The sequence below is a fragment of the Neolamprologus brichardi genome, chromosome 17, assembly GCF_056152115.1.
Source record: "Neolamprologus brichardi isolate AB-2024 chromosome 17, ASM5615211v1, whole genome shotgun sequence".
Lineage (NCBI taxonomy): Eukaryota > Metazoa > Chordata > Actinopteri > Cichliformes > Cichlidae > Neolamprologus > Neolamprologus brichardi.
In genome coordinates, this window is record NC_142120.1 from 22956480 (window position 1) to 23236588 (window position 280109).

The following is a 280109-nucleotide window of genomic DNA, read 5'->3' on the forward strand; positions in this document are numbered from 1 at the left end:
CACACACAAAGTAACTCCACCAAAGTGCCTATTTCGGGCCACTTTTGCCGTCCAAGCCCGGATAGCAGGGTTGGAATTGTGACATTAAAAAAACAATAATTGCTAAAATAAATTTAATTTGTAGTTCTAAATAAATTCTAAATGCATTTAGGACGTTTTTTACTCACTTTATGTCTCTTCCTCTTGTTATTTCTCTCTCCAACAACATAGATTACAATTACATTAGCATGACCAATTATGCAAATTAGGTGATGACGTCATTTAGCGACTTTTAGGACAGCCAATAGCGATTTTCCTTACTGAGGAGTTGGCAACACTGACTCTGAGTATCTGGGTGGGTCCAAAATTCCGTCGCTTCAGGTCCCAAGGTCAAATGAGCACTGTTCACTGAGAGTTAAAAACGGTCTAAATCTTTAATAAAAACGATACGCATTGCTGCTTTACCAGGTGTAACAATTAAGTTTAACATTTAGGCATCCATGAAAACAGAATTTATTAAATTTAACAGTTAGAAGTTAGCAGGAAGTTAGCTCTCTAGTTTCCACCTAAACATGATACAGCATGTTCTGACTGAGAGATTTCTGAAAAAATTAAAACGTACACCTCTGCTATCACTTCCAACATAAACGAAGACAGAAAACTAAACAGCAGTGACGTTTGTAGGGTTACTGAAGTTGGACTAGCTGGTATACAATGACGTGCTACGTGATGTACCTGGTAGCCACACGGCTATGTTAGCATAAACACTGAAGCTGGAGGCAGTGTTGGTCAAGTTACTTGAAAAAAGTACTACCCCAAAAAAGTAATCCCGTTGCTTTACTGATTACTTATTTTCAAAAGTAATTAGTTACTTAGTTACTTTTTAAAAACATGATTTACAACCTGAATAGGTAATAAAGCAATGGATCTTTCAGCCCAATTCTACATGGTGGGCTATTTGTAGGGATACACCGTAATAAAATGTGGGTGGTTGGTGATATTAAAGTCCTGTTTGTGGCACATTAGTATATGTGAGGGGGCAAACTCCTCAAGATGGGTGGTGACCATGGTGGCCATTTAGAAGTCGGCCATCTTAGGGAAGAGGGCCATGTGACACATCAAAGTTATTGGTAATGTCACAAGAAAAACAATGGTGTGCTTGGTTTAACAGGGTTAGAAGTTAGCAGGAAGTACTTGTAAGTACCTGTACGTTTTCTACACAATCCATCATATAAAATGTAATATAAAATGAAAAAGTCTCTTTTTAAAACTGGTTTTATTAGTTTTAATCTTTTAACTTTATGCATCAAGCAAAAATTAAATTATATGCAACATTCTCTGACTGGAAGAAATTTGTTGAACATTTAAACCTATTTTCTGCACATTCCAGCATATAAAATAAAATAGTTTGTGTTTACACTCACTCTTTCAAATAGATGCAAGTAAAACACAGCAGAAAATAAATAAAGTCAAAGACTCAGCAGTCCTGTTGCTCTATTTTCACCTGTATAGCAGGAGTGAAGCAGGCAGAGGTTTGCCCTGGTGCAGGTGTGTCGCAGTGGTCAGTGGAAGGATCCGGGAGTTTCTCTGTGAATTTCCCATTCTGCGGCAGCGTACTCTGTGCTTGTTCTGACGTTTAGGGTGTTTTTCGCTGTAAAAAGAAGTTTTCTTCCCATGCAGTGAACAGTGGGCGCTAATGTTTTGTCACTTTTTACGGAATCAAACCCAAAGTAAGGTCAGTATTTCCACGCTTTAAACGCTGCACGGTCGTACTCTCCCCCGCACTTGTTATATTATCCATTGTTATCTGCACACAACTGTTGCCACGAACGTCACACTCGTTTACGTCATTGTCATGAGACAGTCTCATAAAAAAAAAATCATGGTTTTAGTAACGCAGTAACGCAGCGTGCTTACAGGAAAGTAACAGTAATCTAATTACCTTTTTGTAATAGTAATCCCTTACTTTACTCATTACTTGAAAAAGTAATCGGATTATAGTAACACGTTACTTGTAACTCTGGCTGGAGGATGAACGCTAACCTTTTTCCACTCGATAAAAGTTAATGTGAGGGTTCCCGACGGTTGGGGACAAATGCAATCGCATTGGAGGATGCTGTAAATGGACCAAACTTCAGTCAGGAGAAGAACTGAGATAATCCATCCACAATACGAGGTTAGTCATTAATATACTGCAACAACACGGGAATAGAGGAGCTGCGAGAGAATTCAGCATTAATGAATCAATGGAACGGAAGTGGAGGAAGCAAGAAGAATGAGTTGAGTAAAATTTGACTTATCTGACTGTTTTGTTTCGCTTAATCCAGTGCGCCTAATGGTCTGAAAAATACGGTATTTAAATAAAGAATGAATTTAAATTTTTATTTTAATTTCACTTTGCTGTGAAATGAATCTCTGAAATATGGCTCAGAAGCAGACGTGAAGATTACAGAAAAAAAAAAAGCTCCGTGATGACATAAAAAAAAATGCTTTTAGTAAATGTTTTATTGCAGAATGAGCAGATTTACATGGAAAAGGCACGAAGAAAACTATACACGTACAAATGAACTCTAACCTTTCCTCCTGATTGGCCTCAACACATCTGTTTGGGTAAAACTACACTACATACACTTTTACTGTTCTCTCATTAGCAACAAGCAATTCTCCATAAACTGAACTACTCTGCTTTAATCATTATTCATATTACAGTGCTGTGCTACAGTTCAGACAAAGACAGAAAACTTTCCTTCAGAAGATTAAGTGCATAAATGGAAACAAAATCAATACAATCAATGCCACAGTGAGTACAGGCTCATTTCTGTACATTTCCTTTTCTATGAGCATTTACATCTTTCATTTACAGTGTTTTCAGGGTGCTTGTACAAACAGAAACAGTCTGCATGTTTTTACTTTATTTACTGCTCACTGATCTGAACATCTTCTGTTGCTGATTTTTGGCGGTAAATTCTCAAACAATAGCCAGTGTTCAAATAATGTCTGAGCGTGCTCGTGACCAGCACGAACCAATCCAGTCACAGCGGGAACCATCACACCCGTGACTGTTAGAACACATCATCGCTTCAGTCCCAATGGTCACCTCACTGATTGGGTTGGGTGGTTTTCAGAGTGATCAAAAAGGACAGATTTTTCACATTAAAAGCCTTTTAAGAAAACAGATTACACTCTTTTCAACCTTTAATGTGAAAGGTCTGGACTCCTTAGTGTGAGTTGTTATTGTGATCCAGTTCAAAATCAAGTCCATGTGAATGTGTGCGTGTAACCTTTAAAACGTGAACTTAAACTTGTGAACTTCCTGTCCCACAGGGGGCGCACTCGAGCTCATCCAGACAGAATGCAACTCTGTGGAGCTGAAGAACAAAAATGCAGATTTTTCTGGGGTAAAATTTTTTCTTTTCCATCAGGTTTTCGATAGAATATACAGAGTTCAATTTGTAGATTCCCCTCCCCCGTTTTTTTCACGAGGAGGCTGATAGTAATGGCAATTACTCGACCTGAATATAGTCAGCAATCGCTGGCATCACATCACCTGCAGCTCGAACAGGTAAGATGACCAATGAGACAGAAACATGAGGCTACCTGTTGCTTTGGACGGGGCGTGATGAGTTCAACTACATTCATTTTGTGTTTTTACCCTCAGAACAAAGTCAAAGAAAGACTTTCAGATCTGAGCCATTACAAACACCTCAGCTGCTTCGGCTTGTTTCATTGGTTGTTACCTCTGCCTGAAAAACAACAGCATTTTTATTCATGTGCAAAAATGCTGATTACCAAATATCATTTCCTTGTAAGAAACCTGATCACTCACTCTGTGACAGATGTTCTTCATAAGTTATTTTTATAAAGTTATGTGCATTTCATTTTGCTTCTAGTTTTAAAATAATCTGAGAAAATGAAATCCCATCAAATAACTCTCTCAAAAACATTTAAATGTATATTTATCAGTCTGTTAGCATAGATGATAGAATAATATTCATTTAGTGAATTTCATTTTTGTAACAAGCAGTCAGGCATGTCTAAAGTACCAGGCTCAGTTTTAGCCTCTCCGTGATCTCACTGTGCCCAGGCACAGAGGGAATAATCCACGTGTGCAGGGTCAATCCCTCTTTGGAAATAAAAACACAGGATCAGCACTTCCTGTTTGCTTTTAGCCTTTTCCACAATCTTAACTCAAAAGACATAAATCCTGAATGTCTCGGCTCCACGAGTCTTCTTAGAGTGCAGTGTGTTTACATCATTACATCATGAAACGCTCCTATGTGTGACCTGACCGCAGTGATGAAGCGGAGAGGACCGGGCGCGGCACTGACGTTAATACTGCGAGGCTTTGCTTTGGAAACGGTGAGCGAACAGCTTTTCACCAACTAAACGAGTCCCCAAAGTGTTCATGTGAACTCCAGGCAAACATGGCAGAATATTGTGTGTGTGGGCAGTCCGGTGGGCGGTCGGTTTGTTTCTATGGAGATGAGCTGAGGAGTTCCTGTCTACGCCGCATGATCTCCACGAACTCCGCGCGGTCGGCTGCCGCCTGAGGATTGAGAGAGCAGCAGGCTGCGGTTTGAAAAAAGGATAAGGTACAGCAGAGGGAGGGAAGAGGCAGGGAAGGAAGGAAGGAGAGGAGCTGCGTGGAGCTCAGTGGGCGCCGCCTTCATCGAAAGACTCCACCCCTGAATCACAGGTGCTGGCTGCCAGTTTCTCCTGCCGCCTCCTCATGATCTCCTGCAGCTCAGAGCCTGCACTCTTCTGGAGACGCAGACGAAACAGAGACATGAACAAACACTCATCAGGATACAAACGCACATTTGATCTCGGGAAACTCTCGAGTGCCGCCTCGTGAGACGAGCCCATTTAGACAGCCTGCCTGACTCACGTGTCCGGCGCTTCCTCACTGCAGTTTAGTTTTCCACCAATAATCACGCACCACTTTGTTTTTGCTGAGCTTTACTGAAACAGAGTGTTCCTCTCCACAGATTACAGGTGGTCATCCAAGGTTAAAGGGAAATTTAAGAGAATAAAAAAAAAAAAAAAAAGTTCTCTTCTGACATTAAAATGCAAATTTGAGAAAATGAAAGGAAAAAAGAAATTACAGTAAAGCAGATCAACAGAAGCATCGCGACTTTAAAGACACGTTTCCATGAATCGTTTTTTCTTTAAAAAAAAAAAAAAAAAAGAAAAGAAAAAAAAGAAACTACGATGTAATTATAAACTTTTTTTCTTCAAGCTGATCTTAAGTTTGAATTTTGGTAATTATCCACAGCTTTTATCTACATCGGTCTGTTACCTTGGACAAACTACAAGCTCCTGCTTTCCTGGACCACCTCAGCCCGTTAGAGCGCCCCCGAAAGTCTCCCCTCGACCTCTGAGCTTTTCAAGCAATAAATGTAAAATCTACTGAGCGTCAGTGCCGTCGCTTTAGAAGATTTTTTTCGGCGCGTCGAGGTGAAATCTTCTGTCGGTCAGAGCCTAGCGGCGCCAGCTGGCTGCAGTTTGGTGTAAACTCAGCCTCGGGAAGCCTTTGGCGACTGCCAAGCTGCAAACAGCATGTGGATGAATGTGTCTACGGTGTGGTGTCAGGAAGCATGCTGGGTAACGGGATTTTCTGAAACTGGTGGCACAAACACCTGCTACACCAGAGTCTGTGTGTTCCCAGAGACGAGATGATCTGGAGCAGTTCGTTCACCGCAGGGAGAAAATATAGCGTTTGAGGCCGAAGTGCCGATATTTGTGCAACCAGCTGCAGGTGGAAAGAAGCTTGAGGTGTTCAGGTACGAGAAGTGATCAAAAAGATTACAGGAAGCAGCCAATTACAGGAAAAACCCTCATGCCACTGAAATTTAATCAGTTTGCTCTTCAGCGTCGTCTCATGTGCACCTCTGGACCTCTTCCAGATGTTTCCTGTTGTGACCTGTGAGTCCTCAGAGCTCAAATGTCACATTCACGTCTCATGTAACAACAGTAATACTAAATTAGCAAAGGAGAAAATTTTATTTTTACTTTAGTTTAATGAGTTCAAACTATTTCCCCTTTTTGTTATTATTTCAAAAGTCTATTTTCATATTTAATGAACTAAAATATTTTTTTCACATGTAGTTTTACTTTAATGAGCTTGCAAAAGGTCCAGAGGTCCTTCTGCCTGTAAGAAGATCTTACAGGCAGATTGAACAATTTTAGGCAAGTGTTTGGTTGACATCTGAAACTTTTTGGTCACTTTTTAAAAAAAAAAAAACTGTTTTAAAAACTGATCGAGGACCACAGACAGCTAATTTATACTTACCACACGCTTCAGTATTACAGGTGCTTTCACAGGTATATCGCCACTTTACTTATCTAAGATGGTATTTCAAACCATTCAGCATGGTCCATGTCTAGATTGTGGGTTCAGCAGCTGACCTGAATCTGGATGTTTTCAGTGTTTGTTTCTTTATAAAGGACAAACTAACAACAGTAGATATTAAATCTAAATTAAAATGTGTTTAAAAAATAAAAATATGAGCTAAAACTAACAATTGATGTGTTGGAGAAAGTCCTGAAACCCAGATCCGTACATGGAAAATGTGTTTACACATTTTACCAAAAGAAGGTGAAAATTACTACACATCCAGGTTTCTATGGGAGGGTGGGGCTGTGAGTTAGCAACAGGTGAGGGTCAGAGGTCAACAGGAAGGGCATTGTTCGGGAGCTGCTTCATTCAGGGAGTTTAAGAAGGACTTTGTGCACAGCCACAGCAGGAAGCCTAATGCTGACTACCTTAAAAATGCTGCTACACATGAAACATCTGGAGCCTCGTTCTGATGGCCAGATTCAGGAATTCTGAGAAAAGAAACTAGTCTGGAGTCCTGTGACAATATGAACAAATCCCCCGGTGCAACCGGTCAATGTTGGTCTTCATCTGTGGGCTAATTATAGACTATAAATCCAAAAGGGTAAAGAGAGCTGATGGGAAAGTTCTGTTAGATAAAAAACTCCCCAATATCAACAACCCAAATTCAAAAAAGTCTAACGCACTAAGACTCTTTTAAGACTTGTTCCCCCCAAATCAAGACCAACTAGTCCTAAGCTTGGGATACTTTTCCTAAGTTGAGAACAACAAGTCCGACAGAAGCAGCAGTTGCTGCAGCATCTTGGGCCCTTTTGGCTTCTAAGTCATGTCACTAATTAAGAGAAACAGTAGTCCAACAATCTAAATTCAAAACCTGTCCAAAATCGCCAACAGTCCCAAACCTATGGCCACATCAAGACCAGCAAGGCCAAGTCAAGAAGAAGAGCAAGACACAATAATGGTAAATGTTGATTCAATTTTTGTTGTTGAACTTAAAGTGGTTTATTGACCATGATCCCTAACCCAAGGGCCAACAATCCAAAAGTAAGACAGGTAAGTCCCAGTTAAGACCCCTCAAACATGCGCCTCACGCCAGGATGAACAAGTCTCGCGTTAGCCTGACATCTTCTGACCAAGTTTTAAAAAAAAAAAATTAGTACTAACAGATACTGGAACATGTTGGTACCCAGAGAGGACATAAAATTAAGGGTTTACTTGAATCCCATTAAGTATCTTAATTTTGTCATGAGTCATGGAGGACCTCCTGTTGAATACTACATGAGTCCTCCATCTCATGCAGTTTCCTTAAATCTGGCCAACAGAATGAAGCTGCATTTACATGAACACGATACCTTTAATGAGTGTGGTAACAGAATCAGAAGATCAAAGGAGGCTCAGAAGAAAACCTGCAGGTGGGAAACAGACACCAGAACACCAGACCTCGCCAGAGTTTGGCGACAGAAAGCTTAAAGACAGAAAAGATCGTGAAGAGGCCTCCAGCTTCCTGACACAAACACATGGCAGCAAACAGATTATAGAGATTAAAATCTCTGACCCCTCAGATTATCTGACAACGTCAAGATCAGGATCATAAGTGCTGCTGTTGTCTACAAATAATACACTTCCCTTCAAAGAAGTTTAGATTTTATTACAGGAAGTGATCTGATTTGTATTCCAGCACGAAACGTTTTAATAATAATAATAATAATAATAATAATAATAATAATAATACACCTCAGCAAGCCTCATCTGTCTGTTAACACCACCAGCCTGTTGGCTCCCTCTGGTGGTCAAACTCAGCGACTTAACCCTCTTTCATTTTCACTAACTTCAGTAATCAGTTAAATCGGCGCTGACATGTCAGATACTCAGATTTTGTTTTGTCCCTGTTTCCTGCTGCACGTGTTTGTCTGATGAACCAATCAGCTGTCAGGAAGCTTGGCCTCAACTAACAACACGATCTGATAAAATGCAGTAATAAAACCACACTGACAGACACTAAAGTGAACAATAACACGATTTCACCATCAAAGATTCATTTGTGAAAACGAATCTGTCCTAATACAGAACGTTTGCGTCAATGATCCTTTAATCTAAGAACATAATCATGATGAGGATGTCCCTAAGGAAGCTGTTTAAACTCAATAAAGGCAGGAAGTACAGGTCAAAATTAATTTTTAGATTATTTGAAACTTAAAGTTGTAGTTTGTCAGTTTTATTCTTTTAATATTCAAACTTTATTCGTTAAATATTGTGGCTTCATGGGATGCATGGGACTGACTCTTCTGTAAAGTATTATGGATGTATAATACAGTTATTATTGTAATGCAATCTTAAGCTATTTGCAGTTCATCTCCTTTAGTCCTTAAAGAAAAAGTTAAAGCCTTTTAATAAAATGTGTAAAGTCTAATTATTATTCTTCAAAAAGCTGAAATAAAAATCACAAAATATTCAGTGAAAAATCCAAAAGGTGATGTTTAAAAAAAATAAAAAAATAAAAATTACCCAGACTTTTTAAATAGTCAAAAAAAAGTCGGTTTTGTTTTTAAAAAATCTTATCCTGAACGTGAAATTAAAATAAATACATCAATTAAATGTATGAACTCATTAGTGAAATATAAAGATTATGAAACCTAAGACCATTTTAACTTCAGCGTTTAAATTATGCTTCCTGTTTTATAAGAATATATCCTACATTATGACTGCCTCATTCTCTAAATACACAAACTTTACTCTGAAAATATTTTAAATACGTTTGTGTTTAATTAAAATGTTTTTGCTGTTCTTGAAGATTTGAAGTATGAGGTTTGATTACTGTAGTTTTATTTCTAAAATATTCTTTTTTGTCTTCTTTTGCTTTAATCAAACCACACCTTTATTTTGAAATATTGCACACATTTCCTCAGAGTGACTTCCTGTCTCTGTTGCTTTCCTGCAGTTACTGACGTTTCTGCTTCCTTTACTTAAAATCAAACTGATTATAATGAATAGGAATAAATCTGATGGTGACGTCGGGTCTGAGCAGTGACACCCACCTCGAGCGCCGCCTTCTGCACGGTGACCTGACTGAAGACTCGGGCGCCGTCGTCAGGACAAACCGTCCTCAGCTCCTCCTTGTTGAGCGAGAAGAGCTGAGCGCCAGTGAGCACGCCGAGGCTGGTGATGGTGCTGCGCACACACACACACACACACACACACACACACACACACACACAATTATACCCTCTCCAAATACGTCCCCCTTTCCTTTTACAGTTTGTGGTTTCACACTACAATCATGAGATGGTTAAAAATGATGACGGGTAAAGAAAGTGACATCATTTTATTTATATGACCCGCTTTGAAGCATGAAAGTCACACTGTGGATTATTTTACTTTGAAAAACTGTCATTAAAGCTTCCAGAAGTGAACGTTTCCTGTTCTTGGTCAAAAATCCAAACGTTTTAGTCACATGACTGTCAGGATCATGCCCGATTGGTCACATTCAGACTTGAGTCCAGTTTGTGTTTTTCTGGTTTCCTTCCTACTCTAAACACAGGTTTAAACTTTAGGATCAACTGAGCGTGTGGGTCAGTGCGGGTTAAAGTAGCAGACTTACACGGGGCTGAAGCCTTTGGCCTCCAACCACGCTTTGACCTCTTCTGGTGTCGAGTCGTACGTGATGCTGACCGACGGCATGCTGCCACTGCGGGCGGGACCCTGAAACTTCTTCTGGGCGCTGCGACCGAGCGTCAGCCTGTGCATCAGCTCGTCCTGGACCTCCTCCATGTTCGACTTCCTTCCTACGGACAGAAACACAAACAGGGTTACCTGTACCACATCACCTGCCTCTGACGGTCTGGATTCTTTAAGTAGAAACATTTATTCAGCAAGTCTGAATATAAAAAGTATTCAAACTGATCACGGTTTGATTTCCTGAACTTTATTTAAAAAGGATGGGATTGTTTGTGTTTTTAGTCTAAAACAGGTGTTGGGGCTGAACAGCTGGATCAGCAGGTGTTTCTGGACTTACGGCTGCCAGCGGCAACAGCAGGTTTCTGGCTGTTTTGCTCCCTCATGGCGACACTGCCCATGTCGCTGGATGCATTGCTGTTCTGTCGGCTGACTGTGCTGCTGCCGGCGGCCAGCTTTGTGGGCTCGGCGGCTGGAGGAGGCAGTGGAGGCGTGGGGACCCTGGCGGGGGCGGGAGCAGGAGGAACCGGTGCGGGGGCTGGGGGCATTGGCGTGGCAACGGGTTTGCTGGGGACAAACTCTGTCCTTGTGGTCTGTTTCTGCAGGATACAGATGAGTTTTTCAATGTACAGTTGAGTATACAGGTGAGCATGTCTGTTCATCTCCAGCTCCATGTTTTACTCATGACTCCTCAAGAGCAGCTTTGCATGATTCACAGTTCAAAATAATCCTCATTTATCTTATTCGGCGCCTTAGCTGCAGCTCCTCCCTAAAAGCCTGCTTTCTTCTTATTGGCTGACTCCTGGAAGCCTGCAGAGGGGCAGCACATATTGTTTTCAGCTGTCTGTATAAAATAAATTGGATTTCTATCTCAGGAACTTTAAATTGAGCTCGCAATGAATCATTTTCCACACGCCATCAGGTCAACTTTGGGGGTGGGGCTTGCAGCGCTGAATATTCCTGATTGGTCAAGCCCTTCAGGTAATTTTAAGCCACCAGTATCTGCAGCAGCTTTTAAAACATTTTAAAGCACAGGCTCTACTTTCTCATCAGTCAGATTTTTCAAGGTCAGGGTTTAGGCTTCCTGCAGTCAGGGTTTTTCGACCCTCTGCTGGAACTTCAGGTGGTGTAAAAAAAGCACCTGGACTAATGACGAGACACCTCTGTGAACGAAGAAAAACTGTTTTGATCCTTGAAATATCTAAAGCGGTGGAGTCTGTTCAGAGCTGGAGGCGAGCAGAGTGCTTCCCTCGAAACAGCAACAATCAGAGTCTCAGTGGCGTTTACCTCATTAAGCTCTCCCAGTAATTGCTGCCAACAAGAAATGAGACAGATGATGGCGATGAGACGATGAATCAACATGTGTAACTCACTGCAAACTGACCCAGGGTCTGTGAGGAGCCACTACTGGTCACTAAGACTGACCTGATCCTAGAAAACCTCTTAAAGGGACAGCCCACTGCTTTATTTTAGCCTTGCTCAGACAACAGCAGCAACAACAGTAAATGTTTATTCAGCGATCTACAGCAGCGCCACGAAGAACCGAAGAAAAACGTCACTGAGTTTCTGTTGGCTTTGGCATTTTACACTGAAAACCTCCACAGGAAGTAAAGTATTAAAGATAATCCATCACAATTGCAATCCGTTAAACCACAGAAATTCCACCTTTAAAGATCAGCATGTTTACCCTTTTAGAATATAAGTAAAAATAAACTGAATAAATGTAAGTGTAATTGTTAAGAATTAAAAATGTATTAGCAACATTTCATATTATACTATAAATAATAACAATAATAATGATAATACAGTGGTCCCTCGCTATAATGGGGTTCAAATGCAAAACGGCGGTGAAAACTCGCTGTTTTGCAGATTTTTTTGTGTGCAATTTTGCATTCTTTTTTCTTTTTTTTAACAGCGCATTGTGTTCTGCGTCCTGATTGACAATGATTGGCTGTAGACCATGGGTTCCTTTGGTTTCATTCTATAATACTGGACTTATTTTTCTACGAAGGTTTGAACTTTGAGAGTGTTTAAGCAAGAGAGAAAAGTGTGAAAATGTTCGTGCCTGTCTGAGAAAAGTGTATAAAGTGTGTGTGAGGGATTTTACAGCCTTAAAACATCTATAATAATTGTAAAAAAAGTTGGCTACTTCACGGATTTCACCCATCACGGGTCATTTTTAGAAAGTAATAATAATAATAACAATAACAACAACAACAAGTAGTAGTAGATATTAGAACAATAAGTAAAATGTCCTTGGAGCTATGACGGAGCTCTGGGTCCTCCTGGTCCAGTCCACAGGACTGACTTTTAAGGACAGAGGAAAAACAGCTTTAATCTCTCTCTCAGCTGAGAGTCATTTCATAATTTAAAGGTAACCAGATTCGCTCAAACGTGACACTGTCCCTTTAAGATCACAGCAAATCAAACGCAGGAAGTGGAAACTACAGCGAGCTAGAAACACACACCCAGCTTGTCCTACCTTGAACAACTCAAACTCCCTCCTTGGCATCATAAGCTGATGATTGATCATAAAGACAGAACATGAATTGAGGTGACTGAGATGGGACAGGAAGTGAGCCGCTGCAGTGAGCGTCAGAGCGTGCGTTACCTGGACGGTGTGGCTGTAGATGGGCTCTCCTCGGCTGGTCATGTCCACCGCTTTGGTGATCTCCAGGATGTTGTTTGGCACGTAGCCCGTCGCACCGCAGCCGTTACGAACCTTCCACCACTGCTTTCTGTCGTCCAGCACCTGCCAGACAAGAGTCAGGGATTACTTCACTCAGTCTCCCCCTCCTCCTCCTCACTTCCTGCTGCGTATTTTCTGTTCCCATAGAGATGGGCATGTTTAATATGACATGAAGTCAGTGTCTACACATTAAAGCTCTGAACACTCAGTTTATCTTAGTTTTTTATACTCTTGGATCGCTTTGATGTCATCTTAGACACAGAAGCCCCACCTACCAGCTGTTAAAACCTTCTCCAGCCAATCAGAAAAGACCTGTTTTTAGGGGAAGGCACTTTCAGAGAGGAGGGGCCACAATAAGGTCTAGTATCAGCTACATGAGGATTATTCTGAACTGTGAATCATGCAAAGCTACTCAGAGTCCAGGAATAAACCACGAGCAGAAGAAAACTAACACGATTACCTCGACCACCTCGTCTTTAAGCACCGACAGCTCTGTGTTGTTCCTCCCCACAAAGTCGTACTTCGATTTGGCAAACATTTTGGGCTGCCCTCTGCCATCAGCGTCGAAGCCTCTGAAACACACCAACAAAGAAGATTTCAGTCCGAAAAAGAAACCGGACCCGAAGCAGCACAGCAGCTCCACGTGTCCAAACACCGAACTTTAAAGGTAGATCAGTTTCCGAGGAGGAACATCAGGTCAAACAAAAACCTCTTCTCACTTTAAGAGTCTGATCGGTTTGGATCTGACGCTGTGACGCTGCTGAACATCGTAAAAATGCGATGACATAAACTAAACGGCTGCAGCCGTGGAGAAATGTCCCACCGACAGATCAGAGGAGCGTCAGCCAGAAGAAGACAAAGATCATAGCGAGCAAAGAAGAAAACCAGCAACACAAAAACCAATCAGCAGCAGGAGGACAAACAGGAAGTGACAGAAGATTTATCAATATTTTAGCTGATTAAAGTTTACTGATCAATGATTATATTTCCTCACCTGTTTTATATTCAAATATAAATGAAATGTTCTGATGTTGATAATTAAACTGAGTCACATTCAGTAACACTTCATTAATGCATGTATTATTTTCAAAACAGTTACTTAACGTTAACGCCATAACTGCATTAATGCGGCAAATCTACATTAGCTCATTAACGCGGATCGCCCCGTGCGAGGCCTGCATAGAATCAATGCGTTAGTGCGGTTAGCTCGTTAACGCGGGTGGTTCATTAACACGTTAGCACGGGTCACTCGTTAACGCATTAGCAGAAAAAAAGGAAAATTAGATTTAAATTTTTCTTAATTCTGGTTTGTTATATTTTCTTTGTTTACACACATAGTTGTTTAACCTTTTATTACTTTTGAAATATCTTCATTTGAATTTTTATAATGAATTTCTATTTTCTGTTTTCTTTATTCGCTCATGTTTGAACTTCCTCTTTTCTTTAGTTAATTTTTTATAAATTTTGTTTTTATTTCATCTAATCATTGTTGATTGTTGTGTGATTTTTCTTTATTCTGCTGTATTGATTTTGCCCCTCCCAGGCCTCCATAGAGCAGAGCAAGCACAGCAGTGGGATCAGTTCTCCAGGGCGTCATGTGACCTGCAGTTACCGGTCTACACGGCGGCTGGCGGCGTGTTTGAAAGCAGCCACGGCCGTGTCCTGATCCAGGATCTGCATGCGTTTGTAGGAGGTGTTGGTGAAGGCATACCCGTCAACAGGGGGGAACCTCTGCAGCGCCACCTGCAGCAGAAACAGAAATCACACCACGAGTGAGTACCGCGTCAGCGAGAGACAAGCTTAACTCAGAGCCACTTTCACGTCCCGCCCCTTACCTCCTGAGCCACCCACGGCCTTGGGTCCTCCGGTCTCTGCAGGTTGGCGTTGGCGAGGCTTTCGGCAAGCTGAGCGAGCTCCTGCTCACGACTCGGGGTTGTCGCCGGCAACGCAGGTGGTTCCCAACCATCACGAAACCTCAGAACACATGGCGGGAAGTAGTGGTCCTTCGGCCACTCCAGCCTTTAGGAGACAAAGATGTTGATCAATCAACCAATTAAATCAGTCGACTGATCCATCGGTTACTTCCTGTCTGACCTGCTCTTTGTCCATCCGTCTCCCAGGGCAACCCACAAGTGTCTCTCCTCCGCCGTCCCTGAGGCATGAAGGAAGTCGATGGCGTCTCTGGTCAGCAGAGGAACAACAACGCTACGAGCCAGATCAACGCTGCCCGAAGCCTGGATCACCTGAGCAGAAGGAGGAGGGTGTGACAATAAAAACATTTTACTTACATTTACAACACTGTTTGGGGTTGTCTTAGGTGTAGCTGCTTTGGTGTTCCACCTGAAGGTCTGAGGGTGGAACTGAGACTGGAACCTGAGATTCAAGGTTGAAGCAGCAGTTGTGATATGTGACGGTGTTTGTGGACCAGCCATCACACTGATCTTAGGTCTCGAGTCCCTCATGCTCCTCCTCCACGTCAGGGGTTTGATGGGAGGAGAGATTCTGCCTCTCAGCTAAAGGATGGATGGATGGATAATAGGTGGAGCCTCTATCTTTCTTTAGTTCTTAAGGGTTTATTCCAGCTCCATGCCTGAAGTCAGAGCACATACAGGAAGTAGCTGTGTGAGGCGCTAACGGTGACTTACCATCTTTAGTGGCGTGAACAGGAAGTGGACCAGCTCCACAGCGCTCGGGTTCTGGATGTGGTCCTTCAGCTTCCCCTGCAGACGGAGCACAGAGAGCTCATGAGGCAAGAAGCAGGTTCATCACCAACAAAACTATTCAGTCAGTCTGACAATAAATAATCAATACATTTAACCTGCGCAAGAGAAAACACGGACAAAATATTCATTTATGATCAGTGAGTTTATATCAGCAAATAAACTGTGAGAGGAGGGAGGAAGAAGGAGGGAAGGGGAGGAGGAGGTAGGAGGTACCAGCTGGTTGAAGGCATGCTTGAACTTCTGCAGACAGTCGACAAACTCGTCTTCGCTCGGAGGTTTGGAGCGCAGTGTCAGGACACCCTCTGGTGGACACAGAACATGACAGAGGTCAGTTTGTTTAACTGAGGTCAGTCACAGGTCACATGACTCAGAGGAGGGAGGAAGGATAGGTGTTCCTGTCACTCACACTAATTTATTAAAACAGTTTGGAAATAAATCAATAAATGTATTGTTGAGGGATGCAGTAATTCAGAAATCTGAAGCGGCCTGATGGGAAACCGCTGCCAGTGAGCTGATCTCTGATCAGCACATCCCTCACTCTGGTTTCAGCAGGATCTGTCTGTGTGGACAGTACTGTATTGTAGTATCGGCACTTTTACTGCATATTTTGATTGGTGAGGCTCTGCTGCCTTCTCACCTCCGGGGCTTTTCTTCTTGCCCTTCTTGTTCTTCTTCCTCTTGGAGAGCTCACCGAAGGCCTCGGCAGCCTTCTGAAGTTTGGTGACGAAAAACTCAATGTCGTCCAGGATGTGGTTCAGGATTTGCTGCGAAAAGGAGAAGCTGTGCTCAGGATCTTTTAATGTTTGATTCACCTTCACGGTGGCTTGCAGGTTTCCTGTATGCGTTATTTAATGATTAAACCTGAACAACAGCGCAGCGTTCAGCGCTCTTAGCTCCCTTATGTAAGCAGATTTGCTCTCCAAAGCTTCCAAACTCTGATTATGCTTGAATGAAGCAGCCTTCTTCAATCGGCTTAAATCTTCTATTGTGCCACAACCCCGGGCCGACCTCAGATTCAAGTTTAGCTCCTCCAGCTGCTCTCAGATCAGCCTTGAAACTCCACCCACACATGGGACACTCACCACATCGCGATCTACGCGAGCTGCCGTCATCTCCACCGGCCCATTGTCCTGCGACAGCCGTCTATCGTCTGCTGCAGAAGGGAGAAAGCACATGTGTGAGGAAAACGTAACACCCGATTCATGAGAAAACATTAACGTGTGACTGAAAACCAACACAGACATTTTTATTACTACGTCCTATCTCCCATATCAGTCCCACACAGAGTCACATCACAGTAAATTGTCAAAGAAATAAGAAGCAGAATGATTCATCTGAATAAACTTTACCTGCAGCCTTTGTATTAAAAAAAAAAAATAAATATAAATAAATAAATAAAATCTCAGTATTTGTTGCTTTTACTATCAAAAAGAAAACAAAAGAACAAAACAAAAACCCATGTGAGCTTGAAGCAGCTGCGAAACAAGCCGCTTAAACTCCTCACACTTTAACCCAAATTTCTTCTGACTGGCTGCCCCTCACAATCAGAAGGTTTGAACCGCAGGTGACTGGGCTTCTAGCAAGTGACATAACTCACCCTCATACTGCTCATTGGTCCATGCCGACCAGGCTGCTGCACGACTCTTTACGTCCACCAGATCAGGTGACGGTGGCGGCTGGGGGGCAGGAGCGGAAGGGGGAGGAGGGATAATGCCATCACTCTTCAGGATCATCCTGCAGACAGACAGATCAGCCAATCAGCTTCTAGGATGAGAAACTGGGCTTAGTAACCCTCAGAGTGTCTCAGCTCTTACTTCAGGGTCTCCGGCCGTTTTTTCACTTTGCTTCCTTTGGCATCCATCATGGCACTTTCTATGTCAGCTTGGATCAGATTCGCCTATCAGAGAAAGAACATAGATCATTAAGTTGTTCATCAGGATGAAACACATTTATAACGTGACATCCGACTCTGTCCGAACAGGCCGGTATTGTTGGAGTCCCACAGGGCTCTGCCCTCGGTCCTTTGCCGTTTACATCAAAGCTGAATTTTAATCAAAGTTTTCATTTACTAGCAGCAAACAGGTTTCACAGCAAACTCCTTCATCACACAGTAAAGTCAACTTTAAAGTGTTTTAGGACTTTTGGCCCTCAGGGCTAGCTTAGTGTCTTGCCCAATCAGAGGCTGTTTACTTTGATTTCGTCGCACTGGAACAGGTGGAGGTCGGGTTTGACCTGACCCGGCTCTTTGCAGATCAGAGCCAGGATGGAGTCGTAGCTGCAGGCGTTCATCACGGCCTGGCAGTGCTGGATCGAGCCAATCTGGAAGTTCTCCAGCTCGTTCTGAAGGAGAAAAACCCACAAGTCAAAGTCGGAGTGGGTCACACTGAGCTTAAAGCTGAGGACACACTGAGAATCAGTGTTCTTTTTTTGCCTTTTGTAATTAAAACGAACAAACAACCCCCCCCCCAAAAAAAAAAACAAAGCCAAAAATAAATCCTTGTTTTTAGCCTCACCTTTGTTCCTAAGTCGATGAGGCTCACCATCTTCTCCTCCACCTGCAGCAGCATCTCCTGTGTCCACACCTTCCCTTTAGCATCGAGCAGACGGAGGCGTCTGATGCCGTCATCCACCGTGATCATCCCGTCTTTGCGGTCCAGCACAAACGTGGTCAGGTGCTGAACAGACAGATTTAGAGTAACGGCAGGAAACTGAACGTCAGCAGGACATCAGGAGATTCAAGCGATCACAGTCACAAACATAACAGCTTATGTTTTTTATAATTTGAGTGGTGATTTTTGGTCACTTTGTATGTGAAAACCTTAAATTTGAACACGTTTGGTTTGATAAAATGCAAGGCAAGAGGAGCAGGCGTGAGCACCAACCTCCACGTGATACTGCGATGTGTCTGTCAGGCTGTTGATGCTGGTTTTGGTGTAATGTTTCCTTTGTTCTGTTAAAAAGAACAGAAAAAAAACTCTTATTCTGGACTATGAATATCATGTTTATGTCTCCCTAAAGTCCCCCTGGGAAGCTGACTGTGTTCATAGTTCATGACTGAAGCTGGAATATGCTTTGATTTTATGGACTCAGAGAAGGCTTGAGGAAACTGGAGCAGCATAAAACCATCTTCTCATTACAATGACCTACAAGTGACACTAAAGTACCACACATGACGATGCGCTGAATTAAGCAGAGAAGAAGAGTGAACCTGGACATGTGATGGATTAAAGGTGGTGTTTGCAGGAGGACGTCAGTAATTCAGATGCTTCAGAGCCCCTCCGGAAGGAGGTGACAGATGTTATCAGCTGTGATGAGTACAAAGAGGCCGCTGAGAGCCGCAGATAAGAGCCAAATCTGCATCGTTACCATTATCTCCACCCGGCAGGAGGACCGGCAAACATCAGCACACAGCTGCTCACAAATCAGCGGCAAAGCGGCAGAACAACAGCCAACAGCAACGTCCTTGCTAGAGTCCATGTGTCGTTTCAGTTTTTAAACAAACTCATCCACATGTGCACCAACAGGTAACAGGTTCACAGATTACCCATAATGCTCCTCTCCACCAAGCGCCAGGACGTTTGGCTTTTATTTGTGTGAAAACAAAAACAGCATTGAATCCTTCAGCTCTCATCACAGAGGAACGACCTGAGCTCAGGTTGGAGCTTCTTCTTCACTTGAATAAATTTCCTGTCCACACACGGAGGAGGGATCACATGAAAGTTTTGCCTTAAAGTCCAGCTGTGTGTGTGCGTTTTGGACTTCCTGCAGGTTAGGGGGCGGGGCATACTGGCTTTGTTGAGACTGTGAGGGACGCCATTCCTTCATTGGTCCCAGGAAATGTTAAAGTGACCTATGTGATCAAAACAGTTGTTTAATCTTGGTTACATGATCAAACACAGTGCTGACGTCTCTTTGGTGACCTGAAGCCTCCTCGGACATGGCCAGCAACTCCAAACAGCCCCTGGGCGACTGACAGGGATCAGAGTGAATTAGCAAAATAAACCTGGCAATGAAATCCTGAGCAGAGCTGAACGTTCAAAAGTTTGGAGAACAGCAGCCGACTTGTATCCCACGAATGACCCGAGCAGCCAGAGTAACCAGATCCTACCATCACTGAAAACATGTCTCAGAGGAAACACTGAGCCTCTGACGGGGTTAACCCTCAGCCGTGCAAATCCTGTTTGGAGTCTCTGGATGCTGCAGATCTTCCTCCTGCCTCAGACACGGTAGAAAGTTTCAGCAGGAATCGTTCCTGCAGTGAGAACATTCACACACACAGCAGCTCCATAATCCTGCAGCTCCTGATCACATCACATTTACCTCACACTCAGCCTTAACTCAGCGCCTCCAACTGAAGTTTATATCAACAGTAGGCCCACTGGACAGCTGTGGTAAATGTCAACGTGAACATAAACTTTGATTTCCTGCTGATGAACTGAGGATGCCTCAGTCAATGGCTGAAGAGTCTAAAGCTGGAGGTCTGAACTTCAGTCACATGTTCACTGAGGTAAAGTTCACTGTGACGGAGATCATAGGAGATAGAGACCAGGAGCTACTGCACACGTGTTCACAGTAAGACCTGAGGGCTAGCTCACACGAATCAAATATCTGTCCCATTACAGATGTTTGACAACACGAGTCGTACCCCTGGGTCTGGACTTCAAACCTCTGTCTGAAGATAATTGATGCTTCACAAGAAACATCGACTCTGCAAACACGTAACGCCCAAACGAGGCAAAACACGACACACACACACACACACACACACACACACACAAAAATACTTATTTTCATATCTTAGTGGGAATATCTAATTGACATAATGCTTTCCCTAGCCACTTACCCTAACTATCAAAAATGAATGCCTAATCCTAACCATAACCTAACTGTAACCTTGACACTAAAACCACATTTTGAGTCTCAAAATGCCTTCAATCTCATGGGGACAGCCTTTTGTTCCCATAATGGACTGTTGGTCCCCACAAAAATAGTAAAATTCCAAGTTTTGGTCCTCACAAAGATATGTAAACGTGGTACACACGCAAACAAAAACACACACACGTCTCACTGTGACTTTTCTTTTTGTGTTTGGCAGACGAACGAAGAAAATAGATTTCATCAGATCCTGTGAACAAAGATAAAGCAGATAATGAGGTCATGGATCATGTCTAATTTCTCTGAAACCCAATAAATCAAACAAACATTCACAGAGGATTTTTACCTGCTCAGGTTCAGTTCACCTGACTCACCTGGAGTCTCAAACTCAACTCCAAGTCTCAGTTTGTTTCAAGAATAAAAGCACCTAAATTTGAAGTAATGAAGACTACAGCATGTGGTGTTCAGAGAAATCTGTGCATGTTGTTTAGTCCTCACTGACGTCATGACCTTAAACCATTTCTAACATCAGCTCCTCTCACAGGTAATATTCACACCTGCAGACACCTTACAGTCAGCTACCCATTGTACCACCCCGATCACGGATGTCATCTCTGAACCAAGCTTTATTATAAATGAGGTCCAGAATGATCCAGGACGGCCTCACTATTTCCCAGGAGGAGGAGGGAGAAGGGAGGAAGGAGGGTCCTCACCGTAAAGAGCTTTGGCACTGGTCTTGGCTTTGTGCGTTGCAGGCTCTGGAGATGGAGCATCATGGCCGCTGGGACAGAAAGCAGAACAGAGTTAGGAAGTCAAAGGTCAGAACTGAGATCAGCTGATGATGCAACCAACAGCAGCTTCTGATTGGACGCCAGGTGATACCCGACAGGGATACTGCGTGAGTGTTTGGTTTTATTTCACTTCATCTCTGGAGGTGTCCGAGTTTGGCTTCTGTTACAGTTTTATTTATGATGTCACTTCCGGCGTCCCCTCCTGTGCTGATCTCAAACCGGCATCCCGCCTGTGTCACTCGATACTTTTGCACGTTCACACTTTAATTCGCCGCATGAAGACGTTTATAATGAATGAGCGCGATTACAGACTACATCAGAGCCACGCCGGCACGAAACCTGACACCTTACAGGAAGCGCAGCACAGCAGCTGGTCATGTGACACACCGCTGATGATTGCCACACAAATGAATCTGTGCCAGGAACTCACAGGAAGTTATTCTTATGAAGTTATACGCGAGATCCTCTTTAAATGATTATTGATTTTATAAATAAATAAAATCAATAATCATTGACTTCAGATCAATATCCAGTCTCCATATATGACTCCAAGCCAGAGAAATTAGCTGGTCTACCCCAGATTATCCTCTTATGTGGACAGGGACACGCTGATATTTTTAGGGCTGGGGACAGTGAATAAACACACGAACCAGGAAAAACAGAACGGTCCTGCTTCAGAACCAGAAACCATGAGATCCGGTCTCTGCTCCTCCAGAGGTCAGACAGCTGCTTCTTGTCCACATCTCAGTTTATTTCTTAATAACACCGTCACAGAAGCAGATGCCTCGGTATAGACGTAACGGAGACCAGTAAAGCTCCTGAAGCGTGTCCGGTTTGAGTTTTCATTAATTTTTAATCTGAGGTTTTCTCAGAGAGAAGCTGAGCTGCAGTAATATTTAACTTCTACTGCTGCGAGACGAGAAGCGTCAGCATGGAGAAGAAACTCAGAGACGCTTTCAGTTGGCCACAAAATCCTCCAAAAACTGTCATTTTACAAACAAACAACAAAAGTTCTGACTTAATCATTAAAACTGTTTAATGGGCGCTACTCAGTAATAACTGGAATTATTAACAAAACTGAACATTGTCATGCACACTTCAAATACATTTAAAATTGAAACTGTAAATATTTTTTAAGCTTTACCAAAGACTATACAAAAGTATGTTTTAAATAATAATTACTATTTTATAATAATTTATAAAACAAGACTTACTAATGAAAGATTTCAGTCTTTACAAATAATCTGCAGTTACAATTAAATTTACTCAGAGTTCATTTACATCACAAATTTATGGTTGTATTTTATGTTTGTTTTTTTTTTAAAGTTGCAGTTTTGTAATGTTTTTTTTTTTTCAAATCTGTTGAATATTTAAAACTAATACTTACCAAATTGTTTAAACTATTTAAAAAATAGCCACAAAATACACACATAACAAAAATTGAAACTGTTCAAAATAAAATGTTTTATACATTAACCTCAGTTATTTACTTAAAGAATTGATGGACGAAATTTACCAGAGTCCAGTAAAAGCTCAGTATTAAAATAAAACTTTCAAACCTGAAGAGATTCTCCTATTTCAGAAACAATCAGTGTCACACTGATCATAAACAGCACAGGTTATGCCTCATATCAGAGTAAGCATTATTAACAGTGTTTCACATTCAAAAAGTGGCCATGTGAGCTAACGTGGCTAACATGGCTAATAGCAGAAAAGGCTGCTGGGAAACTCACTTGATGGGCGAGCTGTAGGAGCCGAAGACGCCCGAGGCGAGAGCTGGAGGTTCGTATCCGTTCATGCTGCTTCACGGTGGACCATCAGCTGGAAGAGACGCAGACGCACCATGAGTCACATGACCACACTGCAGGGTCAAAGGCTAGCTCCGGGTAAATGTAATACATTTATCTGCTGTGACCAAACATCTGCACAAAGCTCATACCTCCTGACACTACTGGAATGCACTGGTGCCGTTAAACCACAATTTTATTGATATATGCTGAGGCGTCAAAACTCATCACTTCACTAAAACTAAATTAGTGGAAACGGCACAAAAAAGGCCAAACAGCAGCTCTTCAGAGGCCTGTGGGTCCCCTAAAACTATAACTCCTAAAAGCTGAAAATGAAGCTGCCACGCTGCCGTTCCTCTGACATCCAGCAGAGGCAGCAGTGGTTCAACCTGTAAGGTATGGACGCTACGATGACAGAGCAACCACCTGACCGCCAACATGGCTGCTGCGAGTACTGCCAGAGCATCCAGGATGGCTACTGAAACGCGAGGGTTTAATCTGGATGTTTCTGAGTGCTGAGTGGTGAGTCGCCCTCAGAGAGTTCATCTCATTAATGGCTCGTTGGGTGTTCCCCGCGGAGCGGCAGGGAAATTAAAACTGCGTGGCACACAAAGGGGGCCCGAGCAGATTTATGGCAGTTAATGACACAGTATGTACAGTGCAGCCACGCGTGATTACTTTTCCCACAGCGCCATTCAGCTGGGACTCATAGCCATGGTAACCAGGCTTCAGCCATACTGTTTGTGCTGCAGAGGAGGAAAACCTGTGAGACCGCAATCAGGGAGAGATGAGTCCACAGCAGGAAGTGATGTAACGACAGCAGAGTGAAAATACCAAAACACCATCTCAAAACACACTGGTTAGCGCCTCCAATCATGAGCCCTCGCGGGTGACAGCAGCAGAAACATTAGGACACAAAGGTGAGGAAGAGTCAAGGTATAGGCATTACAACTCAAACCAACTGAGACCAGGGCCAAGGCCGGATCTGTGACCTCATCGAGACCCTGCCTCCAGCGTGACAGGAAGCCATCACGACCCCAAAATCCACAGCTTAAAGGAGCCAAATATACAAGGCGCCGTCAATGTTTTCAAAAGGTACAAAGACAGCAGATACAGAAAGCAATGAAGAAGAACCAACCACATAATCCGCTGTGTGCTTCTCCACTAAACCAACACAATCCAAACGCAGGAAAACCGCCACTGATTAATGACGTTCAGGAAATAAAATTTTTGAAAATCCAGTTCAGCTCTAAATGTTCATCTCTGAAGGCCGTGATGTCTCTGGTGGGCGGTGACGCTACTACAGGATCGTTTGAGTGTTTCGAAATTTGAATGATCATTTAAGTTTTACTCCACCATCAGCATCTGGCTTCATTCTACACTGATTCCAAATTTGTCAGCCTGACTTCAACTTGCTCACCTGAGCACGTCCACCCACCTGTGCAGCCCCAGTGGCTTTAAATCCTCATCATTACTCCCACAAAGCCCCGCCCACTCTCTGATGGATATGAAGTTAATTTTCCACCAACCTCCTCCTGACACCCCAGGAAGCTGAAGGGGTCAAAGATCACACTGGTTAGGCTCAGTTTTGTCATCTCTATTTGCTCTGGGAGGAGATGCGGTCACCACGGCGAGAGCCACTTCTTTTCTCACTTATCTGAGGCGGGGCATCAATGGCACTGTGAGGTCAGCAAGCTTTACGATAACGAGGTGTTTACAGCATGATTGTTTAAATAACGTTTCCTGAACGTTTCCCAGTATCCTTCACTCAGCAGGAGGAAGGTGGGGATTAGGTGTGTGTGTGTCCATGTAGAGTTAAAGCTCCTTACCGATCCTGTGACACACACTTTAATCCTTTAAATGCCATGTGGATTTCAAAGTAAAAGCACACAGATTTAAACTGGTTTGTAGTGCTGGGCGATATGACAATATATATCGTGTTAACGACAGAAAAATGGCTATCGTGCCATTTGTCTTCTATCGTTTCTAACCTAATTTTATAAATTATTACATAAAATATATAATTAAATAGCCTGTGGCAAATATATTAGTGTTGTCTTCTCACTATACATACTCCATTTTCTCTTGCATAAAGTATAAAAAAAAATGTTTTTCACAAAGAAACTCCATCTTGTGGTTTTGCGACATGGTGCTGCTTTACGTGCACCAAGATTTGCAACATGCTTTACGGTAACTCAAAACAATGGACGCGCGACAGGTTGCAGTTTCATGCCCGGACATTCAACAGGACGCCTACACAGGCAGCTCAAGAAGAAGCACTTTTACCAAAAAGAGGGGGTACATCTGGGATTTGGTTATAATTTTTAAAAAACAAAACAAAACAATAAAATAAAAGTGAAGGCCACAGCTGTTTTCATTTGTTACATTTATATTGCTGCACGTTTGTCATTTGTGACAGTTCCGTTAAATGTCTCTTCAAAATAAAGTTGGAGAAAAGAAACTTTTCAGAGAATAACTGGAAACGTGGTAATAATGTGATATATATCGTTATCGTGATATAAAATAATTCATATCGTGATAAATATTTTTTCCATATCGCCCAGCACTACTGGTTTGTGTCAGGAAAAGAAAAAGAAGTTCACTTTGATTCTCGCTGTGAGTCCCACCTAAAAGCCCCTTCAGTTACCCACAATCCATTGGTCAGTCTTATCAGGCTACAAAAAATAAAATGCCATGTTTATTATGAGTGTACATTATGAATATAGGACACTGTGATGTCACAAAAATATGGATGTGAGGACAGGTCGGCTTTCAAAGGAACTCCAGCTGTGAATAATAAATGTGTTGAGGTGAGCGGCGGGAGGAGAGGAGAGTGACACGTTAAAGAAAAGAGATGAAGCGGGGAGTCACCAGGCTGATAAGAACGTTCTTGTCGGTCACTCATTAACTGTATGTTTGATCTGGGAGGCGTTTCCACGCCGACACTCAGACACTGGAAAAACACTCTGCTCGGGCTGCCACGTGCTCTGGGCCTCTAGACCTGGAAAGGTCTGACATGAAGCAAGAACCATGAGACTCCACCCACATAAAAGAGATGACACTGATGTCAGGGTTCAGAAGGTCACCGCAGCACCGTCAGCTTCCCTTCATCTTTACTCCGACAACAAACATCCACCTCACAGCGTTCCCCTGAAACAAATTCAGGATCAACTTCTAATACAAGTGAAGGTGGAGAAGAACACACACCCTCAATCCAGTGCTCCGCTCACACTGCATCCATGTTTCAGAGAGAAGACATTTTCTACAACTCCTCCTCCTCCTCTTAGTTTGAATCTCAGAGTTTTTCCCGTTTCCTCGCTGATGTTTCTCAGTGCAGATGGTGAACGAGCTCTGCTCATCTCTCAGATATTAAACTGCTTGGGAAACAGCTGTTACCATGGAAACTGCTTCTGGTGTCTGCCGCTGCCTCACAAACCATCAGCTGACACAGGAGAGCCATCACCACGTCTCATCCGCTCAATCACAACTTCATCACCGTGCCCCTCCAATTTTCAGTTTTCCAGTCCCTGATCTCGGATGGTGGTCATGAGTCATGTGACTGGCTTCACAGTGAGGAGCCATTGATTAACGTTCTCCGATTGGTCTGTAACCCAAATACTGAGCGTGTTCTGCAGCTTCAGCAGGAGGAACAGTTTGATGCCTCAAAGTTCACTTTCAAATCTTTTATGACACGTTTATTTTCATGTTCTCTAGTTTTATATTTTTATCACGCTCGTTTTCTGTAAATTATTTTGACTTCTTTAACTCTTTTCTTTATTATTTTATTTACATTTGTGAGAATCTTTCTTAGGTGGTGTATTATTTTTTTAAAATCAGTTTTCATGACTTTCTTGTAACTTCAATTATTTGCAGTGTTTTGTCTCATTTCCAATTTTATTTAATCATGTCTCTTTAGATTTCCCTGGTTTCTTTTTCTAGCAAGTACCTTTAAAAACATAATTTCATTCATTTATTTCTTTATTCTTTTATTTTACAGTGTTATTTTTAATCAGTTTTTAAAGATTGTTGCAGATTTGAATGTGAACTGTATGTTGAAGAAACACTTTATTAAATAAAAATGTAAAACAAAAATTGCCTCAGTGATCGGGTCACTGACACCAATTCGCTCACAGCTTCATCACCTCCGGAAAAGATCCATACTCATCAGCAGTGACCGTGTGGCACTGACATTGGACGCTGCAGCATGTGTTCGCCAGCTGACCCGCTTTCAGACCCACAGCCGGAGGCACCTTTCCACCTGCAGTTTGTTCAAGAGCAGGTCCGCGAGGGCCGGCACAGTAAAGGAGGCTAAAAATAATCCTGAGTAATCCTGAAAGTGCTGAAGTCTTCATTCCTGCTCAGAGGGTCACGGTGCCCATTACAGGCGGCCTCGTTACACCGGCTCACAGCAAGGGAGTACCGAGGAGCACACTGCACAGAGCGAGTGGAGAGTGGCTCGTCTCTGTGAGAGTGAGTTTCAGTGAACAAGTGCATCTACAAACACACCGAGCATCATTGACTGACACAGATTGTGGCAGGCACGGCAGCAGTCACAACCATGACCTGCTGACATCATGGAGGTCACACTGAAGGGCGCTTCAAACAGGTTCAGCAGAAACTTCCTCCAGTCAGAGCCACAGAACTGAACTGATCTCAAAGAAGTTCTGAGCTCTGATTACACCTGCTGCTAAGCACAAATATGCCCCGTGGGCCTCCTGATTGGTTAATCCACCTCGTCAGCAGGTATTTGAGACAAAAGCGGAAAAGAATAAAGAGGCGTCCACGCCGGCTGGGTCACTGAAGCCTGTCTGACTTTGGCTCTGTGACGTTAACAATGAGGTGGAAGAGAGCTGAGCACGCAAACCCAGACTGATGTTATTACTGAACCAGACACACACACACACACACACACACACACACACACACACACATATATATACACACACACCCCTACCTCTGACCTCCACAAACCAACAAAGCTGCTCTGTTTTGTACCAACATGATGATTTAAACCCTGAGGACAGACAGGAAACCTTTGGCACCGTGAGCTGAACCGGCTCAAACTGCCAAACTGCAGCCTCAGAGTGACGACTGCAGCGGATCCAAAATCGCAGCATAAAAGCAACTTCCTGTTGTCTCCTCAGGAGCTCGGATACAATATTTTGTGCCACGTGGATCATTCACAGACATTCAGTCCCCGTTTATTGGTCCTAAATTCTGTTCAGGTTAGGATAAACCCCGCCCACTCACATCAGCAGTTCTCTTCGCTTCCATTGGAGGGAGTGTCAGTCACTTGTCTGACTGAGGTTTGGGTTTAACAAAGATCTCCTCGGGACTCAAAACATCTGGCTGCAGATGCTGTGATTCATATATAAACTCAGATCATTGTGACCTGAGACCACCAGTTTGTGAGAGACAGCCAATCACAGGAAGCAGCTTTGAAAGGGAGGAGCTAGAACTTGGAGAGCAGATTATTCTGAATCCAGAAATTGAACCGCGGAATCCTTGCAGCAGACAAACCCACAGACGGCGTCTTCTCAGACCACAAAGCCTCGGTAACAAACCAAGCGAGCACCTACCTGTCCAAGTCGTCCACAGGTGAGCGGAGTGTGAGGTCGACGCCGCAGACGGCTCGAATAAAGCTGCTCTGACTCCAAGCATCATGTGGCGGATTAGCGAGGATCCAGGGCTTGGTGCAGCACCGGGATTCGCTGCAGCAGCGAGTTGGCGTCCAGGATCCTCTGCTTTAAGCCTGACTAATCACTAATGACGGACAGGTGGGGGATAGGGAAGGGGCGGGGCTTCCAACTGACAGGTGGCAGTGGAAACACCGAGTGGGCTTAAAACTCCTCACAACTGATTGATTATCCATCAGTCAGTTGATGAAGCCATTTGGAGGAGGAGACTTAAACAACTCTCAGTTTACTCTGTGCAGAAGAGTCATGCAACACCCAATACTGTTATCAAAACTGGTCGCTAAGGAAATGTGCGGTTTATTTTTGTTTCCTTTTAGAATAAATGACTCATTGTGAGGCAAACACATCTTATCAGCAGGCCACGCCCACCGCACCCATGGAGATTAATAAAGTTTAATCTAACCTGCAGCGATAATGGGTCCTGATTCATCTGTGGTGCTGACCCGCTTTAAAAATAAAATGTTGTTTGTTGCACAGAGCTGCTGCCTGATGACATCACACTTCAGTGTCACGATTACTTACTGATCTTTAGCAGCTGATCAACAGAGCCTCTGATTCAGACTCAAAGCTTCTCCTGAAGCTCAGAGTGCAGACTGATCTTCAGTTATTGATCAGTTATTGCTCACAGGTCATCTGGACTGGATCAGAAGTTTGATCAGCAGAGAAGAAGAACCTGTGATTTGTTGATCTGGCATTTCATGGATTCATAAACCAAATGTGTCCCCACGACTCCTCTTCGATGATTCAGTAGTGTCATAGACACCAAACACCAGTCTCCAGGCAGGACTTTAATACCTGATGATATCACCGACTCTGATCAGGTACCTAACACACGTGAGCGTGTTGTTGTGTTTTCTTCTTCTGTTGTTGGATCCTCGGGCAGAGCACAGCAAATGTCCTCGGATTCTTCTCACCGAGCTTTGTGCATCGCAGCGCCCCCAACAGGTCAAAGTCTCAACTTTCAGATTCAACTTCCTGTTTCTGAGTACAGTCTCATCTCTGATTGGTCCATGCTGATTGGTCCATGCTGCCCTCCGTGTGGAGGATGGGGTAGGCGGGCTGTGGTGTGCTTCAGTAAATGAAGAGTCAGTCCCTCAGGAGTAGTGATGAATCGGTCGCGAACAAAATGGCTCTTAGAGCCGGATCTTTGACGTGAACGACGCAAGCTGGCTCCTTATCACGAGCGTGGGGTTTTTTCCCCCCTTTCTCTCACCCTCTCTCTCGCACTTTTTTTCCGGTTCACTCCGCATGCGAGCCTTGTGCTTTACGCTGGGAAGAGGAGGGAGGGGCGGTAGTTACACTCAGTAGCAGAGAGGGAGGGAGAGACAGAGAAAGAGAGCCAGGGACAACAACGTCACATTAGAAAGGTATAGTAATCATCCACAACTATTTTCAGTTGCAGATGATAAAGGATTCAGAAAGTTTATTCATGCAGGTCCATATGACAGAGAATATGCATGTTCTTTTTGTTTTCATATTATAATTTGTATTTAATTGTGTTGTGGTTTGCAGTGTTTTGTGTTGTTTCACTTTAAATTTGTAAAAGGAAAATGAAAAGGAAGATGAAAATTTAAATTGTTAAAAGTTGAAATGTGACTAGTTGATTTTTTTATTATATGATTTATTTATTACATTTTATGTAGAGTGAATAAATAAAAGTATATTTATGGTGGCCCCTACAGACAAAGCACGTACAAACTCCAAAACACGTACAAACTCTGAAGCACGTACAAACTCTGAAGCACGTACAAACTCTGAAGCACGTACAAACTCTGAAGCACGTACAAACTCTGAAGCACGTACAAACTCCAAAACACGTAAAAACTCCAAAACACGTAAAAACACGTAAAAACTCCAAAACACGTAAAAACACGTACAAACTCCAAAACACGTAAAAACTCAGAAGCACATAAAAACTCAAAACACGTACAAAAGACAACAGGAGTGCTCCAGGATGCTAGGGGCAGTGTTGAGCTTTTGTTACCTAGTGGCTACACAAGCCAGCAAGTACCAACGACCGGATTTGGTGTGTGGTAATAACAGGTAAATTAATTTTTTTTTAAATTATTTGACTATATATAAATGCTTGTGTATAAATACACAAACAATACACATATGCTTTCATGCTTTCAATTGTGTAATTTAAGTGATCTAGTAGCTCTGTTTTGGAAGTTCAGTTCATGCTAGAAATGTGTTTTGGAGTTTGTACGTGTTTTGTCTCTAGGGGCCACCGCATATATTTATATATACACATATATAAATAAAACTACTTTTTTTTACATTAGTAATTCCTTTTGTGCATAATCTTATATTATTGTTAATAATAAATTAATTAAAGCAACAAAACAACCTGAAGAGCCGGTTCGGAGCCGAAAGAGCCGGCTCTTTTTAGTGAGCCGAACCAAATCCCATCACTACTCAGGAGGTCCTGAGCTCCTTTACTTCCTGTCTCTGCTCCTTACGACAGCGTGTGACACCTGGTGTTAGGGTCTCAGGTGAAACAGGTGCGCCGACGCCCTTGCCTCCTCTTTGTTCTGCTAAAAATCAGACCGCTGGCTCAGTCTGAAACCCGACTCCCAACCGCCCCCAGTTTCCCATTTCAAAGCCATAATCCTGTAGCAACACCTGGCAGGTACGGTTACATCACACTGTCGTCACAGCAACCACAACACAGCCAAACAGGGAGAGCTCCAGGGAGACGCCCAGAAGATGGGACAGACGTTTTTCACTTTGATCTCAGGGTTCATGGGAAAAGTTTATAAGTGATATCATCATAATGCATGTTTCCACTCCATTTGTACCTGCTGTTGACATCACACACAGACCCTCATGACAACACGTCCGCTGACCCTGGAGTCAGTTATGGTGCACAGTACAGCACAGTTAAGACCCGCTCACCATGGACAAATCCCTCCAACCACCAAGCTGAACACAGTCAGAGGTGGAGTGGAGCAGCACAGGCATGGAAACATCCAGAAATATCCTACGAGGCTCTCAGGAGGATGGCAGGCTGACGATGGTTCCCATGAAGAGCACTGATCCAAGACCAGCTGTGGCCTGCAGCAGCCTGACAGGAAGCCCACATACAAACACTCGATTACACAACCAGCTCAAAGGTCCTCCAACTGTTCAGCTTCAGAGCCCGCTGACCTTTGACCTGCAGGAAAAACAACCCCATCTTCCAGCAGTAAACACTCACACACAGCTGAAGCAGGTCTGATCACACCTTCTGTCAGAACCACCTCAGTGAAGTAACAGTGACCTAGACGTGACCTCAGAGAGGCTTATTATGGTGTGTGGGGGAAGGAGCTTTCTGATAAACATCAGGTGACTATGACCCGGTCAGGTCACTCACCTGAGAGCTGCTCTGCTCTCGGCAGTGATGGCACGAGGCTCAGTGCACCACATGAATCCAGGCGTTAGCCGGTACCACCGGGAGGAGCAGAGAGCTTCCAGGCCGAGCCGAACAAGTGGAGCACCGGGCAGCCCTGTGCATATAGCCGCCTGCTGCCTGGGCTGCCTCACACACCTGCCCGCTGACTGCTCGGATCCGCCATCAAAAGCAGGCAGGTGTTTTTATTCCGGAGAGAGCGAGCAACCGGGCGCAGGGAGGAGCTGCCCTTCACCTTCATTTACTATTATGAACACACAGCGTGCCAAACTCCATTTAAGATTCTGTTGATTTAAGAAGAACTGGACTCCAGCCAGAATAAATGAAGGTGTGGGCTGTAAATGAGAAGCTGGGAGCTGAAATGGAAGCTTCCAGCCATCCCGGCGCACACACTACCCGCTCCTAGCCCCTCTATCCGGAATAAACTGGCATTAAAGTTGGTCTTTAGCTCCAGTCACCCGTCCGCTAAGTCTCTTTGAGACACACCAACAGCAACAGAGAGAGCGGCCATAAAAGTTTAATTTACACTCACTTGAGCTCTGTCTGTGTTTTTGAGTGAAGCCGAACTGAGGCCGAGACACTGGAGCTTCAGGTAAAGAGGACTCAGGTATGTGTGTGCGCGCGCGCGGTCACAGCTTCACTGTGTGTGATCTTTCCGGCGGAATCTGGTGTGGGAGCCCGTGACCGCAGGGCTGCTGCCACAGAGCAGAGGGCAGCTCAGCTGCTCCGTTCCGCAGTTCCACTGAGGTCAGAGGCTCGAAGCCGCTCACAGACCACCACCCACGGCTCAGAGCCGCCGGAGTAACCCGGACCTCAACGCCCCCCTTCCCTCCCCCTCCGCGGCGGATCAGGAGACTCACCTGCAGGTGCGGCTTCAAAAATCCCGAGGTCACAGAAACATGGCACAGTCCGCGCTGAGAGCTCCGGGCGCTTCACCGGCTCCTGCCTGCACTCTGTGTCTGAATAACTGCACTCCTGTTCGGCTGCGGGAGCTTCTAGCAGATTAATCTGCGGCTGACTCTGGATCAGCTTTAAAGCAATGGACCGCAGTAGAGGGCGGTGTGTGCCCTGAGTGAGGACTGACAGGACAGTCTGCCTGCTTGACCACGCCCCCTTCACGCCAATCCGGTTGTTAAGTCTGACGTCACTAGCCGTGTCTTGGCCTAAACTCCGCTGCAGGTCCATATATCAAACAATTACTCAGCATTACCGAGAGTTGAGAAACTGTCTAAAGTCTTTCATCTCTAATAAAATGATCAGTGTTCTGCTCTACCAGGTGTAACAATTGAGTTTAACATCCAGGCATCCATGAAAACGGAATTTATGACATTTAACGGAGTTAGAAGTTAGCAGGAAGTTAGCTTGCTAGGTTCTATCTATATATATATCAATATAGCATGTCCTGACTGCGGGGTTTTGGAAACAAATTAAAACGTACAGCTCTGTTATCACTTCCAACATATATGAAGACAGAAAGCTAAACAGCAGTGACATTTGTAGGGTTACTGAAGTTTGGCTAGCTGGTATATAATGATGTGCTACGTGACCGCTAGCGACACAGCTATGTTAGCATAATATAAACAAGCTAACTTTTTTTCCACTCGATAAAAGTTAACTTGAGTGTTCTCGGTGGTCAGGAACAAATGTAATTGCATGGCAGGATGCTGTAAAAGGACCAAACTTCAGCCAGGAGAACAACTGAGATAATCCATCCACAATATGAGGTTAGTTATTCATATACTGCTGCATGGGCTAGGCTGTGGTTACATCCTAAGGTTTTAAAAACTGAGCTAAATAAATGATTAGCGGTAATAAAAGCCGAGGGAGGTCAACAGTGATCACTGACTGTTTTAGGAGCTTTTTGAGATTAAATAGAAGAAAATACAAAACATTAAACATGTTAACAACACAAAAGCCATATTAAACGCAGACTACTTTAGGCCCGGAAGTAGGATTCCTCACGTCATCACTTAGATAAATCTGCAGCAATTAGCCTATTAACTAGGGTTAGAAGCATAAAAGAAGATTCTAGCACAGAATAATATGAACTAATGAAATAGTTATGATATTGGTAATACAGAGAAATAAAAAACAAAAATAACTGGAAACATTTTATTATGAATATTTTTTTATTGAAGTTACAGTGTGTCAATTTTTCACTAACAGATGTCAGTAGCTGGAGTCTGCTGAGTTTGGTTTTCTTAACCCTCCCAAATCAAGAGAATAATCCTAGCTATGGTGGCTGCTGTAGGACAAAAATGTTTTAATCAGCCAAGAGAGATCAAAGACACTGAATCTAGATTTTACCTCATAACAACTGGCATATTTCTACTACTTTTTAAAAAATACATTATAAACACTTTTGAATAATATCAATACTTAGCAATAAATCAGGAATAAAACCCAGAAATGTGTCAATTAGATATTTTGGGTTCACCTCAAAAATGTGGGCTACTGTTCATCTGCAAAGTTGCAGGTTCAGATCTGGCTCGGAGTTTTCCCTCTTGTAAAGGCTGGCAGTGTGTATCTGTTTACTCTGGAGGAGTCTGCAAAACTTCATGAAAGGACTCAGACATGATTCGATGACTCAGTTATTAAGCTCAGATCCCACTGATAAAAACTATACTGAGGTGAGCTGCTGAGGATATGCTGAACTTTTCTGCCGTAACACTGCTGTTTGTTCCACTGCTGGGCTACGTTAGCTACCCTTAGCTAATTTTAGCTACTGTTAACTGTTATTAGCCTTTATTAGCTGCTACTAACCTCCATTAGCTTCTGTTAGCATCTGTTAGCCCTGTCTATAACACAGTGTAACAACGTAATTAACCTGTTTTTACATGGATTTTACATTATTGTGGATTGAATGTTATTAGTGCACCAGTTAAGTGCTCGCCACTGAAAGCTATAAATGTCTTAAAAATATTCCAAAATGAGGGACATATTGATTTTTGATCTATAAATGTCTCAATAAACCAATAATCTTCAATTTATTGAGACAGTGCTGATCAGGTCCCCTAAAGCTGCCTTCCAGCCTACACTCAGGGAAGAAGGGGGCCCTCGCAGTGATAAGGCAGCGAGGGCCCCCCCTGCTGGGACAGGACACACTCAGCAACAGAGAGGCAGAACCTCTGCCTGCAGTAAAACAACACCATGGTACTAGTACTCAGTAAAAGTATCCGAGTATAGTCAGGACTCTTCCACGTGGCCTGAACCCAGAGATCAGTTTGTTAGCCAGAATCCTCAGGGAGAAGAGCTGCGAATGATGAAATAATGTAATGAAAATAATCCAAAAATCAGTCAATTGTCATGGTGATGACAATGAAAACAGGAAGTCATGTGACTGGAATTTCTGTGAAACCTTTTGTGAAAAGACTCAGAGTTTGTGACTGCGGCTAGCCTTATGCCCACGTGTTTGTAAGAGTCTCACCTTCAGGAGGAGAATATCTTAATGAGTCACACAAATATGGCAAATGTGAATTAAAAGTCTGACACACAATTGCAAACTGCACAAAATCTGAAAAATCCTGCCTGTTTTCAAAGAGAAACACTTGTGTGAAACTTTAAAGCGCATTGTCAGATCATCTTCAGCTGTGACATCACAATAATTTGCCCCACTTAGTAAATCTGTCCAGTAGTCCATAAAGTAAAACCTGTCTTATTTTCTTATGTTTACCTGCTGTGTATAATTCCTTTTCTCCCCTGATGGGTTGAACAGTGACCACACAGAACCTTAAACACACTTTGATCAGTTGTTATAGATCATAATGTTGGGCTCATACAGCGTTCTGCACGCAGCAGCAGGTCAACAGAAAGTAGTTTTTCTTCCACTGGTGTGATGTTTAAATGTAGAATGTCATTTTAACAGCTGCTGATAAAAACTGAATATGTCAGAAGGTTATGGGTGAAATGGAAAATACTGTTATGTTGAACATTTATATGCTCATTTCTGCTCTGTATTGTTGTTGTCATAAAGGGTGAGATGCTCAGTCACTATGAATTATAGGGTGGTGTTTTCTCCTCCCCTTTCATAAAGGATGGTCCAGCGTCTCCTCTGCTAAAGGAAACAATAAAAGAAGCACTGACGCTCCTTTCCTTAGTGTTTTGGAGAACTGGAACAGCTCAGATTATGGCCATCATGGAGATACTTGGAACGCACCCCGTTCTTAGAGCTTCATAAATAGCTGACCCTGATGACTGTGGTCAGGTTTGGACCAATCACAGTGCACATCTGAATCCTGTTTAAACGAGTCAGTGTGGCCTTCATTTACCAGGTGAGTCATTAACAGCCTGTTCCTGGCTGGCTGGAAACAGGGAAGCCTGCTGAGGACATGTAGGTAATGCAGCCAATGCTGACCCCTGCTGGTGAAAGCTTCAGTGGAGGGTAACCTTTAAACACAGTTTCCTGTTTGTTACTGAAGCGTGCGTCACCACAGCCTCAGCATCCAGAGATTGGTCCATTAGCAACATTACCGGTCGCTTTAAATCTTTAAACTGCTCTTGAATAAAACAGCATCATCGACGTTGTTTACTTACAAATCTGCAGGAGGAAAATATTTACATGTAAAATACAAAATCTACATTAAACCTGACTTACAGTACGAGGATGATGAAGCAACGTTTCATACAGATGAAAACTGCATGAAAAAAAAAACTGAATCATCTGATTTATTTATACTTTTTCTTTTATGTTTTGTACATTTCAGACTCCCATACAGGAAACACATAAGGAAATAAAACAGGAGTATCTGTTTAATTAATGTATCATTTTTGATAGTGTATAAACTTTTGTTAAAATTTCAAACTGTTTACATTAGATCTATTCATATTTCTCATTTATTGATAAATATGGGAAAAACAATTACAGAAATTACTTCTCTTTTTTTTTTACACTCAATTCATTTTATTCTACAAGGTGAAATTAGCTGATTATTTTATAATCAATAATTTGTCGACTTTATTTTTATGCTCAATAAATCCAAAGGAAAATGAATATGGGGGAAAAAATGTCGTGTTCCGTACTGACAGAACATTGTGCTAAACATGTTTTTAAAACTTTAAGAATTTATTTCTAAAAATCAAGCTTCACAGATAGAGTTACATCTATGTCAGTGTCTGAGAGCAGGGCATGTGTAGTTTCACGTCCACTTTAAAGACACGTCAGAGCATGTATTTTGTATTTTTTGGCAGTGTTGGTCTTCATACAGTGTGAGATTAGAAGTTTAAAGATGAAGCAGACAAACTTACACATCTGAAAAGTCATATTTTTTATTCTTTTTAAACACTCTGAATCAAACCAACCTCTATACCACAGTAGTGCAAGATTACCTGTGAATACGTCTGATCACATGACCTGCTGTCCATCCAGGTGAGGCCAGAGATCCCCTCTGATTGCCTCAGAGGACACCTGAGAGTTAACCTGCCAACAAGCTCCTTCGACACCCCCCCCACCCCAAGAGAGTCTTGGCAGTCTTTGTTTCACTTCCTGTTGTCAATCACAAGGTCCAAGCGTGGCAGGAATAGCCACCACGGCAACACACATAGGCGATGTCTGACATCAGTGTATTGATTTAACGTCCCATGAACCAACTATTCCCAATGTACTAACGTCAGAAAACAGAAAAAATCGTTCCAAAGCTGGCAGGCTGCAGTGAGTACTGCCTCCGGTGGAGGTACTGATTACTACAGCCACAATTTTCAATCACGAATTGATTAGAAATGAAAAAAAAAGTTTAAAGTGCGAGTCCCTCAGACAGGTCTGCACACGACATGTTAAAGCAGCGGTGAGTGTTCAGTCACAGCAGCTCTCTGATTCGACGTATTTCAGCATTTCCTGTTTTTAAACTGTTGGAGTGACGTTTTGGCCCTTTAACGAGTTACCACAGCAGCACGGACATGTTAACCAGTTCCCAAAGTGCTTCTTCCAGACCTCATATCCTGATATTAGCTCAGAGGTCATGCCAACCTATGGTTCTAACCCGCCCTATGGATATGCCTACGTAAAGCTGCAGTACTCTCTCAAGCCCCTGCCACCAGATAAACACAGATGAGCTTCATCACAAACTCCTTCACCACTCGGCAGCCATCTTGAAACGCATAAAGGCACTTATTAGGCAGTTACTGTGGAACATGAAGGTCAGGGAACAATCAGACTGGTCAGAGGTAGAGTCAGGTCAGGGGTCAGATTTATTTGACCTGACAGATTACGCTGTACAGATGATGTCAAATATGTGATTGGAGGGCCAATCTCCGACCACACTGAGTGGATCATTGTGGAAAGCAGAAAGACGATCATTACTGTGACAAATTAGATTAAAGCCAACCGCTCAGAGGCGTTACCAAGATGGCTGCCGAGCTGTGAGACCACTCAGATGGTCTGACTTTCATGAAAGGTTGTTACCCCAGCAGAAACCTGCCATTAGACCCAGCTGTCATCGATTAAGAGCTGCTACACTACCTGTATGCCCACGAATGCCGCTCACACAGGAAGTTCCGTCACCGTGAATCTGACCTGATCGAGTCATAGCTGGTTTGATTTATTCAACTTTTACCTGCATTTAAAAACCATTCAACTGCTGGCTTCGTCCCCTCCTTGTCCTCCACTGTCAGGGTCGGCCCTGACACAACACGGAATTGTTGGTTTGTGTTGCGTGCATGAACTCACGACACCTCGATGACCTCCATACTGCCCGAGAAGCTTGATTGACTCCCTGCCGTGCCCATTTCCTCGCGGGAGCGGCTGTCTGCCATCCCGTCTCCAAACTCCATCTGGCAGCTGCGCCGCTTCAGCTGCTTCTCAAAGCTGCTCTCTTCGTGCCAGCTCCTCCTCGAGTCACCGCGGTCATGTGTCCGCTGCCGCCGCCGTACCGCCTCCAAGCCGTGGTTGCAGCTGTATGCCGTGAAGCCGCCGCCGCTCAGGATAGCCGACGTAGAGTAGAAGCGCGTGGACTCTGAGGAGAGGTACCATCCGCTGGCCAAAGAAGAGGTGGAGACGGTGACAGGGCCCAGTAGGATGTCCGAGTGCCAGCCCTTCAGGGCGCTGCCACCTCCTGGTTTGGCGAGGTGCTGCTGGCTCCGCGAGAGGCCGAACAGGAAGCTGGTGGCGTTCTCTTCCATGCTCCCGCTCCGGTGTAAGTGGTGGGAGCAGTTGGTTGGAGCGGCGGGTGGCTTAGCAAAGCCGCTGGAGGCCGACGACACCGCTGGCTGCGGGCTGCCTGCCTCCTCCTTATCAGGGCTCTGCTCCGGCGTGGACTGCTCTGAAACCTCCTCCACCGGCGAGAACTGGCAGGGTTTACTCGTTGTCTCTTTGAAGGATGGCGGCTTGTAGAAGTCATTGCTGTCCCCCGACCCGCTGTGAGGCGCGAAAACTCGATGGGTGCCGCCCCCGCCAGGCTCACCATATGACTTGATGTCCAAAGAGAAGGAACGTTTCAACCGGGCACTGTCTTCTGAGCCGTCGGCGAGCTGCAGGCCACTCAGAGCCTGAGCCAGCAGGCGCTCCTCGGGGGCATTGGCTAAAACGCACGGCAGGGTCAAAGGTTCCAGCAGTGTCATGCCGGGCGTTGGGACCGCATCCTCAGGCTGAGCGCAGGCCTCGCTGCTGGGCTCCGGAGGATGGAGACACTTGGGTTTGGCGTCCGTACCAGGAGGACTTTTTATCTTCTTCTCAAAGTCCAGCAGCTGACCCAGGAAGTTAAAGTTGGGCGAGATGGTCGGCCGCTTTTCCTTCACAAACCTGAATGAGGAAGAGAAACATTGCGTATGACTATGGACAGGAAGCAACACGACAGGTTAATGAGGATCAAACACTTACGGCTGTCAGCGTCATTCAATACCAAACATGCGCACATTTAAAGTTTGCATTATCATATTTCAAATTATCATCTGAAAACTAAACTGCAACAGAAAAGTGTGGCACAAAAATCAGCCATTTTCTTTGTTTGGAGTTGTCAGGGAAGCCCAGACCTCCCTCTCACCACCTCCTCCAGCTTAGACTGAATGAATGACTGAACTCACACTATCACAAGGCAGAGTCCATCCACTCCTAGGGGAAAGCTAATTTCTGCCACTTGTGCCTTCAATGTAGTTCTTTCACCTTTAAAAGAACTAACTACAATGTTAACAAACATCAGGCCGAGATTAACTGATACATGGTGTTCCCTGTTTTTGCGTGGGTTCCCTCTGGGTACTCCAGCTTCCTCCCACCGTCCAAGGACATGCAGTTAGTGGGGATAGGTTAACTGGTTAATCCTAATTGCCCATAGGTGTGAATGCGGGAGTCCCCGTGTGTTAGCCCTGTGACAGACTGGCGACCTGTCCAGGGTGTACCCCGCCTCTCGCCCTATGACAGCTGGGATAGGCTCCAGCGCCCCCCGCGACCCTGAAAAAGGATAAGCTTGGATGGTGTTTCTCACCAACGATGCTCCATCTGGTGGCGTCCAATTATATAGCTGCTGTGAGGCTCGTGTACTAACAGAGTGTCTGAGCTCCAGATTCTGTCGTGCAAACATTACGTGATGTAAAATAAATGTCTATAAACAGATTTATTAAACTTGTCTCTGGTTGCTCGTTGGGGCTTCAGAAACCTTGTCAATGGCTGACTGATGACTACAACCTGGTTATGTTCAGAGTTTAGTGACCTCTGATGACATCACAGGAGGAAGAACTCAGAAAACTGAGCATTCAAACATTTTAAACTAACAAACAGACTTGGTCCCAGGTCAGATTCAGAAGTCCTGACTTCTCACCTGTACGCCTCGTCCAGTGACATGTCCATCCTCTTCATGATGTAGGCGATGGCAATGGTGGCCGAGCGGGAGATTCCAGCTAGGCAGTGGACCAGGACTCGGGCGTTGGAGGCTTTGGCCTTCTCTGAAACACAACAAAGTTCAGACTGAGCAGAGAGCAGTAGGGTCTGGTTTATTCAGTCACACAAGAGAGGTGGGCAAGTGATGCTGACCTATGAACTCCACCGAGCGATCCAGCCACGGCAGGATCTTCTCACAGAACGAATCGTTGACGGGGACTCGGAGGAAGTGGGAGTCTGGGATGAAGTCCGGTTTGGGGCAGGTGTTGCTAGCGTTCAGGACGTAGGCAATGTCGTTCTGCTGTATCAGGTCCTGGAAAACAAACACAGGTTTGGATCAGAGCCGGACCAGAGAGGCTGAACCCCAAGAAGAGCTGGAATTTAAAAAAATAAATTTTTTTTTAAAAAAATAAATTTTTTTTTAAAAAAAGCGTTCGGGGGCAGGGCTGTGATGTGGGGGTGGTGCTGTGTCACCTTGTTGAGGACGTCCCTCTGGCAGCCCAGGTACAAGTGAGGCAGAATACGGGTTGGCCCGACGTTGGTGACGGGCAGGCAAGGTTGAGAGATGCAGGAAGGAACCAGGGTGGACTTCCCCTCACAGAGACCAGGAAAAAGGTGAGAGAACTCAGAGAACCCACCTGAGACCACACACACACACACACACACACACACACACAGTCAGCTGACAGTGAAATAATAATGAGGTCAACAGCTGTGCTGTCGTGTTCGTTTCCTTCCTGCAGGAATCAGAATGAACCTTTGTCTCTGCTCGACTCAAACATCCTCATCACCTGTTGCCAGGCAACAAGCCAGAGCATTGATGTTCTGCAGCCTCCTTTGGAAACCGCTTTATTTCCAGCAGAGAGTGCCAGGTGAGTCCAGCTATTGATCATGTAAAGAAAATGTTCTGATTTATAACTACACCTGTGATCATGATTGTACACAATCCGAAGACAGAACCTAAAGATATTCACACAGTTTGTAACTGAGGCCCAAACACTCCTGGTTTAAATGTCCTGGTACTTTTTAAAAAAATAAATAAATACATTTAATCAATTAAATTCTGTCACAATTTTTTTTAAGTTTACTGACTGATTTTCTTCCATTTTTGACTTTTTTCAATTTTTTATGATTTGTATAATTTTTTCCCCTTTTTATAAATTTTAATTTTTTTATGTAATGTTTTACAGTTTCATATTTTTTAAGTATGTTTTGCAATTTTAAAAATATTTTTTCTTTTATTTTTAAGCATTTCTTTTACATTCTTATTTTAATTTAAAAAAATTTAATATTCTGTGTTTTTGTAGCTAATTTTAACAGCTTGTCTGTTTATGGATTTAAACATAGCATGTGAGCACTTCCTCCTCACATGCCTGTCTGACTCAGTTCGCTGGCGGGCGTGTTCTGTGATCCTCGGCGCTGATGAAGACTCTGGTCTCCCAGTGGAAGTGGCTGTTGTGTAACTGAAACCTCAGAGCGAGCACTTTGTTTGGTTTTTCTGATGTAAGGGTGGAGCCACCATGCAGCATTACATCATCGTTACATAACGCCATACTCCGTAGAAATAGCTGCAGGCAGCTGCAGCATGCTCACTCAGAGCTAGAGCCGATCAGAAATCAATAATCTGATCGGTTCCTTCACATTAGCTGCTGCCATCTCACTTTAATCACCTATAACGAGTGTAAATGAGGTTTAATGGCGTCGCAGAGACATCCAGCAGGAAGCAGCCGCTTGCTCTCAGAGGTTTCCTGTTTAAACTTAGATTACAGCTGCACGCCAGAGTCAGAGGCTCAGAGGCTCAAGATTCATCGTTGCGACTCGGTGAACCCGGCGAACTGCTCACCCCCCACAGTTAAACGTTCCCTACAGGCCACACTCTGAACTTTAGTAATGGCAGAGCGACGCGGGTGCAGGGAGGCTCACCTGAGAGCAGGTGTACGGAGGGGAAGCTCCTCTCCAGTTTAACCAGCAGGACACTGATAAAGGACTCGGAGCTCAGAGCGGCTGGGTTGGCAGAGCTCTGATCGTACACCACCACCTCCTGATCGGCCTGCAGTTCCAACTGCAACACAGATACACAGGTACATCCAGGATCAGGAAAAGAGAAAATAAATCTGTACATAATAATAAAGTATATTGAGCTTGTAAAAAATAAATAAATAAAAAATTCCCATCAACTTGAAACTAGAAACAATGCCTTAGTGAGCAGGTGCAGATGAATGGCAAATCATGTCAGCATCACCCAACAACTCCACTCACCATATCAGGCACGGTCACGTCTGACTCTGAAAACATCGCAGCAGCACTTAAAGCGACAGCTGTATCCATCTTTTATATACAGTTTGTGACACAGTGACCAGTCTTTTGTCCCCTGGCCTGCTCCGTACTTTAACCTAACGCATTGTTCTGAATCTGAGCCGTATTCTAACCACACTGGAGCAGCCCCCACCCTCCCACCACCACCACTACTCACCTTCTTCTTGGCTGAATGTTGCAGCAGCTCGGCAATCTGCACCTTGTCCTGCTGCAGCCTCCTCTTCATCAGCTTGGAGCAGTTCACGTTTACAGCCTCCAGGATGTGGGAGGTATTGTAGTCAACAAAGGGCCGGCTGTCAATCAGCACCACCCGGTCCAACGCCCCCTCCAGCAGTGCTACCAGAGCCTCTGGCCCGATAGGGCGCACAGTCCCGGGCCTTGCCATACCCAGTCCAGTCCGCGACCCCGCACGCTCACACATGTGAGCTGCCTCCTCTCACTTCCCTACCACCCCCCCACCCCCCTCCCTGGTAGTAATCCTCCTCCTCCTCCCCCCCTCCTTGTGGGCGTCCCGGCCGGCAGTCCAGCGCAGTGATGCAGTCTGGCCAGGAACCTCAGAGGATGAAGAGCTCCATTGTGTCGGCCGGGTATGATGTCATCCCGATGGCAGCCCCAGAGAGAGAGAGAGAGAGAGAGGGAGAGAGAGCCAATCCCAACTGTGTGTGAGATGGTGGTTCAGAGTGTGTGTGTGTGTTCAGTCCATCAGTGTGTGTGTTTGCAGCGAGGGGGAGGGGCTTTCATTCACTCCAACAGCCGTCTTTTCTCCTGATGACATCACTCTGAGTTTTAAAGTCTGAAACACAAACAGAGTCAGAGTGAGTCTGCATCACAGTCACTTCAGAAACGTTCAACGACGCCACGCCAAATCAGGACAAACTTTATTCACACAGAAAACCATGACCGTGAGACAGATGGGTCAGGTTGTCCGGCACACCAGGATGACACAAAACGCATCGCGCCCAATTTCACTAAACTTTATAGAGAGCCTGAAACATGAGCAGAGGAAGGAGCTGGAGAGTTACGGCGCTGTTCTCATTGCTTTCCTGAAAACCGTGAAAAACAGACGTGCGTTTTGGAGTGGGCCTTACAGTCAATAATAAAGATTTAAATCAGTTGTTTGTTGGGAGGAGGTAAACTACATGCAGGTGATCTCACCTTCCAGCTGAAAATAATTATCAAATAACACCCTCATACTGAGCTGTGTAAGAAATCAGTGATGCACTGGTTTCTGTGCTCGAGCTCGTAAAAGTGTGACGAATGATTGAGCTGCTTCTTTGAGCTCAGGTGTTGAAGCACTTATCTGCACAATCTCACACACACCTTCATACATCAAATTACTTTTTGCACAATGTTCAGTTTTTTGCACAACCCACTGTCATTGTTGCACCTTTCAATTGCACTGTCTTATGTCTGTATCGTTCTGTTCTGTCTGGTGTTGCACTGTCTTTGTTTTGTTTTTTTGCAATTTTTGCACACTTGCACTTTATGTAGTCCTGTGTTGATTGTCTGTTATATGTTATATGTAGCATCATGGTCTTGGAGGAACGCTGTCTCGCTTTACCGTGTACTGTACCATTGCACATGGTTGAAGTGACAATAAAGCCACTTGACTTGACTTGATCCAGCTGTGCAGGTATGACAGAAGCTGGTCTCAGGATGACTCACAGCTCTGCACCAGGAAACTCCCTCATGCTGTAAAAGTTAGAGCCAAAAAATCCCCAAACTTGTTACACCTCCTCCTCAGAGTGGGACTTAGTTGCTTGGCACATCTGTAAAGGGTCCTGCTGCTTCATTTTAGTGATGTCACCGAGGTTCAGCGCACAAGTGGTCAACCGTTAAACTCGCGGTCCCAGCCAAAGGAAAGTGAAACCATCCACCTGGGATAGATGGAGTGGTCCCAGGTCTCTACAGCTGCAGATAACACAGCGGAGAGCAGGAATCCCAAATCACCTTCACAGGTAACTGTAAGCAGGACTGATCCGTATACAGCCAGGAGACCCAGAAAAAGTCCCCACATTTTATTTCCTTCTGTCAGCTGCACCACATTTACAACATGTTAACAACACGGAGGCAACGCTGTAGCTCCACAGACTCACCAGCATCTCTGGAGTGGCTCTAACTTTGCTGGATTGTTGATGAATAAACTTATGTGAGATGTAATTAAGACACTTTATCAGAGGGAAAGTGTGACTTTAGACCAGGGGTGTCAAACTCGCAGCCCTGGGTCCCCTTGCAGCCCACGTGTTGTTGAATTTAATGTTAAAATAAGTTCTTTAAAAAGCAAAAAAACATTTTAATATGAAGGCAATATGAGCAGAGAGTACAAACATGTTTAAGGATTGGCTGTGTTAGTGAGAGAGTTATTTGTTAAGAAAACACCAGCAGTCAAAAACTAATGTCTGTCTTATTTTGTTAAATACGAACAAAATTATAGGAGAAGTGCTGCCATGTGTTTGGCCAGAAAGAGAGTAACAATTTATTTATTTGGTAGTTCATTGTAAGGCTTCAGTTAGTTAAGAGTGAGGGGAAAAACAATTGTGTTCACGTTTGCAGTTTTGTCTTTTTATACAATATTTGAAATCTACAAAACAAACAAACAAACAAAAGACACTACATTTTTGGAAATATTTGTGGGTGTTTTCCTGTTTCTTTGTTTGTTTTTTAGTACTACTTGAAAACACTAAAGTGAGCTTCAGGTCATTCAAGTCTGAGACCCTTGCTTTAGACACTCGAGCCTAACATCAGCTGCACAATGTTAGCTTATAACCAGCTGCTGCTGTTTAGCCGGCTCGCTGTCAGCTGTGGGGAGACGTGAGGGTCACGTCTGAGCTGCTGACAACGACGAGAATATATGATCACGTTTATCTTTGTTTTCATGTGTTAGACTTCACTCAGGAGAAGCTTGAGGAGAAAGAGGATGAGGTGGAGATGAGACTGATGAAAGTGGTACCTGTGATGGTTAAATGAAACCAATGATTGAAGGAGTGTGGACAGTGGTTGCAGAGCTGTGATGGTGTTTAAAGAGTTAACATGTCCACAGTGAGCTGCACACACAGCTCCAACATCAACCTTCAGGTGTGTTAGCATCACGTCCACATTAAAACGATTGTGTAAACTACAGCCATCCCTCCAAAGAGCACTGACCTACATTCCCCCCCAACAGAACGGATGGTTTATGTGGAGGAACTGAATTAGCGCCTGCAAGGAGGAATGTAAAATCAAGAGGAGACCAGCCTGGAGCCATGAACCAGGAAGAAAGAGGACGATTGTGTTTTCTGAAGCCTTTAAACAGCAGCTGGAGCTTCTGGCTGTGTCTCCAACATCAGGTTCCACTTCAGTCCAATAATTCGGATCCCGCTGATGTTTTTCCAAGCCAGGATATTCCTGCTCTGACACCCGATCTGTCAAATTACCGGCTACGAGCCGCTGGAAAAGATGGCATCACGGGCACCGGTCTGCAGAAACACCTCGACCCAAATCACCTGCCAGCCTCCTGCAACATCACACACTGACCTCAGGCGGCATGCCGGGGTCACGTGGTCCACCGTAGTCATGACATTACCATTAATCTTAATTGGAACCCACCTATAAAACTTTCATGTTAAACATAAACCCCTGCGGCAGGAGATCTGTGACAGGAAGTGAGGTGACCAGGCGCCTTGTATAACATCACTACTGCATTTAGATTCAGAGAGACAAACAGGCTGCTTGGTCGTCCTTCTGACTCCAAAACCTAAAAATAGCCCTGGAGTGTTATTTGTGTGACAAGCCGATGTCACTGTCACTAAAGCAGAAAAACAAAAATAATCTGAGTGGTGGGCGCTCACTGAGTACTGACCTCCTGTCAGAGTTTGGTTTTCTCCAGAGGCTCGAGCTCTGAGTGATGATGATTTTAGTCTGAGGGCGAGCGCCGGCCTCGTCCTCAGCTCTACAGCACAGGTAAGAGTCCAGGTAGAGGCTGTTATCAGGTGTAACAGAGCGGTGAAGTCAGGCCTCTGAGACACAGAGAGCCCTCATCTTCAAACACCATCAGATAAAGAGCGCTGCCACTTCCTGCTCCTCTGCGCCTCTACATGTGACAGGTGCGCTCAGAGCTTGAGCTGACAGTGGAGACTGGTCAAAGGTGAACGACCCGAGGTTAAAAGCAGCCAATCACAGGACTTTAGCCTTGTGCTGACATCACACACAGACAGGTTAGACTACCGCTGTGCTCACCTGAGCCAACACTCTGAAAATGACGTTGGAGCGTCGACCAATCACCCGGAGGCAAGCATTCAAAATAAGAAGCTGGTAAAAAGGTGGGTGGGGCATGCTGCAGCACATTTTTTAACTATTAATTATGATAAAAAAAATGTAAATGAGGCTTCCAAAGCCTTCCTACAGAGAGGAACTTGTGGTTCAGCCCCAACACATGATCAGCTCACTGTGCTGAAGAGGAAGTAAACCAGCGCTGTGATGGCTATAAACAATGCCATGATTAAGCATTTAATTGTAATTGGTGGAAACGCTGTCAGCAGCTGGCCGTCACCCTGACATCACTTCCGGTTCCCTCAAGGAGACTAATCAGGCTTCACCACCATCCTACTGACCTGCATGACACTTAAATTTCCTCACTGAGCACACTCACTAAACATAAACGCATAAATAAAAATAATTCACTGCTCTGGTCATGTGACCCACCGGCTCTAAACTGACACCTCTCAGCATCGGTGCAAATGTTTAAAAACAAACCACTGAAAACGGCGAGGTTTTCTTCTCCTGAAGGAAACACACAGATAATAAGTGAGTTAGCTGGGTTTCATTTACCTGTCAGTGCTTATGAAATAATTTAACACAGGTTAGGCTGATAAAGGTCCACCCTCACAGGTGAGTATTGATTACTGACAGATTGATTATTGGCAGCTTAAACCATCAGTTTTCAGTTCCTTTAGACTGTTATTACCACTGAGATGAACCACAATTGTTTTATTTCATTAACTCTGTTCCATCACAGTCTGGATATCTGTAAGAACACAGACTCTCAGGGGACTGTCTGGACCGGTATAGCACACACCTACAGCAGCCGGCTAGGTTGATCTAACCCTGCAGTATTTCAATCCAAAGTTTTATTATTGTACATGCTGTGTGGACCCTCTGATGCTCATATTATCCTTCAGTATGTTGATCATGCTTATTTGCTGCCTGCGTTTGTCCTCACGGTGTGCAGAAATGATGCAACAGAGAGACGGTTCTCAAATTTAAATGTCAAACCTTCTTCTGAAGTCTGAAACGTGACTCTGAGGTCAGATCACTCAGAGAAGTGTGAGCTTCATTTACTCAGCTTACCTGATTCACACACCTAATGGTCACCTGTTAACTTTGTAATAACTTATTTACATTTGGAGGTTTATTTCACTTAAAAGAATAATGGAACATTTCCATTACATATATTATTTATATTTAAAATAAATGTACCTTTAACTTTAAGGACATTTAGTAAGGGAAGTCTAGTGTGTGCTGTTAAAAGCATGCTCAGCAGTTTAAAGGTTATCTGAGAGTCTGAAGGGTGCTTAATTTATCAGACATTAATATAAACAAATAGGCTTTATCTTTTATTTTAGGAGGTTTGGGCAGATTTAAGGAGAGCTTAATGTTTACAGCTCTGTCATCGGTGGTGTTCAGGGTTATCTGAAGGAGATTAATGCTCATACTTTACCTTTGAGGAAGTTTCACCATGTTTAAGGAAGACTGATCAAAATGAAATTGAGATGAGCAGATAAAAAGAGTTTCTGCGGTAATTAATGGATATCTGCCTGCATATACTGGGTTAGTTATTATTTATAAGGATGTTAATACACATACATAACGCTAGTTTTCATTTTAAGGAAGTCCTGGCATATTTAAGGGAACTTACAGGCACTGGAACTGTAATATGAGCTAATATGAGTGGTGTCAGCAGAGTTTAAGGGCAATTTAAATAAATAAGTAAATTTACTATTATTTAAAAGGACATTACTACCCACAAATATTGTTCTGTCTTTATTTTAAGGCAGTTTCGGTATATTTTAGCGCAGTCACAGTCTAATACGAGCTAACCTGTGCTGTTGTAGTGTGAGTTTGATTTAAGGGAGGCCTGGCTGCTGTTGGAGGCTCCTCGCTGGTTCTGGGAGCTTCGGGCGGTGTGGGCGACATTTCGGATGTTACGTTGGCCGTTGTATAACTCTCTCAGCTCGCTGCTCTCTCACATTTTATCGGTGTGTCTCCGCGTTCAGGACCGTCTGACCGCCACTCCGGCTCACCTAAAAAGAAACCGACGAACAGCGACGTTTTCCCGCTAAGTTCCCCTCAGACGCGGGGTTAGCCCGGGCTGACACACGGAGCGAACTTTAACTTTAGGCCCGGTAACGGAACTTCAGCCGCCGCTCGGTTACTCTTTAACCAGAAATTTTGGTGAACTCACCGTCTGAAAACTCGACGTCAGAGTCCGGACAGCAGCTCCTCCGACCCGGCTGGACAAACCGGGGGAGACCGCCTGGTGTACCGGAGAGGACGGGTCGCAGAGGAGAGCAGAAGCGGCGGAGGGACTCGGTGAAGTCCTGGTGCTGCCATAGAACGATGAGGTCACCGTGATAAAAATAACAGCATGGCGTCATCGTCAGAGCTGTTCGGCTCGGCGCAGCGGGCTCTTAAAGGCGCAGGCAGCGATGCACTGCGCACGCGCAAAATACTGCCTCTTGAAAAGCCCGAGAGTGCTGTGTCCTGCAAAATATAGTGTATATACTGCAAATTATATTGCGAAATATACTGCAAGTTATACTGTAAATTATACTGACAAATATATTGCAAGATATACTGTACAATATATTGCGAAATATACTGTATATACTGCAAATTATACTGTGAAATAGACAGACAAGTTCACTGTACAATATACTGCAAAGTGTAAGTCACAGCTGAAGATGATCCTGGTTTCAGATGAAAGAAGACCTTCCATCTGCTCTCACCTGTTCTCCGCAGACACCTATACTCACTCATATGAGCCTGAAAGTTTACCCAGAATGCACTTTGTGAGGAACACAGATCAAACACGGACGCAGTTTTGCTCCTCTCTGTCACAGAAACAGTTTATTCAGACTTTGATCAATCACACAGGTGCTGCTCACAGAATAAAAGTCCTGCTCTCGTGACGAATGCAGTGTAAACCTGATCTAACGGAGCCTGATAGTGTTTTTCAGGCTTGAGACTTTCATGTGCTCTGCTGCACTCAAAGTGTTGGAAAAACAGTGAAAGCATTAATCTGGAACCTGTGTACTTGGAGCACTGAAAATACTGCCAGCATGCTGGTAAAATGTCAGATTCTGGTGGATGGGATATTTTTGTGTGTTTGTGTAACCTTGCTGATTGTGTAATGTTTCTGAATCAGCTAGTTGTCTTGGGATGGCGAGCACAGAGATGACAATGGAAGCGACACAAGCAGAAGAAAACTGAAAGCTCTCTCATACTGGAGCAATTAGGACGCATGGCTAACTCTCACTGATGAAGGCATCAGACAGACGGTTGTCATCTCATGGCTGCTTTCAGATGCTCTGAGCACACTTGTTTCTTCTCACAGTAAAGACTTTCATCTCTGGTTCATCTCACGCCAGCAGGTTTAAAATATAAATAATTTTAAAAATTTCTGGCTGCTGAAAAAGTAGCTGGAAATGCACAGGAAGAATCAACGGTGTTCAACAGACCAATCACAGCAGCTGCATCAACCTGACGTGCAGGTACTTTTTTAGAGGTACAGGTTAGGTTAGAGTGTGGAATTAGGGGAGTTTGTGGCTACGTTGTAGTTATGATGCAGACCATAAATCTAAAGTAATGAACGCTAAAACACGCGTGAACAAGCTGCGAGAAGATCGGCAGCTCGGTTCGATTCAGAGAGAAGCTGATTGCTGAGGCAGGGCAGAGATTAGGATCTGATCAACGAGCACAGAGAGTAGTGATGGGCTCACATGTTCTGCCTCGCAGCTGCTCTAAACGGTAAGCCTGAAAAATAAAATCAGTGTTATGTCTTTTATTCTGACACAGTGTTTCACTACATCACTTTCTCTAATGGTACCGCAGGAGGTACAGAGGTCAGAGGTATAACCATAGCAACCAGTTAGAATCACACTGCATGAAGAGGTTTGATCGTAGCTCTACTGCCGTACAGGTAGAGTCAAGATAACAGCCACACCTGAGGAGGAACGGCAGGTAAATGTGACAGTCATGGTGGTATTTGTGATGCAGAGACAAATCCCACTAGTTGAACTGATCACAGCCAAAGGAAGAGAAATTTGAAACAACAACATTGCAGACGTAGAAGCAGAGCAGCTGCGGACAAAAGTTTCTGCCTGTCTCAGCAATGCAAAGCCCCCAGCATCCAACATCAGCATGAAGGAGGAAGGCACTTACATCAGTTAGTAATGACAACATTATCATCCTTCTGCCGGAGGGGTAGGTGCACAGTTTTGCTAAACCATATGGACTATCATGAGAAAATTTGTTCAGTGACAAAAATACTCATGAGCCCAGAAACGAGACCCAGGAAGTGATTACAGGAAGAGGGTGATAGATATTCTGAAGCAGATAGAACAAGATAACGCTACTGACCGGACCGCATACCACAGGCTATTTCAAGGGGAAGCAACACCAATTCTGTATGGTGTACCAAAGATACATAAATAGGGTGTACCTTTAAGATCACTTGTCTGTATGATCAACTCGGTCACCTATAACATCTCAAAGTTTCTGGCTTTGATGCTCAACCTGTTGGTAGGCAGCTCTGAACACCACATCCAGAACACCTTAGATTTTGTTGAGAAGGTGAGAGACGTCATTATGGAGGGAGATGAAACAATGGTCTCGTACGATGTTACATCTCTCTTCACTTGCATCCCAGTCACGGAAGCATTGAAGGTAGCTCGTAAGAGATTACAGGATGACCCAACCTCAGCAACAGGACCACTCTTCAGCATAGACCAAGTGTGTTTGCTTTTGGAACTGTCTTCATTCCACCTATGTCACATACAAGGGTCAGTACTACCTAGGGTTCCAGTGCTAACTGAGGTTCCTCAGTTTCACCCACTGTGGCCAATTTGTGCATGGAAGAAGTGGAAAAGATGGCTCTGTTATGCTACCCTGGAACACCCCCAAGTCATTAGTTCAGGTATGTGGCTGAAACCTGGGTGAAAATTAAATCTCAGGACATACCACAATTCAGTGGTCACATTAACTCAATGGACCAAGACATCAAATTCACTGGGGAGAATATGAAAAGTAGCAGGTTAGCCTTCTTAGACTGTGAGATTTCCATCAATAATGGGGGACATTTAAAAGTTGATGTATACCGTAAATCAGATCAGTATTTAAGGTTTGACTCTCATTATCCACTGGAGCACAAACTGGGTGTCATTAGGACACTACAACACAGAGTGAACAACATCCCCACAGACACAGGGCCCAGGGAAGCAGAAGAACATATCAAGAAGGCTCTGAGTAAATGTGGTTATCCCAGCTGGACATTTGAATCTTGGAATCATTTTTGACCAGGATATGTCCTTTAATGCACTAATTAAACAAATATGTAAGCCTGTGTCTTCTTGTGTCTTGTTTTGTGTCTTCCATTTCTGAAATATCTCTAAAATTAGAAATATCCTGTCTCAGAGTGACGCTGAAAAAACTAGTTCATGCATTTATTACTTCTAGGATGAACTACTGTAATTTGTTATTATCAGGATGTCCTAAAAATTTGATGAAAAGTCTTCAGTTAATGCAAAATGCCGCAGCAAGAGTACTGACAGGGACTAGAAAGGGAGAGCAGAATTCTCCAATATTGGCTTATCATCAGTCAGTCCTTTTCTACATTAAGTGCTTCGTAGAGACTGTGACAGTGACTAAAACCATCTGGGTTGTTCCTAATGGAAAACCTTGGTTGACAAGTGCTGTACAGGCTCTAATCAGAACTCGTGAGATAGTTCCCTGTACAGCACTGCATGAGCCAACGTAGCAGGGGCATCAAACAGGGCAAGGAGGCCTACAGGAGGAGCATAGAGGGCTGCCTCACCGACAGCAACCCCAGGCATAACTGACAGTTTGCACTTTCTGAAGTGTTATCTGGTACATCAGCATTACAGGTTAGTAGGGCAAGCCACTAAATTAAAGAACCCACGGCCCTACTCAGTGCTACAACACCCCTTTGATCTAATTTGAATACTAGCTACATGGGTTGGGTGCTACACTATGATGCACTGAGTGTTTCTTCTTCACTCACTATGTGCTTTCTGCATTTAATCATTAGTTATTGTTAAGTTATTAATCTCTGGCTCTCTTCACACATGTTCACACGTATCATGACAGAACTGGGCATGATCTTTAAAATAACATCTACTGTCAGTGACATCAGAGGAATGAACAAAGTGTGTGTAACAGTAGCCTGATGACTTCATACTTCACCTGAACAGTCTCAGCAGGATCCACCATGATTGCTCTCCATGTCTCTTTGTGCTAATCCCACTAAAGCTTGCTGAGGAAGTAAACTCAGAACAGAAGCTCTGATATTTGTATAACCTTCTTCCACAACATCATCTTCATTTCCTCTAAATTTCCAGCAGCTGATGTAACAGGATTAGTCAGCAGGTCATGGGTAGATTAACATACATTTGACCCTTTGGCCTGTGAGGAGATGTCATCATAGAATCCACTCTCAGGGACAGCAGGATGTGTTTTCTTAATATAAATAATTGAATGAATGAATGAATGAATGAATGAATGAATTCTAACCCTCTGAATGTGATGATGAGATGATTGTGGAAGAGGAGAGGTGGTTATGGTTATAAGTTATGGCTCTTTAAAGACTTTAAGTAAAATAATAAAATATATGTGCATTCATATCCAACAGTGAATTGGTGTATACTGAAGACTGAGTTGTAAAGATGAGCTCAGACTCTCCATCAGTTTCTGTCCTGCACACACTGACCGTCTGTTCTCTGTGACAACAGTGACCCTTACAAACCTTCTTCATATTATTCTGTTTTCTTTACACCAGATGACGGCAGAATGCAGGTGAAAAACTTTATTTAAAACATCAAAGGTTGAAAAATATATCTGTATGTATCAACTTCTTAAAGCATTTGGGTAAACAGTGTGAACTTTCACCTGTTAACAGTGAACTTTCAGCCACAGATTCTAAAGTTTGATATGTAATTTACTAAGGAGACTTTTTAAATTTTAGAGGCAAAACTCATCAGAGAGACAGTAAAGCATTTTGCTTTTAAGATCCAAATTATGAGATTCTAAAAAACAGCTTCACTCATTCACATGGCGTGATCTCAGACTGAAACTTTAACTGAGCGTCCAAATTCAGACCGTCATTATGAAAAGTGAGAATTTCTGGTCAGAGGAGGGTTGGGAAAGGAAAAGGGAACAGGTCGGAGAAAAGCAGAAGTTTTATTGTTCCCTCATTTTGGGAAACCCAGAGTTTTATCGTGTAGTTAGAGAACGCAGTTTTCAAGACCTGCTCTGTGCTCTACTGCAAATCATGAAGACGATATCACAACAATTCATTTCTTCACCAGAGTAAAATGAACAAGCTTTTTAAAGGCGATATCACGAGGCGTGGTAACTTCTTTGATTACACTAGGGTTTAAGTGGATATACTGTTTATGTACATTAAACATATAAAATGGTAAAAATACATTCAATATATTAAACTAAAGCTGGAGCTTTCTTATTACATATAAATATAATTTGTTACTGCTAACTTACAGATTTTCGAATTGTTAATATTTGGCTTCTGAACATTAAACGTTTGAGTGTGTCAGATATATTTTAACATACTTGTTAAGAATATAATTAGTTTTTATCTGACTATTTACTCGGGTTTGACGTTATTTATTTATTTTACCATCTCACTATTTCCGGTTTAGTGGTAGCTGTCTTTGTTCCATTATTTTATTTAATAAAGTTTTGTTTGTAAAAAAAAGAAAAAAGTGACGTAAACGCGTAGACGTCAGCAGATGTAAACAACGCAGGGAGCTGTCAGACTGATTGGTGATCAGACTGATTGATGAGCTGCTTCTGGAGCCCTCGCTGATGATACCGAGCCGGTTCGTTCCGTCCAGACTTCCGGAAACACAGTGTGATCTCTGAGCGGACCTAACGACAGCCTGCACGTTAGCAACATGGAAGACAACAAGGTGAGCTAGCTAAGGACAGCTAACGGCTGCTAATGGCTAAAGGAAACTGCGGGGTACTAATTAGTAGCTTTAACTAGTCAACGTCTGGTCACTTCACCTTTGTCAGTGTCGATAGTGTCGTTAACCTCCTAGGACCTGCCGTCCACATATGTGGACATCACATTTTGGGTTATTTAGACCAAAATACTGAATTTTGCTCTACAAGGGCCTGGTATCCACTTACGAGGACATTATACTGCTACTGTTCTATCACAATTTTAAACGAATATGCTCATATATGGCTCTCATTTTTCTTAAAAACAAAAATTGTTTTTACATTCATCGGGCTCCAATATACCCAAATATCAAAGAGAAATTAAAAATGCATGCAGTGGAAGAGTTTGGGTCTTAGGAGGTTAAAGAAGGAATTACTTTAACAGGTTAGATTACAGCTGTGTATCCTGTGTGCTAACCGAGGCTACGTTAGCTCCCCGTGCCGTAAACATGTTTATTTCAGGAAGGATAAGAAATTATTATTTATAGAACAACAAACCTGCTGTAAACTGTCTACAGCTCACAAGAAGTTTATTTATTTAATGCTGATATTCATCAGCTGTCAGATATTATTAAAAAAAAAACCTTCCTGCTGTCCTCACACCGAGGTCTGAGGGACTTCAGGACTGCTGACGTTGTTTTCCAGTGTTCTGATTGGTGAGTAGAAGTCAGTCGTACTTGTTGGGTGATACAGTAACGAAATACTTTGTTACTGTATCTGTAGTTTACTTGAGTAGGGTTTTTTTTCCTGACTACTTTTTAACTTTTACTCCCTGCTTGTTTAAACAAATATCTTAACTTTCTACTCCTCACTGTTTCAGACAGGCTTGTTACTTTTCCTTTAACTGATTTGAGGGGAGTCATTATTTCAGTCACTGCGAGCCTCCAAACTTAAAACCGATCTGAGCCTAAACAGAAACACATAAAAGGAAATCCCGTTCGTTTATTAATCACCAGGCGATGTGGCATAAAAAGAGATGTAGTCAGGGGTTACAGTGGGCCGGAGTTTTGATTTATTTATTAATTTATTACGTTTTTAAAATTTTATTTTTTAGCACAACACTAGAACGACTGCAGGTGTCCATAGGTTGTGTTCACGGTACTTCAGCATCTAGCTAGCTACTGAAGAGGAGTAAGGATAAAGGGAGTAACATTTTGTGTTAGGTAATTTGAAATGCAGCACTTTAACAAACATCAGCAAACACACGAACTGTTTGTGTGCAGTTTGTCACACAGTTGCTAGCTAAAGGTCCAGCTTCTGTATTTCACAGGGAGAGAAAAGAAAGAGGGCTAACTACACTCAGAGATGGAGAAAGATAAGAAAGAGGACAGGAAAGGAAGAAGAGAGCTTAGATTTAAAAGGACGGCTCATTTAAAGCTTACTTGTAAGTCCTCATCAAGTATGTTATCCAATCAGATATTGGGTCTGTAACATGTGCAACTATGTTTTTTCATATTGTGAAACATGCTAAACAAACTGAGGTAGACTTAACTGTGTTATTTAAAGCCTGCATGAAAATCATCTGCAGGTTAGTGCAGGATAAACAGGTTAGTTTGCTGTACTTTGATGGATTTAAAGTAAAGAACAGTATGTGACTGGTGCACAGTGGCTGTGGTTCCATGGTCAGATTTACTTTACATGAAGTGTAGCAGAGATTCATTTGAATTTTAGCTTATGATGCTGAGACTCATTCACTGAATTCCACCTTCATACCAACTTTATAGTGTCTAATATAAAGACAGCATAAACAGTGTACTGTCAGTGTATGGAAATCAGCCAGGACAACTCATGAAACATCTGCTCACATCTGGTTGAATTCAGGTGTGTAAATCCACAAAGAGCAGCAGGTCAGCTGATCACAACCTGTACACTAAGAAAACTACTGGAGCTCTCAGTAGAAATTATAGTGAGTTATGATTTTTTTTCCCCAACACTGAGCGATTAAAACTGATTTTAGTGTTCACCCACCTGCTGAATCCATGTTAGCCCCTGACTGCACTCATTTTGCTGTTTAAAAGTAAAGTCACCCTCTACAATGCAGACACCAGAAAACAGAGTTTTTATTTTCCTTCCTGCTCATGTTCTACTTAACCAATTCAAGCTAAGTACAATTATTGGAAATAAAATTTAGACTGAAATAAAGTTTGTATTCATATCGACTAAAATTGTTATGTCATGACATTAATATAACACAAGGTTCAGTCAATGCTGCATAAAAATAGGTGGTGGAAATGTTCTTTGAGGAGCTACTTTTTCTTTCTCTGAGTACATTTCAGAGCCGGTACTTTTTTTTACTTTTACTTGAATAAAAAATCAACTTTTACTGGAGTATTTTTTTTAACAATAATATTGTAGAGAATGTGTGTACTTTTGCCAACTCTGCTCATTCAGGTCTAATCTGGAAGCTAATTTGAGAGCTTTCACTGTAAATGAACTTTAGCACATCCAGGTGTTCTGTGTGTGAGCTGGCTCAACCAATCCAGTCAGAAATAACAGGTATCACCTCTCTGCTCAAAGCACATTAACTGACCTGGTGGTGTCTGCTAGTGGTGTCTCTGTCCTGTGTCTAATTTATCGCTCGTGTCTGCTTGTCATCAGATGGCGGGCAAAGTGAAGAAGCCGGGAAAACGCGGCCGTAAACCTGCCAAAATTGACTTGAAGGCCAAACTGGAGCGAAGCCGGCAGAGCGCCCGCGAGTGCCGAGCCCGGAAGAAGCTAAGGTACCAGTACCTGGAGGAGTTGGTTTCCAGTAAGGAGAGAGCCATCTGCGCCCTGCGGGAGGAGCTTGAGATGGTGAGACACCAGTTAGACATGAACTCAGATTTCAAACACATGATTGAGCTTTGTGCCAAAGAGAAGCTTCATAACGCCGACCACAGATGTTAGACACACTCCCAGTTTAAACACACAAGTCTCTCTGCACTCCGTTTCCTGGTATTTAAATAAAGTTTGAAAATTGGATGCACACGAACGTCACAATTAACATTACTTCACCCAGTTTCTGTTGAGAGTAAAAACACGACCGCAGTCACCTGGACAGGTACAACTGCAGCTCTCTGGGCGATGAGTCAGGAGTTTAACTTCAGCTTTGCTTTTAGTTTCCAGTGGTTATGAGAACACGACGAAGGTCAGGTCAGATGCTCATCATATATATTCATCGTATATAGACTGTTAACTTGCTGTTCACTTGTCTCCTGTCGTCCTCCTGCAGTACAAGCAGTGGTGTTCGGCCATGGATCAGGGCAAGATTCCATCAGAGATTAAAGCTCTGCTCACCGGAGACGAGCAGAAAATGCCTCCAAGCGGTGGCAACAAGATGTCCAAGAACAGCAAGAACAACAACATCAGTAGCAGCAATGGGCAGAGTTAGACGCTTTTCCTCCTTCTCCTCCTCTTCTCCTGCATTTCATCACTCACACAGGACTCATGAGACCTTTAAACCTCCAGAGAATAAACCTCCCCTCTGTTCTGGATGGTTCACCTCCTCGTACAGTGCATGTAGTAACCCTCACAGCCAGCAGGGGGGGACAAAAGCTCCTGGCTGCATGTCAGATCCGACATCTTCACACAGAAGCAGCAGAAAGTTGTTTGTGGAGCTGAAGCTTAATCACCATTCCAGTGAATAAAGATGTTAAACTTGAGAACACAAATACATGCTCTGAACTGAGGATCAATATCTTTCTGTGGTGGTTTGCAGGTCACATGACTTACTCCTGTTTCTAAACTCTTATAGTGACACGTGTGTGTGTGTGTGTGTGTGTGTGCGCAGCTGTTGGACAGCTGCTGTGTTATTGTTGTCTGGTCATCGGGTCAAGCCGGGCTTTCATCTGGTTTGATCCTGATAACGTTTGTGAGCTGAAGGACTGACTAAACCAGCAGCGAGCAGGTCGGCGCCCGCGGTTTCTTTTTCACGCACTAAAATCTGAAATCTTGTTTCTGAACAGCTTGTAAGCTCTTTTTTTTGTGCACCTTTGTAAACATAGCTGAAGCACTTTGTTTTATGATTGTAGAAAATGTGAGTTTAAAATGTCTAAGAGCAAATAAATAAATAAACTGTTTGATCCTCGGTGAAGCTCAGAGTATCTTCTGTTCATGCATGAATCTGAGGACGGGATAGTTAGATTTGTGCATGGATCACAAACATTTGTACTTACAGCAGGTAATGAGTGTCCCGTAAACAATGTGCAGATTAATGCAGACTCGCAGGAAGTGCTGTGACTGTCTGCAGGAAGGAAGAGAGGGACTTTGGATGAAACACAGTCTCAAGACTATGGGATCTGATTGCACTGATGTTAGTGCAGCAACTGCACAGACGGAGCCACCGTGTTCATTCTGCAGGGACTGTGGAACATTTAAAGTGCAAGTTGGTACACACATTTACCTTCCATAAAAAACAAGGTCCACACAATAAAAACTCAGGTGAGGCTCAACAAGTCACAGAATCAGGTAAACATAACCTGAGACTAAGAGAAGCATGTGATGTTTCCCATTGTGTCATCATTTATTACACACTGAGCAGTCTGCAGAGGCACTATGTGAAAACCTCAGTGCGTTGTTACTGCATCCATATCAGTTAATCAATGGACTTGATTATCTGACCATAAGCAAACAAGAGCACCTCTACCAAGCTGCTGCTGTAACACAGGTGAGCGACACCTGTAGATCACTGCAGGTCACTGCTGCTGAAAGAGATCCAACCAAATCCTAGAGTTTCTCAGTGTTTTTGAGCTTTAGTCAAATACACAATGACGCAGTGGATTATGTGGTGCACTGACCTAATGTTAGGACCAACTAATGCTCGTAACTTTGCAGCAATGTTGCAGCTCACCCCTGATCTGTAATGTATATGCTGACTTCAGATATCCACACATTAACGTGCACAAGTCTCAGATTTACCAATGCCTTAAAAACAGAAAGAGGTGATTGTGCAGCAATGACTTTACTGACTTCATTAAATTTCACTCTCTAAAAGCTTGCTTCTGTTTCTCTGTCTTTTGTCTTCTGGAACATTTTCCTGGATATTCCCACAAAAACTCATAAATTTCCTTCATATAACAAATCATCTTTAATCACACTGATCAAACTTCATGAGAACTGATCACAGCTACAAACATCCATTTGATCTCAAGTCTGAATATTTCAGCACACTGGAAGGAGGACAAATGTTCAGGTTCTATCCTTGTCGAGTGTTTCCACACAGCAGTGCTGAGGATGATGTTGAGGAACTCATCTCAATCAGAAATTACAGGACTTAAGTCCCTCTGCAATCGTACTTTAAGATTTAAGCTACCGATCCACACCAAACGAGTTCTGCCTTGATGCTGTTTAAGAACTAAGCACCATTCTGAAACTGAACCAAATCAAACAGTGTCTGCATGTTGTCATGTTTAGTTATGACCACTCAGCTAAGTGAAAACCTGAATGGGTCTTGCTGACATGGTTGTTAAAGTCATAATTGATCCTGATTATATTCCAATGATTCAGCCCAGTTTATTTAAACAAGCTTGGATCCTGGGCTTTGGTATTTAACCAGCTCACCGTTACTCAGTCATGGTGACAAAGCAGATAATGTCATTGTTAACATTTTAGCCTTTACTAACATTAGCATCTACCACGTACATTACTGTAGCAAACCAGATGTAGTTACAAGACTTTTATGATCGATGACCACACAGAAAGTTAGCTAGCTAACAAGTTGACATCAAAACCCAAAATGGAATTTATCCATGGAGAATGATCTATCAAAACACAGCACGAAAACAAATTCTGATTGAAATCTGAAGTATAAAAATCACCAATATGGCTGCTATAGGGTTTCTCACATCACAAAAAGCCCTTTATACAATCTGAACACATTCGGTAAACGTTTTACTTAAATACAGTGCTAGCATGTTAGCCTCCAGCTAATTCACCTGCCACCACTGGCACTGCTATGTTAGACAAGTTTATGTTTGTGAGTTCAGTTTCAAAGCTGTCCAAGCTCATTCACACAAAGGTATTTGGAGGGTTCGCATTAGTGGGCCAAGCTACCTTCTTTTCTTTAGCTTCTCGGTCAAATGTATCGTAGACTGAGTCTTTAGTCACCACCTTTGCTTGCACTGGGATGTCCACCACCCCAACATAATTCTTTTTGGCCATGCGGGAGCTCGCGGTGATGGTGTAGGCATTACTGCGGTAGCATTTCATGGATGACATGCAGAATGTCTCCCGCATGCCACGTCTGAAGTTTGCATTGTAGACAGAATACAGGGTAGGTTTGGATGCTGTGGAGCTGAAGGAGATCCAGGTGATGGCTGTGAAGAAAAGCAGTCCCTGCCTGCTGGGCCCATCAGACTCCCTCGGATGCCACAGTTGGGCAAGATAGAAGGGTGTCCAGGTGAGGAAGAAAACAGAATTAAGCATAAGGAACATTTTGATGGTCTTGACTTTAGTCCGCGGGACAATGTTCATTGTCCGCCGCACAGTGTGGCCATCAGCACTGATCCTCCAGATGTACCTGACCACCCTCTGGTAGAATGATATGATCAATCCAGCAGGGACCAGAAAACCAATGAGAAGGTGAACCGCTGCGTAGACTATGCTGCCCCAGCTCTCAGGAAGGAAAAAGTCACAATGACTGTCTGTAGATGTAGATCCATAGAAGAAGAGGCAGGGGGAGACGAAGGCTGCATCAAATAACCATGAAGCCAGAATCATCTTCTTTGCCTTTTCTCTGGACACTTTGAAGCTGAGGGGATAGACGATTGTGTAGAAGCGGTCTATTGAGATGGAAAGCAGGACGTAGACCTGCACACCTGGACAAAGGTGCTGTAGATAGCGCACAGCCTTGCAAGCTGCTGTGCTCATTGGCCAACGTCCAGAGGCAACCTGCAAGAGGACGAATGGGGCACAACCGAGGCTCATGAGCAGGTCCGCGCAGGCCATAGACACCACAAAGTAGTTGGTTGTGGACTGAGTCCGTCGGCTTCGGTGGATGACCAGGCATACGAGGGCATTTCCCAAGATGGAGACCAGCCATAGAACCCCAAATACCAAGCCTAGGACGGCAACCTCACCTGAAGTCAGCTCATCAGGGACAGAGGTAGTATTCAACTGGCCAGTGGACGTGCCCTCGAGGCTGCAGAGGGGAGTTGTGGGTAAGGTTGCCAGGACAGTTAAGTTTTCTCTCTTGGAGTAGTTAAATGACATCTGATACATGAACGATGGCAAGTAGATGGAGGGATTGACACCGACTGTGTTTGATGTCTGGGCATACACCATTGCTGTACTGCTGGGTCAGAGAGCAGCTGTGGAGACAGAGACATTTGGCATTAGAAAAACCACAACCAAATTAATGTTTGGGAAATATTTTTCAACATAAACTGTTTATTTATCCCAACAATACTCCTGATTACCAGATACAGTCGACAGCTCCTCACAAACCCTACACCAAGTTATTACTCAACAATAAATAGTTCAGACATGCAAAATAAAAAGGTTTGTTGGTTGTTTGGTGGTTAGATAGGTCATCTTTCAGAAAGGTGTGAGGCTCAAGAAGTAATGAGATTTGTTTTATTGGCGAGACACGTAGGTTAATGGCAGATTTTTTGATAGATACAAAGGTAGGTAGTTAGGAGAATGGGTCGTTGGTGTGTGAATAGATAATCAAGTTAGTTGACAGGTACGTAGATTGGTATTCTGGTAGGTAGATGAGGTCATTGGGTAGAATAGCTGGTTTGTGGAAGCACCATAGGTTATTAGATTGGCAAGTAACGTGTTTGGTTAGGAAAATTGATTGATAAATAGTTGGCTGAGTGGTAGGTTGGCAGGTGTGCTAACAAAAGATAGAAACTGCTTTATCTCATGAGGCCCACCTGTCTCAATGTTGTAGCCAACATCAGGTGAAAATTATGACAGGCTAGTCATTCTTCGTTTAGATTTGAAAATCAAAATCGACTGTGCCTAATATTAGTTAATGCTAACTTGCATGCTAATGTTGATAGATTACTAGATCAATGTGTCCTGAATAGATAAGGTCAGCCGTACTACCCAAATGCCACAGTTAATCTGGCTGCTAACTTAGCATCATCAACTAATGGGACAAAATAACCTTGTAATATTATTGCTAGTAAAATACAATCTCAGTACCAAATTACTTCACCAATGAAATGTTTATTACTGGTTTCTGGACCACTATCAGGATGCAGGGGTGGATAGCCAGCTAGCTTTAATTTAGCTACACTAGCAATTTCATTGCATTCAAACTCTGACTGTAGTTCAGTTAAATGCAAAAGAAGTCATTAATAACAGCTTGTTGATGTTGCACAGGGAGCTTAAATAGATTGCAGGGTTAGTCAGAATTAGCGTCATTGATACACAGCTCCAGAAGCTTGTTGGTAGATTGGCACTGAGATAAAGAGTCAGGGATATGGTCGGTTGGTAAGTTGGTAGGAAGTTTGAAAGTTTGGTTTGTTGTTTGGATATCAGATAGTTAGCAGTAAGTAAGTTAGCTGAGAGTCATACTGGTGAGTTTAAATAAGATAAGATAAGATAGAAACACAGCTGCATGTTTTTCTCTCAGGTACAAGACAAACTCCACCACATGGAACTATTCATCATCACCGTCCTCATCTCCACCTCAGGACTTAATTCCCAGTCAGTGCTGCAGCTGATTTGATTAATCCTCCATAGAGAGCTGGCTCTCCTCTGAGGTCGCTCTTTAAGGATGTGAAGAAGCTCTCAGAGGAGATTCTGTTTATGGCTGCTGTTGTGTTTACTCTTCTGGATTTAACCTTAGCAACCACATCCATCTTGACTGATGGTGGGTAGGTAAACGAGGGAAGCAGGACAACGCAGTTTAAACTAAAGCGTCACCAAAAGAGAGTAAACATAAATCACTCTGAATTATTTAGGTTTGTGGCGTGTTTAGCTTTCTGACATTTCACGCCCCAAATGATTTAGTATAAGGTGTAACTGATAATTAATGCAGACCTGTGCTTTTCCTTATTAACCATCACACACTAAATATTCCTAAAGAGATTATTTTTAACTCTCAATCATGGAAAGCTACTCTAGAAGAGTCCAGGAATAAGAGTATAAAGCTGGAAATGAACAGAATAAGGTTACCTTTACTAATTACTTAAATAGGGCTCCAGCTGTAATTTAACCCTGCTGAAAATCTTTCATATTATAAACAACACATGCAGACATTTGAAAACAGCTTAAGTGTAAATTTAAATGTACATTTAAATTCCACTCTGATATAAACACAAAGGACTCAAAGCGAACAGTTTACTTCATCCATAACCAGGATACTAACAATTAATAATGAACACAAAGCACTTTTTACTGAATGACTAATTATTGTTATAATGTCATAAAATGAACAAATGTTCATCATCATGCTCTCACACTGCCAGAAACTTTCTCAGTTTTTGTTCAAACTGTTCAGCAACTAAAATCTGATATGTTGATTTACATGAGTTTATCAGAGAATTAAAAAACTTCAGATCTAATTTACTTTATTTGCTTTTCATACATAATGTAATTTTTTACAAAATCATTTACGTTTTTATCCAATAACTGATAATCAGCGGGTTAGGTGTCTGTTTGCCCTAAACATTAGAGTCAAAAAAGAAGTGATCGATTAATCGATGCATGGAAATAAATGAGCAGCTGTTTTGTTTGTTTTTGTTTTTGTTTTGTTTGTTTGTTTTTTTACACCAAAGTCCTGATTAAAACAGATCTGTGCAGATGCCGATCTGCTGTACATGGCCAAATGTTTGTGGACAGTTCGATGAAGGCTCTCTATCTGAAATGATTACCTCCTCCATTAAAATACGAATGTGTCTCAGAGGATGCTGATGATGGTGCTGTAAACCCCGCTGTGACTGATTCCGGCCTGAAGCCCATCATGTCTACCTGCTCACCGCTCACACCAGCACAGTTTGATGAGCTGTCCAGCCTGACCGCTCATGGAAAAACACCGAGCAGGCACACCTGCTGCAGCTGTCCGCCGCGTGCAGCACGTCATGTCCTCTGAATAACGAGCTCAGGCTCAGGCCATGTTCTGAATAAATACGGATTAAAAACCAAGATAAGGAAATAAAAGCCTCCATCTTACGTGCCGAGCGTCATTCTAGCCGCTCCTCCGGCTCCTTCCATCCATCAGCAGTCAGCGCGGCGTCACGGATCCTGCCTAAACAACATGTCTGCTGATGAAGAGGAGGATGATGAAGGATGGACGAGGCCGACAAAACCTGCAGGTGATCAAGTGTCCCGGAGTCCGCAGGTGAGGTAGATGCGCGCTCAGAGGATGGAGAGACGCTTCATGATGGTGTCTGATTCACAAGAGGAGGAGGTCCGAGCAGCCAGCAGACATCACGGCAGCTGGAGGATGAAGCTGCAGCTGAGGAAGAGGAGGGTGGACGTTTTCTTCTCTGTCAGCAGGGGCGGACCGAGGCTACACGAGAGAATGATGAGCCCCCTCAGCTGAAGACTGCTGTACAGAAGACTGTTTATGGCAATTATTTAAAAAGCTAAATTGATAATAAATTTAAAAAATACATGAATTTAACAGAAGTGCAGACTGGTTCTAAGTAGAGCTTCAACATGCAACAAGAAAAACGGGAGTGAGACAAAACATTTTTTTGAGCATGCAATTGATTAAAAACAACGTTTGAACTGAAACAGGCTTTCTTTTTCTTTTTTTTTCTTTCTTTTTTTTTTTTTTTTACAGCAGATCAAAAGTTTAACACTAAAACAAAAAAACCCTACCCCTACCCCTACCCCCCCCCCCCCCCCAAAAAAAAAAAAAAAAAAAGAGAAATCAAAGATGAGTAATGAGTAGCTCCATCATTATTGTTGATCACTTCAAAAGTTTGTTGCGGCATGCTTAATGCAATAATTTGTAGGAGTTGAGTGGGGACATTTCTCCAAGTGGTAAAGACGGCCGTACAAAGTGTCTGTACTGTCTGGAACTGTTGTCCATTTTTGTAAACTTCCCTTGCCATCCGTCTCCAAAGGTTCTCAAATGGATTTAGGTCAGGGGAACATGCAGGATGGTCCAAAAGAGTGATGTTATTCTCCTGGAAGAAGTCCTGTGGGCATTGTGTACTGTACTGTCCTGTTGAAAAACCCCTACACCTCCTGAAGCTCCATTATTCCACTGAAGAAAAAAGCACCCCAGACCATTATGGTGCCCCCTCCACCGTGGAGTGTAGAAAATATCTCAGGTGGGATCTGCTTGTCATGCCAGTAACGGTGGAAACCGTCAGGACTATCAAGGTTGAATTTTTCACATCAAAGAATAAAACTCCTTCCATCTTTCAATGTCCCATGTTTGGTGCTCTCTTGGAAAGTCCAAACGGTCAGTTCTGTGGTGTTCAAGGAGACGAGGCCTTTGAAGACGTATTTTGTTTTTGAAGCTCTTCAGTCTCAGATCCCTGATGTGTGATGGTTATGGGGCTGCAGTCGGCACCAGTAACGGCCTTAATTTGGATCCAGGATTGTCCAGTGTCTTGTCACCAATTGGCTCCTTCGGCTCAGAGCTTGAAAAATTTTGGGGGGTTTTCCACTTGATGTTTTTGTTCCATAACCCGCAGGATCATTTAAGAAATTCCAAACTACTGTCTTACTGCGTCCAACCTCAGCAGTGATGGTGTGCTGCAAGAGACCCTGCTTATGCAGTTCAACAACCCGACCACGTTCAAAAAGGGAAGTTTTTTTGCCTTTGCCATCAGAAGGTCATGACAGTGTGAGCACCTGACAGAAAATGACAATGAATCCACATTTTTGCACAGATTTGGCCTTTTAAAGGCATGTGGTCCTAAACTTTTGATCAGCTGTAAAACAGCCTATTTTCAGTTTAAGCGTTGTTTTCAAATAACATCACTTCATGTGGATACCCTCTCGGCGCCAGCTGCAAGGCCGGAGCTGAACAAAACACCCTGATAACGACTGTGTTTAGTCTGTTCCTTCCCATTCCATGCAAGGCCACCTGGGTTGGCTGGAAGACTGTTTACTTAGCCTGGCAGGGCGAAGGACACTGTCTCAGCTGAACTATGGAAACGCACACACATACATATACTGATACTGATAAGCACTCACCGACGCATCACCCTCCCTACCCCGGATCCAACGCCACCTCCAACGCTTACCTCCCCTCTGATGTGGACATTGGGTCAGTTGGAGGCGCAGTCGAAGGATTGCAGCGGTCCCAGATCAGATGTGCACACTGGAACTCTTTCCCATGTTGCTTGTCTGTGTTTATTGTGCTATGGTGTGTTGATATCTGTGCATTCCTGTATTATCCTTCTGTGTTACACATTTCAATGTTTTTTTTTCCTCGCTACCTAGCCTGACCTGTCTCCCCAATGTGATGTTTGTGTATTGTATGTACGGTCGGCAAGGTCTGTCATCTCGGTTGTGGGCAAAAGACCTGCAACTGACAAATAAAGGCTATCTCATCTCATCATCTCATCTCAATAAATTGCATGCTCAAATAAATATGTCTTGTCTCCCTCTCATTTGTTGCATGTTGAAGCTCTACTTGGAACCTTGTTAAGATCCAACCATGCAAAATATGATTTTTTTTTTGCCATTTTTCAAATGGTCTACAACTTTTGATATGGACTGTATAATCTCAGATCCCATGAACTACACTGGAGATCTCTGTCCAGAAGAGTGCAGTCCTAGGAATGGCTGTTAGAGGACCCAGGCTTCAAGGAAGAGAGACAAAAATATAGACATTAACAAAAACAATTTTATGATTAAAATGATATAAATAAAATAATCCAAAGTACGATGTCCCTCGGTCACCTTGGGTGTGGGTCTTTCACTCTCGTCCTAATAAAGCCACATTTTTTGTTTTGTAGGGGTTTAAAGCAGTGTGGATGAGCGAGGACGCTGGCTAACAACCTGTCCATCACAGCTCCAGTATTTGCAACTGGGTTGCACTACAAAAACATCATATAAGTATCATTTATTAGTTCATGTTCATGGATACAAGCTGATGTATTTCAGTATTTTTCATATTTGTCCCAAGAAGTTGCAACATTCTTATTTGAATCGAAACCCCCATCGTTATCCATGTCTCACAGATTCATCTTTAGTGCCTGAAAGTGAGACATTTTTAAAGATCACTAAAACATTTTAAATGAGTAACTAGGGCTTGACCTATTTTTTAAGACAGATATTTAAAAAGTAAGCACTCATTTTTTAAATTTGTTCACATTCTGCCTGTTTGTTCCAAAAATGTTGTCAACAGGTAAGTTGCAGAGTTCCCTCTGGTGGACAAACAATGCAACATTAACTGTCATAACATGATTGGAAGGTGTTGCTCTGACCTCTTCTTTACTTTTGTCATTTTCATATATTGGCTGTTACAGTTGCTGGTAGAGATAGATAGGCCTATTCACTGATCCTTATGTTGAGAGATGATCACGCATCATGAAGACGAACTTTTCCTTTCCCATTCATTCATTAACACCCTAACCCCCTCCTTCTGGACCCTTTTAATCGGTCAGTTCACCCAAATTGGCCAATGAATCCCCCCTTCTGGTGGGATGGGGGCCTGAGCTCACACAGGGCAGGGCTGGTTCAGTGTTTGCTGTTTGTTGTTGTTTACAGCGTCCTGCAGCCTCGGTGTTTCCCATCGACCGTCCTCACTGTCAGCCCGCTATCTCTGTCTCTCAGGCCTTCAACATGTTGGCTCTATAAAAGGAAATGATGTCGTCCATCTGTGGTTATTGGTCCAATGCTGATGGGGGTTGCTTGCGCAGCATATCACCATGACAACCACTGTGCTGAGAAGACCAACAGGCCAGTTGCTATGGGAAACCAATGATGGTGCTAATATGAGAGAGGAGAAGGAATAATCATAACAGACAGTAAAAATGGTAGTAAAAAAATATTTCAGACACTCGTTCATGTAATCAGGTGAAAATGCTTCAAACTGGTGTTTCATGAATTAAAATAGTATCCAATTACTGCCAACAATAGAATTTAAATATTTTTTATTTATTTATTTATGTGAGATACAAATAAAAATTAATAAAACTCATTATTTGTTATTATTGGCCTATGAAAAAGGTTTAACTATTACTTTAATTTAAAATATTTGGAATTAAAGTAACAGATTTGACCTGGTAAGTAACATTTACATTTAATAATCAAACATGTTGACGTGCTCTTGTATTTGGCAATATTAATCAGCTGATGAAGTTTTTAAAATATTTAGTTTGAGTTTGGGTCTTATTTGTACTGAAATATGTAAAAGGTTTCTGAATGTACGGAAGGTAAATAATACCAAGAAAATCTATCAGGGGAAATTTCTCAGAATCTAAGGTAATGTGTAACTTAGCCAAAAATCACACTTTTAATTATTATTTAATAGTTGAATTATTTTTTAAAGCATTTTTATTTGATGTCCTAAAATGAAAAATGTTCCACGATTTATCCTTCTACAGATTAACGTTTTATTTCTATAATTTTTGTTTTTGGTGTTTCCCTTTTTTCTTACCTTTTATGACCTTTGAGAATTTTACCCAACTTCCTACATATTGTGATAGAAATAAGACAAAAAATCATGTTGCACATAGATGAAAAAACAAAACAAAACATTATTAACATTAATATGACAGTTTTAATACAGTGAATGTATTTTTGATTAGGATAACTGATGTTCGCCTAGTAGTAATTGGATTATACGAATCAGAGTAGTGTTGATACAATAATGGCAATAACAAACACTGTCTCTATCTTGGCTGCTAACATTGAAAGAAAATATTTGTTATGTATCTTACTGATGAATAAAATCAATCTTCTTTTATATTATACACAAGCAATGTTCCCTCTAATTTTTCATGTGTCTGAGCGAACACACAACTCCCTGAGTGATCCCTTGGAGCACTGTGAGCAACAGCAGACATGTGCACTGTGGTCATGCCAGCATCGAATCCATCCAAGTTACATGGTTTATTAAAATAATCAAATTACAGCAGTTACATTTATGTTACACTACTTTTAATTAACTGCTTACAGTTACACTTACACACTTACAATGAAAATAAAAAAAGAAATCTTGTTCATGACCTGTGTAGTATGTTAACACTATTGGAAGTAAAAATAACTTGAACTCCAATTTTGAAAACACAACTTTCTTTCTTTCTTTCTTTCTTTTTTTTTTTTATAAAGCTCTGACTTGTATTATGAGTCTGTGGTCTGGGAGAGAGTCCTGTAACTCTCTGTCTGCAAAATACAGTAAATAATGACCAATGTTGGGCAATAATTATATAGTTACTTCTTCAAAAAAGTAACTGAGTTATGCAAACAAAGTTTTTTGCAGCCGTTTACCTAAAAATGCAGCCAAGGCATTTTTTTAAATAAACATTTCAAACTATTTACAGAACAATCAGCTGTTCTGCATCAAATTTGAAATTATTTGTGCCACTCCAAAAAATACTTTCTGTCCACTATGAGATAAAGGAGAACAACAGCCTGATACCTGCAGGCCTGACAACAGGAGATGTATCACTCCACCAATAGGAAAGGGTGGGGTTTTTTTGGTTTTGTTTTTCCTCACAGGCGGAGAGTGCTTTTCAGCGTTTTCAGTTTTTACCGTTTTATAAACAACCATAGTATTCAGGAAGAAAACGAAACATTGCATATATTTTTTATCATAACCCTGGTTTTACGTGGCCTATCAACACAATTTAAAAACTGGTATAAAGTCCACACTTTTTCCATCAATTGTTCCGTCTGTCCTGCTCACATCTCCAATGGTTGTACATGTTGTCATTAACGTGGCTTCACTCCACATCAGCCACGCCGCTTTGCTAGCTAAAACACCGGTGTCGGCACATAAGGACGCTGTCATAGCCTGTCAACGACGTTGATTAGCTGTGCATATACGAATGTGAATCGCATTATTGGCTGGACTACCGGATAAGGTGGCATCGTTCTAATCCCATACGGGAGCAGCCAGTCACTTACTGACAAACACTGCAAATCAGAATTGTTAAAGTATTAATTTTAATTTCAATTCAGGTTTGATTTTTTTTCTGTGCGCAACGCAGATTTTCTGTGCACAGAGACCGTGCCAGCAGCGCAGCTTTGAGGGAACATTGTACAGGGTGGGCCATTTATATGGATACACCGTAATAAAATGTGAATGGTTGGTGATATTAAAGTCCTGTTTGTGGCACATTAGTATATGTGAGGGGGCAAACTCCTCAAGATGGGTGGTGACCACGGTGGCCATTTAGAAGTCGGCCATCTTGGATACAACTTTTGTTTTTTCAATAGGAAGAGGGCCATGTGACACATCAAACTTATTGGTAATGTCACAAGAAAAACAATGGTGTGCTTGGTTTCAACGTAACTTTATTCTTTCATGAGTTATTTACAAGTTTCTGACCACTTATAAAAGTGGTCCATTGTGTTGGATTGTCAATGCAACCCTCTTCTCCCATTCTTCACACACTGATAGCAACACCGCAGGAGAAATGCCAGCACAGGCATCCAGTATCCGTAGTTTCAGGTGCTGCACATCTCGTATCTTCACATCATAGACAATTGCCTTCAGATGACCCCAAAGATAAAAGTCTAAGGGGGTCAGATCAGGAGACCTTGGGGGCCATTCAACTGGCCCACGACGACCAATCCACTTTCCAGGAAACTGTTCATCTAGGAATGCTTGGACCTGGCACCCATAATGTGGTGGTGCACCATCTTGCTGGAAAAACTCAGGGAATGTGCCAGATTCAGTGCATAAGGAGGGAAACACATCATCATGTAGCAATTTCAAATATCCAGTGGCCTTGAAGTTTCCATTGATGAAGAATGGACCCACTATCGTTGTACCCCATATACCACACCAAACCATCACTTTTGTTGTTCCAACAGTCTTTGAGGGATCCATCCAATGTGGGTTAGTGTCAGACCAATAGCGGTGGGTTTGTTTGTTAACTTCACCATTTACATAAAAGTTTGCCTCATCACTGAACAAAATCTTCTGCGTGAACTGAGGGTCCTGTTCCAATTTTTGTTTTGCCCATTCTGCAAATTCTGTGCGCCGATCTGGGTCATCCTCGTTGAGATGCTGCAGTAGCTGGAGTTTGTAAGGGTGCCATTTGTGAGTAGCTAATATCTGCCAAAGGGATGTTCGACTAATGCCACTCTCCAGTGACATGTGGCAAGTGCTACGCTGTGGGGTCTTGCTGAATGAAGCTAGGACAGCCACTGATGTTTCTTCATTAGTGACAGTTTTCTTGCATCCACATTTTGGCAAATCCAACACTGAACCAGTTTCACGAAACTTAGCAAGCAGTTTACTAACTGTAGCATGGGAGATGGGTGGTCTCGTAGGATGTCTTGCATTGAAATCTGCTGCAATGACCCGGTTACTGCATTCACCAGATATCAACACAATTTCGATCCGCTCCTCACGTGTTAACCTCTTCGACATGTCAATGGCTGTGAACAAAGAGAAACTTGTAAATAACTCATGAACAAATAAAGTTACGTTGAAACCAAGCACACCATTGTTTTTCTTGTGACATTACCAATAAGTTTGATGTGTCACATGGCCCTCTTCCTATTGAAAAAACAAAAGTTGTATCCAAGATGGCCGACTTCTAAATGGCCACCGTGGTCACCACCCATCTTGAGGAGTTTGCCCCCTCACATATACTAATGTGCCACAAACAGGACTTTAATATCACCAACCATTCCCATGTTATTACGGTGTATCCATATAAATGGCCCACCCTGTAGATAATATTTGACCTAAATATATGGGTCTTGTGATTTGAACATGTATGTTAAATGCTTAACATGTGATTCCAATATATAAAACACTCCAGTATAAATGTGCATATATGAGTATATATGATTACGTTCTCACTCCCGGGGCGTAAATGTTGACAATTTGTCACCTAGCGTAAAATATTACGCTTAGGGAGTGAGAACGTGTTGATGATTACATAGTATATGTGAGTGTGTGTCCAGTGTATACAGGTATATATGTCATATAAAATCCACAAAAATTGCTGTTGAAGGGTTGCTGCTGCTCCTGCTCCTGCAGACATTAGAAAGTCCATAGGAAAGATGTCAGTTGATTAAACAAGTGTTATGAGATAATAATAAAATGGTGACAGCACTTGGAACCATAAGGCAACAGATTTAAAATAAACTGCGGGAAATAAACTGAAACCAGAATATTAGTAGGGCAACAGAAAGGGGTTGTCGTTGTAGGGTAAGAATGTAACAAAAAAAATCTAAATCTCTAACAAACAAACACACAGAGAAGTGTGAGAGGGAGCACCATGGCAATGATCTGAGCCACGCCGATGCACACACCCAGGAAACGCAACACTTGCAGCTGCTTCGTCCCACGGATGAAGCTGTAGATCTTTGGACCTTAGCCCTAACACACGCGCGTGTACGCGCACGTACAGTGACATGTTAATACCTTCTCCAGATACTGTATAAACTATGGTCGCACTTTTGCATCATGGTGCTGATCCAGTGTCCTTCCCTTATTATTTATTCCGAGTGTTATAATAATAAAGTAATAAGAATAAAAAAAATTAAGTAATAAATATAAAATCATGTATTTATGTATTTATGATGATTCAATTTATTTGACTATCCACTCTGTACGAGGCAGAAAGCTTATTAAATGTTCAAACCGCAGAGATGCAATAATTTTGCTGCTGTAAAATCAACATTTTTGTCATATTTGAAATATAAATCTGATATAATCTGTTTCTTAATGTATTTTTTTAACACAGTTTATCTGGGCATAGCAGTGTCTAGGAGTATACTTGCTTGTGGCCTCCCCGTGGCTATTACCAATAACAAGACTGCTGTAGATAACAGTTTATCACACATTACACACATTTTCACTTTCACTGGCCATTTGATTACATTTCTTTAGCCAATAAAACTATTTTATATAATTTTCCTATAATTATTAGAATTATATTTAGTTTCCTCAACTTGAGTGACTCCTTTCATTGTTTCATTTTAGTATCAATCTCTAGCAAGCGCATGAGATTTACACAGATGATTCATATGACTCAGTGGTGTCACTTGGCAGACCAGCATGTTACTCGGGGTGGTGAATACAGGAAAAGGGAAAGAAAAAGGCCCTATACAAGAGGTGGTTACAGCTAGGCACTAGAGACAAGTGGTAAGATAGGAAATATCTTTCAGTTTTTGGAAGTCCTTCTTTCGCAACTTCACCCTAACCATGGGTGGTTCACTGGCAGCCTGGTGGATGTTCAGAACTTTATTAGGTAAATAAAACTTCTGAAATTCCCTACTCATAAAGCAAATCTCATCTGAAGTGGTATTTCTTCATGCACTGTGAAAACAGAAAACGTGTGTGTGCAGCTGGCAGAGGAAATAAATTTCTTGTTCACCCGCTTTGAAACACCACAACAGCAGCCTTCATCTGCTCCAACCCTGCTCCCATCCTCATCCTGACCCGGTTCCTGCATCGCTCCACTCACTGTAAAAGAACACGATATCAGACGTGTGTTCCTAGCAGTGAACCCCAGAAAGGCTGCCGGTCCAGACGGAGTACCTGGCAAGGTGCTAAGAGCAGAGAATCTTCAACCTAAGATAGACTAGTCCTTTAGCACATCAAGAACTACCTGCCCCCAAACCTCGATGCCATCCCCATAGCCATCCACGCTGTGCTAAGCCACCTGGAACAGCGACAGAGCTACGTCCGAATGCTCTTTGTGGACTACAGCTCAGCCTCCAATACAGTCATCCTGGATATTCTTATCACTCATGTGAATGAGTTTTGTATGTGTGAATTAACCTGGCCTTGTGTTTCACATGCAGGACTTATCCTTGGCTCCCTCCCTTCAGTTTCACACACCTGGAGGTGATGAGCTCACCTGTTGTTTGTTTTTAGTCTTTGCTTGGTTGTTTAACTAATCACAGTTCCTCTGTACAGGAATGCTCTCTCTTTCTAGTACCTGTCAGTACTCTTGCTGCAGTATTTTGGATTAACTTGGACATCCTGATAATAACAAATTACAGTAGTCCAGCCTAGAAATGACAAATACTTGCTGGAGAGAACCAACAGAGACTTGAGACAAAAACCAACCAACTGTTGGATTCAAACCAGGACCTTCTTACTGTGAAGGGACAGTGCTTGCCGCTGCACCACCACGCCACCCAGAGTCAGAACCAAAGGATTCAAACTAGTTTATAAAGTGGGTCCACATGAGAAATGCTCCAACATTAGTGTGTGTGGTATAAAGTAACATGTTTGATGGTGAAACACAAACTTTGTAGCTCTGTGTGGACGATTCACTAAAGAACACGAATCGCAGACTGTTCTGTCTACTCTTTTTTCTCCATGTTATATCAGCACATATATCACAGCCAGGCAGACCTCTGGCTCTCTGCTCTCTCAGATATGGCGACATGGTACCAAAGACCATTATGGGGAAGATCTTCAGTTCCATCTGCTCTCTAAGTGGCATGCCGGTCCCTGTCAAATTTAGCCGAATCTACCACCAGAACCAGCGAGCCGAGAAGAAACGACCACAAAAGGTGAGCACTTTATCCATCCATCCACAGACAAATCGTCTTCAGAGTGTATCTGGAGGACAGCAGTGACCTGGGTTTTAAATGCAGGACTTCAGTGTTTTCATGAAGAACGTTTTCTTTCTAAAGAGTTTAAAACTTTGTAAAATTAACAGAATGTAAAGAAATGGTTGACTTTATGTATGTTAATAGGCGTGGGCAGCACTCATGTAATCCCACACTTAACCACACGACTGTGCTGTGACTCTGGAAGCCTCCAGCCTGCCCTGAGACACGCTAACATTATTGTTATATTAGTGTTAGATGAACATCTGTACAGACATGATGTTCCTGGAATACATACCTGATTAATTTTAGCAGCTGAAAGCGCTCAGACTGCAGCTTTAAAAACTAACACAGAAACTTTAGAAGTCTGCAGTCATTTCAGATCTACAGACCAGAATGTAACGCTGGTCATTACACTGAACCTTTCTGGTAAGACGCTGCCACCGTGTGGTGAAGGTGTTCATTGCATATTTGCAGAGGTGTTTACAGAGAGCAACTGTGGATGTGGGTGTGTTTACAGCTGTGAGTGTTCGGAGAGAAATCCAGAGTATCTCTGAGAGGAAGCAGGGCGCTTCTGAAGTAAGAGGGCCGGCTGCTGCAGAAGGTCACTCACACATCAGTGTGGTGACAGCAGTTTGTCCTAATTTAGAAATCTGAGTTTCTGCACAACCCACAGGAGAAAAGAGAGGAAGACACAGAGAGCAGGAAGCTGTCCAGGCTTTACTTCCTCCCAGCATCAACAAATGAGTTTTCTGGTTGTGCTGGAGACCTTTGTTTACCCCGCTGGGGGTCAGAGAGAAACACCATGTTGGAAAGTTACAGAGAAGCAGCTGAATCATGTTTCTGTCTGCAGCCTGAAGCCTGCAGAAGATCTCTGAAGAATAAATATTATCAGATTCATACAACACATCATCTACTGAGCAAAGCTTTTATGTTCTTTCATGCACATCATCAGTCATTCAGCTTCTGTCTGCAGAAACCATCAGCATCACATACATGAACTTATTGTCTGTGCAAATTAGAGTTGATGCTTCAAACTGAACCTAAAGAAACCGTAAAATTATTTGCAAATCTCAAACTCAAATTGTATTCCCTCCAGAACATAGAAAACATATTTAAACATTAAATAAATGTTTAAACTGAAAAAGTCATCTGGAGAAATCTCCTTGTAAAACTCAGTTCACCGTGCCTTCCACACATGCAGGTTCATGTGTGCACCATCATGGCTCCATCATCAGTGCCTATGAGGCTGGCAGCTGGCACACCTGGAAAGGCTCCATCAGACCAGAACAGGTGCTCTCCTCAGCTGACAAACCATCACAGACTGATGTTAGAGAGGAAAAATAGACCCGTCCTACTTCACTGCCATGTCGCTGCCATGAGATTCTACACAAGCTAATATTTTAAATAAAATGGTTTCTTTTCTCAGTTTAAACATGTGATGTTTCTGTGTTGTGAATAAAATGAGTTCATGAGGTTTGAAAACCATCACATTCTGTTTGTATTTATGATTTAGACAGAAATACAAACAGACAGCATCCCAGCTGTTTGGAACTGGGGTCGAATAAATACATAAATGAAGTACGAACACTAACAGTGTGAGCGCTGCATACAGACTATATGTAAACACATGGCTCCAGAGATCATGTGACACTGTACTCCCATGCAGAGTCAGAGAGCAGGAATCCAGAATATGTCCAGCTGTGGGAGGTCTGGGAACGACTCCCAAACATGGACAGCTGGGAAAGGTCATTTCTGTGACATCCTGTTTCTGCCATATCAGTAACATCAGTGCTGGAAGTGTAACTATCCGATCCTACCACGCAGAACTTAAACAGCATAAAAACCAAATTCCTCACACTGTGTTAGACTTCAGGGCCTGGCCTCTGAGTCCCAGTGTTTCCACTGCTGCTGTTCTACATCTGAAGCTGAGCTGAGTTACTGCATCACACCTGAATTATATATGAGTAATAAATGATGTGCTGCCAGAGTTCCATTCTTAATATGGAACATCTTAAAAACAATTAAACATAATTTAGTGTTATTCAAAGTAACCATGACTATACAAGGCAGATGAGTGCAGGTTAAACAAGTGGGTGTGCGATGGACGGGTACAGAGCAGGTGATGGTTGGATTCAGCACCACATCACTTTTATACCAGCTTCAGACTGTCTTCAGCTGCAAACCAGACACCACTAGAACAACTGCTCCTCTATGAGCATCAGCTGCTCCACCACAGCAGATCCTGTTCCCCTGGAACTCACAGTCAGTCGTTACTGTGAAGGCCAGCAGCAGCTGGAGGCTTCGTGAGGTTCAGACCAACCAGTTGTTTATTCAGTAATATTGAAAATCACAAAACTCTCTTACGCAAGGGTGGCACATGGCCCCATATTAAACTAAACATAGAATCTAAAATAAGAGCAGATATTGCTATGCATCCCGTGGTGCCCCTGGAACCTTTAAAAAGGTACTCAGGATGCTGGGAGACTCTTTTGGCCTGAACACCTAGAGGGGCTTTTCACTGAGGACTAAACACAGAAAATGATAAAAAATGACGGACGTCTCTGTGAGTGTGTTCTTTTATACAAACACTGAGTGATGCGTGTGTGCACGTGTACGGTTTAAAACAGGACCTGAAGCATTTCTGAGTCTTCACACTGCACTGCTGACAGTACTGCCTGCCCCTCAGAGCGACCCCTGCGTGGGGTTGGGATGCTTCTGCTGTCATATGTCCATAAATGTGCTGACTCAAGCTCCAGATATGAAGAGCTCCATGGTCATGGCCAGCATGTCAGTGCGGTCACATGACCAAGTGTGAAAGGAACAGCTCTCCAGATGTGCCTTTCACACTTGGTCATGTGACCACACTGACACAAATGCTAGCCTATCCACAGCCTCACAGCAGGTTGTTAAACACACTGAATATAACCCACAGATTATTTCTCAGGGCCACAGGACAGACAAAATGATTTATGAACCGGACTTGTCTCTGTTTGAAGGGACAGGCTTGGGTTCAGGTGCGTAGGTTTGTGAGTAAAAAGCTCAGACAAAGATGAAGTTCAGTTTGTCGCACGCTGAATCACATGACTCATCAAACACAAGGAAACACGAGTTTGATGTGGTTTTGATCTGAGAGCGGTGTTCGATCAGAGACAGTCTCAGAGGACTGTGCAATACGTGAAATGCTGTGAAACTACACAATGATCAGATGAGTGTACGATAAGCCGTGTGATATAAAAATAGACGTGGCGAGTAAAGTGAGCCGGTCTGCCCTCACAGACGCTGGCAGCCTGAATGAAACAGCGCTGGAGAGTTGAGGCCGGAGCGCCGAGACTCAGCGACCTATTAATAAAGCGTACAGTGGTAGTAGAGGTAGGATTTCATGCTCGCTGGATTTGGAGAGCTTTTCACTGCAAGCAGCTGACGCCCTGTATCCGTGTTACCGTCTCCGCTTTCTCCCAGCAGCTGCAGGAATGTCACAGGTTTCACTCCAAATCCAGAAGCTCCTCCCACATCGCCCCATCTCAATAATCTGAAATATCATCGCAGCAAACAGTTTGTGAGAGTTGGGTCGTCCACAGATGCCCTCACATGAGTATCAGAACAAAGCTGTGAGGTCATTTTAGTCCCAGCTGTTACAGTAAGGAGCCATTAAAGTGCAGAGGAGAAGCCGTCCGTCTCAAACAGCTTTAATATTTTGTTTTATTCCAGTGAAAACGCTGTAATAGCAAACAATAAATATCCAACACCATGCACAGACTCTCACACTTCCTGTGGGTGTACAGTCTCTCAGAGAGCTCCATAAATAATCCAATTCAAAAGTCATCTAATGTTCCAGTGGCTCCTGACACAGCTGTCAGGAAAACATCTGGAGTCCGTCTCCAGCCGGCTGTGTCCATATGTTTGGTCTCATTAGAGGCGGGGAGTCCAAACAGGAGGAAGTCTGTTCTCTAACATGTTCTCTGACTTAATCATCCCGAAGAACAAAATCAGCTCCTTTAGAGTTCACGATGTCTGACAAGAACAGCCTCCTCTCTTCCTCACCTGTCTCACTTGTCTCCTCCAGACCTGCAGTAAGCCACCATTCAGTCCATCCTCAGTTTACAGTCTGTTCTTCAGATGACTCACAGTTCACAGAGAGAAGCACAAACAGCAGCAGCTACACCCATCACCATCATCATCAGATCAGCTGTCAGACTGTCAGAGTGGGAACGCCTTCACTCTGACCAACAGGAAGCCGAGAGGCTGCACACATGTACATCTGATATCAACAATAATCCAGTGATGCGGTTTAGAGGATGTGATAGAGCAAGACTGTAAAAATAAAAGATTATTTTCCTGTTTTCCTGTAGAAAAAGCACGTGACCTGCCTTATTTAAACAGGAAGTCCAGAGTTTAACTTCAGGACTTAAATTTTAACATAAAACTGATGATACATCCTCTCTATCAGCTACAGGCACACGCTGACACGCATTTTGTTCTGTGATGATCGGAGCTGCAGTGATGTCAGGAGGTCATCGGGGGGTGTGGCTTTGCTCTGAAGCTGCCGGTGCTCGTGTTCTCACTGAGTAAAGGTTGTCTGGTGTTGGACAAGCCGGACGAAGCTTTTTAGGCGGCAGCGTGAAGTCGCTCCATCTCAAACTGCTGTTTCGGTGTGGTGGCAGCCATGTTGGTGGAGCCTTTATTTGAGCGGCCGCAGCCCGACTTTAAAGCGTCCGCCGAGGCTGCCTGTGCTGCTGTGTCAGGGTCGGGGTCATCCGGTGGCGGCAGTGTGGGCATGTCCGGCTCTGGAGACTTCCGTCCATAATAAAGCGCCCAGAGGAGTGTGAGAGTGAGCGCCATGGCGATGATCTGAGCCACACCGATGGACACGCCCAGGAAACGCAACACCTGCAACTGCTTCGTCCCACGGATGAAGGTGTAGATCTTTGGACCGCAGCCCTAAAACAAACACACAACACACATGTAAGAGGAGGAGGATTTAAGAGCAGCTGGGTCATCAAAGGGCGTGTCCTCTGATGTTTCTGTCCATTGAGAAGCCACTGTGGCTCACCTCTTGGTGGAGGTCGCTAAGGTCGTGGTAGTGGGCATGGCGAGCGCAGCCTGGATACTGATTGGAGCAGCAGGAGTCAGGTGGCCACTCCATCTCAGTCATCTCCAGCCAATCAGTGAAGTAGATGACACCGCAACATTTAAACTGAGGCCAGGTGAAGAAACATCTGTCAGTACACAGGTCACCTGACCACACCGTGTGTGTGTGTGTGTGTGTGTGTGTGTGTGTGTGTGTGTGTGTGTGTGTGTGTGTGGTGTGCGTGTGTGTGTTACCTCAGTCTGAAAGCTGTTCCAGGTGTGTGTGAGCCACTGGTAACGCTGCAGACCGTAGTTTGGCATTCGAGACTTCAGGCTGATCATGTCAGAGCGCTGCACTGAGGGCTACGCACACACACACACACACACGCATACACACACACACACCATGTCAATTACAGTGAAACAAAAGTAAAAATAAGATCTTAAACGGGTGTAGCTCACTGCTGAAAACATTACAGCTTGTTCCCCATGGAGAAACATGAGTCACACAGCCGTGGCTCCTGATTGGTCAAAAACAGGAAACTGAAGTTCAGGTTTCTGAGGTTCATGATGAAGGAAACAGAGCTGTGGTGTATTCTCCATCACGCTCCTTTCATAACATATGAACATACGTCAGTTGGTCATTCTGGGTTTGGACCCAGGCTTTGTGGTGGTCTTTGAAACAGTATTTAATGTTGTGTTGGTTGTCAGTTGGATCAGTGTGGTTCACCGCTGTGCTGAGCAAGCTAGAGTTTGGTTGTTGTCAGTGTTGAGGTGTATCGGAATGCCCGTACTGGTGTTACATATTTAAAATACAAAATATGAGTAACTGTATTCCATTACAGTTACCGTTTATAAAGGTAATGATTAGAATACAGTTACGTTGTTTTATATGTTAGGCTATCCCCTCTTTATCCACTCTCTAATTTTGGTAATTAAACGCATTGCAGGAAAGGAGGCTCTAAGAGGCTCTAATGTAAGCGTCCTGTTAATGTTGGTGGTGTCACTTACACAATGGATCCAGAGCAAGCACAACAGAGCCAGCAGTGCATGGGCAGAATGCATTTCTTACTTTGAAATTCCGACACCACGTCACATTTAAAGAAGAAAGGGATGGGCGAAATCTGACCGTGCAATGCAAACTCTATTTGCCAGCAACCAAGCTACTCTCAGTGTCAAAAGACTCCGCCTCCAACCTAAAGAAACATCCGGAAGTAAGTTCTTTTTTAAAAACTAGCCTACTGCAACTACCTTGTTTTAGATGCGGTAGCTACCTGGGTTATGTGCCACTTCAGTATCTTCGATGCACTATTGCTGTGTGATTTATTAATTTACTGAAGGCTGCATTACAACTTGCTAGATGCTAATAATCATGTGCAGTTCTGAAAGCAGACAGAAAGAAAACATAGTCATACAGAAATAGTTTTCTACACGAGATCCCTGCAAAAAGTGCAGCCTTATCTAATCTCCACCCTACTGTTACTCATTTTATACTAAGATTTAAAAATCTAGTTGGCATTGCTTTCAGAACTGCACATGATTATTTGCAGCTACCAGGTTGCTAATGCTATCCATCAAGTCTAACAGTCTGCAGTCTATGAACGAACCTCAGCTAACGCCAGCTAAGAATGTTAGCTCAGTGGCGAGTAGCCTTCAGTAATAGTAATAAATCACACAGCAACAGTACATTCATGTAGGTGTAAAAAGCATGACAATATATCAAGTAACCTAAGGTATTCAGAATACGTTACATTGAGTAACTTAACAAAATACGTTACAAGCTACATTTTGGGCCTATATTCTATAATTTGTACTGGAATACATTTTACATGTAACCTTCCCAACACTGGTTGTTGTGTAGTTTATTCCTATGTGTACCCCCGCTGTCTGAGATATTTCACTTTTGTATGTGTGAGTCGGTCGCCTGTTTACTCATTTTATCTTTGGTAGTCTGTTGTCAGCTGTGCTTTGTATTTACTTCCCCTGCCTCGTCCTGTGATTACTGCCAGCTGTTCCTTCTGCTGGCCTCATTACCTCCGGTATTTATCATCTCAGTCTACTCGTGTCCTTTGTCCAGTTCTTCTGCACTGTTTTGGCTTTTGTTTCGTTCTGATTTTACCTTCCTCCTCCTCTGTACTGCAAAAATTCCAGCCACTTTCCACACAACAAACCCAAAACACACCACAGTGAGCCCGAGGCCTCACACACTCAGGAGGACTTCAGGTTTTTACTGCAACCCCCCAAACAGGGACCAACCTGAGGTCCATGTGTGAGTGTCTGCTCGACTGATAAAGAAAAAAGAAAAACCTTCACTACTACAATACCCACAGCCCCCTGCAGGCAGCTGATGCAGAGATAAACTGAGCCTGAGGTCAGAGTTCAAAGCCTGGCTCAAACTGCTGTGCTTCAAAGACAGCCTTCAAAATGTAACTTTATAAACAACAAACGAAAGAACATATTCTGTCACCCCTAAAATCTGATTGGCTCATCTGAAAATGTTTGGAGATCACCTGAAACTTTGAGAACTTTGTGAAATCAGCAGGAAAAGCTCAGGCTGTAAGAAATGAGTCAGAAAGCGCTACTCGAGGCTCTCTGAGCTCTCCCAGAGGAGCAAGCCTCCAATATTTATTTTGTTATCGTTAGCGTGAGTCTGACACTCGCTGAAACTATGAACTACTGCAGGTAATGTACCCTGCAGTACTGGAGTAGATGTATTCGAGTACTTTGCAGGTGGGTGTGAGGTGACGGGCGTGTCGCGGCAGCGCTGAAAGAGGAGCCGGACAAGTCTGAGATTCCTGATTATTATTAGAGACAAGCCTGGAGTCCAGCCGGTGCATGAGGCGAGAAATGATCCGTTTAGGACAGAAACACTTGCATGTGTGCGACACCACCATAACTCCGTACTGACAAACTCGTTACCATCACGATCAGTCAGTGAGAAAAAGCTGCAGAATTTCACATGAACAGAGGCTCAGTTATGAAACACAATTATAATTTTACCTGCTCTGATGGTTTGTTAGTTAGACACATTCACGTCTGACTACATGACATGTTCAGGGATTCAAAGCTTCAATGTTCTCACCTCCTCGTAGGTCCACACAGCACTGGCCAGCTCCACACAGAAGATCACCAACAGACTGCCGAAGTACTGAAACACAGGCGGAGACGAGTTTAGTCTGATAATCAACCTAAAACCTTTCTGTCAAAAAGGCATGAAGCTGACCTCGTCCTCTCCCTCAGTGACAGCCCCGAGGTGTCTGCAGCTCTTAACTCTGAGCAGCACAGTAATGTGTGATGTCTGAAGCTGGTTTTATCTCCTTGTCCACCTGAATAACCTACTCACTCACAAACATGAGAGACTTCTACTGTTATGTAATCTCACAGCTAACTGTGTGTGTGTGTGTTGGAACTGGCTGAGCGGGTTCCCATCATGCCTTGGGGCAGTCCCTGTAGCAGACTGAAGCTCCTCTCAGCAGCTCATCTTTCGGAGACAATCTTATCACCTGTTGGGAACAATGGGGCACCCAACACCTGGCCCCGCCTAATCACAGCACAGAAAACAGGTGGTGTAGCTCAAACATGCAGTTAGGTGGACAGTGTGACCTCTGTGGACTCTACCTGAGAGTCCAGAGTAGGCTGTGTGTGTGACATCATACACCTGCACACCTGCTGACAGTGGTGGACTCTGGACTGAGCTCAATCCTCCCATATGGAGGTGTGTGAGGCAGGTGGAGCATGTGGAGCTGGAGGCTGACCTCTTCACCTTGTTTAGCAGCTGGTGAGCAGTGATGCTCTGATAGGCTGCAGCAGAACCAGTTGATAAGAGATCAGTCTACCTGAGGAGTGTGTCATTATGATGAAGCTCAAGTGAGTCTGCCTCAGTGCTCATAGGGCTTCAGGTTCAGAGACATCAGCTCCAGGTTTCTGATGTTCCCACTTCACTGTGTACGCAAAATGCCACTGAACCTTAACACCGCCACAGGAAGGTGGGAGCCGCGGGTGCTTGTGTCATGATATCAGTCTCAGTGTAGACCTGTCACAGCTAACACACTGATCAACAGTCACGCCAACACACACTGACCAACAGTCATGCTAACATACAGGTAACACACTGATCAACAGTCAGAGCAGCTAAAAATGTTTCCTCTGCTGGCTGACTCAAATCAGAAACTTCATCTGTGCTTTTCCAAATGTGTCAGAGCACTCAGAGACTGTTTCCTGTTAAATGTCAGCTGAATCCAGGACATGGACTTCCTGCTTCTGATTGTAAAATCTGAGATAAATGTCGCCTTTGGTTAAAGTAAAAATCCTGTCTGAAGTGTGTGATGTGAGCATCCGTACCCAGGAGAGCAGCAGCAGGTCACACCTGAGCGTGCCGCAGTACCCCACCATTGCCACGATGATGAGAAAGCAGCACACGGCAACAATGACGGGGTGAACAGCTGGAGAGTACGTGAGGATGGCAGCTTCCTCCAACCTGCATACACACACACACACATAAATTAGCCTCCATGCTCCGAGCTTCACAAAGCAGCTGTTTAGTTCACATCTGGATCATCTATCAGAGACAAGGTGTGTCAGGTAAAGATGATTTAAACTCTCAGGTGCTGTCACCTGGTTGGCTCTGATACCTGAGCTGCAAGCCAGGCCAGACTCACCTGGTGTGGGCCGTCAGGGTGAGGACGGTGTTGAGAGAGTCACGGATCCACGCCGCCACTCCCAGCACACATGCTGACATCAGCTGGACACACAGAAATAAACACATGGATATGTTTCTGCTGCCTATAATAACATCTGAGAATGTGAAGCAGGCAGCGAGGAACACCCGGCCTGCTTCACCCCAGCACCGCCTGTCCCTGTACACAGAACTACCACTAAACACAGTACTCTGTACACAGAACTACCACTAAACACAGCACTCTGTACACAGAACTACCACTAAACACAGCACTCTGTACACAGAACTACCACTAAACACAGTACTCTGTACACAGAACTACCACTAAACACAGCACTCTGTACACAGAACTACCACTAAACACAGCACTCTGTACACAGAACTACCACTAAACACAGCACTCTGTACACAGAACTACCACTAAACACAGTACTCTGTACACAGAACTACCACCTCTTGGTGGAGGCAGTACTTCATGCAAAGAACTACCACTAGACACAGTACCTACAGTTACTACAGTAAAATACTGCATTGTTTGACTGCTTTAGTATAATGACTCAAACACACTGATCATTAAAGGGCAATTACACTCTTGTAGTCGTGCGCGTGCCCGCTCCTCTCACCCAGAACAGCAGGTTGAGCGCGTACAGCAGGCAGCGCAGACACCTCACCGCGTCCTCGCGAGCCATCCCGATCGGAGCTCCTCCGCGTGCCGCTCATCTGAGCCCGGGGCACCATGGCAACATGCTCGCTGCACGCACACAGCACGGAGCGCTCAGGAACTGCGCGTGCTCCGTGCGTGAAACCCGCATTCCGTCCCCGCGCGCCCTGGCCCGCTCGGTGACCAGCAGCAGGTGGTCCTCACTGCGCACGCTCCGAACCGGTCACCGCTGTCCGCACACCTCCAGACTGTCACCGGATACACGGATACACACACGCACACACAGCTCGGTAGTCTGCTGCGTAACAATCCGAACCGTCCGCTCCTCTGCTCCTCCTGCTGCTCCTTCTTCACTAATTAAAGCAGCAGCAGCTCCGCCCCCTCTCTCACAGCGTCCGGGGGGAGGACAGAGGAATGTGTCCGCCTCCAGCCGCACAACCGTGGGGTCAGCAGGCCGAGATTGAGAGGATGAAGCTGCAGGAAACACACACAGCGCTTGGAGTGTTTGTCCACATAGTTCTGGTCATAAACTCTTTGCAGTAGCACTTTTTGTCCCGAAATTATGTGGAAACTTACTTTAGGCTACCTTGTAATTATTTTCCACATACTTTCTGACTATTTGCACATATATTATTATGTTACACACGGGACTGCCGGACACTGAACATAACCTCGTAGAAAGAAAAATGTATGACAAAAGAATGTGGACATAGACTTCCACGGAAATACAGTAAGACATGTCGTTTGTGTCTACATAATTTTGGCCATTTAGGCTGCTTGTTTGTTTTTCTGCTCACACTTGTAATCAAAATAATGTGAACGCATGTGACTGGCTATCTAAATGGTAAATGGATGGTTCTTATAACACTAATCTAAAACAATATATATACCCCAAAGTATATAGACTAACACGTGCACTCATTTTACAGTTCTTAAAATCACTGATAAGAACTTATAATTAATATATGATAATTAGAATAGAATTACTGCTCGGTTCATGAATAACTATAGTCACATGAAGTGGGATATGTTTAATTAACAGCTGAACATGTGTGAAAACACAAGCGTATGTGGACAGAAGTTACCACACAGCTTATATTGTTTGTCCACATACTTTAAATGTGTTAAATTAGTACCACAACGCACAAATCTAATATTTAATACATTAGTAAACATATCTGAACAGAAATGGTGAGATGGATATATTCTTGCTATCTCTTTAGTTGTTTCTGTCCACATATTCTTATAGAAAAGTAAATATAATTTTCAGCTGGTCATTAATGCAATTTTTCAGGTAAAAAAAATGTCCAAAAGCTTTGTGTAAATGTGCAGTCGAAATAAAATATTTTACAAGGCTTGAGAAAAACACCCCTCTTGCTTTTTATTTTCAAATAAATAAATAAAGGATTGCTATAGTATAGTGCATAAAAGACGTAAAGAAGTGTAAATACAAATACAATTCCCATGATGCATCTGTACTGTCAACGCCTGCCTGTATGTGAACCAATCAGAGCGCGGGCAGACGTTTGCGTCAGCATCCGTGACCTCCTTTTTTCTGGGTATTTTTTTCTGAGCAGACGTTGGCAGGCGGCGCCATATTGAAAGCAGAGAATTGTCGGCGAAAACGACTGACACCTTAAATTAAACACGATGTTGTACCTGGAGGACTACCTGGAGAGTGAGTATGGGACTCCACCGAAGCGGCAGTGGTGTCACAGGGCTCTGCTGCGTGTTAAATAGGTGTTATTTTCCGGCCAGGTCGGCTCCGGCAGTTAGCCTAGCCGTGCTAGCAGGTAACCGCCTTTTCTTCTCCTGGCAGTGATCGAGCAGCTACCCATGGATCTCCGCGACAGGTTTACGGAAATGAGGGAGATGGACCTGCAGGTTCAGAGTACGTACAACCCCGCCGCCAACGGCGCCACACACCGGGGACACGCGCGCTGCGGCATGCACACATAGCGGCAGCCCTGCTGGAACTGTCCAAGCAACAGAGCCGCGTCCCGGCGCCGATGACCGTCCGATGGCGCTTACTTAATTAGCACATGTTAGCAGAGGCGGCTAACGGGCTGAAACCCAGTAGATACAGCACGATACTGCAGCGCAGCAACCACCTGCAGGGTCACATCCACCCACAGGGCCCCCTCCCCTTTATTACTGCCGATCCGAAAGTTCACATTCATGCACATTAAAAGTCAAGTTGCTAATAAAGCAACTTTAAAATTATTATCGCTGTTAGACTCTCACAGGAGGTCCTAATCACCATTTTAGCACTATAAATAAAAAATAATCAGTTTTTTTTGGTCTAAACTGAGATTATTTAATAGGATTTCTGTAAATATCTGTATTTTTTTTAAGTTTAAATAAAAAAAAGGTTTTAGTAAAATATGTTTTGATAAATTATGAAGTTGCTGAACAAACTAAATAATTTTGAATTGAAATTTAAAATGAAGGATTCCTCTAAAATATTTTGTTTCAATCACTGACACAAATTTAATTGGACTTAGAGTTAGATAAATTAAACCACTTTCTAAACGCTTGTGTGTGCAGCCAGAAAAAGAACAATGTTGTAACAATGGTATAAACGCGACTCTGAAAGGTGTAATAATAAATCAGTGTTATGGATACTCTGAATGAGCCTGTGCTGGGCGCTAGTGCTGCGTGATACTGCAGATTTAAGTATTGATCTGATACCAAATAAATATAGGGCCAGTATTGCTGGACACTTTGCTGTCATTTTTCTATCCGTTTAAACCTCAGGATATTAACCTTTTAAGACCTACCATAGAACCAAGTCCGCCAGAGCTTATCTATATATTTTTAGATGGTGTAGTGACATTTTTTTGGGAGTATTTCAAGTTGCTATAGTAACTACATGAATTGCAAAAAAGTGCAACAAACTACCAAAAAAAATGTAACATTGTTCTTTTTTTTGTTTTTTACACATATTTCTAGTTGGAGAAATTTCAGTGGTATATCCCTCAATACTGTAAATGCAAAAAAGTTGTGCAAAATAGGTTCCAACCACAGGAAATCTATTTTGAGTGTATTCATAGTTTTATTTTTGACATAGGCAAATTTTTATATACTGTAGGAAAAATGAAAATAAATATTGTAATGCAAATTTGCAAAAAACAGCATGAACTATTTCCAGCAGTGTAATTTGAGTTCTAAGCATCCCAGAAACTGTACAGAAAGCCATAAACTTAAAAATGAATTTTAAAAACCACCAGCGTATTCTATAGGGAAAAACTACATTTTCTGCGAAGATGACGCCACTTCCGGTTTCGGGCAGGTAATGTTGGATGCGCTGATTGGAATTAGCAAAGCATGTTTCTGGAATACTATGTTTTTGTTGCTGCAAATAGATGATGAAACCACTTCAGCTTTAGTCACATTGGTTCAGAGGCACAGATCTGTGACATAACAGGAGCACTCACTGAGTGAGAGCTGGGGAAATAAAGTTTTAATCATTATTTATTTATATCAATTATTTATACTGCACATTTATACTGCAGAGCGTATCCAATCACTAATCAACAAAATTTAACAAAAATTATCCACACATGGCACACTTACTGCTGCAGGTTTCAGCTGGCAGGAAACACTCAAAAACAAATCACCTGAGGGAGTCACACTCAGGTTAGTGTGGACCAGGTGAGTCCTCAGCTCTGATTTCATTAGAACTACAGTCCAAAGGTGATCCCCAGGCTCAGAATAAGTCTGCAGTTCACCAACAGAGAGGAAACATCTGAGGGAGGGCCGCAGTCAGACTTTACACCTTTACACACGTGATGGTAAAATGCTGAGTGCTGCGTTTTCTCACGTCCTTTCCTGTTTGTTCCTTCAGATGCCACGGATCAGCTGGAGCAGAAGGTCATCGAGTTCTTCGTCAACGCCAAGAAGAACAAACCAGAGTGGAGAGAGGAGCAGATGGAGGTCATTAAAAAGGTCAGAGGTGGTGGATTCTTCTTGTGTGTGTGTGTGTGTGTGTGTGTGTCTTGGGTTCTTCGGTTAAACCTGCGTGTGTTCTTAGGATTACTACAAAGCTCTGGAAGATGCAGATGAGAAAGTCCAGCTGGCCAATCAGATCTATGACCTGGTGAGTAAAGGTTTCCTTCAGGTGTCACTCAGGTGACCACAGAATGGTAAAGGTGCACATTTAGGCTTTAACGGCTTTAACGTGTAGTAATCTCAGAGGAACCCTCAGTTATTCCACACAGCCGCCACTAGATGGCAGAAAGAACCTTGAAGAGCCACTAAAAAAGCACAAGGAGTTACTTTTCCTGCAGTCTGAGAGCATGGTCACTATCACTGAAAGATACCAGCTAAACTCAGACCCTTCACGTATAAATCACTGATTGGTTAGATTGATCACTCATCTGTGAGATTTGATCAGTCAATGATGATCAAGGGTTATGAGAATTTGCATATTAATGGCCAAGGAACTGACCTTCCAGCCCAATGTTCCTTCAGTGGTGTTAGTTTCAGTCATAATGCAAATGTACTGTTTATGAGATTGGGGAAACCTGAAGTCAGCTGAGACTGAAGAAGTAACTTGAATGAGTGACGAAACATTTCTCCCATTGAAAATGCTACGTCCAGATGAAAAGAATCAACTTTTGGGGGCATCTGTGAGATTATTAACACATCCAGACATCCATCAGCCCAACACTTAAAGATTCTTCATGTGTCACAGAAAAGCTGCTTGATTGGTTTAAAATTGGTTTTCGTTGTTGACCTCATTGATCCTCTGTGTCTCAGGTGGACCGACACCTGCGTAAACTGGACCAGGAACTGGCCAAGTTCAAGATGGAGCTGGAGGCTGACAATGCTGGCATCACTGAGATCCTTGAGAGACGTGAGTAGCTCTTTGGTTGTATTCGGCAGGGGAATGTTAGACTTCCTGTAACGTGTGCCTGACTTCCTGTCACATATCTGTGCTCAGGATCGTTGGAGATGGACAGCCCGTCTCAGCCTGTCAACAACCACCACGTTCACTCACACGCCGCCACAGAGAGTGAGTACATGGCAACACCAGATCTGTTTGTTGTCTGCTGTCTGGATCAGCGCCTGCATCTTTCCTGATCCATACTGATTGACCACCTAATCCATGCACATGAATCCCTGAAAGCGTCTTCAGAGGCGTGTAGTCGTTCATCTGAGAATGAGAAATAAAAATATTTTTTTGAGGATGATTAACAGTTGTTAAAATGTTAGAATACAGAAACATGCAGCGGTCATGCTGACGTAAACGAGGTGGGAGGTGTTCCCAGTTGCTGATGTCACACATCACGCATCAACCTGAACTGCAGTGATAACCCGGGTCTTAGCCCACACTAACCTCATTCTCTGGCTTCGTCCTCGTGCTGTTGTTAGCAACTTTTAAAAGTTTAGCGTCACAATACTTGTTCTCGTTAGACCTTACCTGCTGAGGTCATTCGGGATTGTTTGAGTTGACGCGGGAGCTGTGACATAAGCACAGTGAGCCTCTCTGAGTCGTCCACACTGATTTAACCGACTGAAATCACCCACTCTTGGCCACACCACGGTTCACCATGGTAACAGCAGAAAACATAAACATGGTGTCAGATTGAAGCAGTGTAAACCTCAGATGAATTTGGGGCGGGACATGGTGATGGTATTGTGTTGTTTTCAGTTTGAAACACGAAGTTTCAGCTTAACTGCATGTTTGTGTGCTCTCAGAGAGAAAATATAGCGCTCCGAGCCACCACACCACAGAACACGTCCCAGAGAAGAAGTTCAAGTCTGAAGCTCTGCTGTCCACGCTCACGTCAGACGCCTCCAAAGAGAACACGCCAGGTAAGAGCCACGACCCTCACCAGAGCACTCTGACCGCCTGCCATGTGTTGCCTGCCTCACCTGTGTGTCCTCGGCAGGCTGCCGTACCAACAGCACGTCCTCGTCCACCAACAATGCGTACAGCGTCAACTCCTCCCAGCCTATGGCCTACAACCTGAGCTCGCTGTCCTCAGGGCCCGGAGCTGGAGCTGGAGCCGGTGCCATCACCATGGCTGCCGCCCAGGCGGTGCAGGCCACAGCTCAGGTAAGAGAACATCCAGTTAGAGAAGGGGTGGAGTTTCTCAGGTGTTTACACCTGCAGGCCAAACTTGTCGTTTTGGATCAGTTAAAATCTTTTAAAGGTTCTTTGAAAAAAGCGACAGCTTCCAGAAACGTTTGTTCCACAGAGAACACATTCACAGCATGAGCAGCTGATCCGTCTCCATCACCTCTGAAGTCATCTGCAGACATCCTGTTCATCATAATCAGTGCCCCAGCTCTGCTGCTTTGCTGTGTTAGTTGGGTTTCCGGTATAACTCAAACCTGAAGTTTCAAGTAACTGTCAGTCTGAGAAGAGCAGGTCAAAGAATTTTTAAATCAGACATCTTGAATCACATTTGGTTAGTTCAAGGACTGAAGGATGGTAGAAAATCTGACATCTGGCTACGGGATGTGCTTGTCTGTGTTACTGACAAACAAACAAAACAAACGAGCTTTATTATTTGTCACATACAGTATCATACAGACTATAACATGCATGCATGCATGACCTAAATGTTTTACTGCTGATGTATCCATGTGAGCAGATGAAGGAGGGCCGGCGGACGTCCAGCCTCAAAGCGAGCTATGAGGCCATCAAAAACAACGACTTCCAGCTGGGCAGGGACTTCGCTCTGTCCCGGGACAGCACTGCCGGATACTCCTCCTCCGCCCTCGCCTCCACCCTCACCCAGACCCTCACCCCCAGCACCACCTCCGACTCTCGAGGACGCAAGTCCAAGTAAGACCACCATCTTGGCTGCTTGCCTCCAGCGCTCAGCATGGATAAACACTCACTCTTCTTCTGTTTTACAGGAGCAGCATTAAGTCTTCCAACCATCAGTCGTCTTCGTCGTCGTCCTCTTCCTCACTGTCGTCCTGTTCTTCGTCATCGGCGCTCGCTCAGGAGCTCTCCCAGCAGGCATCGGTGCTGCCCGAAGCCGAGGCCAACAGTCAGGTGGACTGGACCTACGACCCCAACGAGCCCCGATACTGCATCTGTAACCAGGTACACACACACATACACGCACACATCAGGTTCGCTGATGGACCAATCACTGACGAGGCCTCATAGAATGATGGTGACTCCTCTTCTGTGTTTCAGGTTTCTTATGGAGAAATGGTCGGCTGTGACAACACAGACGTGAGTCTTTTACCTTCAGGTTCTTACCCGTTTCCCATGGAAACGGGTGTCTGTGTGTATGTGCTGACCGTGTCTGTGTATGTCCTCAGTGTCCGATCGAGTGGTTCCACTACGGCTGTGTTGGCCTGACGGAGGCGCCGAAGGGGAAGTGGTACTGCCCTCAGTGCACAGCGGCCATGAAGAGGAGGGGCAGCCGCCACAAATAGACACATCTCCTTGTAACCTTCATTAGAGGCGGCTGAGGTCAGAGGTCACCAACAGCAAACTGCTGATCATCAGACACTGAGGATTTAAAGCCGTGTGGAGGAAGTGATGTCAGCTCTGAGAGAAATAAAACCTGGGTTCAGTCTAAGCCTAAAAACAACCACAGTCTCTGCCAAAACTAGTCTTTGTTATTCAGACTCAGTGAAGTTAATCTTGACATTTTAAACTGGTCAGAATAATTAATGAGTCTTTCTGTCAGAGCACAGATACAACCCAGGTTTTATATTTGGTTGATCTGGGATTACACTTGGAATAGCCAAGTTTGTAAACCAGGTCTTTTTGTCTCCTTCCATTATATGCAGATTTTTCCCAGAGCTGAAATTATTTCCCATGAGGCCATGCTCCCCTCTCACTCATTTAAAACTACAAACAGGATGGGTTGTTGGACTACAACTATGGATGCCTGTTGGAGCCAAATTAGATGAGTCTCATTTGACCTCCATAGTAAGCCAGAATGTATTGTGTGTGTGTGTGTGTGTGTGTGTGTGTTGGTTTGTGTTGTGTTGTTTTGAGTGTGTGTGTGCGTGTGTGTTGGTTTGTGCCGTGTTGGTTTGCGTGTGTGTGTGACAAATGTTAAAATGAAGAGTCCAATAAAGCGATGTTTTGGTAAATCAGCTGGTGCGTTGTTCTTATTTGACCTAATGGCATCAACAGGAAGCGTTGATGGAAACAGTTTTCCTCCATTTTTGCTATGAGCGGCTGTCACAACTGTAAACATCTGGTGGGTAAGAACTTCAGGCTGCCACGTAGTGCCGTTTATTAATTAAATCTGTGTGTCTCTGAAGTCAGTGTACAAAGATTATCCGCAAGTTTCTAAGCCTGAAGACCAGAAGTGGGTCGAGTATCCATAAATTGTACTCAAGTAAGAGTAGCATTACTTTAAAATATTATTACTCAAGTAAAAGTGAAAAGTAGTCTTCAAAAAAGTTACTCAAGAGTAAAAAGGTACTTGGTGGAAAGACTACTCAAGTAGCGAGTAACTGTTTGAAATGTCTGATTTATTTTTTAAATAAATGCTATCAGACAAACTAAAATAAATAAACAGATTTTAGTATTTTCAACAGGAATATGTAAAAAGATCAACAAAATAAGGCACAACAATTCTAATTTCCAGATTTCAGTTTTTCACAACATAAAGCTTTTTTCACCAATGCCTACAGTAAATAATATAAATATATAAACAGTGCAAACAATTTCCAGTGACAAGATATGCTGTGAACTTTATATTCATTTTTGCTCCAAATGGCACAGCAGCCTAAGAGAAAACATTAGAACGAGGCATCTTCAACATATGTACATACAAGGCAGCTCAGTTTACCATAAATTGTATGGGTTTGCATTTATTTCTTCATATTTAGCAAAAATGTGCCATTTCTTCACTCAGTGAGGTGCTGGTTAAGCTTCAGCAGCAGTTTGCTCTCAAGGTTCTTTCTGTGAAGCTGTAACTGTTCAGCAGTGAACAGGAGTCCTGCATGACTGAGAAGTCCTTCACAAGCTCCAGGTGCAGGAAGAGCTGTACTGATTCTGATCGACAGCTTCTTGATGTGAGGAACGCCATGTAATAGATCCACACCTCCAGTGAATGGACATGAAAGGTACCTCTCCAGCTCCCCTTCTTCTGGCTTTCCTGACCCCATGGATCCATCATCTTAGTCGGTTAGGCCGCTGTTTGTGCTGGCCTCATCCAGCTCTGTGTCTAGGTGTTGTCTGATGAAGTTGAGACCTGTGGAAAGATGTATGGTTTTCAAAAGAATTAGGTCTGGTCATTATAGTGCTGTATACACTGCCAAGCTGCAGATGTTTGGCAAGAAGATTTGATCACAGTGGAGATATTTTTACTAACTCTTGTAGAAAAACAAAATCTTGTCATTCATATCCCGCACAAACAGTTTGCAATGAATTCCAGATTAAGTTTAAAATAAGAATGCGTGCAAGGCTAAACAGTGCTAGCCAATGGATCCTCCTGTTTGGCTGTTACTCTGGGAAAAGACGAGAAAGACAGTAGTGATGGGATTTCCGGCTCTTTTTAGAGAACTGGCTCTTTTGGCTCCGAACTGGCTCTTCAGGTTGTTTTGTTGCTTTAATTAATTTATTATTAACAATAATATAAAATTATGCACAAAAGGAATTACTAATGTAAAAAAAAAAGTGGTTTTATTTATATATGTTTATATATAAATATATGCGGTGGCCCCTAGAGACAAAACACATACAAACTCCAAAACACAATTCTAGCATTAACTGAACTTCCAAAACAGAGCTACCTAGATCACTTAAATTACACAATTGAAAGCATATGTGTATTGTTTGTGTATTTATACACAAGCACTCATATATATTCAAATAATTTAAAAAAAAGTGTGAGAGAGAGGGCGAGAGAAAGAAAAAAAACCCCTTTGGCTCAATAAGGAGCCGGCTCGTGTCGTTCACGTCAAAGATCCGGCTCTAAGAGCCATTTCATTCGCGACCTACACATCACTAAAAGACAGTGATGGAAGCCGTGACTGGAGCTGCGATGTAGCCTATATAATATTTATATTGTACGAATGTGATAATTATGTATATTGTAATAACGTGATATTATATTGTTCAAACGTGAAAGGTATATTGTACTAACATAATAGTATATTGTACAAACATGAAAAGTATATTGTTAGAACAATATACTTTTCTATCTTCTTTTTTTTAAAAAGTAACGAGTCAAATTTTGCAAATGTAGCGGAGTAAAAGTACCATTTCTTCTTCACAAATGTACTCAAGTAAAAGTAAAAAGTATTGTGCAAAAAAGGTACTTTAAAAGTACATTTTTCTCAAAAACTTACTCAGGTAAATGTAACAGAGTAAATGTAACTCATTACTACCCACCTCTGCTGAAGACCACAGAGCCAGTTCACATCATTGCTTTATAGTTTGTTTTTATTAGTTGATGTAGCTGCAGTTCCTCTACCGTCCGGCAGAGGTCAGCCAGGAGACTCCCGGGTCAAAATAGCAGATAAATATGTTTACAGTTCTGTGGATAATTTCCCTTTAATAGCTCTGGGGGTGGGTGTGGGGGTCCCGTTGGTATAGGAACGTTTAGCCAGCTGTAGTTCTGGGCCAGCCAGTCTTCCAGATTTTAGAGTAGAAAGATGCAGTTTGAAAGTTGTTGGTCAGCAGAAACAGTGAGAGCTTTTTAACTCACATAGTCACGCATGTTCGCGCGCGCGCAAGCACGCACGCATATATATATGTGTATATATATATATATATATATATATATATATATATATATCACACACGCACGTGGAGTGCGCGCGCCTGAAATATCTGGATGAGGAGGAGCTGACCTCCTGCAGACTCCTGGCAGAGAGGAGGAAAAGCAGCTTCCTCCTGTTTGTGTGCAGAAAAGTTGGAGGAGAGGACGGACCCAGGACCTGAAACCTGACCACGGAGCCTCCTCCTCCTGCTGCTGGCTTTAACTCAAACCAGATGGTGTCCCGCTACTCCACAGCAGCTCCAGCCTGATGCGTGGCTCCAGCGCAGGAGGTAAAGCAGTTTAGACGGAGTAGGAGAAGATAATGAGGGGAGGACGGCGCAGACTTGACTTCGAGGAGTCATACAGTGTCCATTTAAAGGAGTGAGCTCGGAGTTTGCGGAGTTCGTGGCTCCTCCGTCTGATCTCAGTTCCGCGCACGGCTCAGCAGCACGGCAGTCACGGCCTCTCTTGCGCGCGCACCCGTGTCTTCGGGACACGTAAAAGCAGGACTTTATTTTCTAATGAAGGATTCAAACTGCGCATGCTCTGTGCTGACCTAAGTGGGCTCAGATTGAGCTGACGGAGGTGATGGAGGTGACGGAGATACGGTGAAGCTCGCGCTCCGGTGATGCGGTGCGTCCCGCTGCTCCGCCGGCGCTCCGGCCCGCCCCTGCTGCTGCTCGCGCTCCTGCTCGCACTCTGTGTGTACCTGATGGTGGGGGACGAGCCGGTGCGGTCAGATGTGTGCTACAAGGTACCCTCGCTCCAGATGTTGACCCGCAGGTTCGTGTGCACTCTGGAGGCTCTGCAGAGACACGCACAGGTGAGCATACCTGCGTCACACTATGACGTCATTCTGAGTGGCCCACAGTGACCCCCACCAGCATCAGTTTAGTAAAGCTGCTCACCAAACTCAATTTTAAACAAAAGCAAACATTTAAGGAGCAGCTGCACTGAGCCAGTGAGGGTCAGGCACCCGAGGGCTCCGCCCCACTATCCCATCACCAAACGTCAGGCTGTTTTGATTATTTCCAGAGTCTTAGATGACCGTCACCTTTCAAACACTATGTTTTTCACTCCAGTTAAACTCTGTCAAACTGTGCTCCACTTTATCATGTGTCAGAGTTTAGTGAAAATCATATTGCTTTAAAACTTCCTCAAATGTGTTTCATGTTTAGATCTCTCCTAAGGCACTTTATTACTGTACTGTCTCATTGGTTTCACATAAACTTTATTATTGAACCCAAAATGACCCCAAAGCTCTGTTTTAACCAAAACACTTCAAATACATGTGAACGACCCTGAGACAGCAGAGTGGAGTGAAGTCTTCTTAAAATGTTTTGATTTCTGAATGGACTTCTGAATGCATCCACTGGAGGAGGATTCCTGCTGGGCCGAGGCTCCTTCTGTCTCATTGTTGCTATATTTTTAGACACAGACGGATGAACGACTGTGAGCACGAGGGTTTTATTTTACCACGGGGTGACTGACAGCTGCATGGACCAATCAGAGCCAGCCAATCCAGTCGGCATGTGTTCTGGGTATTTTAAGTGTGTCCTGGTGCTTGGTGTCCCGATAGAAATATTTCTGCCACGAGGATCCAGTTTCTGACAGATAACAAGAGTGTAAACATACACACACACTCGCATGCATACACACACACACTCACAGTGTTTGGTTTGTTTTATGAGGGCTGTAAACTCCTGTCTGCTCATCCTTCACCTTTTACTGAGTGTCGTGTTCAGAGCTCAGAGGTCAGAGTTGGAGTAACGCTGAGGCTTTAATGAGCTTTCATTCCATCTTCATCTGAAAACTTGATAATGAGTTTAGATTTACACCACTCAAGAAGAGCTGTAACATCTTCGTAATGCTGTGGCTCAGTAAAACTTTATCGATAAAGCATTTTGCCAACCCACAGGACGTGAACAGCTGAGAAGGAATTTATTATTGAGTATTTATGCATGAAGACAAACAAACTTCATCAATACATCTGAATGGTCTTTATTAGTGTGTAAGACGTAAAAAAAAATCCTTTAAATAAAGGTTTGAATGTTGTATTTCTGCTGTGTGCGCCGTTCGACCTCCGCAGAATTAAAGCGACAGCAGAGGAGGGCTCACCGTGCAGGTCACCCTGAACACAATGGTCTCCACAGACTTCAGCAGGGTTCCTGCTCTTTCAGAGTATTTTGGGGTATTTTTCAGTCTCTCAGGAGGGTTCTGGGTCTTTCCTGACTCTTTCAGGTTTTTATGAATACTACAGGTATTTTGTGGTATGTACTGGTGTCTGGGTGATGCAGGGCCTGATTATTCCACCTCTAGGAAATTCTAGGCTCTGTTTTTGTGTCTTCAGGGTTCTTTGGTGTGTCTGATGTTTGAGAGGCCGTCCCTGGTGTCTTCACGTGATATGAAACCTTTTAAGGTCTTTCGGGAAGTTTCTGGGTTTTTCTTTGACCATTCTTCAGGGTCAGAGGTCGATGTTGTTCTCGTGTCAGCTGACTCTCAGCTGTTGGCCATCAGCTGTTCACTTCTCTGGTTCCTCCCCACAGCTTCCAGTCAGACGTGAGGATTTACTGCTGGGAGCAGATTCTCAACATCTATTTTAATCCAGTCTGACAGGAGCAGAGGACCATGACAAGAACACCATGTTACCTCATGAGCTCTCAGAGGTTGAAAAGACTCTGACTAACCAGAAAATACAGTCCTGTCCATGGGTGATGGTCAGTGGGTCCTGAACGGGTTAACGTAATTGAAACAGTCTGATCCATCAGCTGGACTCTGATTGGCTGTTCGGAGAGGTTAATTAAAAATCTGTGTTTGTTGTTTGTTTTAATATTTGCTATAATGACATTATTCAAATGTATTTATGTGTAAAATCATTTCTCTCATTTCTAATCCTGTAGCAGTGAACACGCTGGGATCACAGATCACATTAAACTGAGTGAGACATTAAAACTGGGGAGGGGGTGTGATGAGGGTGTTTTGGGTCATGTGACTTGGTCCATCAGTCTGGAATGTGGGCTTCATGGTCTGATATTGCTCCTCCTGCTGAGTTAATCTGGAATTTTCTCTGTAAAAATCCCAGTTGATAAAGAACTGTCTGTGATCGATCTGTCTGGAGTCCAGACAGTGGAGCGTTGCTGCCTCGTTGTGTCAGCTGACAGGAAGCTGAAAGTGTTAGATTAAGCATAACAGGAAGCAGTGTGAGGCTGACATCACAGCCACTGACCCAACAGGAAAACTGCATCCCAGCCTCAGAGCTGCAGGCCTGAGCTGACTGCATTTCTTCTTCTTTGGTGAGAAGAAACACCTGACAGGCTGAACGTGTGCAGACAGCCATCATCAGAGCGGCAAGCTCACCTTAGTCTGAGGGCTAACACAGCTTCATGGTTTAAATGTTCATCTCTGAGCGCTCCATGAACTGGAGCTCTACCATGCCGGGTGTCATTCAGCTGTGTCAAACTCTCTTAAAGCTATCACAAAAATGTTCTCCACACCAATTTGTACTTTTGTAAACTCTGTAACATATTGTATTATTTAAAGAGTTTAGTCTATTACTGTCTTGGAGCAACTGTAACCCACATAATTTCCTTAGGGATTAATAAAGTATTCTGATTCGCATTCTGATTCACACAAACTCCTGCCGCCCCCTCAGTTGCAGCTCTCGTCTCAGAGGACCCCCCACCGGCACCGGGCCGTGGTTCTGACGGGGCGACACCCGACCTCAGACACCGAGGTCCAGCTGTACCAGAGAGTCCTGCAGCAGATGGACTACGAGGTCCACCTGTCCAGATACGCCGAGACCAGCAGCTTCCTGAGGAGCACGCAGGGTAAATATACATCTGAGGGGGAGCTATGCTGGCTTCAGGTGCTGCTGGGAATATAAACACTCTGAATCTGATCCTGAATGAACCATTCTTTAAACATTTCAACCTGTCAGAAAGACAAACACACACACACACACACACACACACACACACACACACACAGTCTCTGTATATCAAGCATGTAAACAGTGTGAGCGCGCTCAGATGGCCCTGCCCTGCTGGAGCTTTAAACAGCGACATGAGCGAGCAGAGGTCAGGGTTTCCTGTGGGTGGAGGAGGGTGGAGACTTCCTGTGAAAGCAGATGGACCTCAGTGAGTGTTTGTGGAAAATCACTTCAGTAGTGCATGCCACGGCAGAGAAACATGAGCACGCACAAGACCGAAAAATGGCCTCCGTCTGTGTTAGCACAGAGGGGCTTCCATGCTTCCTGTCACTCTGGGTTTAACCCCGCCCACTTCGCCTCAAAAAAACAGACCAGAGGATCATCCAGCTGCTGATGTCAAATTCAGAGATGATTTATCAACAGCACTGAACATCATGAACAATTCAGGGAGATGTGAGGGTAACAATAATAATGCAGATTTATTCACATGTTCATTACCACATCAACTGAATCCTGTGGAGGCAAAGAGATCTGAACCTCTGATTGGATGATTCTATCAGATATGTACTTAACACCCTTCATCAAAGATTCATCACCATGTTTCCTTTCATTACACTATATGTTTGTTGTAAGATCAGTGTTAAGAAACATTATATCAGTATCACCAGAGGCCTTGTTTACACCATCCCTGTAAGAACATGTTGGCTTTAGTCATGTATTATTATTTATTAATTACATAATAACCTAGCCTGATCAGTGGCAGGTATATTATTGTGTCGTCTGTGTCCCCCTATGTTTGAGGAGCAGTGAGACAGTAAAGCTTGAGGTTTAAGGAGAAGCTGAGAGAAACCTGAGAGCATGAAGTGAAGCTTTCTGGAGACCGAGGATGACAGGAAGCTGGAACGGGAAGTTCCTTTAGCTCATGTTTGGTCATAAAACAACACAGAAAGAGACGAAGCAGAAGCTCAACTCGTCTTCACTGTAGGGGGAGGGATGGATGGACAGACAGATGGATGGACAAATGGATGGATAGACAGAAGGACAGATGGAGAGAGGGAGGGATGGAGGGATGGATGGATGGACATCAGGTTTAAATCTGTGTATTATTGGTTCACAGCTTGAGCATGGTCCCACTGTTGAAGTAAAGTTGTCTGTGTTGAACATCCTGCTTCGTTCTCTTTTTGCTGAAACCAAACAGCTCCAGCCAAAAGCCCACCGCAGAGCGTTTCCTGTCAACAATCGCTTCCACATGTTCCCGTTTTCTTTGTGTAAAACAAGTAGAAAAGGCCTCCGGTGGTTTTGGATTCTGTGGTCTTTCACAGTTAAAGGTGCAGAGTTTGGGGCGAGCTGTGACTCGTGCAGGTGGCTCTTTTATTTTCTCTGAAAGTGTGAAGAAGACGATGCCCCTCACAGGCTGCCGTTGATCTGAATCTACCTGACTGACGTGATTTGTCGCTTTGTGAATAAAACTCCACTGAACTACAGGTGAGGCTTCTGTGTGTCTCCATGGTTACAGGCATTGGTGGGTGGAGCCTCCTGCTGTGCCTCAGCACGTCAGAGCAGAGCTGTCTGAGGAGGATCTCCTTCTCTCACCTGCAGCGTCATCAGACGGTGAGCCCCTCCTGTCCTGTCTGTATCAACTGACGGCATGTTTGATGACATAACAGCTAAACTGTGTGTGTGCTCAGGTGAACCTGCTGCCTGGGCTGATAGAGGCATTTTCAAATGTAGGTGGAGGTCTGTGTCACTTCTATACACACTACCAGCTGACAGGTGAGTCTGCAGCAGGTAAATCAAATCAGCTTATTGATCTTGATTAAATGTGATAGATCAGCTGATTGTGGCCTAAGTCGCATGATCTGTGCTCATCCAACATTAGACATTACTGCCAAATAAGAGCACTTCCTGGAACTGAGCTTTAATCTGAAGGTCTCAGCTAACCTCTTGCTGTTTCTCTCAGAGTCTAGTTTACCCATGAACCCTCATGCCTGTGGATCGACCAATCAGAAGGTGCAGATTCCTCTGGACAGGTTTGTATGTGACCAGCTGACAGAAAGTTGTCTGAGTTCTGTGAGGTAACGTTTCTTGTTTCTCTAAAGTTTCCCTGACAGCCAAGCCCCGCCTCCTGCTCTGGTTGCCATGGTGAATGTTTATGTCCTGGTAACCTCAGTGACCCCGCTGACTTCTTTCCTGCATGACATCAGCGTGGTAATGACCATTCAGCATCCGAGGGGCCAACCTGTGAAGGTAAAACATGTTCCTGTGTAGGACTTGCTAACACTTCACTGCTAGCACATCCTCTTTCACTTGCAAATCAGTTTCCCATTGGGGACGATAAATTATCATTGACCACTGCTGTTAGCCTTTAGCTCCTCCTCTTCCTGTCAGCTCAGGGACTTCCTGCTGCAGCACCTCGATCCAGCAGCCTCCCATCAGGCTTTGAGGCAGGTGAAGCAGGTGATAAGTAAAGTGCTGCAGGCGGCTGCAGCATCAACCAATAAGAAGCAGCGAACCATAAGCAGGTGAATTCTGAGCTGAAACTCTTAACTTTACTTCCTGTTTCACAATCCAGATTCAGTACACACCTGTCTGTCTGCAGTTGCTTCAAACTGCAGGTAAAAGTAGGAAGGTAGAAAGAAATGAAGGTAGAAAAGTAGGGAGCGAGTAAGAAAGAAAGGTGGGTAGAAAGGATGGTGCAGTGTCTGGGTGTCTGTTGTGCTGAAAACTTGAAAATGCCTCAAACTGGATCTGTCATGTCTACTGAGTGTGTGCAGTCTGTGCCCAGTGGTGGCTCACATTGTCACTACTGTGTGTTTCAGGTGTGTGTTGTGCTTCCAGCTGCTCACCTTTACTTTGTTCTTCAGCGGCTCTGTCACACCTGTGGTAGTCCAGGTAAGAGTCTGACCATTAACTTTTCAAGTTCAGCTCAGCCTTCCAGCTGGTCTTCAGAGAAGTTCTGCCTCCTCTGGGTGAAAGGTCTCAAACTCATGAAGAAGAGAAGAAGCTTCAAGCTGCTGAGACACCTGGAGGTTGAGTTACATCGGGGTGGGCAACTCCAGGCCACGAGGGCCGGTGTCCTGCAGGTTTTAGATGTGTCCTTGATCCAACACAGCTGATTTAAATGGCTAAATTACCTCCTCAACATGTCTTGAAGTTCTCCAGAGGCCTGGTAATGAACTAATCATTTGATTCAGGTGTGTTGATCAAGGGTGATATCTAAAACCTGCAGGACACCGGCCCTCGAGGCCTGGAGTTGCCCACCCTTGAGTTACATGATGACCCAGCAGAGCATCCTTCTCTGACTGGACCTGAGAATAACCACACTTTACTGGACCTCAAACATACAACCAGCCTGAGGTGTTCAGGTGAATAACCAGCAGAGGGCGCCTTGACCTCAGCTGCTCTATGATTGGTCTGCCTCTCCTTTTCAGGTGGACACACAGTTAAACGTTTCAGCTCTGAGCAACGATGCCTTCGACCAACAGATCACCAAAGACCTGATCCTGGAGGACACGCTGGACTTCCTGCTGCCGCCACTCTCACACCTGTCCTCGGAGAGGGAGGGGAGCCAGGTGAGTAGCGTGTTGTCATTAAAGGAGTAGGAGTTTTCCATGTCAGGAAAAAAATTAATGAATAAGTAATAATTAATGAATACTTAATGCAAAAGATAACAATAAATAATTAATAAATTCTCAATAAAATGTGTAGAAAAAGAATAAATATTTTTAATAAACTAATAAAAAGCATATTTTTTGAATAATTAACCAAAACAAATAAAATGAAATAAATAAAAGCAGCAGAGTTTAAAATGAATTAAAACTGATGGACATCCTACAGACATTTATTTTATTCATAAAAAAAAATAAGATTCTGTTTGTTTTTATTAATAAATAAAAAAAATTAAATGTCACCCACCTGACTCTGTGTGTGTGTGTGTGTGTGTGTGTGTGTGTGTGTGTGTGTCAGTACGGTGGCTGTACAGGGACACTTGGCGTCTGTTTGTCTGAAGATGAGTTTCTTCTTCTGCTGCACTTTCAGTTGCTGATGAAGACCTCATCAGCGTTTCAGCCGGTTAGTTAAGCCCCGCCTCCTTCATCATCTTCTTCTTCAGTAGTGTTAACTGAGTGTGTGTGCCTTGTTTGTCACTACAGCTCTTTCCCAGTGTTTCCTCCTCCTCATCCTTGCCTCGTGGCCTCTCTGACCTCCTGACCCAGATCGAAGGTTTCTACAAGCTGAAAACAAACAGGAGCTGCAGGTAAGAGGCTCACAGGTGTGAGATGATCCATTGTGTGTGAACTTAGAAGTTCACTGAAGGGTTATGTCTGATGTTCCCACAGGACAGACGAACCGCCCAGTCAGCAGCCAGCTCTGTCTTCCTCACAGGACGAAGGTGAGATGTGGATTTTAGACCTGTCCTGACATCTGGAAACACATGTGGTCACATGATGCTGCTCAATCTATACAACCTGTTCTAGGTGTCACAAGGCAACAGGCAGTTACACCTGTAGAGGTACGCGGTCTGTCACAGGGCTAACACAGACAGCCATTCACACCCTTTCTGATCCATGCAGCCAAAGTGTGATCACAGCATCCGCAAAGTTTTTTTCTTTAACGGAGTTCTAGCTTCAGCCTTAGAGGATGATGCTTGGTTTCTACCTGAGGAAACAGGAGATGGTTTTACCCCCAAACAGGTTCAGGGGCTTCCTAGGCGGGACTTGCTCAGTACTCTACTGTGAAAGCTCTGTTCATTAGTGGTGGGTGTCATGGGTGAAGTGAAGTAGAACCTTGAGATCGAACGTCATGCTGATTCTTCTGTTTCAGGTCTCTGTGTGGACCCCCACCTTCGACAGATCTACACAGACCCCCCCCTCATTCTGAACCCCCCGTTCCATCCCCTGGTGAAGGAGTACCACGCAGAGGTGACCTTTGACACCATGACAGTTCGGATCCGGCCGGAGCCTGTCAGCTCGGCCTGCAGGATCCACCTGGATGAACACAGAGGTCCCAGGTGAGACCAGGACTGTAAAAACCAACAGGTTACAGCAGAGAAGGTGCAGTCGAGATAGTCCTGAATGAAAGGAACCTCGAAATGTGACATTTGATTGGACAGATGTTTAAGCAGGAGCCGAGACAACAGATGTACTTCCTTTATTAGATTATTTTAACACGTTTCTATTGAAGTAAAATCAGAGCATGAACTGCTCTATAGCATTCGCCATTTTGATTTGGGGCATGAAGCAAGCAGCAGCCTACTGACAGCAACTAGCTACTACTACTTCTCTTCTGGGCTTTAACTATGCTGCTAACGTCGGCTGGAGTCATGGTTTGGAAACAGGTGCCATCAAGGGAGGACTCCTTGTCATGCATTAGTATTATGCTGGGCTTTTATAAGGAAAAAGGAAGGGACACAAGAGTTGTTTTATTTCAGTTTAGATTTGTGATCCATGCTGGATTTATGAAACTCAAATAAAATGTGAATCTGGCTTTGTAGCTCCATTTGCTCCTTTTCACAGAGGATAACCTCAGAGCACCTCCTTGCAGCCACTTTTACAACAGCAGGATTAACAAGAAGTTTCTTCCTTCAGGATGGCGAACTACCCGGTTGGCCTCGGCAACAGCAAGATCAGCATCCTGGTGATGGACGGCAGCCACCCGGAGCCTGTTATCATGTCCATCTACACTGTCCACGTTTACAGGGAGAGTCGGCCCAGCCTGCCCATGTTTGGATATCACGTGATGTGCAGCTTTGTGCAGGTAGGAGCTTTTCTGTTAGCTGGTGGACTGCAGGGTGTGTGACATTCATTCCTTCAAACACAAAGTCTCCTTTAAGTTTGTATTTTGCTCTTTCAATGAGGTTGAAGGGATCAGTTATATCCAATGTTCCCTCTAAGCTGCGTGCGTGCTCAATTGCGCACTGCTGGCACGGTCTCTGCGCAGAAAAAATCTGCGTTGCGCACAAAAAATAAATTCTAACCTGAATTGAAGTAAATACGTTAACAATTCTGTTTTGCAGTGTTAGTCAGTAAGTGACTGGCTGCTCCCGTATGGGAGAACCATTCCCTTATCCCATAGTCCAGCCAATCATGCGATTCACATTCACGTATATACGCAGCTAATCAACGTCGTTGACAGGCTATGACAGCGTCCTTATGTGCCGACACCGGTGTTTTAGCTAGCAAAGCGGCGTGGCTGATGTGGAGTGAAGCCATGTTAATGACAACGTGGACAACCATTGGAGATGTGAGCAGGACAGACGGAACAATTGACAGAAAAGGTGTGGACTTTATACCAGTTTTTAAATTTCGTTGATAGGCCACGTAAAACCAGAGTTGTGATAAAAAAATATGCAGTGTTTGTTTTTCTTCCTGAATACTACCGTTGTTTATATTTACTCATAATCTCATAGTGGACAGAAAGTATTTTTTGGAGTGGCACAAATAATTTGTGTGGCATCAAATTTGATGCAGAACAGCTGATTGTTCTGTAAATAGTTTGAAATGTTTGTTTAAAAAAACGCCTTGGCTGCATTTTTAGGTAAACGGCTGCAAAAAACCTTGTTGTTTGCAAAACTCAGTAACTTTTTTGAAGAAGTAACTATATAATTAATTGCCCAACATTGGTCTTTATATACTGTATTTTGCAGACAGAGAGTTACAGGACTCTCTCCCAGACCACAGACTCATAATACAAGTCAGAGCTTTATATATTCTAAGTGATTCTTACATTGACATTAGAAAATAGAGAGACCAATAGTGATGGTGAGATGAAGCCTCGTGGTGAACTGAAGCTTTCCATCCAACTGGTCCACTCATGGTTTGAAGCATTGTGATGATTCATTTGCTCTACTGCGCCATCAAGTAGACGACTCAAGTGAAACAGGCTCAATGATTATAATGATGTGATGTGTAAACCTCTAAACTGAATAAATAAATTGTTTTCATGGTTATTTATCCCGAATATTGTCTCAGTATGTCTGATACGAAAGAGAAAGTGGGAACTATCAGGAAAGAGTTTTGGTACGATTGTGTAACTGTGTAATCATGCTTATTTACATCTGGATAATGCAGACCGTTGTCACTCCCGAGGCGTAACGTCTCGACGTTTTGTCACGTCCCGCGGCATTCCTGAGGAACGCGAAAGGTGACCTTCCGCGTTCTTATGGTACGCGGTGGGTTATGGATGAAATCCAGTGGAATGACGGTCCCGCGGTAATAGACGTTCCAGCCCTGTATTCCAGCCCTAAACCTAACCTGATCCCTAACCATAACGTTATTCCTAACCTTAATTACTGGGGGAGAATAATAAATGATGCTCATAGTGAGTAAAAAGTAAACTGAGTGCATTTTTTGAACAGAGATTCACTTTTAATGTGTTTGTATAATATAATACAGACACATCATCATACACTCCAAAAATAGAAGAGTCCTTGAAATGTACAAATGTACAAAATATTAATAAAAATGAATAAAAATGGAGACACCTTGGCCTATGGTACAATGTATGAAAAGATCTTTACTGCAGATACTACTATGGCTCTGCAGATTTTTTCTTTTATTTTAACCTATGTCGCCTCACCTTGAGGTTGGCAAATCTGTCTATGTCGGATTTTGGTGGTTAAGTCTCTCAAGCATCTCTTTCTCAACTGACATCACAGCCAGGTGCTGGAGTCTGCTTTGACTCTTGATCCTTCTCAGCCAGGCATGGAGCTGACACAAGACACTAAAAGACCTTTCACAACTACATCTGCTAAATGGGTTTGTTAGGGCAACCTGAATAACAGTTTTCAGTGTGGGGAAGATCTGATTATCCAGAAGATTGTACAATGTTAACATATCTGGAATGGCACCAGCCTCACTCTTGAACTTCAAAATGTTTTTGGCAACCGTGACTTCCTCTGACTGAAGTTCAATATGTTTTTTTTTAAAATTTCCATTGTAAGTGGGCTAAAGCAGTTAATTAAAAGTAGTCTAACATAAATGTAAATGCTGTAATTTGATTATTTAAATAAACCATGTAACTTGGATGGGTTCGATGCTGGTGTGACCACAGTGCACACGCCTGCTGTTGCTTACAGTAGTCCAAGGGACCGCTCAGGGAGTTTGTGTGTTCGCTCAGACACATGAAAAATTAGAGGGAACATTGGTTATACCATCAGTCTGATCAGGTCTGCTGAAGCTGCTCTCATCATGTTAGTCACCAAAGATGAAGCTAACAGAGGACACAAAGCTGTTTTCGGACTTCCTGTTTCAGAATCCCGGAAGAGCCCCGAAATGTTACGTTACCCTGAAAAATCCAGACAATAACAATAAGGCCTAATTACCACCTGGATTCCCACTCTGTGATAGTTTGATTGAATAATCTCTGAAAGCTAAATGGTGAGAAACACAGCAGCAAGCTCTTCGATGCCGTTGATGGAAATGGAAACAACCATTCAGGAAATTTCAGAGAGCTTTGTTAACAGGATGTTCATCATTTACAGCAAAATGCACAAATTCTGGTCCAATTACAGCAACGTTTTGCCACAGTCTGGCTGAAGCAGACTGTGTGGAGTGAGGAGGTGGACCCAAGTGCAGAGAACACAAAGCGTGGAAACAAACTTGATATTAACTGAAAGCGAGCCGTTTGTTAAAGGCTGGTTTTAAAAATACCAAACAAGGGGCAAAGGCAAAACTAAACACTAACCTAAACTGGGTGAACTAAGGCTAAACATTAAACAACTCTGAACATAAACATGAAAACCTGACATGAAAAACCTTAAACGCGACAACTTGGCATGTAGACCTGGGAACATGGCATGACAGCAGACGATCAGACGAGGAATGAATGAAAACACACACACTAAATGCACACAGGAGGTTATCAGGGGAAGTGGAAACAGATGGGGAAACAGCTGACTGGGATGAACATAATGACAACCGGTTACCGGTGTCATACACTTTGGATTCTAGCCAATCATTTTACCTTTCCCAGGATAGTAGGCGGGCCCAGGTACATACGTTCTTTTAGAGCAGAGCTACAGATTAAAAATGCTCAAGGCGAAGCGGTCAAAAGTCTGGCTGTACTTCACAGCAAAAGATGCAAACTCAGCAGCCTGCAACAAGTGCTTTAAGGTGATACTGTGCAACGGAGGTAACACCTCGAATCTGATGAAACACCTGGCGACGCATAGCGTTTTTTTAAAAGCCAAGAAATGCACCATATTTGATAGCTTGCTCCAAGACCTCACACCGAGCACGTCTACTGCGGGTGTGGTGCTTGTTATCGGACCCGGAGTTAGCAACATCCCCCAAGAACCCGAAGAGTAGAGTCCTGGTCCCTAGCCCTGCCAGTGTAGCAGAAATGATGACGGATGATGATGGCAGCAGCAGCCCATTTAAGCACCGTTTCAAAAGTACCGGTTTGGCACCGGTATCGGATAAAACCTAAACGATACCCATCCCTAATGACAACACAGGGGAAGTGAAACTAAACACAATGAACATGGGACACCAGACCTCTTCAAAATAAAACAGGAAACATAATGAGACACAGACACAACACGAGCTTGGACACACAGACATGAAACACACGAAGGGCGAGGGAAACGTAAACACACCAGGTGAAGACACTAGGGTAATCTAATAAACAATGAACTATAACAGCAACCTAGGCATAATAAAAATGAACTTATATAACCTAATGAACTTAAACATAAACCATAAACATCAAAATATATTAAAACTCAAAATGCTGAGTCAAATGACCCAGGATAGGGGCACATGTATTTGTTGTTTATTATTTTGTGTTGATTATTACATCAGCTTCACAGGCATACAGAATTCACTGCTGTCTCCATAATTATTTTATTTCATTCTGCCTTCCTTGATGCTTCACCCCTCCATTATAAGAATTATATGATTTGGGGGTTTGTCCGGGATTTTGTAAAACAAGGTTGGAACAGGTGTATTTTCTGTGTTACGTCTGATTTCAAACCTTCTGCTTACTCCAGTTACAAATGTGAGTTGTTGCCTGGATGTTTGAGCCCTTTTTGAGTTTCCAGTGTTTGCACAGGTAGGACAGGTGAGTGTTTGCCTGAACTCTGTTGGGTTGTTTGTTGGCTCTTTTTGTTATCTTTTATCTGGTTTTTAGAGTAAGTCAGGGCACAGATAAGGTGAAGAGATGAGTTTGGCAGGATCTGCTGGTCATTTATTGCTTTTGTAACTATAATTGTCAGAGAGCAACACAGCAGATCAGGCCTGGCACTGAAAACTCTGTCTGTCTTGACATCTGTTTCCTTCACACTTTACTGCTTCAGTAAATCTGATTGAATCTGATCAGCTTGATAAAAAAGCTCTGGTGTTTTCTGATGTCTGCTCCGGGCTTTGCTCCAGCTCTCAGTAAACCATCTCGACGTGACCTCGACACTCTGAGAAGAATGAAATGTTGGCTCCATTTGTTTCTGCCTTTAAATTCCTCTCACATCCCTTTACGGGGCTAACAGTTCGAAAGAGGGCGGAGTTCAGTGGGCCTGGTTGGCCCCTGAGAACACAGCGCTCATTGATGCTCAACCAGCAGGCTCATCAGGTCACCAGTAACTTATCCAGGATCAGTAGTCAGAGTCAGAGTCAGTGTAGATGTTTGCTGATATGTGCATGAATGTGAGCTTGTGTTTAGCATGTGTTTGTTATGCATCACACACTCAAAGACTAATAACTAAACTCAGACAGGAAGACATAACGGGAGAAATACTGAAGTGTGATGATTCTGTGGAGTGCTCAGGAGTGGGCGTTGGCTGCTTCTCTCTGCAGACAATCTGCAGCTCCAGCAGGTGGGAGCAGAGTCACACTGGAATCAAACCTGTACTCACATTTAAAAGTAAAACGTCGAGTCAGCTGACGAGCACTAAAGATAACACTGCATCAATGCAAAAACATAAAAACAACAACAATAAAAATAACGAAATGAATAATAATTTTTATTATTATTACAATAAGAGTTTTGAGGCCTCAGGAGTTTCTGCAGGTTAAACTGAGTGAAGACAAAGACTCACTATAAACACTCCTGCGTATGTGTGTGTGTGAGTGTATCATGTTACAGTCATGTCTTCATTGGTTATCTGATGGAGCTGCTGAGCTTAATCTTTGTGTCTGTGCTCACCTGAAGACACGTGACCCTGGATCCTAAGCTGCTGCCAATCAGAGTCCAGAGACGTGTGCTGATTGTGAGGATTGTAGTTGTTGTTTGAAGCTCATTGTGAGTCTGAATAAATCACTTCTAGCTGGTCCCCTCACCCACCCACTCCTTCAGCTCCTCTGTGAGAGCAGTAGCTCAGTCCAGATGTGTCATCCAGATGTTTCATTGTTGCAGATGTTCTCACAGTGTGCTGAGAGGACAAAGACCTTCATGTCCTGATTGGTCTGCTAAAGACGATGTTGAACAGTGTCCGGCTCAGAGACAGCAGGGTGGGGGTTCATTGTTGTATGTGTTTGTGATGCTGGAGCTCTGTGAGGACATCTCACCTGTGAATGTCTCTGAGAACACCTGCGCACACCAGCACGTCTCAGACCTCCAGCCTGTCTCTGCAGGCGAGTGAGCCAGAGCTGATGGATCAGTATCAGAAACATCATGCTCTGGAGGCTCCGCCTCCTCCCTCTCTGGACTGTGTGGGATGTGGAGCGCTAGCGTGAAGGAGCTTTTCATTCGTAACCTAAACAGAACAAAATGTTTTGGCTGTGACTTTCTGACCTTTGACCTCCTGTCTGCAGCGTGATCCCATTAGGCCTGTTTGTTTCTGTGGAAACGCAGAGCAGCAGCTTATTTATCAACTTTCAGATGAAGCTGAGCTCAGAGAACGACCACAAAGCCACTCCCAAGCCCTGAGCTGCACCCAGCTCCGCGCTTGCCCTCCGCCTCCGCCCTCACCTGTCATGATCCTGGGTTTTGTACCGGGATTTTTTCTCTTTTGGATTTTTGATTTTGGTTTATATAATATTCTGAGGTGATGGTCCTTGTTTTGGTTATACTTCTGATATCTGTTTGTATCCCCAGATCTCAGCTTGTTATCGGAGGTTTTCTTTTTTCATTCCTCGTCCTCTTGTGTCTAGTTTCCTGTCCCAGTGTCCTTCTTTGAACTCAGTCTTGTCTCCATGTTAAGTTGTCTGTTTCCCTGTTATTTCACTGTGTAGCCCAACATGTCTGGTAATTTCTGTTTGTCTTTCTCTCCTTCCCTCGCTCTCTCTCTCTCTCTCTCTCTCTGTCCCTCGCTCTTACCTTGGTTTTTACTTTGACAGTCTCCTGGCCTGTGTGCAGGATGTTGTGTTTGGCTTCCCTGTCTTATTAGTTAGACTATGTTTAGCTGTGCTCTGTTCCCTCATTTGCCTTGTGTATTTAAAGTCTGCATCTTCCACTGCTCGTTGTCGTGATCTTCCTCAATGCCGTGTTCTGCTATTGCCCTCCGCCCTCCACCCGCCTCAGAGCTGATGAGCCTTTTGAAGCGCTGGTCTGAGTCCAGCTGTCTCTACCCACTCATGTCCACCTCTGCCCCAGCTCTGGGTTACAGGCCTGCATGAGCCTACCCCCTGCATGTGCACTAATGGTTCAGTCCAAGCATCTTGTGTGAATGCCTCCACACCTCCACTTCTCCGGTTATGAACCCCGTCAGCAGGCAGATGTTGCTGCAGATGTTCCTTTGAATGTATTTGGACTGCTGTGTGTGTGTTTGATTCTTCTCAATTGGTTTGGTCAGACCTCCTCCTCTCCCATCTCCACCCACTGCTCCGTTTGGAGGTCTGAGTTTCCCACAGGAGGCGGCGGCGGCGGCTCAGAGGATCTAATGAGCGCTGATCCGGATTTACCAAGATTCTCAGACCTGAGATCAGTTCTGCAATCACATGGGAGGATTATCGGAGTGTTTCTGCTCCTCTATGATGGATTCCAGCTGACACCACACAAACAGCCCACCCCCACCCACACCTCATTCCTGCAGGCGGAGAAAAAACTCAGAATCCTCTTTTCATGTTCAGCAGTTTGTCTTTTTCTCTTTTATTTATTCACACTCACACACACACATTCTCACATGGTTAATACGCGGCATTCCTTTGTTACAACACTACCAGCGTTAGCTGTTAAATAAAAGAAGCAAAAACAGAGAACATGGTGTTGAACTACGACTCAAACACACCGCTTTGTGTAAATTAGTGTACCGTACTAGAACAAACTTTCGTGACAGTATGAATTCTTAAGGAACAGTTACCGTGTGAAAAGCATTTAGGTCTGAAAGCTTTTTTATTATGTGTATAAAAATCAGTGCCAGTGTGTGTGTACATTCTTAATCCCTTTCACAGTTATGATAAATGGATGTTGGTTGTCCTGAAGTGCAGATTGGTGCCATGTTATAACAAGTTGTCTCAGCAGCGTTAGAGTTCGACACTTCTGTGGCAGGTTTTTCTTCTTTTGCTTCTCTTTGCCTTCATTCCTCACTGACATATTCTTTCTTGCATTTTTGCTTTTCCTTCCTCGTCTGTCTTTTGAACCTGAAACAAAGAAAGAATAGCACTTAATGTACCTTGACACAAAAAGCTTTTCTGTTGCTGAGGCGGCTATGCTAGTATTCTCTGCCTTGTCATCTTGCCTGACGTGGAGTCAGTCCATGACATGGGTCTGCTGCTTGGCTGGTTCTCCTGTGCCTCACAGAAAACTTTATTACTGCTCCTGTAACCAGTACGGGGAAGATTGTTGGGCTGCTGTTGTGTCAGCGTTTGCAGTAATTTGCAGTATCAGCTCATTGTGTTCCTTCATCACTGATCTGTCAGTCAAATATCAGCAGGTACACCTCTCGGTCCATGTTTCCATGTTACAATCCACCCCACCCCTGTCAGTCATTGTTTAGCTAATTGTATTAGCATAGTGGTTTGAAACTAGCAAGTGCTTCACTAAGTACTAATGTACTCTAAGTCATATCATATTTAATCTTCAGCTGTGTGAAAAAAATATTTTCCTGTTCTTGTTTTCTCAGTAATATCCGCATATGCCTGTGACAACCCCCGTTTAAAATCAGGGATAGAAGTGGGTGAACCCTGATGTCTCATCCCAAATGGGTGCAACTCCTGCCGCTGCAACTCTTCCCATGTTATAACCATACCTGGTCTCCCCTGTTTCTATTCTTGTTTTATTAGAAATTATTTAATAGTAAATAATGTACATCATAAACGTCTAGTGTATGTGAAATGAACTATAGTGTGATCATTAAAAAAATCAAATATTTATTTACTGAAAATAAAAACTGCACTCAAAAATCAAAATTTTGATTTCCAAAATGAAGGAAAATATTGTTTACAAACTGATAAAATATCCAAAAAATTAACCTGTTTAGGAATAATAATAAGGTTTAAGCATGAAACAGCACGTCACATTCATTATCAGCAGGAAATTACGGCACTCTGACACATCAAAAAAAACAGCCATTCGCAAAGAGAACACATTCATTTGCAAATTCATTTAGTTTTTAATGTTTGACGAGTGTTTCAGACCTGTGATCTGGCGTTTGCTCTGTGGCACTCTATCAGCTCTGTGTGGCTGCACAAATATCAGCTTCATCAACTCAGCACCACCCGTCTGTTTTCACTGAACATGAAAATGTCTGATTACGATTCTGACCTTTGTCATATTAACTATCCTGTGGACACGAGATTATTTATTTATTATTATTATTTATTATTAATTATTTATTATATTTGCATATTTAAACTCCCAGTTGATAGTTTAAAAAAATAAAATACAGTTTTCTTTTATCATCCAGGCAAAAAGCCCTGCCTCTGAAGTTATAAAAATGATTCTGACAAAGCAAATCATTTTTTACTGCACGTCCTATCTGACATCATCAGGCTTCAGTTGCTGCTTTTACACAAAAGCTGTCGCCATGGTTAAAGTGACGTTTGTGCTCTCTCGTCGCGTTGTGATGGAGTTTGAAGCAGAAATTAAATTCTGATCAGAAGGAAAGGCTCACATCTCTCTCAGTTTTAAAAGCTGTAGTTCATGTTGCTCTTCTGAGTCCGAGTGAGGAAGAGGAGCGCGTGGCCGCGGCCTCGATGAAGTCAGAGTTGGGGGCGACGTGGCGGCGGCGAGGCCTCAAACGGTCCGCTGCTGCTGGAGGCGGTGTGTTTGGAGCTGATCTCGGAGCAGCGTGTACACTGAGCAAAGGTACGAACAAGAAAATCCCTGTTAAGTTTTCTTGTCGCACTTTGTTGCGAGCTGTGCCGCTGACGTGAGGAATGTGACGCCGCCACGACGAAACCTGCAACAGCAGCAGAAGAAGAAGAGCCAGCGTTTGTGATGGCGGTGGCTGTGAAGTCTGCGCCAGACCTGGAGGCTCCCACGGGGACTCTGAGGTGAGCGTGGATCGCTTTGCTTGACTCCTGACCTCTGAGCAGAGGAGGATGGGGACGGATCCACAAAGGAGGATGAAAGAGAAGCTCTGAGGGAGGAAGCAGCGAGCACATGAAGAAGAAGACGTGGTGTTTGACAGCGAGAAGCTTCAGATCTCAAACAGCAGATTTACTTTCAGAGGCCAAAGCTCACTGGGATGGACGCGACCTCTGACCCTGCAGGGAATCAAACCCAGTGATTAAAACTAAAGATGGTGCATTCATGTGTTTAAGTTTTTCATGTGTAATTTTCTATGAGTAGAAAACAGAATCTATTCGATTTACCAATGTAACCAGCTGTAAAGTGTTTATTAAACAAAATAGTAAAAACTCGTTTCAGTTTCAGGTTTTAAAGGAAACTTCAGACTGACGCTTCCTCTGAGGGTTCCTTTGTTTTCTCTTCATCTGTGTCCAGAACATCTCAATTCCTCCACTATTACTGTTCTGGGTAGTAAAGTGTGTTATTTGGGGTGGCTGTAGCTCAGGTGGTAGAGCAGATCACCTACTTATCAGTAGGTGGTTTGATCCCCATCTCCTCTAGTCTGTGTGCTCTTCGATGCATCCATCGGAGTTTGAATGCGTATGAATGTTAGATAGAAAGTACTTACACAAAAGGGCATCGAAAAAAGTGCTTGTGAATAAGGTAATTTGTGTAAAGTGCTTTGAGCGCTCAGATACAGAAGAAAAATGCTATATAAGAAGTTAATAAAATGTATTTATATAGCACTTTTCACAGATAAAAATCTGTGAAATAAAAATCATAAAGTGCTTAATTTTCACAAAATTAAAAAGAATAAAAACAAATAACAATATGAAACAATAAAATAAAGTATAAAAAAGAACCAGTCCATTTGCCATTTTATATTTACAGTTTGTAGTATTTGCAGAGTACTGCAGTCAGAAATCGCACACAGGAGGTTCAGAACTTCCTGGAAGTGCTGATTGCAAATTTGTCACAGTTTGATGTCTGTTGTTCAGGACTGCGGTCTGCTGGTCCAGCCGGATCGCTCCTGCGGTCTTCAGCCCCACAGCGAATCCCAGAGTCAACGTAATGCCTGCAGCTCAGGACACGTGTCAGGTCTGAGGTCCTGCCAGTGGACTGCTTCCTTAAGATAATACATCAAATTTAAGTCAAGTGACTTTTTGTTCTCGCCACCTCACCTGTGTGTCTCACCTGCCTGACAGGACTCTGGGTTGTTCCATGCCTCAGCTGTTCTGACAACAGGACGTGCGACTGGAGGGAAGTTTCCTGGCAGGCAGATGGTTGTTATCACCCAATAGTGGACCACCCACTGCTGCAGGACTGTATGAAGGACAGAAAGGTAAGGTCACCTGATCAGCTGATTTGAACCAGTCCATCTCAGATGTCTCAGTTTGTGGCAGTCGTCCTGATGGAGGTACATCACCAGCTCTCTCATTGCTCCTCAGCTGTTGTTTATCGGGGACTCAACAAATCGTGGGATGATGTACTTCCTGATGGAGAGGGTGAACTCCACCCTGGAGGACTGGGGCAAAGCTCACGACACGCTGGTCTACAGGAACCTGAACAGAGGACGGACTCTGGTCAGCTACTCGTACTATCCTCAGTTCTGGCTGGAGAAGAAGCAGCGACCCACGTTCAGGCAGGCTCTGCAGCAGCTGCTCAACAGGTGAGGTCCTAACAATCCACTTTTGAGGGATGTTACATGAAGCCGTGAGATATTTAACAGGTGACTTTTCTTGTTCTTGTCTGTTAAGGTCTCAGCCTCTGGTGAACTCTAACCAAACAGTTCTGGTGGTGGGAGGAGTCCAGTGGCTCAACACCAATCACCTGAGGACAGTCAGTGAAGTGCTGGACAGGTGAGGAGACACAGTGTAACACCACCTACATACAGTATAAACCACAGTGTTATCTCCATATGGGCTTACACTGATCTAAAGAACAGAGGACCTAACGCTGATCCCTGAGGTTCACCTGTACTCCAGTCCTGCATTTCCTGTAACATGAGAAACCCTTTCAGTAAAGACACTAACCCGGGGTTTAGCGTTCGGGATTAGCAATGTTATTGAGGACTCTGGTTTCTATGGTAACGTGAGGTTACTTCTGTCCCTCCTCAGTGAATCTCTCAGTAACATCCTGGTGGTGGTGAAGTCTTTAGGAATGGGCTTCCATCTGCCTGTGGACGGGATCAGGTCTCTCAGTCTGGTAGGTTCCTGTTCCTGCTGTCATTCATACCCCTCTATGGGAATTAAAGCTGCTTTCTTTGATCAATATTTCAGACAGAGATACAGGACCTATACAGGGAGAACGACGACATCATCACCACCGCCAAGCATCATGGGTACGAAGTGATTGACACGTTCAGCATCACGATGGGTCGATACAAAGAGTTCCTGCAGGGACGCTGTGCCTGTCACTTTCACGAGGTAACACAACTTTATTTATCAGCAAACGAAGTGCTTCCAATGGTCAGGGCTGCAGGCCTCACAGCTGATGTTCTGCTCTGTTTTCTCAGGTGGAGAAGTTTTGGTCCACAAAACTTTCCAGTGACAGAACGTCCACCGCGAACACGACCAGAACAGAGACAACTGTACATACACTTGGCAGCCAATCAACCCTGCCAGACACGGAGCAGGAGGCGGGGTCTCAACCCACAACCTATCGTGTTAGAGGACCAGTGAACCAAGTATACTCTGAGATCCTTCTGAGCCGCCTGTGTCCCATTACCCGAAACTGAACACCTAGGAGGGGCCAGGTGAATCCTGCGGGAGAGTCACCTGTCCCCCTCCAGGACGTGGACTTCAGAGAGGGGTGGGGGACTCAATGGTGGAGGTGGATTATTCAGAATGAACAGAAGCATCACTGTGCAGCTCAGGAGCACCAATCCGACGCGACGCTGAGGGTCTCAGACTCAGCTGCTGGCTTCTAATAAGCAGAGGTTACTTGAGATAGCGCTCAGCTGGTTCCTGCTGCTCGCAGATGTTTAAAGCTTACAGCATTTCAGTCCCAGCAGCAGGACTGTTAATCTCTGACCTTCTGCTGGGATTTTCCATTTCAGAACCAGAAAAATCCTCTGCTGTAATTCTGCTGACTGCACCAGCTGCTTCTCGCTGGCCCGTGTGTTTGACAGTGATATGAGTTAGCGTGGATTCAAGCAGCTGCTTCCTGATTCAGACTTAGCCTCAGGCCTCACTGATTGATCGATTCTGTATGTCAGACCAGTTTTAGCTCCAAAGACTCGATGAAAGCTCTTCATCACGTGACAGAAGCGTCTTTTATGACTCTGCTTATATTTCTATATTTTTCTACAGATGTATAATGTGTCTTTTTATAAGCTGAAAACAGAAGAAATTAATATTTTTTATGACTGTGCTCATTCTGCTCTTCATACAAAAAACAAAAAGTCAAACAAAAAAGTTTTTAATCCTGAACTGTGAACACATTCACAACCACAGTGCTTGGTCCTCACAACGTCTTCACTCTAACAGACTCAGTCTTTTAAACACCGTCTCACTTATGGCTTTATAACATTTAATAAAACATCAGTGGACAAAACTCATCTTTTTCTCTTTATTATTATTATTATTATTATTATTATTATTATTATCATCATCTCTAGCTTCATTGGGACAGATTTTAGGTTGTTGAATAACTTTTGGAGGTCCACAGAGGAGGCTGAAAGCTCCAGAATTAGGAAATAAATTGTTTTATATTTATTACATTTTTTGGTCATATTGACAAAAGTTGCTTTAAGAAAGTTTTCTTTACGTTTTTTTTGACAAGCATTCTTCAAAAATCCAACAACAGAGTTATTGTTTCCTAAATATTGTTTATTTTTATTTCATTTTGACTTTTTCGTTTTAGTTCAGTTAAGTTTCCAGGGAGAATTTACTCGTTTAGTTTTCATTATTTCAAAAATGTTTCGTTTTTAATAGTTTCTGTGTTATTAGTTAGTTTTAATCTTTATTAAGTACAGGCACTACAAAAGAAACGCTGAACTTTCTAAAAGCAGTGACTCTCAGCAAACACGTTTTCTCCTCAGTTGTAATAAAATCTGATCTCAGATATTAAAAGCATATTTCCTCCGTATCGTTTTATTTTTATATAACTAAAATGTTTTCACCAAACCTCATTCAAAAATCAGCCACTTTTAGATTTTTTTTCTACTGTGTTCCGTCGTTTATTTGTTTTTCGGGGATCAGGTGTCAGCACAAAGTTTTTTATCATGAAGCCCATCCAGCCAGTTATAGCCCAGCTTTGACGTCAGCTGCTGAGTCCTGAGTTGGTCCAATGAGAACTCTCCGGGACTCGGACTGGTCCAGGGTGCTTCTCCTCTCCTGCAGATCGAGGAGAGCACAGTAGAGAAAGGACTCCTTCAGCGGGATTCAGGAGCCTGCTCCGGGCCGGGTTGCTGTCAGCATGCGGAGCTGAGCAGGGATGGAGGCGCGGAGCTGCGGAGTCCGACACATGAACGCTCTGAGTCTGCTGCTGGTGTGCGTGTGCCCGCTGTGCTGCAGGGGCAGCTGGATGTAAGTATGTTACAAAATACACACACACACACAGAGCTCCAAACACACACACAAACACACAGAGCTCCAAACACAAACACACACACACACACACACACACACACACACACACACAGCTCCAAGGACAAACACGCACACACCCACCCACACACACACGCACACACACTAGGTTTCAAACACACACACAAACACACACACACGCACGCACGCTAAATAATATGGGGCGCCGTTTGTAAAGTGAAACATGCTGAAATTAACGGCAACATTTTTCCACATTTAACTCAAAACAAGTCCTTTTTTACAACATTTAGTAAAATATTTGTAACTTTTCATATTTAAAACAGAATTTTAAATGTTAAATCTAAATATTATATTTAAATCTAAATCTAAATGTTGAATCTATATATTATATTCAAATCTAAATGCTAAATGTTAAATCTAAATATTATATTTAAATCTAAATCTAAATGTTGAATCTATATATTATATTCAAATCTAAATGCTAAATGTTAAATCTAAATATTATATTTAAATCTAAATCTAAATGTTAAATCTAAATGCTAAATGTTAAATGTTAAATCTAAATGTTTAGGCTAACATGCAAATGTATTGCACGGATCAGCGGAAATACCAAAATAAAAGCTTTCCGAAAACCTCTGGTGCAAAATTGTGTCTGCTCTTTAAACATTTAGATTTAAATATAATATTTAGATTTAACATTTAGATTTAACTTTTAACATTTAGATTTAACATTTAACATTTAGATTTAAATATAATATTTAGATTTAATATTTAACATTTAGATTTAACATTTAACATTTAGATTTAAATATAATATTTAGATTTAATATTTAACATTTAGATTTAATATTTAACATTTGATGAAAAGTTACAAATATTTTACTAAATGTTGTAAAAAAAATTACTCGAAAAAACATGTTTTTGTAAGGTTTTGAGCTAAATGTGGAAACATGTTGCCGTTAATTTCAGCATGTTTCACTTTACAAAAAACAGGCACCATAAAATAAAAGCCCAAAAGTTTTTTTCAGCTGTCTCGTGCCAAAGCGCGCGCTGGCACGGAGCCGTCAGAGTCATGCGTGAAGACGTTTATGGAGATGAAGCTCCCGGAAGAGCACACGGGGCCAGCTGGCTGTGAGCCGCAGGGCAGCGGAGAACTTGAGTGCAGAGTCCGCCTGGAAAACAGCGAATTCACCGGCTAAGCCTACAGGAGCATTAACGGTGTCGTTAAAGAGCGCCTCTTCTTTCGTGCTCATTAAAAGCTTCTCGCGCTCACAGAAATGCGCGCAGACTCGGTGTGACCTCTCTGTGACCCTCACACACTCAGCTGATGAGGTTTGGATCTCGTTTTTGGCTGAAACGCGCGGACTTTCCACGGTAAAGCCCAACAATCCGAATTTTGCGCGTGCACAGACCGTTTCTAATCCGCAGCAGCAGCGCACGCGCACAAGAGACCTGCTCTGCTCCAAGAGCCTGATAAAAGGCTCTTGGAGCCGGGGGGGTTGGGCTCGGAAATCAGATGGGGGGCACACATACACAGCGACCACTTTCTCTAATATGTGTTTTATTTTAGTATAAATACAGAAAGTATTTACACGTTTCATATAAACATACTCTCGAAGTTTCTTATCGACTTCGGTCCGAGTAACGGAACATCTCAGGTACATACAAGCGTTCATTTAGATGTTACGCTGTATGATAAGCAACCACGCAGCCAGGAACGCTGCACAACGTGACGTCAGAGTTAGTGCTTCACTTCACACCTGTGCAGGATGGACAGGTAATAAATGAATAAATCAGAGGTGTGCTGTCTGAACTTTTCCTTATTTTAAATAAAGTTTTGCTGATTTCCGTCAACAGGTGGCTCGGTGTGACGTCACCGGGGGTGGTGGAGAAGCTCGGGTGTTCCAACCTGTCTCTGAGCCCCCGGCAGCGCGAGCTGTGCAGCAAGAAGTCCATCCTGCTGCCGGGAGTCCGGGAGGCCGCGCGCCTCGGGGTGGCCGAGTGTCAGAGACAGTTCAGGCACGAGCGCTGGAACTGCTCCACCAATCAGGAGGTGCCCGTGTTCGGGCACGAGCTCACGAGCGGTGAGTAAGATCACTTTACGCGGGTGGAGGACGGGCGGGCGGGATGGAGACTCCTCTCTCTGATTCACCTGGACGCGTGACTGCTCAGGTGAAGCAGGACCGTCATGGAGCAAATACAGGCTTCACTCATCGACAGAGATGGGCAGTAACGCGCGTTCCGATTACTTTTTTCAAGTAATGAGTATAGTAAAGGATTACTATTGTAAAAATGCAATTAGATTAGTGTTACTTTCCCGTAAGAACGCTGTATTCAGTAGCGGTTTTTGATACGGGCGACACGGGTGGATGGCGGCATCACGGGCATCGGCAAAAAAATAAATAAAAATGAAAAATTGCTCGTACTCATGCTGCCCCGACATCAGCCAGCGCATATTGGGAATGGCATAGGCACCGATCGGTTTTCTATCGCCCATTTGCGAGTAAGGGCGCCCTCCGTTTGCGAGGTGCGCCTGCTGCTTGCGGCACAGGGAGGAGAGGGCGGGGCGGCGGGGGATTCTCTGACTGGCTGGAGCGGCATCTGATAACCAACTCGCAAAATAAAACAAAATAAAAACAAAACAGCAAACACGAAAACACCAGACATTATGATACAGACTTATAATTTGCACCGATGTTTTTTCGAAATTCTATATGCGAAAAGTGAGCGCGAGAGCCCTCGGTGCGCCTGCTTGCTGCTGAAGTCAAAGTAAACTTTATTGTCATCTCCGCTACATACAGTCCAGTATATAGAGAGACGAGACGACGAGGCTCCAGTTACAGCAGTGCAAGTAAACAAACAATATATATACGATTAGTAAGAAAATAAATATACACTTTAGGACTCGGGATAAAGGGATCAATAACAATTTAAAATTTATAATTTACAGTTTGATGATTTAAAGTCTCACATACAACCCATCGAAAGGGGAGGGGGGTTGCTGCTTCCAAATAGAGCACATTTCATTCATAATGTTGTAAATCCAAGCCCATTATGTATACATGATTTGAATCCTGGGTTGTGTGAAATCCCAGAAATAAACCCTAGACAAAGTGAATCTGTGAACTAAGGTGTAGGTCTATTAGGTTATGTTGTGGCCAGTGTTGGGGAGTAACGGAATACATGTACCGCCGTTACGTATTTAAAATACAAAATATGAGTAACTGTATTCCGTTACAGTTACCGTTTAAAAAGGTGGTATTTAAAATACAGTTACTTTGTTGAAATAAATGGATTACACAGCGGTACTTCCCTGTTTCACATTGTTGCGGGTCAGGCCTGTTTGGGTTTTGTTTGACAGCTACGGTCTGTCGTTCCAGGTGGCAGCGTTACGGTTGCCATGGTTACAGGGTACCGCTCTCTCTCTCTCTGTGTTTCCTGGGTGAGAGAGCGCCTTTTGTTGTTGTTGTGCTAAGCTAATAGGCAGAATGCTACAGGTATAGCTCTAAAGAATGTAGCATCATAGGCAGTGTAGTCCGTGCTGCAGGGAGAATGGACTGCCATACCCGTTATGTGTTTGTGAGCGAGGGAGGGAGAAAAAGGAAAAGTATGAGTTATCATCGAGCAAAAACGGGAGCTGGAAGCATGTAAATATAATAATAACCACTGCAGCCAAGAAGAGTGCCTGACGAGCCCAGTTGTAAGCTATTAAGACTCGACTGTACGCTGTGGTCGTGTTTTCCTCCGAAACAATAAGTTCCATTGGAGCAGCCTTTCAACGCCTCTCTCTGTCTCTCGCAAGCAAAGTTGACCCAGACAACAAAGTAAAGCTATTTTTCGGCTACGAGCCCGACACGAACCCACCGTATTAGCCAGAAGTCCCTTTACTACGGTTTGGAGCCGCGAACCTTCAGTAACAGTAATAAATCACAGCAATAGTACATTCACGTAGTTGTAAACAGCATGATAATATATTAAGTAATCCAAAGTATTCAGAATACGTTACTCTCATTGAGTAACATAACGGAATACGTTACAGAATACATTTTGGGGAGTGTATTCTGTATTCTGTAATGGAATACATTTTAAAAGTAACCTTCCCAACACTGGTTGTGGCAATCCTCGAGTTGGGGGATTTGTGTTCATATTGGAGTGCAAAATTAAAACCAACGTAAGATGGACAAGAAAAGTTCAAAGTCATCAGGTGCTCAGTTTAGAAAAAATAGAAAAGAAGAGGAGGAGAAACGAGCAAAAGATACAGGTAAGCAGATGTGTCATTGGATAATGGCAGGTCATCCTGAAACAATCAGAATCAGAATACTTTATTAATCCCCAAGGAAATAATGTGGATTACACTTTTGAAAATAAGTAATCACTAAAGTAAAGGGATTTGGAGAAATAAAGTGATTTGGAGAAGTAACTAATTACTGTTTTTAAGTAACTTAACACTGAAACTGAAACTTTATTTGTTCCAAAGCTCTCCAAAAGCAGCCACAGAATCCTACTGAACATGTACAGTGGCCATTTTAACTTGCTTCTGATTGGCTGAAATGAATCTGAAATAATGTATTTTTTTCCACTCAGGCGTGTGTTAGCTCAGCTTCTCTGAGAATAGATTAGATTTTTGTATAATGTGCGCCATGGTGAGTTTAATTAGGGGACAAACTCCAGAGCCAATCAGTCGAGAGAAAGTAAAAGAGGAAACAAGATAAGTCTGGTTTGGTGAGGCAGAGTGAGGAAAAGGGTAAATAGAGTAAGAATTTTTACAACAACAAGGCATTCAGTAACACCATCAAGGGTCACAGTGTGAGAGGTCAGAGGTCGCTGAGAGTAAAATCAGCTTTTACAGTCTGAGGAAAAACACTGGTTAACAAACTTATGTATATCTGTGATGGTCAGAGTGCACAGAAACCCATAATGTAGTCACATGACCTCATTTCATTCAATGACTTGTAAATTAAATTCATCACAGAGAGAAATGTTCTCCTTCAGTTTAATTTTCAGACTTCAAAGCAGAAAATTCAGGTTTCAGAAATCATTTAAATCTTTTTCTGCAGTTCCTGTCTCTGCTTGTAGAGGGCTCCCTTTAGCACCAATACCAGTCTTAGCGATAAAGGATTTCTTCACTTCCTCAATGTGACCAGAATACTTCAGACAGCACATCTGAATATGAGACTTTACAGAGACCACAGACTGTGAAACTCACAGAGACTGCACCTCAGTCTGAAAAACCCTCCATCCATATCCACCCATTTTCTTCTGATGATGAAAATGGATGTGAAGTGATGATATGAAATTGAAATAAGCATAAATATTAAAACATTTACACAGACTTTTAATATTTTATTTTAATACACTTTTAAATATAAAATCTATTAATTATATATTAAATTATTAGATAGCCAGTGAATTTTAACTGACAGGACTTCGCCTGTCTGCTAACACTGACTGCTTTTAGTTTTGGACTGAAAGATAAAAACAGCTGGAGTGTGACCAGTACAGAGTGGTTCTGCCTTCATTTCTGAGGGGTACTCTGAATCAGGTGAAGATTGTTAACCAATGCGCGAAGAAGCATCTGAGACGATGAAAGTATACCTCATGAAACCTCCTGAAATAAGTGTCATGTCTGCCCATTCTGTCACTGCAGGAACCAAAGAGACAGCGTTCATCTATGCGGTGATGGCAGCAGGGCTCGTCCATGCCGTCACGCGCTCCTGCAGCCAGGGCAACATGACGGAGTGCGGCTGCGATGCTCGGCTGCGGGGCGGCGGCTCAGCAGCAGAGGGCTGGCACTGGGGCGGCTGCTCAGATCACATCCAGTACGGGACGTGGTTCAGCCGCAAGTTCATGGACCACACCGTGAAGAACATGTCGATGAGCCACAGCAGCTACACGCTGAACACCATGAACCAGCACAACAGCGAGGCCGGGCGACAGGTGAACGTCGGCGACTCAAACTAAAGCTGAAAGTCTAAAGGTCCAAGGTGTGATTAACTTCCTGTTTGCGTCTGCAGGCGATCAACAGGACAATGTCCACAGACTGTCGTTGTCACGGTGTTTCTGGCTCCTGCGCGGTGAAGACATGCTGGAGGACGATGGCGCCGTTTGAGCGGGTCGGGACGTATCTGAAGGACAGATACGAGCACAGCATGCAGGTGACTGAGCGATCCAAGAGGAAGATGAAGTGGAAGGACCAGCGGCGTCTCCATGTAGACAAACACCAGCTCATCTTCCTCAACAAGTCTCCAAACTACTGTCTGGAGGACAGGCGGCGGGGCATCGCGGGCACCAGAGGGCGCCGGTGCAACCGGACGTCCACGGGGCCGGACGGCTGCAACCTGCTGTGCTGCGGCAGAGGATACAACACACACGTGGTCAGACACGTCCAGCGCTGCGAGTGCAAGTTTGTGTGGTGCTGCTACGTCCACTGCAGGCGCTGCGAGAGCATGAACGACATGCACACCTGTAAGTAACACACCTGGAAACAGAAACATGTGGAACACGTAGCTCACCTTCATTCACCTCAGCATGATACCTGGTAACAGAAGAATACCTGGAATAAAAGAAGGATTTGTGGAAAGAGACAAATTGGAAATCTGGATCTGAAAGAGTGTAAATATAGGAAGGACTGAACCTCTCAGGTGAAGACAGATCCTTAGTACTTGGTTCATTTACAGCAGCACATGGCACAGCTTCACCTTCTCTCTTGATAACATCACCATTAGAGTAAACCTGCAGAAAAGTCACAGAAGAAAAGGGTGAGCAGCTGCCTGAGGGCCGAGCAGTGAAGGTGAAGCCTTAAGTTTACCTGTCGATGTGGCGAGGAGCTCAGAGCGGAGCTGCTGCTCCATGTGGAAAGATCCAGGTGAGCCACGTGACAGCCTGCATGCTTCCTGTGTGAGCTGTTTCATGTTCACCTGTGAGCAGCAGACCCAGGACAGGATTTTACTGCCTAAACGTTTTAATGTTTCAGACTGGACGGACTTCTCCAACGTGATGTTTCTGAAGCATTCAGAGTGCCACCAGGAGGAGGATCAGTGCTGCTGCACACTCAATCTGAAAATCTGAATGACTGAAGCACACCAGATGGACTCCTGATCAGTCTCACCAGTTCTGCAGCCCACAGACTGATTTCATATTTTAAAATAAAGATATTTATGTGTAAATAATTTTTAAAAGTTGATTATTTGGTATGGAATCATATTTTTGTAATTTCTGTCCAAAAAGAATCAAACTGACATCAGAAGGTGAAACGATCCCGTAAATGTGGACGTGAAGAGTTCTTTGTTCAGTTTCTGTTGGCAAACTTTATTAACAAAAACATGAAAACAACAGAACAAAAAGCTGTGAGTTTGTTTAAAGGTTCCACACAAATATGGTTTATTATACTTTGACTAATAAAAAATAAAATGCCTGGTAGAGAAAATGTAGACGAGTCTGTGTTAGAGGAGATTTGGTTCAGTTTGTCTTTAACAAACCATAAAACTCCTCACAGGATATTCCAGAAACATTCCCAAAAAGGCATCCTGAAAGAAGGAAACCATGTGAATAATCCAGAAACAGGAAATACTGCATTCCAGCTGGAAGTACAGCAGTATAGCTGTACAGGCAGCTGATGACGTAGAGTAAAAGTACTTCATTACATCTGATCACAGAAGGCCCTGCCCGTTCTGCCTCCACCTCACCCGAGAAGAGTCTTCTTTTTGATTTGTGAATAAAAGAATGACTAAAAACACTTCACAGCTGTCTGATGTTAAAATCTGACTGTGTTGATGTCAGAGTGAGTCACTCTTAAATCAAAGACATCAGGAAGATGTAAATATAACAAACATATAACACATATTAAACCTGCACAGCTTTGTTCACATGGATGTGTTTAAATAAAGTTAGGAGAAAGTATCCTGTCTGTCAGTCGGTGATGGACGCATCACTTCTTTCATTTGACAGTTTAAACAGCAGGAACAAAAGAACAGCTGATGAAACATCAGACCGTAGAAACAATTTGAGAAACATTCAAACTGATCTGAACTGTGCACAGCTCTCTGAGCTCTGCAGCAGCTCGATTCTTTTCTGTTTCAGCCGTTCAGTTGCAAATTTGCTGCTGTGCTTGGATCTTTGTCCTGTTGATGACCCAGGCTGGTCCCAACTTTATCTGTGGGACAGATGGCCTCACACTGAAGAACCACAAAAGAAGTTCAAGGTGCACTTAGATCATCATCCCTTCTCCACCGTGCTGACACTTGATCCAAGCTATTTGCTGTGCATGATGGACAAACATCTACATTTGGTCTCATCTGTCAAAGGATGTTGTTCCTGAAGTCTTTGTTCAGATGCAGCTTTACAAACCTGATCCCTGCTGTTATGTCCTCTTACTGAGAAGAGGCTTTCTCCTCCAGCCCCTCTGAACAGCCATTCCTGTTCTGCCTTTTTCTAACCATGCTGTCATGAACTCTAACCTTTAACCTGGTAACTGAAGCCTGCAGAGTCTGAGATGTAGCTCTTGGAATTTATTTTTTTATTTTTTTGATCAGTGTAACCCTGTAAATAATTTACTGTAACATAAACGTCTGAATGGACCACACCTTCAAACTGCTAAAACGTGTCCTTTGGTAGAGGAGCTCAGACCGACGGTGACGATCAGTTAATCAGTGCATTGATCATCAGCACCTGGATGCAGTAAGGCTGGACTCTGCAACAGACAGACACCACAGTGCCCTGAGTTTTAGGATCTGTGCATTCCCAGAGTGTAAATTAGGGGTGTAAATGAGGGGTTTAACGTCTGTAACATCAAAAAAATGATCGTCCTGCTCAGCTGATCTCTGAGCTCAGTGAACTTTCTCCTGACCAATTTCAGTTCTGACTGAATCCAACATGGAGTTCATTTTGTTCGAGTAGTACAGCAAGGACTGATCGTGTGTACCTCAGATAAACTATTTAAACATTGTACTTATTCATTATTCTTATATTCAGGCCTTCAAACCTTCAGGCATAGTTGCAGGGTTCAGGTTTGGGTTGAGGCCGCGGTCTCGTTGCATGTTGCTGAGTCAGAGAGGGTCCTCACAAAGACAGGAGTGTGTGTTATCAGCAGTGTGTGATGATGAGGCAGAAAGATTTGGGGAAAAAGTGAAAACATGTTCTTATTTACACTCCAGGATTTCCTGCCATTCTTACTGCACATCACTGAACAGGGTATGCCAGGCACAGATCCAGGGGCCCACAGGGTCAGGGGTCACACCCAGGCTCCTGTGTGTGATCATCTACTGCCCTCAGCTTCTCCTCAGAAATCAAACATCTGCATTCCTGCGTGTTCACATACACACATTCATACACACAGAGACTTTATAGCGAGCACGTCGACCACAGCACCGCCATCGGTGTGAGGTCAACGCAGGAGTGAAGATTATGGCAACCTGAGCGCCGGTGTGTTTGTGTGTGAGTGTGTTTCTGTATATGTGTGTGTGTGTGGGGGGGAGTGTATCTGTGTGTCTCTGTGTATGTGTGTGTGAGTGTGTGTGTGTGTGTGTGTCTCTGTTTTTAAGGTCTGAAACACAGACACACAGAGTGTGTTGATTTTGTGTGTGTGTGTGTGTGTGTGTGTGTGTGTGTGTGTGTGCATGTATGGGTCAGTGTGTACCTCAGACTCGGCAGTTTCCTTTGAGTTTGGTTTTTCAGGAAACACATGAGGGATGATAAAGGAGGAGGAGGCTCAGAGGCGCAGGAGCTGAAAAGAGTTGGTGGGGATAAGTTGGAGGGCAGAAGAGATGGAGGTCCTGCAGAGCGTCCGGCTGCTGTGTGTCTCTCTGATGATGATGACGAGTGAGCTGAAGATCTCAGCTGCTGCACAGGTAAGCTCGTCCGCCTGTTTTTATTCATGGAGTTCGTTCAGCTTAAAACTCTAAAACTGAACTCGGCGGTTCAGATGTAAAAATCTACATGAGCTTCAGGATGTAAAAGTTTGGACGCTGGTTGTCGTGCGTCAGCGTCTCTGTGAAACCTAGAGTAAATGAATCTGAGCACTCTTCCTCACATCAGCTCAGAAAGAGCTCTGTTTATTTTAGTTGTGCTGTCCTGTTTGAAGCTTCATCTGTGATAACTTCTGGTTTTCCGATGTCTTACATAGCGATGTGTTCTCTGACTGAAATATTATGAGCTGCAGACTGAAGCACTGCTCACATCATTTGCTCTGATGTTCACTTTCTGGAGAGGGGGGGGGGGTCACCTGAGAGTGTGGACGCAGTGGGAATAGCCCCAACTCTCATTCAAGAAGCTTTACATTCACATAAACAATGTGAGAAATAACTAGTGTGGGGTACTCAAGCAGAATGTTGCCATGGTTACAGGCAGTACTGTGTAGTATTATGTGCTCTGTATAAACAGATCTTCAGTCTGATCTGTGCTGGTGCAGCCAACAGCTGGAGTATGAGGTACCTGCAGCAGCCTGCTCAGGTCTGCAGAGCTGCAAACAAAGAAACACAGCAGAGACTGCAGGAAGAAGCCGCACATGCCAAAGACTAAAGCTCCGCCCACACAGGAATAGCTGTGCAGCAATGCGATGACTGTTGAACTTCAGTGAAGTTGGCAACTTATAGAGACAACACAGAGCGGGTCGATTAGTGGAAGCCACGTGTTCAGATAAGCTGATACTGGAAACTGAGCGGGAATCACATCAGAGGTTATCTCAACAGCCAGAGCCCGCTGACAAGCAACTGTCACCGAGCAAAGGCAAAAAGGAGCCAGTTTATCTGTCAGCAGCTAATTCCCATCTGAACCTGCAGGCTGTAACAGGAAGTCATCATCGGCCAGGAACTCCGTGTCCTGTTTGCCTCCTTTGACCGTTTCCTGGGTGGAGCTGATGGAGCAGATAACCACAGCTGCTTTTACAGTTATTACACTTACTTCCTGTTCCAGTCGAGCCACCAGCAGCAGTCTTTGGTTTTCAGGTCCAGAGGAGGAGGTTTAATAGTTTTACAAAGTGATGAGTTGAACTTTTCCACACTGTTACCTTCTAGTTTACCTGCACGCTGACAGTGTGTGGAGAACTGAGCTCCTGATTGGTTGGAAATCGTCCTGCTAAGAGCTGCAGCCACACACTGCCAGCACAGTTTCAGTCACACAGCGTAGACATTGATGAAAGACACTTTTCTTTTCTTTTTTTTCCAGAACATTTGCTCCAACTCGACAGTGCTCCGCACTCGCACAATATGCCACTCCTGCACCATCAGCCAGCTGTTCTTGTGCCCACCAGGATTCAAACCCACGCCCAGATCCAACGCCCAGGACTGCAAGTGAGCACCACACAGCACAGGTCCACTCAAAGTCCTCACTGTGGTTCAACTGATGGTTGAAACAATAAACTGTGATTAGCTTCTTTGCACAAATTCAAATATTTCCACAATTTCACATCAAACATCACAACTCACACAAGAAACTTTAAAAGATCTCCACATCACCTCTTTCATCATTTTCTATTGAATTTACAGTTAACAGTTCTGCTGTCGAGTCAGGGTTCAAAACAGTCCTTCTGCGTATCACACTGAGCCTCTGAATCAGGCTATATAAGGACCCCTCTCCTCCCTCACCCACCTCCACCTCTAAGAGGAGAGAGCCTTGGTGTCCTGGATCCCAACATCAGCAGCCACTTTACCTCCAGTCTGTCTGTCTGTTCTGCAGGTACTACATCAACACTCCCAGCATGAAGCTGCCCCTCAGTGGCTGCTCTAAGGAGTGCTACAAGGAGGTGGAAATAAAGAGCTGCTGTCCAGGTTACTGGGGCCCCGACTGCATCGGTCAGTACCGACACACCAGCTCGTCCTCAAAGAGCCAAAAAGCTTTTATTTAATCATTATGTTATATTCAAAAGAGGCCGTATGAATGTGTGAGAAGCATGTTGTATAAAGTGATTTGAGTGCTCATAGTAGAAAGGTGCTGTACAAGAATCAGTCCGTTTACCACATATAATGTTAAAAGGCTGCAAAATAACAGGCCTAACATTTGTAGTGGGGAGTCTATTGTATTAAAGAATGGAAAAAGGATCCTGCTACCACAGGTGTGTAAAGTCCAGCACCGCAACGCAGTCTGCCTTTACAAACATGTGAGAGAGAGCAGGTGTGGATGCTGCTGTGAGGCAGGCTGTGAACTTTCTTCCCTCTTAGATTCCACCGTCAGCTTTCAGGCGCCTCAGCGGCTCAGACAAGAAGTAAAAGAGCATGCGAAGTTACAGAGTGGTGCCATTGAGTGCGTAAAAGTTGTTAGTGTAAAAGTCCTGCTGACTCAGGAGCTGCTGAGCTTCAAACCTCCTCCAGTGTTAACATCAGCACAGAGACTGTGAGCCGGGAGCTTCTGTAAGGGTGATGTGAGGGTGGACGGGCGCTTTGGTCCATGTGCTACATTTAATTCAATACGTTTAAATTTAAAGAAGTTTAAAATGTAAATTTGTGACTGTGATCATTTTTGTATTCACTCATTGGTCATAGCATGCTAGCAGCAGCACACTCGGTCTGTTCAGAAATTCACTACAAAACTTCTCGGGGGTGTAAAAAAACTGAGCTCTGGCTTCCAGGTGACTCGTGTCACATTTTCAGTTCTGCAGGAACCAGATCGTCCTGCAGGAAGCAGAAACGTCCTCCCCATTTCCTCTGGTCAGACGCTGTCAGCAGGACTGGAATCTGCTGACTCAGTGGACACCCCCCCCCCCCCCCCCCCCCCGCTCCATGCGTCTCATGCCTGTTTTATCTGTTCAAAGCAGAAAAATAATGCTCAGTTTTTTCTGCTCCTGAGAGCTGACACACCTGAACCTGGGGTCTTCTAGGACTTTGCTTGTCCTCCATCCACCCCCAGCTCCACCTTAACTGAAGACTCTGCCACTAGAAACACAAAAAAGAAAACAAAATCACTGAAACTCTTACAAAGTTTTCACAGAAAACCCCAAAGCAATCCTCCAACAAGTGGAGGAAGTCGTTGTTACGTAAAAGTACCTTTAAAAATAAAAGTCCTGATACTCATGTAAAAGTATGAGTAATATCATAAAAAATACTTCATTAAAACAAGTAAAATGTCTCCTGAGTATGAGAACCAGTGTATATTTGATGGTCATCGCTGTGCAGTCATGTGAAAACAGATTTTTTTTTAAAACTATGTTCACTTTCAAATGTTTGGTATCAAACAGAAGTTATTTTCATTATGAACTGTTGATCATTTCTCCGGTCCGGCTCTGACCTTCCGTTCCTAAGTGACGCTGCCATAAACTGGCTCAGCATCAAAGTAATGATAAAATAATACAGGCACATGTTCAAATACTTAAAAATATAAGAAGGATTTCTTTATAACTTTCAAAGAGGAAAAAAAATACCCAGGAATGAACGATCCTGGTATCCGTGCTTCCTGCGAGCGGTGTGATGCTGTGGTGGTTATTTGTTCTGTGAGCGGAAGAAGGGAAGGGAAACAGATGATGGTGATGTGATGACATGAAGAGATTAGAGAGGAAGAGGACGGAGCGGGAGGATGGCGGGAAGTGTGTGTGTGTGTGTGTGTGTGTGGTGGTGGTGGTGGTGGTGGGGGGGGGGGGGTGAGGGGGTGTCTGTTTCCTCATAGAAAACACAACAGCAGCGCTCCACAATCATGCAGCGTCAGCTTCCTGTTCACACCATGTGCCCGTTCTCTTTCAGAGTGTCCTGACCAGGCCGCCAGACCCTGCAGCGGCAGAGGCGTCTGCTCCGCTGGACTGGGAGGGAATGGGACCTGCAGCTGCCAGGTGACCTCACACACCTGTTCTCACCTTACACACCTGCTCTAACTGTACATCACACACCTGCTCTCACACACCTGCTCTCATAGAATAGATCTTTATTTTCGCTGTTACAAGAACAATGAAAGACAGTGTCACCTCACACACCTGCATCTCACATCACCTGGTGACAAAAATCAGCTGATGTGCAGGTAAATTGGAGTGAGAGTGAGAAAGCAAAGCTGATTGGAACACAGACAAACCAAAAAATAAAACAAACCACAATAACGTGAAAGCAGACTGACACAATCACTGTAATCTGCAGTCTTCACGTGTGTTTGTGTCCATATAAATGTATATTTAGGATGTAATCATATATCTGGGTTTATTGTCATAAAGAAGGCATAATATTAGAACCTTGAACAACACTCACTGTCCACAGAACCAACAGTAAATGTTTCTAGATTCTAGAGCCCTTTAGAACCTTAGATCTCAGACTGTTACAGGAACCCAAGAACCCTGTGAATAATCAAACCCCATAAATGTGTGTGTTGCATCGGTGGTTGTCTGAAAGGTTTAAATAATTAATGACCGTAAAAGCAGAACCCCTCCACCTTTGAAAAATACACCGGTATACAGGTTCCTGTAACAGGACCCAGCAGTAAACTGTTTACATTACAAATCTGTCTCTCTTCAGGCCAGAGCCACGGCTCTCTCAAAGTTTACCCATGATGTCACATCCTGTTTATCATTGTTTTTAATTGTGCGTGTGTGTGTGTGTGTCCAGGAGGGCTTTGCAGGAACTGCCTGTGAGGACTGTGCACCTGGACGGTACAGCCCCACCTGCAGCTCAGGTAACGTCATCTCCAGCTGTGACAGATGCACTGAGTTCTCAGGAACCTCTGACCCACCGTAATTCTCTTTACACTGTTTGCAGTCTGCTCCTGTGTCCACGGCCTCTGTGCTTCCGGAATAGTGGGCGACGGCCGATGCACCTGTTTCTCTGGATACACGGGTCCCAACTGTGACCAAGGTCAGTCCTCCTGCTGGTACCTTTACAGTTACAGGTAACTCCACCTGCAGCAGGTGTCCTGCTGTGTTGTCTGGTCCTTCTCCTGATTTGGTAACATGTCAGCTTATCTTTTCCTGTTTCCTGTTACCTATACAGTTTCTGCATTTGCTTGCACCCTGTCACCTGTGCTAACACCTGTATTGTGTTTCAGAGTTACCAGAGTGCGCAGCTCTCAGCTGCCAGCAGAACTCTCGCTGTATTGAAGAAGCTCTGACGGGGCGGTTAGTGTGCCAGTGTCTACCCGGCTACCAGAGAGCAGGATCCGAGTGTTTATGTGAGCTTATATGTACCCCCATGGTGCTCTCTCTCTCTCTCTCTCACCCCAAGTTCTCACTTTCTCTCTCTCTCTCTCACCTCTAGTTCTCTCTCCCGCCTGTGGTCAGTGTAAATGTCACAGTCTTTGAGTCTCTGTGTGCTCCAGCTTTGTCTTTCTCACTTTGTCACTTTGTCTTTCTCAGCCATAAATCCGTGTCTGCAGCGGGTGTGTCACGCTCAGGCCTCCTGTGTCCACACCGGACCAAACCAGCACCTGTGTACCTGCAATGAGGGCTACAGCGGGGACGGGCGGGTCTGCATGGCCATTGACCCGTGTCAGACCGATCGTGGTGGCTGCTCTGCTGAGTCTGCCCGCTGTGTGTACGATGGACCGGGCAGGGTAAAACATTTTGGCTGACCTTTCACATCATGTGTGTAACGAGCTGTGGCCCACAGGGGGCAGCGGCTTGCTGTCAGGTGACCTTGTCAGTGACCTCTGAATCCGCTGTGCTGTGCTCTGTGCTCTGTTCAGTCCCACTGTGAGTGCCTCTCTGGGTTTGACACTCTGTCGGGCGGTGGCTGCAGCCTAAAGAACTCCTGCACACCTGATTCCTGCCACCGGAACGCCAACTGCAGCACCGTGGGACCTGGACAAGTTGAGTCAGTCACTTTACTTTACTGAATGTCTGCATGGACCAATACCTGAATCTGCAGGCAGCAAGTAGCAGAGCTGCAGAACTGAGCCGTCACTTGCTGCTCTGTCCCTCAGGTGCGCCTGTCTCCAGGGCTACATTGGTAATGGTAAAGTCTGCATTGGGAACATCATGGAGCGTCTGAATGACCTGAACACAGAACCAGGAGGCCAGTGGACGGGTCAGCTGAGCAATGCCATCACTCTGTTTGGTATGTGGATTCAGTTTGAGGTGGTTTGGTCCATAAAAAGCGGAAAACTTTCACTTCCTCAGCTTTAGCTCTCTGTGCAGGGACACATGTAAGCTTTTCCTTATATTAAATAAAACTCAGTAAATAAAATAGCATTCATAAAAATTAAACTGATACAGAAAAATTATTTCAAGTTTCTCCTTTAAGCACTTTTATTTACCACATCCAGGACTTTTTTTATAAGTGAGTTTTAAAATGTTTAATCTGGGTTCTGCATGGTCGCCCCTAAAGTAGCCTTCCTGTTCGATCCTGCTCTGTTTATTCTCCAGAACACACGACATAACCGACGTATCCCATGGTAAAACATAGGAGCGATGCTCAATTACTGCTCCGCTTTATTGGCAATGACAAGTCCTCAGCTGATGCACACCTTATTTTTTGGAGCTATTCAGATGCGATCTGTGTAGCGAGACATTTTACAGATGGTCAATGAAGTACTAAGAACTAATGTTAATGATTGTGTTTGTGTGTGTCTTGCAGGATCTTTGTCGTGGCCGCTGCAGAATTTGGGTCCGTTCACCGTTTTCATCCCGATAAATAAAGGCTTCAAGGGAACGCCGGTACGAATCCCTTCAAATAAACTGATCCACTTTTATCAGCAGCTAGTTTTAGCTTCCTTTTAACTTTAGAGCCACTTTTATATTTCTTTCACACCCTGGCTTTGTTTTGGGAGCTCATCGTTCTTTGAGCTCCAGAGGAAAAACCACAATTCAATCAAAACGGGTTCAGTCAGGATTCAAACATCTGCCTTTACTCCTCTTACTAGGTGAGGACTCTGATAGCAAACAGGTCCAAAGCTACATACCTGTGTAAGATGCATCTGGTCGCTGGGATGATGCAGTTTGACACACTGAAGAAAACTGATGTCTTCTACACACTGACGGGAAAATCAGCAGAGACGGACACATCAGAGGGGGTGAGAGGCTTCATCACCAGCAGATTGATACAACATGAAGTGTAAACATGTCAGGGCACAAAGCAAAAAAATTTGGAAATATAAAAAAGATTTGAAACAATTTGAGGAAAGTGAGTGATGACTTGATTTTTCACATAAGAAACAAACCAGCCCAAAGCAAGATGCTAACCCAGAACCCGAACTAGAACCTTACCGAGACCCAAACTCAGACCCTTTCCCTAAACAATTAAATAAATAACTTGACTGAAACCTGTTTTTAAACCCTTGGAAACACAATAAAGATGACAATAAATAGAGCATTCACAGACTTGGCTTGCATCTGTTTATTGTTTATTGTAAGAATGAATTAAGATTTATAATCAAATAAGTGATGCACACAGTGGACACCAAGTCCAGTCTTAAGTACTTCAGAGACTTTTGATGCTCACCTGCAACATGTGAAACTGTTACGGTCTTCACACTTCACACAGTGGTAAGCCTCCAATGGCTTTGATAGAATTTTGTATTGTCAGATCTTCCTCTTGTTTCATTCCAGGATGCTCAAACCAAAATCCGTATCCATGGCGGCAGGAAGAAAGGTGTAATCATCCAGTCTAATGTTGTTGCATCTAATGGGATCATCCATATCATCAATAGGCTGATGGAAAGCGTGCCTCCCATCGTAGAAAGCAACACTGAGGTGGCAAGAGATTTTAGTTTGGGTGTTCATTATGTCTCCATTCATCTCATTACATGAACACTTTGTTGTTCCACAGGAGAACCTGATGAAGATCGTTTCTGACTACGGCAAGTTTCAGACTTTCACCAGTTTATTACAGGTATAGACTTCTTTTCTTCAATACCAGGAACATCAGGACATGAATACATGCAGACGCCAACTTTTTTATTCTCAGTTTAGAAGTTAATCACATCCTGTAACTTCCTGTATTGAGTCAATAACAAGCTGAACGCTGGAAGACATTTTATTGCATGTCCCAATGTCCCAGTCACATTCTTGCCCACCAGATGATGGGATCATTACATTATTACACTGGATCAGGGCTTTGTGTCAACACAGACACAGAAGATGTTTGGAGTGTGATATTTCTATGATCAGTTTTAGGTTCTGAACACAGATTAAATAGGAAATATTGTACTGATTTGTGGTCCTGAAGGATTAGACGTCCCTGATGTTCATGCTGCAGGAAGAAATGTGTAAATATTAGCAGAGTCAGGACCGAGAGTCGCCTGAATCCCACCTCAAACACGGTGCATGAGCATTTATCTTAGTAACACATTCAGGTGCATGAGGACCTGGTTCTTAAGTTTCTGAATTGTAAATTGATCAAATTGGACAATTTGTGCTCACTGCAGAAAACTCCTCTGGCATCTTTGCTGGACCAGCCGGGACCAATCACTGTGCTTGCACCCACCACTGCAGCATTTGATGCAATGATTGAAGAACACCTGAAGTATCTCATGAGCCCTGACGTAAGGATGGACACAAAAACGGACAAATTTGTAGTCTGTCAGTGAGTGATCATTTCCTCCATGAATAATTCACCAGACGATTGGTTCTGAATCCTCAGGGTCACAGCAAACTGCTGGAGTTTCTCAGGAACCACATTATCCCGGCCACCTCGGTGAGAGCGACAGTCCGCTGACTCGTTAATAATTCACATTTGTTCCCTCTGACAGTTTTTTTTAATCTCCCTGTTATGCAGCTGGAGATCTACAATGCTGTGTCAACCCCAAGATACGTGACAATGGCCAATCAGGTTCTGACAATCACCGTGATGGAAAATGTAAGTGTGGATTTCCACCATCTGTAACCCCCAACATCACCCCAAATCTCTGTCACAGTCACTGTTGAATACTTAAATAATATCATGAAGCTTATAAAATAACAAAGGAGGGTGGAACGTGTTTGGTTCTAAGTATGCAATAATACTGACATTATTGTTCCAATATCCTTTCTGTGTGTGTGTGTTAGTGCTGTTCATGCAGATTTAGTCTCTTTAATAAGCTTGCAGATCTTTTGCTGAAATTTCTTTCACTTTTAACTTGAACATTTGAAATGTTGACATTAATAGAGTTTATTAATATTATTAATAGAGTTTAAAATACAATCCAGATAACAAAAATCCCTAAAAGTGCAGCGTTTTTATTTCTGTAATCATTTTCAGGAGAAATGAGTGTAATCAGTAAATATTCACCATGGATCCTGTAAGGAATACAGCCGTGTGACTTAAAGCTGACTGAACATCAGCTCCTGGTTTCTGTGTCAAACCTTCATCATCTAAAGAAAAGTTGAATTCACTCCTATTATTTGCATTTTAGTAAGACTGTTTTCCACACTTTCAACATGAGCTCAGGATTTCTGTCCGGTCGTCGTTTCACTGTTTCAGGGCCAGGTCTTGGTTAATGGTGCAGCCGTGTTGGAGGCGGCTGTGGAGGCAAAAAATGGACGTCTTTATGTGATGGATGGAGTTTTGACTCCGCCCTCCATCGAACCTGTGTTGCCCAGTAGATGTGACATCACAGAGACTAAAATCATCATGGTGAGTTTAACGTCTAATAACATGATCGATTGACCCTAAATGTATATGTGCAGCGTATGAGGCTCAGTGTGAAAACAAAAGGCACTGAGCTCATGGAGCTCTCATAGTTGGATCATCACACCATGCTACACTGTTGGAGTCTGCCTCCATTGGATGAGTAAATGTATTTGATCAATGAGGTGACTTTATCCCAGGAACAGAAACACGAGGACACAGAGATTTCTGCCCCTTCATCTTTGAGTCTGCCCTAAAACACTGAAGCCCTTTGAGTGTGTTTGAGATATTTGATCAACTCATGTGTTTTTCAGGGTGAATGTGTCGCGTGTTCAAAGCTAATAATGACCCAATGCTCTTCTGGAGTTTTTACAGTAAGACTGAACTCACTGTGAAGCATCTGGATATTTATTCACTTCCCTTTCTTACTTTGAGCTGCTTTAAAATATGATTATGCTGTCTTTATCCAGGGCTCTTCCACATTTGGATGTTCTTATATTTTCACCAAGGGCAACCCATCCGTTAAAGTCCCAGTGAAAGGCTGCTCTGCACACTGCAACTCAACGGTCACGGTACACACTTTAGTAAAACCGGGCAGTTTACTTCATGTTGGAACAGAAAGACACTGAAGCCTAGAAGATGTAACTTTGTAGAGGCCGTCAGAATAACCTTGTGTATATCTGTTCAGATTCCAGCGTGCTGTAAAGGTTTCTACGGTCCAGACTGCAGACCGTGTCCAGGTGGATACCAGACGCCCTGCTCCGGACACGGGCAGGTCAGACATTCCCATAATTCCTTAATTACTTTATTTGGAAGAAGCTTTAGTGCTTTCTGTTCTTTGAACAGACTTTTTCCTGTTTGCAGTCCAGCAGGAAGGAAACTGAAATGTTTCAGTGTTTGCAGGGAAAGCGAGGTGTTTGGTTTATGGAGGAGGAACCTAAAGTGTGTTTTGTGTTTTTCAGTGTTCGGAGGGGGTTTCAAGAAATGGAACGTGCAGCTGTGAACCGAACTTCAGCGGCTCACGCTGTCAGTACTGCTCCTCCTCCAACAAATATGGACCAAACTGTGACAGAAGTAAGTCTGACTCATACTTTGTGACGTCACACAGGCAGACATGATGTAAAGATTATGTACTTTTCTATCCTCAGCCTGCCCCTGTATCCACGGGCAGTGTGATAACCGTCCGGATTCAGACGGTCGGTGTAAAGTGGACTCGTGTCAGCAGGGTTACACCGGTCCTTTGTGTGATCGACAGACGGCCGCCTGCGGTGCTCAGGCTCAGTTTTGCCACGCACATGCTGACTGTGACTTCAGCCAGGGAACAGTCAAGTGAGTTTACCTGGAGTCTTTAACCCTGGGTCAGACGTCTGTAGTGAACAGTTATCTCGTTGTACCACACATTATTCTGTACTGTGTCTTATTTTAGGTGTATTTGTAAAACTGGTTTCCAAGGTGATGGCATCACCTGTGTGGCGTCTGACCCGTGTGCTCCACCCCACCGAGGTGGCTGCAGCCTGAACGTAAGCCTCCAGTTTTTATAGTGTAACTGTAAAAAAACGCAGTCTGTTTCCTCACTGCTGCCTGTGCTGCATTTTGCCCCTTGCAGGCTAAATGTATAAAGACAGGCCCTGGGACTCACGTCTGTCAGTGTCTGACTGGATGGAGTGAGGATGGGGATGAGTGTCAACCAATCAACAACTGCAACAGTCCTGACAGAGGCGGCTGCCACCCCAACGCCACCTGTGTCTATGTGGGACCTGGACAGGTAAGGACACTGATATCAGCTGAGACGTGAATAGTGGAGATGTCACTGACGGATGGTTTATCTCATTAATGTGCTCTTACCCTGGGAATGCACCACTTCAGTCCGTCCTTAGGGTGGCAGTAAGGAGTGCAGTATTTTTAAAACATGAGAGGGCCAGAAAATGTGAATCCTGAAATGTGGTTGATTATTCAAACTTACACTGGCTTTTTTAAACTGGGGCCGTGCGGACCTCGGAGGGAATATTTCTTTTATCTCAGTTTTTTAACACGTTGTCGGTCATTTTGTTCTTAATGATGTCACATCATTGTTTTTGGGAACCCCCCAGTCAAAAGCACCCAATTTTGCAGTTTCAATAAATGGAACTATTTATTCAGTTAATGTTTGCCACGTGGCAGTTTGTTAGTCTCAGGATCTTGCTGCTTCCTTTTGCAGATGATGTGGTTCTGTCAGCTTTATTGGCCTTCTGTAAAGATCTGGCACCTCTAATTCTGAGCCCATTGTTCATGGTTCTTCAGAAAAAGGTGGGGTGCCCATTTCAGACTGGAATTTTGTCCTGCTAGACCTCAGTGGAGTGTTCAATACTGTTGATCATAATATTCTAGAGCGACTAGAGCATGCTGTAGGTGTTACAGGTACTGTGCTGCAGTGGTTTGTATCATATCTCTCTGATAGACTCCAGTTTGTTCATGTAAATGGAGAGTCCTCTTCACACACTAAGATTAATTATGAAGTTCCACAGGGTTCTGTGCTAAGATCAATTCTGTTTACATTATACATGCCGCCTTTAGGCAGTATCATCAGAAGTGATTTGTGATCTGGTCCACCAGCACCAAAGAGTGAAGCTGTCTCCGCAGCAGTAATGTCCTGTTGTCATCTGCTCCTGTTCAGAGTGACTGCACCTGTAAGGCCGGTTACCAGGGCAGCGGGCAGGACTGTGAACCTGTGAACCAGTGTGTGACTGCAGACGGAGGCTGTCACTACTTTGTGAGTAGCAAAAACCAAGCAAATCCACTGAAAGCATCTTTTCTGCTAAAATTATTATGGGTCACACCAACAGCAACATAAAACAAAAGGTCTTTTGCTTTGATGTCATTTGCCTGCAGCGCTGTGATCACGGTGTCAAAGCCAGATTTTATTCCTTTACCTATATCTTCAGTTTGACCCTACCTGGTCAAACTGGTCTGTAGATTCACTCCTAGTAACTAAACCAACCAATCATTGTTCCTCAGAGCCAATCAGAGGCTCTGCAGAGCTTCACTGAATTCCTTTAATTTTTTCAAAGTAAAAGACGTCTTGTGTATGATGTCTGTCTTGTACTGATAAAAATGACCGAAGCTAGGCCCTCGGTGACCGTGTCCCTGTTTAACTGTTTGTGTGTGCAGGCCAGCTGTCTCCTGCTGTCCTCTCAGTGGACGTGTGTCTGCGATGAAGGATATGTTGGAAATGGACACGTGTGTTACGGTACAGTTGAACAGGTGAGTGGTGGCCAGGTTCAGTCGGCAGGATCGTGTCTTTGCTTCCAGCTGACTTTGTTTCCTGGTGATTTCAGGAGCTCAGTGTCCTGCCTGAGGCCTCAGACTTCTTCACATGGATGACTGTGAGTATGTCACGTTTTACAGATGCATTATGTGCAGATTGTCATCACTTTGATTATTATACAGTAAATGAAACGTGCAGTATATCACAAACTAACTCACACGTTTAGCACATGCTTCACATGCAGACTAGGCACCGTAATTATGCCACCCAATTAGAACCCAAAACCCAATTAGAGCACATAAATATGGGTACAGAAAAATTATACATTTATGAATACTGTTAGCAATGTTAGGCTCACACTGTGGGGGTTATCGGTTCGTGCCACCGTGCTTCATTTTTGATTAACCCTGCGGTTTACAAGACTGACTTCCCCTGTGGTCTTTCATGTATCAGCAGCTATGTTTTAATACCAACCTGAGCAAAGTTTGTGTTTGTGATCATACGCTCTGTTAGGATTCGGATCTGTCTCCGTCTCTGTCGGATCAGAACCTCACCCTCCTGGTTCCATCCTCAGCAGCCATCAGCAAAATGTCCTCAGAAGACAAAAACTTCTGGACGTTGAGGGGAAACCTGCCGAGTCTCATCAGGTTACAGCTCCGCAGGATTTAAAGTGACATCATTTTATTTTGGGGCTTTTATATGAATATATGTAACAGCTGTGCTGTGAACTGTCCCCTTCTGACAGAAATCACATGATCGCCGGTGACTACCCCTTATCTAGCCTCTGGAACATGTCGTCTGTGACGTCCCTTCTGGGAACAACACTTCGTGTTTCTACAAACGACGAGGTAACGCTTTCTGTGTGAGGATTTCTGCACACATCAGAGATAATTTTGATCTTTCATTGAGCCCATGCAGCTCAGGTGTTTCACATAAACTCCACACGGCCATCGCTGCTCGTCCTCGGGCTGATCTAACTGCCTTTTGGCTGGCTCTCATCTTTCTGATGTTCTGTCAAATGCTTATAAAGTTACAGGTTGTTAAAATATCCTTATTATCTGGTATCAGGCACATAAATGTATAATCTCTGTGAGCCAAAATATTGTTCTAAAAAAGCACTGCTGCCCTTCAGTATGCCTCCAGAAGCTGGCCAATCAGAATGAAATAGGCTATCTTAAAGGAACATAAGCTATAGCTTGTTGTTTCAAGCAAAGGATGAACTGAGGAGCTGAGCAGACGGCCAGTACAAAAAAATGTTTGGACTGAATCATGTGAGCATACTTGAGTGGAGTCCCAGAATAAAAATGTGGACTTTCGTCCACTTTCAGTATATGGCTGTAAACTTGGTGCTTTTCTCTAATTTTACTTAAAAAAATAAAATAAAGTGGTTGTGTTTGTGCAGATCACTTCTGTTGGTGGAGCTCTCATCGGCACTTCAAACGTTGCTGCTACAAATGGACTGATCCATTTCATCGATAAGGTAAAAAGAAAAAAGAAATACTACAAAAACAACACCCGGCAAGTTTTTTTGTACCTGTTACCGATTTCAGCCTTTTTTTTTTTTAAGGTTTTGGTTCCCGACAGAACACTGAGTGAAGGTCTGCTGGCCACGCTCGCTCTCAGGCCGGAGTTCTCACTCTTCAGATCGTATCTCATCGTACGACCTCTCAAACACGCTCACACCATGCTTAAATGTTCAATGTTTCCTTACATGTTGTGCTTTCTCTGGCTTTTTGTTTAGGATTATAACCTGACCAATGATATCGAACAGGCTGACGAATTCACCATCTTTGCTCCGACAGACGCCGCCGTCACTGAGTATCTGAAGAAAATGGCAGCCACTGCCCTGGTATACAATTTAGGCTTCAGTTTGTCTGCGTTTTCATTTGAAGCTGAATCAAAAAGTTTGTATTTGACCTGATTAGTCTTTTTACTCACTGCTGACATTGTTGAAATTTTTACACATTTTAAAATGGATTAAGTGGGCAACACTCAGTTCTGTTATTTCATTCGACATTTAAAGCAGATGGTAAATATAGAACTAAACTCTGTAATTAAAGACTTTGACCCTGTCCTTGGGTTTATTTATTTACTTCCTTCAAATTAGTCGTGCTTTTATTTTGTCACTGAACAGGACGTGAAGACGACTCGTTACCACGTGGTGGCATCGCAGCGCCTGTTAAAAACAGACCTTCAGCTCGGAGGTTACAAAGAGACGATGCTTGGGTTTTCCTTCCAGCTCGGCATTTTCCCACGAGACGGAAAGGTCTCATCATGAAATATTGATTCTGTCGCATCTGATCGCATGACTGTCTAAACAACACGATACAAACCACCTGACCTGTGTTTTCCTCATGCAGCTGTTTGTGAATGATGCTCCGATGAACTCCTCTGACATCCTGAGCGGTAAAGGAGTGATCCACGGTCTGTCAGCTGTTCTTCAGATCAACAGAAATCGCTGTGATGATCTCACGTACACAAAAGTCATGGTAAGGTCCTCAGCCACCAGTTATGTCCTGCAGATACTTCAGCGCCTCCAATTCAGTTCAATGAATGGAGAAACAATCGCATGATGAATATCAACGTTTTCTTTCTGCTCCAAAGGGGAACTGTGTCGACTGCTTATTCCACCAAAACAAGATCTGCCCCAATGACACCATCCCAGATGTAAGTTTTCTGACTTTTTCTGATCATCGTTAATCTTTCAAAGCTTAGACATGAACACTTTTTAACCACCAGGCTCTCTAAACAAACCTTTATACCAAACTAGAATCGGATAAATGCAGCTAATAAAAAAAATCTGTTTGTTTGCAGATGATTAGATTTTATGCTTAAGTAAGTTATGAAAGATGGAAAATTCTCCCCAAACTCAAAAGAATTACGTACAGTTTGTCCGACTTTACAAGACTAACAAGAAGTAGGAGAAGATATAGAGAGGACTTTATGGCATTCCACTAAAGTAATTTCATGACCTCCCAGTGATCACTGACCACTTTGCTGTATGTGCTCTTGTGCCAGTTACAGATTGGTATCATTTAGTTGTATTTCATATCGAATTTGACATCTTCAAAAATAAACCAGCGTTTATTCGATGGAGCGTAAAAATGTTTTTCTTTTGTAATTTAGGTGAACTGAAATGAAGAGTTTTATTTTCACTGCTCTATCGCTTCACGCGGATAACTGGTTATACTGTGTAGATATTTTCTTGAAACATGCGTTGTAGAAAATGCTGAAATTAATACTCAGCTCAGATGCACAGCCTGGTCCATGAGAAGCTAAAGTCAAAGTAAGAAGTTGGTGTTTTGCTCTGTGCAGAAATCGGTGAGGAGGACGAGAAAGTGCATGTTCACCCGCACGTTTGAGGGCGAGTGGCTGCCGAGAGTCGGCTGCAGAGCCACCTGCCTCCAGAAGAAGATCGTACGTCTCCTGCTCATTTCAGGGTAAGCATCCTCGGCAGCGTGGCACACTAGAACTCTTCTGTGCTTTCAGGAGCGGAGGTGCTGTGCGGGGTTTTTCGGGGAGCACTGCGAGGCATGCCCCGGTCCAAAGGGTCGGCCCTGCTTCGGTAATGGATTGTGTGTGGACGGGACGAACGGGACCGGAGTGTGTCGGTGTAACGAAGGCTTCAACGGGACCGCCTGTGAAACCTGCCAGAGCGGCAAATACGGAGTCCACTGTGACCAAGGTTCAGTACGTTTCATTAGTCAGCACATCATCTGTCATCTTCATCCTCATCTTCATCCTCACCTTCATCGTCACGTGTTGTCTGCTCAGAGTGCGAATGCAAGAACGGACAGTGTAACGAGGGACTGAAGGGCGATGGGTCCTGCGAATGTGACGTGGACTGGAGGGGAGTCCACTGTGACCAAAGTAAGGCTGAATGTAGAGAAAAGTGAACGCTGTGATTTAGAACAACAAAATCTCATTTATGAGATAATTTTTAGAAATACTGTTTTTGTCATTTGTGCTGAGCTGCATCCGTGTCGTTGCAGAGATCGAAGCCAAAGCTGACGAGCAGTGCGGCTCGGTGAGATGCCACGGCAGTGCAAAGTAAGTCTGCACAAGTTTAACTGTTACTCTGCGTGCAGGACGCTGGAGGATTTATGCTTCCTGTTAAAACTTTAATCTGGTTTTATAGCTGTGTGACCGGCTCGTCCGGCCCTCAGTGTATCTGTGCTGCCGGCTTCAAAGGAAACGGGACTTTCTGTCAAGGTAACGCATGTTATGAGCTCTGCAGGTCATTTACCTGCAGCTTTGGTCTGAGCTTGTTAAAGAGGATTCCTGTGAACCGCAAAGTTTGCTGAACACTTTGTGACTCATGCAGCCATAGATCCGTGCGTGGTGGATAACGGTGGCTGCAGTCTGTACGCTCTCTGTAAGAGGACTCGACCCGGCCGAAGAGACTGTGTCTGTAACGCCGGCTACGCGGGCGACGGACTTGTGTGTGTCGGTAAACTCACTTGCCACAACTGCTCACACCTGCTCACAGCTGCTCTGGCTTAGTTATAGTTGGTACAAGGAGTCAAAATGATTTTTAAAGAAGGAAAATTTTATTATTCTGAGTCAACATTAACTTGTTCAGATCACTTTATATTAAATTTTTTTAAAAAAGCAAAAATTAGCTAAGAGGAAATCACAATGAGGATTACAGGGGACATGAAAAAGTGCAAAATACAATCGTGAAAGTTAAAGCAAAAGTATTGACAATAAATCCAGTAATACTAGAAGGATGTGCTATACTTCGTAGTGTAATGGTCTGACTATGGTGGACAAAGTCTGCAGTAATGCAAAACATAAAAAGCATTTTGTGAAAGTTCAGCGAAATTAAAGCAAAAATACCAATGCAAAATATTCCAGATGTTAGTTCTTCCAGCATCACAGCAAAAAAGGATTCCAGACAATCAGAAAAGCCTCCAGAGCCAGCAAAATGACTGAAATTAAGTAGCTCTGTTGATTTGCGTGGTTTGTGGTATTGTTGTGCTGTGAGGAATTTAAAAGCTCTGGCTCAGCATCGATCCTTGGCAGCAGCTCAAGTTATCAGACACGCGATAAAAAGCTTGAACTCATCGTGAATCCGAGATAAACAGGTGGAGTTTTGTGTTTCTCCACAGAGATAAATCCCTGCCTGAAAGGAAACGGGGGTTGCCATGCCAATGCAGACTGCATTCACGTTGGACCGAACAAAGTAAAACTAGCTAACCTCTACAGTCTGACTTTAAGCACAGCTCTCTGCTGACGGTAGCGCTAAATGTGACTTTGTTTTCCTCGGCAGACTTCCTGTGTCTGCAGGGAATTTTACACCGGTGACGGGAAGAACTGCAACATCATCGACTTGTGCCGAAAGGTGAGTTTGTCTTCACTCTGGCTGGTTTCAAGCTGTGGGAAAGATGAGTGATTCAGAATCAGATGATTACATCATTCAGCTAATAATCACACATACAGCCCATAGTAGCACCAAATCACAGCAGCACTCATCTTGGTGCACTTTCCCTGTAAGAAAACACCAACATATGCAAGACTGTGAGGCAAGAGTTACACCCATAAGTCCTATTGTGAAGGAGGAAGCTTGTTAGGCTGCTCTATTCAGTGTTCCCAGGACAATAATAATGTCCTTGCCTCCTTTAGCACAGGAACTGTGGTAGTCGTGTTTTCAGTCAGTGCTCTGGCTCTGGTAAGGCTCACCTGGCTGAGCTGGTGACCCAGGTATGCTGCAGAAGAGCAGCATACAGCCACCTGTCTGCTGTCCTGTCAAGACAGCAAAAACAACCCTGAAAGCTGTCTGAGGCTGATGTGCTGAGGTTGAGCGTTGCACATACAGTTCTAGGTTTTCATGCTGCTCCTGTCTCTGTCAAAGGTTTCTTACTTTTATGCTGTAAAGACCACATCAATTCAAGCTGTTACCCTCTGATGTGTTGATGCTGATGTTCCAGAACAATGGCGGCTGTCATCGGAATGCCCGGTGCAACATGACAGGTCCAGGCACTCAAAGCTGCACCTGCAGGCAAAATTTCATCGGCGACGGTGTGACCTGCAAAGGCACTGTGACGCGGGTGAGCAGCTGCAATACAATGAAAGCGGCGCCACAGGGCTTTGCACTAACTGTTGTCTCGTTACAGGAAATAGAGAGCCATCGACACACGGACTTTTACTTTGGTCTGATGGTGAGTAGTGCTCCCCTCTGTCGCTCCCTGCTGGTGGAATTGCATTAACAGAACTCTGTTTTCAGATAATGGAGATTTCCCTGAATGGGCGAGGGCCATTCACTGTCTTCATTCCAGACCCCGAGGCCTTCAGGACAAACACTTCACGCGAGGTCAGACCTTTGGTTACTGCTGGACAAACATCAGCGTGTCTTTGAAGACACACTCTAATTACATCAGAGTCTGGTCAGCTCAGGATGAATCAGAAATTAACAAGTTTGTATTTTTATCTTTTAGATGAGACGGAAGAGAGAGCGGTACGCTAATGTCCTGCGCAGCCACATCGTCATGTGTCACACTCTCCTGGCTGCTGACCTGAGCCAACCACGAAACCTGACATCGCTGTCTGGACTCGTGCTGACCACCAGCATCACCCAGGTCAGCCCTCAGCTGGTTTAATAGATTTATGTCTATATTTATGAATCCTGCCAATAAACAAAGGCCGAATCGATGCTTTATTATAAACGAGCATTCTTCAGTTTTATTTCTGTTATTGGGACACTTTGTGTTTGGCTTTTTTTTTTCAGGGCAGTGTCTTCATCAACCAGGCAAATGTGACAAAGAGCGATGACCTCAGTGTGAATGGAATCATCCATGAAATCGACAGGATTCTGTATCCTCCAGATGTGGACAAAGACAGTTTTATGCTCGCCCCTGTAAGTATCCATCAGGTCATTTTGGAATAACGAATCAGGGAAGCTGATGCTGAATGGATGGACTGGTTAGAGCTTTATTACCATATAAAACAATGACCATTGTTACTGAATTATAAAATGATCACTGAATGCTTTACTGTTACAGTGACATGTTAATTGATAATGTTTACCAGCTGTCTATTATTTCATGTTTATGAACATGACCTGTTTAATTACTGTTTAAATAACATGTAAAATGCTAAATATATTCTAAAATCTATTTATTGGTATAATATCATTTTTTTTCTAGCTCATTGAAACTGTGAGCAGCTGTCTGACTGTAGACTTTCTGGATGTAATGTTTCATGCACACCTTCATTCTGATGGTTTCCTGCAGGATGACTCTCAGCTGAACCTGACCGATGTGGCTGCACGTCACGGTTATCGAACCTTCTACAAACTGCTACAGGTAACACGCTACAACTTCCCCTTCTTCCTTCTCACTGACAACAAGAGCTGCTTATAGAGAATTAGCTGGTTGTGTGTGTTTTTACTCTAATATTGTATTGTAATATTGCACTTTAAGGTGACTGTTGTTCTGAAGTGGTGCACCAATAACATATATTACAGCCAAAGTGCTTAAACCAATATATCAATGTTAACAGAGCAAAAGAAGTGTGTCACTGTTGTTCACTTAGTCCGATCATTGCTCAAACATGTGGAGCACAACAATACTATAACTTCTACCAGCAAAGCTCATGTTAAAATGAGATACTACACAACAACAAGCAGCATTAACACAACATTTAGACAAGCTGCACAATGACATCACTTCCTCTGGGTTTTATAACAAACGAACACCTAGACTACAACATCAGGACACACATGCAAACTCCCTCACACACATATAATAATAATAATAATAATAATAATAATAATAATAATAATGCATTTTATTTGAGGGCGCCTTTCAGAAACCCAAGGTCACCTTACAAAGAACAAAATTAATAAAAGGAACACTAGTCATAAAATAAGTTAAAATTAAAAACAGAGCTTGACAACAGATAAAATCAGCATTAAAGCGAATAAGCCAGTTTAAACAGATGTGTTTTGAGCTGTGTCTTAAATACGGAGAGGGAGTCAATATTTCTTAGTGCAGGAGGAAGAGAGTTCCAGAGCCGGGGAGCAGAGCGACTGAAAGCTCTGCTCCCCATAGTGATAAGGTGTGAGGACAGAATAGCAGATGATGATCTGAGAAGGCGGGAAACAGTGGTGATATGGAGCAGGTCACACAAATATGAAGGAGCAGATTTATGGATACACTTGTATGTAAGAAGTAAGATTTTAAAATTTATCCTGGCTTCTACGGGCAACCAGTGAAGCTGCTGAAGAACTGGGGTAATAGGAGCTCTTAACGGAGTGCAAGTTATGACCCGAGCTGCAGAATTTTGAAGAAGTTGGAGTTTATGAAGGGACCTTTTAGGGAGACCAAATAGGAGGGAATTGCAGTAATCAATACGGGACGTAATAAGACTATGGACAAGGATGGCAGCAGCATGGGGAGTAAGGAAGGGACAGAGTCGGTTAATATTACGTAAATGGAAGTAAGCAGACCGGGTTATGTAATTAATGTGAGACTGGAATGAAAGAGTATTATTAAGTATGACACCCAAACTCTTAGCCTGAGGGGAGGGAAGGGTAGGAGAATTTTCCGTGTTAATGGAAAAACTGTGGGATTTGGTTAAGATAGATGGTGTACCAACAAGTAAAACTTCAGTTTTATTACTGTTAAGTTTGAGAAAATTGGAGGAGAACCAGGATCTAATCTCAATAAGACAGTTTGAGAGGGAGGTAGGTGGGAGGGATGAATTGGGTTTAGAAGAAAGGTAGAGCTGGGTGTCATCGGCATAACAGTGAAAATTTATATTATATTTTCGGAATATATAACCAAGAGGGAGCATGTAAATAATGAATAAAAGAGGCCCTAATACTGAACCCTGGGACACACCAGCAGAAACAGGATAGAGAGTTGAAGAATGGGATTTAAATTGAATAAACTGAGTGCAGTCTGAGAGATAGGAGGTAAACCAGGCAAGGGGGGTGTGACTAATACCAATGGATGCTAACCGTTCAGGAGAGTATTGTGAGAAATGGTATCAAATGCCGCACTAAGATCAAGAAGGATGAGGATGGATAGGAGACCAGAATCAGCTGCCATCAGAAGGTCATTGGTAATCCTTAACAGAGCAGTTTCTGTGCTATGATTGGGGCGGAAACCAGATTGCAATTGTTCATAGAGATTATGGTCATTGAGATGTAAATGAAGCTGGGCAGCGACAACTTTTTCAAGAATTTTTGAAATAAAGGGGAGATTTGATATAGGGCGAAGATTATCAAAGTTAGTGGGGTCTGTACCAGGCTTTTTGAGAATTGGGATAACAGAAGCCTTTTTCAGTGCTTCAGGAACAATCCCAGTGTTCAGGGAGGAATGAATAATATTGGTTATGAGAGGTGCTAACGAGGGAAGACAGGCTTTAACTAACACAGTAGGGAGAGGGTCAAGTTGACAGGTGGATGACTTAGATTTTTTAATGAGATTAGATACATCAGTTATGGGGGGAAGAGTAAAGCTTGAAAACAACTGACAGGAAGACAGTTGGGGAACCAGGAAGTCTACTTCAGAGTCAGGAGCTCCTAAAGAGTTAAGTTGACGGTGAATGTCTGAGATTTTACAAGTGAAAAAAGAGATAAGAGAGTTGCAAAAATCAACAGAATACATGTGGGAGGGGAATGTGTCTGGAGCAGGGTTTTAATAGTTTTGCAATTTTCATTAGTTTTTATTTTTATTTAGTTTTGACTTCAGATTTTCAATTTTATATCAGTTTTAATTAGTTTTTACCAATTGTTTGCTAGTTTAGTTTAGTTTTTATTTTTTTGAAAATCCTTAGTTTCAGTTTAGTTTTGATTAGTTTCAGTTATAGTTTTAGTTGTGTTTGCAATAATTAAGTGTAACAAAATCCCAGTTTCATCATATCAGTCATTCTCTTCTGCTTATCCTTGGGTATGTTGCTATTCCAGCTACCATACCCTGCACCCCGGACAGGTCGCCTGTCTGTCGCAGGGCTAACACGCAGAGACAGACAACTCACATTCCCACCTATGGGTTCTTTAAATAAATAAATAAATAAATAAAGGCAGATGAACAACCATTGATACCAGGCAACTATAAAATGTATATCTTGGCCCCAATGAGACTATTAACTCTTGCAGCACCGGGTGTTTGTAATTTTGGTTCAAGTGAATTGATAAACCTTTTGAAGGTAATTGACTCACACAGTTATGTAGATATCCCCGTCCTGTTGTCTCGGGATGCATCACGCTGCCTTGCCTGGGGTTAGCTTCTGTTTTCTGGGGATGAGGGTTGAGTGTGCTCCCTTACCTTCTCAAGGTAAGCTAGGTTAGCCTTCTTGTGTGAGCTTTTCAAATGCACTTTAAGGTTTGTGGGATTTTTTTCCCTCATAATTTGTCTCTTTCCACTACAAGACACTTGCTTTATCCAAAACACAGTCATATTCAAAGTAATCCCAAATTGGACTCTGGCTCCCGACTTTTCCTGACATGATTCTGCGCGTGGATGGAGCAGCAACACAGACGACTCGACTAACGTACTTGCCACCTGCTGGCATAATTAGACAGCAAGAAAAAAATCTGTAAACTAAACTTCATTTTCACCCTTGACTATTGTATGACACGCACACATCAATGAAAACTAAACACATTTTTGCTATAAATTCAGTTAATTTTAGTTAGTTTTGTGAACACTCATTCCAGTTTTAGTTAGTTTTCCTTTTTTTGTTTTTATTTTTATTTCCGTTAACGAAAATGTTTTTTCACTTCTAGTTTTCGTTATTTCGTTAGTTTTCGTTAACGATAATAACCTTGGTCTGGAGGTTTTGTAATTTTACTGAACAATGAATAGAGGGACCTGGAGTTACCTTCATTAGAACTAATTAAACCAGAGTAGTAAGCAGATTTGGCTGAGGCAATGCAGTCCTTATAGAACAAAACATGATCATTGTGCATTTCTTTATGTACAGTAAGTCCGGTTTTCTTGAATAGATGTTCGAGTTGGCATCCTTTAGCTTTAAGGTGATGCAGGTCGGAGATAAACCATGGAGCTGAATGGGAAAATGAGACAGTTCGATATTTAAGGGGAGCAAATATGTTAAGAAGGTTATGAAGGTTGACATTGTAATGACAAACGAGTTCATGAGGGGTTGAGGAGCTGTGGATAGATGGAAGGTCATGGACGGGAGATGAAAAAACAGCTGGGTTAATATTACTAATTTTTCTAAAAGTGATATTACGAGAGATACAGGTTTTGTAAGCGGTTATGTTTGCATCAAAAGAAATAAACATATGATCAGACTGGGGAAACAATGTGGCTTTACAATGGGTGGGGGTAATGCCAGAACAACAGACCATATCCAGGATATGACCTTTAGAGTGGGTAGGAAATTTTATGTACTGTAGAAGCCCAAAACTTTCCAGGCAGGAGGTAAAATCTCTGGAAAGAGGGATTTTATCATTGTCCATATGAATATTGAAGTCACCAGCAATGATCAGATTTGGAGAAAGTACAGAGAAATGAGTGAGAAGAGCAGAAAATTCATTTAAAAACTCCTTCTTTGGCTTAGGTGGCCGATAAACAGTACATATGATGGTGGGGGTAGATCCAGGGAGCTGTAGTGCAATGTATTCAAATGAATGGGAGGGAGGGGCAGAGACGAAGTACTTTCCAGTGCTTCCGGTGAATTATCGCGAGACCTCCGCCCCTCCCCGAGATGCGAGGTTGACAGGTGTAAACAAACTCAGATGGAGTGGAGTCATTGAGAGAAACAAAGTCATTGGGCTGTTGCCATGTTTCAGTCAAACAAAGAAAGTCCAACTTACGATCACAGAGGAAATCATGTACGAGATGTCCCTTACCAGTGAGAGAGCGGATGTTTAATAGACCAAACTTGATGCTGGCGTTACCATTCCTGACAGTAGGCTTAGTTGATTTAGCCAGGTGGGCCAGCACACTGTGGTCAACAGCCCGGTCAGTCTTGCAGGGAAGACGACAAGTTTTTGACCAGATGGAAAATATTGAGTTAGTGTCACTGATGTTGAACTTCCGCCGAAGCCCTCGGTGGATATACCTGCGGCGGGGCTGTAAGGTGATGTCCGGGTAGAAGCATAGAGCCACAGGTGAAGAGACAGCCAGGCAAAAACGGAGCCGCAAAAGATCCGTAGCAGAGTACTGGAGAAGAGCTGTCGGCAGGTGATGAATGATGGATAAAAAAATCCCAGGTGAGCACGAGCCACACCAACACCCTGTGGATCCGCATCTTAATCAGGGCCGAGCACTGAACACAAACGGAGGGACCGAACAACCAGCTGACAGCTGCAGCGCAAGCCCGCAAATATTGCGAAAACAAGTCAAAACACGGTTGCGCCTTAGATACTTGATTCAAATTGTCATCAGCAACTGAAAAAAAATTATAATAGTAATAATAATAACCGGTGAGCAGCGGCAGCCAAGTGCGCCAGCGTTCACTCGACCGGAAGCCACCAGTATACTCACACATAGATGGATGGAGTGGACTGTGGAGTGAACTAGCAGAAGAGCTGGTGTCCTGTTAGCCAGTTTTATTCGCATGAAATCTCGTGTTTTTCAGGACACAGGTGTAATGGACCTGGTGAATGATATCATGTACCAGCCGGTGACAATCTTCCTGCCGTCAGACGGTGTCATGGCATCTCTGCCGCAGGAACAGAAGGACTTCCTGTTCCACCAACACAATCGACCCCAGCTGATGGAGTACCTGAAATACCACATCCTGCACAGCCAGAAGGTAAAAGTTCTTTAAAGGGTACTTTTAGAGAAGCGTTAGACACTTTACAGCATGGCAGCTGGAAGAACAGCTCTGAAAGATTTGATAAATGGGATCAAATGTGAGGGTGCCTCAGGCAGGTTATCGCAGAACAAACATGGTGCTGTGGAGGTAAAAACGCTGAAGCAGGTCAGGTGGTTTCTCAGGTTTAGTTTAAAATGCCTTTAATCTCAGGTTTACGCTGAAGGACTGATCTTCCTGGACTCGGCTCGGAGTTTGCAGGGTTCGCCGCTCTCCTTCTCCTGTGGTGGGACAGACAACATTGTGAGTACTACAGTAAGAGAAATCTACAGCAAAGACAAACAAGACAAACATGGACTCCAAATAACCAACTGTCCTTTGAACAGGGAGAAATCTTCATCAACAACAGGAAGTGTCGGATTGTTCAGAGACACCTCATCTTTAAAGCAGGCATTGCCTACGGGATTGACTGCTTGCTAACTCCTCCCAGCCTCGGAGGACGCTGTGATGAACAAAGAACCTTTGACCTTCCGGTGAATCCTCACTTTACTGTCTGAGATGCATCTGAATGCTACCTGGAACAACCAGACATACTGATTCTGACTGTGTAAACTGTTAATGCTGATGGTGTTGGAGCACGGGTTGTTTGTAACTCGTAGGCTTGAGTGTACTCACACAGTGAAAGTAACGGTGAGAGCCTGGCCTAACCTATAGTCTTAAAGGTCTGCTGTGTTCATGTTTTAGTTTCTGGTTATTTTTCCTGTAGGGGTGAAACAGTCTGAAAAATGATTTAGAGCACCGAGAGCCTGGCAGTGGAGTGTGACACAACTCCACACTAGTGTGGGTTTAAAAAAGCTAGATGGTCTTAAAATCAGTCAAACATTTCACACAGCAGCACAAATAAAAGATTTTTGCAGGTGAGCTGATGGTTCATTTGATCTTTTCTTTTCTTCTTCTGTGGTAGACAAGCTGTGGAGGATGCAGCTTTTCTGCCACTCGCTGTCCTGCGGGAGGCATTCGTAAGGTCTGAGTCCCATCTTTAACAAACTCACTGCCTCTGTCAGGCTGAGCCTCGAAGGAAACGTCTCTGTTTTTTGTTCAGGAGGTTCAGAAGTGTGATCTGCCCACCTTTTCCTTTGCTAAGAACACCGGCTGTCGCCCCATCTGCACCTTTAACATGTGGGAGCCAAAGTGTTGTCGTGGTTACTACGGACGAGACTGTCTGGGTGAGATCACAACGTCATCCTCATATTAAAACCATTTCTTCAGTCTTTCTTAAATTTGTGAAACTTTTTTTTAGGGGAAATTGAACAGTTTTTGTTGTGTGACAGAATATTCAGCTTTTTATATCGTTAATTAAAAGCAAAGAATAAATATTCTGATTGGCTGGGGTTAGAGTTAGGGTTGGTGCTGAGGTTATCACTGATAATGATTTGAGGGTTTGTCCCAGTGAGAGGTAGGGTACACCTGGATAGGTCACCAGTGCTTCAGTGAGCATTTCAAAATGCAAATGATCTCAGTGACATCATATAAATGAGCAGGTTACGTCACTGATTGATTTGATTGATTCAGCTACTGATGGACTGCCTTCTCTGCTCTCTGTGCAGAGTGTCCTGGGGGGGTCAGATCTCCCTGCAATAACCGTGGGAAATGTGATGACGGTCACCTTGGTAACGGTACCTGTACCTGCGACACGGGTTTCAGAGGCACGTCCTGTGAGCTGTGCAGTGATGGATTCTATGGACCCACCTGTAAAGGTGAGTAATAGACGGGGTTTTCTCTGCGGTGTCAGATTGTAACACTCTTACTATCCTGACTTGCTTGTTTTTCAGCCTGTAACTGCTCAGAGCATGGGTCATGTGACGATGGGTGGAAAGGTACGGGTTTGTGTTTCTGTGAGGCCGGATGGACCGGAGACCGCTGTGACGTTCAGCAGAGTGAGTTCATTTCCATCGTTGGCTTAGACTGAATTAGATAAAACCGATCCGTCCTAAAGACACTCGCCAGCTCTCAGCGCAGTTCAGACCAAACCCGAGAATGAAAATACTCAGGTATGAAAAGTAGATGTTTGTGCACTTTAATCACACTCATGTTTCTGTGTCTCCTCCAGCTGAGATCTTTCAGTGTTCTCCAGCCTGCTCTCCAAAAGCCGTCTGTAAGGCAAACAACACCTGTGAGTGCCGGCCTTTTCATGATGGTGACGGATTCACTTGCACAGGTAACGGTGGACCAGCATGAGGTGCCATCTCACTTTTAACCTCTTTCAATCTCATTTAACCCGAACTCTTTCATGGCATGCAATTTTAATTTATCTGTGCTATTTGGCTTCATAGTGTTCAATAGAACACTATAAAGTCACAGTTGAGTAATGATGTGCAAAACTCTTTATTTGATGTCTGAACATAGCAGAATTTTTCCCGAGTACAAAAAGAAAATGAGAAACAACAATTGTGCTCCTTTGAGCAATATGGCTCATTTAAAAGCCATTTGAAAGAGCAAAATTTAGAATTGTGATCTAGATAACCCAAAATGTGATGTCCCCATATGTGGATGCCAGGTCCTTGGAGGTTAAATGATGGTAGCTGAGTGTGTACATCTTTCCCTGCAGTGGTGGACATCTGTCAGATCTGGAATGGAGGCTGTGCTAAGGGGGCCAAGTGCTCACAGAATGGAGGTAAGGTGAGCTGCACCTGTCCCAAAGGTCACACTGGAGACGGGTTCACCTGTCAGCCCATCGACCCCTGTGCATTAGGAGACAATGGTGGCTGCCATGAACACGCTGTATGCACCATGACGGCTCCGGTAAGGATGACATGGGACTTGTTTTCTAAGGTTACACCATCAGGTCCTCCTTACCTGTAAAGTGTGTGTGTGTGTGTGTGTGTGTGTGTGTGTGCGCGTGCACAGGGGAGGAGGAAGTGCATGTGTAAGAACAACTACATCGGAGACGGAGTGACCTGTGAGGTCAAACAGCTGCCTATCAGCCGCTGTCTGCAAAACAACGGCCAGTGTCATCGCGACGCCAAATGCACCGACCTTCACTTTGAAGGTACACGTGAACGTCATTCAAGTGGAAGCTCATTGGACGATGAAGTATTGAGCAGGAGTGATTCTTGCGGGGTGAATACATATTGTTATTGTGAGCGAGGTCGTGACGTTTGCTTACAGCAGCCGATTTAACCCTCGGAGCTCGAACCCTGACTTTTTTTGAAGTGGAGCAGAAAGTTTGTGTCTGTTGTGATGTGTTTATAAAGATGAATATTTTCCTGCTGATCGTCATATCTTTCAATTCAAATTTCTCTGAGCCTCATTTGCGTCAGCAGCAGCTACACACCAGGGGGTGTTGCTGCACAGAGTAGCGGGTATTTCCTAAAACATACATGGAGTGTTTAAGAAATTTACTGTTGTTTCAAATGAATCATCAATGAATGAATAACTCTCAGAATATCTCTAATTATACTTGAATCATAACTTTTTGTACCTTCATGGAAAAAGAAGACATGTATGAATTCATTAATCTGTGTTCCTTTTTCTTCCCTGTAGGTGGAGCTCAGTGTTCCCTTCACTGATAACCTTGACATGCTGAACTTCTCCCTCACTATTTTTCGTACATTCTGATATTTATGTGTTGTGCAGATTCGATGCTCGGTGTGTTCCACTATCGTTCCAAGAAAGGTCAGTACAAACTGAACTACACGGCGGCTGAGCAGGCCTGCGCTGCAGAGGGAGGCCGCCTGGCCACGTACACTCAACTGGCCTACGCTCAGCAGGTCAGTGAACACATCACAGTAGCTCCCGGACAATTGACGTCAGCCCCTGGCACTCCTGCTGAAACTTGTCGGCTGTGTGTGGCTCTGCAGGGCGGGCTGAACATGTGTGCTGCTGGCTGGTTGGACCAGGCCCGGGTGGCGTACCCCACCACCTACTCCAACCCAAAGTGTGGCTTCGGACACGTGGGCATCGTGGACTACGGCACCCGCAAAAACCTGAGCGAGACCTGGGACACCTTCTGTTACAGGATGCAAGGTGAGGGAGGAAGATGATGACACGTCTGGCTTCATGTGAACACGAGTGAAAGTAAATCTGTTTGTCAGATCTCTATAATGCAGACAGTGTGTTTATTAAGATATGAGCAGGTGAGGTGCACTTTATTTAAAGTTTGTAAATACTTAGTAAAATTTGGCTGTGAGGGAAAAGGCACATTTGTTCCTTCACAGTAGCTGGAAGTCTGCACAGACTAGGTTTGTTAGTTGAAGCGTGCTCAGTGCCATGGTTACGTGCAGATGATCGGCCCGTGTGTCTTTGTCTCAGAGGTGAAGTGCGAGTGCAAACGAGGTTACACTGGGGACGGTTTCAGCTGTACTGGAAATCTGCTGCAGGTCCTGAGATCCACGCCGAGCTTCTCAAACTTCCTCACCGTGAGTGACGTCAGATCGCTCAGATGCCACTGATCATTGCCTGCAAGTGTAAAATCCTATCCCTCCTTCTGCAGCAAATCCTGAACTGCTCCCAGGCTTCCGAGTCGGGGAAGCAGCTCGTGCAGCGTCTCAGTAACCTGACTGTCCAGTCCACTCTGTTCGTACCTGACAACAGCGGCCTGCCCGGCAACCAGGTGAGCCATTCACCAGGGCCCTTTAATTTTGTCACACATACAGTTACATCGGTGTGCTCACCTGTGCGTTCCTCCAGACTCTGTCTCTGCGTGACATCGAGTTCCACCTGTCGGAGGGTCAGGCTTTCCCTCTGAGCCAGCTGAAGAACGGCAGCCGGATCAGAACTCGAGTCGGCAGACTGACCGTCCTCGGAGTCGCCGACCAGCTTGACCCGTCGGCTCTGGTCAGAACCATGCTCATGCAACCGTCATGCACCGCTACACTAACACGCCTCTCTCCTCCTGCTCACTGCGTCAATCTGAATCAGAGAAGACCAAAAGTCTTCTGCAGCACAGTGATCTGACCTAAACGTGCTCAGAGTGCCCCCCTCATGTTTATGGGCTACCTTTGCTAAAGTGCTGCCTTTCCACCTCATTTATGTGTCTGAGAGAGCAAACAGAACTGTCCTGTCTCTGTGCGTATGTGTCTGAGTGTGTGTGTGTCTCTGAGTGTGTGTTTGTGTGTTGTTTCTGTTGTTTGTATGAAGTTCTAATCTGGTTTCGTTCTCTCAGTCGTTTCGTTACATCAACGACCGCTTCGTCAGCGACTCTGACATTATGGCTGCCAACGGGATCATCCACGTAATTCAGGGACCCCTAAAGGCTCCGGCCCCTCACCCACAGGTGAGTCCGACTTGCCTCCATAATCAGAATGCACACTCCTTATCTGACCCCCTGAATTCTCTGATTGGCTCTGCAGATGCATGTGGCGCACAAAGCTGGGATGGGCATCGGCGTGGTGCTGCTGATCGCGTTGGTGGGCGGAGCCATCTTTGTGGGATACCGCTTCTACCGTAACAACACCAAACCCTTCCAGTTCCACTACTTCAAGGTCAGACTGGAACTTTGCACTGAGGCTAAGGTTCCAGGAGGAGTGCTGTCAGTGTGACGCACCTCATCATGACATTTTTATGTGACGCAGCTTCACTATCGATCTTCACTCGTGTAACTCGAGTTACTCCTGTGGTTGCTCTGATAGGAGGATGATGGGGAGGAAGAAGCTCCGCCCACAAACAGCAGTCGCAACATCTGTAACCCGGTGTATGAAGCGGCGCCAGCGGCTGGCGAGTCCGGTGCGTCGGCGGTCACGGTGAGTCATCGGCGAACGTTTGTGCAGCTCAGAATGAAAGCTGTGACCAACGACCAGACTGCAGTCTGCTCTCAGTTTACAGCACGCTCTGTTTCATTCAAACCTTTCAGGCTCTCACTCTGACGACTGAGAGAAGGATTTTATTCGCTTTAATGAGCAGTCAGGTGATTACACTGTGTTTGCAGGTGGACGACAAACACGAGGTGGAGAACGCAGGAAGTTACGACCTGCTGCAGATCAGCTGAGAGGAAAGTGGAACCTTGGCTGATGTCTTTACCCCTCGGTGGACTGGGACGTCTGTGGCCAGCTGGGTCGCCGACACTGCCGGTGCAGACAAGTCCCGTTTCAGGCTTCTCTCTGTGAACTGAAGGACTGCTTCGCCCAAAACTTAAAGTTCGCCTAGCAGAGTTGGAAACAACACAGCAATGCTTTTCATTTTCTCTGCAGTCTCTCATTTATGAAATGATTCCTGTATAAAAAATATTTTACTGCAGATATGTTTAAATTAACAGATATAAATGAAAAACTGCAAATAAAGCAGAGCTGAATGGGAATGCTGTCGTTTCATGACCTCCATCTGCCTGTCAGAGAGTCGTCCTCATGACTAAATACACTGAATGTGGATACTTTGATGTAGTGATGTCACTACACGCACAAACACAAGTGCAATAGGCAGAAATGTAAAATATGAGAATCTGTGATGAATGGATTAATTTCCTTGAGTTTTTCTGTGATTGTCTCAGAAACACTAGGCTGGGTTTGCTGTTCAGGTAAAACAACCAGGTGTGAACCGGCTTCACTGACACAGCCAGGAAGGAACTCATAGTGGGACTGAACATATATATATATATATATGTGTGTGTATATATATATATATATGTGTGTGTATATATATATATACACACATATATATATATATATATATATATATATATATATATACACACATATATATATATATATATGTGTGTGTATATATATATATATATATATATATATATATATATATATATATATATATATATATATATATATATATATATATATATATATATATATATATATATACACACATATATATATATATATATATATATATATACACATATATATATATATATATATATATATATATACACACATATATATATATATATATATATATATATATATATATATATATATATATATATATATATATATACATTATTAAACACATTCAGAAGGCTGTGCTTTCAAAACATACAAACGTGAGTGCTACAAAACTAATCTGTGTGAATAAAAAAAATGACCTCAATAAACAGAGAGCTGATCATAGTGTACTTATGTAGTGAAAAACAATTACATTTATATAAAAGTGATCTATGGTCAGTTTCATGCGACATACTGTGAGATTTACATGAAAAGTAAATACAGGAACTTTTCAGTTGTATTTATTACTGATATAATACAGAGGAACCCCAACAATCACATAACCCCCATGAGCAAGTACTTTGGCGACAACTCCCAATTAACAGGAAGAAACATCCAGCAGATCCAGGCTCAGTGAGGGGCGGCCATCTGAGACACTGGTAAGAGAAAGAAGACAGGACAAAGACATGCTGTGGAAGAGAGCCAGAGATGAACAATAACTAATGATTAAATGCAGAGAAGTGAGTGAAGAAGAAACACTGCATCATGGGAATCCTCCAGCAGCCTACACCTATTGCACCATAACTAAGGGAGGATTGAGGGTCACCTGGTCCAGCCCTAACTATATGCTTTAGCAAAAACGAAAGTTTGAAGCCTAATCTTAAAAGTATAGATAGTGTCTGTCTCCCAAATCCAAACTGGAAGCTATTTCCACAGAAGAGGGGCCTGAAAGTTGAAGGCTCTGCCTCCAATACTTTTAAATACTCTAAGAACTACAATTAAGCCTGCAGACTGAGAGCAAAGTGCTCTAATTGGGTGCTACGGTACTATCAGGTCATTAAGATAAGATGGGGCCTGATTATTCAAGACCTTGTGAGGAGAAGGATTTGAAATTGTGGATTTAACAGGGAGCCAAGAGAAGAGAAGCCAGTATAGGAGAATCTCTCTCTACTCCTGTGTAATCCATAACTGTAAATTTAAATATTATAGAAGTTTTTCAGGAAACACTTAAATGTTCCGTTTTTATGCCACATTTCAGAACTGGAGTGTGATTAAAGTTGTGGGTGGGCTCTTTCACATTTTGCCTAGTTTTAGTTTAATATTATATTAGGCGTAATGCTGAGGCTGTCATTTTTAGAATCTACATGGATGTTAAAATCACCCACAATAATTATTTTATCTGAGCTGAGCACTAAATCAGATAAAGTCTGAGAAACTGTCACAGTAACTGGTTGAGGGTGAAGTCCAATAAGTCCATGACAACATAATTCTGTACATGACAGCAAACACAGGTAAAAAACAAGAGGACGATGCAATGAAGTCTGAGGCTATAAATCATTGAGGATCATTAGAGAGACAAAGGAAATAAAACTAAATGCAAGACACAAGGAGCCTACCAAAATAAAACAGTAAGTAATATAATGAAGACTGAAGATGAAGACACAGAAACACAAGGGAGGCACAATAAACAGAAACTAAAGGAATTGAATATGAACAAAACTATAACCACAAAAAGAACTAGATGTGCAATAAAAACATGAGAATATAAACATAAAAAAAGGAAATACAGTTATGATATTTTTGCTGGTTTCTAGTTTGCTTTTAGTTGGTCTGGGAGCAGACGCAAGCTCTAAGGGGCAACTCTAGATAGTCACGTTTGGGAGGTTTTAATAAATTTGGCCAGATTTCTAGAAATATTGATTTCAGTGACACAACATAATCATTACTGCTGACGTGAACTATATTTTTTACTGAATTCACGTTTACCCTTAGTCAGCAGTTTGAAATTTCTCACAGCTCCCTGCTGGGGCCCCTGGATTGACTATGGTTGCTGGTGTCTCTAGCGTCACATGTTTCAGACTCAACTGAGTCAACTTCAGCTTTGGTTTTCATTACATATATTTTATTAATAACTAAACTTCATTTCCATCCATTTAATATAATAGCTAGTCTGTGAGCTAACAGGAAAGGGAAATGGATTTGAAAATGAGTGGAACTGCCATGTTAAATAAATCTTTATTTCTCTTTTTAAATTTAATTTTTTTTTAAAAACTGTTTGCTAATTTGGGATTTAAAAATTGTTTTTTGAAATTAGATTTTTATTGACAGTTTAATAATATTTTGTGAAATCCAACAAGGATTTGAAGTATTTATTAATGGATTAATATTTCATTTAAAATTTTTTGATTCATAAGTAGTGTTTTAATTTTAAACTAAATTGCTAAATAATAAATTACTGTATTAAATAAATACAATAATTAAAAATGAATTTGTAAATGAATTTATAAATGCATATTTTATTGCACAATTCATTATTGAAGCACAGAATTCTTTATTTCTATGTGCCTGACTCTTCTGGTCCTCCATATCTACAGCACCAGGTGAATTTGCCATGTTAAGACTGATTCTAAGTTGAGGGTACCCTTGGTTAAAGCGTTTTAATGTCTTTAATGTTCAGCCCTATTCAGTTTTATTTATATTGCGCCATATCACAAGAACAGTTGCCTTAAGGCAACAGATGTTTGATCAATCTTATTTAAAAGTCATTTGGTCCAGAGTTCCTTCTTTTATAGAACAAATTGTTAGAAACTGCAAACAATATCAGGTTTTTTCATCAACAACGTTGAAAGAGGGTTTTCTGTCCTGGTATTTTGGTTAACAGAGTTAAAACAAAGTGATAAACAAAGTTTTATTATGTATAGTGAGGGGTTTTCATACTATTTTATTGGTACTTTAGCTAAAGGAATACTTCTAGAATAAATTCCTCCACCTCTCGTTGTTGTTAGCAAACAGATAACCACAGTATACTTACTGTCTCAACTAGAAAGCACTTTTCTTCCTTCCTTCACCCCAGCCAGCCTCTTAAATATGGAGAGAAATTTGCATTTTAAATTCAAAAACTAACTTTTTCAGACTCCCTCTGGACTGGAATAGCTGTTGTCTTTACATTATAAAGCCCCTTGTTGTGATTTGTTGCTCTATAAATAAAGCTAAGTTGGCTTTACAGTCACATAAACAGCACACTGCTTCTATGATCAAGTGATTATCAGTGTGTTGCAGCTTCACCCTGTGGAGTGATGGAGAACTGCAGGTAATCTTCACTTTAAATCCTCAGAGGGGGATGTGTTATTTTTACGTTTAGATGTAACTGATTAATTTGACCATTATAACCTGTCAGGAGTTGGTCTGTTGATTCATGTTGTTGGTTACACACATATAAAAGAAGCTCTGTAAAAAGCTTGAATTACACAGTTAAAAAAATAAATAAACAAGCAAATATGATATCATAAAGTTATAGCTTCAGATGAAGTGAAGACTCAAAGTTGCCCGTCTCAAAGTCAGAGTTTGTTCTACCTCAGTTTCTTCCCCTTTTCATCTCCACTTTACCTCAGTAGTTATCTTGCCTGTCAATGAGGTGATTTTACAATAAGTCTCGCATCAGAAGAGCTGGAGGAGGCGGCTGGCACTGGGAGTCTGCTTGGACTACGGAAGGACCCGGAGAAGCAGCAGGAAATAATGGATTTATAGACATGCATTTACTATAATTACCCTAAAACACTTAATAAGGACTTATTGGTGAGTTTGAGCCAAGTCTTTTCTACAAAGTTGCAGCTTTTGCTTTGGGTGTTATTTAAGGCATTTCCTGCTGTGCCTGTGGTTGGCATGAAAAGAGGATGATGCAGATGCAGCATCTGTAACCCGGTTTATGAAGCTGCTCCAGAGTCCAATGCATCAGCATTCAAAAAATCAAATCCAGATTCAGACTCAAAGATGCGACTGTTTTTAAGAAAAACAAAGACGTGTCAAAGAAAACGTTTCTGATCCTTTTTTATAGAAAGGATCAATGATCTGCTTCCACAGACTGATACTGACAGATTGAAGAGATTTATAATAAAAACAAAAATCTAATTTAAAACTTGGAACCATGGCTGACCAACCAACCAGATGTAAAACTGGAACATCTGGACTGAATGTGTGATGAAGAGTAAAAGTCAGCTTGATTAAAGAGTTTATTTTCAGTCAGAATTTGAAAATCATCTTTCTGATCCACGACTGATAATCTGACACTCTGGTGAAGATGGCTGGCTTCTCTGAGTTGCAGTGCGAGCTGCCCCATGTGACAACACCAAACAGGAAGTAGGTGCCATATTTCTGACAGAAGAGTGGTGCTCCAGAGTCTCCCTGCAGAGACAAGGAGTCAGTTTCTCCTGATGGTTATCATCATACACACATCAACCAATAACCAGATGAGGGCTGAAAGTCTTCCACGTCAGCCATGTTGGATCCATAAATATTTGGACAATGTTTTTGTTAATCAACATTGAAGTGAAGACCTTTAGCTCTAAATCAAGAGGTTTAACAAAATATTACAGTAACTGTTTATGAAGTACAGACATTTTTATACTCAGCAGGCCTAACCTTCACGGCCAAGACACAAAATATGAATGATGAACATTTATTGATAATAAAGCAGCAAACTAGACCCTCAGTTGGGCATTAAATACCAAACTGAAGTCAGAGAGCCAGAAAGCATCTGAAAGTGCTGAAGTAAAGACCTGCACAGCATCTCGAGGAGGAAACACAGCAAGTAGTCAACAGGGATTTTTATAAATTTGAGAAATTGTTCTTATATTTATGCTATTGTTCAAGTACTTATGGACCCAGCTGGAGCTACAGGCTCATGAACCTCAGACTTGGAACATTTCCTTCTGGAAGAAACACTGATTAAGGTAAAACCCAAACAACTTTTGTAAAGAGTTAAAGAACAGCTTATGATTACAGAGAGGCACCACAGACTGGACATGAGATCACGTGGTTTAGAGTCGATCACCGTCCCTAACAATGAGGAGTGTCCAGATCATCAAAATAGCTATAGGATTTAAAAAACAAAGAAAATAAGAGAAATTTATAAATCCTCGTAAAACCTTTTTTATCCTCCCTGATAAATGTTTAAAATGGAAAATCCACAACCTGAAATCACCTAAAGCACCTCAGTGATGTCATTTCTCTTTCTTCACAAAGCTTGTGTTCAGTGATGCATCTTTAAGGGAAGAGGATGTTTCACTGATAAATTACATGGATGGATAGATGGATATCCATCCATCCTGTATTAATAGCTTTACAGGTGGTCAAAACAGCTCCCACCAACACTAAACATTAATGGTATCCACTGCTCTGTGCAGTAGATGAAGTTGTGCCTGACAGCTGTGCTTTGAAAGGAACACCAAACCGATGTTGGGTTTAGTTACCATACAGGATGTGGAGCCTGCAGGATGTGAACAGATGTGAGAGTCAGTGATGAAGCCTCCCCATTTCTGCCTGCAGGAGGTTGTGTTGACGAGTGTGAGCCCAGCGTGGTGCAGCCGGTCTGGATCAACACCCTCTACCAAATTAAGAAGGGTAGGTGTAAAGTACGATCAGGATACAGAGGTCTGAAGTCCTGTCACATGACTCAGTCTGATCACACACCAAACTACTGGTTGTTCCTGTTCTGTACACTATGCAGGAGGAATGAGGATGTTACCTTTCGCTTTAGTTGCTCCCCAGCCAGCTGTGATACAAGACCAGGTGTCATCCAGGTCGTCATCCTCATCAGGGACACAAACTGGAGACACTTCAGAACCTGTAGACAGAGTCAGGGCACAGTGAAGACTTCTCAGACACAGTGAAGACTTCTCAGAGTCAAATCTCCTGAAGCTTCAGGCGCACCAAGTCTGGCAGAAACGCTCAGGTGAAGCAGTGCCAGGTTAGACTTCGGGGGGAAGCCCGTTTTCTGCGGTGGGTTAAAGACTTTGTCCACTAGGATGGTTTGAACTGGCAGGAACTTGATGTCATGAAGCCCCAAAACTGCCACATCCTCTTTAGCCCTGAAGGAGGAGGTCAGTAGGAACATTAGCAGAGCTGACACGTGACAGATTACACTGCAGTACTGGAGCCAGTATTAATGGTAGCAGGACTACCTGACGCCACAGTGTTTGGCGGTGATGACCCAGTGGGGGTGGATCAAAGCGCCGCTGCAGTAGTGGCGACCATTAAACTGTAGGCTGACCTGCCAGGGCCAGAGGAAGGGGCAGGACTCAGTCACATTCACCACGGACAACACGCCGTCCACAGACAGCGAGATTTCGGCGAGGCCAGGAGTCTGATCACAGCCGGAGCTCTGCTGCTTTCCGCACTCCTCTGTTACCCCCACATGCAGGAATGGACAAAATAGAAACACCTGAACTACATGTTGATACACTGACTGGTGGATCTTCTGTTGCAGTTTAAAGATGGTGTGATTAAAAAAAAAAAAAAAGAAAGAAAAAGAAAAAGCTTACCTTCATCTATGAGGTCATCTTCAGACACTTGAGCCTGATCACCTGGAAATGGAAGACGTCCTTCAGAACAGACTCCACCTGCTGCAGGTGTAGAAAGGTTGTGGACTCTGAAACTCACCCATGGTGTCAGACATCCACTGAACATGCTGTTGCACTCTGGTGTACACTCCAGGTCTTTTGGCTCGACCACAACCCACCCCCCAACTCACCAAACCTGCCAGCTCATACCTGGTGCCTGTGAAGCAGGACAGAGGACCTCCAGAGTCCCCCTGACACACAAACAGGAACACAGACACCACACGAGTTCCTCAATACTCTCCAGATACATGCTAACTGAGGTTTCCTGGTCCACATGTTGAACATTCCTTGTTTTCAGGCTGCACAGATGTTCAGCTTGTACCTGACAGGCATCCAGTCCCCCTTCATCCTTCCCAGCACAAAACATGGAGGGCCTGATCCTGCCTAGGTAGTACTGGTTGCAGGTATCCGAGGGCAGAATGGTCACATTCACTTCCTGCAGTCTGTTGACTCGAGGGCCATCTGGTGATGGAGAAAGAACACAAAGGCTCAGATCACACCTGAAGAACCCCAGCTTCCTGTGTACAGCAAACATTTCCTCACTCTCTCGGGTGGAGCCCCAGCCAGTGATGGTGCATTTCATGAGCAGAGGCAGCGGCGTCATCCAGATGTCGATGGGTCTGACGAAGTGGTTGAACTCCAGTGGTTTCTCCAGCTTCACCAGAGCAATGTCGCTCTCTTTAGACTCAGTGTTGTAGCTGTGATGGATGAAGATCATGGAGACTCCCACCAGCTAAGCAGAGAGATGGGAACATTTTCTCATCTCACATCAGGACGATTGTCTGTGGTACCTCCGAGGAACCAAAGAACCGAGAGAACACAGCCTGGAGCCTAACTCCGATCCCACCCAGATATCCACAGACCGAGGCTCCTCAGCACCCCAACAATAAATGACAGTGAAAAGCAATCATATTATTATTTCTCCTTAAAACATCGTAAGCTATGCAGTCAATGTCTTAGGTCATTACTGCTGTTTTGACAAAAATCCTTGTGCAGTGTGTTAGCACATGATGGTACGACCCACATTTTAAGTTTTGTTCTAAGCTGTCCGTCCGACATTTCAGAGGGTCATCAGTGAAACCCTGGACACAGAGTCACTGCTGTCTGCAATGTTGCTTGACTGATCAGCCTTCAGCTGACGTTTTTGATGACAAACAGAGTTTACAGTTCAGTGCCTGACCTGCTCCTGAGGCTCCTCAGCTTTATCCAGGTCATGTTTTCCAGCAAGAACTGTCCACAAGGATACTTTACTATGCCTGTAACACAAGTCATGACATAATACTTAGTACTGATGTATTATTGTACAGTCTTTACATTACAACATAAAACACCTATTATACTATATAAATAAAGTTAAACTGAGCTGACTTAGTTTGACGTGTACTCAGTAAGATAAGATATAAGATAAGACTGTATTGATCCCACAGCAGGGAAATTTGTGCGTTTCCTCAGCTCAGGTACAGATATCAGAAGAAAAATACAAATAAAAAACACAATAAATACAAAATAAGTAAAATAATACACTATAACGGTAGCACACACAGTATGTGATTATGGATAGAGGGTTGTGGAAATATGCAAGACATAAATTTAACTATTCTACTATATCTATTACTAAGTAATAGATATCTATGAGTATAGACATGTACACACTAAATATACATATGTATACATACACATACACCTGCACATGTCCATACATATAAAGGTACATTATGCATGAAGTGTGACCGTAGATGTCCACAATGTCTAGTGACTCATGACATTGTGATTGAGGAGTTATAGAGTCAAACTGCTGTTGGGATGAATGATCTGCGAAAGCGCTCCTTCCTGCAGCGATGGTGTTTCAGTCTCTGACTAAAGGAGCTGCTCAGCACACTCACAGACTCATGTAGAGGGAGATGTTGGTTGTTCGTGATGAATGTCAGCTTTACTAAGATCCTCCTCTTGCCCACTGGCTCCAGAGGACATCCCAGCACAGAATAAGACCTCCACACCAGTTTGTCAGTCCTGCTCCTGTCCATGCATCCGCTCCCCCAGCAGGCCACTGCATAGAAAAAGGCAGATGCTACCACAGTGTCATAGAATGTCCTTAACAAAGTCCTGCAGACTCCGAAGGACCTCAGTCTCCTCAGCAGGTGGTGTCGACTCTGGCCCTGCTTATACAGGACATCTGTATTTGTAGTCCAGTCTATTGCTGAGGTGAACAACCAGGTACTTGTAAAAGTCCACAATCTCAGTGTCTTCTCCTTGGATGTTAACCAGTGTTGTAGGGGTTTACGTCCTCCTGAAGTCTATGACCATCTCCTTTGTCTTGCTGGCGTTGATTTGGAGTGCGTTGGTCTCACACCAGCCAACAAAGTCAGTGATGACCCTCCTCTATTCCTGATCATTCCTGTATGATATGCATCCGTTGATGGCTGTATCATCTGAGAACTTCTGTTGGTGGCAATGGTCCGAATTATAACAGAAGTCCGAAGTATACAGGCTAAACAGGAAGGGTGAGAGAACCGTGCCCTGTAGCACCGCTGTGCTGCAGATTACCACGTCGAACACAGTGGTGATAAACCTGATCCTGGATCTGTCCTGGTGTCAGAGAAGGTTGTTCTGAGCCAAAAATGCTCTAAATGTATTACATGTACTACTGCTACCATCTGACCAGGTCTAACACTGGAACCCTCTCTGAACATCTCAAAGTATTCTAAACTTTTTACAAAAAAAAAAAAGCCAACTGCAGAGGCTGCGACAAAACAAACGTGACCTCTGACCTTACGAAGCAGTGGGCAGCAGAGATGACCCACAGCGGGCTGACAATAGCACCCCCGCAGGCCGGCATGGAGGCGAGCTGCAGGGAAACCTGCCAGGGCCACGAGTGAGCCCAGGCCTCCTGACCCCCGATGATTCGGGTTTCCAGCTCCTGCTCCAGCATGAAGGAGCGCACCCCAGCGAGGTCTAAGGGCAGAGGTCAGAAGAGAGCTCAGCTAATTATTTCAGATAAAAACTGTTCAACCGCCATAAACACATAAATAAGCCAAAGGGTTTTAATACAAACTTACATACTTTAAAGTAACATTTCTAAATTATCTTTAAAAAAGCATTTCAAAAATATTTAAATTATATGCGTATGATTCTTCCTCTTCGAAAAATAAAATATTTCCATTTTAATATTACTACAAGCCCATAACTATATTTGATAACAAAATAAAAATATTGTAAAAAGAAACTTGTTATATATATTTTTTTCTTTTCATGAGGTCATTTTATTTTTATTTTTCATTTTACTGAGCATCTTTCATATCACCGGGTTCCCACGTGTAACGTAAAAACCTCGGACTCGTTAGCGCGTGGATCACCTGTGAAGCCGAAGCGTGCGGAGAACAGCGAGCTTTCCTGCGCAGTTCCATTTACAGTGGGGTGATTCTGGATCTGTGTCGAACCTCCAGCTGCAAACAAAACATTAACAGCTGTAACGCACAGCAAACATAAAAACCATTTAAAACGGTTTTGGTGTCGCTGTGTCTTCAGGACACTCGAGGACACCCTCAGGTGTAATAATTGTAAACTCTGAATCCAAAAACAGTCCTACTAGCAGGTGACTGATCAGGCTGCACAAACACAAACCAGAAGTGTGTGTGTGTGTGTGTGTGTGTGGTGGGGGGGAGGGGGGGACTTGTCTCACCTGTGTGGACCGACAGAACACAGACGACCAGCAGCAGCATGTCTGTCTCACGTTCACCCTCAGAAGATTTACAGGCTTTACGCTGCTGAGCTTCACCTCCATCAGCCTGACCTGTGTGATTGCACACACCTGTACGAGACCCCTCCCCCTACTGTCAGTCTGCAGCATTCAGTGGGAGACAGGTGAGTCCTCCAGTGTCTGTGTTGTCCCTTTTCCACTGAGGATTTCAGTTCGGACCCACTTTCATTAGAAGACTGGTACTGCTGATGTCAGCGTCAGTGGGAGGAGCGTCTACCAGAAAATGTAGCTGGAGCTGGCTTTGCGTGTGCACGCGTCACTGGATGTAACAGGCATAAAATCAATGAGAGCGCAGTCCCACTGATGGCGCTGGAGGTGAGTAGAGCGCGCAGCTGTTTTTGTGTGTTGCTGCAGCAGCCACATCACGGCGTTGGGCCGTTTGAAACAGCAGGTTTTTGTGCGTGACGCTGCTGACTGACACAAAAGCCTCTGAATATCCCACCATTCAGAAACGATAGCATGACATTAAGTCCGAGGTCTGAGTGGAGCATCAGGTGTTGTCACCGGTAACACAGTAAAATGGACCGTGACAGTCATTTTATGAAGAGTTTCAATTTATGGTTCATGGCGCTTGCACACAAACTAGACAAAGCTAAACGTTCACGACAACCACGAGCTCAGACTGAAGTAACGACGTCTCTCGTGGTGGTCCTTTGACAGAGCGAGCAGTGTACAGACACGCCGTACACTGCTGCACAGACAACTGGATGATGACATGGTGAAATAAATCCTGCACGAAAGCTTTATGAACTCTTTCAGTGAAACACTGTGAGTGACGCGTTTACTGCCGCTCATAAATGTAAGTGATGATCCAGTGATGAAGGACCAGAGCCGTGCTCGAACCAGGACTCACCTGCTCCGGAGAGAGAGACAGACACTTGGGTTTGCAGTTTGTTTATTAATGTGACTGACATGTATTTTACTTTACTTCCGGTTGTGTTATATGGTGCTCGCGTGTATTTATTATTGTGGCAGTGACAAACTGATGTGGCTCCGCGATTAAACGTCACTGAGAGCGGAAGCCCGGCTGTCACATGCTTGTCGGTCCGCCTCCCCCGTCCTCAGTCGGAGTCTGGACGCCGAGCAGAGAGCATGTCCGGGTGCGACCGAGTGATCTTTGAGGCCACCAGGCTGCTGTGCGCCGCCGGAGGAGCTCTGCGGCTCCCGCAGCTGTACGAGGAGCTGCGGCGACTCTGTCGTGTCTCCGAGGAGCTCTTCTGCAAGCTGGTCTATGGGCATCCCCGCTTCCTGCTGGTCCGCGGGCCGGAGACGGATGGCTGGCTACGGCCCGAGGACTGCACGGTGCTGGCGCAGACGTTACTGCGCGTGTGCGTGAGCCACCGGCTCGGGGAGCCGTGCGCAGACTGTGACCAACTGCACCTTTGCAGATTCTACATCTACGGAACCTGCAAGTTCGGCAAGGGCAGGTGTGTGTGTGTGTCTCTCTCTCGCTCTCTCTCTCATACACACACACACACACACACATCGGCTGAACGAAAGTTAAGGAAATGAAACAGAAACAAAGTTTCCGCTGCAACAGAGACATCCTTATCTCCATCATCTTTATCATCCACACATCATCCTTATTACCATCTTCATCATTATTCTTATTGTTATTGTTGTTGTTTTTGTTGTTATTGTCGGTGGTGGGTGTTGTCTCTAAAGCTGACAGGAAACAAGCTGACACCTGCTGCCAGACGTCACTGTGATGTCAGCAACCAGCTGATTGTCAGATGAGTTTTGTTTTCCTGAGAAATTAGACCACAGGAACAGGGGCGGATCTAGAGAAATTTTCTTAGGGTGGCAAAGAAATCAAATGGGGTGGCAAAATCAAAGCCTTTTTTTTCCAAACACATATGCAGGTGCTTACATATGGTTAAAATAATTCAAATGCAGTAAGTATACACGTTTTTCATATAAATATAGTCTATAACTTAATTATTGTCTGTAGCCCACATAATTACACACTTTAGTTACATAAAACATGTGAGTTTTGATCTTATGTACTGTATAGCCTGTATAATAAATAAATATGTAGCCCAATAAGTATAAAATCCAGAAAGCTACACAACATGGGGCGGTTCATTTACAAACACAGGTCTAACTTAAATTTCACACTGTTTTTTGTTAGAAAACAATCACACTGTTAGATGCTTAAATTACACAAAATGTCAGAAATCTGCACTGTCATGAACAAAAATTTAAACCTAATTTTTCATGATTTGTTGGATTCACTCACTGAGGTCTGAAATACAGCCGGCCATTTTTGACTCCTTTTGAGTTTACTTTGTATTTCACCCTCAAATTGTTTCATTTTATTTTTTTCCCCTTGCCTTGTTTTGTATCATTCTTTTCAGCTCAACTGAATTTAGTTGTTTGTTTTTTTTTACTGACATACTGCATTAGTATTACTGATCTGAAATCACACAAAGAACTTAAAATCCTAGTAGTATTTCTTTACTGTAAAAAAAAAAAAACACAGACATGTTGAGTAAATTTTTATAACTTGAAATGCAAATATAAAATGTACATTTTGTAAGCATAAACAACAATTTATCTATAAAAATTATATTAAACTATATTATAAAAATGCGGCCAATACACCTGCCGTTTTTTTTTTTTTTCATTTTGTACAACCATTTAAAAATATTACTAAAACCAAAGTGAGAGAACAATCAGGTGTTGCATTAAGATGCCCCACAAATGATGTGTACCGGTAAAAAAAAAAAATACAGAGGAGAACCGCACAGGGATAAACCTGCAGGCCTGACAACAGGAGGTGTATCACTCCGCTGGTTTTCTACTTAGTGACTATGTTTACATTACAAATGTGCCTTTGTGACGTTCATTAGTGCCCTCACTGACACACAAAACAAAACAACGACTACACAACAGAACTACACAAGACAACACAACACACTAAGTAAACACTCCACACTAAACGTCACAAATCTCCCACATCTTAAAACTCTCTCGCTCTCTCTCTCGCTTGCTCGCTCTCACTCTGTCTCGCTGTTACCGTCACTCCCAAAACTCTCCCCTCTTCCTAAACAACCAAATCCCACGTGTTAACTTTTTTTTTTAATTGGTCGACATGGTGCATTTTTCCACCGATAGGAAACATGTGGCATTATTTCTTTCTTTACTGTTTTCGCGCTTTCCTTTGAAAACGCTTAAAACACACACAAAAACGTGACTACAGTATTTAGAAAAAAGCATGGCTTATATATATTATCATAACTCTGGATTCAGTGTTGGGTAAGTTACTTTAAATTAGTAACTTAGTTACATTACTAGTTACTTCTATCAAAAGTAACTCAGTTACTTCAAGTTACTCGTTACTTTCAAAGTAACTACTTACTAGGGAAAGTAACTTGCACTGTGCCACCTACCAATAGAAAGGAAAAGATAATTTGCATATTTCCACGAGAGAAATCCCACTCCTGGACCGTCATTGACTGCTACCATGATTCTAGCCTACGTCACAGCGTCATGTGCGCCTTTTACATCCAACACAAAAACTGCAGTCGTGGTGCTTTCGATTGTACTCAGAACTCTGAAATCCTGCCTTCGGAATAGGAAGATGTAGGTAACACCAGACTGCAGATGAGCTGCATACAGGGCTGGACTGGGACAAAAAATTGGCCCGGTCATTTTGACTAGAGACCGGCCCACCATTATAGGAAAAATCATAAAGCCTTTGAATGAAAACAAACGCTGTTGTGACAGTGACGTTCACTGTCTTGATAGTATATATGTATCAATCTATCAATCGTTTGTTGTAAGATTCAGATAATTATTTTTTAAAAGCTAGACATTTTAAATGAGAATAAGAAAGAAAAGTATTTCTTTGTGCCCCCCTTTCCCTATTAAAGCCCTAACTGGCCCCCCTGGCAAAACTTTGCTAGATCCGCCCCTGCACAGTTACCAGCTGTCAGCTACTTAGAAAAGGATCCCGGTGTTATTTGTCTCTCTGAAACAGTTCATAACTTCCCTTCAACTCATTCATGTCACCTAAAAGGTAAACCTGTTTGATCCCTTGCCACCCCATGCCACCGTTCTAGATCAGGTGGAACTCAAGGAGTTTCACTTCCTACCTGTTTGCATCACCATGCTAACTGATTCTGCAGACGATCATCACAAACCAGCTTCAGTCCTGAAAACACTCACCTGCTACAGCATGCACCACTGATCCATTATCTATCTGTCTGACTGATTGATTGACTGATGGATTGATTGGTTGATTGACTGGTATTGACAGCGGGGTGAGAGGAGCTGATGGTAAATGTACCTCCTCACAGGAAACCATGTCGATCATCCCACGACCTGCAGTCTGATCATAACTCCAGGCTGCTGAAAGAGTGCTCACTGCAGCAGCTGAACGAGGACGAGCTCTTCCTGCTGCTGCTGCTCAATGACCCGGCGCTGCTGCCCGAGGTAACGCCCACACCTCACTCAACTGACGTCACAGGCTGGTCCTCAGGAGACGTGCTCAGTGTTAGCAGATGAGACGACTCTGCCCTTTTCACAAGAAACGCAACTGTGCACAGATTCGTGGGACGCTCCTAAAGAAAAAAAAAAAGTGAATAAGAAAGTGATGAGACGCAGCATGTATGAGATCACCATGGCAACAGGCTCACCATTTGTTTGCCTCACATGAGGACACAGAGCTTCTTTAGTCACGTAACATCCACAGAAGAAGAAACTGAAACTGAAAGTAAAACAAAAACAACAAAAATAAAAAATAAAAATCGAAAGTTGGACATGACTGAGGATCCTCAGGTAACCAGAAACTAATGCAGGGGCGTCATTTTACACAGCGGGCCACATAAAGCGAACTTTGACCTTTTAAGTGGGTTGGACCAGTGAAACTTTTGTCAGTGTAAAGTGGAGTCACATATTTAACTGTTTTTCTATGTAATGGAGAAATAGCTGCTGTGATTAAAAAAAACTCTGTCAGCAAGACTCTTTAAACTCAAAGAAATCAAAGTTCTGGTAGCTTGTGCCTGTAAAAACATGAGAATACCTCACCCGTACATTCAGACCCACTCAGACACTGAGCCATGGCTCTGCGCTACATGCACACATCTCTGCCATTCAAACACACGTTATATAAATTTATTTTATGTAATATTCAACACTGAACTGTAACTTTAGTCTCTTTCACAGAAGTTGTTTTTATTCAGTGTTTTCATAAAGGTTGAATGTTTATGGATTTACTATAGGGAGGGCACACATGAGGTTCAAGGACAAGTTTGAAACGTTTTTTGGAAAATAGCTGACAATAAAAAGATGGGAAAGAGTTTATAAACTTTGCGCTCAGCTTTTCTGTCTCCAGTTTCACGGCAGCCAGAAGCTGCTTGTTTCACATTTTCGCTTCTTTCCTCACTTTTTCCTGACACGCTTGTGTACCAGCCTGTACCACTGCACTACCCCTGCCTGCATAGGTTCTCAGCAGGGCTGAAGACCCGACTCCCACGTACTGACGGGCCATTAATAACTGGCATCAGAGCTGGACTGGAACAAAAAATTGGCCCGGGCATTTTGTCTAGAGACCTGCCCACCAGTTATTATAGGAAAAGCAATAAAGCCTTTGAATGAAAAAAACAAACACTCTTGTGTAGACTGTCTTATGTATGATTTCTATACACAATTCTAGATATCATTTCTTATGAGAATAAGAAAAAAAAGTATTTCTTTGTGCCCCCCTTTCCCTGTTAATGCCATACCTGGCCCCCTGGCAAAACTTTGCTAGACCCGCCCCTGCACTGTTACCAGCTGTCAGCTATGTAGAACAAGATCCTGGTGTTATTTGTCTCTCAGAAACTTCCCTTCAAATCATTCCTGTCACCTAAAAGGTAAACCTGTTTCTCCATCACCTGTTCAGCTCTGATGATTCAGTAAGGACATCTCCTGGTTTCATCTTCACCACGTATCCAAACCGATATCATGACCAGCAGCTTTTACAGCTGTGGCTCCAGCAAACATCAGCTGATACTAGAAAGTAATATTAAATAAATGCTAACAACAGCTGATCAAGCTTAAACATGCTGCTGTTGTTTAGCGCAACATCCGGTGGTTTCCTCTTTCTGGCGCAAAGTAGAGCAAACAGGTGGGCCAAAGAGAGATGAGACTTGAGACAGAAAAGCCGATCAGCTGATCATTGATCAGTTTCATGGTTGAAATAGCAACATGAGAGGGAGGGGGAGAGAGTGAGAGAAGAAGAGGTAGCTGACAGCGTAAAGACACAGTATAACTCCAGCGTTGTGTCTCTTTTTTCATTCTAGCTGAAGTGCGGGACAAATCACGTTCCTTTTCACCACAATACGGATGTATTGTAATTGGTCCAGCCCAGAGTAGATCATGACCAATTGGCCAATCCACCACCTTCCATTGTTTATACCGTTACAAAACAAACAAACAAGCCAAAACAAACATCGGCCCATTAAAAGCGAGAAATCACCATCCACCCATCGGGCAAATAGAATGCCCGATGGCCAATCCAGCTGTGACTGGCATATCTCACGGGCTGTAATTTTGACAACCCTTACTCTAATCATTTATCTATCCTGTTTAGCCGTCTGCATTTACTTCATCACTAACTTCAACATTTGTGACATTCACAAAACAAACGCTTGTGACAAACACTGCTTTTAAGGGACTTTCAGTAAAAATGTGATTGACAGCTGGATCCTTAAAAAAAAAATCACACACACTCTCTCTAACCCAATCATGAAGGTTCTCTCTCTCTCTCTCTCTCGCTCTCTCTCTCATTCTCCCTCTCTCTCTCTCTCTCTGAGGTCTGTGTGCACTATAACAAAGGCTCGGGGCCTCACGGCAGGTGTAGTTTCCGGGGCGACTGCACCAAAGTGCACCTGTGCCAGCACGTTGTGCAGGGCGACTGCATCTTTGGAAAAAAATGCAAACGGTTGCATGCCGTTGACGAGCACGGCCGCCGCATGCTGGAGGAGAGAGGACTGAGCTGTAACATCATCCACAACCTGCCTTCCATCTACAGCAACATCCACCAGCTCAGAGCGGCCTCCACCTCCACCACCTCCATGGGTGAGACTGAAGCCTGAAACAGAACCTGCTGATCCTGAGAACCTTGACAGTCAGGAGGAAACCTGCTGATCAGAAAAAGTCAGATCAGTATTAGAAATCTGCTCTATAAAAAGGAGAAAATAATTCCATAAATATGGAAGAAAAAAAAGCCTTTTATACAAGCGAATACTGCCTCACAGACACAACAATGTCTCCTCACTGAAGTCATAATTACCAAAAATATAAATAATGTTACGAAGCTGGTGTTTCAGTGTGATAATCTGATAATGCTACACAAATATGAGGAGGTTATCCATAAACATGACACAAGATTCAGATTTCATACATGGCGTTCAGTGTCTATGTGTGTGTTATTACCTGATTACATGTTACTGACGTGAACACAAGGAGGCGCTCTGTACCCTGACTTTGGCTCTTTATGTTTCAGACATTGTTCCTGAGCCGTCTCACCCTCTGGAGATCTGCCTGCACTTCTTCAGGAACAGCTGCAAGTTTCAGGGTGAGTTTTCCTACTTTCTTCATGCGAGGATCTGATTGGCTGAGAGGAAACGGCACACAGGACGTCTCTTTCAGCCTCCTGCTGTGCACTTAGTCGTGTGCATCCAGTAGGTGGCAGCACAGGGTAGAAGTACAGACTCCAACATGAAGCTGACTCACTCTTTTTATAAATAAAGATTTATTTGTTTTCTCACTAAAACTTAAAATATTTTTCGTGCCTTGCTGGCATCTGATTGGTTTCTCTGGAAACATCCAGTTTAAAATATCAAATTTTCTCATATTAAATCTTCTTCAGTGCAAATATTTAATGTATATACATGACATCATGTTCAAAAGAGTTGAAATTTATAAATTATATTTTATTCAAATTTGTCTTCCTAGATAACATTTTCTGTCAAATCTGCCAGTGGGGAAAAAAATGTATTATTTTGTGCTCATTGTTTTGATTTCCTTTATTTTTCATGTGAACAGTCCTGTTTGATTGTGTGATTTATTTTTAATTATTAATATTTTATTATTAATATCATTTTTGTTATTTTGTGATTGTATGATTGTGTGATTTTTATGATTTCCTGCTGGTTGCGCTGAGTTTTCTGTGTTCGTGCTCATTGGCTTCGCCTCAGTCTTTCGGTCTCTCTGCAGACTTGTGCAAGCAGGTGCACTTCCACCTGCCGTATAAGTGGGAGGTTTTAGATGGCAGCACCTGGACGGAGCTGCAGAACATGGAGGACATCGAGCGAGACTTCTGCGATCCGTCCAGGACTGAGAGGTCAGAGGTCACAGTGAGTGCAAGTTGTTGATGTTTTTCATGCATCAGCCACTCACAGCTGCCATGATTTTCAGCGCTGGTGTTCAGATGATCGACTTCATCACGATGACTCGAGGGATGCAGCCTGTTCGCCGTCTCTCCACAGTTTCCTCCGTAAAGAAGCCGTTGTACTACACACTGACCACCAAATGGCTGTGGTACTACAAGGGGGACCGTGGGAACTGGGTGGAGTATGGAGAGTTGGTGAGTTGGAGCACCTTTAGGATCACTGTGTGGGAGCGAGCTGTAGAGGAATACAGAAAATGTTTATTAAGCTCCAGGTCTGATGTCTGTCTCATACATCCTTCAGGATGAGAAGCTGCGCTCCACATCGGAGACATCCTGCACTCTGGAGGAGAAGTACCTGTCTGACAGAAGAGCTGAAGTCAGAGTGGTGAAAGGCTACAGAGAGTACATCATCAGCTTCCAAGGTACTACTTCCTGTCACCTGCATCCCAGGTGTAACTGAGTTAATGAAGTGGTCAGGTTAGGCCCAGATCCAGTCCAGCATCCCTCCATGTGGGGACTCACAGTTCCACAGTGAGGGCCACAGTCAGGGCAGGAAAGTCAGAGGTGACGATTCCGACAGAAACTTCCAGAATCCCAGAATGAAGTTTTGGGAATGTCCCAGACACAATGGCATGCCCTGATTCAGCACATAGACACATCCCAGCCTTTAGGCTTCAGGTCCCAGTGTGTTCCTCTGTTACCGCTTCCTGATGGTGTCTAAGCATGTTCTCTCTCTCTCTCTGCAGACATGTACCAGAGGAACCACAAGCACAACACCAAGAGGAAAGTCCGCCGTCGCCCTCGCTTCGTCTCCCGGGAGGAGGTGGAGAGGCAGGTGCTGGTGTTAGGAAGTCAAATGTGACCCAATTATGTTGACTGGACCAGGCTGGGTGCCTTATCACAGTAGCAGGTGCTGCTGCTCAAGATTTCATCACTTCCTGGACGTCTGTAAATGATTACTGATGCAGTCACTGAGCATGTTAACCACTTCTATTATTTTCTGTTTCTGTGTGTATGTGCCTGTGTGGGGGAAATTTATTCTACCTGTATTTGTATTTTTGTAGGGGCTTTAGGCAATATAAAGCGCCTTGAGGTCACTGTTGTTGTAATTTGGTGCTGTAAATAAAATGGAGTGATTCTTACTGGAGCCTTTTATTAATGTCTTTGTCTTGACCTCTGTGGCTCTCTCAGCTGCAGGAAGATCTGCTGTCACAGACTCTGAGTCTACCTTTCTTTTTATTTGGTGTCCTCATCAATAATTTCCTTAAACCAACAGTTTGAAAATTGAGTCATGTGATCACAGAATCCTGGTCGACCCCTCACAGACCCAAAGAAACGGCCGCGATCGTTAACTGAACTAAATATGAAACGTGTGCAGAATTACTGCAGACTCAAACTTCAGCACAGACAGGAACGCCCGTGACGTCGGTCCGTTCAGAGCCGGCTTCCTCTATTATGGCTGCACTGTTGTCGAGTATCAGCTGTTCTCTGTAGGAGTGCTCAGTTCGTCTTTAAGGTGAAAATACGGAGGGTGACCTTCAACAGAAACAGCAGCATTCAAATAAACTGGTTGGTATCTTAATCTTTTCCAGTCTAACTGACCAATCAGAGCACTTTATTACTCACATTCACACACCTGAATTAAGTCAGCTGTTACCAAACACACACGCAGAGCCCAACTGACCATGGGATTCAAACCCACAACCTTCCTGCTAACCTGTGCACCGCTGTGCCCGTGGCCCAAGTCTGCATGAAGCATAAAAACATGAGCAGAGTCTGTGCGTTTGTGTGTGTGTGCGCGCGAGAGAGAGAGAGAGAGAGAGAGAGAGAGAGAGAGAGAGAGAGTGTGTGTGTTTGTTGGCTTCATAAAATAAAAGCTGAGCAGTTCTCTGCTGTCTTTTTTTTCATGGTCAGATCCGGCTGTCCTGGCCCTGTGCCGGTGCGGGTTCAAATAACGGTCCGTGTGTGAGAAGAAGCGCTTTGACTTGCAGGTCGGGTCAGATGATGCTGGGAGGGGCCGGTTGGACTGGTACCGGGACCGGACGCGCTGTGAATGTGACGGGTTCGGACAGCACCGACACCACCGGGCGGTGGAGGCTGATTGCTGCTGTTTCCGAGGAGGAGAAGAGGAGGAGGTGTGATTCTGCGGGGACTCTCCGCCTCCTTCTTCCCCACGTAGGGAGCGCGCTGCGCGGCTTGGAGAGGCGTGACGCACCCGAACCGCATCTCCAGGATGGCAGGTAGGTCTCCGCCGTGGCAGAGACTCAGTGAGAATAGCCCGGCTCGGCTCGGCCCGGCCCGGCTTGCAGTCTGAATGTGATCCCGGGTCTGCGGCTCTGTGTGTCCGCGGCCGCTATAAGAAGCGAGGCTCCTTCAGCCGTGCACCGGAGTCAGCGTCGTCCTCACGGTAAACTGGGCCGTGCCGGACCGGACTGGAGCGCGCCGGGGGAAGGGGGGGAAGGGGGGGGGGGGTTGCATATCAGCCCCGGACACGAACATGCGGAGCGGATGCAGCCTCCACCTCGCGGACTCGGCGGGCGGGTGGAGGCTGTTAGCATCTGTCCGATAATGGGGTCAGTCTGAGAGGAGGCCGAGCCGAGCCGAGCCAGACCGGCAGAGGAGTGAGTGTTCTGGAAACGGAGCCGAGCAGAGCACAAAAACCCGGACTGACAGAGAATATACCAACCTGTCACTTTATTAGGCACAGTTGTGAAAGCCGGTCAGACAAACAGCTGGAAGCCTTTTAATAATCACCGTCACGTATTTGTGGTTTCACTTATTGATCGATGGTTGATTTATTGACTGATTGATCATTTTTGAAGGTTCTTTATGCAAACACGTGAAATCCTTCAAACCGACATTTTCATGTTTTGCGCAAACAGAAAAATCCCTGCAGGTGGAGGCGCAGGTGGAGCCGAGCCTGAATCCTCCTGCTTCAGCCGCACACCCTCGTAGGCTCCGGGGTCTGGGACAGTGACCCATTTGTAATCGTGCTCTGCAGAGAAAGCAGAGCTCCCTTTTTGCTCGGTACTGAGGGGCTGTGAGGAGCAGCAGGGATCACGTGACACTGCGTGTAATCTCTTTATTAATATTACCTGAGAGCTGTCCTCAGCTCAGCCTGGTTACGATGAGCTGACTCACAGGGAAGTGTTGATGTTAAAGTTGAGACACGATCAGAAAGATGTGCAGATTAAAGCCCCGCTAGCCTTCATCACAAACCTGGACACTGAAGTAATGAGTCAGTGGTCCAGATGCTCCACCCGCAGGTTGAAGCAGGTCTTCATCATCTTCACAGAGAAAGTGTTTCAGGTTCAGAGTTAGACTGTAACCTAAGCCTAGATGTTCTGGGTTTATGTCCTCCACCCTTCCAGAATGAAGGATGTGAAGCTGCTGAAATCAGGTGACTCAGGTGTGAGGGTCCAGCAGCAGGTACATGTCTAACTGACCTTCTGATGGTGTGGCAGCCCTGATCCTGACCCCGCTCTGCATGCTGTCAGAAATGTCAGCTGTGATCTTCATTCAGACCTGAGCTGCTCTCGAAGCCTGCAGGACACACATTTTCTGACTGCTGTTTTATGCTACTCAGGTCCTCCTGAGGGGCCTTCGGCTCTTTGTAGCGGGACCGCACCGCCGGTCCTTTGAGGACGATGGACGCTGTGACCTCGCCAGGCCCCAGCTCCAGCACCAGGACCAGGATGGAACGCAGAACCTCGGCCTGCAGACAAACCCTAGGTGTGGTCCTGCTGGTGGCTGGCACATTGGTTTCCATGGTGACCTCAAGCTCACCTGCTGCAGGTAAACTTGCTAGGTGCTGTTAGCTGTTAATGTTGACCTCTGACCTCTGAGCCATCTGTACACAGCAGGAAATGAACATGGACTTCCTCAAAAGGACTGCAGTGCAGGAATCTTCTTCTGAGTCTCATTTTAGCTCCATATTGTCATCCTCCCACATTACTGACTCACGCACACACAGAGTCACATGACCTGCTGATGTCAGACTGTGGAGGTTTACACTGACATCAGCTGATCAGATGTAGGCAGCAGGAAGCTGCTTCATCACAAACAGCTCTCAGAGGTCAGCTGGTTGTGACTGTGTTGGTGTGATGTCACTTTTAGTCCTGAAACGTCACTCGACATTTCAGGACTTGTGTTAGAGATGACAGATTTGGGGAGTGTGTGTTTATTATAGCGCCCTCTGTGGATCACATGTTGCATTATGGATGTCAGATTTCAACCCATGGCTGTGTTTTAATTCAGACTGAAGATGAGTTTGTCCAACCTGATGAAGATGTAGAAACTTGTTTCAGTGCACTGAAAGAAAAACCACAAACATCACATGGTCATACATCCACAATGAAATGTAGCTCAATTCCCTGGGCTAATTTTTTATTCTCCACCTGCTCTTCTATAGAGCACCTGTGCCATGAGCCGTCAGAGCAACGCAGATGTGAAATAAAACAGATGTGAGAGCTCATCAAGCGCATAATGAACGCTTAGTGAATAAAAAACTGTAAATAAACAAAGTGAAGTGGGAAACCTGAGATGGTTTAAGCATGGGCAGAGGATGAAGATGGAGCTGCAAGGCAGGAGGGGAAAAGGAACACCTCAGAGGAGGTTCATGGATGTAGTGAAGGAGGATATGCTGAGTTGTCAGTGTGAGAGGAGGATGGTGGGAGATGGAGGCAGATGATCCACTTTGGCACCCCCTAATGGAAGCAGGTGAAAGAAGAATAAGGTTTACTGCTGAAGAGATTATCTATAATACTATCGTGTCATATTTGATTAGATTTATATTTTAGACTGCAAATCAGAAGGACCCAACGCTTTAAAATAAATGTGACGGAGAACAGAAGCAGATGTGCTGCCATAAAACACCTCAGCCACAGCTGTTCTGTGAGGGCACCTCAGAGTCAGGAATAACAGGAGATGTTTCTCAGAGCTGAGAGCAGTAAATACAGGAGCTCAGATAAATACAGGTTAGCAGTTAGCCTAGTGCATCAATCTGAAGAGATTCTTTATCATTACAAAATGATAAATATTTTCTGCATCTATCGATCTATCAGTCTGTCTGTCTGTGTGTGAGAGGGCGTCGTCTCCTGAATACCAATGACTCGTCTCTGTTCTGCATGTGATGCTGCCGCAAAGCACGGCGTCACCACGGCAACAAGGCCAAGACCAGATGAAAGAGACCCAGTCAAGGCTGTGTGTGTGTGTGTGTGTGTGTGTGTGTGTGTGTGTGTGTGTGTGCGTACGTCATAAAGACAAATGGTTTTAAAGAGACTACAAGGGAGGAAAAAGAGGAGTGTGTTTCTGCTGTGTGAATGAATGCTGTAAAGAAGCTGAACCAGCTCGGTCTCATTAAGGTGATCTGTGTTTGTGACGCTTTGTCATTTCAGAGTTTATCCTTTATTTTGTGCTGTGATCAGTTTCAAATCATAATTCAAAAATACTAATATGTTTGTAAAAACGAGTGTGCCACTGGCAGGTCAAAAGAAATGAAGTGCAAATACTTCATTACTGTACTTAGTCAAAGGAGCTTGCACTTACTCGTACTTACTTACAGATTTTAAGTATCTGCACTTTTTTTTTTCTGACGACCTTTTACTTTTACTCCCTACATTTTAAATAAGTATCTGAACTTTCTATTCCTTACATTTTCAAAACAGGCTCATTAGTTTTGGTTTACAACCCTTTCTTTGAGCTGCTGTATTTAACAGGGAGAGAAAAGAAAGCTTACATGTTTTTGCATCATGTTTGTACATGTGAAAATTATGTTTCTTCATATTGCGAATCATGCTGCTAAACAAACTGAGGTAGACTTAACTGAGTTATTTAAAGGCTGCATGAAAATCCTCTGCAAGTTAGTGCAGGGTAAGCAGGTTAGTTTGGTGAACTGTGATGGATTTAAAGTAGAAAACAATGATATAAACGATATAAAGACAGCATAAACAGTGTACTGTCAGTGTATGGAAATCAGCCAGAACAACTCATGAAACATCTGCTCACATCTGGTTGAATTCAGGTGTGTAAATCCGCAAAGAGCAGCAGGTCAGCTGATCACAGCCTCTACATTAAGAAAATCTACCGGAGCTCTCAGTAGAAAGTATTGTGAGTTTGATTTTTTTCCTCACACTGAGCCACTAAAACTGATTTTTTAGTGTTCCCCCACCTGCTGAATCCACTTTAACCTGTGACTGTAGTCATTTCCTGTTTAGAGCAAAGTCACCCTCTACAATGCAGGCACCAGAAAACAGATATATTTTTTATTTTCCTTCTTTTTTTTTCAGATTAAAGCTGACTGCAATTAGAATAAAAAACAGACTAAAGTTTGTATTCCCATCTACTGATAGTATTTTACCTTTATGTTAATATAGCACAAAGTTCAGTTAGATTTGCACAAAAATAGAAACGTCCTCCATAGATCTGCTTTTACTTTCTTACTTTTTACTTAGGTTTATTCAGGTCCCTCAGCTTTATTCGGGGTCCCTAGGTTCTTACCAGTCCTTAGGTTTATTCGGGTCTTCAGGGTCTTCAGATTTGTTCATGTTTATCAGTTTCTTTCAGGGTCCTTCAGGTTCATTCCCTCGTGTTTGGTAACAATCTGGTTATGGCACACGCTCACTCTTTAGGTATAATGTTGAGCTTTTAAATTCATGATTTCTGTCCTTCTGGCCCACAGTTGTGCTGGAATTCAACAGAACGACTGATTCTTCGTCACATCCGTCATCACCACCATCACCATCATCATCCTCCACCTCTTCTAGACCCTCACCTCCCAGCCACCCCTCAGACTCTGGATACCACAGTAACGGTGGTGGTGCAGGCTCAGCAGAGGACCCAGACTCTGGTGCTCAGGGGATCCACCTCCTCCTGAGACCTCCAGACCTCCTGTCCCCCAGTCTACCTCCACCACTCCCCCCACATAGCCAGCCCACCCTCACTCCTCCTCCCCCCTGGGAACAGGGGCCCTCGCTGGAAGAGGCCTGGGGATCTGGGGACTACCTGGAGACTCTGTCCTTCATGGTACCTGAAGGTGACGAGATGGCTCTCGCCACGCCACTGCCCAGCCACCCCTATGATGGGGACAATGGGGGGGACTGGGTCTCTTATGACACCTCCTTTCCTGCTCGCCCCACCCTCTCACTGTCATCCAAACTTCCCCTCTCCCCCTCCTCCTCAACCCCCAACATTCCCCTTCACACTCAGCCGGCCCATCCGGATGTCTTCCCCACCTGGGATGAGGACTATGACTTGGAGGACATGATCCCACTGGAGCCGACGGAATTGCTGCTGCCCGACATGAACAGCCTGGAGTACTACACAAACCTGTTGGCTCGGGAGAGGGAGAAGGAGAAGGAGAAGGAGAAGGAAAAGGTAAATGAGAACGACTCCAAACCTGTCCTTACACCTACAGCAACACACACCCACCATCCACCTTCTACCCCATCCTCGAGCCCCATTGCTCCTGTAGGATTGGAGCCTAAGCATCCCCCAAGACAGCCCACACCTCCCCTCACCCTTACACCTATCCTCACAGGTGAGGAGAAGACACCTGCTCCATCAGCCACCCCCAAGATCCCTTCCACCCCTACTGCTCTTGTTCCAAAACACAAAGACTATGTCTCGGTCCCAAGCAGGCACCCTTCCCGATCCCCGTCCAACACCACCAGCTGGGTGCCTCCCCCTCCGCCGCTGGGACCCCCCACCCGCCCTGAGAGGCCAGAGAGGCCCACAGTGGTCACTGAGATGCCAGAAAAGGCTCCTCCCACCAAGGCTGCAACCACTACTAAGGCTACCACGACAACAACCACCGCCATCATCACCACCACCCAAATCACAGCCATCAGCCTGACCAGAGCCCCTCCAGTCACCACACCCAGAGTGGCCCAGACACCACCCACCAGACAATACCTGTGCAATGTCACCAAGCCAGAAATGTACCTGGTCAGAGTAGGTAAGAGCCTTAGAAGGTCATGTGACCGTACCTCCAGGTGCTGCACATTTTCTGTCTAATCACTGATGTCTTCCATGTTTGTGTGCCCTGCAGTTAGCTCCAAAGGCTCGTCTGCTGGTTTCAGTCAGGTCCGAGATCTTCTGAAAAAAGACTTCAACCGCTCAGTGGAGCTGCAGGTACAAACAGAATCGCTGCTTCTCAGATCTGCATGATTCCGTCCTGCTGATGCTGACTGTGGTTTCCCCTCACAGTCAAGCTCCTGCTTCACAGACTTCACATGAAACAGGCTAATCCCAGCCTGCCCTCTAACGTTCTCGCTCTGAAGTGTTTGTTTTTAGCTCATTCGGCTGCAGTCACAAGAATCACTACTCTATCTGCAGTACTGGTCAGAATTTAGTCAAACACACAGACAATGATCGGCTAATATTTGTCTTTCTCACTGGATTTTCTTCCTCATTAGTTTGTCCAAAGCAACCAACCAATGACCAGAGACTCATCTCTGTGTGTTACTGAGTCACTGACGTTCTGGTTCATGCTTATGTGGAGTTTGCATTGTGCTGGGAGCCAGTCATTTATTAACTTTGTAATAGTGAACTCTGTTTCTAAGCTAATGTTAGCTTGTTGTTTACTGGGAGCAGAGGCTTCAAGACACTCGGACTATAAACCTGACATCCTTTAGATTTTAGTCTTTCACATAGAAATCAGTCCACAGACTGTTAGAGGCAGCAGGAGAAGGTCCAAGCTTTTAAATTACACAAAAATCAATAAAAACCATTTAATCCATGAAAATATGCTATCTGGTGCATACTTTTCTTTATGTTTTTAATGCCTTCTCTTTCATTTATTCATTTACTTTACTGAATCCTTATTAGATATTAAGCTAAACTTAAAAAATGTTAATAACTTTCCACTCTCCCCTGGTTGTTTCCTTTTCAGTTCCTAAGAACTCCATCCAGTTTTGCCTTTCGCGTTGTGTCGGGACCGCTGATCTTCACTGCCATGTCCGTCATCAATGCCCTCCGCCGACCGCCGCCACGCTTCGGCCCCATTCCCACAGTTTCACCACTGTACACCATACCTGACCTCAGGTATCAGATCCACTCTGTGCTGCAGTTTGTTCCCACTCATGTTGACATCCGAGTCTGCAACTTCAGTGAACGGGTGGAGAGAGGGCTCACCATGGCGTACGCAGAGACACGGAAGAGATTGCATGAGGGAGGGAACGCCACTGTACAGGTGAGTCTGCCTCGTGTGTGGTCACTATTTAAAGCTGTTCGCTTTTCTAATTTCTTTTACTTCTTCACACAGTTGCTGAACATCACCATAAGCGTGGCCCGGCCTGCGGTGGAGCAGAAGGTTCCCGTCGACATCATGTTTGCGGTGCGGGATGGCCGGGGCTACCTGACGGGGTCAGAGGTCAGTGAACACCTGAGGAAGCTCAGCCTGGTGGAGTTCAGCTTCTACGTGGGATTTCCTGCGCTGCAGATCGCTGAACGTATGAGACGATACACAAACCCATCACACGTCACAGTAAACATTAAACCGACAATATGTAAAGCGTTTTTATCAAACTTCTGTTAACAGCCTTTCACTACCCTGAGCTCAACACTTCACACCACCTGCGCTCCACCTGGGTCCGTACAGGTAAGAAACCCACTCTCTTTTTTTTACATTTTGGTATGATGTTTTTGTACTGTGTGGATGATGATATGTGTTAGCTTCGCTCTGACGAACTCCCCTTTGTGTGGTATCAGTCCTGCTGGGAGTTCAGGAGCAGCTGGTGGCCGAGAGAAGCTTTAAGGCTCGTCTGGAGAGACGTCTGGCTCTGCTGTTGGAGGAGGGACTGCAGGAAACCAGTAGGAGGCGCTGGAAGAGAGCCACAGCAGTGGGCAACAACAGTCTACAGGTACACACACAAGGCAATGATGGCTGATGTAATGCCACCAGAGAGAGGTGTGTGTACCTGTACAATGTGAATGTGCACTGAACCGGTTGTGTCTCAGGTGGTGCGGGTCTCCAGGCTGTCAGGGGCAGAGCGCCCTCTGGAGGTCTTTTATTTTGTGGAGGGTCCTGGTGGAGAGAGGGTCCCTGCTGAGGTGACCGCCGCCACTCTGAACCGTGTGGACCTTCAAAGGGCCGCCATTGTCCTTGGACACCGTGTGCAGAGACCGCTGGCCCAACGTGAGTCCAATGCTGAGTGTGTCCAAACTGCTTCTGATTGGTTCAGAAAGTGTCATATTGATAAAGTTTGATCTTTTTCATTCTGTTTCCAGCTGTGGAGACGATCTCTGTCCCTCCAGCTGAGACTCAGAGCAGCAGCATCTGGCTGATTGTCGGTGTTGTTGTCCCAGTCGTACTGGCCGTCTTCATCATCATCATTCTGTACTGGAAGCTCTGCGGTTCCGAGAAGCTTGAGTTCCAGCCGGACGCCATTAACACCATCCAGCAGAGGCAAAAGGTCAGAAGTCAACAAAAAGGACTTGCACTTTAAAATTAACAGGCGATGACATCTGGTGTTTTTCTGTCCTCTGTGTTCGCAATCTTAGGATTTTAGCCACCAACATGTTTTTGTTACCTTACTGACCCCTGACCCATATCCTCTGTCAGCTTCAGGCTCCCAGCGTTAAAGGCTTCGACTTTGCAAAGCTTCACCTGGGTCAGCACAGTAAGGATGACATCATGGTGATCCAGGAGTCCGGTCCACTTCCTGTACCAGTAAAGGAAGCCACGCCCTCTGATGGCGGAGACCTCAACACCCCCAAATCCAAAGGATCATCCACCAAGGTGTCGCGGCCGAGCCGCCGCAGGGGGAGGTTAGAAATATGTTGTGACTTATTAAACAAACTTGTTAAAAAAAAGTAGAATATAAACTTCACTGGCTCGTTGACACGATTACTTTTCATTCGGAGAAATCGTCGACATCGAACATTTTTACTGAAGTATCTCAAAATTGTTCTTAATCCAGCAGGGACTAGACAGTGAAACTTTTATGACTCACCTGTTGTGTCCATTGTCAGGCTCAGCCCATCAGACGGCGACTCGTTAGGAAGCGACCAATCGAGCGGCAGGGAGTCAGCAGAAGAAAGCACCCGACCTGTGGCCACACCCAGCGAGGGGAAACAGCACAGGAAGACACCCAAAAATGGTGAGAGCCACAGTGACATAATCAGCTTTAGTATTTGTAATGAATAGGCTATAAACAAAGGATGGAGGCTCTGCTCTGTTCAAACTTTGTCTTTTCTGTTTAATGCACTGCCTACTTGAAGGGAGGAGCAAAATGGGTATGTTACCATGCCAACACATTACCACCTTCTCACACACCGATCTCCAATCCACATTTCCTATCAACACGTGAAGCATTGCGATGCTGCAGAGACAGAGCTAATTATGTCTCCAAGAGCTCAACCTTTAAATTTACGGAATAAACAATAATAATAATTAATCTGTGACTGTGTCAAATCGATCCGTCTCCAGTAATCACAGTACCAGCGACAACAATACCTTAACTCATAAAGGGAAGAACAGGTCCTGGTTTATGAGGCGAGTCATCAGCAGTAAGCTAAATCTGAATACTGATCATCACTAAATGATGGAGCGAATTTTACTTTCCACTCTCACTTTATTAACTTCTCTTTTTTCTTATTCTTGTACACTTGGAATATACATGCTTGTTGTCTAAATGTTTATATTCAGACTTCTCTATAGTTTGAAGGTTATTTCTGGTAAAATAATTTCTCTGACAGTAACAAACACAACCCTGAGTAATGCTGAAGATCTGACCGCAGTTGTGGCTTAAGCATCGCTGCCTCCTGGATGTCCTCTGCATGTGACCTCTGACCTCTGTGCTGGGGGTCTTGGTCTGTCTGAGGGATTTCCTTCATTCTCTCTTTGTTTCTTCTGCTGCTTGTTCTGGGAAAATGTTTTTTTCTCCCACTTTTTCATCATTATCCTTATCATCGCCATCTTCATCTCCTTGTTGGTTTCTTGTCACTTTTTATCCTTCTGCAGTTACTGCAGCTCTGCACACATAAACACGTTTATTTCTGCTGTAAAGCTTTAACATGGAAGTCTATGGGACTGACCTACTCGCTCTGCAAGCTTTCAGTAGATGGTCACTGGTGAAATGCATCCTGGGAGTCTGAGCTTTCACTTCTCTGTTGGTCTTTAAGTCTCCTTTCACTTTTTTCTGTCCTCTGACCTCTCCTTCCACAGGTGCTCCATCAGGCAGCGGCCCGGACGAACTTCTGTCCTCGTCCTCCATCTTTGACCATGTGGACCGCCTGTCCCGCGGGTCGTCTGACGGCACCCGTCGTCAGGCCAACAAGGTGCAGCTCATCGCTATGCAGCCACGTCCGAGCCCACCGCAGCCACACGCCCCATCACAGCCAAGCCCCTCCCTCACTGAAAAGGTCAACACAGAGGTGAGTTGACAACAAAAATACATCCAGTCACAGCTTGCCATGAGGTCATCATCATTAACTGTAGTCAACCATATCTGTTCCTGCAGGTGGCGCTGCGGCACAAGTCAGAGATCGAGCATCACCGGAACAAACTGCGACAGCGTGCTAAGAGGCGGGGCCAGTGCGAGTTTCCCTCCATGGATGACATCATGGACGCATTTGGAGATGGTCCGGTTCAGAGTGAGGCGGCACAGCGACTCTACAGCTCTGCCCACGACCACATGGACTGCATCCTGCAGGCCGATGCTGCCTCACCCCCAACTCCCACCGACTCCAGAAAAAGGTCAGACCCTACCTTAGGTGAAAAAAGAATATTTCATTCTCCATGAACAGCTGCTTCTGTGTGACTAAAGCGAAAGGTGACTCAGTTCCCTCAAAGACAAACATCTTCTCTTCCACTTCCTTGACGCATGCTCAGTCACACAGGTAAGGAAATCCCAGAAAGTTGATTCTGTTCATCTGGACGTAGCATTATATTTGCATAATGACCAAAATTTGCAGCACTGATTTAATTGATTGTACAGTTTATAAGGTTGGGGGAACCTGCAGGCAGCAAAGACAGAAGAAGTGGATGATGATGAAATGTTTCTCTCACTGAAAACACCACATCCAGATGAATGGGACTGATGTCCTCAGAGGGTCTGAAGGACACATAGTCAATACTCTTGTCAGTCCTTCAGGGCTGGTGCATGTCTTTGATCCTGTAGGTAATATTCATGAACATGACCTCAAAGGGTAGCCCGGGTGAAGAAGGTGTGCATTTTGGGAATCTTAGCATTTTATCCCTGCTCTTTGCAAATGATGTAGGTCTTGGAGGCTGTGTGGACAATAGCTGATTTTTCTCTTTGGGCTCGAGGATAAAGGGGAAGGTGGTGCTTGAGATGGACTGGTGGATTGGTGCTCCATGCAGGAGTTGTACCGTACTGCTGCTGTGAGGTTAAGAAAGAGAGCTTAGCTCGAAGATGTCCGTTTCAGCCTAACACAGGAGGAGCTCAGAATCGAGCCGTGCTCCTTCTCAGTCTGATCAGTGCCTCCTGAGCACCTCCAGACATGCCCAGTTGGGAGGAGGCCCTGCAGGAGACCTCAAACTCTAGATAAATCATATTTAAGACATACCAACCGCATCCCTGTTAGCACCAAAGCTAAGCTCATTATTGTCCCATCTGTTTCCAGCCTGACTGTAAACTCTTGTGTTTTTTTGCCAGAGGGAGGCGCTCTCCTAGGAGTCGGCGGGCTCAGCCAGGACCTGGAAGTCTTCCTGACACAGACAGAGACCGGCTGCTCACCGATCAGAGCGCCACCTACAGGAAATACCCCGGACTCAACAACGTGGCCTACATGGTGAGGCAAACAAAATTTAACCATCAAATAAGCAAGGTAGGTGTGAGCTGGATATGTTGCCTGTTCTAAGCATTCACAGACACACATAATGTTTGAGTGTTTGGAGGTACACGGCTGATCTGATCTGTTACTGAAGGTGTCGTCAGCATGACGTGGACAGAGCTGTACACTGTTACTGAACTCTGAGTGACACAGGAAGTCTTTTTGAGCCCTGTGGACTTTTTTTGTAAGACAGCAGAGCGCTGACTTGATGTTCTACTTCATTTCCTACAGTCGGACCCCGACCTGCCCCCGGACCACGGCAGCCCCTCCCCCACTGACGAGGTCTTTGACCCTGCCCCGGCCCCGCCCCCCTACATGCCCCCCCAGCCCTCCATTGAAGAGGCCCGGCAGCAGATGCACTCTCTTCTGGATGACGCCTTCGCCCTGGTGTCGCCGTCCCCGCAGGGCAGCGCCGGGGTAAGCTCTGCCCTGCCCAGCCCCTCCCCTCAGAGCTGGCCCCCAAACCAGCAGTGGGGCTCTTACCCAGCAGCCCCCCCTCACAGCCCCTTCTCTGCAGTGAGTGTGTGGACCTGCAGATGAAGCAGATACTTCTGTCAGGAACTCATGCTCTGGTTTAATTCTCTTCTTTCTCTTCTTCCTGCAGAGATATGCAGAGCTGGGGATGTCCCCCACCTCAGTCCAGGGCCTCCTGCAGAGGTTAGTATCAGAATACAGAAGACTTGGTCTAGTCTGAGTACAAGGTCAGAACCAGAGCTCATTCTCTGTGTGTTTCTACAGGCAGGGGCTGAGCTCAGGAGGGTATGTGTCTACTGGAGATCAGCTGCAGGAGTCCATTTACTCCAACAGGGGGCAGTATGAGGACCCACCCTCCTCCTCTAGACCTCGACCTGTAGGAGGGAGCACAGGTACAGTCACAGCCATCAACAAATAACAGCTCACCGTGCTTTCAGTTTATATGACCTAACAGCAGGTATCTACTTTTCATGATGGGGGGTTCATAGAAGTCACTGCAGCTATAAACATGACCAGCCCCCTGCTGGGCAGTGACAGCACTGAGGATGGCCTCAGTGAGTCAATAAATACATTCAGTTCTGTAACTTTATGCCATGAAATATACAGATTAAAGTAAAATGAATGAATCAAATCTGAGTCTAAAATATTCTCCTCTTATTTTCACTTTCTGACATGTTTTAGATCCTGAACTTGTCTCAAACAGTCAAACTGTGCAGAGGTAATGCATAATACAGCTGACTGGTCGTGCGGTAGAGGCTGCCTTTTGGTGGTGCCATACACTACAACAAATATACAGCATTTCTAACAGTTTAGGAAAGAAAGAATTATCATTCTCTCAAGATTTCTGAAAAGAATCATATTGTGTGTGAATACCCAGAGACTGTAGATTAGGTTAGTTAATGTGGGACGAGGCATTTTTTCTCATGACTCTGACAATAAAGCCAAAGGTAAACCTGATACGTCCAAACCTCACATGACTGTGTCTGTATTCAGTTTGTTTCCACACAGGCTGATGATTTACTAATGTTGTATCTGCTGACTGGTTTCACTGACCTCCAGGTGCACAGCTCCATCACCTAACCCAGGTGGGTCTGTCCAGTCAGATTGGTGCATACCCTGGGGTGGGTCGCAGCATGTCGGGCCCCACTGGCTCTAGCTGGAATCAGCAGCACTCAGACCAGGACCTTTCCAGGCCGGGAGCCAGCAGAGAGAGCGTGAGTGGTGAAATTAGTAAAGAAAATAGCTCGGTGGTGCACAGGTGGAGCTGAAATGTCTCACCCTTTCTCCTTTCTTTTCACAGGTGATGTCCTTTCCTGAGTTCTCCTCTTCATCTGTTTTCCAGATGCCCAGCTCCTCATTGCGGGACCCGTCAGCTCCACCTCTCCTCCTTACCTCACCTACTCCAGAATATCCGCCTGAGGATGCATCACCATCCGCCCACACCTCCGCCTCTCTTATAAAGGCCATCAGGGAGGAGCTGCGACGTCTCGCACAGAAACAGGCGGCAGTGACCAGCTACCCGTAAACTGGTTTGGACCTCTTTGGATCAGGACTCAGCTGGTTTTGAAAGTTTTAAACCACATAGAACCTGAAAGGTCAAAGGGAAACCATGAAACTAACCAATTTACACTCTGGGCTCTGTTGAGCTAGTGTACATCTGTGCCGGTAAACCCAAAACAAGTCTGGACCACAATCCATGTCTGAAAACTTGGACGTCTCTCCTGGAGACCTCCGGTACTTTACAGGGTCCTGAACTGTCTGTCCGTCACTCTCAGCTCTGTTTCATTAGACATGAGTTTGACTTGTATTTTCCACTGAAGTGCTTCCTAAAGAGCATCATTAATGATCATCCTTCCTGAACCTCTTGATTCAGTCGTTACTTTTTAGACCTCTGGAGCAGCAATTCATTCCTGAACTTGTGGAGTAGATGGTCCTTGATGGTCTTCAACCCGATTGGCCTCTTGGTCTTCTGGAGTTTAGTCATTGGAGAGTTCATTCTGGCCTCCTGGAGTTCTTGAGGGTTTTGGTCCAGCCTAATATTGGGGGACAGTTGGAGCAGCTGCTTTTATTAAACCCAGTTCTAACTGCAAGATCAGTATTTGAGACCAGTCTAGAGTGAACTTTATGTTGACTGCACCAGCCAGCCTTAACTACGCCCGGTGGTAGCAAGCTCGTTTACTCGAACATGCACATGGCGATGGGTGTTGTGTAACAGCAAGCATTCTTGCTAACTGTTTACTTTTGGTGTTTTAGTGGTTAACACATTTACTTGGGAAACAAAAGGTCACTGGTTTAATTCTAGTTACTTGAGGAAGGGCCTTCATTGTAAACCTCTACCACATCAAACTTGTACAGCTGTTGTGACCCCCTGTGGTAAGAGAGCAGCTAAAAACAGCTTTTTTTAAAATTTAGATGAAAGTAAATTAAAAAAAAAAATACTACAAATAAGAAAATTGAAACATCATTAGTTATCTCAAAGACACACTGATCGCCAAGCAGTCTAACGTGATAGAACATGAGAAGCATGGCATTAGGACCTAAATAAGTCATTTTATTGACCGGGCATAGACAGAAGACCTCCTGGGTAAAACAAGGATATGGTCATGTAATTGTTGATGCTCATGAAGCACAAGTGTGATAAAGTGCAGCACCACTAAATGCTCGGTCATGAAGCAACTCAAACTTTAAGGCTTTCCAGTCAGTTCAAACAGATGAAGAGAGTCAACTCCTCGTCGTTGTATCTGTAACAGTCTGTCTAGCTTGCTTGTTGTAAAATTAATTTATTGCTCATAGAAAAAAATGCACAGTGGCTCCGTGCCTCAGAGGGTCCTGGTTTTGAGCTTGGGTCGGACCTGCTATGCAGTGGTTGTATGTTTTTGTTGTGCTGGTGAAGTTTTCTCTGGGAGCTCGGGTTTTCTCAGTGTTGATGAATGTACTAGGTCAGGTAGCTTATCTTGTTTCAAATCAGTCTGCTAAAAGAGTGTATAGTTCTCAACAATTTCATTTTCTGGTTTGAAGAACAGGCCAAGATTTGCAAGAAGACTTAAGGCTGAATGGTGCAACTACCAATACTTCTCAGGCCTGACTTAGAACATCAGGTTATGAATACCTTCTTAAGTTAGTGCAACCAACCTTTGGAGAAGAACTGCTCGTCTAGTCTTTCAGAACTTCATGATCGTTCCTGGAGTTCTAGAGTGAATGGATCTCCAGGGAATCTATCTGTTGGAACCTCTGCGAAGTGCTGTCCTTAATGGCCTTCTGGTGGTTCATCCTATTGGGGTAGATGGTTATTCTTGACCTTTTGAGTGGATATTTCCCTCTGGACCAATTCCTCCTAAAGTTCTGAAGTGGATTGATTCTCTGGACCTTCTGTGGTGCTAACTGTCAGCCTCATACCATCTTGTCATTAACCACTAATTGCCTTCCACACTCCCATCAGCCACGGTGGTCTGGTGTCTGTTCATAAACCATATCAATGAGGTCTTTGCACTGTCGACAGCTGGAGGTGCCGCACAGTTCCTGCTGCACGAGGATGCAAAATAAGAAAAATAATATTTATAGCTATCTATAAGAATGAATAAATATATGTAAAGAGATAGAATCCCAATGAGCACAATATTAATGTAAGAGTTATTACTGGAGTATTGAGATGTTACTTATTTTTTATTGCTTATATATGAAAGTATACTTTAAATGCTTTATTTTGATCAAAAAAAAGACCAAACTACTGTTCTATGGTTGTAATCCTCTTGTGTTTAAGCTCGCTGTAGATTTTGAGCTAGCATTTGTTTCTCTGTGGAAACGTTGCTTAGCGTAGCCGCTCGCGTGTTCATGTATCGGTGGCAATGAAAAAAAATTCAGCTAATGCATTGCTTTGGTATCGAGCTTTTTGTCGCTGATTTGTTGCATCCATCAGTCTGTGAGCAGAGCGCTATAGACAAGTGGGTAAAAAGTGTTTGTCAGAGAGGGGAACTAGTCATTCATCACCGCCGCAAGGTGGTTCTTCCTCAGAGGAGAGCTGCTTCATAAACTCACTGAGAGATGTCTCATCAGAGCTGCCTGATGATCCTGATGAAGGGAAAAGCAAATAGTGATAAGGTTTATATTTCCAGGACTCCAGGCTGATCCTTTGTCTCACATGTAGAACACGTCAGGAAGTGCTCATTTCAGCTGTACTCTTCAGTGATACTCTGAGTACACTGTGTGGTTCAGGTGAGGGATCTGCCCAGGAAATTTCCCATTATGTTAGCTTCATTGTTCTCACATGAACTACAGACTTCATGCCAGGACATTGCAGGTAAAGGTGATAATGTTTAACCTGCAGCTCTGTCGGGCGATTAAGAGCATAAATAACTTTTCTTTGTTCCAGCCTGTGGCTGAATCCTCACACTCCCCTGAAAGGTTCGCACCGTTTCATCAGGGGAGGAAAATAAGGTTTGTCATTACTGACCTTTTATACTATTGAATATTTATATTTTTATTATTGACCTTGTCCAGTGAGTGAAGTCTGCAGAACCTTCTGGAAGTTTGTAGAAGACCGCTTTGCAGACATGATTGTAGATCCAGAGAAATGTCTCCCCATGTGGACCTCCTGATATTGTCTCTGCATCTATTGTTTCAACCTTTAGTTTCATGTCCTGGCTGCATAGCTGAGCGGCTGGTTCCTCTCTTTGCTGATTGGCTGTCCTCTCTGTGGTGTGTTGGTGGTCGGTCACTCATGGTGAAGGTTTGTTTGCATCTGCTCTCTGCTCTTCTTCAGCATGTTCAACTAAGTTTGAGGCTTTAGCTATTTGTGGTGTTGCAGTTAATGTTTAGCATGCTGCCAAAAGATGTAAAAAAAAAGTGAAGAATCGTTCCACATCCAGTTAAGAGTGAGCAAAGAGTGATTCATGTCACAGTGCCATGAAAGCACCGTTCATCCAAGCACAGCCGGAAAAAACACACCATGAGAACCATCATGTTTTTGTTTTTTAGGAGATTTTTAAGTCTGAATGAAGATGCTTATGGATGGAGTGGATATGATGTTGAATAGAAACCTATTATATACGGAAAAGATTTTATCTGTGATTGTTCTGCTGAACAGACTCAAAGACAACACATTCGTCATGAACCAGAAACCAACTGCAGAACTCTTTACCTGCTACAGACGATCTGATTGGACCTAGCACCTGTCAGTCACGCTGTAGGACTCAGCAATGCCTACAGGATCAAATGGTGCTAATTCAACGACTCAAGGTGTCTGAAACGATCAGATCACCCCAAAAATGGAAAATAATCCTGCAGGTGTCCGAATAGCAAAGAAAAGTCTGACTTCTCAGCAAACTCTTCATAAACCTCTCCTGAATGTTTCTGTTTTCCAGAGACTCTGTTTTCTAGACCTGTGATCCTCAGTAAGAGTCCAGCAGATGAGCAGACGCTCAGAGGATGATTTTTCATGACAAAACTACTGATCAGCACTCTGAGACCTGCTGAAGTTTGCGGGGATCACGGTTGCTCCCCTCCCTGCAGGCCGAGCCGGTCCAGTTGCTGTCGTGGACAAAAAATACGAAACTGCGGAGGTATTGTACAGACGACACAGGAGCTGTAACTTTCCATTCCGACTTTATTCCTCTCCACACAACAACTGAACACATTGGCTGTGTCCCAATTCAGGGTCTGCACGCTTGAAGTACGCGCACTACGCGTACTACGTACGGTGCATACTATAAGTACGAGAAGTGCGGAAGTGAGAGGCTTGTGAAATGGGACGGTCTAGCCTTTGTCGCGCTGTTCAGGTTGCCTAGCAACCATGATACTAACCGCGAGAAACGTTACATACAGCTTTGTTTGACAGAAATGAAGGAGAAAAAATGTTTTGTTGGTCATTCATTTTTGCCATGACATCACTTTGATTAGTTGAGTATCTGAGGCTGAGACCACAGGACTGTAAAACATGATTGTTGGGCTTCATTTCTATACCGAACAGTTATTTCAAGAGTAGTTAGTAAATAACAATGCTAATGTTGTTCATGAGACTAAAATCATCTCACTGTGGTAATGTAAATATAATATGGCCAATATTATAGTTATTGTCAGATTATTATATATATATATATATATATATATATATATATATATATATATATATATATATATAAGGCTTTACAACTAAGTTAACGCTGAAAGTACAAACATCACTAATGTCACACAACTTTGCCACATGTGGCCAACAGTAATGCTTTAATGTTCTTCGTTATTAAACATTCGCACATAAATAAGTGACGTCATATTCAGTACTTACTTTTGACAGTTCACTCTTCGGCCGCTCCCTTCTGCCGTATTTTGCGGCAAATTATCCACACCCACCGCCGCGCTATGAATTGTGGGATATATAGGACCACGAAGCGTGCACCGGACCACGCTTGATATTTGGGGAAATTGACAGCGCATTTGGAGTATGCATTTGAAGTACACTTCGAATTGGGACAGCCGTCGTCGCGTGGTGGTGACGTAATCACACTTAAAATGTGTACTTCAAGCGTGCAGACCCTGAATTGGGACACAGCTATTGTGCCAAAAACCAGCAGAACCTTTCCTCCAGACCTTGGTGTGAGTAGAGCCCTCTGGTGGGCCACCACAAAACTGCAAAAACTGCTGCAGAGCAGATCAGCAGCTGTAGGTGGAGGTGATGGAGTCACGGCACAGAAAACATGTGGTCAGCTGATCATTAGCTTTAGTGGGGAGAACTTTGAAAACAGATCTTTGAGACAGATCATTTGACAAACAGATCTGGTGCAGACTGCAGCTGTCGGTGGATCTCCTTCAGAAGCTTTTAAAACAAACCTGCTGCTGCATTGGCACATTTTTTAAAACTTCTCAGTTTCAACTTTGTTCTGTTGTTTTTGAACAGAGTTTAAAGGATCTGATAATTATTTGTTTCAAAATTTTAAACCGATTCTATGTTTTAGCTGCTATTCCAGCTTTTCCTGTTATCTCAAACTGCCCGCTAAAATAAGAGCTTGGACAAGCTTTCCCTTGCCAAAATCAGTAGCTGTATCTGCACCAGCAATTGAAACTGTTTTCAGGTGTTGACCTTTGACCTGCAGAGAGCTTTGCTTTCGCCAGGGTTTCAGATCTCCCCTCTGTCAGTAGTTTTGTCATGAATGAACTTCTGCACGGCTGCTCCGAGTCGAACCACATTCCTGTTGTTCCTCTTCAGGCTCCGTTTCCACGCACCGCCTCGCCAATTTACACACTTACACCAGGTGAGAGCAGGCCCCAGGTGTGGTTCAGGTAACTTGGTGATGCTGCTTCATGGAAACAGAGCCTGGGGGAATTATTTTAATGTCGAGTCAGTGAGCTGGGAACACTGCCAGCAGCCTCACCTGTTCCACAGCGGCCAGATGAGTGTGCCGCTAACCTGTGCAGGTCACATTGATAGGATCTGTTCTACCCTGCCTCTGTGTGAGCTGCACCCTGTGGTGTTTCAAGTCTGACAGACTGTGTTCAAAACATTAAAGAGACATGTTCAGATTCAGAGAGGCTGACGGCTTTTTCTTCATCCTTCGATGATTCAGTTTTCCTCTGATGCGCTGAACAGCATCTAATCTGTCTGATCCCTCCAATCGGCCAACGCCTCATTCCAAAACCACACAGCTCTGCATATGGAGGCCCATTTCTGGCACAATGACACTGACTCATGGGACAGAGTCACCAAGTTTAATAGCAATACTGTAATCTAAACAAACAGCTCATTTCTAGAAAGATCTGACATTTAGGAACGATTTGTTAAGAATAAAGTCATAAGCACACAAATCCTCATTAACATTACTTACATTTTAAATCTGGTGTCAGCAAGGATAGCAAGCTATAGCCTGAACCCACAGACTGTACAGGAGCATCTCTTTCTCTTTCTCTCACTCACACACACACACATCCTTCCTGGATGGTCTGTTAATACAGTAACCTCACAGTAGTCACATGACGCCATTAAAAATGCTCCAAAAGGCTCCAACAGCACAAACACAGTCCAGCGGTCCAGTTAGCAGACAGCTAACAACTACACAAGTAGTGATGCGCGAATCATGAACGAATCGTTCAATACTCGAAAATCACTTTACTGACTCATGAATCCTGATTCACAAGCCCAACTGACTCACTGACTCATCCCTGTTGCTGTTAGCAGCAATGTATCTAGCTTACAATTAAAATTGTGGAGAAAAACACAACATCCAGTATCTTAACAAAAAAAAATTCTGCTCTGAACTGGAAGAAAAAACCCTGAGTAGAAGCTCACATCAAGAAAATAGCTCCTCGGTTCACAGTAGCATCGCTCTGCTAACATGCTAACAGCACATTTGAGCTACTCACCCCCTCCCTCCTGTGCTGAATCATAGAGCGAACGAATCACTGGTCGTGTCCAAATTCATGGGCTGCATCCTCCTGAGGACCCGGCCTTCGCGGTCTATGTGGGCCGGGTCCTCAGAAGGTCGGGTAGGCCTGAAGTAAACGGCTGGGGAAATTGGACGGTCTAGCCTTCTGATTAGCGTCAACGCTGTCTCTGTGGAGTTTAATAAATTCGGCCGTCTGCTCTTTGCTATCTAAAATATAACAGGACACTGGCGTAAATTCTCGACCATCTCAGACTTCTGTTTAATCAGTTTTCTGTTTGATGTTTAGTCAGCTGTGTGAAAACCAAGGAGGAACCCACCTGGAGGATTAATAAATAGGGATGCACTGATACCACTTTTTTGGAAACGAGTACGAGTACTTGCATTTCAGTACTCACCGATACCGAGTACTTAATAAAAACATGATTTAAATTTGCAGGTAACAGCTTTAGTCCTATAATTTAACAAAAAACAAACAAACAAGGGACTAGTTTGGAATTAAGAACATTTATTTAAAATGAAAAGCATGTCGTATGCAACATATTACAGAATAAATAATTATAAAAAAACAAAATTTAATTTTGAAATTTGTTCGTCTGTTTCTCTGTTTAGAAGTCTCACTAGCACAGTCACAGCTGGGATGACATCAGAGGCTAGTGCGTTGTAGCTGCTCACTTTTTTAGTTAGTTCCTCAAAGGGGGCGAGGATGGCAACAGTCGTCTCCATAAGAGCCCATTGGTGAGCGGTGAGATAGTCAGGGAGTTCACGCTCGGACACCCCCAGCACTCGCTTTTGCTCAATGAGGGACTGGAGCATGTAATACATGCTGTTCAAGCACGTCTGTACGTCCTGCTGCAGTCTCTTTATTGGCTGGTTGAGCTGTCCCTGAATGTCCTCGAGGCAGGAGTAGGCTAAGGCGGAATGTTTAAAATGCCCAACTATCTTCCGTCCCACTGCTATAGCATCGGCTATGCTCCTCTGTGCTAATAAGCGTGGGTAAATAAGCGTGGATAAACTCTTTGTACTCGTTGTCATGTTGGGATTTTAGGTGCTTGATTAAATTGCTTGTGTTAAATGCACTACCTTTAGTGGTGATTTTAATATAGATTTGCTAAACCCAAATGGACATCAGAAAACAACAGATTTCATAAATACAATGTATAGTAACTCCCTTTTCCCTGTAATTATAAAACCAAGTAGAATAACAATTGATACAGCTACATTGATAGATAATATATTCACAAATAAAATTGACCATGAAATAGTAGGTGGACTTCTTATAACTGATATAAGCGATCATCTTCCTGTTTTTGCAATTTTTCAAAATTATTTTGGGATTAAAACTAAACAAAAGAATCAAATATTTGATATGATACGACTTAGAACAACAAGAGCCATTGCTGCCCTCCAGGTGGACTTAAAGGAACACAATTGGAATGAGGTTTTTGCAAATGAAGATTCAAATAGTGCATATGATGCATTCCTATCAACTGTAATTTCACTATATGAAAAACATTGTCCTTTAATGAAAATCACTAGAAAGCATCACAGATCAAATAAGCCATGGATCACAAAGGGGATAGAAGATGCATGTAAAAAGAAAAATAATCTATATAAGAGATTCATAAAACAGAGGACAAAAGATGCTGAAATAAAGTACAAGTTATATAAAAATAGATTAGTAAATATTATAAGAACAAGTAAGAAAGAATATTACCACAAATTATTGGAGCAAAGTAGAAGTAACACACAAGAAACATGGAGGATATTAAATAGTATAATCAAAAAGGGCTCAAAAAATAAGAATTATCCAGATTATTTTAAAAAAGATAAAGATATTGTGCTTGAAAAAACTAAAGACATTGCAAATGAATTTAATGATTTCTTTGTAAATGTTGGCTTTAATTTAGCAAAAGAAATTCCAGAGTCAAGAAATAATAACGACCTAAATAAACATATTACTCAGAATGTGTCCTCCATGTTTATTGGTGCTGTAACTCATAGAGAAATAATTAACATTGTGAAGACATTTAAAAATAAAAATTCCACTGACTGTTTTGGTATTGACATGATATTAGTTAAAAGTATTATAGAATATATAGTGCAACCTTTCGCATACATTTGTAATCTGTCCTTTCAAACTGGTGTATTTCCCTCACAAATGAAAATAGCAAAAGTTATTCCAATCCATAAAAACGGAGAGAGAAGTCAGTTTACCAATTATAGGCCAATATCACTGCTCCCACAGTTCTCAAAAATTTTAGAAAAGTTATTTGTTAATAGACTTGATAAATATATTGAGAAGCATAATCTCCTAAGTGATAACCAATATGGCTTTAGAGTGAAAAGGTCCACTTCGATGGCAGTGATGGAACTTGTAGAAGGGATATCTAATGCTATAGATAATAAGGAATATACTGTTGGTGTTTTTATAGACTTAAAAAAGGCGTTTGATACGATTGATCATTCTATATTAATGAATAAACTAGAGAGATATGGCATAAGAGGGTTAGCATACAAGTGGATGAAAAGTTACCTGGATGACAGATATCAATATGTCGAATTCAATAATGTAAAATCTAAGCAGTTGAAGGTAACTTGTGGTGTTCCTCAGGGCTCTGTGCTGGGCCCTAAATTATTTATATTATACATAAATGACATATGTAGCATTTCCAAACTGTTAAAATGTGTATTGTTTGCTGATGATACCACTCTGTATTGCTCAGGTAAAAACCTGGAACAGCTTCTGACTACAGCGGAAAAGGAGTTAAATATATTAAAAAACTGGTTTGATGTAAATAACTTATCATTAAATATAAAGAAAACAAAATTGATTATTTTTGGCACTAGACAAATGAAAAATGTATCTAAAATCAGGGTTAATGGAATTGAAATTGAAAGAGTGTACGAAAATAAATTTCTTGGAGTGATAATTGATGATAAGCTGAGTTGGAAGTCTCATATAAACCATGTGAAAACAAAAATGTCAAAAACCATTGCTATTCTCTATAAAACAAAGCATGTCCTGAACAAAAAATCATTATACACACTCTATTGTACTCTGTTGCTTCCATATATGACTTACTGTCTGGAGATATGGGGTAATGCATATAAAACGAACACTCTTCCTATTTTCAAGTTGCAAAAAAGAGCTATAAGAATTATAAACCAATCAAACTATATAGAACCAACTAACATTTTGTTTATTAATTTGAATACCCTGAAATTTTATGATTTAGTTGAATATAAAATGGCACAGATAATGTATAAAGCACAAAATAACTTGCTTTGCCCCAGTACTCAGAAGCTGTTCAAAGTCAGAGAGAGTCAATATGACTTAAGGGGAACAGATTTCTTTAAAAAAAACAAGATAAGGACAAATATAAAGCAGAGATGTGTTTCTGTTAGAGGAGTTAACCTGTGGAATAGTTATGACAGTGATTTAAAAAGGTGTAGTTCATTTTCCTTGTTTAAAAATATGTTTAAAAATAGAGTATTAGAAAAATATATATATCAAGAATGAAAAGAGCAAAAAAAAAAACAAAAACAAAAAACAGAAAACCTCTTGATTCTTTTGCTTTGATGTAGTTACTTACTAAGGTGGTGGTGTTTTTTCTTGTTTGTTTGTTTGTTTGTTTTGTTTTTGCTTTGTTTGCCTTCTCTCACCCCAACCGGTCGCAGCAGATGGCCGCCCCTCCCTGAGCCGGGTTCTGCCGAAGGTTTCTTCCTGTTAAAAGGGAGTTTTTCCTTCCCACTGTCGCCAAAGTGCTTGCTCATAGGGGGTCATATGATTGTTGGGCTTTTCTCTCTGTATCTATGAAGCGCCTTGAGGCGACATTTGTTGTGATTTGGCGCTATATAAATGAAATTGAATTGAATTGAATTTTATTATTTGCTTCGAGCCCTGTGTACAGGAGCTGCATGCTAAAAGATCTTTTGTTAAAAGGGTTGGCGTAATAAGCAAATGCTTCAGCCAAAACCTTTTGATTAGCCTTGTCTCATGCTTTCTTGCTTTGTGGTAAATCTTTGTTCTGTCTTCACTGAGATATTTGAATGCTAATCAATAAACATATCAATCAATTTAGAGCCTCCTCTGGACAATTTCGCTGAGCACAATTTGCAGTCCGCCTTTGTTTTTGCGTCTTCGTTCACTTTGAAATAGTTCCACACGGCTGATATGTCTCGCCTCGCCTTCTCCCCGCTCTGAGCTGCAGCCGGGGCCTGGGGGCGGGCACTCGGCGCCTGTGATTAACCCCTTACATGCTGCTCAAACATAGACAGGTCTCAGACCGTGGTATCGGTCCTCGGTATCGCGGGACTGTTAACGAGTACGAGTACTTTAGAAAATGTGGTATCGAGGCCGATACCCGATACCGGTATCGGTGCATCCCTATTAATAAAGTTTTATTTTATCTAATCTAATAACTTTAATCTCAGCCAAACCGATTTACTCACGAACAAATAAAACACTGAAAAAAGCCCAACAATAACATTTTTAGGTTGTCTAAGTGACTTATATATTACGTTTAACCTGAGTAGCGAAACTCCGCAGTGATCAGAAAATGATGTGCCGGGAGTTGTGCCGTTCTCGGCGGCTTTAGTGACCCTCGAGCTCCCGGCTTGCTATCGAGCTGGTGGGTAGCAGATGCTCCGAAAACGTCAAAGCACTTTTGCAAATATGCGATATCTTGATAAACCGAGCAGATATTTGATGTTTACACAGCTACTTTCTCGCCTAAAAATATGTTAAAAGTTTATTTTGTGACCCAGAAAGATTAGTAAGAGTAATTTTAAAACTTAGTAGCGGCTGCCATTGTTGGAAATTGGAGTTTGGTTGGGCCGCGCTATGAATTCTGGGATATGGTAGGCCACGAAGGACACACCCGACCCATCCTTCAAATTCGGGAAAAAGGAGGACGCATTTGTCGGCTGCATTCGGAGGAGTCTACGAATTTGGACAGCCTTCGGCGCGTCGCTGTGACGTAATAGGTCTACAAATGCGGCCTCAGGAGGATGCAGCCCATGAATTTCACTCACCCCCTCCCTCCTGGCTCACAGCTTCTTCTTCTTCTTGGTTGGCAACCAATGTTAAGGCGCATTACCGCCCCCTGGCTCACAGCTCAGTGGACATTTAGATGAGAAAATATATATTTAACACATTTAAGGAAAATACTAATAAAATAAAAATAAACAAAAATAAATGTTTATTAAGCAATTTTGATAGGAAATTGCTTAATTTTAGAAATGTTTTTGCTCTTTTTTGCTCTATAAAATAGTTGTTGTTTTTTTTTAGAATCATTCATCTTAGCAGTAGGATTTACATGAAAAGAGAAACAAATTAAGTTTGAGTGAAAATGTACATTTTTTGCACTCTCTGGTCAACTGACTCAGTGAATCAAATGACTCAAAAAACCGATTCACTTTGGTGAGTGACTCATTAAAACTCGATTCAGTAAAAAGAATCAAATTTACCATCACTATTAGGGGTGGGTTTTGATAATCGATTTATCGATTAAAATCGATTCTGGCTTGGATAACGTGATATCGATTCATTAAAATCCTGAATCGATTTTTTAATATAAATTTATTTTGCCCAAAACGCCAGAATCTCAGGTTAAAACAAAACAAAATTTCAACAACCACCAATCAGCTAAAACAGTAAATGAGAGCAGGAACACGGATTCTGCACAAAGACGTAAACACAAAGCGCGGACACGCAGATCAGAATCAGTGAGATGTGACTTTCACTCTCACCCAGCGGCATGGACACGATGGGGGCTGAAAGCCGACAGCTCACTGATTCTGATGTTTCGGCGGGTCCGCGCTTTGTGTTTACGCCCTTTTTGCGCTGATTCTAAAGCTGTTAGTTTGATGTCTCTCCAAACAATATTGACCGAACCAGCAGCAAAAGAAGATCCAAACTACGCTTCACATAAACATCGTCATGAATTCTCTCTGACTTTTGCTGTTTTGCTTCTACCACGATAAAATCACACTTAATGCACAGCTCTCTCTCTCGCTGTACTTCAAGAACAGTTTCCTGTCTAAAAATCTGTTTTCTGCATTATTCGCACAAGTCTACCGTTGTTTACAGCGCTGTCGGACGCTGTTTTTTATCCCTTTTACTTACTTCTGAAAAAGCCTAATTTCTGCCATTCAATAGGCTTCTGAACAAATTTAAACTTTTTAAAATTATGCAAAAATGCAAAACGCTTAGCCGTGTCTCTAATAAAACCGCTGTAACTTCAGAGATGTTCATATGTTGATTAATGGTTTTCTTTCGTTTTTGATGTACTGCAGAATATTTTTATACAATCCCAGGCCAGGAAAATCACCTTCATGTTTTTTCTGTGTTTTATCTTCCATTACTTTGACACAAAGGCATCTGCTGTGATGCTCACACCTTTGATAAAGTCTTGTGTGTCAGCTTCCTTTTTATAGATACAAAAAATATGTAAATGTACTGATCTGAATTAGAATATTTCTGACTGTCTGAGGCAAAATTTCCCCGAATCGAATTGAATCGAATGGAATCAAATCGTGGATTGAATCGATTCGGGACCTTGTGAAGCGGAATCGAATCGATTCTACAAGTCAGTGACGATACCCAGCCCTAATCACTATACACCAGCCTGTGTGATCATCCACTTGCCAGTCGAAGAAGCCACGCCCCCTGATTTATAGAGGTGAGTTTAGGAACCATCCTCCCCCCTTGGAGTTGTTATAAAGGAGGAAATTATCTATAGAGACATGATGAGATTGTGTATCAGGTTTTAAGCATGTTTATTTCTGCTTTTGTTTCTGCTAAGTTTTAACATGGCAGTTTACGGACACTGACTCACTGCTGCTACTGCTAGACTTCAGAGGAACTGCAGGGATCTGTCTGTAATTACTCTCAGTGCCAGCAGGGGGAGCTTCAGGACTAAAGTTTAAATATTTGTGCTCTAACTTTCATAAAGTGAAAATATTCCAGAGGAATGTGTGATGGGTTGAGATCTATTAAGTCGAACTGCTCAGAGATTAAATTATTGATCTTGTTTTTGACCATATTGTTTCATTTGCTGACTTCCTGTCTCTCATTGTGACGTTAAATGTTGTGGAGAGGCTCTTGTTTGTTTTTCTTCACTCAGCTGATGATGGGCGGAACTGAACCACTCCCAGCACACAAAGCTCCCTACCCCTCCCGCCGGGCTGGCTCTCTGGTGACGACAGCACTTCCTGAATCACCTGGACAGGTGAATAGCTACGGTGTTGACCTACCTGTTGGGCTGTGACCTGCTACAGGATGAAAATAGACCTCACCGGCGGCCTTAGCGTTGAAGCTCAACATCTGTGTGAGTACTGGTTTCATTTGAGAGAGAACTTTAAGGGTTCGATTCCGCTGTTGGTTCCTGTGTGAGAGGTGAAGCTGAAGTGGCTGTAGTCATAATAAATCCCTCACTCAGTTTTAATCGCGCCGGTTCTTCCCGAGAATCACCGGAAATATCTTTCAGCCAAACTACGTTTAAATTTCTGCTGGTTTAACGTTTATTTTCTCCTCACTGTTTCACATGTGAAGTAAACACGTCAGGACCATTTACCTTTGACTGGGCTCAAAACAATTCCGTCCAGTTCATTAAAGAAGGATTAACATGTCTGTTAAAACATCTCCTCCTCTAGAGTTTGTATGCTTGTTTCTTTAAGGTTTGAGGATTTCTTATGTGTAGTCCAAAAAACTCATCGTCTGCCTGAAATCTGCAGCAATTTCATGTTATTTGCCAAAAAAAAAGACTGCTTGTATTGGTGTAATTGATTTTTGGCCTATGATATATGAAACATATGTCAAATATGTCCTTCAAATGATCTCAGGTTGTCTTGAGCCACCAACAACACTCTTGTTTTATCCAGCTAATAAGTCTCTTTGACATTAAAAGTGTGTTTTTTCAAGAGACAGTTGGTTAAGATGGCAGCAGATATAACGAAGTAGTTCAATAAAGATATTTTAAGTGGCCAAAAAGGACTGGATTGGTTATAAAGCAGGTACAATAACACAGGTTCATACTTACAACATAACTTAATATATAATTCATCTCTAAATCATGTTCTCTACAGTCTGTTTACCAATATAAGTAAAGACATTACACAAAAAAACAAACAAACATTGAAACATTGGAAATCACTTTGTTACAACACCTACTTCAGTTTCCTCCACCTCAGCTTCACAGAGAAACTAACACACCTCCCCTGTGAATAAAGCACAATCTGTGTTTGTAAGTGCAAAATGATTTTAAAAAAAGCTTCAGAGAATGTAATAAAGTAAGCCTGACAATAATATATTCTTTTTGTTTACTAATAACTGGATTCAAATCCATAAATCAACTGCTCGTTTGAAACTCTGATTGGCAGCAGCTCACTGATCAGTCTGCTCAATCTCATCTTTTTCTGGAGGCGATTAATCAGTCAATAGATCAGTTTGATGGAGAAGGTGATCAGTAGTACTTTGGGACTTTTACTTTTGAAGGACTCAGCGGTGTTTGTAACGCCACCCTGAAGTCATCGGATGAACATCGTTTTTTCTTCTCTGTAGACTGTAGACCCGATGAAAGGTAAAACCAAACAGTTGTGGATTAAGCTTACTTGTTGTTCCTAGAGTATTTAAAACTAGAATGGGAGGCAGAGCCTTCAGTTTTCAGGCCCCTCTTCTATGGAACCACCTTCCTGTTTGGATTCAGGAGACAGACACTATCTCTACTTCCAAAATTAGGCTTCAAACTTTCCTTTCTGCTAAAGCATACAGTTAGGGCTTGATCAGGTGACCCTGAATCCTCCCTTAGTTATACTGCAATAGGTGTAGGCTGCTGGTGGATTCCCATGATGCATTGAGTTTTTCTTCTTCAGTCACCTTTCTCGCTCACTATGTGTTAATAGAGCTCTCTGACTCTCTTCCACAGCATGTTTTTTGTCCTGTCTTTCACTGTATTTGATTTTGCACTGTAGAAATAAAACTGAATTGAATAAACTGAACTGAATTAAGCGTGAGTGAGTGTTTAAAGAAGCCTGCAACATTGCCACAGATATGATTTTAATATAAACGATGAAATGAAGACTCAGTTTGCTAATAACCAGATTAAAATCAGCGGCGCTGCATGAAGCTGAAACTCTGCTCACAAATGTTCTGGCTCATGTATCTGCAGACGGTTGAACCTCAGACAGCTGAAAGGAAGACGTCTCATTTCAGGATGAGTGACTCTATGAAGACTCAGCTGGTGAGCTCCATCCATCTGCAGGAGGTGGAACTGCAGGAGAAACCTGCCGACGACAAGCAGGACAGCAACAATAGCAACAATGGTGAGTCCGATAATCGATAATCAAACATCTGGACATGATGTGATGCCCTTGGAAACATTGGAGGGTCCTGTGAGGTCCTTTGAAACGTTTCCTAAAAAGGTTGTGATGTTATTGTGAATGAACCTGTCTGCAAAAACATCAGGAGAAGCACAGTAGGTTTCTGCCATGGGCAGGTTTTAACAGTCAGTTTTACTACAGAGACCTTCTTTGTACTTCATTTCAGTCCAGCTTTATTCCTAAAGCACTTAACAGCAGAAGTCACATGACGATGCTTTATTCTGAAAGGTAAAGACTCGAATTCCTGTTCAAAGAATTTCCTTTGAACAGGAAGAAACCTCCAACAGAACCAGGATCAGGCGTTCCTGATCAGGAGATATGACCCTGTTGTAGGGTCATATCAGTCCACCACAGAAGAACTAGTTCTCACCACCTCATTTCCCTCATTATGAAATTAAAGGTGTCTGTCACAGCGATTCTGAGCAAGAGGAAGTTGGTGATGTTAGCTGATGTATTGATTGATTCTTGCAGCAGATAAAACGTTTACAGTGGAGGATGCCGTGGAGAAAATCGGCTTTGGGCGTTTTCACATTCTGCTGTTTGTCATCATGGGCAGCTCCAATGTGAGTAATGTTTATGCTCAGCAGCAAAATACTCAGAGTATTTAAAATAATCAGGGTGCTCACTGTGTGTGTGTGTGCTCGTGTTTGTGCGCAGATCGTGGAGGCGATGGAGATCATGTTGTTAGCTGTGGTTTCTCCGGAGATTCGATGTGAGTGGCATCTGGAAGACTGGCAGGTGGCACTCGTCTCCACTGTGAGTCACAGCACACAGACTGATCTGCTGATAATTTATTGATTAGTCAATTAATTTGCGTCAACCAGTTAGGCTAAACCTCTGAACTCTCAGAGGGTAACCCTGACCTCAGTGGGGCTTTCTTTAGCATGGCTTGACTTTATATGGTCAGCAGCTCTGAACAGGTCTCACTGATCAATCACGTTCACAGTCAGCAGAGCAGCTTCTTGTGTCATTACATCAGAGGCGTGTGAGCACAGTAACGTGATGATTATATGAAAGTGCTGCAACACTTCTCTCTGTGTCCTCAGATGGTTTTTCTGGGCTTCATGGTTTGTGGAGTGTTGGGAGGATACATCGCCGACCGATACGGACGCTGGAAGGTCAGAAACAGCCGACACGCCAGGTCTCAGTTGGAGTCTGTGCACTGATTGGTTGACTGCTGGTGTGTGTTTGTGTGTGTGATCCAGGTCGTGTTCGGTGGCTTCGTGTGGAGTGCGTACTTCTCGCTGCTCACGTCATTTGCACCGTCGTACGGTTGGTTCATCTTCCTGCGTGCCATGGTGGGCTGCGGCGTCGCAGGAGTGTCGCAGGGGTCAGCTCACACACACAAACATTACGCTGAACATCCTGCAGTCTGATTGGCTGGATGGTGGTAAGCTTCAGTGGCTGCTCTAATTGAAAGCGTCTCTGTTCAGGTTTGTGCTGAAGACCGAGTTCATCCCGGCAAAGCATCGAGCCACCCTGCTGCCTCTGGCCACCGTGAGTTCATCCTTTCTTTGAGTTTCACTGGTTTCCACAAAAAATAAAGACGAGAAAGTCAGAATCATGTTGACCACAAAGTACTGCTCCATCTGGGAGACCTCACAGAGCGAAACATCACAGAGGTCCTAATGAGTGTCCACACAGGAAGCGATCATCAGCATCACTTTATCACTGACAGTTGGTCGCTATCAGACATTACAGGCTGAGGTTGCCTGGGTAACCCACCGCTGTATATCAGACAACAGTATTTGTGACTCCGTTGGTCGTTGCCTTTATTGCTTACCTGGAAGTTGATAAACGTTTTACTGAGGGCTCACCCACTTCCTGTCACCAGCTGTTATTTCACTCGCAGTTCCTTCCTTACTCTGCTCTAATCCTCATCTCTAAGGTCATGTTTTGGAAATCAGATATTGTGATAGCACAGAAGTTGAGAGGGTTCTAGTGCCCATTACTGAGGACCTCACAGGGTTAAATCCAGTGTTTTTATTTGACCTTCATAATAATCATGGGCAATAGCAGCTTGACGCAGATTTTATTACATGGAAAACTCAACATGCTCAGCATAAAAGATAAAAACATAAAACATGAGTAGGTGTATTATCTTTTTAAGGCAATACAATCAAAGAAACACGTGTCAGTGTATACACACAGTTATTAATCACAGTCTTGTGGAGATAATATTCTGTTTTTAAAGAGATGTGAGAAAGATAAAGTTTTAGATGGCCAGCAAATACAAAACATCACAAGGCGACAGCAGGAAAGCTCAGAGTCCATCTCTAAAACACGTACATGTATCATAAATCACAGATAATGGTCTGTTGCCAGCCTCATTTTAATGCTTAATACCCATCATGGAGAGAGCACAGCTCCATGGGTAACCGCTTCAGCTCACGTCACGTTGTTTGTTTGTCTTTCTCCCATGGGTTTTTTTTAAAGGCATCCTCAAACTCAGCTTAGTTACCTGTATGGTGTGATGTCATCAGTTCAGATCTCCCAGCATGCTTTGTGTTTGTGTGTCAGATATTCTGGATGCTGGGCTCCATGCTTATCATCATTCTGGGTATGCTGGTGGTTCCAACTTTGGGCTGGAGGTGGATGATTCGGATCTCTGTCACGCCCAGTATCATCCTCATCTTCCTCTTTAAGGTGAGATATGCCCCTCACCTGTCCACCCTAACCTGTGCAGCAGTGCTGTGATCATTAGATTAGAAATGAATTCACATATTAACATTCAGTGGGGCAAATTAAACGAAGAATGAAAGATACCTAGAGAGGTTTTCAAAGATGTTCTAGTCTTGCTGTAATAATTCACAGTTACTAAAAGAAGTGAGGGATGATTTGGAGGTTCTGAAGTAGTTTGTCAGGTTTTAGGTTGTTGGTTGTTAAACTAAAAGTGCCAAAAGGAGAGGGGTGAACAAAAAGAGAAGCGGAGTCACTAAACTAGTAGAAATCACATGAAGTGCCACTTAAAGCACAAGCTGGGGAAGACTAAGTTGCCACAATAATCTCATCAAGGCTGATGTGAGTTTCTGATTGGTGGATGTATTGAGGCTCGTGAACCCAGGCTGACTGCTGTTTCTGTATGTATTGATTCAAATCAGTTTATTCCTGAGTCGGCTCGTTACAACGTATCAGCAGGAAAGACTGATGCTGCCATGAAAACGCTGCACTGGATTGCTAAAATGAACCGAGCTTCTCTTCCGCCAGGACGACTCGTGGAGCCCGTTACGGTGCGTTAAGTGTAGTGAGTAAAACTTGAAATAAGTGTATTGATCTTCCTGAAAGTAGTTTGCTGAGAGCAAAACATTTTCAGCTTCTGAAAATGTTTTGCTGTCAAAATGATTAAAAATATTTCAAAATTGCTTTATCTTAAAGTTTATGATAACAGTCTACTGGAAAAACACTACACAGGGAAGTATGTGTAATTCACAGGGATGTCCTGATGGTGGCTCATAATATAAAGCAACTTGAGGTGATTGCCATTGTGATTTGGCGCCATATAAATAAAACTGTTGAACTGAGTTGAATCTGAGGGTATCACTAGATTCAGTCATAGGATATTTGGTGTGAATGTTCCTGTATCTTTCAGAGCGAAAGAGGCAGCTGGAGAATTCTGCTCAGCCCATCATTCAGGAGGACATCTGTACTGCTCTGGTACACATGGTAATGGTATTTTATTTTTTAGTGTTTTAATAAAAGCAGGCTACATAGCCGTCACAGTAAAAGGGCATCAAAGGAGCAAATTATCAGATAAAAGCAAAAGATCCAGTGAAAGCAAACTGGAGGTTTGCACAGGTTACATTTACAGACAGGAATAATCATGAAAAACTCAAACTGTCCAGCAGTTTTCTTCTTTAAGGAAACTAAATCAGAAAGTATGCATGCTTTATATTAAAACATAGTAAGGTATCAAAGGCATAGAGGAGAATACTGTATTATGTCTTCTGATTGGATGCCAAATAGGGAGATTTAAAGTACTAAGTTTATACAGACAAAAGTTTTCTATGAAGTGTTTCAAGCATTTCTGGAAACATTTTGTAGACAACTTAAAATGCTCCCAGCAGTTTCCCCCCCCCCCCCCCAATCATAAAGACATCCGAGGTTTGTAGAAGTCATTGAATGTGGTTGTTATACCCAGTATGTATAATCCTTCTTGGACCTGTTCAGGACCAACTTTCATTTGTTTCACTGTCAGGTTTGTGGCATCGTTTATATACTACGGCTCAGTACTGAGCAGTTCGGAGCTGTTGGAGAAGAACCTGTTGTGTGTGATCAATGCTGACAAAGAGCATCAGGTCAAACATCGCCATGAGGATGGACTGTGTTACTGCATCCCCTTTGGTTACAGTGACTACCAGACTCTGCTTATCAGCTGCCTCGGAGAGGTTGCATGTGAGTCATCGTCAGCGAAATGCGTTGAGAGAATTTTCAGTTCATCAATTTTTCAGCCACTCTTGCAGAATAATTCCTAAAACGTACTGCGAAGGTTTGCTGCTGTGCTGCTCCCGGATCAGGTCTACTCTGACTCCTCTCTTCTATCCTCGCAGTGGTCCCAGCAAACATCGCTCTGCTCAACGTGTTTGGACGCAAGATGACTCTGACCGTGCTGCAGCTGTTAGCAGCCTTTTTCTTTATGATACTCAACATTTGCTCCACTATGTAAGAGCCCCACAGACTGGACCCCCCTGACCGGGTCCAGGTGTATGATGTCATCTCATTAGAGCAGGCCAAGGTTTGTGATGTCATCTGGTCTGTTTTGGTCGTGCAGGTTTGGCTTCACGGTGCTGCTGTTTCTGCTGCGGTCTCTGGTCTCCATGAACTTTAATGTGGTTTACATCTACACAGCAGAGGTACGTTCACAGTCTGCTGGCTTCAACGGTGCATTTTTTAAGGACCGGGTCTGAGGTGACAGGTGTTTTGGTTTCTCAGGTGTACCCCACGGTGGCGCGCTCTCTGGGGATGGGTTTCTGTACGTCGTTCAGTCGCATCGGAGGAATGATCGCTCCGTTCATTGCTCAGGTGCGTTGGCTGTCCTGCTTAATGATCAGAGTTTTCAGGTTTTTGGTCCAGTCTATCATTGCTCTGCGTGTACTTCAGGTGCTGATGTCTCAGTCGGTGATTCTGGCTCTCTGTCCGTTCGCTGTGGCCTGTGTGCTCTGCGCTCTAGGAAACTTCCTGATGCCAATAGAAACCAAAGGACGAGCTCTGCTGGTGAGAATGTGATTTTGTATGAGCTTTGTTCTTTTTTCTTATGTCTAAATGCCGTGGTCTGACATGTTTGTTTGTTTGTTTGGATTTTTTCAGCAAAACTCCTGATGGTGTCTCAGAACAAACTGCTGCTCTTTGTTATTTCATTTTGGTTACATGTGTAAAGACTTTAAATATGATACTGACCTCAGGTGTTGCTGTGACTTCATTAACAGCTCAAAGGGAATGAATGTTTGTTAGCATCAGTGAAGAAAATCTTACATTGTTCAGGTTGTCAGGCCAGTTCTGAGCTGTTTCTCTGGTTTTTGTAGGATTATCTTTCACCTCCTCCTGCACTTCACATAAATCAGCTGTGACTTTATGCTTAAAAGATTCAACAATATAACAATGTAACATTATTTCTGGCTCTTTGTATGCAAAGAATAATAATTACCGTATATTTTATAAACATATCCAGAAGGTACAGGTACAGGTAGGCTCTAACAGTAATTCTGTATGCTCATTAATAAACTCCAACTATTGAACAAAGTGTTTGTGTGAGATAGTCTACCTGTGGATGTTTTTTTTTCTCCTTCATGCTACAGATGTCATGTTTTACTTTGATCATATAAAACTCTGAATTTAATGAGAACATCCTGTGAGTGCAGTGTAAATGATCTTCCTCTGGCTCTCATGTTTAGTATGAGTCTTTCTCTATTCTCAAGTACGGGAGTGCATCACAGGTCAGGCTAACATGACCGGGCTGGATACAATAAAATTATATCTAAACATTACTGTGTGTGTGTTTTCATTGAAAAATAATACATGAAAATATTTTATAAATTACTTTACCTGCACTATAGCAGTGCGCCTATATAAAGAGCCACCGGCGGGAAATAATCGCGGGAATAGTTTATGGTATCGGTGGTTCATCTGCTGAGTAAAAAGATAAGAAAAGGAAAATGGATCGGGTGCTTGTCGTAGTTGCTCCTGGCATTATGTACCTTAAGGCTGAAGAAGAAGAAGCGCAACTGAGAAGACTGATCCGGGAGAGAAGTGCCAGAATGAAGATGAGGGGGAGGAGACGTGCCTTGATGGCGTGCCTTCTTGACTCAGTACATTTTTAAAAATAACTAATAGCCGAGGCTGCCCGTCGCCTGGGGGACGTCGTATGGGAAGGTCACCGTATAATGATCTTCCCGGACTACTCAAAGTTGCTGAGTGAGAAGCGGAATAAGTTTAATGAGTGCAAGAAGCTTCTGCATAACAAACGTATTGGTTTCTCCTTAATTTACCCAGCAGTGCTTGTTGTGAAAGCTCCTCAGGGATCACGTCGCTTTGAGGACCATAAAAAAGCAATGACTTTCATTCGCCCCATGGTGTAAAACCGGTTTGTTTGCCTGTTTGTTTTTGTCGTTTTTTGTTGGGATTTTTTCCCTTCATCTGTCGCTTTTGTTTATTTTTCTGGGTAGTAATATTCTCCTGTTTTGTTTTTTGTTTGTTTGTTTTTGTTGTTGTTTTTTGTTTGTTTTTGTTTGTTTGTTTTTTCCTGGACCCCAAAGTACTGGAAAAGTTCGTGGCTCCAAAACTCCATTAATAAAACCTTATTAATGGAGTTTTGATTATGTTTAGAGAGAGATCAAAGGAGCTTGCAAAGAAACAGACACGTTTAGAGAGAGATACAAATGATTACGTGCTCGCTTCATTTTCGTATTAAGGACAATTCTGGAGGTTCGTGGACAAAAGGCATCAGCTTATTACAAAATGCTTTTATTAGCTTCCGATCCTAACACACTGTCCCTCAAAAGAACGTGGGAAATGGACTTAAATCTCAGCTTTACAGTGGAGGAATGGAATGGTTTCTTAGGAATCTGAAAAAAATGTCACGTGAACTGCGTTCAAGATTGGTTCAATTTAAGATTTTAAATAGAGTTTACTGGACACCCTCATGGTTGCACTAGCGACTGACGATGCATGCTGGAAGTGCCAGCAGGATACTGGCACACTTTTACATTTGCTTTGGGGATGCTCCAAAGTCCAAGATTATTGGATTCATATTCACACTGTGGTAGAGAAGGTTGTAGGCCAAGGGGTCCCATTTATGAACAGTCTTTATGTATTAGGAGACCCTTCAGCTTTGAGTCACTTACCCACTCCTCTTGCTCGTTGGGTACAAACGGCTATTATGCTGGGGAGGAAGCTGTTGGTGAAAGAGTGGAAGGCCTCATCGACTCCTACCTTCTCTCAATGGTATATTTCTCTGGGACAAGTGGCAGCTTATGAAAGATTATCATATAGGCTGCTAAATAGACTGGATGACTATAATGATAAATGGGCCAACTACCTTTCATATACAGGTCAGTAACGTATCCGGCTAAAGTAGTTAAGGTCGGACTAAATATGATAGCTGTAATTGGGTCTATGTGAAATATTGGCATCGTTGTGTATTTACGTTATTTTGGATTTTGTTTTTTTGCATGAGAATATGTATTGATTCTCAATTTGTTTTGTTGTTGTGACTGGGAATGTCCATTCTGTTATCTTCTGTTGTTTTGGGGTTTTTTGTTGTTTTTGTTTTTTAATATTAAAATCTAATAAAGTTTGAGTCATAAAAACCCCCAAAAACAAATAACAAACAACAACAACAAACTTTATTTATAGAGCACATTTAAGAACCAGCGGTATACCAAAGTGCTTAACATAAGAGACAGAGAAGTAACACGGCTATTATAAGGCCTTAGCAAAGTATCAAATATACTCACAGGTCAATGCCACTAATACAATAATATAGCCTGGTGTTTCTATGCCATGACATATATCGCTCTGCCCTTTCAGTAGCTGCCCTCTCCCTCTGTTTGTCCCTAGCCAGAGCCGCTCTCTCTCTTTTTTCCTCTCTTTCCGCCTGGTCTTTTAAAAATTGTAGTATAGCGTGGCTGTCCCTGGGCCCCTTCTTCTGGCTCTTCCTCGACACTTCTGTAGAAGGGGATGAGGCCGGAGTGCTGACTGCATCACCTGTGGCAGCAGTCGGGCTACCTTCCTCTACACCCTTGCCTGTTGGTGGGTCCTTAAGCTCCTAAAAATATGTATTAATTGCTATATTATCACAGTTACATGGGCTGTATTACTAAATTGCAAAGTGCATTTTATTTAAAAAAAAAACAAACAAAAACAAAACAGGGCCTTGCATTTAAGGAATGGTAAACAAGTATTTTTTTAAACCACTCTAAGGAATCAGATAGGAACAGGTACATTACCTTGTATTTGGTCTTCAGATTGTTTCACTTCTTTTTTGCTTGCTTGGCTGCTATGGCCAGGCCTGAAGAGCTAACAAAGTCCCCGAAGGAAAAGAATGTGGCACTGTCACTTCAATAGCTAGTTATCGTAAGATGTGTTCTTCTAATCCTTCCCTAGAACACGGGGAGCAGCAAAACCAGTCAAAATCAGTATTTATTCCCATCAAGTCTTGCAGGAATTTCTCCTTCCTGTAAAAAGGCTCTCATTTTCCGCCCACCACTCAACGAGAGCCCGGGTTTTCTCACTTGTCCCTTGATTAAAATATAAAACATTAAATATTGCATTGGTATAATAATAATTCAAGCAAAGAAATGCCTTTATAGGAGGGGAAAATGACAGCAAAACAATCAGGTGCTTTATTAAAAATTAATGTACATAGAAACGTAAAAATAATTTAAGGTTTTTAAACATTATATGGGATAGTATAACATTTGTATGAACAACTGGCTATTAAAAATACCAAATTGATTTATATCAGAACCTTTAGAGATAGCTGAAAATTTCCAAACGAAATGCAGAGATTAGGTCACCATTCAAGTGTTCTGCATCCAATCAGGATGCAGAACACTTGTGCTATTAAAAAAAAAGCATGCTAAATTACATTAAAAAAAAGCTGCGAAAGGTGAACCGCGTTATAGCAAGGGACCACTGTACTTTGAACTGGAACAGTACTTGCATAATTGAGACTGCAAGTATGCAAAAGTACGCATATTGAGGCAGGTCCTTCAACTGTTCTCATCCTCACTCATGTTGCTCATGTTGGTTCTTACTAGCTGCATGCTGTTTACAGCCTAGGAACATTTTTCAACCCCATGATCGATAGCATAACATGAAACCTGTGGTTTTTGTATAACAACATTATATGAGAAAAATTAATGTTTTTTAATTATTTTTGTTGTTTTTTTTAAGTTAGAAATAAAAGCTCTTATCTCTTAGTTACCATAAGAAAAAAAATAAAACTGCCACACACCTGCCACACCATGATCACACACCTGTTTGAACTTTTGAAGAAAGACTTTGACAGCATTGTGTTGTAGGAATGTAGATTAGTCTTTTGTTAACTAAGAAAAACAAGTAGAAGTAGGCGAAAGAAGTAGCCGAGAATGAAAAATAATAAGTAAAAAGAAAAAAAGATGCAATCTGAAGCAATTAATACCACGACCCCTCTGCTGAGTATGTATCAAAGAGGGTAGCATTTACTTCTAGTTAGTCTTCCAACCCTGAGGCCTGAATGTTGCAGTTGCATAACACACTGTTGATAATGAGGTGTGATGTTGTCTTTGTACCTGAATAAATAGAAAAGCCAGAGTAAGAGCAAGTCCAGTGTCCTCTTTGCATAGGCTTATGAAGTCACATCCACCTGACACTCTCAGGACCACAACAGCCACACAGCCTTTTAGCTGATGATGGTGGAGGTTTGGCTGCAAATCTCAGGTAAGCAGTCTAAGAGTAAAAGATGGTTTGATATGTGACGTTCACGTGGCCTTTAACGTAGGATGTCACACAGAGAGCTGCTTGGTGACAAACGGGGTTATTTAAGATTCTTCACACAGACCTGATGATGTCAAGACAGTTTCTGCGCCGCAGTCCTTGTCTGAGTGATCACGTGATTGCTGATAGGTTCCCACATGAGCTCCTGTCTCTGTACCTGTGGGGCTAATTATTAGTGATGGTGTTATTTACACCTATGAAGTCTGAGGTCACATGACCAATCATGCTTGATCCTTGCGATGTGATGAATGTCACAGTGATGAACTCTACTTCATCACAAACAAAGATGATCTGAGGCTGCCGCCCAGCTCCCGTTAAGCTTGTTAACTCACAGATTACCATCAGGATCCGCTCTCTGTCTGACACTCAGGGGGCGGGGCTTGCCCCAATCTAACAACGCCCCCTGACCTCAGCTACACACTGTGTGTGTCAGTGCGCCTGTTTGACCAGCTTTATAAGTTTCAGACACTGTGAGGACATTTGACCACACTGACAGGAGTGTGTCTGTGTGATTAAAGTGGATTAGTGTGTGCTGGGGAGCAGTAGCAGTTGGAGGCGAGCAGCAGGCGGCTGGCAGCTCTGAGATGTGAGTACATTTCTGTCTGTTTCCATTCAGTCTGCAGACAGGAAGTAAAAGCAGACTTTTATTTTTTGAGTCACAGGTGTGTGTGTGGTGGGATTGAGTTTTTCTGAGTGCTGTAGAGTTGAGCTGCAAATAAAAAGGCTGCAGAAAGATTCAGAGTTTGCTGTAACCGTGTTTTACACTCAGCTGAATAAAGAACAAGATGATGCTGAATCTTGAGAAAGAAAACCGAGTTTGAGTCAGTTTGAAATATCTACTGCACGGTGAACAGAGTGAGACAAAGTACTCCAAATGCATAATATCGAGAAACAGCAGCTGACAAATCGTCTTGACTTTCACTGAGATCTTTGACTCAAACTTTATTTAAACATCAAACTGTGGTCTCACCCTCAGCTGTCCGTCTGAAGCACAGATAATCAATAGACTAATAAATCAATTACTCTCCTCTGTGTTAAATCCAGTAAAGTGAAACACGCTCAGATCTGCTGCTGTTTGTCTGTCTTTGTGAGGTTGTTTATTCTCACCTCAGGGGTCAGAGGTCATGACGGTATAGGTTATGAAAGCATCGTGTCACTGAGGGTCCTTACAGAGGCAGACAAACGTGCGTGTTGGTGCTTGGTACTGACAGCCGTGCTCTGTGAGCCTCTTTGTTTCAAACACATACTCAGGCTGACGGCTGGTCATGTGACTACAACACAGAGACATCATTATCATTTAACTCGCTCTGAGATGATGATCAATAATCTGATCAGTTCCAGTGATCTGAGGTTTTGCTGTTTGAATGGTTTGATGTCTCTGCAGTGAACACTTTTAAAAAGATATTTATTGAGCAATGTGCTGAAATGGTTAATGGATTATTTATTGATGTTTTATTCTGAAATTCAAACAGAGCTGAACGAAAAGGGTTTTCTAGTTTTAATTTCCAGTGCCATGTCTGTAGAGCTGCTGTGTTATTTTCAGCAGTCGCCTGAGTGTCTGTGAACGCAGCCTCGGTGTAGCAGGAGTTTATCAGCAGGGGGTCTGGACTCCATCCAGGTCGTCACACCTTCCCTTCAGCTGCTCTGTCACCTTAAGTCCAGGTTGTCACGACTACAGAGTGCACCCAGCAGTGGAAGCAGATTCCTTTATTCCAGAGCGCTGTTGCTGATGTCCCGTTTACAATAACTTTAATTAACTGTTAACTGTCAGGAAGCACTCCACCAAACCGCTTTGCTCAGAACGTGTTGGATGCACGACTGAACCTCAGCTCTGCACGCGACACAGCTGACCATCAGATTGAGCCGACTCTGTGAGCGTTTCAGGTACAATGGTTTAAATCGCATCTCACACAAAGAAGTATAAAGGAGTATTAAGACCACATTAAGAAAAAAAATATTGGTGACAGTTTTGAGATTAAAGACATAATTCTATTCTTAGGAAGAAAAAAAAGCAGAAAAATGTATAGATTGCAGCTGTTTCAGGACAAAGCGCCACAGCTGCTGTAGCCTCTGAGGTAGTGAGGTCGTACTTCAGGATCAGTTTTAGTTAAAGGAAGAAAATGATTTGTCTTTCAGCTCTGGGACACGATCAGCATGACAACGCTGAAGATTTGGTCAGCTTTACACAAAATCCAACAGATGTGAGATCATCGATGGTCACAGCCTCGTGCAGTATACAGGATAGATGTTGTATCACAGGACGGCTGATCAGTTTGTTTCCGTGACTGTTGAATGTTCTGTTATCTTAAAATTGTTTTCTATGAAGCAATGGCTCTTGTGAATCGTATCTGTGGAAAACACCATATAAACACTAATGGTAGCATTAACTACAACCTGAGAGGGAGAAACGTTTCCCACCTACCTCTGAAGTACTCCAAAGTACCTCTAAAATAACAAAAAGGTACTCAGGACTGTAAAATTGTGAGGGTTCTGCTTTCCTTTAAAGCATCCAAGTGTTTTTCCTTTGTTTTCCGGTACCTGCACTTTAAGTATCACCATGAATCAGTAAGTACTTTTCTGTACTGTCTCAGGCTGTATCCGTATTTGTAATTGGGGGTGAGCCACAGGAAGACACAAACCTCACAAACAGCGCCTCAAATTTTTAGCTTTTATCCTCAATTAGGCATCATAGTCTGTAATTCCACTTCCTGTCCTTTCACCAGACAGAGAGCGAGCTGGAGATCACAGGTGACATCATCAGCAGGTGACATCCTTCCCATGGTGCCCTGCAGCCTCAGAGGTCACCATGGAAGACCAGTCTTTCCCAGAATGCCAAGCTCAGGAGCTGTTTGATGAGTTTGTATCAGCATCAACCTGCAGGGCGGCGCTGCACTCCTTCAGCCAGCTTTGTGAACATCTGCAGCTGGACCCAAGCACTGCCGAAAGGCCACTGTACCGACCGATTAAACGCCGCCTTAACTACTGGAGGGCGAATGGTCTGTGGGCCAAGCTGGACCGGAGGGGGGCGCAGGAGGAGTACCAGAGGGCGCGAGCCTGCAGCGATGTGACTGTACGTTTTAAAAACACACAGCAGGAGCTTCGGTTCAAACATACTAAGACATGTTACTCAGTCATTTTATTAGGAACACCTTACTACTTCATAGATTGACTGTTCATGGCAGAGAAATTAAAACAGCATTCACAGATTTTGGTCTTAAAGTAATATGATCTTGAACTGTTGATATAAGGCTTTACTTTAAGGTTAAAAAAAAAGAGAGAAGGTAAGAATGTGTCTGATCGTCTGTTGTCTCCTCTCTCGCTGGCCAGTGTGTTATCATTGGTGCAGGGCCTTGCGGTCTGCGGACAGCAGTGGAGCTGAGCTTCATGGGAGCTCGAGTGGTGCTGCTGGAGAAGAGGGACTCCTTCTCCAGGAACAATGTGCTCCACTTATGGCCCTTCACCATCCACGACCTGCGGGGCCTCGGAGCCAAAAAGTTCTATGGAAGGTTTTGTGCCGGCTCCATCGACCACATCAGTGAGTCAGCATTCTGCTTCTGTCTCATCAGAGCAGCCAAACCATCCAGTCAGCACTTCCCGTTTCCTGTCTGCAGGTATTCGCCAACTGCAGCTTGTCCTGCTGAAGGTCGCCCTGCTCCTGGGGGTTGAAGTTCATGTCAACGTGGAGTTTAAAAACCTGGTGGAGCCAGCAGAGGACCAGCACAGACACAGTACGGCCTAAGAGTTTGAACAAAGGGGCCACTGTATGAATAATTAACCAGACAATGCTGTATGTATTGCTAGAAGAAAACTGAAGTGTGTTCACAGCTCACAGTTGCAATTTTTACATGCAAACCGAGTTAAACTGTCAGCCAAAGTGACAATGGGGGTATAAGGCCTGAAGTCAGACAAAATTTTACCTAGAGTGAAAGTGTTGAAAGAAATCATTGGTGTAACCTTGTTGTTGTTCATTAGAAAACACAGAAGCAGGTGAATAGTAGCCATCATCAGGGTCATAAACTGAGCTGCAGAATATGTGAGCGAAAGAAATGAAAGACAGACAGTACGTATGAATTTATTTTTCAGTCCTAAAAGCACTTAAAATGTAGATTCCTCAACTTTCTGTGTATCTATGTACCTGTCCAGAGCTGGGCTGGAGAATGGAGGTGAGTCCAAAGAATCACCCTGTGAGTCAGCTGGAGTTTGATGTAATAATTGGAGCAGATGGACGCAGGAACACACTGCCAGGTACAATAACACTACCAGGTATTAAAAAAATAGTCATGTACATCAGCATTATCAGGTAAATCAACATCATCAGGCATCATAGGCAAGTACAACAAGATCATCAGGTACATCAACATAGTCAGGTACAACAACACTGTCAGGCACATCAAAATCATCAGGTACAACAATTTCAGTTCTTCTAAGAGTTTTTGTGTCTTCCAGTCCATCTGAAAGTTGTAACCTACTTTTGAATCAGTACTGCAGTGTAAGCCTTTTTCTCACAGTCTGATGGAGGTTAATCCACCTGTAAATCGGAACCCTGACTGCTATATAGAAACAGCATCATTATAACATTTCAGACTGGTATGATACTTCTCTGGACTATGTGCTGTTCGACACCCCTTTTCTAAAATGTGGACACTGTGTACCTGACCATGTTGTCCTGTATCCGTGTGTGTGAACAGGTTTCAGGCGTAAAGAGTTCAGGGGGAAGCTTGCCATCGCCATCACAGCAAACTTCAAGAACAGAAACACCACAGCTGAAGCCAAAGTGGAGGAGATCAGCGGTGTGGCATTCATCTTTAACCAAAGGTTTTTCCAGGAGCTACGGCAGGAAACTGGTTTGTTCCTAAAAGTTGACACACACCTGGAGTCTGCATTCAGAGACTCTAGGTGTGATGTTCACCTGTGTCTGCCTGTTTTAGGGATTGACTTGGAGAATATTGTGTACTACAAAGATGACACACACTATTTTGTGATGACAGCAAAGAAACAGAGTCTATTGGAAAAAGGAGTCATTCTGCAGGTAACACACACACACACACCTGGAGTCATTCTCTATCCATCCCTCCGTCCATGAGCTGAGTCATGAACCCACACCATTGCTGTTGAATAATTTTAGCATTTCGAGGTGAATCTCATCCAAAACTTGCATCTTGCTCTCTGGGAGCTTCTTAACCACCCCAGGAGCCTCTCCAATGAAGCTGCTTCTTCTGAGTCTTCAGACTTTCTTTACTCTTGTCAGTAGTCCTTCTCCGTGGCCTCTCTAAACTCCTTCCACACTGTTTTGATTTTGACTGTCAAAACCACAGCTCTTTCTAGCTTCCTGGCACCTATCTGCTTTTCAGCAGACCCAGAGGTCAACTAGAAAGGATGGCTGTGGCCCACATCTGTTCAAATCTGCAATGTTTTTGAACATGACTCACTGCCCCCTCCTTATTCAAGGATACATGACAAATTGTCCTAGAGGTGAGAGTGAAAACCCTCATTTACATGGGATTTCCAATTCACCTTCACCACCTGTTTGGGTTTACCAGGTACGTCTGGAAGCCTTCCAGAGAGTTCTGAAGATAGTTACCCTGAACTGCACCCAGTCATGGACCACATATCAAGGTCTTGTTATCAAACACTCCCCGGTAAGCTCTGCTCTCAGGTCTACCTCCAGGAGGGGGCTTTGGTTTTTTATTTCAGGGCAAGGTATTCATAGCTCTCAGGGTCACTGGGAACCTACAAACCTTTCCACCACATTGAGGTGGCTGGCAGTTGTGGAGTAATTCTGCGTGAAGTCACACTCCTCAAACAAACTCACATAAGCCTGAATTAATAGTAGATGCCTTTGTTGTTTTATAGGATTTTGCAGACACAGAGCTGCTCCTCTCTCGAGGGAACGTTGACCAGAATGCATTGCAGGCATATGCCCGTGAGGCTGCAGACTTCTCCACCAATCACCAGCTGCCAACTCTGGACTTCGCCATGAATCACTATGGTCAGCCTGATGTTGCCATGTTCGACTTCACCTGCATGTATGCATCAGAGAACGCTGCTATGGTTCGCCAACGCCACGGACACCAGCTGCTGGTCACACTGGTTGGAGACAGCCTATTGGAGGTGAGACCGGTGGAGGTAAACAGGCTGTTGGAAGTGAGATACCTTGATTAATTACAGAGTCTTCCTGTCTGTTTGCAGCCCTTCTGGCCGATGGGGACGGGAGTCGCTCGAGGGTTTCTGGCAGCTCTGGATTCGGCTTGGATGATACGAAGTTGGGCTCAGGGCGCAGCTCCTCTGGATGTCCTGGCTGAGAGGTGAAGACACACCTGGACAGGATACATCTGCTGTTTTCTCACACCTGGCAACATTATGTCTGTTTGTGTGCCTTTCCTACAGAGAGAGTTTGTACCGTCTCCTCCCTCAGACGACTCCAGAGAACATGCAAAAGAACATCACTCTGTTCTCTGTAGATCCAACAACAAGATACGTGAATACCAGCCTTTTGACCGTCACACCTGCCCAGGTAAACACAGAGCGGGAAGGGCTTTTTTGTCTCTGTTGATGCTGTTTGGTTGGACTGAAGAATTTAAAGCTGAATCAATAAACAAGTAAAAGCTGCTCCTGTATGAAGGGATATTTTTTTTTGTCTTCAGGTGAGGCACCTGGTTGACACAGGAGAAGAGGTGGGGCTAACCACAGACTGCAGTGATATCATCCGGCTCCCCTCCCCCAGATACCTCAGACAGGGTGGGATAACTTTACTCTGAAGATGTTTTTTTGTTTTGTTTTTTTAACTACAGTGTGATTGATGAACGTTAGAGTGAAGTTTTTTAGTTCACAGTCTGACCTGATGGTGGCAGCATTGCCTCTCTGTCCCAACACTGTGCATGATTCTCAGCTTCTAAAAAGTATATATATATATATATATATATAGATAGATAGATAGATAGATAGATAGATAGATAGATAATTTATATATATGAATACATATATAATTTTTATAATATATAATATAACTTTTGTGTGTGTGTATAAAAGCCTTGATGAACTTCATTACGTCATTTTCAGGAACCGATCTGACAAATAGAAGATCTGACAAACTTTCTTGGAAAGCCTAAGCCTTCAGCTGAAGAGCAGCAGCTGATGAAGGATATTCAACTTCCTGTTTAAAAATGCTCTGAGGATTTCATTTGACTGGTTCCCTCTCTCTTTCTGTCTCTTCTCACAGAATCCTTCTCTCGATCCAATCAGCTGCTGACTTGGTGTCAGGAACAGACTTGTGGTTACCATGGCGTTAATGTTACTGACCTGACTACTTCCTGGAGGAGTGGCCTCGCCCTGTGTGCTCTTATCCACCGATACCGATCTGATCTGATGTAATTACTTTTAGTTAAAACTGCTCTGAGGACAGTTTCCATCACTCTGTGTTTGGGTTTTTAGTCACATGACTTTTAGTCACATGACTTTTGAAAAGTTCATTCAGACCTACCGTACTTTCCGCACTATAAGGTGCACTTAAAATCCTTTAATTTTCACAAATATCGACAGTGCGCCTTACAATCCGGTGTGCCTTATGTATGAATTCTGGTTGTGCTTACTAACCTCGAACCGATTTTATGTGGTACATGGCGCTCAAACATTAGTCAAAAATGTTTTAGTACCACTTTGGTATGCTACGAGCCGCACCGGGGCATTAGGGCTACCGTAGTTAGGAGCCTCACGTAGTAAACTGGGTCCAAAACTCCATCTGCTTCAGGTCCCAAAGTCAAACGAACACTGCAGCATCACTGAGAGTTAAAAACTGTCTAAATTCTTTCATCTTTAATAAAATGATACGCATTGCTGCTTTACCAGGTGTAACAATTAAGTTTAACATCCAGGCATCCATGAAGGCAGAATTTATTAAATTTAACAGAGTTAGAAGTTAGCAGGAAGTTAGCTCGATAGTTTCCACCTAAACATGATACAGCATGTTCTGACTGAGAGATTACTGAAAAAATTAAAAGGTGCAGCTCTGTTATCACTTCCAACATAAATGAAGACAGACAACTAAACAGCAGTGACGTTTGTAGGGTTACTGAAGTTGGACTAGCTGGTATATAATGACGTGTTACATGATCGCTAGCGACACGGCTATGTTAGCATAACATAAACACAGTGAAGCTGGAGGATGAACGCAAACTTTTTTCCACTCAATAAAACTTAACGTGAGGGTTCCCGATGGTTAGGGACAAATGAAAACGCATGGCAGGATGCTGTAAACGGACCAAAGTTCAGTCAGGAGAACAACTGAGATAATCCATCCACAATACAAGGTTAGTCATTAATATACTGCAACAACACGGGAATAGAGCAGCTGCGAGAGAATTCAACATTAATGAATCAAAATTGGACTTATCTGACTTTTTTCTTCTTTTTTTTCCCGCTTAATGCGCCTTATAATCCAGTGCACCTTGTGGTCCGAAAAATACGGTACTCAGAATCCAGAGGGACAAACTGTGTTGTGAGATATCCTGTCGGACTGAACAAAGAGATTCATGTTCTGTCAGAAACAACTTCCTGTGTCATTATGTGAGAAAACTTCATCATCAATAAAACAAGCTTCAAGAGCAGTGAAAGAACATGGTGCGAAAGTCAACAACTTATAAATAACAGAAAGTTTACTATATCAACCTTCTGTGCTTCACTCATGTACATTTACCTATGAATAATTTAAAAGATAGAACGAAAAGGTCATAAACATTTGTTCATGGAGTGTAGAGAGGAATGGTCCTTTAAAGGTGAGAGTTTTGCTTCTTCTGAGGTCTGAGTTGACTCCTGCCTCTCCTCAGAGACTTTGACTCTCTGGACGAGTCATCAGTGGAAGAAAACACTCGACTCGGCTTTGATGTGGCTGAACAAGAGTTTGGGATTTCTCCATTGATGACGGTGGAGGAAATGTCGTCTGTGGAAGAGCCGGACTCTCTGTCGATGGTCATGTACCTGAGCCAGTTTTACCAACTGCTCAAAGACTCACCGCCCCCTATGGGTGAGGCTGCAAACTGCTCCCGATCACACGTTCTACTGAAAAGGGCTGCTAAAAAAGACGTGGTAATCCAACATGTTTGTTTCAGGCTGCTTGAGGCACATCACTGACCTGCGATCAGCTCTCATCGCTCCCGCCTCCCTCCTCAGCCGACTGGGAACCAGTTTGTCCAGGAAGAGAAACCCAAAGGTAGCGTAGTTCCACCTCCTCATACCTGCAGTCATCTGTGTGAAATTAAAGATGGTAATAATTTGTGGTATCTGCAGGAGCATGGGGGGGCATTGGGTAAAAAGAGGAAGACCAGTCAGCAGAGTCGAGAGCAGCAGGAGGTCAGTGTCCACACTTCACTTCAAAATCAGCTCATGTTAAATTATTCAGATCTTCAACCAGAACCAGACATTGAAGGACAGAGAGCGTTAGACATTCAGAGTGGAGATGGTGAGCGGTCCGGCTGTCCGGCCATTTTCTTCGTCTTATCTAGTTCAGGGTCGGGTTCAGATGAAGACTTTTCTTTAATTCATCAAGACTCACAACTTAAGACAAATGCTTCTTTTTCACTCTGATGACCCTTTTCAGTCTCTGTAGGCCATGTGACTCAGGTGGAGATGGAGAAACTTCCATCACCAGGGCCTGAGCTGGCCACTCTTTCTCTCTTCAGTCTGGACTGATGGATGCGGCCTCTTTGCTCATTTACACACCACACCACTGATGGCGAGGATGCCACAAAGCTGACACCAGCACAGTGTCAGGGCCAAAGGTGGAGCCGCTGATGTCACTGTCTGTGGGAGAAGCCACCTCAGGAAACTCACTACTGTTTGGCAGCTGACTTTCCTCTGATGACTATCACCTGATTTTTTTTTTTTAATGGATATTTTGTTTTGCAGTCATGTGACCTGAATGGTGATATTGAGAGCCAGTCATTTGAGGAGGAGTTTGTGGGTGGGGCCAGTCGGTCCAGAGTTCGTTTGATGGCCAATCAGCTACAGGCAAAGCTGCATGAAAGTTCATCTACCTGCAGGACATCTTCTTCTGCTGCTGCTGCTGATTTCCGTCGACAAGTGAGAGCGTGTTGATTTCTGATGAATCATATTGATTTCTGATGGTCAAATAGGGGTTGTGGACATGATGTGTGTACTATTAATGTTTCTATAAATGCAAACACCCTGTGTTAACCAGCAGGGGGAGCTATCCAGCCTCCCTCCAGCCTCCCAACCAGCAGAAAGTCAGCCGACTGCAGCTCCAGTTCACTTGTCATCATGGAGGCCGGTAAAGACCAGTAGAAGCCAGTAGAGACAGATGAGACATGTTGGAGTACTGATAAACTACATTTTCACTTTAAAGACTCATTTAAGAGGATGCAGGTGGCTGGATGGTTAAAATAAATAGATAATTTCCCTTTTTGCTGTCTGTTGATACTTCTGAGATCCTCATGTGAATCACACAGATGTTAGTTTGGTTCGTGAGAAGTTTCTTTCTCATGGATTCATGTGCTGGACACACAGGGTGATGTAACTACGAACCAAATTGAGTTTTCGGTTTGAATTGAGACCCTTTAAAGAGGATTTCTCTATGGTGTGTGATAGACATCACCGATTGGTTCAGGTTTTGGTTCTAGCCTCCTGCATCGTCACAGTTTCTGCAGAGTCCAGACTGCAGATGGAATAACGTCTGCTGTCTCTGCCAGAAAAAAAGAACTCTTCAGCAGGAGCAGATGAGTTTTCGATTCAAACAGAAGCTCAAGGCTCAGGCAGTTCTCGATGGGGACGAACAGGTGCCTGAGCAAGTACCTGAACAGGTATCTCTGATGGGTTTTGGTGTGTTTGTGTGCTGAACGTATACCCCTCCTCCCGTAGTGCTCTGGTTTGTTCGGGCCTCGGTGTCCCCCGGCTGCACTCGTGCTCGTCAGCCTGAACATCCTCAGTGGATCGTTGAGTCCTGCAGGGCTGTACCGATCGCCTGCTTCATGTGATCAATAACAAAGTGAGGCTCATGAATAGCTCCTATTGAGCAGAGGAGCTGTTCTCAGATCAGCCTGCAGCTCTGATGTGTTTGGTGACTGAGCACTTTGTGCGGCTGGACTTTCCCTCCATCTGTCGCTGTGTTTTCAACCAGCATCACAAGCAGGGTTTATTTTCCTCTCCTCTGGCTGCCCCATCGCTGAAAACAAGTTAGATCTCCTGGAAGATTCACCTGGTCCTGAACGGTATGATGTCCCACAGCTCAGATGTATCGTGGCCATAAACCCTGATCAGGGTGAAGAAGCTGGAGTTACTGTCATGCCTCAGATGTTGCTGCCAGCTTTGATAGAAAACTAACCCCAATATTTCACCCCAAAGAGTACAAACACAAAGACACTAAATAAATCCTGGAGACGTGGAGAACTACTCAGATGAGAAGGTAAAAGGTCACATGTGAAAATTCCTGCTTAAACACCATAACGCTGAACGTGATGCTGGTAAAAAGCACTTGATATCCTATCACTCTCAGTGGTGGATCAAGGGCCTCATTTATAACAACTGCATAGTGTAAATCTAAAGGGGTCTCACTGGTGTTAGTTTCTTCACACTCAGGTGTGTGGATCAAAGAACAAACTTTTGGAAACAGAAGTTACTTCCACACCAGCATCTTCCTTCCCTTCTTTAACAGTCTCACCCTCACATTTCCTTCCCTTACCCTAACCCTGACCCTTGGGTCTGTATGCTTCTGCTCATGGTCAGCTAAGGTTGTTTTCACACCTGCAGTGTTTAGTCAGTTTAAATCAACCTCTGGTTTATTCTGCCTGTGTGCGCGGTTCGTTTGTGCAGGTGTGAACACAGTAATTGCACTCGAGTGCAGACCAAAACAACCGAACCAGCTACCAAGCGTATGTTACAAGTTTGAGCTAAACATCATCCTGTACGAACATATCTTTGTATTCTCAGTGCAGGAAAGTGCTATAGACGTGCAAAGGTCTGTACAGGCTAGCAGCTACCATGAATGTCTCCGAGTTCTATGAGCGGGCTGAAGTGAAACAAAACAAAGCAAAACTACAAGTTTTAAACTCATCAGCTGAGTCGGACCAGAGGACACGCGCTACAGGTGTGAAAACGTCCTTTGAGGCAGATGATGTCAGGGTTCAGGTCTCGCCGTCTTTCCTGGATATTAAAAGTGAATATATGGAGTTCATTTTCAGCTCACTGCACAGGTTAACTGCAGATGAAAGGATATGGTTCATAAATGAGGCCCATGGTCTGTGGCTGTAATGTGTCTGTGTCTGTCTGTCTGTCTGATCAAAGTGCCTTCAAATGTACACGGGTGGCGTGAGCTCACTGGCTGAGCAGATAACCAGTCGTATGCAGAGTCAGGAGGACGGTGGTGGGGTAAGACTGCTTCAGTATTCTGCGCCTTGTTCACTTCGGCTCTTTGACTTTGTTTCAATCAGCTGAAGTGAAGAAGATGTTGTGATAAATCAGCTGATAACTTTGCCCAACTGATGATGGAATTCAGTTTGCTGAGACTTCTTTTCCTCGTTTCTTTTTTCTTGTGGTTTCTTCATTTCTTTCATTCTTCATGCCCTAATGTCTCCTTTCTTTTAGCTTTTTAGTCTGTCACCTTGCCTTCCATCCCAGCCTTGTTTCCTTTCCTCCACTTTCACTTCCTTTCTTTTAACCTTTCCTCCATCTGTTGCTGTGTGTGTCCCCGCAGGCCTCTGCCAGCTGCAGTCACGTCTGTTTCTTCTGTAAGCAGAGGGTTTATGTGATGGAGCGTCTCAGTGCAGAGGGCTTGTTCTTCCATCGCAGTTGCTTCCAGTGTGGTTCCTGCAGCAGTCCCCTCCGCCTGGCCTCGTACACATACGACCAGCACGCCGGTCAGTGCACTCACATCCCCCTCCTCCACCCTTCTCTGCTGTTGGGGTTTAGGTTTTAACAGGTTTCCATGTTCAGCAGGAAAAAGGAGAGGTGTTCACTCTCTTTCTGTGGGGACAAACAATGACCTCACAGTCATGAAACACATTTTTAGAGCCAGTGTCTCCCTGAGCAGATCATCGCCATTGACCCTCAAAATAAACCTCCAGTTTGACCCTGACCTCCAGGAGAGAAAACAGATGTCTGACTTTGAGATGAGACCATAAGAGACAGAGTTGATATGGACTTTCTCAACCCACACACTGAAAAACTTCTATTGATGGCAGAACGTTAGATTAAACCTGAGTGACAGAGCTGAACTCATCGGTCTCATTCCTGAGGCGTGGTATCAGACGATATTAGACTCATGACTATGGCTGCCACAAACGATTATTTTGATAGTCGACTAGTCACCGATTATCTTTGCGATTAGTCGACTAATCAGATCATGCATCCATTGGACGTAAAACGTATAGATTATTGCACCAGCATGCATCTGCTCTTATATAACTATCATTAGCTTACAGCTTTAAATGTTTAAGGTATGTGCTAACTAAAAATAAAGACAAGATGATAGTTTATTAAATTTTAATGAAATTTGCAGATTGTTTAGGTGAAGTTTAATAAACTCCTTGCTATCTAAAATATAACGGGACACCGGAGTATATTCTCGAGCACATCATACTTCTGATAATCAGTTGTCTGCTTGACATTTATTCAGCTGTGTAAAAACTATAACTTTAATCTAATTTAAGTTTTAAACTTTCATTTAAAACCGATTTACTCAGGAACAAATAAAATACTAAAAAAAAAAAAAAAAGCCAAACAACAACATTTTGAAGTTATCTAAGTGACTTATATATGTTTAACCTGAGTAGTGAAAGACGGCGGTGGGTTTGAAAACGATTTGCAGGGAGTCCGGTGTTCTCACGGGCTCTAGTGAGCCTAGCCCCCGGCTAGCTGTGGAGCTAGTGGGTAACAGATGTCTCCGAAAACGTCGGAGTGCTTTTGAAAATATGTGGTGTCTTGATAAACTGAGCAGATATTTGAAGTTTACACAGCTACATTCTCGCCCGAAAACATTTTAAACATTTATTTTGTGACCCAGAAAGAATAATAAGAGTAATATTAAAACTAACTAGCTGGCGCCATTGTTGGAAATGCGCTATGAATTCTGGGACAGAGCTTCTTCTTCTTCTTCGGGGTTTAACGGCAGCTGGCATCCTTGTACATGCAGTGCTGCCATCTTCTGTTTCAGTCCGTTATTACACTCTTAAATCCTACTACTTATTTCTGCGGCTTTTGTGATCTTGCAAAGCTTCAAACGACGCGTCGACTATTAAATTAGTCATAGACGATTTTGATAGTCGACATAATCGTGACTAGTCGACTAATCGTGGCAGCCCTACTCATGACTAAGTGGAGGATAAAGCCTCTCTGTGTCCACCGCACAGATAAATAAAGTTCACAGCCGAATCTGTAGCTTTACTAGACAATTAGCAACAAAAACAGGGAGCAGTGTGACATCAAATTAAAAGATCCAATCAGAAACCAGAGAAGAAAAGACAAAACGGCCTCATTTGCAGATAAATTTGCTTGTTTTTGAAGAGCGTTAATGTGTGGGGGGGGACCTGTGTCAGTCTCCGCGGTATCTTTGGGTCTTTGGGGATAAAAATGGAAACGGCCTCAAACACTGGCCTGTGGGCCAGATCTGGCCTCCTGATGAAGATCTGTAACCCTACCATGAGCTCAAGTTCTGCTCTCACAGTCTGAATGTGTTTTCATGTGGACTACTTACTTGGACCCATTAGCCGGTCCACCCTGAGTGGACCGGCTAATGAACAGCTGATGAAGCCCAGACCCCCTGCTGTGCGTCAGGCCACCGGTAGTTTGAAGTCATTTTATTTGCAAGATAGATTTCATAAATGAAAAAGAAACAGAAACCTTCAGAGACATAGGTCCACACTCACCTCCGTACATCTGTAACTCGTTAGCAGACTCATAATCGTGTATCAAAAAACAATCTGATTAGTGTCTGAGTCTCAGGTCTGCCGATTCATGAGTGGGGAGAAAATGTTTGACCCCAGCAACACACAACCTGCCCTGCAGACTCACTCTGATTTTTCTGCCCATCACTGTAGTACTCTGATTACTGTCAGGTGGTGGTGTCATGTGATCGGCAAGCTCAGTTCAGGACGCCATGGGAGCCCTGAGCCTCGCCGCCACGCATTTCCACACCACATTTTTAACCACACAAAGTGTCTATTGTGGGTCTGACAGCTGAATTCTGCAGCTCAGCAGCCAATGAGAACACAGTGGTCACATGACTGATGAGTTTAAAGTCGAGGCGGGAGTCGGTGTGAAGGTTGCTATAAAAATATGAATTTTGGGAAGCCTTCAGAGACGAGGGCTGCAGAATACCCTCCACATCTGTCTGTGTGAGATACTTGTGTGTGAGAGACACACACCTGTCCTGACATCCTGTCTGTCGTCCTCTGTGTCTCAGGGAGGTTTTACTGCCTGCAGCGCTCCGAATGTCACCTAAGTGCTCAAGCCGTGAGGAAGAGGCCGACGCCATCTGACAGAGCTGTGTCACACCGAACGTCAATCGTAAGAACCACTTTTACTTTCATTGTGATATTATCTGTGTGCACCTGACCTGCAGGTGTGGGCAATTTATTAGTTCAAGCCGTGGAAGGTAGAACAGGTGATCAGATGCTCTTCAGGTGGTAATTTTAGTTGGAGATCAGGGTGGTGGTGGTGGTGGTGTTGTGTGGCTGGACCTTGAATGGAGTGCTGACAGGAGCAGCTACCTGCCTGTGGAACCGATCAGTTCAGGTGTTTCTGTTCACGGCAGGCAAGCTGTTCAGGATCATCACTGTTTAGCGAGTCAGTACGGAAGATCGATCATGCCAGAAATGTTGAGTTCAAAAATAATAAAAACACACATTAACAGAAGAAATAATGACACAAGGAAAACTAGACCTTTCTTCAATCACCTGTATAAGTTTTTTTCAACCTTTAAATCCTAAATAGCAAATATTTCGCCTTTGAAAAATAAAGATAATGATTCTGATAACGATTTAATAAAGTTCATCTGCTAAACTCATTTTAGAAAATGAATGTGACAAAAAACTCTTTTTGTAAATTTAATTTAGAATCAGAGTTACTGAAAACTTTTGAGTTTTAGAGTTGGAATAATTACAGGACTAATAAATAAACGCATATCTTTGTCTTTGAAGGGGTCCCAGAGCTCGGCGCCATCTCTGTCTGACTTTCTGATTTCAGCAGGCCGCCGACCATCCTCAGGTGAGCTAGCTTCACCTGTGTGTGTGCTTTCAGTGTCCATACGTGTTCACACTGAGCGCGCTCCTTAAACGGGAATCGATGTGGGCTTTAGTGTGTCTGTGTGTCTGTGTGTGTCTGTGTGTGTGTGTGGCTGCGTTGGTGTGTTGGCAGCTGCTTCTCTAATGGCGGCGACGCCGGAGAGGATCGAGCTGGAAATCTGGCACCGGAGCTCAGAGGCGGAGCTGCAGGAGGAGCTGGAGGAGGTTTCCGAGGAGGTCCTGAACCTATTCAACCTGAGCACCGACAATCAGACGGGGTCCAGGTCCAGAAGGTCGGTAAACCTCAGGAAGTAGAAAAAAACAGCCTCGGCTTTAATAATGCTTCAGCCTTTCTGCTGAATGATGGGAATCACCGTTCCATACAGTAAACATGTCTTGGATGTAAAGAGCTGGAGGTCACTCACGTTTTACTCTAAAAACTTCAATATGAAATATTTTGTGGTGTGAAAAGTACGAATTAATAAAGAAACTTAAATGTTTACATCAAAATAAAGATTACAATAAAAGTTTTTTTAAAATTTATGTTATATTTGTGTATTTAGACCCCACAAAATTTTTAATGTTTGTAGGAATTTTTTTTTAATTGTTTTGACTTTTGAATTTAAAATGTTGCCTTTTTAAAAAAAATTCTAGTCTAATCTGTAAATATTTAATCAATCTAGCTATGGCTCTATTTTTTTTTATATATATATAAAATGCACTTTAGTTTGTTTGGTTGGCAGTGTTGGTCCTCCATCCCAACTGTTTTATGTATCCTGTATTCAGTTCAGAGTCAGACATGGAGGAGGAGGCAGAGGGAGGAGGCTGTGTAACCTCAGACGAGACGAGATCTTCATCGAGAGAAACGCTGCAGCTTTACCTGAAAGTCCAGGAGGAGGAGGAGGAGGAAGGCAGTGACATGGAGTCCAGCGATGGTGAGTTAAAGTCTTTGTGAGTTTTTGGGTGTGAAGTAGGGGTCTTGAGTTTGAGATGTGCTGTTGTCTGTCTCCCCCTGCTGGTAGAGGGGGAGTACGACCCCTGGGAGATGGAGCGCCGCTCGGGCTTATGGCTCCTGTTAGAGGAGGAGACAGGTAGCACCTACCTGAACCTGCTAACCAAACTCCTTTTATAAAACCACAGATTTTAGAATAACCACTGTGTTTAACATAAATGTTTAACTCTGTGTGTGTGTGTGTGTGTGTGTGTGTGTGTGTGTGTGTGTGTGTGTAACAACAGCAAAATTTTAATTCTAATTTCATTAAAAATGGAATGAAAGGACAGCAGCGCTCCATGGGAGGATCAGAGGACGGGGACAGGAAGTTATTAAAACTCAAACACTGACCTGATGAATGTGTGACACAAAGTTCAAAGTCAGCTTCCTTTTCGTTGTGAGCTCAGCTGCTGCTTCTAAAGGCCGTCGTTCTAATCTTTACTCTCGCTGCCTCACATTCATTAACATCAATAAACATTAATATTAAAAGGTGTGTGTGTGTGTGTGTGTGTGTACAGAGTGCATATACACATTACTTCATACACTATCTCCTCCCTTCAGAGGCGGAGCTTCCTCCTTACAGCTCTGACACACCTGTTCAGCCTGACTCCACCTCTTCCATGAACTCATCTGTGACTCCACACCCTGTCGCCACCACCGCCAGCACAGCCTCCTTCATCACCACACCTGACTCCCCTCACATTGAGGATGGAGCCAGAGTGTCACTCACACCTGCCATTGTCATGGAGACACCTGCTGCCAGTGGGCGGGGCTCATTTGACAACATCACACCTGAACTACCGCAAAATAGGCCCCTCCTCCTGCAAGACAAAGGGGAGGGGTCAGAGGAGGACCCAGGAACATTTAGGAGGAAGAGGAGGACGACGAGACGGCGAGAAGCTCATAGCCTCCCCCCTAGACTCCTCTTCCCCCCCCTGCAGCCTGGGGGCAGGGCTCTCCTCTTTAAGATGCTCAGAGAGGCTCCTCCCCCTGGGGAGATGGAGCTGGGAGGGGTTGGAGCCAGAAATCTATTAAAGACTGTGTTTTCTGGAAACAAGAATGAGCAGAAGAAGAAGGGGGGTGGGACTTTACCTGCAGAGAGGGTGAAGGAGAAAACAGCCAGTCAGAGATTCACAGGTGGCCATAATAACAACACCTTTAGTCAGTGTGATGTCACTGTGATGATGTAATAGCTGTACCTTCTTTGTCCAGATGTGAGAGCAGAGGTGTCAGATCTTGATTCATCCACCGTGTTGCAGAGATGTTCCCTGAAGCCCCAAAACAACGTAAGCACTCCGACCAATCAGAGTTCAGCATTATTCCAACCAATCTGAGACCTAAATCATACCCAGACTCACTAAGGGATAGGGATATGGGTCAGACAAACACCTAGACTGGGTCTCTCACCTGAAGTCTTCTTTTGCAGCTGCGTTTGGAGTTGCTTGACCTGACCAATGAAATTCAGAGGGTTGCCATCGAGGAGGAGGAGAACCAGGAGGTATCACCTGACACACAATGACCAGACTGACTTTAAACTCGACTGACATACCGACTTGTTGAAACTATCCGAGACTTAAATGGACGTAGATTCACGTCTCGTCTATCAGTTTGACTGTTTTCTGTCCTCCGTGTTTCTTCTTCCTGCAATCAGCCACCATACGTTCCTCACGCTCTGGCTTTCAAACGATCATACGCCATCAAGGTACACACACCTGATCCTCTGAGGGTTGTGGTGGTCCAGCAGTTTCACTTCCTGTCCTGATGCTTACGCACTGCTGTTTCAGAGACGCCCCCTGAAAGACAGAGTCCCGCTACAGGACTCTGATGGCCAGTCTTCCTGCCCCACGGAGGTGGTGGGGGTCCTGGTCCAGCCGAAGGAGGCATCCAGTTTGAGCGTGAAGGAAACCATGTTCCAGAGGGAGCGTGAGGATGACGACAATGACCTGGACACCAGAATCACGCGACGGGTTCAGAGAGCCGCAAGGAGACAGGCCAAACAGGAAGAACTGAAAAGACTCCACAAGGCCCAGGTGAGGTTACCTGTGTACAGTTGAGGTTACCTGAGTTCAGGTGAGATTACCTGATGTTGCGTTCTGTGTCTTAGATGATCCAGAGGCAGCTGCAGCAGGTGGAAGAGAAACAGAGGCAGCTGGAGGAGAGAGGAGTGATGGTGGAGAAAGCTCTGAGGGGAGAAGCAGGTACTGAAAATACAGGCCAAAGGAATACCTGAACTTACTTGGTTCTACCTGAACTCAGGTGTGCTTCTACTTGAATCCACCTGTGCTTGTGTTTCTGTTAGATTACTGGGGAGAATCCAGCCAAAGCGCAGACATGGAGCTTCACCTGGGAGGTCAGTTCACATATCCGGTTACCTGTGGAGTACATATACAGCAGGTATTATGCGGCGCTGAACCCGGTTTTCTGTGTAGGGCTCGGGAAACTGGATAATCCGCCGCTGATGCAGCAGTGGTTCCAGCTGGTCCAGCAGAAGAACGTTCTGGTCCGATATGAAGCTGAGCTCATGATCTTGTGAGTATGTGACCTTTGACCTCTCACCTGGGCAGATTCCTGGGGTGTGATGGTTCTGGCTGTGTTTCAGCGCTCGAGAGCTGGAGCTGGAGGACCGGCAGAGTCGCCTGCAGCAAGAGCTCCGAGAGAGGATGGCTGTGGACGGTAACACAGACAAGATCAGAGCTCACCTGCTCACCTGTGTGTTTCTGTGTGATGATCACCTGTGTGTGTGTGTGTGTGTGTGTGTGTGTGTGTGTGTGTGTGCCCACGCGCATGCAGACCACCTGAAGGACGAGGAGCAGCTGGCTGAGGAGCGTCTGATCCTGGAGGAGATGCTGGAGGTGGTTGAGCAGAGAGACTCTCTGGTGTCCCTGCTGGAAGAGCAGAGACTGCAGGAGCGACAGGAAGACAGGGACCTGGAGCAGCTGATGGTGTCTGGAGGACTGGGACTCACCTGGACCTGAGGTGGTTAGACTTTCTGTCTCACCTGTCAGAGGTCTTTAAACCCACCTGGACGCAGGCAGGGATGATATGTTTAAAACTGCAAACTGTCGAGTTGACCTGAGGAGAGTCTGGTTTAGTGCAGGTAAACAGTCCAGATGGAGAGAAACAATTACATTTATTAACGTTTTAAAACTGATTCATAAAAACGAGCAGAAACAGGATGTCTTAGTCTGAAATCAGCTGACCTCTAATGTTTCCTTAGAGGTTAGTCATGAGAGCAGCTTGATGGATTAAATCTAGCAGAACCCAAACAGATACAGGATGGTCTGAACTGAACCATCCAATCATGTGTGATGATGTCATTCACCCCAGAGAAGATGGGAAAAACCTCCACTTTTCTGACTGCAGGAGTTAGTACTAATGCTAACAGCCTGTATTAGCTATAGTGATGGAAAACTGACATGGCTGCTAGCCAATACCATGCTACTGCTACTGCTAACCAGCTACCATAACCCACTAGCTGTGTTGCTACCTGGAGTAAAAGTAAGCTAATCTAAATGAAGAGGTGTTTGTGCAGCTTGTCCTGGTGCAGAGTTTAAATATCTGTAACTACTCGAGAGAGAGAGCACAAAGGTGGACTTCAGCTCTCAGTGCTGAGCTATCTTAAAACTCCATTCTTTCTACTGACAACAGGGGTAAACTCCTCTGATCTGAGCTCAGTAAACTCTTTCCTGAGGAGTTTACAGTCTCAGATGCTGGTTAATTAATTACATGCTGTGTGTCAAATGTTTGAATACAGTAGAATAGAATAGCCCTTTACTGTCATTGTACATGCACAACAAAATTGTGGAGGCTCCACCCCAGCAGTCAGGAGTAAAATATAAAAACTAGACTGCAAGAATTCAAGAACTCAAAAGTAAGCTCAATAGGCAGGTAGACTAATGAATCAAATTAATTCTACTAGAAACCAGTTGTATACAAGAACTGGACCCATTCCTAATATTTTAGATATTAAAACTGATATTAAAACATTTAAAACAGTGTATTTAAATCCTTTGAGGCCGAACCCTCTGGTCTCATATCACTGTTTTTAAAACTCTTTTATAAAGTTTAGGCACTCTTAAAATAAGCTAACACTCACTAAAGATGTTTGAGCATTTCACAAACAGAGCCTTTGTGGTCCTTTAGTATCTCTGGTGACTCCTGATGATGGCTGGGACCTGGTGGGGTTGGTGGATGTGGTTTTTGACACAAAAGTTGTTTTTTTTAACAAAAACTTTAATATTTAATAAAAAAAATGTTTTAAAACATCTGATGAACCATGTGACCCAGCCTCAATGACATTTTTATTTAATTGATTATTGATTGTGCCATCAGATCACCTGTGTGCCTTACCTGCCACCTTATCGATAACATGTGTTCATGCGGTGATGATGGTTATTACTGTAACTCTGTGCTGTGAAATAAACCTCTCATTTCTGACATTCTGGCTCATTTTCTGCTCAGAAATTACATTTTATTATTATGATTAAATACAAACACATTAAGCTTTTTTGAGAAGATCGATGAACTATTCCTCCCTTATAACATTTGATTGTTGAACATAAGTTGTGACTCCTCTACAGCTTTGTATTCAATGCACAGTGAGAGAAAGATCTGGAAGCTTCAGTCACAGAAGAGTAAAAAATAAATCACCTGACCTTTAATTTAAAATAAAAAATTTTAATTTAATTTAATTTAAAATATTTTGTCTCTCAGTGGTGCTCCGGCTCCTCTTCCTCTGCATGCTTGTGTAACTATTTCTGTGGCTTCACACTACCCAACACATGATGGTGAAACGTTTGTCCTGTTAATGCTCCAACTGAAAGAGGAAGTGAATTACAGGCTCTGACCTCTGAATGTTGTCATTCTTTTGTTTTCTTCCTCAAACTGTCTGTTCAGTGGTGTTAGGTAAGCTCTGAGCTTTCTATTGCAACACGTGAACCTTCTTCATGTTCGGGTCTGACACTGCAGCTTTACAAACATTAAAGTCGTCATCTGAAGGTAATTACTTTTCAGTGCCAAAAGAATTAAAAGCAGTGAAGACAGCACAGCACTGTGATGGTTATGTTTCCTTTATCTTAAGGTTTCCATCACTCTGAGTTCAGAACAGGTGGCTTTTACACCCAAAGTGAGTCTGGATGTCAGGTAGAGGCGAGTAAACAGAGACTTTTTGGATCTGAATGAACATTTAAATAAGTTAACAAGCTACGTCCTGACGCTTGGAGTAGTCAGAAACAGCACACTTTGTTTTAGAGATTTCATTCAAATATTTGAGGTAATTTTTCATGATATTGAAATACACTGATCACCAGATTAGGTGACCTTAAAAGTATAATTCCATATGACTGATTTGTTGTGTGTGGATGAGCTACAGTAACATTAGCTCTTTGTTCCTGTATGTTCTCTGGCCAGTTACTGCAGGTCTTCTTTTTGCATCAGTGTGAATACTGACACATGTCAGTGTGAGGGGCGCTAAGCTCACTGTGAAACACAAATCATCCTCCATGAAGGCTTAAAGCAACACTTAAGACCTGCTTTTAAGTATTTCAGACATTCATACCTTTTATGCCTAAAATAATAAAAATCCCAGTGATTTTCTACTTGTGTAATTAGAATAAAGTGAAAATGTAAGCACTGAAACTACAAACAGCACATGATCACACATGACCTGTGTGACCCCAGCTGAGATCTGAATGAACAACAAGAATCCAAAGTTTACTCAGAGTTTATTTCTTTATAAAATCGTCTTGTTTTTCTGCTGAAGACGAAATATTTGAAAGGAATAAAAAGGAAAAAGAGGATTCAATTAAACTTTAATCAGAGAGAACCAGCCAAGAAACAACAGCTGTGATATAATATTGCTTTGGCGCTGAAGTTGATCAGTACTGGTCTCTGACTGGTTCTGGACTCGTTTCTACTGTTACTGACTGGCGGCGTTGCTGACGTCCACCTTCAGGTCCTTCGAGACGAGTCCGGAGGTGACCGGGTGCATCCCCGCTCGATGAGCCAGAAACACTCGAAGAGCTTCATCACGAAACTTCTCAAAGTTAAACACCTCCCTGAAGATGAAGCACAGCCACAATGATTAAAACAGCAGAAACACAGTGAGAGAATCAGTGCTGCCTCCTAGCAGACACACCTCTGCTATCAATTTCAAAACCCAACATCACCGTGTTGTCAAGTTATAAGATTAACACGATTTTCAGAAAACTTGCTCTGACCTTGAGATTGAGGTCAGTCAGATTCAAACTTATCCAAGATTTTTAGTATAAACCTATGTTTGAAAACCTATGGTCCAATTTGAAAACCCTAGGTAACCTTCTTCAGTTATTGCATTGCAAGAGTTTTAGAAAACTTGACCTCTGACCTTGGCAATAAGGCCGAGGTTAGTCAGCTTGATCTCGTCTGAGATTTTTAGTAGATACACCTATGGGACCAATTTGAAACTCTTATGTCATCTTGTTCTCGAGTTATCACACTCACAAACTTAGGTGTTCATGCCACGTCCCCGGGAGGGTGACGATAATACCTGATAAGTCTTTAATGGCGGAAGGGTAAAAATGGTAAAGGCACAGTACAAACACAGAAGAAACAATAGAACAAACAGTAAAAACAAACATGAAGGTCAGTGATGTTGTTCTAGTGAAACTACTGTTGAAGTGTAAGGACCTGAAGAGTGGTCGTGTAAACTTCATCCTGCCCTGGTCGGTCGCCATCTTCAGCGCTAGTGGAACCGCTTCCTCCCACTTGGACCTGACGCACAGCCTCAGCCACCTGGAGGGAGCACAGCCAATCACCAAGAGGCTTTAAGGAGGGGAAGGTTTTGAAATGAAAGTCCCATTTATACCTGCTGAAAGACTCACCTAAAGCGAATCTCTGCATTCATATAGGCGTTGAGATCGTAAACCTCCTGCATCTTCTTCACGTGAGTCAGAGGGAGCGGATCCTGAAGGAAGGAACAGGTGAGTGACCGGAAGTTGACTGTAGGGAGTTAATGTGGAGTGTGGTTACCTCTTGCAGTAGTAGTGACAGGAACTCGATGACCTGGTGGGATGACAGAGTCTTCACATCGGACTGCTTGAAGCTGTTCAGGTCCTGGTCTTTAGCCTGAACGGGGACAGAGGATGGAGCTTTGAGCCTGAACATAAAATCACTCTAAAGAGTCCTCACCAGATTCAGGTCTCACCTGGAGCCACTTCTGACTGAGAGCGTTGCAGGCGTCAGCCATCGTGGTATCGTATCTGAAACAACAGCCAGTCAGGACAAAGGAATCAGATTGTTTTTAGAAATCAGAGACCAGATGGAAGTCTGAGTACTTACTGAGGTTTAACAGGAGGCATCCCAGGTGTGAACATCCAGGCATTCCAGTCCACCTTGTTCAGGATGTCCACCTGAGACACAAAAACTCATCTCAAGGCTCCATCTTGACCTTTGGACCCACCTATCTATCACATCTGGAGTTTCTGCCTGATCACTCTGTAAATATTTGTCTTTTCTTGTAACAATCTGACCTCTGACCAAAACCTGCCATGCTGATGTTCCTTCCCTCCAGTCACTGTAACTCTGCCTGAGTGTCCAGTTGTTCCTCACCTTGTCCTTGAAGTAGGCAAACAGGTAGTTCTTCCATTCCTCTGTGGTGACGCTGCTGTAGGCAAACCGCTGGATGTACGACTTCACAAAGCCCATGAACACCTCTGAGCAAAACAGATCAACAGGTGTGTCAGCAACTGAGCAGGAAAGAGGTGAGTGTGCAGGAGTGTGCAGGTGTTACCTGGCCCTCCCAGCTGCTCCTCCAGGTAATACAGCAGAGCAAAGCCCTTCTCGTACGGCACGGAGGAGAAGGCATCGTCAGGACTGACGTCCTGCAGGCTGGGCACCAGGTTGGTCAGAGGGTTGTTGGCTCCAAAGGTGTTCACCTGAGATATGATGAGCACAGGTGAGTGGAAGGAAAACGTGTCACATCCACAGTCTGACATGAGGCACAGGTGAAGGTGTATAATGTTTGAGTTCTCACCGAGTCCTGCAGGTCCTTCCAGCCTCCGATGGCTTTGAACTGCCTGAACTGTTCGCTCTCCAAACACCTGCCGATCATCCTCTCCAGGTAGACCGTGTGACCCTCGTTCAGCCTGATGGCACAAACATGCTGACGTCAAATAATGACGTAATAATAAGAATCTTGTTGGAGCCGACAGTCGATAGTGGAAAATGTAATGTCTGGTTGCCTAGGTAATCCTTTACAGTACTTCCCACCACTTTGTGTGTCAATCAGCTGTAACATTTGTCTGATTTTTTCCTTGTGAAAACCAAAGTAAATCAAAGATTTTCAAAAGGACGGTCTCAGCGAGCTATCGGGTCAGCCGATACGTTGCATCACCTGACCCTCAAACGCTGGTATTTCTTAATGAGTTCTACCTTTGTGAAGTCGCACCCTGGATGATTTTCTTCAGCTAACCTCAGAGTGAATCTTTCCAGATAAACCAACCCCACCATGAGTTGATCCCATTTCAGAGAACCCATAAGTTCCACAAAGTGTCTGTCCCAAAGCTTTGACTTCACTCTGGAAACCTACACAGTGCCTGGACACCTGAGCAAATGTGGGCCTGTTCTGCTGCATCGGGTTTTGTGACTTAGAGCATGTCTCAAAACTGGTTTTAAGATTTTATCTTCTGAGGCATCCATGGGTTCTCTACACGTCTCTGCAAACACCTGAGACCCTTGAGCTGAGCTCCACCCGTTTGTTTGTTTACCAGAAATGCTCCCAGGTCTTGTTGGTCACCAGGTTTCCAGTCCAGCTGTGAGAGATCTCGTGGGCAATCACCTGTAGGACACATGCACAGTCACAGACAGGTATGGAAGGTAATTTAATTATAATGCATAATCACATGGTGAGGTGGGAAGAGTCTTGTACTCACACCAGACAGAGATTTGTCTCCAGCCTGAAAACAGACAGGAAACAGCTGATCAGAACTAACAGTCTCATGACACTGATACATCATGAACAACCTGATTGGCCCCCTGTTTGTACGTACCAGCACGGTGGGCGTGGCAAAAGTCAGACACGGGTTCTCCATGCCGCCGTAGGGGAAAGATGGAGGGAGAACCAGGACATCATACTGACCCCAAACATACGGTCCAGCCAGTTCCTCAGCTGTCTTCAGCATGGCTTCGGTCTGAAAGACAAGGAACACCCGAACATCACTCCAGCATCACTCCAACATCACTCCTATGTCCTGCATGTTCTACATTTTTTTGTGTTCTCATGTTGTACATGTTTGTATGTTTTACATGTTCTCATATTTTCATGTTTGTATGTTCTCATGTTCTGTGTGTCTTCTTTCCATTGTTTGCGTGGCCTCAGTGTGTCTGTGGTTCTCACCTCGGAGAACTCAAACGCTGCTTTGTCCACAAACTCTTTCTCCGACCAGACTCTGGTCCTTGGCCCAATCTCCCTGCCAACCAATCAGAGCACAGAGTTAAGTTTACCTGCTGAAGCTGATGCTGTGACATCAGAAGAGGTAAGGCAATCTGTACCTGCTTTCCAGAGCTCCAGCCACGATGGCTATCAGGTAGGAAGGCATAGGCACCTGAGATCAGAGGTCAAACAGAGGACAGTCACACCTGAGGCCTGGTGATGATGATGTCAGGAGATGAAGAGAAGAAAGAGACTCCCCCTACCGTCTGCCTGAACCTGTAGATGATCCGACCACTATCCTGAGGATCGACTTCCTGTCCATCTCTCACTGCACTCATCACCGCCACCAGGTACTTAGGGACAGACACCTGAGGGACAGGTACCCACACACATACATACAAGTACACACCTGAGAGACTAATATCAGGCTCTGGGCACTGAGGTGATGCTATGCATGTTGTTCAGGTGTTTGTTTGTTTTTTAACAATTATTAATAATTTTAATAATTAATAATCAATAATATGTCAGTGGTGTTTGTTTACCTGAGCATAGTAGGTGTGCTTGATGGATGGGGTGTCCTGACAGGGGATCATGCTCCTGCAGTGATGAGCCTGTAAGACAGCACAGAGGGCACCATGGCTGTTAGACGCACGTTGTGTTCAGGGGTGGTCTGTACAGAGGACGCTCTGCAGCAGACTGAGGCTTTAAACTTTACAAGGCAGTGATATCAGTTTGAAGAAGGTAGAAAACAAGAATAACAGGGAAGTAGTTTGTTAATGGCTGCAGTTTCACAAAGTTTCAACAGTTCACAGAAAAACCACAAAAAGTGGAACTTTTTTTTTCTGTTGAAGGTTTTCGTATGCAGCGTTTCAGGTTTAATCAACAAAAAAATATGTTTACAGTAAACTTCAATTTAAAACTTTTATTTTAACCTTTTATAACTTAAAAAAGGTTTCAAAAGAGAAAAAACCTAGAATTTCTCTGAATTCAAATTGAAACATGAAATTTTTAATAATTTATATTGCATATAGCTCAGGTGAGGGTAAATGGCTCACCTGGCACTGGCTGAACAGGTAGGGGTGCTTTTTCCCAGCAGTTTGCTCAGGCGTGAGCCACTGCAGTGCTGTTGCTGATGGAGACGTCTCATAGGTCACCTCCACGATCACATGTTGCCCTCTGATTGGACAGCAGACGTTAGAGTTTAATTAGAAAAGACAGGCCATAAGGACAGAGAGAGAGGAGGGCAGAGTCACCTGGAGAGGTCAAAGGGCAGCGTGATCTCCAATGGGGTCCCCTTGAAGCTGTGTTTGGGCCCCAGGCTGAAGCGCGCCGGTTGCCCATTGGCCGTCACCGACACCACGCTCAGGTCACTGCTGTCCAAAGTCTGTGGTACAGAAAACCCCAGTTACCAAGCTGCTGCGTCAGCACCTGAACCTGCTGATAAATATTCACCTGTGCTACCTGCACAAAGGTCACCTTGCACACTCTGTCTTAAAGCTCAGCCACGTCACACCAGAGTCCATTCAAAGAAAACCTTATTTTACTTGTGTGTCTGTCTGCCTTATGGACAGGTGAGGGTTAACCTCTTAAGCAACCATGCACCCAAAGATGGGTGCAAAAGGGAGGAGATTGCGGAGGTAGAAAGACAGAAAACCACTGGGGGCTTAATGTTACATTTATCTTTCTAGGGGTGACCGTCTTGCAGCTGCAGAATCAAACCTGAGCTTTGAAAACTGTTAAAAACAAATAAGAGAAAAGACTGCTCTCCTGCACACCTGTTTTATTAAACTTCAGTCTAGGGCTTCAGCTGACTGGTGTCACGCCAAACTCCATCCAGAAAAGAGCCATTTTAAGTTTTTATGCTCTGAATATATTTACAGAACTGATTCAAAATGTGAAATCTGACACTCACAGGTGAGAGTCGATGGTGAAGTAACAAAGCACAAGAATAACCACAGATAGTAGGGGTGCAGGCTTCTGTGGAACTTAAAGAACTTAGCCTGGACACACCTGTTCTATCTGAACGACACTCACCTGTCACAGTTTTTTCAAAACAACAGGTTAAAGTTAACGAGTTTGTTTTAATAAAGCAGTAATTAAACCCGAATAAAGATCAATAATTAAGTAAAAATGTGAGTAAACATGATTTATATCAGTTAGTTTTAAAGATCGTAAATATGTGAAGCTTCAGTTTGTGAAATCACGATTTAAAACTTTAAAACAGTAAGGTTAGTTTATTAAAGCTGAGTGACAAACTGTTTTTTAAAAGTCTGTAAAAACGCCTTAAAACCAGACTCCATTTAAAAACAGCTGGAATTAAGGTACCGGTACTCCCCGGGGATAAAGTTAATCATCAGGCACACCTGAACGTTTGCACGGTGCCGGATCACAGAGGAACACCCGACGAACCGTCAGTGTGACCCGGCTCGTTAACCTCTTCGTGCCCGCCTCTAAGCACGCACTCCCCTTAAACCCAGCGGATTTTAGTTGGACTCTGGTGAGCACTAAAGGTTCCGTTAGATCGAGGCTAACCCCACGCGTCCCGTTGACGTTACCAGCGTAGAGAATCGGTCCTCCAGCGCCTCCACCGTCAGCGCCACTCTCCCTCTGATCACGTGCCTGTCGAAGTCCAGGTGCAGGTGCAGGTTCAGGTGCTTGGTGACGCACCTGGTGAACGAGGAGAAGGAGCACGGGTCAGACATGACGTTCAGTCCGGTTACAGCTGAGAGACTGGAGAGCCGAGCTGAGCGCGGCCGGTAATCTACCGGAACACGCTGCGCACGCATCCGGACCGGCCTTTTCACAATAAAAGTCCAAGACCGAGGTGGCGTGCCTTTTTATGTACAGTGTTAAATAATAACAAACTGTGCAGTGTTAAAAAAATTTTTTTTTCCAGCTTTGTATTGTTTTTCAATGTGAATCATTTAACTTGGATGGGTGACATATACTTTGAAATATGTCAAAGTAAATCGGTATACTTTTCAAAAAATGATTGATACTGATTGATCAACCAGTTGCACCGATAGGTACTTCGGTTACAGAAAGCAGTGATTTGTTCATGATAAGAGATCAAACTTGTGTGGATGTATTTGTTGGGGTAACAGGCAGTAAAAATCAGTAAAAACTAGTAAAATAAATAAATAAAAGCCGGCAGCCTTTGATTTTCTCCAGCAGCGGTGTGTGTGGGTTCATTCTCTCTTGTCCAGCAGGGGGAGCTCTCTCCGGCTTCTGCCCGCTGATGGTGATGGAGGCTCGGATGGTGATGCGCAGAGCTGCTGCCGTTTTGGTCCGGTCGTGATGGACCCATTTGACGGTCCCGGTTCTCCCCGACACGAGGAGCAGGAGGAGGCGGGGCGCGCGGAAAGCCGCAGCCGGTGGGCCCGCTTCTCCTCCTGGTTGGAGTGCGCGTGCGTCGTTACGTTCGACTTGGAGCTCGGACAAGCAATTGAGGTACGTTAGCCTGGCATCGCTAGCATAGCTAGTGATCGATATGATGATTGATCATTGATGATCGGAGGTTTGATGAGTAATTTCAGTTGAAAAACAGCCGCTCCTCTGTCTGTACCAAACTCCATTAAACCCCCCCCCCCCCCGAATTCTTTGTTCACATGTGACCTGTGGAGAAACGCACCTGAACAGGTAAACACTAACCAGGCTGAAAACATCCTCGTCTCTTCAGCTTTCATTCAATCAGCGTACAACCAGCGTTAAAATCTGACAGCTCAGTGTTCGCCTTGTCCTGCCTGTACCTGGTGTTGCTCAGTTTATGGTGGAGGCAAATAAAGATGAATGCTGTGTTAAAATGTGAATACTCTGTAAAGGACAGGTGGTAATGACTGAGACACTAAATGGAGGAGACAGTTAAGGATCCGTGGAAGGCAGCAGAAGTAAAATCAGCAGGATTCTGGGTTTGGTGGTGGGACTCAAGGAGTTGTATCTGTGGATTAAAGACAGCTATGTTGGCCTAGAAGCACCAATCCGTGTTTTAAAAAACGCATTGTTTCCTCATTATTATTCTGATAGATTTTGTAATACAATACAAATAATAACAATATCAGACTGCTCTTGAGCTCATAGAACCAATCGATTACCTGAAGTGTGATTTGTGTGTATTAATCTTAAATTTAATACATTTAAATTAAACTATTGTTTTTTGTTTGGGGTTTGGTTTGAGTTTGTAAGATATCTGCAGACCTGGTGTAGAAAACTCCATTTCAAATATTATAGACTCTATACTTTTTGTGCAACTGCTCATCAGAAGATTGTGGGTAACAAAGGGCGACATGCAAGTTAAATTAATCCTCTCTTGCTATCGATTGTCTTGATTCTCTTGCTATCTCAGTTTGGAAAAACTTAAAAACATCAGGATTTTCTGCAGATTCTGAAATGTTTTCCCCTGTGTTTACTTTCAGCTGGTTTATCCTCAAGATGTGAAGCTGACAGAGAAAGAGGTAAATATCTTCAGCTTCCTGATCACCTGTAAGTGTTGTTGATTACACTTTCACTGATTCTGTTTCGTGTTGACAGAAAACCAGCATCTGCTACCTGTCCTTCCCTGACTCGTACTCAGGTAAGCTGAGGTAATGCTAATTAATACTGCAGGTGTCAGAGGTTGGAGGTCAGAGGTCACATGGGCTGTCTGTTATTTCCCAGGGTGCCTTGGGGACACTCAGTTTAGCTTCCGCTTCCGTCAGTCTGTCGGTCGCCGAACATCAAGGCTCAGAGACGACCTTTACAACCGTGACGCTCCCGTCACACTGCAGGTGAGACTCACCTGGTTCCTGAATGGCTGATTGCTTCAGCCTCACAGGTGCGTAACATTTCTGTTCTGTCTGTCAGAGAGAAACGGCGCATTTCTACGGTTACGTCTACTTCAGACAAGTGAAGGACGTCTCTGTGAAGAGGGGCTACTTCCAGAAGGTCACCAAACACATCTGTGTTCACCTGTATTCACCTGCTCACAGGTGGTCATGATGGTGATAGTCATTTGACTCTGTGTTTCAGTCCCTGGTGCTGGTGTCCAGGTTGCCATACACTCACCTGTTCCACTCGCTGATGCAAACCATTGCACCGGAGTTCTTTGAGAAGCATGAGCCCTGCCTTGAAGCAGGTAATGACATCATGCTTGGATCATACCTGGGAGCCAATCAGGTTTCAGAATGGTCCTTAACGTGTTTTTCCTCTGCTCATCCCCGTAGTTTGTAACGAGATCGACCAATGGCCTTCACCTGTACCTGGGCAGACCCTCAACCTGCCCGTAATGGGCGTTATCTTACAGGTGAGGAGAGAAGTGGCCTGGCTCACAGGTGACAGAAGGGATGTGGTTTACAGGTGTTTGTGTGTCTCATGTTTCAGGTGAGGATTCCTTCTAAATTTGACAAACCTGGGGGAAGTCCGGTGCGACAGACGGCTAAAGAGGTGAGGTCTTGTTGCTTTGATCTTGTTAATAATGTTTATTCTTGTTGTTGTTAATAAAGTTTTTTGTATGAATGCTCAGAACCTGCTGCCGGTGCCGACCCTCCTGCCCACCATCCACGAGCTGGACCTGTTTAAGTCAGTAATCGTTAAGGTGTTCTATGTTTCTCAGGTGTAGGTGTGCTCTCTGATTGGTCAATCTCAGTCTCACCTGTGTCCTGCTCAGGTGTTTCCAGTCCATTCTAATCCACCTGCAGATGCTCTGGGAACTTACCTTGCTCGGGGAGCCGCTTGTCATAATGGCTCCATCTCCCACCGTTTCTTCGGAAACAGTCCTGGCTCTTATCAGGTAACTGAGGGGTCACAACGAGCCCCCAGCATCCAATCAGAGTATGGTGTTTCTGTTGTTGCCATGATAACGGTGTGTGTCCACAGCTCCATCAGCCCTCTGAAGTTCTGCTGTGACTTCCGACCCTATTTCACCATCCATGACAGCGAGTTCAGGGAGTACACCACCAGGACGCAGGCGCCGTGAGTCATGCTCACCTGGAGCCTGAACACACCTGTGCTGTAAACACACCCTTGGGACTCTTAAAGCCTAAGTTTAGGAAAGCGGTCGACAGATGTTCCAGCCTCACGTGTGATTACCTGTTTCTTCTTCTCTTGTTCAGACCAAGCGTCGTGCTGGGTGTCACCAACCCGTTCTTCATCAAGACGTTTCAGAGCTGGCCTCACATCGTCCGGCTGGGAGAGGTCAAGATGGCAGGTACGCCGTATTCCTCCTCTTCCTGCATGTTCACTGTGAGCTTCCTGTCCGTGTGAAGTGTCATGGCTGTCAGGCGTGTGCTGTTCAGGTCGTCTTCGCCGTTCTTGTTGTGACCTTTTACTCACGTATGTGTCCTGTCTCTGATGTCTTCCAGGTGATTTACCGAAGCAGGTGAAAGTGAAGAAACTTTCTAAGCTGAAAACGCTTGACACCAAACCAGGTAAGCCGGTGGGGGCGTGTTTGTACCTGAGCTCAGGTAGATGTCTGTCATGCTGAAGGTTTGTTTTGGCAGGAATCTACACGGCTTACAAGACGTTTCTGCACAAGGACAAGATCCTGATCAAGAGGCTGCTGAAGGTGAGCACACCTGAGCACACCGCACACACGGGTAATGCAGAGTGTCGCTGACGGACTGTTTACCTGCAGGGGATCCAGAGGAAGCGGCCGTCGGAGGTGCAGAGCGCCATCCTGAGGCGACACCTGTTGGAGCTCACGCAGAGTTTCATTATCCCCCTGGTAAGTAGTTGCACAATCAGCTCACATTGCCTGTACTTTATGATGTAAGCATAACTTGTCCAATCACAGAGCAGTTCTCAGTAAGCAGCGTGTTTTGTCTAATAGGAACGCTACATGGCGAGTCTGATGCCCCTGCAGAGATCCGTTACACCCTGGAAGGTAAACAGGAAATGAGTGGTGGTGATGAGGTCACAGTGCTGTCTTGTGTTACACGTTTCCTGTTTTTCCGTTCAGACTCCGCCTCAGATCCGCCCCTTCAGTCAGGACGAGTTCCTGTCCACATTGGACCATGCGGGCCCGCAGCTCACCTCTCTGCTTAGAGGTGATTGGATAGGACTGTACAGGTGAGCCTCACGGGTGTGAGTGATCCAGGTGTTTTCTGTCTTCCTGTCTTTAAGTTTCTACTTCCTGTTTCCATTTCAGGAAGTTCTTTAGGTCTCCGAACTTTGACGGCTGGTACCGTCACCGCCACCGAGAGATGACACAGAAGCTAGAGAGTCTCCACCTGGAGGTCATCTGTGATGCGGTAAGTTATCTGAGCGAAAATGCTCAACCATCAGCCAGCTGTGCAGCCCCTAATCCAGGTGTGTCCTCTGCAGGACCTGCTGGGATGGACCAAAGACAAGTCTGAGGTGGAGGTTGTGGATCTGATTCTGAAGCTCAGAGAGAAGCTGGTGAGTTCCAACAGGAAGTTTGTTAGCGAGGAAAAAAGTTTAATGTAAAATTGTGTTACCGGTAAAAAGCTTAGGATAAAAATTAATTTGAAGAAGTAAAACTTAAAACTGCAGGTGAAAAAGATTTTAGTTACCTGAGAGTTAAATCAAAAGTGAGCAGGTTTGATAGTTTGATGAGAGATAGCCTTTATTTGTCAGTTGCAGGTCTTTTGCCCACAACCGAGATGACAGACCTTGCCGACCGTACATACAATACACAAACATCACATTGGGGAGACAGGTCAGGCTAGGTAGCGAGGGGAAAAAAACATTGAAATGTGTAACACAGAAGGATAATACAGGAATGCACAGATATCAACACACCATAGCACAATAAACACAGACAAGCAACATGGGAAAGAGTTCCAGTGTGTACATCTGATCTGGGACCGCTGCAATCTTTCAACTGCGCCTCCAACTGACCCGATGTCCACATCAGAGGGGAGGTGGCGTTGGATCCCGGGTAGGGAGGGTGATGCGTCAGTGAGTGCTTATCAGTATCAGTATGTATGTGTGTGCGTGTCCATAGTTCAGCTGAGACAGTGTCCTTCGCCCTGCCAGGCTAAGTAAACAGTCTTCCAGCCAACCCAGGTGGCCTTGCATGGAATGGGAAGGAACAGACTAAACACAGTCGTTATCAGGGTGTTTTGTTCAGCTCCGGCCTTGCAGCTGGCGCCAAAGGGGTATCCGCATAAGTGATGGTGCTTTTTACTTTAGTGCGAACAGCTGATATGAATTTCAAAGCAGTTCTACAGTCCAACACTGGTCTCTTAATCTCCCGTTGGAGAGCCGCGAGCTTCGCCATACTTGCGTTCTGTGATGTTGTCGTTTCTTGTGCTCAAGGAGCCAATTTCTGAGAACTCACGGCAGTGTGCCTCCCCGAGATGTCATCCAATTTGCGCCCAGAGAGATGTTATTCCGAGCTAGCCCTTCCGAGATGTATCCAGTCTGCAGTCAGAGATCTTATTCTGAGTATTCACAGCAGCCGTAGCCTCTCCAAGATCTTATCCGTGCTGACTCAATGAGCCCATTTTGAGAAACTCACGCCTCTCCCATCGTTCCAATCCAGCGGGCAGCCTTGTGGGGGTTTGAACAGCCGGTTCCGCTTTCTTAATTCTTCGATAAGTCAGGGCCAAGCCAGCTCCGATCAGCCAGAACCCTGTTACCATGGTTCCGAATAGGTAGATATCTTCAGCACTCAGGCTCACCCAAGCCCAAACTTCTCGTTGAGAAAGGGGTGTCAATTGCATTTAGGGACCAGTTGATCCGATCCATAATTCCTCTTTTAGGTTTTAGAGAACAGACTGTGAGAGAATGTTCTAGGGAAAATACAAAATAAACACGAGACTAGACAAGGACATAAGCTGGGAAGATAAGAGAGAGGAGAAAAAGTGCGTCCGCCTCCTCCGAGAGCCAAAGAAGAATGTCCAGCTTCAAAGAAGTTTGAAGCTGGACATGACAATGCGTTCACTGACCATGGACGCTAAGGCGTTCACTAATGCAGGGACGTCTGCCTGTAATAAAAGTTCATGTTTGGTGTAAAATCCATCATATTTGTGATGGAGATGATGCTGTCCTGGGCCACAGAGGAGACTGGGGGAAAAATATTTTCTGGTTTCTTGTTTTAAAGCTTAGAGATGAAACTTTGTTGTGAAAATTAAGCTATGATAATAATTCAGGATCCTAATCCGGGTTTAATCCAAAGTGAGGTGATGGCCTGCAACTAGGATTGTTTGCTTCTTCTTTGTTGGTTTCATGTCAAAAGTCTAGTTTTTGAGGACAGGAAGTGTGTGTGGCTTTTCAGATTAAAGCTCGGCGTCAGCAGCTGCAGCTCAGAGACGGTGTGATGGACAAACTCGACTCTTTCATCGCCTCCATCATCAGCTCGCTGCCTGCCGACTTGCAGATTGTGCTCGGCACAGGCGCGTCACCGTGATGACAACTAACCCCACAGCCAGGACGCACGCTTGTGTTCATCAGCATCTTCACACTCCGCAGAAAAACCAACATCGGCTCAAATCTTTAGTTTTTGGAATATTTAAATTTTATTTAAACTTTATTACCCATCTCCATCGAGCTGCTGCTCTGATGTTTTGGTTTCTCTGACGATGGAATCAGGCTGTTCGTGTTTCACAGAAGTCGTATTTTTCTATCATCTCCACAAACGGAATGTAACACTAAGAATGAAGCTCCACTTTGTTTGTTTGTAAACCATTATTTTGAAATTAAAGTCTGAGCACTTCCTGTCCTCTGACTTTTATTCATGTTTGTTTTATTCTAATGTCCTCCAGGATTCAGACTGAACAGAAAGGCTTTAAGTTTCCTCTCATGTCATGGTGAAATGTAACTTCTTGTGGTCTGATGACGTCATCATAAGCCTTTGATCTTCATGCTGCTGCTCTTTAATGCTTCAGTTTCAGACCTCGAGAAGGAAACCACTGATTCTTTGTTTCTCTTTCCTTATTTATTTTATATAAAAATAATTAAGGCTCCACATCTGAACGTCTGAGTGAAGATCAGCAACACATTTACGAACATTTCTGTCTTTGGTCTGTGCACCTGAAGGCAGTGTTTGTAGATGTGGACAGATGTTAGAGAAGCTCAGTGGTGAAGTATTTGATCAGTGTGACGTGTGTATGTCTGTCAGAAATGTGAAATAAAACAAAGCTTCAGGCTTCAAAAACACCTGTACCTGTAATCTGACATAGGTGTGTTCACTGTTCCTCACAAATCAACTTTTTCCATCGTGTACAGTTTGCACTCTACCTGTTAAGTGAATTTAGCTTCACCTTTTCAGACCAGAGCCAATCAGAGGCTGGTAAAAGCAGGAACTGCAGCTGTAGACAGGTGATCTCACCTGAAGAGGGTGGACCGGGCAAAGAAAATCGTATTTAGAGTTGTGTCATCATCGAAGCACTTCACTGACGCTCGGACACAGATTGAAGCAGGAAAAATATTTTAATCTGAATCAAAAATATACATCAGCTGATTGACCAGCGAAGGTCACATGTTAACGTGTTTGTAGTGTTTGAAGTCACATGATGCTCAGAGAGCAGCAAACCGTCAGAGAAACACTAGGAAGATGAAAAACACAGATGCCCTCAAGCGCAGCACAAAGCCATGCCTTCACTGGCTCAGATGTCCAGGTGTTCTTCCTGCAGGTGAGTGTTTTCTTCCTCAGGTGCTCTACCTGCGTCCCACCCACCAGGTGCTGCCCTGCAGCCTCGTGACATCCTGCTTCTCCTGCGGGCTGAAATGCAGGATGGTGAGGATGGCAGTGAGCGTCTGCTGGCGCCCGTTGGCGTCCTGCAACGTCAGAAACCGGTACACAATGTTCTTCAGGTACTCCATGTTGGCGCCCTCGCGGCTTTGGTCCCGGATCAGTTTTTCGAGGCGGTCCCGCAGGGCTGCCACCTCCTCATCGTGGCGCTCGGCGTTTGCAATGAGTCGTGCCTGCAGCTGGCGCGTGTCCTCCTCCAGCCGGTTCTTCTGCCGCCGCAGCGCACCCACCTCCACCTCCTTACGTGCGAGCTGCTCAGCATACAGCAGCAGAGTTGACTCATTGGGTGTGGCCTGCCGCAGTGCCTGGCTGATTACGTCGGTCTCTGTGTCAGGGCCATTCTCTTTAGGGTCATCGCGTGTGTTATCAGCACGATTGGACCAGCTGAGTGTGGCGGCAGCGGCCCGCAGCCTCTCCAGCTCACGGTCCTTCTCATCCAGCAACGCCATAGTGCGCTCACGCTGCTTGTGAAGCTCCGCCTCCAGTTGCAACAGTTCATCACGGTGGAGTGTCTCCAGACGCTCCGCCTCCTGCCGGTGTGCCTGCTGCAGCGACACCGCCTGCTGCTGGCGCTCATCAAGCTGCTGGCGGTGGCAGGCCTCGGCCTCGTCACTCTGCATGCGGAGGTTTATGTACTTCTCACGCAGCTCAGCGAGCTGGTCGCGCACTTCCTCCAGCTCCCGCGCCTGGCAGCCATCTTTGGCGTTCTTGTTCTTCAGAACCACTTGCGCTCGCACCTTGTAGCGCTCAAACTCATCCCTCAGCTGCCGCAGCTCCTGCTGATAGGCGAGAGCCGCCGCCGCCGCATCTGCACCCGGCTCCACCTCCAGGTCCTGGATGTTCTGGTCGGGGTTCCTCTGAGCCGCAAGGAGCAGCAGCTTCTTCACCTTCTGCAGCTTCTCCCGCAGCGCCCCCACGTCCAGTTGTTCGTCTGGCCCGAGGTCAGAGGTCGCCCTGCTCGAGGCGGCGATGGCGAGTGTTTTGTTCTCTGTGTCGAGCTGCAGCACACGATCGCGGAGTCTCTGCGCTGCCTGCTGGTCACGCTGCCTCGCCTTCTCACACGAGCCCAGCAGCTCCGACAGCTCCGATACACGCTGCTCCAGGACCGCCACCCGAGCCTCTGCCGACTGAGCACGCTCACGAGCGCGCTCTTCTGCATCGCACACCTGCAACACGAACACAGAGATGACCTCACTTCCTGTTCTAGTTTACCTGGTCTGTTAGAGCTTAAACTGTTTAATGTGGTTAAACCAGGTTCACTGGGACCTGTTTGATTGGGACTTTGTTTGGACCTGGTTCTGGGCTCACCTTGCGGGTCTCGAGCTGGACCTGCTCCTGGACCTGGTTCTTCAGCTTGTTCAATTCTTGCTGCAGCTCGTCCACTCTGGGGTCGGGTATTTGTTGCTCCTCCTCGACGGCCTGCAGCCTCCGCCTCAGCTCGTCTCTCTCTTCCTTGACTTGGTTCAGGAGAGCCTCGGACTCCGTCCCCCGGTCCACAGCCTGTGATGTTACAAGGAGGGCGGTGCTGGCATCCTGGAGGTGGAGCTCAGCGTCCTGCCGGAGGTCTCGCTCGGCCTGCAGGAGCCTCTGTAGCTCGCGGAGCTGCTGAGCGTGGTCCCCCTGCTCCTGCTCGCGCTCGTGCTGCTGCGTAATGATGCGAGCGCGACTTTCAGCAAGCTGCTGCTGCAGGTTGTGCAGTTCCGCCTCGTGCTGTGTTGTCACGGAGACCAGACGTTCCTGCAGCTCTTCAACTTCCTGTTTCAGCTGCCGCTTGTCAGCCTGGAAGCTTGCTTCCATTCGCGACTTCTCCTGCGTCACCGTGGCCAGCGAGCTTGTGAGCGTGCTCAGTTGGCTCTTCAACTGGGCGACTCTGCGGTCTGCCTCCATGCTGGGAGGGGGTGTAGCCTGCTGCTGCTCTGTCCCCACGCTGCCACTCTCAGAGCTGCCATCGGGTTCAGATCCCTGCAGAACAAACATGGAGTCAGAGAATAAGACATGACATCACCAGAGCGTTATGGCGATGATGATGTCATCAAGTTCTAACTGTGTTCTGGTGATTTAAGTTCAGTTGTCAAAGTAACATACCACCAGCCTTCCTCCCAGTTCTGCCTGGTCCTCCTCGCTCTGCTCGCCTCTCGTAGTCTCGCTGGCCATGTCCAAAGACGCCGCCGTGTCCACGCTGTCCTCGCTGTGCAGCGAGCAGCCATCCTCAGTAAGCTCCGATGTGGTGATGGTCGAACCCTTCTGGGTCAGGTCCAGGTCCTGGGTCACGCTTAGAACCTTAAGGCTGGCCTCCAGAGCCTCTTTCTCCTTCAGGAGACTCTTGTAGGCCCGGACCACATCCTTAAAGCGGGTCTGGTACTGGATCAGCTGCTTCTTCTGGGACTCCACCGTGTCCAGCAGCTCCTTCCTGCTCGGACCGCCACCAAAGCTCATCCCGAACTTCTCCATGACCTCGTCCAGGTCTGACCAGGTCTGTCCAGGTGAGCCTCTGATCACAGACACCAGAACATGAACAGAACCTTAGCATTGACGGAGAACAGCTGTTCAGATCACTCATCGATCAGTTATCGATGGATGGTTTCTGTGAAGCTGAAACTTTGTGCTGGAACACAAAAGAAGAAGGAGGAGGAAAACAGTTTCTCACCTCTTTCTGTTTCTCAGTGTTTGTTTCTCCCTTTGACTGATTTTTCCGCCGCTTTGATCGTACCTCCTCACACTGCGCCGACAAACCGGTTCGATCCGGATCACAAACTCACAACCTGTCCGTCACAGTTGGTCAATAATCGACCTAATCGATGAGTAAAATCCGACTCAAAGCTTCATCTGTCAACAGCCGCCATGTTGGACCGAACCGGAAGGGACTGAGACGGAGGAGGCGGGAGTTTACTACTTTGTTCACGGACGTCAGGAAAATGCACAATAGGAAGATTTTTTATTTTTTTTTCAGCTGATTTAAATTTAAAAACTCACTGATTTAAATTAAATAAACAGCCAAACACAGCCAATAAAGCATATATATATATATTTACCATTAATATGTTTTTACATTTCTAAAAGCAATACAGTATTTTGAATTGATTGTTTATTGGGAGGAAAACATTTTTTCTTATTTTGTACAAATTTTAGAAATGAACTATGATTAACAAAAACAAAATAATAGATTAAAAAATAATTTTATTAGAAATTAATTTTAACTTTGTTGGTTAATCATTGATTGAAAATATTTTCATGATTCTGTGTATTAAATTCTGCTCCTCCGTTCTTCAATAGAAAACGCTTTACTATTCTACACACATATATGTTTTTAGCACTGTCGCAGAGGCAGTACGTGTGTATTTCACTTTGTTATGTTCTGTTGTATAATGACGTGAACATAGTGACATATATACATATAAATTAAACGTATTAATATAAATGGCTGTTCATGAGCCGAAAGTGTTCCTCGCAGCTCATGAACTTCACTTCATGCGCAGAGCTCGAATGTACGGTGTTTGAGCGAACAGTGAACGCCGCGGTGTTTGCTATGCTGTTAATAAAGTTTTTTTTAAGCGCAGCAGTGACGTCATTTGTTCCGCGTTGGCCTGGACGTGGCACCGAGAGGAGCTGCGCCCTCAGTTCGCTCTGCTCCGCGCCTTCTCGGCTCCATTCCGCTGCTGATCCCGGACCTCCGGCTCTATCCGCCCTCAGTGTGTGACCTGCCACCGCCTCCTCTCCGCAGCCATGGGCCTCACAATCTCGTCGCTGTTCTCCAGACTGTTCGGGAAGAAACAGATGAGGATCCTGATGGGTAAGCGGGGGCTAGGCTAACGAGCTAACAGGCTAACCGGCTGGGCTCCGGGGCGGCTGCAAGCGGCTCCGCAGGTTCACCAGTACCACACACCGACTCATTTTACCAGGAACCCGCTCACCGAGTCCTGCGGACCGCGGGCCCGATCTTCCCGTGCAGGGAGGAGCAAAAGGCCGGCTCGGAGAAGCAAGAGGCTGTTATCTCGGAGCTAACGGAAGGAAGCAGGCTGAAAACAGTCCGTTAAACCGAGTTAAATTTGGGTCTAAACGGGGGTTAAACTGGGGTTAAGATGTTTTAATCTGGGGTTAAGCTTAAAACTGTACCGGTGTCATCTTATTAAGTCCATAAAAACATTAAACCCGGTTTGATCTGAGCTTTAAACCAGCAGCTGGACTCTGATCTAAGTTTAAGTAATCTCAGATTAGTCTTTATTCACTGTATGAGTTTTAAGTAATCTCGGGTTAAACTTGAACCACTGTGAGACATTTAATTAATGTGGGATTAATCTTTGATGTATGTTTCAGTCGGTTTGGACGCTGCTGGAAAAACTACGATCCTCTACAAACTGAAGCTCGGAGAGATCGTCACCACCATCCCCACCATCGGTACGTCATCAGGACTCAGGGACAAGATGAGGTCATGTGATCAATAATCAGCCGGCTGTGTAGTCAGGTGGTTTGAACGTGCGTATTGATCAGATCTGGTCGGTTTGAGTGAGGATTCGCCAGGTGTGCTTGCACTTGCACAATTTCCTTTAAACTTCTCCTTTCAAATTAAAAGTCTGCGTCTACAGGTCAAGTGACCTTTTAGAATAAGAGTCACCTGTTAGTTTGAATAAATAAAGTACCAAAACAAGAAACATAAATGATGAAAGTGCAGACACAGACTTACAATGGTAAAAAAACAAACGGTTAAAGCAGGTAAATACAAACTAAACCTATACACACCACCAACGTTTACACAGCTGTAGATATGTAACCATTAAAACTACAATCATGGAGAACTGAAATATAAACTTTTATAGACCTCCTCTGTGCAGGTATTTCAGTGCTACTGCTTCACTCTAACATTATATACTGTTACAGTCACTGTTGTACTGTGATATTTACTGTTGGTTCTCAGCGGGCTGATGGGATGTGTAGTTTCCTTCAGTGATTCCGTTTCCTGTGACTTGGAATGTTTGAAGGTCGTTAAAAGTTTTTCTTTTTAATTTGACAAAGAGTCACCTGTTCACAACTCTGTGTGTGTGTGGTTGTGTGTTCAGGCTTTAACGTGGAGACAGTCGAGTACAAGAACATCTGCTTCACAGTTTGGGATGTTGGCGGTCAAGACAAGATCCGACCTCTGTGGAGACACTACTTCCAGAACACACAGGTACAGAAGCGGAACTCTCAGGTGCAGGCTGGTGTGGGCTTTTCTCTCTCTGAGGAACGAGACGTTCAGGTTGATCTGCTTCAGTTATGTTTACCTGGACATACATGAGAGGTTTTCTTCTGTGACCCCTCACTGATCTGATCTGTCCTGAGATATTCATCTATAGTAAAATCCTCATTTATATCCTCTATCTCATCATATCGTTATATCCATAAAGCTCTTCTTTAGCAGTAAGTCACATAGAATAGAATAGAATAGCATAATTTATCAGAACAGTGAGTGCATATTTGAATGAAATTTCAGTGGATTTGCTCTCCGTTAAAATAATTCTATACAAATAAATCTAAAAGTATAAAATACATAGAATGTCAAACGTGTGTACGAATAGAAGTGTCATTTATGTGTATATGCATGTTAGTAAAAGAAATGATTTATTGAACAGTCAACAAAGTCAAGTATGAGACCTGCGCAGGTTATCCTAACACGGCTGCGTTCCCCCTCAGAAACACCTGAGGAGCTTATTTTAGATCCCTGACTCTGCAGCACGACAAACACAGCACAGACTTTCACTGTGGGCAGGATCCATTAGTCACTGTATTGATGTATTAATTGACTGATGTATTGATCACAGGGTCTGATCTTCGTGGTGGACAGTAATGACAGGGAGCGAGTCGCCGAGTCGGCGGAGGAGCTCTCGAAGATGGTCGGTCCCTTTGTTCACTTTACAGTTACGGATCATTAGACTCATGATCGTCATGGAAACCACTGACTGTATGTCACATGACTCTGTGCAGGTCCAGGAGGACGAGCTGAAGGACGCAGTACTTCTAGTGTTCGCCAACAAACAGGATCTCCCGAACGCCATGGGTGTCAGCGAGCTCACCGATAAGCTGGGTCTGCACAGCCTGCGCAGCAGAACCGTAAGGATCAATAACCCACCCGCACTGATCAGTACTACAGACTAAATTCTGTTTCTCATGTTTCCCTCCTTGGCTTATTGACTGATGATCTAAGTTCTCAGCTTTTTTTCTTGCTCAGTTCTGTAATTGTGAAATCAATAATCAGTCAATCAGTATACAAAACAGGAGACAGTGGGGTGACCTCAAATGAGCCCGCAGCATTGTTCTAGTGGTGGCGCTCTGAGCACATCAGCCAACCCAATATCGCGACAAAGCTTCATGTTGAAGCTGCAGTAATCTGCACTACCAGCAGGGGGAAGGCCATGTGGGTAGTGAGCAAAAATAATTCCATTAATCATCAGAATCGATTAAGTTAGGTGGCTGATATGGATGTACATGTAAAGTGTTGATAATGTCTTTGTAATCGCGAGTATTTTCATGTTGGCTTGAAATAAAATATCTCCCTCTGCTGGCAATCTGTGATGTCAGTGCCAGTGGGCGGAACCCTTGGGTTTTAATTTTACAGTTGCATCCTAATTGGTTGTTAGAAAATCCACTCGGGTCTTGATGTCACTGTCACAAACTCATGGAGCTAAATCTGTTTAGACAGGTAAACTCACTTGTGTGCTCCCTGTACCTGCCCGCTCACCTATGCTGATCTGTGTGTGTTTCAGTGGCATGTGCAGGCCACCTGTGCGACGCAGGGCACAGGTCTGTACGAAGGACTGGACTGGCTGTCCAATGAGCTGTCGAAGCGTTAGACCACCTGACAGGAAGTAGAAAGCAGACTGATTTCAGCCGCTGATGTCACCGTGTACAGATGAGGAAGAGGAGGAGAAGGAGCGTGTCATTGCTCCATGTTTCTTTTTTCTTTTTTTTTTTAAATTATACCTGTGTGTCTGTAGGAGGAAGTGATGTCATGGACTCTGAGCTCACCTTGATTTCCCATCATCCTCTTTTTCTGTTCTTCAGGTGTTTGTTAGATCTTCTTTCTTTTAATCCGCATGTTTTAACTCAGATTCATGTGACAGGGGGAGGGGCGGGGCTTACGGCAGGTGACAGTCACCTGGGCATTGGGGGTGGAAATTATGGCAGGTGATGGTAACCTGGTCGTGTGAAGACTCATTCCATAGAGCCAAGTATGGCAGCCTTGTCATTCCTTATCTAAGTGAAGGAGAAACTGAGACCATGATGCAATAAAGGTTTTTTTTTCTTCTCACAAGTGTGTTCTGCTTTTTGTTTGAGAAACTTTATTTAGCGTTAACGGCCTGATGGGATGTTTATATAGGCCTGAAGATCTCTCGCTGACCTTTGATCCACCAATCAGATATTGGATTTAACTTTATGGGCTACTGGACTGATTTACTAAGTTCGGAAAATGATTGGGACTTTGTATCTCCAGGATGTTCTGTTTATATTTATTTATCATTTAAATATGAAGATGCAGCTGCTTCACTTAAGTAAAAAAAACAAAAATCAGCTGCAAGTGGGACGGCTCAAAGACCAAGAGAAAGGAGTGCCGCAGGCCTGCAAACCAAAATAATCCAGTGTGAGCACTTTAGCATTAAATGTGCTGCTAGAGACGTGAGGGAATCTGACCGTTCATGAAGAAGCATTGTCACAGCCTGTTGTCATTTATGTGACCGCCATAAAACAACAGAACACAGCAAAGTAAGCTAGGTGTTTTGTAGTCCATCGGACATCCGGCGTCACGTCATTAAGGAGAGCCGACTGTGTGGCTGTCTTCACAGGTTAGGCTGTCCTAATCACCTCAGCGAGGTGAAGGAAATGGGTAAGGGAATAGGAGACAGGAGGAACCTTTGGAATGCACCCCTGGTCTTGGTGTCTGAAGAGCACCTGGATTAAAATGGAGGCGGAGCTCAGACTTCTACCGTCAAGTCCAAAATGTTTTGTTTAACCCTTCTGCCCTCCTCGGGCATCTTTGTCAGAATCAGAATCGTGTTTATTGGCCAAGTATATGTGCAGACACATACAAGGAATTTGGTTGCGGTAGATGGAGGCTCTCAAGCACAGCAATGTAAATCACACACACACACACGTGTCTATATATGCATTACACATGCATACACATACATACACAAAGCTATGTAAACCAACTATAAATAACTAATCTAAACTTATATACATAAAATACAGAAATGAAGTGAGGTGGAATCAATACTACAGAATGTACATAAGGTGCAGTTGCAGTCTGGCAGTGGCAGTTTAGAAGGGAGATGGCGAGGGGAAAGAAACTGTTCCTATGTCGGGTGGTCCTGGTCTGCAGGCTTCTGTACCGTCTGCCAGAGGGCAGCAGATCAAAAAGTCTGTGTCCAGGGTGTGAGGGGTCTGTGATGATTTTCCCTGCCTGTTTCCTGGTTCTTGAGAGGTACAGATCCTGGATGGAGGGCGGGGGGGCGCCGATGATCCTTTCTGCTGCCCGTACAGTCCGCTGCAGTCTGCTCCTGTCCTGTTTAGTGGCTGCACCATACCAGACTGTGATGGAGGAGCACAGGACAGACTCAATGACTGCAGTGTAGAACTGGATCAGCAGCTCCTGTGGAAGACTGTACTTCCCCAGTTGTCTCAGGAAGTACATCCTCTGCTGGGTCTTTTTGAGGATGGAGTTGATGTTGGTCTCCCACTTCAGGTCCTGGGAGATGTTAGTACCCAGGAACTTGAAGATCTTTATAGTTGACACAGGGCTGTCTGATATGGTGAGGGGGAGCAGAGTTGAGGGATGTCTCCTGAAGTCCACTGTCATCTCTACAGTTTTAAGCGTGTTCAGCTCCAGATTGTGCTGACTGCACCAGAGTACCAGCCGCTCAACTTCCTGCCGGTATGCAGACTCATCACCATCCTGAATGAGGCCAATGACAGTGGTGTCATCTGCAAACTTTAGGAGTTTAACAGCCGAGTTCTTGGAGGTGCAGTCGTTAGTGTAGAGGGAGAACAGTAGTGGTGAGAGGACACATCCTTCAGGGGCACCAATACTGAGGGACCGAGTTTCAGAGGTGATCTCCCCCAGCCTCACTTGTTGCTTTCTGTCTGTCAGGAAGCTGGTGATCCACTGACAGGTAGCTGGTGACACGCTGAGCTGGGAGAGTTTGGAGGAGAGAAGTTCAGGCACAATGGTGTTAAAAGCCGAACTAAAGTCCACAAACAGGACCCTGGCATAAGTTCCCGGGCGGTCGAGGTGTTGCAGGATGTAACGCAGCCCCATGTTCACTGCATCATCCACCGACCTGTTTGCCTGGTAGGAAAACTGCAGAGGGTCCAGCTGGTGGTCTGTATGTCTTTCAGATGGGCTAACACCAGTCGTTCGAAGGATTTCATGACCACAGACGTCAAGGCGACAGGTCTGTAGTCATTCAGTCCTGTGATGGTGGGTTTCTTGCGAACAGGGATGATGGTGGAGCGTTTGAAGCAGGAGGGAACTTCACACAGCTCCAGGGATCTGTTGAAGATGCGAGTAAAGATGGGAGCCAGCTGTTCAGCACAGGTTTTGAGGCAGAAGGGTGAGACACCGTCTGGTCCGGGGGCTTTCCTGGGCTTCTGTTTCTGGAATAGTCGGCTCACATCCTCAGTGTGTATTCTGAGTTTCAGGGAGGAGGAAAGGGGGGTGAGAGGTGTGGTGGAGGTCGTTGAGTCTGGATTGGAGAGGGTGGGGGTGGTCGTTGAGTCTGGATTGGGGAGGGTGGTGGTGGTCGTTGGGTCTGGATTGGGGAGGGTGGGGGTGGTCGTTGAGTCTGGATTGGGGAGGGGGAGGGTGAAGGGGGGAGAGGTGGAAGGTGTGTTGTGGGTCAATGTCTGAAGCAATGTCCCTGGTGAGGGTGGGGCGTGGGAGTCTGTCCGTCTCAAACCTGCAGTAGAAAGTGTTTAACTCGTTGGCCAGGTCTTTGTTTGCTTCAATAGTGGGTGGGGGGCGTCTGTAGCTGGTGATTTCCTGCAGGCCCCTCCACACTGACGCTGGGTTGTTGGCTGAGAGCCGTTCTTCAAGCTTCTGGGAGTAGATCCTTTTAGCTGCTTTGATCTCCTTGGTCAGTGTGTTCCTAACTTGCTTGTACAGGGCCCTGTCACCGCTTCTGTAGGCGTCCTCCTTGGCCTTACGAAGATGTTGGAGTTTAGGAGTGAACCATGGTTTATTGTTGTTGTATGTGCAAAAGGTCTTTGTTGGTACACACACGTCTTCACAGAAACTGATGTATGATGTCACAGTGTCCGTGAGCTCATCTAGGTTCTCAGATGCAGCTTCAAAAACAGTCCAATCGGTGGAGTCAAAACAGTCCTGCAGTTCCTGCTTTGCTGTGTTAGTCCACTTCTTCACAGTTTTGACTACAGGCTTCGCACGTTTGAGTTTGTACATTTCATTCTTTTCAACTTTTTTTTTTTTTGGATTTGCCAATCAATGTGTCTATGTTATAGCTTGTGGCATGAACCTTTGCAGGAAATCTTAGGTCAAATTTTTTACAATCAAGCATCTTTAGCTCTCACATGTCATCCATACTTTTAATGCATTGTGAACCTTTTTGACATCTTTGTGTCCAAATGTACACGGAGAAAATCTGCCATAAAATCCTCATACAGCAATAATTTTTCTGCTTTTTTTTCCATAAATCACTAAATCAACATAAGCCTTTTTCAAAATGATCAAACGTTAAATTATTTTCAGGACTTTAACCCTTTAGATGCCAGTTTAAACAGCTGAATATTTTTGAAAAAAACTCACAGAAAACTAAATATTTTCCATATGATAAATAGTATGGGGATGGGACATGTTAAAGATCAGCAACAAAATCAATTTGATTGCATTAGTAATTTTTGTGTAGTGTGTGCGTGTATCTGAGAGTGTGTGTAAATCTGTAAACATGCACTAATAATTTGGGGGTGAATAAAGGTCATCTTGGAGCAGGGATGGGCAACTCCAGGACTCGAGGGCCGGTGTCCTGCAGGTTTTAGAAATCACCCTGGGTCAACACACCTGAATCAAATGATTAGTTCATTACCAGCCTCTGGAGAACTTCAAGACATGTTGAGGAGGTAATTTAGCCATTTGAATCAGCTGTGTTGGATCAAGGACACATCTAAAACCTGCAGGACACCGGCCCTCAAGCCCTGGAGTTGCCCACCTGTGTCTTGGAGAGATGTATCTTTGCAGAGGGTCTTCAGGATAAATATGGCCTCCTGCTTTTACTGTATTCAAACAAAAACTCTTGTTAGCATGTTTATGCACTTGATTCCTTTCACAGCCAATAAGCTTGCAGCTTGGCTGAGGAAACCTTTCATTAGTAATGAGAGAAGGAGAAAGACCTGGAGCAATGGTGGCAGAGTGACAGACCTCTGCTCCTGCCCTCACAGAAAACACAGATGCTGTCACTGCTGCCATCAGCTCGAGCAGAAAGAGAGATGTGTACTGGTTCTGCACAGGTCTAAAAAGAAGCTCTTCTTCCACCTGCAAGTGGATCCCGTCTATTTGTAGAGGGCACCAGGTCACATGCTGCAGGACCTGCACATCTTCACCCACACATGCATCCATCACACACAAAGCCTGTCTGTTCTGTTCTGTTTCCATCGATGAATCAGATGTTGATTTCCATATAAATTACTCTTGGGGCCCCCTGGTGGTCACATGACTTCATATCATAACTGGCAAAAATACAAGAATGTCATGCTTTGGCCTACAATGGGGAAATGGTTGAATCTGGTATAGTAAAAATGTCAAATATCACTACTTTTCTTCAAAATGAAATGATGACATTACAGAATGCATGCTTTTATACTGTGGTGGCAGGGAGATTCAAAAATGTGGTTTCACTGGAAGTGAAGGGCATTTTTGTATCCTGTCCTGTCGGGCAGCTTTTGCAATCAGAATTATGATGTGATGGCTCGCTGGTGCCCAACACATTTTGCTTTTTCAAAAATAACTCGATAGAATCTAATAGGCTCCGCCTTCATGTAAATGTTTTTTTATTTATCCATTTGTGTTATTTCAGGTATTACATTATATATGAGTGAGTATATATGAGTAGATGAGTGTGAGAATGCCTGTGTCTTTGTCACAAATGTATAATGAGGGTGAGAAACTGCAGCGATGTCCCGAGGAAGACAGATGGAACCAGGACAACCGCACCAGCTGCAGCCCCCAGCTGGTGCGGTTGTCCAGCTGAGGCCACACATCTCAGTGACTTCTGCACACCCATCCCAGCAGGAGAAGGAGGGAGGCCCCACATGGGGTGACAGCCACAGAGGACCAAAGGCAGTGGACAGTCGATCCTGATAGAGGCCGACCACCCTGGTAAGAGTTGAGAGCATGGCCTCAGGTACCCAGGACCACCCGGCACCCAGCCAAACTGAGCCACCAAGGGAGCGGGCCAACGACGACTAGAACATTCAGCCACATTTCCCAGAAAGCAGAACAAAATGTTACTGTATGAGGACTTTATGGCAGACTTTGTGTGTCTACATTTTTGTACACGAAGGTGTCGAAAGGGTGGAAAATTGGTGGGCACAAAGGTTAAACCATGTTTTCAGGTTTTTAGGGTGTGCTCACAGGTAGGATGCTCAGCATTAACACCTTCACAGTTTCACTCGATCAGACCAAAAGTTTCATGTTCAAAACCTTTTATTTCACACAAACTTTAAACATCAAAAACATCATCGTCATGGCAACTCTGTACCCCAGCTGAGCTTCTACACACTGATTGGCTCTTGCTGGTTGTGCTGACGTTTGACCACAAAGACCTTCTGACCAGAGACCGTCACCGTGTACACAAAGTCGTCCAGGATCACTGCAGACACACACAGACACACACACACAGGTTAGTCCACCTGAAGTCACAGGGTTGCACCTGAGCTTTGTATCCCATCATGCAACATGAACAATGTGCTCATCAAATACATGAAAACGTTGCTGATGATGCACCAGGTTTGAATCATGTGACAGTGATGACATCATTAACAGGTCTGAGAAAAACAAAGCAAAATACCTGAGTCATGTTTGTTTTTACTGAAGCTGATGAAGTGACAGTGCAGGTGTGTTTGTGATACCTGACATGCGTTTGAAAGGTGGATCAGCTGATCCTGATAACCTGAAGCGACTCGCTGTTCGAACCATCTGCATCATGACACCTGCTGTGTGCTCGTCATTCTCCAGCTCGCCTGCAGACTGATCAGTAATCAATAATCAATCACTTTGATCCTCTTCTGATCAATAGACTTAACTCAACTCTTTAATCTATTTTAATAATCTGAGGATCCATATTTCCCCCTGTTTACAGCACTTTAATAATCCAGAATAATCTGAGGAAAGAGCAGAGTTCAGCTCGCAGTATCAAATGTGAATTCAGTTTAACCTGTAGAAATGTTAAATGAGCTTAAATCTAAATGGAGTCTGGTCTCTGTGTGACCAAACTAGCCTGAGCCCAGACTACTTGCAGAAATCACCTTATTTAACAATTAGTGCGGTTAAATAAAGACCAAACTGCACTCATAAAGAACTTCTTTGTGAACTGAACATCTGAAAGCTCAGAGAGACTCACGGCCAGAACACCATCCTCACTGATGACCAGGTACCCAAGCTGGTCCGGGATCCGCTCCAGACCCGCAGTGAGCGCCGCTGTGGCCTGAAAGAATGACGACATCATCAGGATAACATTATGAAGCTAAAAGTAAGTGATGTTTGATGACTCATTGGTTCACTGATAAACGAAGATCAGCAGAACAAGAAGTGCGTTTCCTCAGGTCGAAGCTTCAGAGACTCACTAAACAGCCTTAGATCATTCGTCCAGTAATAATTCTGCATCTTCATCAGGTACGACCTGTGGTCCTCAGGTGTCAATGGGGTTACCCATTTAAAGATGGCTTCTTGTTTACCATGGTTACATTCGTGCTGCATACATGACACACACTCCCCGTTTCACAGGAACACAGGTGAGACCCCGGGGCGCAGGTAAACCCGCTTCGAACGTCACTCCCCCTCCTCTCTGTTGGCACCACTCCCTTCCTGCAGAGGGCGCTGTTGCTGTCCCGCAGGTATTGGCATTGAGCCCGATTATCAGGGATTGAAGAGAGATCTGAAGAGAGCTCCAAGCTTCACCCTTGGAGCGCTCTGGTTTTCATTTTTTGAAGGGAAGCATTTCCGCGTGTTTATCCTCCTTGTTCATAGAGAGGTTAAGAGGACGCTAACAGCGTTAGTGAACGGCACACAGCGGACAGTCCGAGATCATGAACGCCTCACCGAGGCCCTGAACGCTGAATTAAAAAACAAACAAACAAAAAACCCAAAACGAGAATCAAAGTAAAACTTTAAACTCACCATGTTCGTCTTCTTCTGCTTCTACAGCCCACAGCTGCGCATTTCCGTCTTTATCGTAGAGCCTCACGTGACTGCTGAGGCCTTCATGTGCTGTCGGACAAAAGAGACAGACACTCACGCACAGTGCGGGACTGACGGTCGGTGCTTGTCCCGATTATCAAATAAATAAGAATAAACGTTTGTGACATTTTAGGGATGTTTGGATTAATGCCGAGGACGTTGCTGTCTAAATATGACCTCATTGTTGCCCTATAAAGATGAAAATAAAATAAAATAAAACACATAAATAAACGAGTGATCGTTCATATTTTTTAATTTCTATAGGGGGCGCCATATTGAAGCGGAAGTGCAGGTCAGCTGATCCCTCACATGACGTGTCCCGTGAAGCTGAGTGTTTCTCTCCGGGAATCTCACCTGCATCTCCGTGATGGCCGGCCGCGGGAAACTGATCGCCGTGATCGGAGACGAGGACACGTGCACGGGCTTCTTGCTCGGCGGGATCGGAGAACTGAACAAGAACCGGAAACCGAACTTCCTGGTGGTGGAGAAGGACACAAGCATCACCGAGATCGAGGAGACTTTCAAGTAAGATGGACTCCACACACACACACACACACACACACACACACACACACACACACACACCAAAATGTGTTAAAAAAAAAATCAGCCGATTTAACGCTCATTTCACGTGTTTCTGTCAGTGTCACCGAACCGAAGGTCTCGGTGGTCCTCGTGGGTTAAAAGTCAGATCGGTTTTATTATAATTCGGACAGCACCAGCCTGGAACCGTATTAACCCTTCAGTGACTTCAAAAACACTGGCTGTAGGACAGGAGGCCGGCTGCTTTTTTGATGAAAATGAGAATGGATTCTGGTGTATTTGGGCCCAGTCTATAACTACATCCAGCATCCTGAGTTTTCAGCCCTTAGATGATCGTCGGATAGAGTGTAATGGATGGATCAGCCGATCAATATATTAATCCAGCTCTCAGCTAATCTCCATGAAATGAACTTAACCTGTTAAATGCCGTAAAATTAGAAAAGACTTCAGTCCGTTTCTGTGGATTCCTGAAACTGATTTCAGAAATCAGTGTATTTTAATAGTTATTCAGTCTTTCTGACTTCATTAAAACTACACATAAATAATCGCGATCTTTGTGAATGTAGCATGTTAGCTCTCACACCGGACTCTATTGAAGAACCAGAGCTTTTTATTAAATCTGTGTGTATGAAATCAGCAAAAATTAAATACTTTATATTAATTATGATATTTTATAATATATAATCTTTTATGATCGCTTCACACATTTTTTCGTTCTGTTTAATTGTTGACTTGCATTTATCAGTTCAGAGAAGTTGGTCTGGTGCTTTGGGGTTGTATTCCTGAAATTTTCCTTAATGGCCTCATGTGCTGCGTGACACACACCAGACTCCATTCAAAAATCAGCTGATTTAAATGATCACTGTTGAGTTTGGAAATGTTTTTGATATCTTAAAACAGACCAACTCTTACAGTGATGTTTCAGATGAGGAATTCCTGTGTTCTCTGCTGTCATTGAACTCATCTGTGAATATCCTTTACATCTAAACCTCTGTAACCCACCGTTAGAGACGGATGATGTTAAATTGACAATAATTTGAATTGTCTGACTTCCTGTGTTAAGATCAGCAGTAACAAACAGACAGAGAGAAATGTTAGTCCTCCGAGACTCTCAGAAACACCACGCCTTCATTTACTTCCTGTTACACCTCCGCTGGTTCTTCTCGGGTTCTGAGGATGTTAAATTGTGACTGGACTTTGGCATGGCAGACTGACGGGACTATTCTTTTTCTTGTCCTCTGCAGGAGCTTCCTGGCACGTAACGACATTGGCATCATCCTGATAAATCAGTTCATCGCTGAGATGATCCGGCACGCCATTGATGCCCACATGCAGTCGATCCCGGCTGTGCTGGAGATCCCGTCCAAAGAGCACCCGTACGATGCGTCCAAGGACTCCATCCTGCGCCGTGCCAAGGGCATGTTCTCTGCCGAAGACTTCCGATAGACGGCGAGTCGCGCTGATGCGGTTCACAGATTTGTCCCGATGTGTTTGTGCTGTGATGTTTACTTTTATTTCCAGGAAGTGATGTATGCCCATGTGATCGTTTTTAGACCAAACCTGCTTGAGTCATGTGACCTGTCCCTCCTCCTAGGTGTTTGTTCCAGATGTGTTAACTTATAAACGTGAACAGATGTGCGAATAAATGAATAAATAAACTTGTTGTTTAAAGGTTTTTTTGTTTAATTTGATGGATGCACACATGGCTACTCCTTGTTTCCAGCCTCAGGTGTGATGAGCTTTAAGTTTTAAACACCAGCAGAAATGGGCAGTGTCAGTCAGCAGCAAACAAAATCCTCACAGCGCCACCCGGAATTCTGTGTATTTTTGTCCTCCTGGTGTCTGTGTGGAGGTCCTTTAGTAACTTTCAAGACACCCTGGCCTAAACACCAGAATCCATGAACCCACCACTCAGAACATCTGTGAGCTGCAGCAGGGGTCACGACCTGAGAAATTCCCAAATAACTTACACAAAGGCCAGAGGTCATTCAAGAACTTGAGGATAAAGTTTGCTTGGTCTGAGGTTAATGAAGCTAACAGGAAGTCTTTGATGGGATTTTCATAATAAAGCTCCCTGTTTGCAGTTTAAATTATGAGGCGTGTTTCATCTTTGTTGGTGTCGCTCAGTGGAGGTGTCATAGGGTGGCGGTCAGCTAATTCTGACCACAAAACAAAATCCACCTGAGCCTCACAATGGAGGAGGAGAAATGAGCTAATCAGCAGACAGGTGAGTAAGTCAGATGTTTGATGCTGTTTATGATAGTTCATTTTCTGCCAACCTCTTCCACCAGCTGATCCGGAGGCAAGTGAGGCATTTCCCAACCAGTTGTGATTATTCATCTTAATTTCTCTAGTTGAGTAAATATCCCAACGTTACAGCAGAGCTGATTCAGTAAGTTCTCACAAAGCACCATGTCTGCTCTTCTGTTCCTCCTAGGTGTTTTCATGACAAACAGCAAGCTAGCTGCACCATTTCAGATCAGATGTGTTCATCTAAACTTACTGTACAAGGAAGTTACATCTGACTGAATCACTTCCAAACTGGTTGCGAGATTCTTCACAACCTAAAACGTCTGATTGGATCTCATATTGTTGATTCATTTTGTCACAGTTTTTGTCCTTGTGCATTACTTTTTATTTAGTTATCATCTCATTTCTGTCAGAAAACAATGTTGTAAATGAAAATAGGTGAAAAGTATTGTTCAGTAGATTTAACACACTTTCCAGCCTGTCCTTGGGACCTCATCCAAATGCAGGAGGTGCCATGGTCAGATATCGAAGGACCTCAGCTACCTCCTTTCAATGTGGAGAAGTAGCGGCAGTACTCTAAGCCCCTCTCAAATGACTGAAATCCTCACCCTTTCTCTAGGAACAGCACGGCCACCCTTCAGAGGAAGCTCATTGCTGCTGCCTGTACCTGCAACCTTATTCTTTTGGCTACTCCCCAGAACTAATGACCACAGGTGAGGGTAAGGACAATGGGATATCGTCATCACTTCAAAACTGTGTTTTTGTTGCTTTTGATGCTCTAGAGCTAAAATCCTGAAAACTATATTTTTATCAGAGTGAAGCTGCTCTGTGTTCATCACATCAGACTTTAACAATCAATTAATCATAAACCTGAAGTCCTGCTGATTGATCACACACGTGTCTGTGAACTCTCCGTGTGCTTCAGTGTCTTTGTATCGTCAGCCTCAGAGCGAGTCCACATTAACCTGAAAGTCTGCACGCTTATGGGATGGGGTGGCTGTTGCTCAGGAGGTAGAGCAGATCATCTACTGATTGGAAGATTAGTGGTTCGATCCCTGGCTCCTCCAGTCTGGATGCCAAGTATCCTTGGGCAAGATACTAACCTCAAGCTGCTCTCTGATGCATCCATCAGTGTATGATAGCTAGGAAGCACTAAACGCTTAGAAAAAAAAAGGTTCTTGTGTGATTGGATGAATGTGGTATGTTGTATAGAGGGCTTTGAGTACTCTGGGAGAGTAGAAAAGCACTATATAAGCATCAGTCCATTTACTTATTGATAACATTGCACTCACGTTCGACATAAACTGCTTCCTGTCACAGGGTGACGGGATCTCCTTGGGGGAGATATTTGGGACATGACCTTCCCTTGCAGATGTTTTCCCAGAGTTCAGCACTGTGACCTGAATATAAAACAGGAAACACAAACACAGCAAGGTCTGTGTGCCATGGAGTATTTTAACCCATTACTACCTCAGGCTCTGTGGCTTTTAAACCCCAAAACACAATACGCCAAAAATTGGTCCACCTCAAGGATCAGGTCCGTTGACACAAACAGAGTAATATAGTGTATGCTGTTAAGTGTCAGCTTGATTGCCATGATTTATTCATTGGTGAAACCAAACAACCTCTGGTGAGGCGGATGGCACAACAACAAAAAAAAGAGCTAACTTGTCAGGCCAAGACTCCGCAGTCTTTTTACACCTACAGGCCAGTGGACACTCTTTCAATGATGAGGATGTACACATCCTGGACAGGGAGGAACGCTGGTTTGAGTGCAGAGTCAAGGAGGTCATTTACATGAAAAGGGAAAGACCATCTCTGAATTGAGGAGGGGGCCTAAGGGTACATCTTTCACCATCTTACGATGTTGTGATTGCAGCCATTCC

General features: G+C 43.9%; 20 protein-coding genes across 30 annotated transcripts; 12 read left to right on the forward strand and 8 right to left on the reverse strand.

Annotated features, from left to right (window-relative positions):
• Window positions 1-2466: 2466 nt before the first annotated feature.
• eps8a (EGFR pathway substrate 8a, signaling adaptor) lies at window positions 2467-33014 on the reverse strand. Of its 4 annotated transcripts, XM_035907437.2 has the most exons (24): window positions 32801-33014; window positions 22800-22887; window positions 20989-21056; window positions 18283-18350; window positions 17914-18075; window positions 17591-17740; window positions 17215-17297; window positions 16998-17134; window positions 16483-16553; window positions 16038-16164; window positions 15614-15702; window positions 15323-15397; window positions 14772-14920; window positions 14513-14696; window positions 14290-14420; window positions 13138-13249; window positions 12600-12740; window positions 12471-12506; window positions 11276-11299; window positions 10329-10587; window positions 9915-10098; window positions 9352-9484; window positions 7669-7722; window positions 4698-4740 (listed from the first exon to the last, which is right to left on the reverse strand). In XM_035907437.2, exons 2-23 carry the CDS (start codon window positions 22862-22864, stop codon window positions 7711-7713), a joined length of 2460 nt encoding a protein of 819 aa, XP_035763330.1. In that variant the 5' UTR covers window positions 22865-22887; window positions 32801-33014; the 3' UTR covers window positions 4698-4740; window positions 7669-7710. The 4 variants fall into 4 exon arrangements, with proteins under 4 accessions (XP_087686908.1, XP_006781133.1, XP_035763325.1 ...); XM_087830782.1 differs by lacking the exon at window positions 7669-7722 and having other exon boundaries at window positions 2467-4740; XM_006781070.3 differs by lacking the exons at window positions 7669-7722; window positions 11276-11299; window positions 12471-12506 and having other exon boundaries at window positions 2467-4740; window positions 16483-16550.
• Window positions 33015-37189: 4175 nt separating this feature from the next.
• On the reverse strand, window positions 37190-49680 carry dusp16 (dual specificity phosphatase 16). 2 transcript variants are annotated; one of them, XM_006781071.3, is made up of 7 exons: window positions 49499-49680; window positions 43217-43852; window positions 42667-42805; window positions 41218-41381; window positions 40897-41056; window positions 40685-40808; window positions 37190-39672 (listed from the first exon to the last, which is right to left on the reverse strand). In XM_006781071.3, the coding sequence occupies exons 2-7, from the start codon at window positions 43478-43480 to the stop codon at window positions 38598-38600; spliced, it is 1926 nt and encodes a 641-aa protein (XP_006781134.1). In that variant the 5' UTR covers window positions 43481-43852; window positions 49499-49680; the 3' UTR covers window positions 37190-38597. The 2 variants fall into 2 exon arrangements, with proteins under 2 accessions (XP_006781134.1, XP_006781135.1); XM_006781072.3 differs by lacking the exon at window positions 49499-49680 and adding an exon at window positions 44633-44938.
• Window positions 49681-55038: 5358 nt separating this feature from the next.
• Window positions 55039-59359, forward strand: crebl2 (cAMP responsive element binding protein-like 2). The gene is made up of 3 exons (XM_006781073.3): window positions 55039-55259; window positions 57892-58086; window positions 58505-59359. Exons 1-3 carry the CDS (start codon window positions 55245-55247, stop codon window positions 58661-58663), a joined length of 369 nt encoding a protein of 122 aa, XP_006781136.1. The 5' UTR covers window positions 55039-55244; the 3' UTR covers window positions 58664-59359.
• A 975-nt stretch (window positions 59360-60334) lies between these two features.
• On the reverse strand, window positions 60335-65860 carry gpr19 (G protein-coupled receptor 19). Its single transcript, XM_006781074.3, has 2 exons — window positions 65396-65860; window positions 60335-62579 (listed from the first exon to the last, which is right to left on the reverse strand). Exon 2 carries the CDS (start codon window positions 62551-62553, stop codon window positions 61279-61281), a length of 1275 nt encoding a protein of 424 aa, XP_006781137.1. The 5' UTR covers window positions 62554-62579; window positions 65396-65860; the 3' UTR covers window positions 60335-61278.
• A 13701-nt stretch (window positions 65861-79561) lies between these two features.
• Window positions 79562-86765, reverse strand: tspan12 (tetraspanin 12). 2 transcript variants are annotated; one of them, XM_035909112.2, is made up of 7 exons: window positions 86225-86765; window positions 85617-85699; window positions 85300-85435; window positions 84041-84106; window positions 81214-81321; window positions 80942-81085; window positions 79562-80829 (listed from the first exon to the last, which is right to left on the reverse strand). In XM_035909112.2, the coding sequence occupies exons 1-7, from the start codon at window positions 86372-86374 to the stop codon at window positions 80497-80499; spliced, it is 1020 nt and encodes a 339-aa protein (XP_035765005.2). In that variant the 5' UTR covers window positions 86375-86765; the 3' UTR covers window positions 79562-80496. The 2 variants fall into 2 exon arrangements, with proteins under 2 accessions (XP_035765005.2, XP_006781138.2); XM_006781075.3 differs by having other exon boundaries at window positions 86260-86763.
• Window positions 86766-87840: 1075 nt separating this feature from the next.
• Window positions 87841-94373, forward strand: ing3 (inhibitor of growth family, member 3). Its single transcript, XM_087830390.1, has 12 exons — window positions 87841-87975; window positions 88117-88188; window positions 90145-90245; window positions 90331-90396; window positions 91059-91155; window positions 91243-91314; window positions 92001-92117; window positions 92195-92361; window positions 92903-93096; window positions 93171-93363; window positions 93460-93498; window positions 93588-94373. The coding sequence occupies exons 1-12, from the start codon at window positions 87948-87950 to the stop codon at window positions 93702-93704; spliced, it is 1263 nt and encodes a 420-aa protein (XP_087686516.1). The 5' UTR covers window positions 87841-87947; the 3' UTR covers window positions 93705-94373.
• Window positions 94374-97093: 2720 nt separating this feature from the next.
• Window positions 97094-119851, forward strand: cped1 (cadherin-like and PC-esterase domain containing 1). Its single transcript, XM_087830385.1, has 21 exons — window positions 97094-97820; window positions 100650-100824; window positions 102442-102536; window positions 102614-102698; window positions 102886-102955; window positions 103025-103172; window positions 103314-103447; window positions 103745-103817; window positions 104357-104497; window positions 104892-104996; window positions 105077-105180; window positions 105263-105315; window positions 105747-105933; window positions 106511-106679; window positions 117305-117404; window positions 117512-117648; window positions 117755-117975; window positions 118064-118165; window positions 118424-118511; window positions 118586-118732; window positions 118822-119851. The coding sequence occupies exons 1-21, from the start codon at window positions 97626-97628 to the stop codon at window positions 119041-119043; spliced, it is 2751 nt and encodes a 916-aa protein (XP_087686511.1). The 5' UTR covers window positions 97094-97625; the 3' UTR covers window positions 119044-119851.
• Window positions 119852-120718: 867 nt separating this feature from the next.
• On the forward strand, window positions 120719-128229 carry wnt16 (wingless-type MMTV integration site family, member 16). 2 transcript variants are annotated; one of them, XR_004843691.2, is made up of 5 exons: window positions 120719-120835; window positions 122714-122940; window positions 126504-126793; window positions 126871-127721; window positions 127830-128229. XR_004843691.2 is itself a non-coding variant. In XM_006781076.3 (4 exons), exons 1-4 carry the CDS (start codon window positions 120744-120746, stop codon window positions 127327-127329), a joined length of 1068 nt encoding a protein of 355 aa, XP_006781139.2. In that variant the 5' UTR covers window positions 120719-120743; the 3' UTR covers window positions 127330-128229. The 2 variants fall into 2 exon arrangements, 1 of the variants encoding a protein (XP_006781139.2); XM_006781076.3 differs by having other exon boundaries at window positions 126871-128229.
• A 2353-nt stretch (window positions 128230-130582) lies between these two features.
• stab2 (stabilin 2) lies at window positions 130583-162569 on the forward strand. The gene is made up of 69 exons (XM_087830382.1): window positions 130583-130701; window positions 132017-132141; window positions 132527-132642; window positions 134521-134606; window positions 135367-135433; window positions 135517-135612; window positions 135803-135925; window positions 136110-136306; window positions 136439-136566; window positions 136676-136809; window positions 137329-137408; window positions 137615-137764; window positions 138300-138443; window positions 138520-138582; window positions 139118-139234; window positions 139333-139386; window positions 139468-139548; window positions 140152-140304; window positions 140613-140672; window positions 140769-140870; window positions 140987-141073; window positions 141261-141372; window positions 141447-141627; window positions 141725-141818; window positions 141905-142063; window positions 142952-143047; window positions 143446-143538; window positions 143613-143660; window positions 144056-144189; window positions 144288-144390; window positions 144945-145022; window positions 145110-145199; window positions 145284-145391; window positions 145677-145808; window positions 145903-146031; window positions 146147-146209; window positions 146858-146959; window positions 147032-147227; window positions 147317-147412; window positions 147535-147592; window positions 147681-147754; window positions 147867-147992; window positions 148654-148727; window positions 148815-148886; window positions 149473-149592; window positions 149659-149703; window positions 149769-149855; window positions 149980-150120; window positions 150270-150398; window positions 150775-150846; window positions 156098-156274; window positions 156488-156577; window positions 156661-156807; window positions 157239-157298; window positions 157377-157500; window positions 157882-158031; window positions 158107-158211; window positions 158385-158492; window positions 158883-159076; window positions 159182-159323; window positions 159911-160044; window positions 160135-160300; window positions 160586-160692; window positions 160767-160886; window positions 160964-161110; window positions 161439-161549; window positions 161626-161757; window positions 161905-162015; window positions 162201-162569. The coding sequence occupies exons 1-69, from the start codon at window positions 130618-130620 to the stop codon at window positions 162258-162260; spliced, it is 7644 nt and encodes a 2547-aa protein (XP_087686508.1). The 5' UTR covers window positions 130583-130617; the 3' UTR covers window positions 162261-162569.
• A 4597-nt stretch (window positions 162570-167166) lies between these two features.
• ovch1 (ovochymase 1) lies at window positions 167167-173263 on the reverse strand. The gene is made up of 13 exons (XM_006781188.3): window positions 173224-173263; window positions 172898-172987; window positions 172313-172496; window positions 170725-170800; window positions 170088-170277; window positions 169867-170006; window positions 169585-169735; window positions 169467-169508; window positions 169107-169326; window positions 168856-169013; window positions 168671-168769; window positions 168396-168529; window positions 167167-167328 (listed from the first exon to the last, which is right to left on the reverse strand). Exons 1-13 carry the CDS (start codon window positions 173261-173263, stop codon window positions 167167-167169), a joined length of 1686 nt encoding a protein of 561 aa, XP_006781251.2.
• A 575-nt stretch (window positions 173264-173838) lies between these two features.
• On the forward strand, window positions 173839-182818 carry parp12b (poly (ADP-ribose) polymerase family, member 12b). Its single transcript, XM_006781077.3, has 8 exons — window positions 173839-174728; window positions 177603-177738; window positions 180102-180366; window positions 180794-180865; window positions 181507-181633; window positions 181708-181876; window positions 181983-182103; window positions 182428-182818. Exons 1-8 carry the CDS (start codon window positions 174394-174396, stop codon window positions 182541-182543), a joined length of 1341 nt encoding a protein of 446 aa, XP_006781140.1. The 5' UTR covers window positions 173839-174393; the 3' UTR covers window positions 182544-182818.
• Window positions 182819-183611: 793 nt separating this feature from the next.
• On the forward strand, window positions 183612-202051 carry si:dkeyp-27e10.3 (UPF0606 protein KIAA1549). 4 transcript variants are annotated; one of them, XM_087830383.1, is made up of 21 exons: window positions 183612-183921; window positions 185268-185476; window positions 188361-189635; window positions 189729-189811; window positions 190572-190871; window positions 190944-191130; window positions 191220-191279; window positions 191390-191541; window positions 191639-191816; window positions 191909-192093; window positions 192243-192448; window positions 192653-192780; window positions 192902-192916; window positions 193848-194056; window positions 194143-194378; window positions 195301-195472; window positions 195710-195994; window positions 196083-196135; window positions 196217-196344; window positions 197012-197166; window positions 197253-202051. In XM_087830383.1, the coding sequence occupies exons 2-21, from the start codon at window positions 185329-185331 to the stop codon at window positions 197475-197477; spliced, it is 4380 nt and encodes a 1459-aa protein (XP_087686509.1). In that variant the 5' UTR covers window positions 183612-183921; window positions 185268-185328; the 3' UTR covers window positions 197478-202051. The 4 variants fall into 4 exon arrangements, with proteins under 4 accessions (XP_087686509.1, XP_006781142.2, XP_006781144.2 ...); XM_006781079.3 differs by having other exon boundaries at window positions 195710-195895; XM_006781081.3 differs by having other exon boundaries at window positions 195301-195436; window positions 195710-195895.
• A 9476-nt stretch (window positions 202052-211527) lies between these two features.
• On the forward strand, window positions 211528-219667 carry svopl (SVOP-like). Of its 2 annotated transcripts, none has more exons than XM_087830388.1 (16): window positions 211528-211655; window positions 213495-213648; window positions 214177-214268; window positions 214363-214461; window positions 214752-214823; window positions 214911-215035; window positions 215139-215202; window positions 216226-216351; window positions 216807-216935; window positions 217295-217368; window positions 217901-218097; window positions 218253-218364; window positions 218474-218555; window positions 218635-218724; window positions 218803-218916; window positions 219010-219667. In XM_087830388.1, the coding sequence occupies exons 2-16, from the start codon at window positions 213540-213542 to the stop codon at window positions 219019-219021; spliced, it is 1497 nt and encodes a 498-aa protein (XP_087686514.1). In that variant the 5' UTR covers window positions 211528-211655; window positions 213495-213539; the 3' UTR covers window positions 219022-219667. The 2 variants fall into 2 exon arrangements, with proteins under 2 accessions (XP_087686514.1, XP_087686515.1); XM_087830389.1 differs by having other exon boundaries at window positions 211536-211655; window positions 213539-213648.
• Window positions 219668-224117: 4450 nt separating this feature from the next.
• Window positions 224118-245331, forward strand: mical3b (microtubule associated monooxygenase, calponin and LIM domain containing 3b). Its single transcript, XM_087830391.1, has 35 exons — window positions 224118-224263; window positions 226401-226747; window positions 227005-227212; window positions 227289-227405; window positions 227821-227922; window positions 228366-228521; window positions 228606-228706; window positions 229531-229788; window positions 229867-229982; window positions 230065-230191; window positions 230322-230415; window positions 230897-231044; window positions 232500-232696; window positions 232782-232882; window positions 232960-233022; window positions 233578-233751; window positions 233870-233959; window positions 234378-234488; window positions 235969-236052; window positions 236378-236540; window positions 239084-239187; window positions 239820-239886; window positions 240037-240196; window positions 240690-240838; window positions 240926-240994; window positions 241456-242031; window positions 242107-242180; window positions 242321-242392; window positions 242546-242596; window positions 242679-242924; window positions 242999-243092; window positions 243194-243244; window positions 243324-243423; window positions 243494-243567; window positions 243685-245331. The coding sequence occupies exons 2-35, from the start codon at window positions 226484-226486 to the stop codon at window positions 243867-243869; spliced, it is 4746 nt and encodes a 1581-aa protein (XP_087686517.1). The 5' UTR covers window positions 224118-224263; window positions 226401-226483; the 3' UTR covers window positions 243870-245331.
• A 1269-nt stretch (window positions 245332-246600) lies between these two features.
• Window positions 246601-253089, reverse strand: lta4h (leukotriene A4 hydrolase). The gene is made up of 19 exons (XM_087830386.1): window positions 252859-253089; window positions 251557-251687; window positions 251359-251479; window positions 250846-250914; window positions 250567-250671; window positions 250423-250475; window positions 250268-250340; window positions 249921-250061; window positions 249804-249827; window positions 249639-249709; window positions 248906-249017; window positions 248663-248807; window positions 248482-248585; window positions 248212-248282; window positions 248078-248132; window positions 247903-247998; window positions 247755-247837; window positions 247561-247665; window positions 246601-246950 (listed from the first exon to the last, which is right to left on the reverse strand). Exons 1-19 carry the CDS (start codon window positions 253087-253089, stop codon window positions 246812-246814), a joined length of 1929 nt encoding a protein of 642 aa, XP_087686512.1. The 3' UTR covers window positions 246601-246811.
• A 424-nt stretch (window positions 253090-253513) lies between these two features.
• Window positions 253514-259967, forward strand: dennd6b (DENN/MADD domain containing 6B). The gene is made up of 20 exons (XM_087830387.1): window positions 253514-253753; window positions 254716-254754; window positions 254831-254873; window positions 254957-255066; window positions 255143-255223; window positions 255308-255413; window positions 255502-255581; window positions 255659-255721; window positions 255801-255856; window positions 255945-256067; window positions 256154-256249; window positions 256390-256484; window positions 256639-256704; window positions 256777-256841; window positions 256911-257000; window positions 257106-257159; window positions 257235-257344; window positions 257424-257526; window positions 257600-257674; window positions 259518-259967. Exons 1-20 carry the CDS (start codon window positions 253601-253603, stop codon window positions 259647-259649), a joined length of 1740 nt encoding a protein of 579 aa, XP_087686513.1. The 5' UTR covers window positions 253514-253600; the 3' UTR covers window positions 259650-259967.
• Window positions 259968-260526: 559 nt separating this feature from the next.
• gcc1 (GRIP and coiled-coil domain containing 1) lies at window positions 260527-263848 on the reverse strand. Its single transcript, XM_035906626.2, has 4 exons — window positions 263641-263848; window positions 263079-263484; window positions 262302-262955; window positions 260527-262159 (listed from the first exon to the last, which is right to left on the reverse strand). Exons 2-4 carry the CDS (start codon window positions 263442-263444, stop codon window positions 260900-260902), a joined length of 2280 nt encoding a protein of 759 aa, XP_035762519.2. The 5' UTR covers window positions 263445-263484; window positions 263641-263848; the 3' UTR covers window positions 260527-260899.
• A 705-nt stretch (window positions 263849-264553) lies between these two features.
• Window positions 264554-268278, forward strand: LOC102785244 (ADP-ribosylation factor 4). Its single transcript, XM_035908659.2, has 6 exons — window positions 264554-264783; window positions 265308-265388; window positions 266048-266157; window positions 266789-266860; window positions 266952-267077; window positions 267731-268278. Exons 1-6 carry the CDS (start codon window positions 264717-264719, stop codon window positions 267815-267817), a joined length of 543 nt encoding a protein of 180 aa, XP_035764552.1. The 5' UTR covers window positions 264554-264716; the 3' UTR covers window positions 267818-268278.
• A 5382-nt stretch (window positions 268279-273660) lies between these two features.
• lamtor4 (late endosomal/lysosomal adaptor, MAPK and MTOR activator 4) lies at window positions 273661-275511 on the reverse strand. The gene is made up of 4 exons (XM_006781088.3): window positions 275371-275511; window positions 274595-274678; window positions 274104-274221; window positions 273661-273844 (listed from the first exon to the last, which is right to left on the reverse strand). The coding sequence occupies exons 1-4, from the start codon at window positions 275371-275373 to the stop codon at window positions 273747-273749; spliced, it is 303 nt and encodes a 100-aa protein (XP_006781151.1). The 5' UTR covers window positions 275374-275511; the 3' UTR covers window positions 273661-273746.
• A 211-nt stretch (window positions 275512-275722) lies between these two features.
• On the forward strand, window positions 275723-277631 carry atp6v1f (ATPase H+ transporting V1 subunit F). The gene is made up of 2 exons (XM_006781089.3): window positions 275723-275955; window positions 277218-277631. Exons 1-2 carry the CDS (start codon window positions 275798-275800, stop codon window positions 277417-277419), a joined length of 360 nt encoding a protein of 119 aa, XP_006781152.1. The 5' UTR covers window positions 275723-275797; the 3' UTR covers window positions 277420-277631.
• Window positions 277632-280109: the final 2478 nt, after the last annotated feature.

Excerpts from the sequence above, each read along its gene's own strand:
- ovch1 (XM_006781188.3), bottom strand. The coding sequence starts at position 173,263 with ATGCTGCTGCTGGTCGTCTGTGTTCTGTCGGTCCACACAG. Across the intron at positions 169,736-169,866 it reads GGGGACTGGATGCCTGTCAG|GGGGACTCTGGAGGTCCTCT; the intron begins GTACAAGCTGAA and ends TTTGTGTGTCAG. Across the intron at positions 168,530-168,670 it reads GGGAGCAACTAAAGCGAAAG|AGGGTGTTGATCCAGACCGG; the intron begins GTAACATCCTCA and ends TTAATTTGGTAG.
- gcc1 (XM_035906626.2), bottom strand. The coding sequence starts at position 263,444 with ATGGAGAAGTTCGGGATGAGCTTTGGTGGCGGTCCGAGCAGGAAGGAG. Across the intron at positions 262,956-263,078 it reads AACTGGGAGGAAGGCTGGTG|GGATCTGAACCCGATGGCAG; the intron begins GTATGTTACTTT and ends TTTGTTCTGCAG. Across the intron at positions 262,160-262,301 it reads TCCAGCTCGAGACCCGCAAG|GTGTGCGATGCAGAAGAGCG; the intron begins GTGAGCCCAGAA and ends TTCGTGTTGCAG.
- lta4h (XM_087830386.1), bottom strand. The coding sequence starts at position 253,089 with ATGCGTGCGCAGCGTGTTCCGGTAGATTACCGGCCGCGCTCAGCTCGG. Across the intron at positions 247,666-247,754 it reads AATGCAGAGATTCGCTTTAG|GTGGCTGAGGCTGTGCGTCA; the intron begins GTGAGTCTTTCA and ends TGCTCCCTCCAG. Across the intron at positions 246,951-247,560 it reads TTTACACGACCACTCTTCAG|GGAGGTGTTTAACTTTGAGA; the intron begins GTCCTTACACTT and ends CTTCATCTTCAG.
- si:dkeyp-27e10.3 (XM_087830383.1), top strand. The coding sequence starts at position 185,329 with ATGGACGCTGTGACCTCGCCAGGCCCCAGCTCCAGCACCAGGACCAGG. Across the intron at positions 185,477-188,360 it reads CTCAAGCTCACCTGCTGCAG|TTGTGCTGGAATTCAACAGA; the intron begins GTAAACTTGCTA and ends TCTGGCCCACAG. Across the intron at positions 197,167-197,252 it reads CGGGAGCCAGCAGAGAGAGC|GTGATGTCCTTTCCTGAGTT; the intron begins GTGAGTGGTGAA and ends TTCTTTTCACAG.
- dennd6b (XM_087830387.1), top strand. The coding sequence starts at position 253,601 with ATGGACCCATTTGACGGTCCCGGTTCTCCCCGACACGAGGAGCAGGAG. Across the intron at positions 256,068-256,153 it reads ACAGTCCTGGCTCTTATCAG|CTCCATCAGCCCTCTGAAGT; the intron begins GTAACTGAGGGG and ends GTGTGTCCACAG. Across the intron at positions 257,675-259,517 it reads TGAAGCTCAGAGAGAAGCTG|ATTAAAGCTCGGCGTCAGCA; the intron begins GTGAGTTCCAAC and ends GTGGCTTTTCAG.
- LOC102785244 (XM_035908659.2), top strand. The coding sequence starts at position 264,717 with ATGGGCCTCACAATCTCGTCGCTGTTCTCCAGACTGTTCGGGAAGAAA. Across the intron at positions 264,784-265,307 it reads ACAGATGAGGATCCTGATGG|TCGGTTTGGACGCTGCTGGA; the intron begins GTAAGCGGGGGC and ends TGTATGTTTCAG. Across the intron at positions 267,078-267,730 it reads ACAGCCTGCGCAGCAGAACC|TGGCATGTGCAGGCCACCTG; the intron begins GTAAGGATCAAT and ends TGTGTGTTTCAG.
- gpr19 (XM_006781074.3), bottom strand. The coding sequence starts at position 62,553 with ATGGTGTATGCCCAGACATCAAACACAGTCGGTGTCAATCCCTCCATC.
- lamtor4 (XM_006781088.3), bottom strand. Across the intron at positions 274,222-274,594 it reads GTGAGGATGGTGTTCTGGCC|TCTGCAGGCGAGCTGGAGAA; the intron begins GTGAGTCTCTCT and ends ATTACTGATCAG. Across the intron at positions 273,845-274,103 it reads ACCTTTCAAACGCATGTCAG|TGATCCTGGACGACTTTGTG; the intron begins GTATCACAAACA and ends GTGTGTCTGCAG.
- tspan12 (XM_035909112.2), bottom strand. The coding sequence starts at position 86,374 with ATGGTGCCCCGGGCTCAGATGAGCGGCACGCGGAGGAGCTCCGATCGG. Across the intron at positions 85,436-85,616 it reads ACCCTGACGGCCCACACCAG|GTTGGAGGAAGCTGCCATCC; the intron begins GTGAGTCTGGCC and ends GTGTGTATGCAG. Across the intron at positions 81,086-81,213 it reads GGAACAGCTTTCAGACTGAG|TTTAAATGTTGCGGTGTCAT; the intron begins GTAACACACACA and ends ACCTGGCCTCAG.
- crebl2 (XM_006781073.3), top strand. Across the intron at positions 58,087-58,504 it reads TGCGGGAGGAGCTTGAGATG|TACAAGCAGTGGTGTTCGGC; the intron begins GTGAGACACCAG and ends GTCCTCCTGCAG.
- parp12b (XM_006781077.3), top strand. The coding sequence starts at position 174,394 with ATGTCCGGGTGCGACCGAGTGATCTTTGAGGCCACCAGGCTGCTGTGC. Across the intron at positions 177,739-180,101 it reads ACCCGGCGCTGCTGCCCGAG|GTCTGTGTGCACTATAACAA; the intron begins GTAACGCCCACA and ends TCTCTCTCTGAG. Across the intron at positions 181,634-181,707 it reads GATCCGTCCAGGACTGAGAG|CGCTGGTGTTCAGATGATCG; the intron begins GTCAGAGGTCAC and ends CATGATTTTCAG.
- eps8a (XM_087830782.1), bottom strand. The coding sequence starts at position 22,864 with ATGAACGGATACGAACCTCCAGCTCTCGCCTCGGGCGTCTTCGGCTCC. Across the intron at positions 12,741-13,137 it reads TTAAAGACGAGGTGGTCGAG|GTGCTGGACGACAGAAAGCA; the intron begins GTAATCGTGTTA and ends CTTGTCTGGCAG. Across the intron at positions 12,507-12,599 it reads TCTACAGCCACACCGTCCAG|CTTATGATGCCAAGGAGGGA; the intron begins GTAACGCACGCT and ends ATCAATCATCAG.
- stab2 (XM_087830382.1), top strand. The coding sequence starts at position 130,618 with ATGGAGGTCCTGCAGAGCGTCCGGCTGCTGTGTGTCTCTCTGATGATG. Across the intron at positions 148,887-149,472 it reads TCATCGACTTGTGCCGAAAG|AACAATGGCGGCTGTCATCG; the intron begins GTGAGTTTGTCT and ends CTGATGTTCCAG. Across the intron at positions 160,693-160,766 it reads GCTTCTCAAACTTCCTCACC|CAAATCCTGAACTGCTCCCA; the intron begins GTGAGTGACGTC and ends CTCCTTCTGCAG.
- atp6v1f (XM_006781089.3), top strand. The coding sequence starts at position 275,798 with ATGGCCGGCCGCGGGAAACTGATCGCCGTGATCGGAGACGAGGACACG. Across the intron at positions 275,956-277,217 it reads GAGATCGAGGAGACTTTCAA|GAGCTTCCTGGCACGTAACG; the intron begins GTAAGATGGACT and ends TGTCCTCTGCAG.
- mical3b (XM_087830391.1), top strand. The coding sequence starts at position 226,484 with ATGGAAGACCAGTCTTTCCCAGAATGCCAAGCTCAGGAGCTGTTTGAT. Across the intron at positions 242,925-242,998 it reads AAAGACTCCACAAGGCCCAG|ATGATCCAGAGGCAGCTGCA; the intron begins GTGAGGTTACCT and ends TCTGTGTCTTAG. Across the intron at positions 243,568-243,684 it reads AGAGAGGATGGCTGTGGACG|ACCACCTGAAGGACGAGGAG; the intron begins GTAACACAGACA and ends ACGCGCATGCAG.
- dusp16 (XM_006781071.3), bottom strand. The coding sequence starts at position 43,480 with ATGTGTGAGCGTGCGGGGTCGCGGACTGGACTGGGTATGGCAAGGCCC. Across the intron at positions 41,382-42,666 it reads CTCCGTACACCTGCTCTCAG|GTGGGTTCTCTGAGTTCTCT; the intron begins GTGAGCCTCCCT and ends GTGTGGTCTCAG. Across the intron at positions 41,057-41,217 it reads AGAGGGACGTCCTCAACAAG|GACCTGATACAGCAGAACGA; the intron begins GTGACACAGCAC and ends TTTGTTTTCCAG.
- wnt16 (XM_006781076.3), top strand. The coding sequence starts at position 120,744 with ATGGAGGCGCGGAGCTGCGGAGTCCGACACATGAACGCTCTGAGTCTG. Across the intron at positions 120,836-122,713 it reads TGCTGCAGGGGCAGCTGGAT|GTGGCTCGGTGTGACGTCAC; the intron begins GTAAGTATGTTA and ends TTCCGTCAACAG. Across the intron at positions 126,794-126,870 it reads ACAGCGAGGCCGGGCGACAG|GCGATCAACAGGACAATGTC; the intron begins GTGAACGTCGGC and ends TTGCGTCTGCAG.
- cped1 (XM_087830385.1), top strand. The coding sequence starts at position 97,626 with ATGCGGTGCGTCCCGCTGCTCCGCCGGCGCTCCGGCCCGCCCCTGCTG. Across the intron at positions 105,934-106,510 it reads GATGAACACAGAGGTCCCAG|GATGGCGAACTACCCGGTTG; the intron begins GTGAGACCAGGA and ends TTCTTCCTTCAG. Across the intron at positions 117,649-117,754 it reads ACTGTATGAAGGACAGAAAG|CTGTTGTTTATCGGGGACTC; the intron begins GTAAGGTCACCT and ends ATTGCTCCTCAG.
- svopl (XM_087830388.1), top strand. The coding sequence starts at position 213,540 with ATGAGTGACTCTATGAAGACTCAGCTGGTGAGCTCCATCCATCTGCAG. Across the intron at positions 214,824-214,910 it reads ACCGATACGGACGCTGGAAG|GTCGTGTTCGGTGGCTTCGT; the intron begins GTCAGAAACAGC and ends TGTGTGATCCAG. Across the intron at positions 215,203-216,225 it reads CCCTGCTGCCTCTGGCCACC|ATATTCTGGATGCTGGGCTC; the intron begins GTGAGTTCATCC and ends TTTGTGTGTCAG.
- ing3 (XM_087830390.1), top strand. The coding sequence starts at position 87,948 with ATGTTGTACCTGGAGGACTACCTGGAGA. Across the intron at positions 90,397-91,058 it reads CCAATCAGATCTATGACCTG|GTGGACCGACACCTGCGTAA; the intron begins GTGAGTAAAGGT and ends TCTGTGTCTCAG. Across the intron at positions 91,315-92,000 it reads CTCACACGCCGCCACAGAGA|AGAGAAAATATAGCGCTCCG; the intron begins GTGAGTACATGG and ends GTGTGCTCTCAG.